At 39.6% G+C, this 288,358-nt stretch overlaps 4 protein-coding genes and 3 long non-coding RNA genes across 8 annotated transcripts in view; 2 read left to right on the top strand and 5 right to left on the bottom strand.

Moving 5' to 3' along the window:
• FRK (fyn related Src family tyrosine kinase) overlaps window positions 1-93,471 on the bottom strand; it is a 103,318-nt gene extending 9,847 nt beyond the window's left edge. Inside the window, exons 1-5 of the mRNA XM_059176805.1 lie at window positions 92,502-93,471; window positions 38,610-38,731; window positions 10,570-10,733; window positions 8,479-8,647; window positions 3,868-4,026 (exon numbers count right to left, since the gene is read on the bottom strand). Of these exons, the coding sequence (XP_059032788.1) occupies window positions 3,868-4,026; window positions 8,479-8,647; window positions 10,570-10,733; window positions 38,610-38,731; window positions 92,502-92,875 (988 nt within the window). The 5' untranslated portion in view covers window positions 92,876-93,471. The remainder of the gene's footprint in view (window positions 1-3,867; window positions 4,027-8,478; window positions 8,648-10,569; window positions 10,734-38,609; window positions 38,732-92,501) is intronic.
• Window positions 93,472-103,338: 9,867 nt separating this feature from the next.
• Window positions 103,339-123,671, bottom strand: LOC131833480 (uncharacterized). Of its 2 annotated transcripts, none has more exons than XR_009354484.1 (3): window positions 123,500-123,671; window positions 112,755-112,854; window positions 103,339-103,921 (listed from the first exon to the last, which is right to left on the bottom strand). It is a non-coding gene; the product is annotated as an uncharacterized LOC131833480 (long non-coding RNA). The 2 variants fall into 2 exon arrangements; XR_009354483.1 differs by lacking the exons at window positions 103,339-103,921; window positions 112,755-112,854 and adding exons at window positions 114,266-114,570; window positions 114,792-114,936.
• A 237-nt stretch (window positions 123,672-123,908) lies between these two features.
• On the bottom strand, window positions 123,909-130,927 carry LOC131833479 (uncharacterized). The gene is made up of 2 exons (XR_009354482.1): window positions 130,850-130,927; window positions 123,909-125,481 (listed from the first exon to the last, which is right to left on the bottom strand). It is a non-coding gene; the product is annotated as an uncharacterized LOC131833479 (long non-coding RNA).
• Window positions 130,928-131,205: 278 nt separating this feature from the next.
• Window positions 131,206-266,392, top strand: NT5DC1 (5'-nucleotidase domain containing 1). The gene is made up of 12 exons (XM_059176802.1): window positions 131,206-131,430; window positions 136,961-137,052; window positions 138,506-138,577; window positions 140,562-140,668; window positions 145,784-145,863; window positions 147,300-147,384; window positions 236,586-236,760; window positions 238,667-238,764; window positions 248,316-248,434; window positions 249,541-249,693; window positions 256,554-256,722; window positions 264,683-266,392. The coding sequence occupies exons 1-12, from the start codon at window positions 131,338-131,340 to the stop codon at window positions 264,796-264,798; spliced, it is 1,359 nt and encodes a 452-aa protein (XP_059032785.1). The 5' UTR covers window positions 131,206-131,337; the 3' UTR covers window positions 264,799-266,392.
• On the bottom strand, window positions 148,450-156,131 carry COL10A1 (collagen type X alpha 1 chain). The gene is made up of 2 exons (XM_059176801.1): window positions 155,970-156,131; window positions 148,450-151,319 (listed from the first exon to the last, which is right to left on the bottom strand). The coding sequence occupies exons 1-2, from the start codon at window positions 156,121-156,123 to the stop codon at window positions 149,458-149,460; spliced, it is 2,016 nt and encodes a 671-aa protein (XP_059032784.1). The 5' UTR covers window positions 156,124-156,131; the 3' UTR covers window positions 148,450-149,457.
• On the bottom strand, window positions 263,119-275,887 carry TSPYL4 (TSPY like 4). The gene is made up of 3 exons (XM_059176803.1): window positions 273,820-275,887; window positions 268,307-268,476; window positions 263,119-263,162 (listed from the first exon to the last, which is right to left on the bottom strand). The coding sequence occupies exon 1, from the start codon at window positions 275,779-275,781 to the stop codon at window positions 274,531-274,533; it is 1,251 nt and encodes a 416-aa protein (XP_059032786.1). The 5' UTR covers window positions 275,782-275,887; the 3' UTR covers window positions 263,119-263,162; window positions 268,307-268,476; window positions 273,820-274,530.
• A 28-nt stretch (window positions 275,888-275,915) lies between these two features.
• On the top strand, window positions 275,916-277,812 carry LOC131833094 (uncharacterized). Its single transcript, XR_009354318.1, has 3 exons — window positions 275,916-275,986; window positions 277,134-277,192; window positions 277,650-277,812. It is a non-coding gene; the product is annotated as an uncharacterized LOC131833094 (long non-coding RNA).
• The last annotated feature ends 10,546 nt before the right edge of the window (window positions 277,813-288,358 follow it).

Raw genomic sequence — 288,358 nt, 5'->3', positions numbered from 1 at the left:
GAAGATGCATGGCACATCGTAAATACCATATAGTGTTTTAAAAAAAAAAATGAATATATATGCACCTCTCTTACCACTATTCCATATGGTTGATTTTCACCACATCACCTCATTTTATATTTAGAACTATATGAAGTAGTATTTTTATTATTTGCTCCCTTTCATAGCAGTTTCTGCCACTTAGAAGAATAGGTAATAAGTTGTAGAGTGGAAAGTCAAGTTCAGGTATGTCTGAGGTAGAAATTTCGTGCCCAACCTTACCCATGATTCCTGAGCACCTGAATGCTGGGGCTACAATTAGGGTCAGCTAAAGAGTATCTCAGTGAAAACACTTCTGTCTACTTCAGTGCACCTAAGTGAACTCCCCAAGAGATCCGATGAACAACATGTATGACTTTATTTATTTTAAAAAATATGTATGTATATAAAAAATGCAGATATATTTATTCTCTTTAAATTTCAGTAAGAGATACCCGATATCACTTACCCTCAATGCTTAAGTTTTTTGACAAGCCTCTTCCATTTGGAGAAATTTATTACAAAAAAAATATTTAGCCAAGCTTAGGGACTACAAAGAATATGTATGTCATTCCCACTATCAAATACGACATCTAATCCTATTATAGTGGATATAAAAAGTTTTCACTGACAGGCACAACAGAGAAGAAAATTGAGTAATAACACATTTTCTACCCTGAAAGACTGCAGTGGTCTAGGAACTGCCTAAGTAAACCTTGGAACACACTTCTGATACAACAGCCAGTTGTCAAAACTGATATAAAGGTTCACAGGCCTGTGACAATTTATATCTGCAACAAGAAAATATTTTCAATTACGTTCCATTACTCAAGAGTCTTAGATCTTACAACAGTTACTGTGATGGGCTGTTTAAGAGAAGCAGATTCATTTTAACATCACTTTGTTGAATGTAAGCCCTCTTCATTGGGAAGGGATTGTCTGTAAGGAGCATCTCTTCATTTCTCCTCATGGATACTAAGGATCTTGGCAAATGAAGGTCTTGGTAAACTTGACCCTGAAGACCCAACTCAGCATATGACAGGGTTTGTGCTCACCTCTGAATAAAACACATCAACACACCACGAAAAAAACTCATTGTCGAAGGAGTTTGTAATTAATAAGCGGATCTTGTCAAGCTGACACCAAGGGTCTCAAAACAAACTCAACCCCAAGTCTTGATATTAGGTTCAGAATAGCCCCCACTCAATTTCCCTATTCATTTTCTCATTCAGTCAGTCAACGCAGAATTAGCACATACCTTCTATGTGCCTGACACTGTTCTATCACTAAAACAAAAATCTCCATCCTCGTGGAGCTGTATTCTAAAAGATACTTACAAGAAGCCACATAACAAAGTCACACATTATAGGATGACCAGCAGCTAAGAAAACAAAAAAGCATACAAAGAGACAGAAGAAGGAGAATAAATTTAGAATTCAGAGGGTGACCAGAGAAGGACTCACCATTGTGGGAATGTCTGAGGAGAGACTTGGCAGAAGTGAGGAAGTGAGCTACGTGGATATTAATGGGGCGGGGGGCGGGGGGTAGGAATTCAGATAGAGGAAGGAGCAAGTGCAAAGGGCCTGAATGAAGATCCAGCAAAGGACAGTGAGACCGACACAGAGTCAAGGGAGACAAGGGAGATGTTGGGCGAGATGTGGTCAGTGAGGTAATAGAGAGCTGTGCCACGTAGGATTTTAGAGGTTGTACAGGCAGAACCCGTGGGAGTCAGTGAGGCTTTGAGCTGAGGAGAGACACGATCTGACTGACATTTTAACAGGAGATCTCCAACTCCTGTGTTGAGAAGAGACTGCGAGGAACAAGAATTAAAAGAGGGAGACCACTTAGGAAGCTCCTGCACCATCCAGGAGAGAGCTGATGATGGCTTGGACCAGGGTGGGCCGGGCAGAGAGGGGGCAACATCCTGGGTATACTTTGAAAAAGTCAATTGGATTTGCTGATTGGTTAGCTGGAAGCTGTGAGAAGAAGTAGATATGATCCAAGCGATTAGGCTGAGTGTTGACATCGTCTAAGAAAGAACGACACAAGTGTAGCAGATTATTGAGGATAACATACGATCAGTTTTGGAGACGTTGTTTTGAGATTTTTTTTTTTTTTAATGGACATATGGAGTAGAAATTCTTGCTGTTCACAAACATTTATTTTTTTCTCCTTTCAGCCAGGTTAGTGGATTGTACTTCACTATTCCCTCTGACTTGATTTGACCAAATGAAAAGGCACAGGAGTTCTCTCTACATCTCCCAGTTGGAGCTCTAAAGAGCCAGAACGAGATTAGTCCCATCGCCTTCCCCTGCCAAGGTGATCAAAACACCTGAGGCGTCAACCAATCTATTTTGCACACATGCTTGAGCAAGAAATAAAGGTCTCTGGGATTTGGGAGAGGGGGTGTTGCTGCATCACACCAAGGTTATCCAGAGAAGCACTGAAGTAGAGCAGTCAAGAAGGCAGCTGGATTTATGATTCTGAAGTAATGAAGGGACGTAGTTTGAGAAATCTTTGATACATAAATGTTATTTAACCCTGAGACTGACTGAGATTAGCAAGGGAACTAGTGATGTTGCAAAATTCCAAGATATTGAGAGGTCTGAGAGATGAGGGAAATCACATCGATGGGAGAAGGGACCAACGAAAAAGACAGGAGGAAAAGCCACTGACTGAAGTGTCTTGGAAGCCAAATGAAGGAAGTGTTTCCATTCATCCAAGTCCATTGAAATAAAAGCTCTGAATAGGTCTGAGGATTGAGAATTGACTACTAGATTTACCACCATGAATATTACAAGTAACCATTTTTGTTAAACCTGGCCCAAGATGGCTACCGTACTTTTGTCCCTTGGGAATAAGGCAAAAAGGGTCAACGGCTGAGGTCAGTCTTACGCTGATGGCTAATATATTCTGATACGGTTAAATCTGCTCTCTTTACGCAAAGGAGCTAAGCATATTTTTTAACAGCATTTAACAGGCCCACGTTCTTTTTTCCTTTTCTCCACTTTTGCCATTTACTACCAACAGCTTCACAAGTCACCCTGAAATCAGAGAACACTCTTATCTTTCTAATATCTTTGTTCTATTATTCTCACCTCCCTTTACCTGTACGCATCCCATCAATACCACTCTGTCATTTCAGGAAAGCATAGAAAAAAGTCTCTTTTTTAGACATGAATTATTCTTTCAGTACTTGATCTCCACTACTTTGAACGTCTCATTTTAATACTCATTATATTGTTGCGTATTAAATTATTCATTTGCAATAAACACCAAAATTTCACAATGCCCTTAAGTCTTCTCTGACTATAGGAAGCAGATGTAGAAATAAAGCAATAATATATTTCTGCTTTTTAGTCTAAAAATTCTAAGGTTGCCTAGCAGTGGACGTATTTTAAACACCAACAAGTACGATGCTGTCAAACACTGGCATAGGAAAAAGAATGAGGGTACCTCTCCCTCTATTGCCCCAAAAGTACTCCACACCCCCTAATTCTGGGCCATAGAACAAATTGGTCCATGACTGATAGTGCTCCATTAGTTATTATAGCAAACAATGCATCATGTAAAACATCTATTCCTCAGTTTTCTACATTACTTTACATACTCCACTATGTCTATTGTGAACAATTTGTTCTTTGCTACATCAATATTTTTCCTCCTTTTGGCACACAGTATATCTCCTATTAAAATGTAGTCGAGCCTTTCAATGTTGAGACATTCATTCTCACAGATATACACATTGTAAATATCCTTTGGGTTACAGAAGGCTTGCTAAATTGACATTTATAGGACTAGCTAAACTAAATTCCTCTTTTTCTTCCTTTTATTAAGTCTTTAGCTTACTTTGGAGATATTCTTGCAGACTTCCATGTCTCATCAACTCTGTAATAATATAAATTGGATCTTCCAAAGTGCAAACAGCATAAAGCTGGATAAGCTTTGGATGTCTTAGGTTCTTCATTATCTGTGCCTCCCTCAGGAAGTCATTTGGATCCATTGAACCTGAAACAAGAAAAGGAGGAAATCACTTTCTGTTATTGAGGCATTCCTGTCCTCACAGCAGTCTGGTGGGAATCACCAAGATTGCTTCCTGCTTCTCCGTAAAGTAAGAGCACTGGTGTCACAAATCTTCAGATTTATCAAAGAAAAGAATCAGTCCAGCCAGGGCAACCTAATAACTAATGTGTGGGTACACCAAGGGGGTGTAATTTATGGGTTATGACCTGTAGGTGAAAAGAGGTGGACACAGGTCCATATGAAAAATGAAGGGAAAAGGAGTGACTGACAGTCTAATTGATAAAACAAGGCCAGCAAATTAAGAACACAGAGCGAAGACATTCTGTTACCATGAATGCTGGAGGACACTGAATGTTTAATTACTGCAGCCAGACCTTTTTGGTCCAGGATCCAGAGAAGACAGATAGCTGCCCTGTCCTTGGTACCCACTGTGGGAACAGCTGGGTAACAACCCTGAAGCAATGACATTCTGCCATATTTATGTTCTTAATTCTGTAGTGATATATGGTATCGGCCAAGCAGAAAACATTTAAGGGCTACACCCAAAACTTAGAGGTTGTTTTTTTTTTTTTTCCACCAGTCTTCTATGTCTAACTTCAAATTGGTCTTCAACATTTTCTCTCATATTAATACATCTGTAGTCAGACTCTTAAGAGCTTAACAGAATAATAAGAGAGACAGTATTGGGAGCTATTTGAAAGAGGCACCTACAATTAAATTGTATTTTAATGGCTCAACTGTTACCATGTAAAGTGCCCATAATTAACAAATAAAATCTAAGAGGAGGAAGGACACCCAGAGCTTACATTTCATCGGTAATTTTTTAAAATCTTTCATATTTTTTTAGGATATGATGTTTCAGAGACATTACTGTAACTGAAGGAATCCTGTCACCTCACATCTCAGTATTCCCTGTGGACAGTGCAAATAAGATTTCCATTGAAGCTCAAAGGGATGGTTCCATTCATCTAACTCATGATGAAGACTTCACAACTGATATTGGAACCCAAGCATGGGGAAGCTTGGACATTCTAAGACCACACTCCAACTGGTTTATTAACATCACGTTAAGAAGAGTTAGATGTGACTTGCAGATCATTTCACATAAAGCATTTAGGCAGTCTGTCCTTTGGTATTCCCTTGAGTGTAGAAGTTTAGAACACAGGCTTGGTCAAACTCGGATTCTGATCAAATCTTAGCTCACTTGTGTGATCTTTAGTAAGTTACCAAATGTCTCTGAACTTCAATTTCTTCATCTTAAAACATGGCTAATAACCTTACTGATATCATAATATCATCACCAGGAAATAGCAATATCTGGCATAAATATACATATATGTATATATTTTTTTCAATGACTATTGGTTATGATTTATGTTATTATTAATATGTATACTTCACAAAAAAGCCAAACACATCAACTCTAAGTATTTTCTCACAGACTGAGGAGGGAAATGGGCAAGGACTTGAAACAGGACGAATAGAGAAAAAGGACCTATACCCATTTCCATCATGATTTTCTCTGTTCCTCCATTTCATCCCTACCACTGGTTTGCTCCACATAATCAAATAGTGGCGAAATGGAGCTCAGAAGAAAAGAGGCACTTGAAACATGAAAAAGGACTTTCTTCTTGTTACAATTAGTTTGGTCTATGGTCAAATATGGATACACTTGGATTCTCCCCACCCCACCTTAAAATAATCTGACTCATGAAGCTTCCAGTGATAAAAGCAATTATGATCACCGTTCAGGCAATTTATGTATACAGTATGCTTCTACACAAATGCTTTGGTCGCCGTCAGATCCGTGGAATGCAGGACACTCAAATCATCGCCAAATCAGACTATGCACAAGAGCTGGACCCACGGGGGACTTCAGGAGCCTCTGCAGGTGACGTCTGCTCAGAACATTCCATGGCTGCACTGGTTACAGCTGACCAGCTGCACAGCAGAGACCCAATTTCAACTCAGCTAGTAATGCAACATTAAATATTAATTTTTGCCTGTCATAGCTACTGTGGGAGTTGATTTCAGGCTCGTCTTTATTGCGTGGTAGTCTGCTAAGCAATAAATAGCTGTTGAGATTGATTAATGGCCCCGGTGAAGTGAAGACATTTAACCAATCACCAAAGCTGTTTGCTGCTATTACACTGTAAATCAATAATAATTATTCCTGTTGGAGAGAAAACTATCGTGGCTTTTTTTTTTTTTTAATATAAGAAATGCAATTTTTTTTTGTTCTCTTTTGACCTCCAGAAGGCCTTCCTTAAAGAACAATGTTAGGATGAATAGCTAGCAGCTTCGTTTTGGGGAAAGAATGATTAGATTGGGAAATAAAGCTGAGGCTCAACTGTCAACAAGATTAGAATTCAAAATAACATATATGCAGTGATTGGGAACGTCTCAGGTGCTGGAATAGATCGTCCTCACCTGGAGTGCTCAACATGACATCTGGCCACTCAGAAGTGCTTCTCCATCACTTGAGAAGGCCAGTGTAGATGCTGAGACAGAAGGGCTGTACTAGCAAATCGCACGTCAGTGGACATCTGCCAGCAGCCCCACTGAAGCTAACATTTAGTAATAAGAACTCACTGCCTGTATTTCATACACATTGACTCAATTTGTCCTCATAAAACCCTGTGAAGTAGGAACTATTATAATTCCCACTTCCAGATGAGGAGATTCAAAAGATTAATAAATCATCTGATGTCACAGAAGCCAGAGCCAAGGCTGAAATCAGGTCTAACTTAGACCAAACTTTATGCTCCTACTATCACACCAGACAGGCCTAACTTTCTCACTTCATGGCACCTTCACTGTCTCAAGAACCTTTTTCATGTTGCCCCTAAGCCAATATCTAACAGTTCTATTGATTCCTTGGTTAAATCAAAGCAACTTTAAAAGTATTTGTGTTCCAATAAGTTAATACCCATTTTGAAAAGTAATACAGATAAATCAAAAGAAAAAATAATTTTTATTTCATTCTTCACCGCAATTACTTATTAAAGAGATACTTACATTTATGGGACACAACACGATTTTTCAAGTCTTGGAAGCAGAGAAAATGTGGCTCTGCTCATTTCCTGCCCCACATTGATTTCTGCTTGGATCTTGCTTGTGATCCCAGTCCCCACCAAAAACCCATTTTCACAAAGATATGATGTCAGCAAGAGTGTAACATGGTCTAATACTAAACTGTGTGGTATTCAAGCTTAGCTCAAAACTTTTAAATATCCTGTGACAGCCCTGTGAATTCACTGTGGTGCCCCCAATGTGCCCTGGCACACAGTTTGGGAACCATGGTGTTACACCAGACTGTTACCCAGCAGCACCCAGAGGCTCCAGTTCTGCCACTGGGCGGTTTACTAAACCCTTAAGTATTCTGGGTTCGATAAAGAAGGAAGGTCCCCTAGAGAACCATATTCTAGCTTCTGGTTATTATTCCTGCTTATGTTATTAGAAGTAGTTGTGAGGCAACTATAGTAAAGTCACACTGTCATAGAATGTCACTTCCCTAGGGAGACGCAGCAGCGATAGATGTGGGTTTGAATTCCAGTTCTGCCACTGAATGACCTTACAGTAACAATAACAATAATAATAATAATTAAAATAAGAACAGCTTTTCCTGGTCACTTATTGTGAACCAGACTTTATTCAAAGTATTTGCATTAATGATGCTCTTCATTTTTTTTATTTTAATTTTTTTATTTTTATTAACATATAATGTATTATTAGCCCCAGGGGTCCAGGTCTGTGAATCACCAGGTTTACACACTTCACAGCACTCACCATAGCACACACGACCTTCTTTTTTGTAAATGATAAAACTGAGACTTTGTTTTATATGACTAGTAAGTTTTAGGAAAGTTACTTAATCTTTCTAAATTTTCTTATCCTGCTTTTAAAATGGAGGGGATAATGCCTGCCTGAATAAATACGATTTTAGTGTACTTCTAATTTCTATGATAGGAAAAAGGAAGACGGAAGAAAAAAATAGTTCTTACATTTCCAAATATGAGCGCTTTTAGATGGACCCTTTTACCTTCTAACCATAAATAATTAGTGTTGAATAAAACTGTTTCTCCCTTCAGATCCCTGAAGATCTCCAAGGTTCCACTGATTTCAGTATTTTCAGTGTTTGTAATGGAGGCTAGGAAAAAATGGGAAGAGGGATAATTGGAATTCTAGAGAAGAGATACTTTGTTGAAATCTTGCCCTGGGGATATCTTAAGCATTAGCTGATGACAGGCACCCGCTCTTGCCTTTATAATCTAAATCATGTTATCCTTTATTGTCATCTGCTCCAGAGAAAGTGATCACAACACTTGCTTGGTGCCTTCATTGGTTGTCCTGTGACCTCTTGGACGTTGACAGGAGCAAGTTGAGCTTCTAAAAATCAACATCTGACATTTAACCTTTGACATTCTCTGTCCATACCTGGTTTTAATGTTTTCACTGCTACTGAAGTGGTGTTGTTCCACAGTCCTTCCCACACTTCACCAAACTGCCCAGATCCTAATCGCTTCAGAAGCTGGACGGACTTGCGGTCTATCTCCCACTGGTCCGCGGTTTTATACGACAAATCAAAAGGCACTGGCACTTGTATCTGTTTCACAGAATAATTAGAATAAGTATAAGAAAAAGATTTGACAATTCTTTTGGTTGAAAATAATAGTCTAGGCACTTTTTAAAAAAGACACCATTTTTAAGAGTCTCATGCTCTACCGACTGAGCTAGCCGGGCAAAAAGACACCATTTTTAAAACCAAAACATTGTACATTTTATTCTCATTGCTTTAAAATGAAAAGGCAATCATGGCAGAACTTGTATCTTTGCTATTTGAGCTGATCCCCCCCTAATTCTTGCTACATCAGGCACCCTGCTGTCCATCTGACCCATCCCACATCCAATGCCACTTCTACATGGGTCTGGCGTGACTTTCCTCTGACTTTTTGCTTAGCTAAATCCTCCCAATTTTAAGGCCCATTTGAAGTTCCACCTGATTTGCAATTAATTCCCAAATTCTTTGGCCTATAACATTTACCATATGTATCAGATATTTTTTCATAATTAAAATGTCCATCTTCTTTCAAAATCATTTATTTATTTGTTCATTCACTCATGTACTTGTTCATTTAGTAAATACATATTTTTCAAACACCAACAAGGTCCCACTCAGTAAACAAAACAGACAAGACCCCTGCCCTCCTAAAGTCCATCGTCTAGTTCATAATCTACCATCAGAAATTATCTTAGCGGAGCCGCCTGGGTGGCTTAGTGGGCTAAGTCTCTGTCTTCAGCTCAGGTCATGGACTCAGGGTCCTGGGATCAAGCCTTGCTTCGGGCTCTCTGCTCAGCGGGGAGCCTGCTTCCCTTCCTCTCTCTTTCTGCCCCTCTGCCAACTTGTGATCTCTCTCTCTGTCAAATAAATAAATAAAATCTTAAAAAAAAATTATCTTAGCTCCTCTGTCAAATCATCAGCACATTGAATACACAGAAGGTATATGCTTCTTTGTGAACATTTGTCCCCAGAAGAATCCAACAATATTGGTTAAATTGAGTATTTTTTAAGCCACATCTTTCATCAGGTAAGCTATTCTTAGCATGAGCTTACATATTCTTGTGGGTCATGCCTACACTGTCTAAGATGCATGTACTTATACCAAAATTGCACATTCACTTGGCAAGATTTAAGTCAATGAATTCCCTACACATACACACTGAACAAAATTCTTCAGCTTCTACCTGTCCATAAAATTCTGGTCAGGTGTTACCAGGAGCCTTTCATTCATCATCCAGACATAAACCACAGGGCTGGCTGTCCCTTGACAGGACACAAGACCTGAACTCTGATGAGGAGCTGAGGTTTTGTCCCACACCAGTGCCTGACCACTCTATAACTTTAAATAAGTCTAGGTTAGACATGCCACAACTAATAGATGTAGATAAATTCTATCAATGTTTGGCCCGGCCAAACTGTTAGAACAGTTAGTTAAATGACATCTCTATGCAGACCAGCTAATGAGTCTAGTATTTTCATATTAATACTCTTGAGTACAGATCTAAATAAGATCGGGCACTTTTTCCCCCGTCCAGAGATATCATTAAGTGCTCTAGTGGCAGGACACCAGATTAATTTCCTAGTGAAAGAATGAATACTTTCTGTCTTGAGTGAGTGCCTTAGGTCAGGGGTTGGCAAACTTTTTCTAAGAAGAATGAGATAGTAAGTATTTCAGTCTTTGCGGGCCATGAAGTTTCTGTTGCAAGTATTAAATGCTGCTAGTACAGAGAAAAGCCAAAGACAATTTGTAAATGAAGGAACATGCCCAGGCTCCAATAAATATTTAGTATTTAAAAAATAAGTGTGGGACAATATGGGTTTGTAGGCCATAGTTTTTCTATCCATGCCTCAGGTAATCAAATGACCTTTTTCCCCCTGCTCCTGAACACACAGATCACATGAGAGATACTCCAATATCTGAAGGCAAAAGGTTAACTTCAAAATGAACCATCTTGAAAGCATTTCACCTTTAAACATGGTTTTCCCAGCTGGACACACAGGCCATCACTTGTCTTGGTGTAGTAGCTCACAAATTCATTCAGTGTTGAAAAGGTTCTTCTCTGGGTAAGGAAAAACGCCCCTTCATCCAGCCTTCTGATTCTGTAGTGTTTCACAGCCCTCTCATCTAAAACTGGAACACAAAGTAAGTCCTATTAATACACTTCTTGCCAAAGCCAAGCAGATTTACTCATTTTGTGGTGATAGTTTCAATACATGGAATAAAATTTTCATAAGTTCTATTTATTTCACAACTTGGTTTCAGAAAAGACTTCAGGAAGTTTACAAAAAATATATAGCAGAAGAAAAAGGACAAAGAACTGGGAAATCCACATTTTAAAGGAAATATAAAATAAAAATAAAAAAGAGTGAGGTAACCACTAAAAAAGCTAGGTTTAGAGATCTATTGGACTTGATTCAAACAAGCCATAAAACTAACTCTATCATTCTAGGGGCACCTGGTTGGCTCGGTCAGTAGAGTATGTAAATCTTGATCTTGGGGTCATGAATTCAAGCCCCACACTGGGTGTAGAGCTCAGTTTTTAAAAAATTGACTCTCATACTAGCAATGCAAGGAAGGAACATTATCAGTTTCAGAAATACCACAAGATAAAATCTTAAAAGTTGTTTAGAAACAGTTCAACTCCAGGCGCCTGGGTGGCTCAGTGGGTTAAAGCCTCTGTCTGCCTTCAGCTGGGTCATGATCCCAGGGTCCTGGGATCAAGCCCCACATCAGGCTCTCTGCTCAGCAGAAGCCTGCTTCCTCCTCTCTCTGCCTGCTTCTCTACCTACTTGTGATCTTTGTCTGTCAAACAAATAAATAAAATCTTTTAAAAAAAGAAACAGTTCAACTTTTCCTGGTACAGAGGCCACGGAGAATATTTTCCCATGAAATCTTATGAACTGGAGAGTAAAACAGTGTCCTCAGTACTACCTGACAGGAATATAAGGAAATCTGCAGGGCAGCTCATTATACTGTCCCTAAATGCAGGCCGAGAACAGAATGTCCAAGTACAGTTCAATAAAAGCAATTCCATGGGGCCCCAAATAATGCAATCCATGTATACAACCTTCCAACACGATCACTTGATCCAAGGGCAACTTCTGCATTAGCTAAAGGAATAAACAGACCGCACACCTTTTTGCAAATCATCTGACTCAGAGAGGATGTTGATTTTGCCTGCCACCAATCATCCTCCCGCCTTCTGGTATCAGAACCCCACCTTCTCCAGAGAATCACTGTTCCTTTAAGAGCATGTTGTCCTGGGGTACAGATGCCAACCCTGAGCCAAGGAATGAACAAGAGCCAAGAAGACTCAGTTGTAGGACGTGGGTTATAGAGCTCGAGGAAAACGGGAAGAAGTCTATCGTTATAGTTGTTGTTTTGGTTTTGTTTCTGTTTAACTGCTGGGAGTTTAGAGCTCCTGGCAAAATCTTGTCCCCATTCAGGGAGAGAGCTTGCCTGAGAAGCTCTTTCCGGGATGTGGAAAGCAAAGCTTAGCCCCTAGAGCCCCCCAAGCTTGGATTCTCAGCCAGAAGAGTCAACCACGTTTTTCACTTAAACTAGCTTGAATTGGTGGCTTTATTAAAGCACTTGCATTCAGAATACTGACTAATGCACTTCATAAACTCACCTTTCATTTAGCATAATTACTTGTAAGTACTGAGCGCATTTACCAGAAATACAGATATTCTGAATTGCCTGCAAGATATAGAAACTTGTGCTCCGGTAATCAGTCAAGCTGGAGCAACACTCTCACTAAAGGAAAGAAGACCAAGTAGAAAACAGCTCAGTCCCAGCACGGAGGTTTACTGAGGGCACGCTGCTGGCGAGGACAATGTTTTCCTCACAGAATAATCAATGCACCTCACAACGGCTAAAATTAAAAAACAGATAATAGCAAGGGGTGACAAGGAAGCAAAGTAACTAGAATTCTCCTGGACAGATGATGGAGGTGTAATTTTCACAATCACTTTAGAAAACAGTCATGATCTACTAAAGTTGAACATAATCCTACCTAGTGTATAGTGATTCCACACCAATGTATTTAATCAACAAAAGGCACAATATAGGTGCCAAAACACATGTACAAGAATGCTTTTAGCAGCATTGCAAGAGTCTAACCCTGGAAACAATCCAAATGTCCATCACCTGTAGAAGAGACTAAGAAATTATTGTATGTTCATCCAGGGAATACTGTACAGACATGTAATAAACAAACCAAATACACACATGAACATGAATGAATCTCACAAAAATTATTTAAAACTATTAGTTAAAAACTAGCAAATCTACTGATATTTGGAGTCAGACTGGTGAATTGATAAGATTCTCTTTCTTGACTGGGTGCTGGTTTACATGGGAGTATTCACCTTCTGAATGCTCATCAAATGAAACTCTTACAAACTGTACTTTAGTGACATATGTCACACATCAATTTAAAAGAATTTTCTTAGCGGTGCTTGGGTGGCTCAGTCTGTTAAGTGTCTGCCTTCGGCTCAGGTCATGATCCCAGGGTTCTGGGATCGAGTCCCACATCAGGCTCCCTGCTTAGCGAGGAGTCTGCTTCTCACTCTGCCTCCTATTCCCCCCTGCTTATGCACGCATGCTCTCTCTCTCTCAAACTAATAAATAAAATCTTGGGGGGGGGGAACTTCAATGTTCTTTTACGAAATAAAGGTAAATATGTGAGGTGATGAATGTATTAATTAACTCAGTGGGAGTCATCCTTTCACAAAGTATATGTATATCAAATCATCACATGTACACTTTAAATATTTTATGATTTTCTCAACTTTTCCTCAATAACTGAAAAAAAGGATCACATCATCTGCATACAGAAGAATATTTTAGTTTCTTATAATACAGAGGGTAGGAGTATACTTAGATACTCCAAAAGTCATATAAGTTTATTTAATTACAATTTCTGAAGTATCTGTAACATATTCTTCTACTCTCTGATCTGTCAGGTTACCATTGCCCCTTGACTGTGACTCTTGGGACAATGTTAGTTGCCCTATATAATCATCACCAAATGGAAGGGTTTTACCATGATGTAGAGCTAAGCTCATAACAATTCCTATATATGGATTAAAAGGCTAACAGAAAAATCAAGGAGAGCTGTCAACCGTATTAGCCCAATTCATTTCTCCACAGAGTAACAGAAATATTAGAAGCAGAAAGGTAGCTAAATAGAAAGCATAACAGCAATTTATATAAATGATTGGCTTGAAAATTCAAGCTTTGCCATTTATCAAACAGGAAAGTACATAAATTATAGAGATGTCTAGCAAGCCAATAGGGGTATAATCGGAAATGATTGGAAGCAATAAAAACACCCCCCTCTTTTAAACAAGATGGACAATATCTACTTTCAAACTGAAGTAGACTGTGTGGAAATTAAACAGAAACAGGAATTCCTTTTTTTTTTTTTTTAAGATTTTATTTATTTCTTTGAGACGCCTGGGTGGCTCAGTTGGTTAAGCAGCTGCCTTCGGCTCAGGTCATGATCCCAGCGTCCTGGGATCGAGTCCCGCATCGGGCTCCTTGCTCCGCAGGGAGCCTGCTTCTCCCTCTGACTCTGCCTTCCACTCTGTCTGTGCTCGCTCGCGCTTGCTCGCTCTCTGACAAATAAATAAATAAAATCTAAAAAAAAAAAAAAAAAAAAAAAGATTTTATTTATTTCTTTGACAGAAAGAGAGATCACAAGTAGGCAGAGAGTCAGAAGGAGAGAGAGAGGGGGAAGCAGGCTTCTAGCTGAGCAGAAAGCCGGATACAGGGCTGATCCCAGGACCTGAGGTCATGACCTGAGCCTAAGGCAGTGGCTTAATCCACTGAGCCACCTACATGCTCCCAGGAATTCCTTTTTGATGCACCACAAAAGAGCTAAAGATTTCCAAGCTAGAGACTAAATCAATAAATGACTGAAGGGTTAAAGTACTTCCTGTGATTTTCTTAATAAAGGATGCAAATCACAATGATTGATATGGCTTTGGCAATTGTTATTGATTATGAAAAAAAAGCCTAAATAAATGTTTACCAACTCTGTAAAGGTTTCAACTCTCAACTGTAAAAACCAAATACTTTGCAATACATTTAGAGTTCTTAATCACAATAAAAGTAGTTTCGATTAATAGAAAAAACAATAGATCTGGAAATGGGAGACCTGAGTGACAATTTAACTTGTATATGACCAAAAACTCATCAATCTCACCTGGCCTCTGTTTCCCCATCATTAAAATAAAAGAGCAGGCTTTGAGAAATCTCCAAATTTCCAATTGTTTCCCCCTTAGTAATCAAACATTTCTGATGGCTGTTGCTTTCTCTCCCTGAATTCCCATTTTTTTGGTTGTAGTCCTTTTAAAAACAAATAATGGGATGCCTGAGTGGCTCAGCTGGTTGAGCGTCTGCCTTTGGCTCAGGTCACGATCCCAGTATCCTGGGATGGAGTCTCACCTCTGGCTCCTTGCTTGGCAGAGAGCCTGCTTCTCCCTCTATCTGCTGTTCCCCCTGCTTGTACTCTCTCTCACAAATAAATAAACAAAATCTCAAGAAACAAAAGAAAACAAAAAGAAAAAAAAGCCAACTTCAATAATTCTCACCTAAGAGCCTCGAACACCACTTGGATGCTTTTCCTAGGAATCTGAGTCTTCTCCTCGAACCTGGTCCCTTCCTTCCCATCTCAGTTTAAATCCTCTGAGCCGCCCTTCTCCGCCCACCCTATCGAATGCCCCTCCCCCATCTCCCTCCTATCACCCAGTTTAACTCTGAAACTATTTATCTCCATAGAGGTAGCTCCCTGATAGCACCGGCTCTGGCTCTGCCTTTCCCACCCCGTATCAACTCAGAGCTTGGCACAGAGTAAGGACTAACATAAACATCTGCTCGATGAATGGAAGGTGATGCACCAACTCTTAAATCTGAAGTGAAATCCAAGCTTCTGAAATGCCTGATGCAAATTAAAAAGGTAAGTATACAAATATTTCAAGACACACGTCCCTGGAACTTTATTTTTAAAGGGAGGAAAGCACACTTAGCCCCAGAATACAGATACTTTTAGAGGACATTCAAATTTATACTTTTTTTTTTTAAAATTCTGCAGCATAACACAGAAATAACTACTCTATCTCTAACTGGAAGCATGGATATTTCTATTTGGTTAAATCAAGTTTTCAACCTAAATAAGACTGAAAGACTATCTATCCATCTCTCCATATATATATATATATATATATATATATATATATATATATATATATATGATGTACAAATTAGACCACAGAAGCTACATCAGGGAAATTCAATACATTGTAGTCAGGATGAAGGCCCTTTCAGTATTGAGTAATCAATATTGAATAATCAAATCCAAAATATATGGTTGTTTTTTAAAAGTGGTTTTAATTTGTTAGTAGTGAGCCCAGATGTTTGCAAGTTGTTATTCCTAACAAAGATTGAACTGTGTGGGGGGGGGGGGGGCGTCTCAGAACTAGGGAGAAATGAATTTTCTATTCCTTTTCTGGCTCATTGTGATCTTTATTATTGGACCAAACCTATCCCAAACTCTACAGACAATAAGTGAATGATAATGTTTGTGCTGTTCTTATTGTGAATGACTGAGTTCAGACTAATTAAGCATTCTAGTAGTTCATCAGCAAAAACCATACGGCTAACTATAAAATATAATGGAACACAACTCAGCAGCATCACGATTGAATGAATTTAGCTAAAAGGCCAGGCATCCTGAGTTTATATCTTGACTCTCATTTATGCTATTTGACCTACGGGAAAATGTTTCACCTGTCAACAGATTAATCTACTAGAACATGCCTAAGAATTAGGATATATTTCAAAGATGTAGGTAAGCATGTAGGAGGAGTACAATAAAAGTTTGCTGAATGTTGAAAGAATTCAACTATTTCTCCCCCATGAACTTCTGTAAGGGCTGTGACACAGGTCACGATTATCTGGTCCCCTTCACTTCCAGAGTCACTAATTCTGGGGGGAAACTGTGTGATCGGGATGGAATCTTAGGACTGCAGTCCTATTTGCCAGACTCAAATGCTTTTCTAAGTGGTAGATAGCGCATACAGAAGTCTCACCTAAAGGTGAGATCTTACTTTATATAGTCTCTGTTGGTGGGAGTGTTTGTGCAGGAAGTAGTGCTGTGAGCCTCCCAGGAGTCCGGTCCCCACTCTACCACGTCACTAATACAGTATTCAGTATATATTAAAGCATTAGGAATTACAAGATATTCCCAAGTCAGATTTTTAAAAGACAGAACCTCCAGAAATGAGCTTCAGAATACAATATGAACGTAAAGTTGGAGACTATGTCTACAAGACAAGAAGGCAAGCTAATAATAGCTCAGTGAAAAATACCAGTGAAATGAGTAGCTTGGCACTTTACAGATAAACGAATGGTTGATTGAGCAGATTTCCATTTTTCAGCTGGTCTCCTGGCATCATCTGGGCCCAGGCTTATTCCTCTTGACGATAATAATCTGTTCCCATACTGAGTAAAACACTCTCACTTAGATGATTGAACAAAGGACTGAAAATCAAGAACTCACGGCCCTAATCTTATTCCGCCAGTGATTTGTTCTTTGACCTTAGGCAAGGAATTTCATTTCAGTTTCCTTATCTAGAAAATGAGAATAATGATCTTATCTATATAACCCCCCAGGGATAGTTTGAGTGTCATTTATTCACAAAGGATGATAGATATATCTAAATGTGCCAAGTGTGAGTACTATATTAGAATATCAGTAGTATCAAAAAGCTTTGTCAACAAAAGAGAACCACTTTCAAAGTAAAATTTTCCACTCTTTGCACAATAATGGCTACACAACATAGTGGTCACCACATGTATTAAATAAGGAAATTGCTATTAATTCAGTGTGACAGAGCTCCTGCACTTGTAAATTCCCATTTATTTGTACTTTTCAAAACTATTACAAACAAAGATAGCCATGATAACTCCTCCCAATGGCGATTACTCCGCCACTGCCTCAGAAATCCTGCTCAGATGGGTCTACACCAGCAAGTAAGTAACACTTCATTGAATTATTATACTGTATCCCCATTAAAACAGAATTCAAGATACACACTCATTTTATACTCTATTTTGTTCTAGAGTAGATAGAGTAGGATCCCAGTATGAATAGTTTCGAAAGGATAAAGTACAGCCTTCTTAAAATATTAAGGCAGGATCATGCAGAAGAATTGTTAACTCCTTTTCAGGGGAAAGAACACACACAATACAACCGAAGGGAACAAACAGAACTACTTTCCTGCGTACACCTCAGCTAGTGGGCCCCCAAGGACATCTGCCTTCCAGCCAGGCATATTTGAGAGTGCTGTGGACCTTGGTCAGTAATTCTATTAAACTGGTGGGCTAAGTGAAGCCCGATTAAGAGAAGGTTTTCATTAGTTGACTCAAAAAAACATACTGAAAATACTACTTGAGGGCACATCCAATTACTAGGTACCTTTTTAAGTCAAAGATGACATCATCAGTTTACACATAAGTTGACGCTCCTGTATTATATAGCGAGAAATCAGGAGCCTGACCTATATACTGTACAAATACTTATGACATTTTTGAGAAAAATGTCAGTCTTATCCTCAAGACCCCTACGGTCTAACTCTTTCTAAAAGTCAGTCAACTCCTTATCAAAGCTGACTCTTAAATTTTCAGAACAGAATGTCAATTTTGCTGTTTATACTTATGTTATCTTAAGAAGATGAATTACCTCAGGGCACCTAACTGGCTCAGTAGGTGGAGCACCCGACTCTCGTTCTCAGGGTTGTGAGTTCAAGCCCTATGTTGGGTGGAGAGCCTACTTTAAGACACACACACACACTGAAATTTAAAAAAAAAGAAAAGAAAACGAATATCTCTTTAATTAATAGTACATAATTGTAATGTTGAATATTTTGCTAGATAACTGGGAGTTTCTCCCATAGTTTCATATGAAAACAGCATTTGCTGTGTTGAATATTGCAGAGAAAGTCTCCAGGAAACAAGTTGACTCTATTCCTCTGGGGACTCTAACAACTCACTTAGTATTATATCTGCAATAAATCACCCAGAATGTACACGCTTGTATTATATTATCTCAGTTTCCTACAGAAAATTTTTCACTGGGCTAAGATTTAATGTGACATGAGAGCCAGTGCTTCCACTTTTCAAAACTTACCCTAAGGAAGTGATCCAAATATTGACATGCATTTATTTAGCTCTATCCCTGCTTTGTTCCAGAAAGACTCAAAGGCTTGCACAAATTATCGAAATAAAAGAAATTCGAGTAAGTAGGTAAAGGAAGGAGGACAGAAGGTAGAAACGGAGGAGAACACTCGGGGAACCGCGCTGGTATCCTTTACGTAAGGTGTCCGTTACAGTCCGGTCCAGGTTTGCTAGAAGCAGGCCAAAGATGTGACTCTCTACATTTCTGGCAGCTCATAGCCCTGAAGGAAACACATCCAGTTACCTGATTCCCTGAAGAACACAGTAACATGAAATGAACATAGTAACATTAACACTACTCAAAACCAAAACCAAAACCAAACAAAACAAAAAAACCCAAAACCAAAACAAAAAAAACAACTATTCCTGGAATTGAAATGAGAGGAATTTCTCAGATGCGTCATCATAAAGAAAACACAGAACATGAGAAAGGAAGGAAGAAGAAAGAAAGAAAGAAAGAGAGAGAGAGAAAAGAAAACACAGAAAATGTAATAAGCAATATAAGCAGCAGCATTCTTGATATAAATACACAGACACACTGCAAAGAGGTGGCTCTTATCACGTCCATTAGCGTGGGTCCACTTCCAACATGAAATTCAATAAAAGCGTTTATATGGGAAACTAAATGCAGTTCATCATCCAGAATAGGAAAAGCGAGATGTATAAGGATGTTCACTGCAGCGTTTTTATAGCGCTAAATGACTGTTAAATTGCAGTAAATCTGAAAATCGAGAGTTAAAAATATAATCATAAAAATTATGTAGTAACAAGAAAAAACATAATGTGTTAAGGAAATAAGTGGGACACAAAATTAAGAGAATAGTATAATTGCAAACACGAGGCTGTATCTGGCGGTTCCCATATCCCCAGGGCCTTTTACCGCTTAGGGAACCCAGCTGAGATTCCCTGTGAAAACCATAATTGCATAAGGGCAAAGATGATTACATTTGCCAACATGAAAAGATTGGCAGATTTGTATTTTACTCCCTCTGTTTTCCTAACCAACAGTAATAAAGGTACCGTGACTTTAAAATAAGAACAAATACATAATGCTTCCTGTTTTTTCAGAGAAGCCATATAAGAATGGACTCTGTGAGACAAGGTGTACACAGTCAACTCAACACTGTCCAATCTGATACTTGGTATTCTTTATATAAAGACCCCCACGAACTCATTTCTCTTCGAACTTAATGCTTAAAACCAGAACGCATCTCCTCCTACAGAAGCCAGTGGGCAGCACAACGTGCTTTCCTTTTTGCCTTATCTGCCAGGGAATCCTTAGCTGAACTGACTTCTAAACTGTGATAATTATCTCCCATTAGAGGCTCAGCAAAATCTATTTCTCTGTTCTTTTTCATTGATTTTGTCTTTTTTATGTTTAGCTGTATTTTCCGCTGTTTCCGCACCGTAAGCCAACTTAAAAACATTTTGTAGAAGTAAGCAAACACATGCACATACGAAACGGTAATCAAAGAAAGGTGCATCTGCTCAACATAAGAAGGAATTGCTAACGGAATGAGCTGGCCAACGACGGAAGAGGCTAGTTCTCTGGGGTTTCTGCCCACCAGAGGTTTGCAGTTCCTTTTCAAATTATAAAAGAGTCCTCAGAAAGAACAATATTAGACTAGACAGTCCTGGCAAATTCTACTAGGCTTATCAACAAAGAGAATGTGATATGTGAACAAGAAGAAATTTTAAAGGTGCTTTAGTCCCAATCCCTCCTTTACTGATGGGAAAAACAAAGGCCCAAGTTCAGAAACAAACTGCTGGCTGTGTGCAGGGCTGAAAGCCAAATCGAGTCATCTGGGGTGTCAGCAAATGACAGTAGGAACAGCAAAACTTTCAACCTCTTATTTCCCGATTCCTGATTTTGTTTGTTTTAACCAAGTAATAATTTACTAAGTCCTCAGGAGACTGTTTTAGATCTCAACGCTTTCTGAATGGCATCTTTCTGCACCTCCTTGTCAAAACTCTCGGGAGGGGCGCCTGGGTGGCTCAGTGGGTTAAGCCTCTGCCTTCGGCTCGGTCATGATGTCATGATCCCGGAGTCTGGGGATCAAGCCCGGAGTCTGGGGATCGAGCCCTGAGTCGGGCTCTCTGCTCAGCGGGGAGCCTGCCTCCTCCTCTCTCTCTCTCTCTCTCTCTCTCTCTGTCTGCCTCTTTGCCTACTTGTGGTCTCTGTCTGTCAAATAAATAAAATCTTAAAAAAAAAAAAAAAAAACAACTCTTGGGAAACTTTCCCCATGCTGGAGAACTTGGGTTCTGAAGTCCTCTTGCCCCCACCCACTTTCAGTAACTACCAGACATATTAAACACAGTGACCATGAAAGTCACTGTGTAATGTAATGAATGATAATCAAAATACCTTGAAATCAATTTTTATCTTCTTGCGAAAATACAAAGGACTTTCTTGTGTATTAGCTAATTTATTTTCACAGCATACTGTCTTCTTCCACTTTTTTTTCACTGTTTTTACATACTCATGACAACTATTGATAATGTGCTCTTTATTCATAGACATTTCCAAAAGGTAATAGCTCTCATTCTTGGAAATTTCTTTATATTGAATGAGGACCCATGATATATAAGATAGGTTCCTGCTGTTTATTTTAGATAAGGATTTAATGACGGTTACACGAGGCTCTGTCTGTCTGGTTACATTTCCTTTGTCATCGCTTGGTGCTCACATAGCTCAGGTCACATTCAGGTAAACCTTTCACATAAAGACAACCCATCCCCTAGTGACAGGCTGCACTGGGAAGGCTGGCCAACCATCCTCCTGATGACTCACGAGCTCAGGGGTGACACAGGTGAACAACTGCTAATACTCAGCATAAGCCGTCACTACTCCCAGAAAAAGTTCAAAGCACACTTTCCAGTGCAAGGGGGGCTGACGCCTCCATCCTTCTGTGCAAAAGGCAGCGCTCTTTATGCATAAGAACAAAATGCAATTGCATTATTATTGAGCAGATGCCTCAAGCACACAGTGTGCTCCGCGCTTTTTTATGTAATATTTTATTTAATCCTGATAACAACCCTGTGGGATATGGATATTATTTTCCTCACATTACAGAGGAGAAACTGAAGTGTATAGAGAGATTAAGTAATTTGCCCCTGGATACAAAGCAGATAAGTATTAGTGCTATGATTCAAAAGCAGGTGATAAAACTCTGCATCCCACACTCTTATACCAACCGATCCCTACTCCAGCTGTCTCCCTCGACTGCCAAACATTAAGTATTTTCAGGCAGCTCCCAAACAGCAGTGCTGCTCACAGCTCTGGAAGCTACTCTTGAATCATGAGATGATGGTAACACTGCAGATAAAGCCTGTTTCTGCAACTGACATCTTTTAAAGGGAAACAGAGGTTGAACGTTTCCTCCTTGAAACATTGTACTCCTTCCATTACCACGATTCTACTCTCTCTTTCTCATTGTGTCTCAGGCTGCTCTACCTGCATCTGCTCCTTCAACATTGGTTCTGACCCGGGACTTCACATAATCTGCCCCACCCAGTGTTTTGAGCTACTGCAGACGTCCAGCTTCTGATGATATAATGCACATCGGCGACTCCCTCTGTAATGCTGTCCTTACTCTTGCCTTCTAGATCCCTCAGGCAGCTCCAATGTACCAAATCGAAACTCACTCCTCAAGTTTCCTTCCAGATGGAATATTCTCTCAGTGAAATGGCACTGCCGTCCTGAAACCCCGAGAGTTAAACTAGAGATCTGGGGGTCACCTTGGCTTCCTCTCTCCTTGACTACTGCAGTCAGCTCAGATGCTGGATTCCCTGCCTTCATCATCACTGTCCTTCTGCCACAGTCACCCAAGCAGTCTTCTAAAACCTAAGTCTGAACCTGTCATTCTCCTTTTGAAAGCTTTCCAAGTGTTTCCTGTTGCCTAAGTTCAGATGCCCCGAGACAATTCTCTGCTGTACCCTATCTTCAAGGTTTAAACACTTATCTGTAGTTTTGCAAATCACTATGCTGCTTCCTGTTTTTGTGCATTTGTACAAACCGCTAACTCCAATTAGAATGCCATTCTATTCATGTATTAGAAACAGATTCATTTTTCAAGGCCCCGCCCAGGCATCTCCTCCTCTGTTAAGCCTCTTGGTCTAAGCAAGCAGACTGGCTCACTTGGTCCTTCAGATCTCACTCTATATTGACTCCTGCTATTGAATTTATTCCAAAGTGTTGCTCCAGTATATTGTTGGGGATCAGGAATTCCTATACCGTCGAAGGTCCTTCCACCTGGACTAAGAATCAAATTGACATAAAATAGATTCACAGGAGAAAAACAGATTTAATATAAGCATACATATGGGGAATTCACACAGACATGGAAATTCCAAAGACAGCCGAGCTAACTGAGGTATATATGTCATTCTGAACTAAAGAGAAGGGGGTAGGGGTCTGAGATTTCAGAGGAAAGAAATGTACTTCACAGAGTGATAAAAAGAGCAGATGCTTCATAATTAGTTTGCCTTGTCATACAGATGAGTCACCCAGATAAAATGTATCTTTGTTAATGACCCGTATTCTGGAAAGGCCCCAATTTAGATTCTTCTATGTGCTCAAGTGAGGGACAAAACAATTTCTCTTGAACCCACAGGGTCTCAAGTGCCTTCAGCTCAAAATAATCCACATGCCAAAGTGGCACATTGTGGGGGTGGGGGGAGGGCAGGACCTGTCCTGAACCCCTTCAGTATGTACAGTGTGCCTCTTCTATTGGATCCTGAGCCTTCAATTGCATTTATTACAAAAGGCATGTCAATGAAATATTCTTTCTTGGCCTTTGATGTGGCTTCCAATAGGTGTAACATCTTTTCCCATCTCACTGACTTAGGATGTGGCTGTGTGATTCCTTTGGTGTGGGGGCAAACACAATATATGGCACATCCTCACAGGAGCTTTAAGTAATCTGAATAGTTTGCTCTGCCCCCACCTTCTGCTCTGCACCCTGAGAGTGCTGCATCCCACACAGCCACTGCTGCTCCCCTGCCCGGAGTGCCAGCATGAAAGCTGCGTGGACCTGAACCCAAGGCTGGTACCACGGACAGAGCCTCGCCAAGCACAAACAACTAACAGTGCTCATGCAAATGAGCAAACCACTGAATTTTAGGGGCACCAGTGGCACAAACTAGCTAACAGAGGGCATTTTAAAGAAAGTGGCATGATTTCTCAGTAATATTTAAAAGATGTCAAAAGATCCCATTTTGAAGGTGGTTACACCTTGCTCACACCAACTTGTGTTACGTTGGCCAAGTAACTTACACTCTCTGACCTTCAAATCCTTCCATTATAAGATGAGTGTTATGACTAGATGATCTGAAGGTCCTTTTCTGTTCAAATTCTCTAATTCTACTGTTCTAGCAGGAAGTTTTACAGTTATAAATATAGTCATTGCAACGTTTGAATGTGGTGGAGAAAAATTTTAATTTCTACTTTCTGGAGGGAAAAACATGAAAATCCTGGGCGTTCGGCGTTGTGACAAAGGCCCACTCAGGAAAACGTGGTGGGTTATACATATTTATATATGATGATAAACATGCTTGATACTTGAGATTCCACCCCATTTGCTGGGCATCCCTCCCACTCCTGATAGCTCCATTATTGTACCTAATCCTTGTTTTTTACAACCTAAATTACCAAAACTAAAAAAAAAAAAAAAAAAAAAAATGCTGAAACTACATCACAAATTTCAAATAGAAAAGAACAAAACCACTATCTTCTTAGGTCCATCCTACGCAGCAATTAACATAGTTTCACGGTCCCTTTGTTATGTCTTGACAGCAAGCTGCCAGGATGGGTCAAATAGTCTGAGAGCTCATTATTGCTCAGGCTTGACTGCTAATGACAATGGCAAATATATTGCTTGCTCTGTGCCAGGCAATGTCCTAAGTACCTTTCTTGTACTATATTAGCTCATCTAATCCAAAGAACAGCACCAAGAGGTAAATACTATATATATTTTTAAAAGATTTTATTTATTTATTTAAGAGAGAGGGAACATGAGCCATGGGACTGGGGGGTGGCACGGGAAGCAGACTCCCCACTCCCCCACTGCCCACTGAGCAGGGAGCCAGATTTGGGGCTGGATCGCAGGACTCCAAGATCATGGCCTGAGCCAAAGGCCGACGCTTAACTGACTGAGCCACCCAAGTGCCCTGGTAGATACTATTTTCAATCCTCATTTTGCTAAAGAGGGAACTGAGGCACAGGAAAGCTGAGTGATTTGCCAAAAACCACCCCGTATAAAAGGAAGAATCCAAACCCAAACAACCAGGCTCCGGAGCTCATAATCACAAATTGTAAAACCTTGAATGGGAGAATCCAACTGAAGCTCTGATTGACCTCATCTTTCCAGCCTACATATTCTCAGCATAAAATTCTGCTTCCAGATTTCTTTCCAATTGCCAATGTAAAAAAGCGATTCTCATTTTTGCTTCAACCCATCATTATTATGTATAGTAAAACAAAGTGTTTTCCTTGATTTTAATGATTTGCTTACTCTTGTAGAAACCAGAGTAACACAGCAAATATATAAATATCTTTTCTATATGAGCGTGTCTTTTATATTTAGTTGGCACTTGTCTCCCACTGTCTAGAGTGTACAGTTCATGAGAGCAGAGACTGTTGGCCATTGTAGCTCAGCCCTCTGAACACTAACTGCACATAGTGGGCATTATATAAGGATTGATTAAATGAATGAAGGAATGAATGAATCACAAGTTCCTGAAGGCCTCGGTTATCATTTTGTTCAGGATTATACACATAATAGATAAACAGAAAATGATGCTTACTAAAATTATATAAAAATATGAATATAACTTGTTTATCTCCTTTTATACTTTTGCCTCCTCCATGTTTTACTCAGAGCAAAACATTTTTTAAACATCTGAAGGTGATAAGGAGCTAACTCTGTAGAGAGAAGGAATTTAAAGAAAGTTCCTGTCCTGCTAACACAAGTAGGAAAATAAATTTAGTACCTGCCACACATAGGCTTTTAAGACAACAGAACACTTTCTCAGATTGTAGCTTCTGTGCCAAAGTTTCTAACAACTTAATGCAAAGCACGTTTCTAAAATGCATTAGAAATCACTTTGTGATTGATGCGATGCTGATAGTTATAAAGTAGCTAATATGCATATTTCATTTTAAATACATAGTTTAAAATTAGAGCTGCTAATTTATTAAATTGGATTGTACTTATTTCATTCACTTATTACATCATGAACACATTTTGGGTAACTATCACCCCATAGTAACTAGGTATCTGAATCATTAAGAAAATATAAACCTTGGTCAATTTTTTGACATGATTAAAGTAAGATTACTGCCAGTCAGATGTGTTTCCATTTATAGCACAGGCTGCTGAATATATTTAAAAATTGTAAACTTGTTTTGAACTGGAATCAGATATTCTTCTCCTTCCTATAGATTAATGGGTCACAAAACCTAAAAACAAAAACAAAAATCTCTCGTACTCTTTCTGTAATGGGACGTTATCTCATGACGTGCCACAAGAGGGAGCAAATCCCCAAAGCAAGGGTCTGATTGAAAGCCCTCCAATGGCCCATGGTTGTAAAGAATGCAAGCAGAAAATAGACGACAGCATAGTGTTTTGGTTTTAAAAGGAAGAGAGACATAAAGCATTCAGCACTATAGACAGTGTCTCGGTATAAACACCATATGAAATATGCTGATTTCGCTTCTACAGGATTCTTTCAAAAAAAAATTTTTTTTTTACCACTTTGGAATAACTAAAAGAAATTGATTAGATGCTTAATATAAGAATCAGGCAGTCTTGAAATGCAATCATTTAGTTATTCCCTGAAGTATACACTGGACGAGAATGCTCAAGACCAGTGGAAAAGAGGAAGAATTAGAAGGCCTGTGGGTCACTGACTCATTTCCAGAGCCAGGATTAATTTCCTATTCAATCCAAAACTCAACATCATGCCTTCTCAAATGTTCTTCTCTCTGCCTCCTGCTGTCTTTCACTGCTCAGCTTTTCTTTTATTCTTTTCCCTTTACCTCAGTTTGTGATCATTAAGTTTATATGTTATTTGGGCCCAAGATCCAAAGAGACCCGGGTTCAAATCTCAGTTCTGGCATTGTCTTGCTATTCAAAAATAAAACTCATGTTGAATTGATCATGATCACATTTATAATAAATACAGTTTATTACCTTGATAGTTACCTAAGCATACGGTAGTAATGAATGAATTATTTACAGATCTCTACTTTGTCAAAGTGTTCAAAATAATTCCCATTTTCATCTAAGGCATCATTTGATTTTCTTCAAAGTAAGAAAGATTCTGAATAATGGCCATTATCTGAACAAAAAAACTAATTTTGTGTGCACTATTTTCCATTTACTTCTACTCACTATTAGGTAGTGTTGACTGTTGTCTGATTCCCCGTAATGCCCTCCCTTCTTAGTCCAGGAAATAATTGTTCTCTTCTCTGGGTTCTAAATGCAATTTGCATATAAGTGCTTTATATGCATAATAATCAAATGCTTGTTATAGTCTGAGCTGTTTGTTTATACAGTTATGCCACACAACATACACAAAAGAAAGGTTCATGATGAATGGGTTAATGAATGAATCAATGAATAAATGATTTAAAATAGTTCAAAATAAATATTCCTCCCAATATTTTCTTTAAAGATTTTATTTATTTATTTGACAGACAGAGATCACAAGTAGGCAGAGCAGCAGTCAGAGAGTGGGGGCGGCGGGGGGGCAGGCGGGGGGTGGGGAGCAGGCTCCCTGCTAAGCAGAGAGCCCAGGCTCAATCCCAGGACCCTGAGACCATGACCTAAGCCTAAGGCAGAGGCTTAACCCACTGAGCCACCCAGGTGCTCCCCTGGTAAAAAAGCAATATTTTTTAATATTGCTTTTCTATATAAAGAAAAGCGAAGGGCATCTGAATAGCTCAGTAGGTTGAGTGTCCAACTCTTAATTTTGGCTCAGGTCATGATCTCAGGGTCCTAGGATAAAGATTCTTAGCAGGGAATCTTCTTTCTTCCTCTCCCTTTGCTCCATGCCCCCCACCCCAGGCTCTTTCTCTTTCACTCTCTTTCTCGAACAAATAAATAAATCTTTTTTTAAAAGAAGAAGAAAGCAAGGCAAAAAAAAAAAAAAAATTAGTAGCAAACTATTAAAATGATTCCACCTTTAGTAAACAAACATTTATCAAGAAGATTTTCTACATGCAACACACTGCTAAGTCTTAAAGTACCTTGCTCATTTCAGAAAGTTAAAAAAAAAAAACAATAGGAAGGGGGGGAGTGCAAGGAATGGTCATTGTAATAGCTGGTATTCACCTTGCAGGAAGCACTGTTTGACTACAGAGACTAGGAAAGATTAGGCTGGGAGTTGGCTTTGAGCAGTTCTATGAAGGGCTGAAATGTCAAGGTAGATAAAAATTTATGGGGTATGCAAAGGAGAGTTATCAAAGGCTTTGACTCTTCAAGATAAAAGAGACTAATGAGATACAATAACCAAATGCAATGTATGATCATTTATTGCATCAAAACACAAATAAATAAACAAAGGGCTAGCAAGGACACTAGGAGAGATTTAAGTACATACTCTGTAATAGATAATATTGTTCTATCAGTGTGAAAGTTTTTGAGTTTAATAATGGTATTGTGGTAATATAAAAGTGTGTCCTTATTCCTAGGACATGCATCCTAATACTAAAGGATTTAAAGGTGAAATAACATGATATCTGCAACTTCTATATAAATGTCTATATAAAGAGACCTATATCAATATATGAATGATGGCAAGAAAGTAAATGTCACAAAGTATTACAACTGGTGGATTAGAGTGAAGGTACACAGTTACCTTTTTAACTTCATCAACAAGATTAGGGGGAAGACTTCATATTGTGGGTCTTTATTTATTTGTCCTTGATCAGTGGTAAATTTTTTTTGTTTGTTTTAAATGTTTATATTGAGTTTTGGTGTGGGAAAAGAATGGTGTAGAAAAGAATTCTGAAACCAACTTGATCTTCATTCCTTTGAAATTATTTTTTTCCTAGATGCTCACAGAATTCTTGGTTTACACTGATACTAAATTATTTTGAACAGATACACTAGTTAAGGATCTTTTACATGCAACATTGTAAGTTCTTTTAATTGATAAGTACAGATTTTTTTCTTTAATTCAGGAAAGTTTTCTTCTACTGCATATTTAACTGTTGCTTGCATTTAATTATTCTTATAAATTTCAAGAAAAGTCTCCTGTTTGTGCATTATTTTCCCTCACAAATTTTCACGTGTTTTTTTCTGTCTCTGAGAGCATCTCAAGTATCCCTTTACATCCTGAAAGTGACAGTTTTGCTGTTTGGTATCTCCATCTTTTGCCTGTTTGTGCTGCTTCTGATGCCTAATTTCTTGGAATTCGTATTTTCTTGACTTTTATAATTGCAAATCAAATGCTTTCAAGAATTGTCTTCTGTTCCTTTTAGTGAATATGTCTCCAAAAGATGACTTTTCTCTACATCTTCAGATTGTCATTTGTCATCTCTTATACTATTATTTTTTCCCAAACCACATTTTACAGAAAAAGAAATGGTTCTCTATAATCAAGTGGTTTGGGAAACTCTGGGTTGAAATGTTAGGCTTCTTTGCTATAGGGCTTCTAAGACTTGAATGTGCTTTGTCGAGTCAGGGCACAGACAATGTAATATGAGGTGCTCTTCAAATGCATTTTAACCCCTAAGCCTGTTCTATGGGCCACTTTCGGCTTATCAAAGACCTCATCTGCTGGAATAGAAGTTGGGAAAATTTGTTACTGGGTATACAGACTCTCATTACTTCTAATCCCCCCCCCCCCCATTATACACAATGAAAAGAAACTTGGCATTTCAAAAAAAAAAAAATGTGCACTGGTCCTCCTCTCCATCCAGTTGAAGGTGTGTATGTTTTCTTCTCAGGGCACACACGTCAGGGCTGCTAATGCACCAAGCCTCAGAGCAGATTGCCAGTGTTCAGTAGTTGTTCAGCCCTTGTGGCTTTGCTGGAAGAAAGGTGGATCCTCTGTACCCCCAGTATACCTGCTGACTGTAAGGAACAGAATGCAGTCCTTGATGGATGCTTGTCTGCCCCTTGAATTCACCTGCTGAAGCCCTAATCCCCAGTATGATGGTATTAGGAAGTGGGTTTGGGGAGGTGCTTAAATATAAATGAGGCCGTGAAGGTGGAATCGCCATGAAGGGACAGGGCCTTCAGAAGGAGGGGACGAGACCAAAGCTCACATGCCATCTCTCTCTTCTGCCATGTGAGGATACAGCAAGAAGGCAGCCGGCTACAAACCAGGAACACCCCTCATCAGATATTCAATCTGCCGGCACCTTGATCTTAGACTTCCCAGACTCCAGAACTGTGCGAAACAAATGCTGGCTGTTTTAAACCACCCAGTCTATGGTACTCTGTTTAACCAGAAGAATGGGTGACATACACCATCACAAGAGAGAAGAGTTCTCGTTTCTTTCTTTCTGTAAGGTCAAATTCACCCAATTTGCAACACATTGTCATTGCCTGTCAATTTCCATCTTTATAACATTTACTGTGTGGCAAGTGGCTGTCCCCTACGGATGCAGAAAAGGTGGGGGCAACCAGTGGATGCCAAGGGAAGACCCAAACCAGTAAGTCATTCCACTCAGGAGAGCAGCGGCTGCTTGGTTTCCTGGTCGCCGCATGTCCTGCCTCTCGAAGACAGAAATACACCGAGCACAGGTCAGAGCCTCCCCACTCCTTTGTGGAGCCCTGACCTGCTGTGAAAGTCGGAATCTGCTCTAGCCACTTCAAGACATTTCAGCATTCAGCGACATTCACACTGAAGGCAGGAGAGTATCCATCCAGAGTCTAACAAGTCAGGCTCAGTTTACAGAGCTGCTCTGAGCTGTATCTCGTATGTATGTCGCTTTGTTTTTTGTTTTTTTTTAAAGATTTATTTATTTGAGAGACAGAGACAGAGGGAGTGTACAAGCACGAGTTGGGGAGGGGCGGAGGGAGAGGGAGAAGCGGTCTCCCTGCTGATCAGGGAGCACAAAGCAGGGGTCCATTCCAGGACCCTGAGGTCATGACCTGAGCCAAAGTCAGCTGCTTAACCAACTGAGCCATCCAGGTGCCCTCTTACATATATTCTTAAATAGAAAACAAGAGGATGCTAACTCAAATCATTCGTAGCTAGCTACTATGTCCACCTAGAAGTATAAAATGGGACAAAATGTAAATAAAGAATCTGTTTAATTTGGCAACTAATAAAATGGAAAAAATAACAGAATGTCATACACCTTGAATTACAAAAAGGTAGCAATTTCGCCAACCTCCACATGACTTAGCAACTTCCCACTGATTTATTTAATATCTGGAATTCATTATTATAACATTACATTCAAAAAGCAGTAATAATATGCATTATTTTTGTGTTTTCCTCTATATAGCTCAAAATAGTTACACAGAAAGGTCTTTTTTCTTTTTAAATAAATGAACTAAGGTAAGCAAAACCAGAATCTAAAATTTAGATGAATTAGTATGTGGTGTTCAGAGACAAGTAGAAAGAAGAAGAAAAAAAAATAGAATGCAAGCGCCCTAAAGAATACTGTGGCTTCTAGAAATGTTAGTCATAGATTTTCAATAAGACAGAAGATTTCTCCATGAGCCAGGGCCCTAGAGAAAAGGTTCTCTGCCTGTGCATCTCTGTGTGTACGTATACGTACAGACATAAACACAAATATATATACTAGATAATAAAATGTTAATTTAACTTTATAGAGTATTTAAAACATTTGAAATATAATTTATCAGTAGTAATGTTAAGAAAAGGAAATGTTAAGAAATGCCATAACTCACCAAAAAAAGCCACTTGCTATTATAGGCAATGATATTTGCAATTAAGCTGAATACAACTAAATTATGACTTTAATTAAAAGGCATTTTCTAAGATGGCACCAACATGTTTAAAATTTAATACATTTTATATGAGATACTGAAGTTATCAACATAAAAATTTCTTTCTGCAGCATGTGCACTTTTTGAAAAGCAAAACATCTTTAACCACTATCAAAATGCTCCCAGAATCCATAGAAGTTTCATTGCATAATAAATTCAAGGAGCAATTTTTTCCAACCTTTAATCCTGACTCCTACTTGGGATATATAATTGTATTTACATTCATGGCTAATAGTAAAAGGGCTGTTGACGCACTCTTGTGGCCACTATGTCCACATTAATTTTAAATGAAGAATGAATGGATGGCTCAGGGGACCGGTATGAAACACACGCCCTCTTGCCACTGGGCCAGCAACAGATGAGCAGAGCCAGCAGATCTCAAGATGTCTGGGCGTAATAACAGCTCTTCCGCCAGTGGAAGTGAGTTTGGGTCTGAACCCTGGGCCAGGCAGAGACAGAGGCCACACTACAAGTGTTATCCTTTTCCAATTTTGTCTCTGTCTACAAAAGTCTTATTACCTGGAAACAACTAACCTGTCAAGGTGAGAAATAGTCTGTCGAAAATAAGCCTGAAGCAGAGCAAATAGGATAATTTGTGATCGTGCATGGTCCAGCCTTCAGAGGTGGAAGAAAGCGACAATGGCCTTGCTTATCTCTGCTCCTAGTGGGCTATAGGGTAAAGAGGGGAGTGTTTGAGCCTCTGCTGGCTTTGCAAATGATACAGCAACTGTGGAGATAGGAAGAACGTAACAGAAGCAAAAAAACGTGTGTGTCTTCTGCTCAAGGGGTTTACCATCTGGTTTGAAAAGCACATGTCTACCTACAGTGAAAGAGGTGTTCATAAACACAAATGCATCTTGGAATATGAAAGTTCAGTGTGAAGGGCAGACACAAGGTCAACACAAAAGGGTGAGCATCTTTCCCTGGCGAAGCTGCTTTTGAGTTACCGACTCATTATTAGCCTTTGAGTTACCTTCAGAATTAATTTATAAGACATGCAGAAATATTTACAAAGTTGTATCACTTTGCACCCACAGTATCACTCAGGCTAACGGTCCATGTTATTCAGAAAGTAGCAACAGATAACTCCGGCCACTTTCCAGCGTCAACGCTACTCTCAATGCGCAAACACACAGTCGCCCTGGCTAAGGGCATCTAACAAAAGTGATATCCCTTCTATAAGACACGTCTACCTTTTGTGCAATACTTTAGTCAAGGTCAATCTATTACTCTGAAGGGCAAAAACATTGATTTGGTTCCAATTATATCAGTATATTTACTTAAAAATTAAAATATGTCGCTATGGAGGCTTAACTTATGTTCTTTTTTTAAATTGACATAATGTGGGGCGCCTGGGTGGCTCAGTGGGTTAAGCTGCTGCCTTCGGCTCAGGTCATGATCTCAGGGTCCTGGGATCGAGTCCCACATCGGGCTCTCTGCTCAGCAGAGAGCCTGCTTCCTCCTCTCTCTCTCTCTGCCTGCCTCTCTGCCTACTTGTGATCTCTCTCTGTCAAATAAATAAATAAAATCTTAAAAATAAATAAATAAATAAATAAATAAATAAATAAATTGACATAATGTATTACTTGTTTGGGGGGTACAGGTCTGTTATCTTATATTCTTAAGAAGGGACCTCACAGCAATCATAAAGTATCGTGCAAGTTGTGCATATTCCATGAGACAGATATGTTCCCTGTAATGGAAATTTGTCACAGTAAGTACTCTGCTCAAATTCAACAGAAACAAGTCAGAAATGAGATAATGGCTACTTGTATGTCTGCCATATGTCTATTGCCTCAAACATCTCGAAGCGTTCTTGCCTTGGTCTTTTCTCCTCTCTCTCTGTCTGCCATCTCCTACGTATCTTATCTTGATACTAACCCCCCTCACTCAAGTCAGAGACCCAAGAGTCAGCCTGGATTCTACGTCCGATGGTACCTAATTCTGATCAGCCACACACTCCTATCAGTTCCATCTTCTTAATATTTCTCACCTCTCTTTCCTACTCTCTATTTGCCATACCTCTGCTCTGCTTCAGGCTGTCATCTGTGGAGATAAGCAGGATTCTCTAGAGAAGAGCCCTACGAGCTTATTCTTGATCGTGTGGGAGGGACCCACTGGGTCTGTTTCACTGTCACCCTCGATCAGAAGGATGATCTCCACTTTCAAGAGATCCCACGGTTTCCTTGGATGAAAAAAGGAGCTGCAGTTTCCCACTGTGCCCAAAGCCCATAGGTGCTGAGATTTCCAAATAACCTGGCAAATAGCTGATAAAAAAGCCAGACTCCTCAACACCAAGGCAAAGACCGCTGTCGTGGGTCCTCAGGTGATTCCCATACTTGCCCCATAAGGAAAGCACAGCAATAGACAGGCCGTGTGGCTTCTGGGCATGCCTGTGCCAGAGCACAGCCTCAGTTGGAATGCCCTGAGCTTGGGTCCCGTTGCCCCCCGGTGTGGGATGATGAGGAACTCTGACGCCTTGCACACACCTAGGATTTCAAACAGGGATGAGAGATGCCACTATTGTTTGCCCTGTCACTCCTCTGAAGACTATCATCTGTAAACCTTGTCCCTTTTCCACATGCTCTCGAAGGTCAGACCAGGTCACTTTCTGCCTAAACCTTCCCCTGTAGAACAAGGTCCAAATCCCTCACATGGTATACAAGGCCCTGAATGGTGTAGCTCCAACTTTCTTTTCCAGGCTCATTTTCTACCATTCCTCCTCTCCTCTCCTCTTCTCCATCCCCACTACACACACACACACACACACACACACACACCCCACAGACATAAAACCCTGTGCCCTTGCCTTCCTACACTGCTACCTGGCAACAGAAATTGGGCCAGAACACAAATGCTTCCTCCTCTGTGAAATCTCCTTGCCCCCTCGTTAGAGATGGGTCCCTGTCCCCACCGCTCTCACTAGGTAGCTCTGTTAGAATCTTCCCGAAGACTGGGTCCTGGGACTGTGCCTTGTTGTCTTTGCTGCCCTTCACTGAGCCAAGGCCTGGCCCGCGGTAAGCACTTGAATGTTGGTTGGAGAAATAAGCAAAAGTATAAATAAATGATGCCAACTCCTGAAGGCATCTCCCGGAATCCCGCCGATGGGCTTTTTTGCTTTGTGTCCGCGACGCCGTCACTTGTCAACTATTTCAATCTGTTGTCGCTTGCTCTTAAAAGGGTTTCACGGATGATGAATCTGGAGTCCCCTCTACTATTCCGGAGGCTTCTATATGCAGCGTTGCCCAAAGTAAAATGACAATGTGTAATGCAGAGTCTCTTCTGAAAAACCTACCTACAGCTCAGTTTTAGCCCTCTAAGTGTGTTTTCTTCAAACTGTATTTTAAACAATAGTATAAATGTGTATAGAACTCCAAACATCAACTTAATATTAATGGTGGTAACAATAATGATTGCCTTAAAAAGAATTCGACTGAAGTAAAAAAATAACCAAGCAAGTTGAGGCGCAATCGAAATTTTATATTTTTCATCAGAAAAACAATTCACTATCAGTGACAAACAACAGTAAGGCTACTAAAACTACCTGTCATGCATCTAATGAAGACAGATTCTCTGGCAACCACATATAATATGTAATATCCAAAAGTGCTGCTGTAATTCACAGCTAATTAGTGTCATGCCATTATGAGAAGTGTCACGGCCCTAACTCTCTTTCCAGATCTACTCAGACCTCATAAGAGCCGACAGCCATGCAAGGATCACAACAAGCCAATTAGCTCCCACCCCAACCCTGGGCTGCTGCTTCTCCAGCCCGCCCCAGCGTCCATAAATCACGCTCCGTCATGAAGCTCTTCTGACAGCTGTAAGCCGTTGCTGCCCAAGGAATAAAGACAATACTTCCAAGGAAAACATGTGTGGGAAACACAGAGCTAGAAGGGGGGTATTATTTGCCTTCCTGTGGCAGCAGAGCAGTCAGCAAAATGGAAGACCATCAATTCAGGCTGATTAAGGGGACAACTGCACTAAGAAATCAATCCATGGTCTATCTGACGATTCTCAGTGGTAATCAACGGTCAGCAGTGGGGTCGGTTGTTTGTGTGTTTGTTTTAATGTAGACATATTGAAGACCTTTTTCGTTCCATTTTTCTCTTGGATAGCCCTCCTTCTGGCTAATAAGAAAATGTTCCTTTCAGTAGAATATAATGGTCCGCATTTACTTTGTCCCCCAGTGAATACACAGCAATCAGATAATTTGTTTGAAAGACTCTAAATTGTTTGACTTCATTCAAAAAGAATCTATAATGATATCCTGGTTTCCAAGCAAGGCCTACAAAGCTTCCTAAATCCATAAGCAAGCGCTAGAGTATTCTCAGCACATAAAAGCCAATATCCTTGTAATTTTGTTCTAAGCCTGTAAAGCTGTTTTGTTCCATAATATTCTACTTAGAAAGTGTTCAGAATAGTCACTGCAGCCTGGGCATTATTCAAAGATATGACTCAAGTCGTTCTACTTTTAGTTTGTTTTCCTCATGGAAATCTTCTTCTATATGTTTAATGCTAATCCAAAACATTTAATCTAGCTTTTAGCTAAATAATGATTACCTAAATTTGCATATAAATATTGGGAAAGCCAAATAAACAAACAGATAGATTTAAATTGGCAATTCTCTTCTATCTCTTATCGTGAAGCATAGAGATTTCCAAAAGACTTGTTTTTTCTCCCTCGTGGTATAACATTCTCATGGAAATCTTCCAATATTTATCTATAAGGATGTTCATGGCATCATACTTTGTAACAGCAAAATAGCTAAAAAATACATAAAACATGAAATAGGTTAAATGATGCAATTCCCATCCAATGGAAGGTTATGTGGTTTCTAAACATAAAGATGTAGAAGGATATGAAAGGACACGCAAAATCGTTCACAGGACACTGGGAGACAAATAAGAAAAATGCGGCCTAGGTCCACTGTGTGTGTGTGTGTGTGCACACACAAATATGTGTGTATGTATTTATAAATACAGATAGCATATATACACACTCATATCTATATTTTTTTTTCTTTACAAGATGATCTCCATTTATTTACTGAGTACAAGTGTGTGTTTGTTTAAATATACTTACAGGTGAAGTACAGAAAAAAGCTTGCCAGGAAAGGTATTTAGATATGAAAAATGTATCTTCAGAAGGTGATATTTTTTATTCTTCTTTGAGCTTCTCTATTTATATAACAAGGCTGATATTACTTTCATGATCAGAAAAAAGTGATTAGATCTAACAAAATATTCACGCATGTCCCCGAGGTGTGGATAGGTGTGCTCTAGTATGAAGTCACGGGCTAATGGGGCATCACTGTCAGTCATGATACTGTTTCATTATCACCTTGGTCATAAGTAAGATTAGAAAGGTCATTGGTACATTCCAGAAATGGTAATCAGAACAGCATCCCCTAAGCAGGGTAGACATGAAGCCAAACAATCTGAGAACACCATATGAACTTGGAGCAGGAAGAGGCAGGGGCTGAAGGATGGAGCCTCTGAAAAAAGGTGCTTCAACACCACTGCCCTTACTGCTTTCCAGCTCCTACCCATCTGCCCCGATATTTGGGACTGCCTGGTGTGAGTAAGAAAAATGGGTCCCAAACACACACAGTCTGGCCTGAGTTCAGATCCAATCAAAGTTCCTAGGACATACTGAGCTCAGGGCTTGCTTCCCTGGTGCACCATGAAGGCTGGCCTGACCTCAGCTCAGTGAGCTAGGCGGACACAATAAAGGTACGTAGGCATTGTGTTCAATAAACATTTACTGCAGGGCAATAAGGATAAAGAAAGGCAAAATCCTTTCCCCCAAAAGGTTTATATCTAGACATAGTGCACACTTTAAAGCGGATCATAACACAAGATGGGTCCAGGCAAAACAGAAGTCAGAGCAGAGCAAGGAGAGAAAAAGTGTCACATGACAGATGGTCTGGTTGGTCTTTAAGAAAGGACGTTCTGTAGCCTTGCAACATACACCAAGAAACAAATTCTTCAAACATTTATTCATTTATTTTAGAGAGAGAGCATGAGCAGGAGGAGGGGCAGAGGGAGAGAGAGAGAGAATCCCAAGCAGACTCCCCACTGAGTATGGAGTCTGACCCAGGAAGGGGGGTTCAGGGGCTCCATCTCATGAACCCCAAAATCAAGACTTGAGCCAAATCCAAGAGTCAGACTTTTAACCAACTGAGCCACCCACGTGCCCCAAGAAACATAGATTCTTGAAGGCAGAGATATGCATGTAAGCACCTGTAACTATTAAAGGCCATTCCCAGGTCTTTCTTCCTTCCTAAGAAAATGTAAAGTAAACATGTATTTTACTCTTAATTAGAAAACTACATTTGGCTAAACTGTACATGTCATGGAGTTAACTAAATGCAACTGCCTCCAGCATTTCAATTCTTTCACTGGGCAAAGACCAATGAAACACAAAGTCAAACTGTATTGGGGAAAGATCAATTTTTGACAAGAGCGTAGTTTTCGCTTTGGGCTTATCATTTCCCTGGAAGGACAGACCCCTCGATGATGCAAAAGTGAGAAATGCAGCCGGATCTATATGATTGTCATTTCATATCCAGAGCGCACGTATTTGCTTACAGAGAGTCCTATCTGCAGACAGAAACTGCTTGCTAATTTCTGCATTACTCTTGGGCAGTTCAGATTTCATTTGGCACTTATTATGAACATAAGAAATAAGGCAAATTTCAAATTAACCTGTCCATGCTCACACAGCAGATTCATTACTACAGACTCTCCAACCCACACTTAAATCACACAGAACAATGGCCCATACCTGAAAGGGCGAAATCTCCTTTCTGGCTTTCACTCTCTCTGATTAGAAAGGCACCAGTGTGATTTTCTGAATATAATAGTTGTTTTTCTGCATCTGTTCTCTTGATTGCTCCAAAAAACCACCTAAAAAAGAGACAGATGTAAACTTTAATTAACCAATCAACAGTCATTTTTTAAGGAGCAGGAAGTCTGGCAAAAAAGTATTCTAACATCAGAAATGTTTGCTATTCTTTACTGAAACTATACCAGGTATAAATGGCACCTTTTGATACTTGAGATGATTTTTCTGGATGTCTGCAATCCTTACCAGGAGTCTTTTAAAAATTACAGAATAGGGATTTGGCTGATGCCTGCTACTACCTCCCTTCTCACATCTGAGTTCTGTTCTGTCTGAGAGGTAATGTGCCCTCCTTCTGTCAAGTTCAAAGCCTCCGGGGTGGGCCCACCATATTAGCCTGCTGGGTTCCAAGCTCTATAATTATTCACCATCACCATCAAACTTTCACCGCCTCACCTAACACCTTCTAGGTGCTAAGAGGCAAACACTCCAATCAAAGGAGTCCCACATTTCACATTAAAGTGTGAACAATTAAAAATGTAGTTCTCTGGGCATTAATTCCCCCCCACCACCACCACCCCACTCCATCCGTTACTGCCCAATGGCACCATAATATGAGATGATCTTTGCATGCTTAGGAGGAACTTCTCAAATATAAAGGAAATTGCCCTTGGTGGAGAGATGATGTGAAAAGATGTCTCCACTTGGGAAGTATCTTTCTCTCTCTCTCAAAATAAATAAATATTGAACACATATTTGTGAATGTGTTTAATCCCGACAAAGAATTACGGATTTTATTTTATTTTTGATATTTTATTTATTTATTTGACAGAAAGAGAGAGAACACAAGCAAGGGGAGTGGCAGGTAGAGGGAGAAGCAGGCTCTCTGCTGAGCATGGAGCCCTCTGCTGATGCGAGGCTCAATCCCAGGAACCTGAGATCATGATCTGAGCTGAAATCAAGAGTTGGGTGCTTCACTGACTGAGCCACCCAGGCACCCAAGAATTATGGACCTTAACATTGGAGCCAGTCTAAGATGTAGATAAAGTCTGTAGACACTAATGTGATCATATGAGGAAGTTGAGAAAGTTGAGGAGTTGAGAAAACTTCATGACGCCTCACTCTAGAGTCACAAAGTTGATCTTTCTCATTTAAGATTTTAGGTAAAACATTTTATCTTTCCAGGTATCATCTTTAAAAATGCAGACACTCAAAGAGGGGAAACATATAGGGCTTGGGGGGAGACATATAGGCCATGTGAGGAGCTGCAGGCTGAGGGGAGGAAATTCAGGCCACCAAAAACTGGCTCCAGTTGGTGTGACAGGTCATGGACTGGCTTGATGGGTCATGGATATTGGGGGGTATGAGTCTACTGAGGGGGATGCAATCGGAAGAAAGAGGGGAAGGAAGTAGAAAGAGAGGCACTAAAACATAATCATTACCCTCTAACAAAGGCAAGGTGTTTGTTTACCATTTTGCCAATCATCAAGTTGGAAATACACAATATTAACTATATCAGTTAGGATATGCCAGGTTATATATATGCACAATGTTAAAAATCTCCCTGGTTTAACACAACAGAGATCTGTTTTTCCCTTAGCTGCATGTCCTTGGAAGGTCACGTGGGCTCTGCTCTAGGTCTGTCTCTCCACTCCCCCCCTCACTGAGCCACCCAGGTGCCCCTCTAGGTCTGTCTCTAGCTCTACCAGGGCATTTCCATCAGCAAATGTGGAAGCAAACGTGAAATATGTGGCCAACCACAGGCTGGTTCCTGCAGCTTCTAGTTAAAGTTTCTATACAAGAATGAAACCATTGCAAATAAGTCTTATGTTTGTGCCTAAATACAAAGAGAGTAGGAAACACAATCACACCGTTCTCCAGAAGGCAGAGAGCTGGCATTGTTTGGTAGACTGCACTAAAGACCAGCCCGCTGATTCAGTATTGGGGGCCAAATCGATGTCACAGACTATTGCTTATCTCATGGAAACTATGGCAGGCATGGTGATAATCCGAGGGGCTATTTAATGAATTCACAGAGAAAGAAAAATGCATGTTTTCTATGAGTACAGAAATAAGTCAACAGAACAATGGAAAACAACAACAACAACAACAACAACCTCAAACAGACCCAAACACACAAATTAGAGATGAAAGTACAGACTATTCAATAACCAATGTTAGTACCATTAAAAATCCATATGGAAAAAATTAATTGATGCTACTTACAATATACATCATAGTTTTACGTGGCTTAATGACCTAAAGCAAGCTTTAAAACTTTCTGAGGATGGGACGCCTGGGTGGCTCAGTCGGTTAAGCCGCTGCCTTCGGCTCAGGTCATGATTCCAAGGTCCTGGGATCGAGTCCCGCATCAGGCTCCTTGCTCGGCTGGGAGCCTGCTTCTCTCGTCACTGCCTCTGCCTGCCTCTCTGCCTGCTTGTGTGTACTCTCTCTCTCTATCTCTGGCAAATAAATAAAAAAAATCTTTAAAAAAAAAAAAACTTTCTGAGGATACCAGACTAGGGAAGGTTTCTTAGATAAGACAAAAAGAAAATGACATTAAAAACCTTAAGGGAAAAGATTAATAATATTTCTTATACCACAATGAAAAGATTATCACGAAATAAAATTAAAATACAAGCCAGAGGGGCGACTGGGTGGCTCAGTCGGTTAAGCGTCTGCCTTCGGCTCAGGTCCTGTTCTCAGGGTCCTGGAATTGAGCCCCACATTGGGCTCCTTGCTCAGCAGGGATCCTGCTTCTCCCTCTCCCACTACCCCAGCTTTTTCCTCTCTCTTACTGCATGTCTCTCTGTCAAATAAATAAAAATAAAATCTTAAAAAAAAAAAAAATACAAGCCACAGACCTGGAGAAAATATTTGCAAAGTATATAATCAAGAAAGAAGAGTGTTCGAATTACATAGAGACCTGTAATCAATTAAAAAAAAAAAAAAAAAAAAGACAGGGGCGCCTGAGTGGCTCCATTGGTTAGGCGCCCTACTCTTGATTTTGGCTCCTCATGCTTGGTCTCAGGGGTCATGGGGTCAAGCCCAGCCTTGGGCTCTGTGCTCAGAGTTGGGCTCTGCTTGGAATTCTGTCCCTCTCCCTCTACTCTACCTCTACACCAGCGTGCTCTTTCTCTCTCTCTCAAAATAAATAAATAAATCTTTACATACTTCTTAAAGGCTTTATTTATTTCTTTGACAGAGAGAGAGACAGAGAACACAGGCAAGGGGAGCAGCAGAGGGAGAAGTAGGCTCTCTGCTGAGAGGGCAGGGCACGCAGTGTGGGGCTCAATCCCAGAACCCTGGGATCAGGCCCTGAGCTGGAGACAGATGCTTAACCAACTGAGCCATCCAAGCACTCCTAAAAGGAATTTTTAAAAAAGAGACAACACAGTAGAAAAATTGGCATAGTATATAATTGTACAGTTTATAGAAAAAGAAAATCCAGTAACCAAGAAAAATAAGAAAAGAAGCACAGTCTCTGTAGCAATACTACGATCTATACCAATAAATATTAAATCAATGAAATTTCACACTTTTCAGGTTGGACAAAATTTAAAACTTTCACATTCGGCCATTGGGAAAAATGTGAAACAATAATTTTCCTACAATACTAGAGGCAATATCCTGTGGTACAACTATTTCAGAGAGCAATCTAGCAATATCTAATAATGGTATTTGTATACCATTCAACTTCACTTCTAGATTATATGCCATATGTGCTCAAGGACACGAATCACAAGAACATTCACTGAAGAATTCTAGCACTGAAACATTGGAAACAACCTAAAAGTCCATTGTAGGGAAAGAGATAAACTTAGTTACAGATATAAGGTAGAATAATACACAGCAGATAAAACAAACTGTTGAGGGACTAAAGGGAGTTGAAGACTGATACATACTACTGTGACGTCATTGAAGTGAACACATAAAAAAATTATATATTTTCATGGACAGTTGCATGCTTAATGAAAGCCAATAGTTAATAGCTAATAGTATTTTTTAATTTTCCTGAAATGGCAAAATTTCTTTGCACCAACATTGCAAGCCAATAGTTAATAGCTAATAGTATTTTTTATTTTCCTGAAATGGCAAAATTTCTTTGCACCAACATTGCAAGCACATTAGCAGCATGGATCAAATATACTGATCAACCCCATGCGTTTCCTTGCTTCTGAGTATATTGATTATGCATCAGCATTAACATGTTTGCTCAAAATATAAATATTTAAACCTTTACAAGAATTACAATTTATCTGTCAGATTAAATTCTTAGAATTATGATTATATCTCATATATCTCATCATTCTCAAGAATAAATTCCATTATATATTTTCAATACATACATTACATTTATATTTTGTATAATCAAATCTGTAAATGATGTATTTTCTCTGCCCAATATACGTATAAACAAGCAGTTTCTGTAAATCAAAGACAGAGTAATTTTACAACATCTGTAGAGAGAAACTCCGTGGTAATTTTTTAAAAATCCTTTTTGTCTCACCAATTTTAGATTCTTGCACATACTCACTTTACAAGGCAAATCACACCAGTATTAACTCCACAGTAACAATGAAATGGATATAAATATTTGACTGGATGCATCAGCTCGCTTAATACACCAGGAACTGAATAAAAAAGTTGTTTTCTGGATGTAGTGTCATTACAATGCCATCTTTCATACTCAGTAATGACGCAACCACGGAGAAAGATAATTCTTTCCTCCCTCCACATATGGGAAAAACATGCCTTCATCTGTGGTCTGAGCCTGTGGCAAAACGGTCATTCTTCTCCATTCTGCCTGCTAGAGCCCCTGTTGGCACCATTCCGGAGGGTCACGCACACCCCAGGCCTGTGTGCCCACCACAGCCACTTTCAATGCCCTCTTTCTGCTTTACTTCTTGTGTGCAGTAAACAGTAAGTGCTGAGAAGTAATCAGGGTATCCCAGGATGGATCCAGGGAGAGTCTTACAGGGAAACACCCAGGAAGAGTCTTACAGATCAGTGACCCTTCAAGTGTGGTGCCTGGACCAGAAGCATCCGCATCACGTGCAAACTTGATAGAAAAGGAAATTGGCAGGTATCTCCCATACCTCTAAATCAGAGACTGTGCGGTGGTGCTCAACAATCTGGGTTTCACTAAGTCACCAGATGCATCTGATCCACAGTAAAATCTGAGAACTACTGAGTTATAGAAATAGTAAAACAAAAAAAAAAGTTAAACAATTTTATGAAACAGCTGAGAATAAAAAGAGTTTGGTGTTTACCTGTGGAAAATTATCCAATAAAATGACCCTACACACACATTTTATTGATCTTTAATGAAACTAATCTTTATTGCTATGCCAGACTCGCCATGAATGAGATCTTGATTAAGAATAACCAAAAAGGGGGCACCTGGGTGGCTCAGTGGGTTAAGCCTCTGCCTTCGGCTCAAATCATGATCTCAGGGTTCTGGGATCGAGCCCCACATCAGGCTCTCTGCTCAGCAGGGACACTGCTTCTTTCTCTCTCTGCCTCTCTGCCTACTGGTGATCTCTCTGTCAAATAAATAAGTAAAATCTTAAAAAAAAAAAAGATAGCCAAAAAGGAGAGGGGACTCATAATAACCTAGGAGAGGGAAGTGCTTCAAATAGATGAAAATGAAGCAAAAAGCATAATGTTGGTTTTGAACGTGACTGGTCTAAGGTTTATTTTGCAAACATTTATCCAGTGTCTACTGTGTATAAATTCTGACCCAGACCCAGAAAGATCTGCAAGATATATTCCTGAACGAAAAGGAGTAAACTGTAGAGTAATCAAAATATTAGTTTTATTTATATTTTAAAAACCAACAAACCAAAACTGATATGTGCTTACTTCTCTGGAGATTAGTAAGCAATAACAAAAACATTGGCAAACAAAAACAAAAACAAAAACCTTTCACTTTTTACTCTGCATGCTTCCCCATAATGTGGATATATTTATAGTAAGGGGTAGTTTTATATTACTTTGCAATCTACTTAAACAGAAAAAACATCTAAGGAAGCCAATTCAGAAATATGCTATAAAAATCCGCATGCTATATGAGAGTTGAAGTAGAAACTTTGGCAGTTAGAATTGATAGAGACAAGGAAAATCTCAAAGGAGCATGGGAAGGTGCTGATGGATGAGGAGGGAAACACAAACATAACCCCAGGGTTTCAAGTCTGGACTACTGAAGAACAATAGACCCAGCAACACATTAAAGGCAGAGCACCATAATGATTATGAGCTACAGCATCTCGCTGGGAAACTCAACCTCTCTATGCCTGGAATGGACTTTGTCGTCTGTTAGCGAAAATAATAATAACTGCCAGGTAGGTTTGTTTTGAGAGTTTAAAAAAAAAAAAAAATGATGTGTATCAAGGGCCAGGTACCCGGCCACATTTATGATCAATAAATAGCACCTACTTTCAGAAAACTAATTTAAGGGAGAAATTATATATTTGGTTTTAGATGTGTTAGGTGGGAGGTCATGATGAAACATGAATGAATATGTGGATGTGATCTCACTTCTCTAGATGTGTTTGGACGGCAAGTTTCCTCCCCAGTGGGTCCTGCCGGCTCGGTCTTGACTAGGACATGCCGCCACCAGGGGGCAGTAGGCCATTTTACTAATTCAGAAAGGCTGAAGCTGTAGTGTGGTAACTGGAAGTACTTTATTTGACAAAAAAGACAAAATTAGTCCTAAAAAAAACCAGAATGTATGCATTGTTACTGAATATCAACATTTAAATAATATAGATATCAATCAAAATTTAGGGAAATCAACAAGTAAATAGATGTGGTACCTCCAGGGGCACCTGGCTCACTCAGTTGGTAGAGCATAGAATTCTCAATCTCAGCATCCCAAGTTCAAACCCCACATCGGGCACGGAGCCTACTTAATTAAAAGAAAATTGTTTTTAAATAAATATGCGGTACCTCCCCAAATATGTCCTCATCTCCTCCTAATACTTTTACTCTGTCCGCTCTGCTGACTGGCAAAAGTAGATGTCTAGTACTCTCATAATTCTGATCTAATGGTGTTAGCTTCCTCCCACATTTTTTTAAAGTAAGCTCCATGTCCAGTGTGGGGCCTGAACTCACAATTCCAAGATCAGCAGCGGCATGCCCTACTGATTCAGCCGGCCAGGCACCGCTCATCCTACATTTTTAAAAAGCAAACACCTCGGGACGCCTGGGTGGCTCAGTTGGTTGGACAACTGCTTTCAGCTCAGGTCATGATCCCAGAGTCCCGGGATCGAGTCCCGCATCAGGCTCCCAGCTCCATGGGGAGTCTGCTTTTCCCTCTGACCTTCTCCTCGCTCATGCTCTCTCTCACTGTCTCTCTCTTAAATAAATAAATAAAATCTTAAAAAAAAAAAAAAAAAAGAACACCTATTCCTAATAACTGCTGGCTAACATTCACAAAGTTTAACATACCATTTCTTTTCCCCATGCCTCCCTCACAACCAAGACAGCTGACCTTCAACCACAGTAGACAGACCCTGAAGAAAAATAAGTTTCTAAAACCAGCCCCAGAAGAATGCTGGTGCCCTCCCAGAAACTGCGGAAAGAAAAATGGGCAGATCCGCGTGGCACAGCCACCCATGACGGAGGTAACCTGGGGTGCCTGCCCAGGTGGGAACTCGGGGTCAGCTCTGTCTTTATTGTTGCCATCGCAGACACAAGTTACAGTGCATAAAACCACCCATCATCCTCACCGGCGTGGCTTGCGGGCATCAGACACTAACGTTTGAAAACACCTAGAGTCTGCAGGGTACGCTCACCATCGCAGTTAGTCCCTTATCATAACTAAATCATTCGCATGGTCCCCGGAGCCGTGGCAGTCCTCCGCGACCGCCCTGCATCTATCTGCATCTGGGCAACACGGCCAGGACAGCCGCTGCGGGAGAGCCCCTTCCTGTCCCGGTACGCACGGCCCTGCCCTCTACTAAACGTCCCGAGGCTCAGCGGCCCCTTTAGCTCACAGAAAATGCACCTTTTTCCCACTTACAGAGCATAAGGACAAAGAAAAGGCAATTAATGCTCACATGTATTTTGTTATTCATTCCCTCCTTTTCATTTCCCTCGTCGCGAACTTTGTCCCCTTCATCATCATTAGATTATGGCAACGTTCCACTCTCCGTGCTCCCTAACGTTAACAGCTTCTGCGGTTACTGATCAGGTCCAAGGAGGCAGGGTCTGCTGTTAACAGCGTCACATGCGCTCCCGTGGACTCCCCAGCCTGGCTCACGCCGCAGCCACTAGATGAATCATTTGATCCTATGACCAGATACAGCTCCCCGATGCACACACATTAGTAAGTTTTAAGGGTTCCCTTTGCTTAGGGAATAAAATCCTTATTGACCTGGAATTTCAAGCCCTCTGCATTTCTGGACACCAGCCATTTCCTGAGCAGTGTCTTCCCTACCATCCACTCTTCCGCTCCAGCTAAACTCATTCTCTTACGGCTGTTTGCCCTGGCATGGCTTAAATCCACCTTCCCAGAATTCCCCAGAACAGTGACCATCCTCTGGGTTTCTGATGTAGCATAGGAAAGTTAGAGCTGCCTTTTTTTTTTTTTTCCTAGTTATTCTATGTTCACTACAGACCTCCCTGGTACAAAGCCTAACTTTGCCTAATATGACTTTTTTTTTTTTTTTAAGATTTTATTATTTGGCAGGCAGAGGTCACAAGTAGGCAGAGAGGCAGGCAGAGAGAGAGGGAGGGAGATGCAGGTTCCCCGCTGAGCAGAGAGCCTGATGTGGGGCTCAGTCCCAGGACCCTGAGATCATGACCTGAGCTGAAGGCAGAGGCTTAACCTACTGAGCCACCCAGGCGCCCCCCACCCCCATATGCCTTTTGGAAGAGTTAAATAAATACTTGTTGATGAAACAATAGATTGTACCCAGTGTGGGCATTTATAGGTCTTTCAGTTTATCCTGAATGTTGAACTCGATAAAGCCTGTGTTTTCATGTAATCTTTTATTTGCTCTTGCCACATACTTGGGAGTGTTAAGCGCTTTTGGGAGAAGCCTTATCTGCTCTGGGCCAGTTGCAACACAGATTCACATGTTAATTGGCCGCAGACCACTGGTTCCAATCTGACCACTCTCTTCCCCCAAAAAAGAGCATTTGCCTATGAACGTAAAGATAAAAAATGAAGCCGATTTTCCTGTCCTCCCAAACACAAGCGGATCAGGGCTGCACACATGTAAAAAATGTGTGATAATGTGACAATGTCGCCTTCGATATCTGAGGTATGACTTGCAGTCACAAAGAAACCAGGAAGCTCCTTGCTGGGTTCATTTGCTAAAGCTTTTTTGGTAGTGGTTCACCTCTACGGTCATCATAAAAGGGGAATTTGGAAGGAACTTCTTTAGAAAGGAAGTACGATGAACTAATTGGTATTTTCACCCCTGGGGAAGGTGTGGTGCTATATGTTTGTAAGGATATGATTGTAACCTGAACCCTCCTGCCAGTGTGAAGTATTGTCAATACCTCACAAAAAACTGAAGAGTGGAACAAAGTTCAGATAGCGATCCAACCTCAAGGCACTGCTTTGGTCTCACAACCATCTCCTATTTGTATAAAAGGAAATGGAAGCTAATATTGATTTCTCTTTTTTTTTTTTTTTTAAGATTTTTTTTTTTTTTATTTACTGACAGAGATCACAAGCAGGCAGAGAGGCAGGCAGAGAGAGAAGTTCTGGCTCCCCACCAAGCAGAGAGCCCGAATGCAGGGCTGGATTCCAGGACGCTGGGATCATGACCTGAGCTGAAGGCAAAGGCTTTAACGCACTGAGCCCACCCAGGAGCCACTGATTTCTCTTTTAAGATAAAAAACAAGAGTGCCTGCTGGCTCAGTCGATGGAGCATGTGACTCTTGATCTCCGGGTCATGAGTTCAAGCCCCACAATGGGCTTGGAGCCTACTTAAAACAAACACACACACAAACAAAGTGTGTGAATATATAATGGCATTTCCAATCATCAAGCCTGAAATATAAGTGTAAACTCTGACCTGTCTGCTTTGTTTTCATATGTTTTTGATAATGTTTGTCCTAGAAACAGGAGAAATATGGATTAGAGTTGAAAGCATTAATCATGGAGTTTCCATCTTTGTCACATCCAAAAAAAGTAAATGCAATTGATTTTTATAAGGTCTAGGAAAATGCCCTATTTCACAGAACACCACACAAATGTTCACTCCAATTCTTTATTTGACTAAGCTTTTGGGTACCAGTATAGCTTTTTAATAGTTATAGGGAGCACTAATTTAAGAGGTGACAGCCCCAGGACACCTGGGTGGCTCAGTGGGTTAAAGCCTCTGCCTTCGGCTGAGATCATGATCCCAGGATCGTGGGATCGAGCCCTGCATCAGGCTCTCTGCTCCGCAGGAAGCCTGCTTCTTTCTCTCTCTCTGCCTGACTCTCTGCCTACGTGTGATCTCTGTCTGTCAAATAAAAATGTAAAATTAAAAAAATAAAATAAAATAAAATAAAAGAGGTGACAGCCCCAATTAGTTTCCTATCCAAAAACAAACAAAAAAATCCCCCACAATAGTTATCTTCTCTCATGAATCATTTCCTTGCTCACTTCCAAGAAGGAAAAAAATGAAAGGAACTTTTTAATTCACTTAATTTTAAAGAATCTTAATTCCTAGTACCATGAATGACACTTTATTTAAAGCACTGAGTATTCTTCTTGAAAGATCTTTAAATATGGGGCACCTGGCTGGCTCAGTCACTAGACCATGCAACTCTTGATCTGGAGGTAGTGAGTTCAAGCCCCACCCTGGGCACAGAGTTTACTTAAAAAAAAAAAAATAAAGATCTACAAAATAACTTGTTCTTTGGGAATGTTCACTGAATCAACAAGACCAAATGTTGAGTGTAGTGAGCCAGTAGTCCTTGCGTGTACCCTCTTCAAGATGGGTTAATAATGTAACACTCTGTATCACTTATTTCCATTAAATCTTGTATCCCAAATCACATAGTACACAACATGAAGTATCCTAACCTTCTTCTTACCCTACATGGTCATACTGATATCGTTTTCTGTGTGCTTAATTTGCTAAAATATATCAGTAACATTCATTTCATACTAACTATATAGAAAACAGATGAAGAAGCTTAGGAGCAAAAGAAGGGTCTATTTCTTGTCCTTTGAGAATTTTAGATTATCCAGGGAGGGCTAAGAGATCGTTTTAACTGAGTAATCAAAAAGAAAGTACCAAAAACAAGAGGAGTATTTCATTTCTTAAGGGAACTGCAATCCAAGAAACAAATAACCCAACAGTGTGTCAACAAGGGAAGGCATCTTAGAGAAAAGACCCTTGGAATAAGGATTTGGAAGAGATAAGAAATCCAAAGAAATGAAGGACAAGGGCATGTCACAGGTGAAGAACCAGCAGCCTGTCTGTGAGCAGACTGGTTTGATGGGCAATGGTGGGGGACGAGGGTCGATTAAATGTAAAAGAAACAAAACCAGTTCTTTGATGTTTTCAGGCACTCCCATGTAGGAACAACTAACTCCACAGTAGAAGTAGCTCTTCGACAAACAGTCAAAAAGTACATCAGGAAGAGGATAAGATAGTTCATTGAAGATTTAACACGGTAAAGAATTTTGAGTTCTGGGCACACCTGCAAAAATGATGGGAAAATCTGACTTGTTTTTTTAAAAATCAGTGAACAAATATAAGAAGTCCAAGTGTGGAAGGCAGGAGCAAGGGAGAATTATTCTATGGGAGGCACACAGGAGAGGAGATCCGAATTTTAGAAATAGCAAGAAATTTTTATGAGGATCCATGGGGACAGTTCTGAAACTTATTCTAAATGCGTTTTAATGAGTACATGCATTCTTGGGAAGAGAATCCAGTGTTTCATTAAATTCTCAATGACGCCTGTGACAGAAACTACACATCTCCTTCAATAAGGCTAAGTGGCTTTTTTTTCCAGGTTCATGCAAGAACTGGTACCAAGACTATAACCACAGCCTACCACCATAAAATTCCTTCACTCATTCATTTTTCATTCAACAATTATTTATTGAGCACTTACTATGTGTCAGGCTCAGTTCCAGTTGGTAGAAATAGAGCAGTGAATGGAACAAACCAGAAGTCCTGACTTTCTTGAACTCCCATACCAATGGGGAAAGATAGACAATAAGTAAAATAGATGAATATACAGTATGTTTGAAGGCGATAAGTGCAAAAGAGAAAAAAAAAATGAAGTAACATAAGAAGGAGAGTAGGCAACAACAGGTGGCAGACAGAATTCCAGAGGGTTTGCCTGTGTGTTCCTGAAGTGAAAGGGATCAAAATAAATTCAGCCGTGGAGAAAAACTGGATAGAATCTTTGGAAGGATTAGACAAATAAGGACCTAATCCGTTCTAGGATTGAGACAATATCCAGATTTCTCAACTGTAGCTTGGCCAATATCTGTTCACATTTTTTTAAGGTAAGAAATAAATGATACCCATCAATTTCATTGTTATCACCAATATTTATGGAAATGCAAAATACCAGAAGCTTTAAGTATCCTCCAAGGGTCTCCTTGGGTGCTATGGCTCTTTAGTCAAAGAAAAATGAGCCATCTGTTGAGGAGGAAGAGTACCCTTTAATTAAAACAAAACAAAACAAAACTATACATAGAATAGAAATAATATTTCTGATTATACAGGAATTGTGGAGGTAAGATTTCTTTCCAGATAGCTCTTAAATCCATATAAAAATCAAAATGTTTAAGTGAAATCTTAAAATTTTCCATTTGGCAAACATACAATGAAAAACAAAATCTCTATTCTCTTAACCTACACACGGCACAAAGACATATATATGTGGATGTGGTTGTGGATATACGGGGGTACGTGTGTAGTGTGTGTGTAGGTGTGTACCTACTGCTACCAACACAGATGTGTACTAGATTCACTGACTTTCAGAGGCTGAAATGAAGCAGGTGTCCCAAGCCAGACAAGAGGTGAGAGAGAGTCCACAAAGGTCCCAACGGACACACACATTCTCTTTTTCTTTTCCTTTCATTTTAATAATCTCCTGCTCACCCACCTACCAACTCAACATTACTATCATTAATACTTACCAATAACCACACCAGTATTAATAACTGAAGGATTTATAACCTGCATAAATGCCCCCACTGGACTCGGAAATGGAAGACACTGAACCACTCCAGAAAGCAGCTGGTTCTTGTCAAAAGGAAAGCCAGAAACAGTGCCAGAAAATACACCTTTTGTTTTCAGTGTCAACAAGCTGTTTGTCAGGAAACAAAAGGAAGGTCTGCCACGCTGGTGGATTTTTCTAAAACCTGAAAATTAGCTCTCGGCTTGTTTTTGCTGAGAGTTACAGGAAAGGGCAGTCACACAAGAGTATCAGGGCCCCACTCCTCCGAACTGCTCTGGGGAAAGCCTGCCTCACATGTGAGAGGGAACAGGGTCCCTCCCCACCGACCCCGCCATACTTCTTAACCTCCTCGAGGGCCTCAGTTCTCAAACTCCAGTTTGCTAGGAAGTTTACCAGGCAGAGTGTGGACAAGGCAAATGCTCCCAGCTCAGAGGTGGGGCTCCCGATGCTACAGCTTCCCAAGTGCCCCAGAGAATTAATTCTGAGGCTGGGAACCCAGGAGTGAGTTTGGAAAAGCACAGCTGTTCTCTGAAGGGAAAGAATTTCTCTCGTGTCTGCCATCGCCCACACCAAACCCTGGTTCTCTCGGGTCCACTCTGCCCCACACCAGACCCCACTCTTATTTTCATCCCAACCAAAAGATATACATTGAGCCCAAACTTTGTGTAAAATTGGTGGAGAGCCAAGTGCAGTCTAGAGTTACAAGTTCAAATACATTAGAAATCTCTTTCCTCGAAACTTGGTTATCAAGTGCCCTGAAGAAGGAATTTCCCAAACTGCTCTTTTCCCTCAGGTCCAGAGCCCCCTGCCAGGTTGCTAAGGCCCCTCTCCTCTTCCCCTCTCCTCTGGATCATGTTTTTACAACAAAATACCCCAGATTTTAGTTCTGAATCCCACGGGCACTCCAAAGGAGCATTCTGGGCCTCCTTCTGTATTCTCCAACAGACATTCCGTGGTTCTGCTCCATAAAGGCCCATCCACTCTAGGTCTTGTTTCTCAACAGCACAAACAACCAGAGCTTTGAAAATAGAATTTTTTTAAAGCAAGATAAATCCTTAAGCAGAGCACCTCTCACACCATCCTCCACAGCAGCGGGTAGCAAAAGAATTACACATACTCTTGCTGTCAAAAACTAGTCCACGTCTGAAGATAAGGGTGAATGAGCAGAGTTGGGTTTTTTTTTTTTTTCCAGTTACATTTATGTTTTAAAGAATGTAGTTTATTAAAATTATGAACTTCTTAAACTAGGTTAAAATATTTGTTCTCTCAAAGTGTCTTCAGAAGAGGATAAACTCAGGGGCAGCTGGGTAGCTTAACTGCTTAAGTGTCTACCTTTGGCTCAGGTCATAATCCTGAGGTCTTGGGATGAGCGCCCCCAGTGGGGAGTCTGCTTCTCCCTTTGCCCCTCCCCCAGCTCTTGCTCTCTTTCTCTCAAATAAATAGATAAAATCTTTTTTTTTTAAAGAGGACAAACTCTAATGATACACAAAGTAAATATTAATCGTAAGTAGCACATGAACTATTTGCGTGCAAGTTTGTGTTCAGAGAAACTGAGCTATACCCTGCCTCAATGGCCACCTTACTAATCATCAAATTGCAATTACATAAGGTTTATTCCATAACTTTGGTGATACGAATAATGATCTAGGTACAAAAACACTACCTTCTTTGTCTGGGATTAACTGAAGAAAGAATTCAGTGAAACACATGGAGTATAGTAAATTCTGACTTGTCAAGTTGCAACCCAGAGAAGTGATTTTTTAAATCTTAGAGATTTGAAAAGACTGCTGCTGGGATGAGAGCACAGGACAGGAACACCCTAAAGCCTTGGAATTGGGAACCCTCCCTCCCCCAGTAAGCCTGAGAAGCAGGTCTTCCTAAAACTTTTCCTTCACACCCCTTTCCTTGGGTTCCTCTTTCTGGTATTATTCGATTAGTTCTTACTTCCCAAGTACACTTATAAGCTCCAAGAGCAAAACCCTATCTTTTTGCTTATTACTGCAATTTTCAGAGTCTAGCACAGCACCAGATATTAAACATGCCCTCAACAAATATCTTTGAATGAATACATGAATGAATGAACAAATGATTGCTTGGGGGCATGAGTCTCACTGTTAAATGTTAAAGCTGACCGAACAACTCTAAACAAAATAAGACAAGAATATAGAATCATCTGAAGATGTGGAACAGAGGGCGAAAGAAGAAGCCAGATTTTATCCGTCGTGAATATCCTCAGAGCTAATCAAGTGATCATAGTCCGAAGAGGAAGGTGACAATAAAAGCAATCACAGTAAGACTAACATTTGGATTCCACTTTACAACTCCCAGTGTCATCACTGACAGTACGGCATTTGTTCCATGGCAAATCTTGGGGCCACTAGAGCGGGCGCTTCAGTAGCTCTACTTTGTGGAGTTAGGAACTAGAGCTGAGGGGAGAGCATAAGCAAGGCCAGTGTCTTAGCGGATATGCCAGGACTGTGCCCACTGTGCACAGTGAGACATATGGAGTTGTCCTAACCTCATAATCCCACTCTACAGAGTAGGTCAGAAATATAAAGAAACCATGGCAGAAAGAGGAACACCAGGTTGAAAACGTTATAAATAGGTATCAACATAGTTTCACCTAAATTCATAGAAAACTACCCCACAATGTGACCATAATTTTAAAAAAGGGTGGGTCTTGGGGGCACACCCCTTTCACTGGGAGTTAATAAGATCTTTTATAATATCTCTCAGGTGGAATGCTGAACAGAGTACACCACTGGTATGCACAAGTATAACAAGTCACATATTTTCATTTCTCATTTTTAAAATTTCTCTTTAACTTCACTGATTTTCCAGGAAAAAAAAGAAAACCATGAGATTTACCCTTTATTCTCTTTAACATTTTGCCTGAAAATATATGGACAGCACAAAGGATGGATAACTTTCAATAGGCAGGAAGCACCAAATTTGTTTCTAAAAATGTTCCCATAGAATAACAAAATATACTTTTATGAAGTTAAACACTAATTCCTGTTTGTTATTTAGAGGTAGGCTTGGTTGCACAAGGATCAAAATTTGAAAATGAAAAGCACAAACTAGGATTCAAATAAATATATAAATAAGCAAAGCAATCCCAAAATTTAGATGATTTTACAAATAATGAATTATGAAGCTTAATACTTTAATTAAGCTTTTCCTAAACTGTCAACCAAAAACTGATCAAACATTTCAAAAGTAAGATCAAATTGTCATTTATTCTTTTTTTTTTAATTTATTTATTTTCTGCATAACAGTATTCATTATTTTTGCACCACACCCAGTGCTCCATGCAATCCGTGCCTTCTATAATACCCACCACCTGGTACCCCACCTCCCACCCCTTCAAAACCCTCAGATTGTTTTTCAGAGTCCATAGTCTCTCATGGTTCACCTCCCCTTTTAATTTCCCTCAGCTCCCTTCTCCTCTCTAATTCCCCATGTCCTCGATGCTATTTGTTATGCTCCACAAATAAGTGAAACCATATGATAATTGAGTCTCTCTGCTTGACTTATTTCACTCAGCATAATCTCTTCCAGTCCCGTCCATGTTGCTACAAAAGTTGGGTATTCCTCCTTTCTGATGGAGGCATAATACTCCATAGTGTATATGGACCACATCTTCCTTATCCATTAGTCCGTTGAAGGGCATCTTGGTTCTTTCCACAATTTGGTGACCGTGGCCATTGCTGCTCTAAACATTGGAGTACAGACGGCCCTTCTTTTCACTACATCTGTATCTTTGGAGTAAATACTCAGAAGTGCAATGGCAGGGTCATAGGGAAGCTCTATTTTTAATTTCTTGAGGAATCTCCACACTGTTCTCCAAAGTGGCTGCACCAACTTGCATTCCCACCAACAGTGGAAGAGGGTTCCCCTTTCTCCACATCCCCTCCAACACATATTGTTTCCTGTCTTGCTAATTTTGGCCATTCTAAATGGTGTAAGGTGATATCTCAATGTGGTTTTAATTTAAATCATTTATCCTTTCTATGGAAAATGGTATTACAAAATCATTATCATTTCAAGAGTCAATCAAAGAAAATGAGTCAAAAATAAAGGGGAAAATTTATATAGAAGGCAGTTCATTAATATTTCACTATGGTTAGGTTTATTATTTGTCAGCTTCTTTAAGTAGTTTGTAGTGATTTCTGTTCTAAATATTCCCCTTTTTAAAAAAATATTTTATTTATTTATTTGTCAGAAAGAGCCAGGGCACAGGCAGGGGGAGGGACAGGCAGAGGGAGAAGCAGGCTCCTCTCTGAACAAGGAGCCCAGTGCCGGACTCCATCTCAGGACATAGGATCATGACCTGAGCATAAGGAAGATGCTTACTGACTGAGCCACCCGGGCATTCCTAAATATTCCCTTTCTTTCCAAATTCTGTTCACGCAGTTTTGTACTTATTTTCTTAAAGAGAACCTTCCCCTCCAAACCATATTAGCGGTAAGCCCATGAAACCAAGTGAAAATACTATCTTAGATAGGAAATCTCAATGACAAGACACTATTTTCCCATCTCCTTGAGTTTCCATACATGCATTCATAATAGATATTCTTAAACTTTCCATTCATATTCCAAAGTGGAGATAATAGTATAATGACCCCTTTTATTCAACAATTCAATCCAACTTCAATAATTATTAACATTCTTCTGATCTTATTTCTTCCTATATATTTAATTGATCTGCATTCACGTGGTTTCCAAATCTTAGTTGGAAAACTGGAGTGAAAAAAAGAACTACTAAATGGTTTCATGTTCATTTTTTTAAATGATATCTTACACTCAATTAATTTTTAAAATCAGATTCTCATTCTTTAGAAACTAAAAGGATAGTTTTTTAAATGTTTCAAATACTGAGAAACATCGCATCTAAAAGAAAAAACACTACAATAAACATTTATTGAATCTACAATAAGCTACAGGAATAATAAAAAAAGACAATATGTCTGCTTACAAGTTTACATTGCAACTGGAAAAACACACATGTAGACCAGCATAAAAAGAAAACACAAAAGTCAAAAACATATAAACTACCTAACCACACCATACATCATTTTGATGTCAGATAATTGAAGAAATGTATTTTAAAAGAAATGCATTGTGAGGAAATGTTTCATAATTGACATGAACGTGATCAATATGTCAATGGTGCAGACAAAATTTCACACATAATAGCTAATAAAGCAGAGGCTATGAAAAAAAGACCTATGCAGTGTAATTGATTGAAAAATATAACTATGCTTCTACCTCCACATTAAAGTACTATTTTTAGGAGTTTGGTTTGACAAGGATTTTCCACCTCACAATTTCTCTATGTGCCTCAAATGCCCTTTACATACAATTAATTGAGATTAAATTTAAAACAACATTTAAATTTTTTTTTTTAAATCCCTTGTTAGGGGCACCTTGATGGCTCAGTCGTCAAGTGTCTGCCTTTGGCTCAGGACATGATTCAGGGGTCCTGGGATTGAGCCCCGCATCCAGCTCCGTGTTTGGTGGGAAGCCTGCATCTCCCTCTCCCACTGCTTGTATTCCCTCTCTTACTGTCTCTCTCTCCGTGTATCAAATAAATAAATAAAATCTTTTAAAGAAAGAAAAAATACAAAGAATCCACAAGGACAAAAACTAATTTTTCAAAAGATTAATAAGAGGTGTAAGCAAGCCTCTAGCAACATCATTCAAGAAAAAAATCAAAAACACATCATCAATATCTGCAGTTGAAGAGGGGACCATCACAGATTCACACCAATATTAACGTAACAATAAAGGAATATTGTTAACAACTATATGCCAATAATTTTGACAACTTGGATGAAATAGACATGTCCTTTGATAAATGCATCTTACACAAACTACCACAAAGAGAAAGAGAAAACCTTAATAACCATGAAGAAGGTTTGTTGAAGAAATTGTATTCATAATTTAAAACCTTCCCACAAAGAACACTCCATGTCTCTAGTGCTTCACAGGAGAATGCTACCAAAATTTAAGAAAGAAATAGTATCAATCTTATACCCAAGCGCTCTCAGAAAATTCAAGAAAAAGAATATATTCCAATTTACTTTATGAGGCCAGAATTACCCTGATATCAACAATCAAAGACATTTCAAGAAAATCACAGATAAATATCTCTCGTGAACACAGATGCAAAAATCCTTAAAATATATAATAAATCAAATCCAAGAATGTATAAAATAAAAAATGCATATCATAACCAAATGGAGTTTGTCCCAGGAAGAAGCTGATTGATATTTAAATATCAATGTAATTGACCATGTTAATAGACAAAAAATATAAACTACAGAATCAAATCAAAAGACACAGAATACTTTTGAAAAACGCAACACCTATTCATGATTAAAAGCAAAAACACTTAGCAAATTGGCAACAGAAGAAAACTTCTTCCATCTTAAAAAGGGCAACGATGACAGACCTTCACCCAATGTCACACTTAGAGCAAGATAAAAATAAAACCAAGATAGGAGCAATTACATATCTTAAAGGAAACAAAGTCTGCACATAGATTCCAGGGTACTATCTACTAAACTATCTACAAAAACAGAAAGCCAGTGATTCTCAGAAGAATGTGATAGAATCTAGAGTAGCTCCAACAAAATTGGCCAGGATGCATGGGGGAAAGGTGCTGAATATCATTAGTCATTAAGGAAATGCAAATTAAGGGGTGCCTGGGTGGCTCAGTGGGATTAGCCTCTGCTCTCAGCTCAGGTCATGATCTCAAGGTCGTGGGATCAAGTCCCACTTCTGGCTCTCTGCTCAGCAGGGAGTCTGCTTCTCCCTCTCATTCTGCCCGCTGCTTTGCCTACTTGTGATCTCACCCTCTCTGTCAAATAAATAAAATCTTAAAAAAAATTAGGAAATGAAAATTAAAATAAAGTAAGAGGAAACCAGAGAGGGAGACAAATCAGAAGAGACTCTTAACTCTAGGAAACAACTGAGAGTTGCAGGAGGGGAGGGGGTGGAGAGGCATGGGGTAACTGGGGGATGGGCATTAGGGAGGGTATTGATGGTATGAGCACTGGGTGTTATCAGCAACTGATGAATCACTGACCTCTACCTCTGAAACCCTTAATTACTTGGATTTAAAAAATGAAATAAATTCACAGTGAGATATATCATACCTAGGAGAATGGCTAAAATAAAAAAAAGACTAAGATTATCCAGCACTGACAAGCTATGAAGCCTCTCTCATATGTTGTTGCAAGAGTGTAAAATAGTGCAAACCCTTTGGAGAACTATGTGACCATTCTTTATACACTTAAAAACACATTAATCCTAAGGCAGAGCAGTTCCACTCTCGGGTATTTACTTAAGAAAAGTGAAAACGTATGTCCACAAATAGACCATCACAAAAATGTTGAGAGTCGTTTTAGTCATCATGGGCAAAAACAGGAAATGACCCAAATGCCTATCAAGAGGATGAAAAACAAATTGTGGTATAGTCACACAATAAACCAGTACGCAGCACTGAAAGTCAACCTAATGACACACCCAACAACATGGCTGAATCCCAACACTATTACAATGAGCAAAAACAGACACAACAAAGTAAGTGTTGTAAGACTGCATTTATATGAAGTACCAGTTTAGGCACAACTATTATCCAGGCCCAGGGACGGGGGGAGGGGCGGTGTCTGGAAAGGGACGATGAGGAAATTCTGAGGTGTTGGAATGTTCTACATCTTAACTGCTGTGTTCTTCATATGGCCATATATATTTATCAAACTTTATCAAAATGTAAGCTCAAGATCTGAGCATTGTACTGCAAATAAACTGTACTTCATGAAATTTATTTTTAAAAAACTATACTATGTGGCTTTTATAACCCCACTATTTCCCTAGTTAGAATTGCAAATAACTAGTTTGGCATTTGCAAAAATAAGTCAACTGGAAGTCTGGACCTCAGAAATCTTCCTTTCATAAAGTCTGTGTCTGTGCTGCCATGGGCACCTGAAAATGTCCCCCATTCCTTCCCCACCTTATTTGACAGCCTCACTTGACTATAACTGTTCTGGCTTCTGCTTCCTTAGGGCCCTACTCTCACCTAAGGGTGGGTGTAGAAATGTGAGTCACTTGAGAACATTTTGCTTCCTTCATTAAGATACTTACCTCTTTAAAACAGATCTACTAGATGGAGGACTTTAACTTAAAGAACAGCAAAAGTTTTAGGTTCGGGCACCTGGGTGGCTCAGTGAGTTAAGCCTCTGCCTTTGGCTCAGGTCATGATCTCAGGGTTCTGGGATAGAGTCCTGCATCAGGCTCTCTGCTCAGTAGGGAGCCTGTTTCCCTTCCTCTCTCTCTGCCTGCCTCTCTGACTACGTGTGATCTCTGTCTGTCAAACAAATAAATAAAATCTTAAAAAAAAAAAAAAAAAGTTTTAGGTTCCAGGAACAGGAGAAATTGGGATTAGTGAGGCTCTGAAACATCTGCCAAATGATACCACATAGACTACCACGGCTTCTTTTTTTTCTAAAGGTATAGACTGGCACAATTTTCAGAGGACTAGCTAAGGCTCCAAGACTGGCGTAAAGAATGCAGATATCTAATCTGCAATTGTTATGCAAGCCTATGCTTCTGACTAGCTAGCTTCTTGAGAAAAGAAGTATGAAGACAGGAACATAAGAAAAATGCATTTTTTTTAATTTTAGTAGAGAAAAATTGACTATAAACATCTTAAAATATACATATAGAATCTACACTATTTAACTGTAAAAAGTTCTCTTAAATTTCAGAGGTTTTAAAAAGATTTCATTTATTTATTTATTTGAGAGCGCGCGAGCGCACACAAGCTGGGGGGTAGGGGGGTGGGGAAGGGAAAGGAGCTGGTGGAGGGAGGGAGAGACTCTCAGGGAGAATCCACACTGAGCGAGGAGCCTGATGGGGGACCTAATCTCACGACCTCAATCTCAGGATCATGACCCAATCCAAAATCAAGAGTCAGATGCTGAACCGACTAAGCCACCCAGGTGCCCTAAATCTCATTTCCAAAAAGAAACTCCTACCACTACTTGTTAAATCATCACGAACTTATGCGTGGATCATAAACGTTCAAAGTAAGCAAGGCTTTTCTAGAAATAATAAAGCTTGAAGCCACACCCTTAAAATTTGACCTTTATTTTAATTTGGATCTTTAGAAAGACAAGACTTATTAAAAGACCCAAATACCCAAGGTATGTGGTTATATCTTTCTTAGTTATCTATTTCTCAACAATGTCCTTACCTATTACTGACATTTTGTGTGTTATAATCCTTTGTTGATATTATGAGTCATCTACCATTGGTTCTGTAATCCAGGGAGGTAAATAATGAAAACAACCTACAGTTCTCTATCCTTAACTCCAAAGTAGGCCATTTATTCACTGCACGAGTATGTTTCACATGTTGCATGACCTCTAGCCTCAGTTTCCTCCTGACATTTCTATTGGATGGCCCTCATTCTAGGAACTGGCTAATAACTCTATAAGGCACCTAGAACAGGAGTCCTATGTTTCCATGCTCTCCTTATTTCATACAGTACCTACAGAAGTGTTTCTTTATAATGCTGGAGCCATCAAAAATACCTTTTAAAGATCCGGCTACATACTCTATGGCTAATTCACCCATGTATTCGCTTACATAGTTTTAAACTTTGGCATCAAGACTTCTGATTTCAGCCTAGAAGAGTGCAGCAAGCAATTCTCTAAGTAAAATGCATGGTTGTAAAAAAAAAAAAAAAAAAAAAACAAGGAGCAAATCTTCAGGATCTACAGCTAGGCAAAGAGACCTAAACTTTTCACCAAAAGTACGATTCATCATCAGAAAACATGATAAATTGAACATCCGCAAAATTAAAAACTTGTGCTCTGTGAAAGATCCTATTAAGAGGATAAAAAAGCAATCTCCAGGCTGGGGGAAAATATGTGAAGTATCTGGAAATCACATATGTGGGACTGGTGTCTAGAATAAATAGAGAACTCTCAAGACTCAGCAGGAGAAAAACAAATCCATTGCACTCCTAGACATGCATCCCAGAGAAATGAAAACTTATACTGATACAAAAACCTGTATAAGAAAGTTCATAGAAGCTTTATTTGTAATAGCAAAAATATGGAAATCATTCAGATGCCATTCAATGGGTAAATGGGTAAACTCCATACCATGGAACACTATTCCATGCAATAAATACATAGCTGTAGCAATAAAAAGGAACAAACTCATCCACACACAACTTGAACAAATTGCCAGGGAATTATACTGAGTGGGGTAAAGGCCAGTCTCAAAATGTCTGATTCCAGTTATACAACATTCCATTTATACAACATTTCCATTTAATTGAAAAATAATTAAAGAAATGGAGATCAGTAGTTGTCAGGGTTCAGGACCAGGACTGGAGGGAGGGTCAGGGTGCTGGGGTGGTGGGAAGCAGGGTGATGGTTGACTATTTATTAAAGAGTATGAAGAGAAAAAAAGTAAAAAGCGAGAGCCTCATGGTAATAGAACTACCTGTATCTCAACCATCAATACCTCAGCTCCATATTGCAGTACAGTTTGAAAAGATGTTATCATTAGGCAAAAGGGAGTAAAGGGCATCCCAAATCTTTCTATATTATTTCTATCAAAATACCCATGAATCTTCCATTATCTCATAATTAAAAGTTTAATTTTTAAAAAGGCACTAATGTCTACCAATCACTCACTCGTCTAAAACTCGGAGCAGAATCAGTTATCCCACTTGATTATGTTTCAGCGTGCTTTCTTGTTTGAGAAATAAAAGAGCTAGAAAAAAGAAATTAGGTGTATTTTATCTAGGCTGCAGGCGTTAATGGTTGTAGCAATTACAAATTACCATGGCACCAGATGTCAAAATGTCAATTGTGCCGTATTTAAAAGTAATCAAATTATTAGTTGTAACTGAGTTCCTGCTAACCTCAAGGAACAGAATTTGAATAGCAAGCAAAAATAACACATGGTAAAGTAAAAAAAAAAAAAAAGAAGAACAGGGAGGACATAAATATCCACTTCTAGAAAGATGGCAGAGAAAAAGTCACAGGGCACCAATCCCTGGGCTCCGGTTTTCCAGTAAAAGATTTAAATTCAAGGAGATGATAAACAAGACATACTAATTATAAGGAAATTCTAAGTGACCAAAGAAGAAATGAGCCTAGAGTAATTCTTAAGTTATAGTGCTCAGAAATTTGTTGTTGTTTTTATTTTTTTAAGATTTTATTTATTTATAAGATAGAGATCACAAGTAGTCAGAGAGGCAGGCAGAGACAAAGGAGGAAGCAGGCTCCTTGCTGAGCAGAGAGCTGGATGCAGGGCTCAATCCCAGGACCCCGAGACCCAGAGACCATGAGACCATGAGACCATGACCTGAGCCGAAAGCAGAGGCTTTAACCCACTGAGCCACCCAGGTGCCCCAGTTGTTGTTGACTGAAACATAACAGGAACAATCAGAAGGGCCAAAGTAGATCAAACAACAGGTACTATAAGAATGCGACAGATAGATAGATAGATAGATAGACAGATAGATAGAAGATAGATACAGTAGACAGACTGATTATCAGATTTGCTTTTATTGATGAACTGTCAGGAATATAAATAAGGTGTCCTTCAACAAGCTAAGTTCTTTGGGATTCAAGTTAAAGAGAGCTGGCTGCTCTTCCTACAAGAGTAACCAGGAAAGAAAAGCTTCTAAGAAGGTATTATTAGAGAGGTAACTGTCACAAATGATTTGCCAGAAGAAAGGAAATGCTGCATAAAAGTGAAGGATGGTGACATGACTTGGGACCTAGAGAAACCAGAGAAAAATGTGTCAAAATGGAGCAAGAAATAGAGTATGGAGTAGGAAAGAGATGGTAAGAAGTTGGTAATAAATGGCAGAAAGTGTCGAGCATTGTCCATGATGTTTGCATTAGGCAGAATCATGTGCTCCTACAGGGATAGAATCAGGCCTTCGAAGAGATAACCATGGACCATCGGGCTGTCAGATGTGTTGAAGGTGAACTACTTCTCATGGGGACTGTGACCACAGAGGGAACATACTGAAGTCATCTAGCAGCGTTCAAACACACTTAAACTTTAAAATGAAAGAGTATCCTTCCATCATACTAGTAAAGTGAAAAACAAAAAGAGTCCCAAATAAAGACCCTCAATAGAAAAGAGACAAGGAGGTATAATTTTTAACATGTCATATAGGATGATAGATAATAATACCTAAATAATAAAGATTATATAAGCAAATGAATATTATATAATGAATCTAAGCACCTAAATGGTCCGTCAGGTTATAAAATTTAAGACTGTTTTAAAAAAAATAAACCTGTCTGTTTACTATTTGAGGCACCAAAGGTTGAAAGACACAAAAATGAAAACAGTAAAATGTTAGATAAAAACATATCAATTTAATTTATTTAATCTAGAAAAAAAAACTTAGAAAAGAAAAAGTTCATTCTAATTGAGAAGTCATCATTAAAACCTTAAAAAATGTTAATATATAAAAAAAGGATAAATCAGAGTAACATAAAGAAAGAACTATTTGAAATGAGAAGGGAAAATGGGAGGTTTTTAATCCAGTACTACAGGTCTACAATAGACTCAGTTATAAAAATTTTCAATGGCTTAAAGAAGAAAAAAAATATTATTAAAAAGATTCAGGTTAAAGACAGTAGGAGACAACTTGAAGATGGAGCTAGAACCTTGAAGGTTTTTTTAAATGCTAACGTTCATGAGTGCTGGGACAGGACTGTAACAGACACTGGCAGAAAGGGCTGTTGAGAGAGACAATCAGGGCTCTAGGGAGGAGCCAGCCAGCCCAGAAAGGGAACACTGAAAATCATTCTGATATTCATAAGAAGTGCTGAAGGCAGGAAGGTTGCAATAGATCATAAGAAGATGGTCGGCTCAGGCACAGAGCCATTCCAGCCTCGAGTTGCTTGAAGGGAAATGAATGACACAGGTATTCTGAATGAGCAGAATCCACAGACAACACCACCTGGGAAAGTCAGCAGTCCCAGAGAGGCTGGGCTTACCACACCAAAAGAAACAGCATTTTGTGGGACACCTGAGGGATCATTCTTCCATCTGTCCTTCCCCACTTTGGCATTTAAGAGAAATTCTTTGAAAGAGGCTGTACTGTGGAGTGGCTGGCTCATTATCGTTTCATACTCTGCACCACGATGAGGCAGGGAGAACCAATTCTATATCCCACACATCTGTATTAAATCTTCTTAGGGAAGGTGTGTGACTCGCAGGTGAAAACAGATCATGGTAAGCCACTAAGAAATTCAATAAAGGAAAGAGTAGGAATTGACATATTACTTTTTGAGCTGGTCGGAAATTATGGCCTGAAATTAATGAGCTAAGCTAAAACAAACAACAAAAATTTAAAATAACTGGAAAATAAAGTTTTCCTAAGAGAAGTCAGGTTAAAGAAGACATTAAGAATATAACAGCAGAGGATTATCTCTAGGAGAATCATGCCCAATAGAAGACTCCATATAGAGTGAAAGGGGTGACTAACACATCTGGATTTGCCTCCCAGTCCTTAGACTTGCTACTTCTCAACTTCTTTCTCTACAAAGTGAGGACAAGAGAGCCTCCCCCATACAGTTGTTCTGCAGAACTGCTGAATAATTAATGTAAATAACTCAGGCAGTGCCTGAATCTTCCCTAATGCAAAAGAACATTGGGTACTTTCCCAGGTCCCTAAAAGCAATACTCAGAGGCAAATTCGTGACGTAGGAGAGTTATTCTTAAGGGAAAGAGAGAATTAAAAACCACAAAAACAACTGCAGTAGGTATTGGTCATGACTACACATGTACTATCTAAAGAGGTGCTCAATAAATAGTTACAAAATAAGTAGTCAACTCAAAACGTTAACTATGATGCTATCACTTTCCTTCGTGCTCCAGAAAATGAAATACCTCAGTATAAATCTAACAAAATATGTACAAGATCTACATAAAGAAAACTGCAAAACTCTGATGAATGAAATCAAAGAAGAACCAAATAAATGGAGAAATATTCCATGTTAATGGAAAGACCCAACATTGTGAAGATGTCACTTCTTCCCAGCTTAACCCACAGATGCAATGCAGACCCAATCAAAGTCACAGAATGTTATTTTTTGCACAGCAACGACTGCAATCTAAAGTTTATGTAGAGAGGCAAAAAACTCAGGGAGCTGACATAATTCTGAAGGAGAACAAAGTTGTGGGACTGACACGGTCCAACTTCAAGGCTTACTATAAAGCTAAAGTGTAGTACTGGACAAAGAACAGACAAATAGCTCAATGGAACAGAACAGAGACCCAGAAATAAACCCTCACAAATACAGTCAGGTGATCTTTGGCAAAGGAGCAAAAACAATACAATGGAGCAAAGGTAGGACAACTTGACATCCACATTCATAAAAATGAATATACACACAGACCTTGTACCCTTCACAAAAATTAACTTAAAACTGATCAGACTTAAACTTAAAACACAAAACTGTAAAAACAGCTAGAAGAAAACACGGCGGTGAGGGGGAGATATATGACTTTGGATTTGGTGATGACTTTTAAGATATAATACCGAATACACGTACCATGAAAAAACAACTGATAAACTGATGTTCATTAAAATTAAAAAATTCCCTGTGAATTTTTTTTGTGAAGAGAAAGAGAAGACAAACCACACAAGACGGGGGGTGGGGGGGGTGGATTGAGCAAGATACATCTGCTAAAGCACTGCTACCTAAAAGGTATTTCGAAATACTCTTGAAACTCAAAAATAAGAAAACAAAAAGTGGTGGGGCGCCTGCGTGGCTCAGTGGGTTAAAGCCTCTGCCTTCAGCTCAGGTCATGATCCTGGGGGCCTGGGATCCGGCCACGCATCAGGCTTTCTGCTCTGTGAGGGACCCGCTTCCCCCACCCCTCTGCCTGCTTGTGATCTCTCTCTGTCAAATAAATAAATAAAATCTTTTTAAAAAATTAAAATAAAAAAAAGAAAACAAAAAGTGGTGCCAAGATCTTAGCAGATACCTCACCAAAGATAATGTACAAATGGCAAATAATCATATGAAAAGAACTCTTTACGTCAAATGTCATCAGGGAAATGCAATCTAAATAATGAGATACCACTACACACCTATTAGAATGACCAAAATCTGGAACACCAGTAATACTAAAATGCTGACAAGGACCTGGAGCAGCAGAAACTCTCCCTCATTGATGGTGGGAATGCACAATGGTACAGCCACTTTGGGAGACAGCTTGGCAGTATGTTACCAAACTAAACAAACCCTTATCATACAATCCAGCAATCACACTATTTGAGGTTGAAAATTTATGTCTAAAACCTGCACATGAATGCTTATTAGCTGCTTTGTTCATAACTGTCAAAACGTGTAAGCAACTGAAGTATCCTTCAGTAGCTGGTTAACCAGTGCTGTATCCAGACAATGGAATATTATTCAGTGCTAGAAAGAAGAAAGAGGGTAGGGGGGAGAAGGAAGGTGGGGGGGCGGGAGGAAGGAAGGAGCCATAAAGCTATAAAAAGACATGGAAGAAACCTAAATGCATATTGCTTAATGAAACAAGCCAATCTGAAAAGGCTTGATACCATATGATTCCAATTCTATGACATTCTGGAAAAGGCAAACATACAGAGAATAGGACAAGATCAAGGGTTGACTGATGGGGTGGGAAGGTGGAGAAAGGGATAAACAGGTGGAGAACAGAGATATATTAGGCAATGAAAACACTCAGCATATCATAATGATGAGCACGTGCCATTATACATTTATCCATACCTGTAAAATGTGCAACACAAGAACTAAACATTAACGTGAACTACGGACTTTGGGTGATCACGATGTGTTGATATAGGTTCATCAGTTCTAACAAAAGTAGCACTGTAATGGGGAATGTTGATAACAGAGAAGGCTATGCATGTTGTGTAGGGACAGGGAATATACGTGAATCTCTGTACCTACCCTTTAATTTTGCTGTGAATCTAAAACTGTTCTAAAAAGTAAAGTCTTAATAATAAAAATGCAATCAAATAGTAAAAGCTTAACACTGTAGTACCTTCTGATCCACTGGATCATAATTCTCTCTTCATTCATTCATTGCATATTGACTGAACATGGTCCTTAGAATACAGTAGTGAATAAAACAGACAAAAATCCTGTCTTTCATATCAGATAAAGGACTAGTGTCCAAAATCTATAAAGAACTTAGCAAACTCAACACCCAAAGAACAAATAATCCAATCAAGAAATGGGCAGAAGACATGAACAGACATTTCTGCAAAGAAGACATCCAGATGGCCAACAGACACATGAAAAAGTGCTCCACATCACTCAGCATCAGGGAAATACAAATCAAAACCACAATGAGATATCACCTCACACCAGTCAGAATGGCTAAAATTAACAAGTCAGGAAATGACAGATGCTGGCGAGGATGTGGAGAAAGGGGAACCCTCCTACACTGTTGGTGGGAATGCAAGCTGCTGCAACCACTCTGGAAAACAGCATGGAGGTTCCTCAAAATGTTGAAAATAGAACTGCCCTATGACTTAGCAATTGCACTACTGGGTATTTACCCTAAAGATACAAAAGTAGTGATCTGAAGGGGCACGTGCACCCGAATGTTTATAGCAGCAATGTCCACAATAGCCAAACTATGGAAAGAACTTAGATGTCCATCAACAGATGAATGGATAAAGAAGATGTGGTATATATACACAATGGAATACTATGCGGCCATCAAAAGAAATGAAATCTTGCCATTTGCGACAACGTGGATGGAACTAGAGCGTATCAAGCTTAGCGAAATAAGTCAAGCAGAGAAAGACAACTATCATATGATCTCCCTGATATGAGGAAGTGGTGATGCAACATGGGGGCTTAAGTGGGTAGGAGAAGAATAAATGAAACAAGATGGGATTGGGAGGGGGACAAACCATAAGTGACTCTTAATCTCAAAAAACAAACTGAGGGCTGCCGGGGGAAGGGAGGTTAGGAGAAGGGGGGTGGGATTATGGACATTGGGGAGTCCATATGTGCTTTGGTGAGTGCTGTGAAGTGTGTAAACCTGGCGATTCACAGACCTGTACCCCTGGGGATAAAAATATATTATATGTTTATAAAAAATTAAAAATTAAAAAAAAATGTAACTTTTGAAGTCAAATTAAAATTCCCATTAAAATCAGGGTGATATAGGAAAAAATAGATGGAAAATTTTTAAAAAAATCCCTATCTTTAAGCCATTTGTTTTCCAGTGGAAAGGCAAACAATAAACTAAATAAATAAGTAAATTGTAGAGTACAATCTTGGAAGGTGATGAGAAACTTTAAGAAGGTAAATGCAGGAAAGAGAAATAGGCCATGCGAGATGCACAGTATCACCACTTCAAATTGGACAGTCAGAGAAGGCCCCACACAGCTGATGACATTCGAGCAGAGAATTGAAGGAGGGAAAAAAGCAGGCCCCACAACATCCAGTGGAAGAATATTTCAGGCAGAGGACAGAGAAAGTGCAAAGTCCCTGAGGAAGGCACGTGCCCGATGTGTTGTGAAACACGGAGACCACTCTCCTGGAGCAGGGTCAGTAACACATAGAGGTAGGGTCCACATCAAAACTTCCAGCAGTTCCATGAGGACAGGAACTGCGTCTTTCATCTTATTTCCAGTGATTAGCATCAGGCTTAACATTGCAGGAATCACTGTATAAATGTTCTTGCCTAAATTTCCAATCAATAGATCGATAAGTGAATTACTGAATGTTATGAGTTGAATTATGCCCCCCTCAATTTCATATGTTGAAGTCCTACTTGCCTGTACCACAGAATATGACCTACTTGCAGATGTAGTTAGTTAAGATGAGGTCATATGGAGAAGAATGGGCTCATAATCCAACATGACTCTTGTTTTTCTAAAAAGCGACAATTTGGAGACTCAGATACACACATATGCTATGTGAATATGAAGGCAGAGATGGAGAGGAGGAGTCTCCGGGTCAAGCCGACGATCACCAGCAAGCCAGCAGAAGCTAGGAGAGGGGCATAAAACATGGCTCTCAGAATGAACCAACCTGCCAACATCTTGATCTCAGTCTTACAACCTCGAGAACTGGGAGACAGTACACTTCTGTTGCCTAAGTCACCTGCATGGAGGCACTTTGTTCTAGCAGCTCTAGTTGAATATACTGAACCAACGTTTCCTTCTGACACAGCCCAAACACGACGCTAAGGAAAACAAAAGAGATCCGATATTTAAGTGGTCATAGGACTAAAAATTCATGAGGAAAACAGAATTAGTAAAAGAACACACAGGAAAAAGTTCAAAAGTCACTCTGCCTACTGGGTTGAGCATAGACTATATTTAGGGCAAAAGTTAGTGTAGAAAAAAAATTTTTTTTTTAATTGTGATTTCCGGTCACTAGAAAAAATAATGATGATACTGTGTAATGACTATGGTTCTTTGAGAATGTAAGCATTTCCTTCTGTGTCAGTGGAATCCTTTCGAATCCTTTTGAATGAAATTTGGCAGTAAGCATTAAGAGCCACAGAACTGTTCATTACCTTTGGCTCTGTAATTTAGATTCTGGGAATCTGTCCTAGAGAAATGATACAAAACATGGTAATATCTTTACATAGAAAAATATTTATTGCTATGCTATTCAAAACACTATGAAACTTAAAAATGGGGGGCACCTGGGCGACTCAGTAAGTTAACCATCTGTCTTTGGCTCGGGTCATGATTCCAGGGTCCTGGGATCCAGTCCCAGCATCCGGACTCCCTGATGAGCAGAGAGCTTGCTTCCCCCTCTCCGTCTGCCCTTCCCGCGTCCCCCCAACTCTCATTTGTGCTCTCTCTCAAATAGATAAATAAAATCTTAAAAAAAATAATAATAAAACTGGAAGAAGACCAAAGTGATAACTATTAAGAGAAGGGTTAAACAAATTATGGTACATTCACTGACAAGAATATCATGGAAATTTAAAAAATTAATGTAAAGACTCTATAGTACCCTAAAATGCAGTCAAGTAAAAAATCAGAATATATACACTGATTACTTTTATATAGAACACAATGCATAAGAAAACTTAGAAAACATTTATTTTTTATTTTTTATTTTTTTAATTAATTTTTTATTTTTTATAAACATATATTTTTATCCCCAGGGGTACAGGTCTGTGAATCACCAGGTTTACACACTTCACAGCACTCACCAAAGCACATACCCTCCCCAATGTCCATAATCCCACCCCCTTCTCCCAAACCCCCTCCCCCCAGAAAACATTTTTTATATTTTTGTATTTGTTATATATATGTATCACTTGGCAAATGTTTTTAAAAATATTCAAGATTAGCAGCATAAGACAACATATGATTAGGTGCCAAAAATACTTAAGTGAATTTCTGAGAAGAGGAAAATCACATTTAGCTGTATTGGTTAAGGGGACATGTAATGTAGCAAGTGGGTTTATTTAGAGATATACAGATACATATATAGAGATATGGAGAAAGGAAGGGAGAGAGAATTCCTAAAAGACTGATATGGAACAAAGGAAGAATTTCTAAAAGATGATACACATCAAAAATGTGGACAGTTACTATGTCTTGATGTTCAGAGGAGAGGAAATTTTTCTTCACATTTTTCAGTGTTATCTGAAACATTTTATAGTAAGCCTTTATTAGTTTCCACAATCAGAAAAAAAGTAAACTTCTGTCCATTTTCGAAAAAAGAAAAAAAAAAAACTAACATAACCAAACCAAAGCCAGAGGGCAGCTTTACTTCTCCCAGAACCATACCTAAAATCAGCTTCTCCCTCTCTAGCAGTACCTGTCTCAATCCTGCTAATTCAGACCATGGAACTTATTCCTAACACCCCCATTTCTGAAGGAAGAAGTAATATCTACAGGTGAATAGAAGAGAAAACTCGAAATTCATAATGACAGATATAATAAACTTGTTTAATAAAAGAAACCATTAATAGGCATGAGGTTTATTGATGAATATACCTAATTTACTCAGCATTGTTATTATGTTCCCTGTTTAAGCATGTTACATTGTTAATTAATACTGGTTAATATTAGAAATCCCGTTAATTACAACTTAAATTCTAAGTAGCATTACAGCAAACATATATTCATTTATACTTAATGTCTTTGTTTAATTTCTTGGGGGGGGGAACATATTTGAGGAGCAGAGGGTAATTTTCAACACAGAACTGACTCATAACTTTTTTGTGTTTAGAATCATTTTGAGATGTACATATATTGCATTGAATTCATTAAGAAAAAATTCTTCATTAAAGATATAAATAAGAGAAAAATTAAATTGTCCAGGATTTTTGAAATGCCTAGAACTGAAATCTAGATATATGTCCATTAATAATACAGACTTTTGTTGATGTCTTTAGAGGTACAAGATACTACTTCGGTTCAACTCCCAGATTTTTCCTTCCTTTATTTAATATCCTTGAGCAAGAAAGATTGTGTTCTCATGGCCATGCAATGGAACACGGGCTACCACTTACTAATAAGAACGAGTTTGAAATGCCTAATGCAGATGAGATATCAGCACTAGCTAATTAAAGCCTACTTTTCAACTCCAAGGTCTAAGTGAAAATACTAAAAAAGTCCTGTGGCAGCAATAGAAGAAGCCAGGGAGGAATTGAGGAGGAATGGAGTCAGAAAGAAAGGTTAATAGTGGAAACAGAGGATCCCTCTCAACGACATAGGAAGCTGCTGGAGAATTTTGAGCAAAGAAGTAATTTTAATATTTTGTCATTTAAACAGAGTCACTCTGCCTGTTGGGTTGAGCATAGACTACATTAGGGCAACAGTCACAAACTACAGAAATGATCCCTGCAACTAGAGGCTTTTAGGGCAACAGTCAAATCAGAAAGGCTAGTTAGGAGAGTATCCCACAAAGCCAGATTGAACGATGAAGGTGGATTGGACTCCATGGTAGCCAGACCTGTCAGAGATGGTTGACTTGTGGACATATATCCCTAGTAAAGGCAAATGATGTGCTGATTGACCGGAAGTAAAGTATGAAGAAAAAATGGGAGTCAGGGTGAGTAGAAGATATTTGGCCTAAGCAAATGGAGGCCTAGTTGCTACTGACAGAGCAGGGGAAGGCTTTATGTGGTAGCTTCAGGAGCTCAGTCTTAGAAGAGATAGAAATAGCTGGAATCTGGAGAGTTCCACATAGCTACAGAGATGTCAAGTAGATCATTGAACACATGTGTCTCAAATTGAAGGAGATGACCAAGAAAGTGAGGGGATTCTGGGCACTCTGACATCAGTGGTCAGGGAGAAGAGAAGGAACCAAGCAAAAATGTCTCAGTTGGAGGTATAGGAGGAAACCAGATGAGTGGCTGCCCTGGAGATCGATTAAAGGAAGTTTATTAAGGCTAGCAGAGTTATCATGTATGTAAAATAGTGTTAATAAAATAATTAAAAAGAAGACTAAGAACTGACCAATGGATTTTACAATGTGGAGTTTTCTGGGTGACCTTTGATCACCAAAGTCAAACCAGCAGGTTCCCAGAGTGATAAGAGTAAAAGTCTAATAGCAAGCAGCTCAAGAGATAATCAGCCAGCAAAATTCAGATTGTGGGGAAGTCTACAGGCAAAGGGAATACATTTCAAGGAACTAAACCTAGAGGAGGGATCCACGTTAAAAGAGATTTAAATGAGACAGATTTAACAATTGTAATGTATGGACATCATTTCGATTCACACACAAACCATAAAATAAATCCACCAAATCTACGTTCAAACAAAGTATCAAAAAAGGTTTATAAAAGGTTTTATAAACCTATAAACTATGGGAAGTTTCTTAGTGACTGAATATTTGATGATACTAGGAATTTTTAAAAAAAATTTTAAGAGTAATCATTATAATTATGTTTAAGAGTACTTCAGTTTGGGGCACCTGGGTGGCTCAGTGGGTTAAAGCCTCAGCCCTGGGATCGAGTCATGATCCCAGGGTTCTGGGATGGAGCCCTGCATCAGGCTCTCCGCTCAGCGGGAAGCCTGCTTCCTCCTCTCTCTCTGCCTGCCTCTCTGCCTACTTGTGATCTCTATCTGTCAAATAAATAAATAAAATCTTAAAAATAAAAAAAGAGTGTTTCAGTTTGTTTACATATGCCTACAAAACAATTTACAAGAAGAATTATAGGATCTCTAGGATTTGCTTCAAAACAACCCAGGGGTGGAGTGGGAGTAAGGGCTGGAAGAAGGAATATGGGGATTAAATAAAAGTGCCATGTGTTGGTAACTGTTAAAGCTGAGTGAGGAGACATGGGGGCAGGAGGGGGCGGATACTGTTTTCTATATTTAGGTAAAAAAAAAAAAAGTAAAAATGAAAGAGAGACAAAAGAAAGAAAGAAACCCAAGTATAGGCAACTTTTTCAAAGCTGTGCTGTACAGGAGCGATTAAGTGCAATAGCCCAAGGGGAAGAGGAGTTAAGACTGGTTTTTAAGAGTTAAGAATGTTGATCTCATTTGCTGCTACCTAGCTTTCCAAGAAGAAACTAGGTCTGAAAAATCATTTAATTCTTTACTAACTAGAATTTAAATTGTAGTGATGAATTTAAATAATTTTTACAAGAAATCAATACCCATTATTCAACTTCAGCTGAACCCCCAGCAAGCTTAAGAATCAGGGCCATTCTAAACCTGCTAAAGCTTTGATTCTTTTCTAATATGACCACAGTTATTACTCACTCTTACACATCCATCAAAAACATACTTTCAGAAACCGTTTCCTAATCATACTGATTGAAAAACCTGCTTCAGAGTTATTATCCAATAGCATGTTTGATTAGCAAACTACCGTGCATGATGGCTAATAAATTTGGATTAAATGTAACAATCGCCTGAACCAAAGAAAGGAAGAAATAAGGAAAATTATCATACAATTCATGTAGCTATCCTTAAAATCAAACTTTCCAACTCATTAACCTTTTAGTAGAATTATTATTAAATGTCTTCCTTAATTCTCCTCTATACTGATTATTGTTTCCAATACCTGTGGCCAAGCTAACAAGTACTGAGTTTTTGTGTTGCAACAACTACTAATGAATAAAGAGTGAGCAGGTGAGTGTCTGTTTCTATGGTTTCTATTTACAGTAGAGAAGAACACTCACAGTGATCTTTGGCATTTGTTACTGTCCTTTGTAATAGAAATTTAAGTATTGTTTTCTCCTCCCTCATTCCTATCCTTAGTCTCCTTCATCTTGTCCTTATTTTGTCAACAATTTTCTTTCCTTTTTTCTGGCTTTCTTTCTCAAGGATCATTACTTCTAAGTTTCATTAAACATGATACCATTTCAATTTTCCATTCTTGGAAAAGTGTCTGGATAGAAAAGGGACATGCAGTAGATTTATCTGCTCTTTTTTAATAAGTTTGTCTGAACAAATACTTGGTTTCTGAAAATAGATCAGAGAGTTACGAAGAAATAACAAAGTTTCCTTCTGTGTTTGGACAAAGCCTCCTTCCATGACAAATCCTCCAGTAACAGGAATGGTTTCCCAGCTCTTTCAGCAGTGGCTGAGATCCCATTAGGTAAGGTGAGCTCCAGGAATGCAGTGAACCTTGCCAATTCCTTGGGTTGCCCTCAGCAAAAAGACTTAACCTTCTGTGGATAAACTATTATTCACTACTTATACTCTTATTTCTTTACAATGGTACGAAATTATAGCAACCGAAAGTTGCTAAAATATGTTTAAATGCATAAAACCATAGGCTTGAAAAACAAGTTGGGATCATTTTTCTCATAATACCTACTGTACTAAACTAAATCACTCAGTGTGCATAGTAATTTCCTTCAGGTACGACAATGTACTTAGAATGTTAAACCAAAATGCTTGTTGAGGTATTTTATATCCCCAGAATTGCTGAGCAAAGATGCCTGGGAGATATTCCTTCTTTGCATTTGAAGAAGATCAACTTTGTTAAATTACTCAAAATTCAAATAAACTGAAAATACTCCCTTGAAAAAGATTTTTTTTCCATTGCATTTTGTCCATTTAATAAATGAAATAGTTGTACAAGATAACTATCAGTCTACTTAACTGTAAATATAAATGTATGAATAAGATGAGCAAAATAATTGTGCTCTGTCTTAGGAAAAGTCACCACTGGAATCATGCAGAAGCTTATGGAAGGCTTCCTCGGCATCCGTTCACCTATCTTTTTCTTTTAACTCCTCAAAAAGTAATTTCATATTCTGTATGTGAACATGTCATCAGAAAACAAAAGTTGTCACTATTATTATTAACATGGAATTTTTTTAAACTACACACCAACAAAGAACAAAGTCTTCAGGTTTCCCTAAGGGAGAATGCAACACACCCAAATGTGTCAGTACTTTGTGAGACTTTCTTAATCACTGGGAGCTAAGCAAGGCTAATAACTTCCTCTAATTCCCCACAAAAGTCTTCTATTTTACCACCTTGCCTGTACAGTCCATTTCCCATTGGCTAATGTTAAAGATTTCTTATACCACTATTAAGTTGCTTTAACCCAATTTGCACACAGTATAGGAGGTCAATTTATTTTCAGGTCCCAGAAGTTACTTATTTGGTGTCACTTTCTGTATGATGTGTGTATTTTTGTGGGTTGTTTTCTTTTTACTTTGTGAAAGACAATGTACACTAAAGTGTAATACATCACCGGATGGTAAAAGAAAGTAGAAAGAAGAAAAGGATTTAACTCACTTTGGTCTATAATAATGAGCACTTTGTTTTTTTCAGTGTAGCCCCAAAAGGAAAGCCTGAGATGAAGAACCTGACCTTGTGAGAGTCTCCTTAGTATAAATGTTATGTAACACAAATGTAAAAGCCCCTGGGCTTAATTTTTTAAACAGTTAACATAAGCCTAGAATCACGAATTTTCCTATATGCTCGTAGTTGTCCAACTTCTGTCCGTTCTAGCAAGACATCCTTATCTAGGCTTCCCTCAACTGTATTATCTACTTGCTCAAACTCTCTCTTATCCTACTTTCTCACACAGTTTCACTTCCTTTAATTTCCTTAAACACCATTATATTTTTTTACTTTTGCTTATGGGATCTTCTGTTTGTTCCTTACGTCTTCTTTTCTGATGCTTATTAAAGACTCATCTGCCCTTTTATCCACACTTTATTTTATTTTTTTTTAAGATTTTATTTATTTATTTATTTGACAGAGAGAGAGACACAGCGAGAGAGGGAACACAAGCAGAGGGAGTGGGAGAGGGAGGGGCAGGCTTCCCGCTGACCAGGGAGCCCGATGAGGGGCTCGATCCCAGAGTCCTGGGATCATGACCTGAGCCAAAGGCAGATGTTTAACAACTGAGCCACCCAGGAGGTCCTTATCCACATTTTAAACCTCTGACTTCCCTCTTTCCCTTTGTTTCTATCCTTCTCTTCATGCCTTGTAGTCTTTCTCCTCAAATGCACGTGGGTCTCACACGGGGCTGAAGACCCTCCTGGCGGCACATTCCTGCCTCACTCTGCAGAATGAATCTGACTCCGGTACAAACGCACACTGCCTGCAAGCCCAGGAGCAAGGAGAAAGGGCCCGGGAGGTTGTGTCAAATTCTCCAGCAAACAAAGATATATGCCTGATTGAAACTTAGAAGGGAACAGATGAGGTAAGAGGCAGGGAGACAGCACCAACCAATGTTGGAACCTCAAAAAAAAAAAAAAAAATGGGGAGAAATGAAACGGAGTGGTGAAGTTGGGTTTTGGCCAACAATCATTAATTGTATTCCATCCAACAACTTGTCATGTTTGCCTTAGAATTAGTCTCTCAATCAAGCTCACAAAGCTGATTTAAAAATGTATTCTTTCATTAGTATATAGATTAAGATATAAAATTACTTTTTTCTTTCTAATTAAGGTTTTAAAATGCAAAAGATGTCTAGAATGATAATTATTATTTATGTATTAAAGTAGGTTATATAACAGACCCCTATTAAACTCAATATGTGTTCTATAAAATAAGAACTAAAAAAGGATTCAAAAAAAAGAAGAGAGAAGGTAGAAAATAAGCCAGACTTAAGGTCAAAAATGGTTATCGTGACCAAGCATTCAACAGGACTCTGAGCTTTCCAGTACCTAAGAATTTAAAAAAAAAAAAGCAATGTGTAATAAAATTCTTATTAACTGCTATAAGGAAATAGATAATTTTTCAGGAGAAACAAGCACATTTTGTCTGTGCTAATTTTGTAACACAGGTTCCTACACATTTTTTTTTCAGCATGGTTCCCTTTAGAATATCATAAAACCTATAAGCCCTTATCCTAAAAAATGCACAAATCTACATCACACAGATTTGAGAGTTTCAGAGGATTCATGGACTGTCTCAAGCCTATCTCTGGAGCCTCTAGGAGTCCATGGTCTACAGGTTTAAGGATTCTTGTCACTGAAATTTGGGGAAAGGACATCTTAAAAGTCATAGTGGATAATGACAACAAAAATTACAAAAGCTGTATGTTTTTATATCTTTCTTATGTAAGTTAGGAGGTAATATTAAAGGATAATTCTGTGAAAGTAATTTTATAAGGAAAGTAATTTTATAATTTTATAAAATTTTATAATTTTATAAGGAAGGATAATTCTGTGAAAGTAATTTTATAAGGAAGGTAAAATCATGAACTATGTATGTTCAATCACAATATTTGTATGTGACCTTTTGTCCAGTACATTGGCTACCCTTTATTTCTCATGATGCAGGTAACTTCTAATCATTTAAGTGTTCTATAGAAGTACAGAATTTACAATATTCAGATGAGTAAGTCAGATAGCTACTGCTTATCATTCCCTTACTTTATTTTATAGTTTATTAACATCTGTGCCTACCCAAACAATATGTTATTTGGTTTCCCTTACTTGTAGACTTTATCAGATAAAATCGTATTATATGCAATCTCTTGAAATTACTTGACATTATGCTTCCAAAATTCATCCATGCTGTTGCATACCACTCAATTCATCATTTTCACTATTGTATAATATTCCACTGAGTAAACAAACCACAAATTGTCCCTTCTTATTAATCGACATTTGGAGCAATCCTAGTCTTTTGCTATTAGAAACTGAGTTGCAATTAACATTTTCTAGGAAAAAGATTTTACTCTGGGGATGGGGCAGGGGAGGAATTCAAAGGCCCAACAGTAGTTGTCTAGTTCATGGACTAGCTGGTTATATGGATGTTTATTAATCATTATACTTTAAAATTTACCATAAACTTGCACATATTATTTTTTAGTTCTGAAACATGTTTTCAAAAAAATGTTTTTTTTAAGCCATTGATAAACTAGTATATTTTATAATATTAAAATCTTGGGAAAATGGGCAATTATGCTTTAAAAAGTATCAGGAATTTCATTAAGCACCAAAATGATCATATGTGAAAAATCACCCTGTTGGGATTCTTCAATCCTCACTAATTACCATGAAGCTATTTTGCTTTCTACCACTTTACCAGGACCTACTAAGTCAACAGCATGACTTTCTATTTTGTTAAACTATTACTTCCTTAAGTTAAGCTCTTGATAAGAGCAGAGTTCAAAGTGATTCAGCAGCAAAACCAGTATCTGCCTGTTTCCTATAAACTATTGCATAATACAGATACAAGATACTGAATCACTTTTGTATTGCTTTTTTCTGAAATATCACTGTACTCACTGTATTATGACAGCCTAAAATGACACAGAGGAATATTCTATAACTGCAGTTTATGACAGAAAACAGATAAGGCTTGCCTGACCCACGACTCCTCATCTGCTTCTAAGAGAAGACAAAGAGGACCATATATTGTGTTTTGTATATAAAACATTACTGGAGGAGATGGATCTGAGTGCATTCTTTTTTATTTTGTAAAATAGTACTATTACTATACCCCAGAAAATAAGTACTAAATGTGTAGATGCAAAAAAAATTAAAATAAATAAAAATAAAAATGTAGATGCAAGATATATAATTAAGTATTGAAGTATTCTTAAGGAGCTATTAAATGACTGAGTTCAATCTTCCCACATGACCCCAAAACTTGGAAGTATAGCACCAAAGAGAAAAATTCATTAATTTTCCTGAGAATTTTTGGGAAGGCCAAAGTGACCATGCTAAAAATGAACCCTCAACCCACTCTCACTCTACCCTAACTACCAAATGCTAAATATCCCAACCCACAAGAGGATGCTGAAAAGCTACCAACTTTGACACCCTACAGAGGGTGAAAGCTGAAACCAAATAAACAAAGTCCTTAGGACAATGCACACTCTGTTCAGCTGGGTTCCAACTCTCTCTTGATTTTGCTTTCCCTTAGCTGAGTGTCAGGATGGACCCAAGTCCCATGCGTAGAGCCCTACCATACAGTATCCTTACCTATGGCTCAGCCCAGCCTAACCTTCCCAGTGCGAAGTCCTAGATGAAGCATGAAGTTCCTCATTAAACTCTCTTCACCTAATGACGTCACCCATAATTACTTTATGAAACTTCTTTTTAGTGTTATCAGCAATCTCCAAGAAATTCAAATAGTTTTTACCTCTTTTTCATTACTCTGATCATTCTTTAGCATCTCCTTCTTGACATTCTATTTTCTTATTTTGAAAAATATTCTATTTGTTTTTGCTCTACTTCCATGAATTCTTCGCTGTTTCTTTCAGTGGCTCTTCTTCTTCCTTGTATTAGTTAGTTTTGCTTCAAAACAACTATTCTGTTAACTCACAAATCTAGAGGTGAGTGATTTGGGATGGGCTCTGTTGATCTTAGCTGGGCTTGACCATGAGTCTGCAGTCAGCTAGAAAATCAGCTGGGACAAATAAGGCCTCTCTTCACACAGTCTCTTCCTTTGCTTGGGTTATTCTCAAGGTACTTGCAGAACTCCAAGAACAATAAGAAAGCAAGTCCCAAGGCGGAAGTGCTTTACGATCTCTGTTTTTGTCACATGTACCATTTTTCCATTGGCCAAAACAAGTCAGTTGATCAAACTGAGAGTCTGTGTGGGAGGAAGCTTCCAAAGTGTGTGGATGCAAGGAGATGTGAACCAATGGGGCCATTGCCGGGATCTACACACTGCCCTTACTCACCCAAAATATGGTCATTTCTAAAGAGTTGATCTTTGGCCCCTTCTACTTCTTAGATTCACACTGTACATTTCTTATAATCCTTCTGAAGTCTACAGTATTCTGCAATTCTTATTCTTGTGACATCTATAACACCTCTGTGTGAATGCCTTCAAAATTCAAAATTCCATCTTTATATCCATCACTCTATTAACAAGAAATACAAAATCGTAAGAAGTTACAAATTCTTCCTATGAAGGTTAGACAAACCTTCTTAGAAAAGGTTCTTAAGAGCCTGAACCCTGAAAGAAAGGTGTGATTTTTCCCAAACCAGAACTGATCAATGTGTTTGTTTCCTCATTCATTCACTAAACAGCAATTTTTTTAAGGGCATGCCACATGACAATCTGTACTACTCTTATTGTATTTATCAGCATCTGTCTTCTGCTAGTTGAGAAAACCAGCCCCTGACATCCAAGGGCTGGCCTTTCGCTATAAGTAGGCCTTGGTGTTCTTCTGTTGAACATAACCTCACAGAACATCAACATCAGATGAGGCCACTCTGTGACTACGATGAGGAAGTCCAACACAAGATCAGATCATTCTTAATCACATCTGAATACCAACAAAGACACGGACATGGTCTAACCACAAAAATGACCAAACATCCACTTATCTTGGCTACCCCGAGTGACTGTTGTTTCTTTACCAATCACAGCCTTAATCTTGGAACTAGTCTTCCCTCCTTCTCAACAAAATTTATTAAAATACCCAATCATACAGTTATCCCCACTTCCTGACAGTAGTCAATCCGGAGTGAAGCCTTGCTTCTTTCAACCCTCCCCAAAATTATACCCCCAGATTCTATAATGCATCCTTTCTAACATGCTCTTACTGAGATGGCCCTATGGTCCATGCTGTGTTCTCCTACCTCTCACAGAGTAATAAACCAGCACAGGAGTATTCCTGATGGTCTTTGGCTGACAAGCACTGACATATCTTCTTGGTTTATTTGTCTTACCTCCAGAGATTATTAAAATTCCCTGAGAAGAATCACTGTATTGTTCATTTTGGTATCTGGTATCTCCCACTACCCAAAAACGGTGCCTTTAACTATGTAAATATACACCAAATGCTTACTGAATGGATACATGAATCCCATAGAAGCTATCTTTCTCAATGACTAGAAATGTTGAGGAGATATTGGAGAAAGTGTCCTGAATCCTACTTTATAGGAATAACACAGGCACCCTCCAGAGATGACTTCCTAGAAAGGACTTTGCCAGCAGCAAAATTCTGGGGCTTACATGATGATGCCCCTCCTGTGATGAGAAGCTTGGTATGTCATAATTGATTAATACTCAGATGTGGAAGAAAAGATATATGTGAGATTGGGATAGCATCAGAGGGACTTTAAATCCACCAGCAATACTGGCCTTTCACAGGAACCATACGGCATTCTTCTGAATCATGCTGCCAATGGGATATACAATATTTGTGTTAATAGAAATATTTATTTTGGTTTAAGATTCTAAATGCCTTTCAAAACAGATAACTAATATAAATTTTAAAATTTCTCAGTAATAGTATTTCTTGGGTTACAAATGTTCTTAGTTACAGCAGTCTTTGAATTGCATCCTCATTTTACCCTTCAAAAGGCACAAAATTCATCAAAAAACCTCTGAGAAATTAGTCTGAATTTAAAGGCACTACAAAATATGCATATCAATAAAAAAAGACACGTAAAAACATAAAAGAATCTAACACTAAAATTAATTCAATTTTTAAATAGGAAGAAATCTAATTGAAAAGCTTTGTGGAAAAAAATGACATCAGGACAAAAATGTCATACACAAGGGACAGTCTATATGGCATCTCAGATTAGTTAAATAAGTACAAAGATGTATAATACAGATCACATGATCTACATCTGCATCTATATGGTTTAGCAAAATTCTTGTTTCGTTAAACTTCAAAAAGATCCACATAAACTAATACTAAAGTTGCAGGCTTCAGGAAAACAGCCATAAGGAGGTCTAAAATATCATCAATCTGCATAACTGCCTTCCCCCAGAAACACTGGTCCAACCTTTCCAATGACATTAAGTGTTAAGAATTCCCATTAGAAATGGGAGTCAGCAAATGCTGCAGAGAAATTAGCAGCTCATTAGTAAGAAAACTAGTAAAAAGGACACATAATTATTGTGTTTGGTAATGTTTTAGGATGTGACAGTGAAAATCTATTAATATTCAGTAAAGGCATCAAACTTTCAGCGTGCACAATCTGAAAAATATTTCATATACATAATAATTTGAAATTATGTCTGTTAAGCATAAAAACTGAAATTACAAGTCTGGCCCCATGACATTAATTTTGTAAATTGGGTTTTGGTTTTCTGTCCATTTAAAAGCTCAGGCTAATAATTCCTTTACTCTAAATATAACCACAATATGGTTTAATTTGTATATATGTGATTTTTAAATACCATTTCAATAAGATTCATAATCTATTTCTGGCTTGATATTCATTCTACATTATAGATAATATTCAAATCGATCTGTGACCCCTCAGTATTTTGTCCCAAGGAGTGGATTAGAGCCACTAATTTCTGGGACCTGGAAGTTATGCCATTCTGACTATGAGTCTAACCAAAAATTAAGACATGAACAATTCATTGAGAAAAGAATGCAAAATGCCCTGTGCCTCTAGAAACTCATTAGCTTTTTCTGGTAGGTAAAACAACAAGGAAGAGTTATTTTGAATGGCATACTACAATTGAAACTTTCAAAGTATTGGGGCGCCCAGATGGCTCAGTCGTTAAGTGTCTGCCTTCTGCTCAGGTCATGATCCCAGGGTCCCTCATGGTGTCCCACATGGAGCCCGGCTTCAGGCTCCCTGCTCAGCGGAAAGCCTGCTTCTCCCTCTCCCACACCCCCTGCTTGTGTTCCCTCTCTTGCTGTGTCTCTCTCTGTCAGATAAACAAATAAAATCTTTAAAAGAAAAGAAACCTTCAAAGTATTATCAATTTAATCAATTTTCTTAGAAAAGATTAAGAATTACTCCTAGCTCATTTTAATGACTCTGTACCATGTCACTTTACTGCTTCTCAAAGATATCATGCCACTTCATGGCTTCTCAAAGATATTGTCATTTCATTGCTTCTCAAAGATATCTGGAGATACATGTAATCAAATTCTACTATTCAGCAAGTACTCTAAACTGTTATTAATTACACTTACACTTTAACTGTGATTTTTTTTTTTTTAGAGAGGGGGAGGGTAGGGAAGGGGTAGAGGGAGTGGGGGAGAGAGAGAATCTTAAGCAGGCTCCACACCCAGCAAGAGCACAACAGTACCCTGAGCTTATGACCTGAGCCAAAATCAAGAGTCAGATGCTGAACCAACAGAGCCACCCAGGAGCCCCTCAGCTGTGATTTTAGTTCAGTTCAGTTGGTTCCTCTTCTCCTCACTTCTATGACTTTGCCATTGTTCTCATAAAATTTATTTTAATTTAGCAGTCAATTATCATTTTTCTTGAAAATAGTGACAATTTACATAAAATTCATTATATAACAAATTAAGAGAAACACAATTATGCTGACATAGGCATAACAGTTATATTAATATGACCAACCAACAATATAATATTATATCTGAGATGTAATGTTTTATAAATTAATCATTTTAGCACCATATTTGTTATTTTACCTCAAAGGATTAGGAGAAAATACATCATAATTCTCTAGGTAATACAGTCATTCAATAATAAATTTTTCTAATTAAATTATTTGTCCTAAAATTCTTATATTGGATTTATCTGAAACATTTATTTTAATAACAGTTATGTTATTCTTACAATATACTTTACTTATATATGGAAATCTCTTTTTTACTTAGTTTCTAAAACAATGATATTTATACTTTGTCTTAGGAGGAGAAATTAAAAATGCATTATTTTCACTTTCCATATATATATATACACTTAGTCTCCTTAAAAACTATCACAAAGGGAAAGAAATAAATGATTTGGAAAAAGAACAATTATAGGATGACTTGCCTATAGGTGATTTTCTAGTGATTTAAACTACTCAAAGTAGATATGTCAGATTGGTTTGTGAATATACTGATGCCTTTGGTATAGCCACTGTGGAAAATAGTATGAAAGTTCCTCAAAAAATTAAAAACAGAAATATTATATGATAAAAAAAACTCTTCTAATAAGTATTTACCCCCAAAAAATGAAAACCCTAATTTGAAAAGACATATGTACTCCTATATTTATTATAGCATAATTTACAATAACCAAAATATGGAAGTAACCTAAGTGTCCACCAATAAATGAACAGATAAGGAAGATGCAAGGTATCTGAAATATTATGAACTCATCAAAAAGATGAGATCATGCCATTTGAGACAACATGGATTGACCTTGAGGGTATTATGCAAAGTGAAGTAAGTCAAGTTAAGAAAGACAAATAGCATATGATTTCACCCACAAAAAAATAAAACAAAATGAAAAATAAATGAATAAACAAAAAGCAGAATCAGACCTATAAATACAGAGAACACCTGATGGCTGCCAGAGGGGAGGTGGATGGTGGTTGGACAAAATGTGTGCGGGAGTGTGGGAGAAATAGGCTTCTAGTTATGAAATGAATAAGATATAGGGATAAGGGCAAGGCATCAGAAATACAGTCAATGGTATTGTAATAGCAATATATGTGGACAGAGCATAGCTATACTTGTAGTCAACAGAGCATAATGTATAAACTTTGTCAAATTACTATGATGTACACCTGCAACTGATGTTACACTGTATGTCAATTATACTCAAATAATATACATATATTCTCATGTCTTCATTTATTTATATATTAATAATAATTTTAATTTTTAAACTACATCATTTACTAAAAAGATTCAAAAGTTGGCTTCATTTCCCAGCTGAGAAAGAAGTCTACTGACATCTAGTTCGAAAATAACTAGGAACATTACATACAGCTTGTATTGGATAGTTATCAAATTCAGCAGTATTCAAATCACCAAATAGTGAAGCTCCCATTGTATTTTAAATGGTGGGGCAAAAGAATTCTCTTCCTGAGACTACACTACTTTATTTTTCAATGCTACTTTCTTCAAGCCAGACAACGGCAACTATCTTAAATTGGATAAAATTTTGATGGAACTCTAGTTTGACACATTAAAGAGCAGCACAATTAAGAAAATATGCCCTAAACAGATGGGGAGAAATTCCATTACCTTTATACTTCATAAAATTCTAACACTTTTATTTCATATCATAAACTACCAACAAAGTTACAAGGTACAATTTTTTTTTTTTTCAAAGCTGCTCCTAAAACGGTGACTAGGAGAGGAACTGGGAAAAAATCTGCCTTTATGTAGCAATTGAAAGGAGAAAAAGCTTTCCACTGAATACTTTCATAGTTTAATTTGGTATAAAGTATGTGAGTACCACGTAAAGCACACTTAGACAATTAGGCAAAAAAAATTTTAAGCCCTTTGTAGATAAATGACTTCCTATGTGTAAATTGTACAGCCACTGACCATTTTGCTTTCCATCACTATACTGCATTAGCTAAAAATTTTTATGGTAAAAACATGGGATTTAAACCCATTGTTCTTGGCACCAAGATTTATATGTAATTTCCATGCCATTATTTTCTGGGTGAACTTTATCTCTAAAAACACTATGAATAAAAATTGTAAATGAATGGAATACTACTCGGCCATCAAAAAAATGAAATCTTGCCATTTGCAACAACGTGGATGGACCTAGAGGGTGTTATGCTAAATGAAATATGTCAGAGAAAGACTATTATCGTATGATCTCGCTGATTTGTGGAATTTAAGAAACAAAACAGAGGGTCATAGGGGAAGAGAGAGGGAAAAGTAAAACAACATGAGAGGGAGACAAACCATAAAATAAGAGATTCTTAATCACAGGAAACAAACTGAGGGCTGCTAGAGGGGAGGGGGGCAGAGGGATGGGGTAACTGGGTGATGGACATGAAGGAAGGCACGTGATATAATGGGCACTGGGTACCACACGAGACTGATGAATCACTGACCTCTACCTCTGAAACCAGTAACATATTATATGTTAATTGAATTTATATAAAAATAAGTACATTTTTTCAAAAAAGAAAAACATGTAAACGGAGTTCTCAGTAATCAGGCTCTAAGAGCAAGGGTTTTGAGAATTTCCATGTTGAAAATGTTGAAGAATAGCTCTCATCTATGAAAGGACCTAGGAGTTCAAATTGAACTTAGGAGTGTCAAACTGAAGTTAAGCTAAATATAATAATTTTTCCTACAGGCAAAATAAGTCATTAAGAATGGGTTTATTATATTACTTAAAGCAAGAGATTCAGAAAAGGTATTTCAAGAAGGAATACCAATAAAGTATTAAATTGTTTTATCTTTTAACAATAGTATAGTTCTTTTTTTAACATCTCTACTTCTCAGTATTAAAAAAAACAAACAAAAATGCTAAAGTCTTCAACTGATTTGCCCTGACCCTGATTAATTCCCTAAGTATTTGCATTGTTTTCTTATTTCTGCAAGTCAAGAAATAAAGATGCAAAGGATAAATACTAGTATGAATGCATTAAGCTAATCTATTTAGGAATGAGATGACGCAGTCTTCACTGGTCTCCCCTTGCCTCCCATCTCACACATGTAAATAAAAACAACAATCTTTACTTAGTGCTATATACTGAGCTCCTTATAAAATAAACCACATTAACGTCCACGGTATTTGAAAGGAAAACAAGACAGACTCAATGAAGAAAGCTATTAAAAGACATCTTTGAGTAATTCCCTGGGTATTAAGGCACTGTGAGGGCCACTTGGACACCCTCACTCAGAAGACTGTTAACTGCTTCACTGTTAAGTTTCAATCACTGCCAGTTGAAATGGACTGTAAGTCTCGAGGCGGCAGCTACCTGCACTGAGAGTACTGAAGGAGTTTAGCCATTTGATGGCAAGAACCCTCATTACTCATCTCTGTTCCTAGATGAAGGCCATGGTGTACACTTAAATGAAAAGAAATGGCCCACGCTGACCGAGACGCACAGTGGCAACATCTTTTGGCCACCAAGCTTTTATTCCAGTGGATGTGAAGATCCCAAGGGGAGCCCACTATAGGTCAGTAGTGACACACAGGAATACTGCTGAGAACCAATTCCAAGAGGGAAAATGTTCTGTAGGAAAGAAAAAGTATTCTTGGTTACAGATAGCCCATGAGAATAAAAAAAAAAAAAAAAAAATAGCCACGATATTTTAGTCATCTTATTTTGTGTTTGTTAGGCAAAGATAACCTAAATAAGCAACAGACACTGTACTCGAGCCTGTTACCCAGAATGTTATCACTTTTGAATTGTCTTATTTCAGTTTACTTGTTTACTTCAGCATTTATGGTTTTATCAAGTAGGAATGCAGCTTAACCACTACATATGAAACATTAAGAGTTCATTTTCCCAGACCATCAGGGAACCCAGAGATCTATGTTACCCCAGGGACTCTAGAGATGAGCAAACAAAGGTCCTAAGCAATTATATATATTGAATACATTTAAAATTAGTAGATTATGGTTTTCAGAGTATAGGTCTTTCACTTCTTTGGTTAAGTTTATTCCTAGATATTTTATTGTTTTGGGTGAAATTATAAATGGGATTGTTTCCTTAATTTCATTTTCTGCTGCTTCATTATTAGTGTATAGGAATTCTACAGATTTCCGCACATTGATTTTGTATCCTGAGACTTACTGAATTCATTTATCAGTTCTAGTAGTTTTTGGTTTTTTTGGTTCTTTAGTTTTTCTGGTGGAGACTTTAGGGTTTTCTATATATAGTATCATGTCATCTGCAAATATAAAACTATAAAACACTGATGAAAGAAATTCAAGATGACATAAAGAAATGGAAAGACATTCCATGCTCATGGGTTAGAAGAACATATATTGTTAAAATGTCTATACTATCCAAAGCAATCTACACATTCAATGCAATCTGTATCAAAATACCAACAGCATTTTCACAGAGCTAGAATAAGGAATCCTAAAATTTGTATGGAGCCAAAAAAGACCTCAAATAGCCACAGCAATCTTGAAAAAGAAAAACAAAACTAGAGGTATCACAATTTCAGATTTCAAATCTAGTACAAAGTAATTAAAACAGTATGGTACTGATGTATAAACAGACACATAAATCAATGGAATAGAACAGAAAACCCAAAATAAACCCACATTTATATGGTCAGTTAATCTTCAAAAACAGAGGAATGAATATACAGTGGTAAAAGATAGTCTCTTCAATAAACGGTGTTGGGAAAACTGGACAGCAACATGCAAAAGAATGAAACCGGACCACTTTCTTTCACCATACACAAATATTAACTCAAAATGGGTTAAAGACCTAAATGTGAGACCCGAAACCATAAAAATCCTAGAAGAGAGTATAGGTAGTAATCTCTCTAACATTTGCTCTAGCAACATTTTTCTAGCTATGTCTCCTGAAGCAAAGGAAATAAAAGCAAAACCTATGGGGACTGCAACAAAATAACAAGTTCTGGGGGCGCCTAGGTGGCTCAGTGGTTTAAAGACTCTGCCTTCAGCTCAGGTCATGACCTCAGGGTTCTGGGATTGAGCCCCACATTGGGCTCTCTGCTCAGCAGGGAACCTGCTTCCTCCTTTCTCTCTGCCTGCCTCTCTGTCTACTTGTGATCTCCCGCAAGTAAATAAATAAAATCTTTTTTAAAAAAATAACAAGTTTCTGCATAGCGAAGGAAATAATCAACAAAATTAAAAGACAGCTGACAGAAGGAGAGAAGATATTTGCAAATGACACATCAGATAAAGGGCTAGTATACAAAATCTACAAAGAACTTATCAAACCCAACACCCAAAGAAGAAATAATCCAGTCAAGAAATGGGCAGAAGATATGAACAGGCATTTCTACAAAGAAGACAAACAAACAGCCAATAGACATATGAAAAGATGCTCAACATCACTTATCATCAGGAAAATGTATATCAAAACTACAACGAGATATCACTGCACATCTGTCAGAACGGCTAAAACCAAAAACACAAGAAACAACAAGTGTTGGTGAGAATATGGAGAAAAAGGAACCCTCCTGCACTGTTGGTGAAAATGCAGACTAGTGAAAAACAACTGTGGAAAACTATATGGAGCTTCCTCAATTAAAAATAAAACTATTTTATAATCCAGTAATCATACCACTGTGTATTTACCAAAAAAATATACAAAAACACTAATTCATTACATCCCTATATTTGTTGCAGCATTATTTATAATAGCCAAACTATGGAGGAAGCCCAAGTGTCCACTGGTAGATGAATAAATAAAGATGAGATAAATAGATAGATACAGATATTTACATAGATATCCAGAGAGAGAGAGAGAGAGAGAGAGATGATAGATAGAATATTATATACCTATAAAAAGAATGAAATCTTGCCATTTGCAACATGGATAGAGCAAAAGAATATAAAGCTAAGGGAAATCAGTAAGTCAGAAAGACAAATACCATATCATCTCACTCATAGGTGAAATTTAAGAAACAAAACAAATGAGCAAAGGGGAAAAGAGAGAGAAGGCAAAATCAACAAAGAGATTCTTAACTAGAGAGAACAAACCGGTGGTTACTAGAGGGGATGTGGATGGGCGGATGAGGGAAATATGCGGTGCGGGTTAGAGACGACACTTATCATGATGAATAAAAAATAGAATGATAAAAATATTAGATTATGAGTTCAAGACTCTAATATAAATATTCTAGTATTCATTCATACAGTATGTGTATCTTATGCTGAATATAAAATATAATAGCATACTACCACATCATACCATAATACCATATCATGTCTATAAATCATATAGTAGTGAAAACATAAATACACATAAGTAAGCATTCAATGAATAAGGTATTTCCTATAGATTAACACAGAAAACAAATGTTTATGCAGATGACTTTCTCATGTGAGAACAATTCCATTCATCAAAAGTCTAGGTTTCAGTTCATTTCTAGGCATAAAATTTAGGCATAAATAAGAGCCTCGTTAACATGTATATAAGTTCCTGGTGTTGGAAAGAATCTCAAAAATAACCAAACCTCCTTCTGTATTTGTATTTGAGTTTAGCAAGCAGCAGTACTACCCTAAGAGCAATTTCTTGCCATTTCATTCCCTGGGCTAGTAAAGGACGCTGTAGCTCTCATAGAAAAGGAGAACCATATGAGAGACTGAGTGAATTCCCAGTGGTTTGTTCCTCTACTAAGGATCCATTCTATAAAATGAGTCCTGGGACACATTCCCAGTCTTGGGTTCCATGGAAACAAGGCAGGAACAAAGTTAGGGCCAGTAACAGTCCCCACTGGCTTCTCAACCCACCAAACCTCAAATATCCACTATCAAGACTGTGTTTTACCTCCTTTATATTCAACCACCACTAGCATAACCTCCCTCCTCCCCCACTCATCATGCCACTAATGTGCCTGGCACTTGCCTGGATGCATGGATGGATGGATGGATGGACAGGTGGATGGATGGGTGGATGGATGGATGCATGGACGGGTGGGGTGGATGGTGGATGGATGCATGGATGGATGGATGGATGGGTGGATGGATGGATGCATGGATGGATGGATGGATGAATGGATGGATGCATGCATGGACAGGTGGATGGATGGATGGATGGATGGATGCATGGATGCATGGATGGATGGATGGATGAATGGATGGATGCATGCATGGACAGGTGAATGGATGGATGGATGGATGGATGCATGCATGGATGGACAGATGAATGGAAAAGTATATATAATTGTCCTCTGTGGGTTCATCATAATTCATCGGATTTTTTTCAAATATCAGAGTAGTCTTTATCACCTCCTCTCTACCATTACTAAATACCTGTAGCTGGCCAGTTTCTAATCATAACAAAAGCTCCAAACGATCACAATTTGGGTAGTATAAGTACATATCTGGTACTCAAAGAAAAAAGTCTAGTCATGATTTCAGTGGGATAAAGTAGTGAAAAATTAGCATCTTCTAAATGTTAATCCCTGTATGTTAGTTGTCCCTGTGTGTGCGTAACAGAATGAAAAAGGATTAAAATTAGAGTTAGGGTTGGGGGTTGATCCTTCAAAAGTTTTAAAAGCAAGAGGGCTGGACTTCAGATTTGAAAGGGCGATGTAAGGAAGATCTATGACCTACCTGCCAATGAAATGCAGTTCTGTTACACAAGTGAGGCATGATTTATTTTACAGCCAAAGTAAAGGTAGGGCCTTAACTGCACCATTTGTTTACATTGATGAAGATGCACCCGGGGGCCCCCTGGGTTTACATATTGTAATAGAAGTCATTTCCACAACAATTACCCGCCAGTTTCACTCTCACTGAGCAGGAGATGTGTGTTTCAATGAGGAGGTTCCTGCCAGGACTTCCTCATACTTTCTGGGTGGCTCTTTGGAAATTAGGGGGTTGCAGATAGGTAAGAAGGAAAGCTCATCCGCCCACAGAGAGTTGAGAAACAAAGTGTGGGTTTGTACTACTCACGGCTCTGCCTGCAGGCTTCTGTCCTCAGCCACATAGTTAGAAGGAATATAGCCCTGCAGCGGCTGGCCAGAGCCATCTCCCCTTTTCTCCAAGTGCCTGGCGAACCACCAGCCCTCCCGGGAAGTATCCAGGACTTGGAGCTTGTCACCCGTGCGGAAGCTAAGGTCCTCTGCGGTCCGAGCCTGGTAGTCAAACAGAGCCACAAAGTAGTGGCCGTGGCTTCTCCCGGGCTCCTGACTCTGCAGCTGGGGAGGACCGGGGGAGCAGCGGGCCATGGGGTTCTCAATCACCACTCCCCGCTTGTCGGCCTCCTGGAACAAGCAGGGGAGACAGGGCCGCAAGTATGCCCAGAACCTCAGACAAACGTTGCCCATGGTGCTGTGGTAAGGGGGAGGGGAAGAGGGGCTTCTCCCTCTCCCCTCAGGGTCTGCAGATCAACTTTCTCTTCTTCCACCAGGCAGCTTGGAAGTCAGCACCAATTCCTTAGGCTTCAGAAAGTGTGCAAAGCCCCGTTTCACAACGAGGGGCAGATCTGCCTGCAGTGACCCCCCCTTGGGGACACTCACCGGGTTGCTTTCTGTGGCTGGAGCTGCTGCCCCAGTACCAAACTGAACGGGAGCTGGGAGGCTGCTCAGGGGAAGATGTCTTATCTTCTTCTCTGCTTAGGAATCCCAGAGCAAAAATGAAATCAAGAGGGCTTCATTTAGACAAACGTCTAAGAACAGAAGAGTCATCTTGCTTTATGTCCCGAGGTAAAGTCAGTAAAAGAAAGAGATGAAATGCAGGTAAGATCACTTCTTGGCCTCTGCCAGGAGCTCACTCCCTGCTTGAGTTGGTCTCTGTGGTCTGGCCGGTCCTGACCCCCACAGAGCTTTCCTTTTTGCTAATGATTAACTAACCAGGGGAGCCTATTGCCTTTAACATCCTGAGCTATGAGCAGTAATTTCTCCTGACTTCCTGGTTTCCTTTTGTCTGTGATTTAAAAGAGATTCCTGTCCTCTCTACCTCTCCCTTCCCACACCAGCGCCCTCACCAGGGAGCTGCCAAAGTCCTTATCACTGGATAAACAGGCTAGCCCAGGGAGATTTTTGTCTTGCTATGTCCCCAGCACAGACTTTTTGCTCCCTCATGAAGATGAGTAGGATCATTCTGCCACCTCTAAGGGAAATTAAAAGGATAATTAAAGTGTTTAGATATTTGTTTTTGGATAAATGGCAAATGGGAAAGAACTATTGAATTCCTACCTTTTTTCATCACGATGAATAGATTTTTAATAGCTTCAGAATATATTTACAGTCTGGAAAAATACGAGAGCAGCTGACTAAAATGCTGAGAACCTGAAACACTGCTTTTTCCCACAGAGACATTTAATTTCCCATCTCTCATGTACTATTTCTGAAATGCACACACACACACACACACACACACACACTGGCAGATCAGTAGAGAGAAGGAGTAGAAGGACTGCATGTGAGCTGCTGTGGGTCTACAGGAATTCTAACTTTATTGGTGGGACCTCAGGAGCTAATGACACTGAGATCAGACAGCCATCCTGAGGGGCAGGGGTTTTTCTCTACGTCCTCTTGTTTGCGACAGCTGACTCCCAACAGTCAGGCAGAGACTGTGGACAGAACTACACACTGCCATTTTCACTAGTAGAGACCAACTCTCAACTTGCTTACCATGTGTCACTTGTTTTTGTATACGATATTTATTAAAATTTTCCACTCTAAAACACAATCTCTCTATATATTACTGGAGACTTGACCTGGCTAACCGAGCCTCAGCACTCTCCAAATTCCTGTTCTCTGACAAACAGCAGGGCATTTTTAGTAATCAGAATAATCAAACTCAAGGGAAAAAAAAGAAAACCCAGAGAATGATGGCCATGGCTTCAGCCCCATCTGCTCTTCCCTGGTACTAAAACCAGTCATTCATGGTGGACAGATGACCTGGCTAGAACAAGTCCTCATGTCAAATTCCCAGGTTTTTCCAAATGTCTTCTGAGTTAGAGGGGAAGCACCAATTAGCCAGAAAAGAAAAGCCAAAAAATGAGCCAGTTTTGGTTGTCTGTCTGTGACATAGGACCAAAAATACAATTCCATATATGAGAGAAATATAATATTGAGAAGCCATAAAAATATCTTGTTTTCAGACACAATATTAATTGTAAAAGTATGGGATCCTATGAATCCCCCCACGTAGAGGCATAGGATGCTCGTCTTTCCAAAGACATCTACAGGATCTACAAATGAAATGAGGTTTGGAAGGAGTTAGAGAGAGGTATTCAAAACCAATTTGTAAGTAGAGTCTGAGACTTCAAAAAGTTGAAGTTTTTAAAGTCAGATATGCCTCCATTATGGTTATGACAAGGCATTCTGGAAAAAGACAAAGTGGCAGACACGCACGGCACAATCACTGAGCGAATAAATGAAATTGGAAAAGTGGGTGACCACAGGAAGGTGTCAGACGAACAATGGTCTGAGAAAGCTGAGCCACGGGATGGGGAGAGAAAGGGTTTCTCTGTGTTAACAGCTCCCGAACTCTGCAGTCACCCAACCTTGAAGCCTTAAAGTCTTCTTTTACTCCTCCACTGGTTTATCTGAGCTAATCAATCAGTAAATTCTGCTCAGTCTTCCTTTTAATTAAGTCCACAAACTTTTTTTATTCCTTCTGAACGACAGCTGTGTACTGGGAAGAAAAGAAAGAAGGAAGGAAGGAAGGAAATAAAGAAAAGTAAGAAAGTGAGTTAGTTTTTCCCTGGATTCTTCCAGAAGCATTCTAAGCAATCTTCCTTCCTCTAGCTTACCCCCTACCTCTGCCACACCTTGCATACCACTCCCAGATCAATTTTTACAATCATAATAATGATATGAGTGCTGGTAGAGAGTAGCCATCAGGATTGGAGGGCTTTCTATGTGCCCAGCTCTGTGCTAAGAATGTTACAAATGGTATTCATTTAATCCTCTTGGCAAATAAAAACAATAGTACCTATGAGGAAGTTGGGTTTGTTTGTTTTTGATTTTAAAGAAGAAACCTAGGCTTCATGCGATTAAGTAAATTGTCCAAGCTCACACAGCCACCAAGTGGCTGAACCAAGAGTAACACTCTGGTCTCAATCTGTCTTCAAAGCCCGAGTTTTGATGACTCTAAAAAGAAGTTAATGTCATTCTTCTGTGTAAAATCCACCAGGACCACCCAGCGTGTTAGGAATAAAACCCAAATTCTTTATCAGGACACATAAAGCCCTCTCTGACCTCATGGCTCTTCCCTATCTCTCTCTCTCTCTCTCTCTCTCTCTCTCTCTCTCTCTCACATACACACACACACACACACACACACACCCTGGGATGCAGTTTCCCCAGGCAACCAAGGCTCCTGAAGCCCTCCCTGCTACCCTACCCCACCCGGTGACCTCCTCCTGGTTTTTCCAGGCTGAGTTCAATTGATACTTTCTCTGGATTAGAGGCCCCCCTACTCTGTGTACCCGTAAAACCTGACACACACTTGGTCACCTGCTAAATGTCACTTGGTTCTCTTGTTTGCTAAGGAATCAGATTTCCTTCTCTGAGTCTTTAGTGCCTTATACAACATCCAGTATGTAAGCAGTAAATACTCTGTAAGTATTGAGGGAAGAGGGAAGGAAGGAAAGAAGGAAAGAAGCTGGGGGAGGGCAGGGAGGAATGGGGAGGGAGGAAGGAAGAGGGGCTCCTGGGTGTCTCAGTTGGTTAATGACTCTAGATTTCAGCTCATGTCTTGATCTCAGGGTTGTGAGATCAAGCCCCACGTCAGGCTCCTCACTGATCTGATCATGGAGCCTGCTTAAGAGTCTCTCTCCTTCTCGGGCACATGCACCCAAATGTCTATAGCAGCAATGTCCACAATAGCCAAATTATGGAAAGAACCTAGATGTCCATCAACAGATGAATGGATAAAGATATGGTATATATCCACAATGGAATACTGTGCAGCCATCAAAAGAAAGGAAATCTTGCCATTTGCAACAATGTGGATGGAACAAGAGGGTATTATGCTAAGCGAAATGTCAATCAGAGAAAGACAATTATCACATAATCTCTCTGATATGAAGAATTTGAGAGGTAGGGCAGGGGCTCATGGAGGGTAGGGAGGGAAAAAATGAAACAAGATGGGATTAGGAGGGAGACCAACCATAAGAGACTCTTAATCTCACAAAACAAACTGAGGGTTGCTGGGGGGTAGGTGATAGGTCTAGGGTGGCTGCGTGATGGACATCAGGGAGGGAATGTGCTACGGTGAGTGCCGTGACATGCGTAAGCCTGATGACTCACAGACCTGTACCCCTGGGGCTAATAATACATTATATACTAATGAAAAAAAGTGTCTCTCTCCTTCTCTCTCTGCACACCGCTCCCCCCACCCCTACTGTGCACATGCGCTCGCTCACTCGCAAGCGCGCGCTCTCTATCTCTCTTTCCCTCTCTGGAAAGGAGAAAGGAAGAACACAGAACGGAGAAAGGGAAGGAAGACGGGAGGAAGGGAAGGAGGAAAGAAGGAAGATGAAGGAGCGGAGAGAAGAGGAAAGGAAAGAAGGAGAAAGAGAAAGAAAAAAAGAAGGAAAAGCAACAGAGGAGGGAGGAATCTCATGGGGTGAGAGAAACTGTGCAAGTCACTCACATTTGAGAACGAGTTCCGTCGTGTGAGAAGTACAGGGGGCAGAGGGAGGGCAACTTTTTGTCCTTTGCCTCTAACCCCCTTTGCTCTCTTGCTGTTTCCTGGATGTCAGATTCCTTTGCCAGCCTCCTAGACCAGGTTTCCTGCCTCCAGGCAATCTCCCTCCCAACTCTGGATGCAGCAGACTGCCACCACGTTAATCGTCTTAAATCACTCTCCTGCACAATAACCTTCCTCAGATCCCCACTGCCTGGAGGCTATGGCGTGGACCTGGAGGCTGAGAGTCTGTACTTGACCTGATCTTTGTCAGATGGGCCCTTTTCACACGCTCCTTCCATGCTGGCCTTCCTGCAGGCCTCCCGCTCGGCCAGATTGCTTTACTGCGTCTTCTAACATGCCCGGTCCATTCCCACCTCTGATCCCACCTCCTGTGTCATTCCTCTGCTTACTATACTCCTTTCCCTCCCAACAGACTCCCGCCTGCAATTTGTTATCTGAACAAAAATCCCACACATTCTCTAGGCTTGCTTTGTCAAAATAATATTTCCTTCCATTGAGTTTTTCTAGCTTATGCAACCCTCACACCCGGCACATACATCATGTGAAATGAATTTAACCATGCTCCTGTATTCTATTTGCTGAATACTGCAACAGAAAATCCCACAGCTACTCGGTTTTATACCCGGACAAATTAATGATCTCCAACTCCTGCTAAGCCCTTAGCGCGGCTCAACGTTCTTTTATATGCTAGTCTGGTCAGCGGCTGTTCCCTTCATTTTCTTGTAACACTGTAGCAAATTTGTCCACCATTCTTCTCAGCGTCTCTGTGGATATCCTCTTTCTCCAGTGATGACCTTGCTGCCGACATTCACAGACATTCCCAGTCTATTCAACATTAACAAATTCAATTTCCTTTTCTTGCATCAAAAAAATACATCTAAATCTATAAATCCTTGTACGTTCTTTCCTTTGGGGACAGAAACTTCTACTTCTCTATCCTATATCCAGTTTCTTCTTCCTTACTAATAGAACCTTACTTTTATAGAAACAAAATCTAAAGATACATTTCGCAACCCTCCTTACAGCTAGAAGTGGCCAGTAAATAAGTAAGCAGAAATCCTTAGGTAGGGTTTCAGGATAGTGGCCCAAAAGAGCTGGACTTAGCTGGGAAGTCAATTCCTTTTTTCCTTTCCTCTTTTTTTCTTTCTGTCTCCTTGGAACTCAGGTGAGATGGCTGGGCCTCCAGCAGTCATCTTGGACCATAAGGTGATCTTAAAAAAAAAATGTAAAGAGTAAAAGAAAAAAGTGTCTTAGAAGTACCTACCTTCAGGCTTGTTTGCAATATGGGAGACAAATTATCTGCTATCTGTGTAAGGTGTAATTATTTTGACTTTTTATTAAAGGTACCTAAGACTAATTCTGTTATGTTTTCAGTGAAGGAAAAGGAGATTAAAGTTCATGTCTTGTGCTCTTGATATTAGTCCTTTGTATGATTGGTCAATTCCATCTCCTCTTGCCTTTCTTAGGTACCCTCCCCCAAATCTATAATCAAGCTGAAGTCTCTCAAGCATTAAAAAGAAAAGAATAGAAGAGGAAAAAAAAAGAAAGGGAAAAAAGGAGAAAAATAGAAAACAACTGTTAAATCCTTTATCCCATTGTAGGTAACACCTCTCTTTTTTATTCTTCAGCCACATTTCTCAGAGCAATAGTGAATGCTTCCTCTTTCCCACCTTGCTCTTCCTTCCCCACTCATAGAGTGCAATCTGGCTTCACCTCATGCCGCATCGGTGTACTTGGTCCACTTGGTGTCACCAATATCTTGCCGTTTGTCAAATCAAATCACTCCTTTTCCATCCTTATTCCATTTGACCAGTCTTCACGGGCAAAGATTGTTTTTAAGCCTCTTACAACGTTGTCTTCTTGATTTCCTCCTTTACTTGACAATTCTACTCAGTAATTTGCAGACTGGTCTTCTTCCACCTATCCCTGGAGGGAATGTTACCTGAGTACCTGGGCTAGAACCCTTCACTGGGTATACGCACTACTGGTTAGCCCTGCGCTCTGCATCTGTGGCTTCAGTTACTGGACGCTTTCAGACCTTCATCTCCATCCCAGTCTTATCTGTTATCAAACTAGACAGTCATGGTCTATATAGAATGTCCCAAAGGCACCTTAATTTCAAATTCAAATATAGCATTCAAAATAATGTTTTTCCAAAATATTTGGAATGTCATTCCAAAATAACATTCAAAACCTTTCATTTTTATGTATTCTCTGCCTAATTCAAAATTGTGTCAAATTAGTACCTTAAGTAAGAAGCACCCTAAACTCCTCTTTTTCCCTTTCCCCCCAGCTGATCACTGAACAAATGCTGGAAATTTAAACTGTTTAACATCTGCTTTCCTTATTGACTTCCTCTCCAGCCCACTGACACTGCCTTAACTCAAGACATCTTTGGCTCTTTCCGACTCTCTAATATTCTTCCTCTTTCCAATCCCATGTTCCCCATCCATCCTCCACTCCGTAGGCAAAGTGATCGTACCAGAGTATAAATCTGCTAATACTGCACCCTTTTAAAAATGCTTTGATGAAAAGAATAAAGTAGGAGTAATCAGTCTACCTGATATTCAACATATTACATAGCTACAGTAATCAAGACCATGTGGAATCATTAGAAGAATAAACACATAGATCAGTGAAACAGAATAGAGTACCCAGAAAGAGACCCATGTAAATAGGCACAACTGATTTTGGTCAAAGATGGAAAAGTAATTCGATTGAGGAAAGATAACTTTTTCAAAAACTGGTACTGAACCAATTGGACAGGCACAGACCAAAAACAAAACAAAACAAAACAAAAACTTCAACCTAAGTCTTATATCTTCCACAAAAATTAACTTAAAAGATCATGAACTTGAATGTAAAATGTACAACTATAAAACTTTCAGAAAAAAATATAAAAGAAAATCTTCAGCATCTAGGCCTACCCAAAAAGTTCATAGACTTAACACCCAAAGTACTACCCATAAAAGGAAACTGGACTTATCGTAAACTAAAATTTTTGTTCTCAAAGGACCCTGTTAAGAGAAGGAAAATATAAGTTACAAAGTAAGAGAAGATACCTAAAGTATTTGCAGCTCACAATTCTGATGGAGGACTAATATCCAGAATATACAAAGAAGACCTTAAATTTAAGGGTAATAAAACAAGCAATCCACTTTGAAAATGAGTACAAGATATGAATAGACATTTAACCAAAGAAAATACACAGATAGAAAATAAGCACATAAAAAGATGTTCAAAAAGATCATTAGCCACCAGAAAAGGCAAATTAAAACCATAATGAGATATCACTATACAACTATCAGAATGGCTCAAATAAAAAATAGACAACACCCAGTGAGGATGGTAAGGATGTAGAAAAGCAAGATAATTCGTACACTGCTGCTGGAGATGAAAAAAGGTCCCATCACTCTGGATAACAGTTAGGCAGTTTCTCATTAAACTAAACATGTAACTACTGTCTAAAGCAACTATTATACTGGTAGACATTTATCCCTGAGAAATGAAAACTCATGTTCATACAAAAACTTGTATACAAATGTTTTAGCAGCTTTATTCCTAACAGCTGCAAACTGGAGACAACCCAGCTGTCCTTCAGTGGGCGAATGACCAGACAAACAGAGCTCTGAGCATACTGTGGAATCTGTACAAACTGTGGAATATGATTCAGCAATTACATGGGCACACTACCTATATCCACAGCAACCTGCAACCCAAGAAATTATGTTAAGGGGGAAAAAGTTGATCCCAAAGTGTTGCTTATTGTATGACGCCATTTATATAACAACATAAGATATCTTGAAAGACAGAACTATAAAAATAGAGATTCCATTAGTGGTTGCCAGAGCTGAAAGAGGAGGTGGAGAAGAGAAAGAAGTATGTGGGACTATAAAGGTTAACGGAAGGATTCTCATGGTGATGGGAATGTTCTGTGTCCTGCTTGTAACTATGCCAGTATCTGAGTTGTGATACAGTCCTGTGGTTTTGGAAGATGTCATCACTGAGGGGAGCGAGGTATAGGGTCCGCAAGATCTCTATTATTTCTATCACATACAAATCTACAACTATGTCAAAATTAAAAACTTAAATTTTTAAAAGTACTCTTCAATGGCTACTCACTGCCTTTGGGATAAAGGCTGTATTTTAGAAGGAAAGGCTCTGCATCACCTCACTCCTGCCTAACTCATTCTACTCCACTCTATCACTCAGAGTTCTTAGGCAAACTAAGAAACCAGCTCTGGCTAACTTGTGCTGAAAAAGAACATACTGAAATAATTCAAGTGGTTTTCAGAGTCGACAGTCAAGTTGAAGAACAAGGCTTGTGCAGGTCAGCAGAAATAAAAATGTGTGGCCATGTCCAGAGTCTTCCCACAAGGACAGGTCACTGAGGGACTGCTACCACCAAGGACACTGGGCACTCCCACCAGCTCCTCCATGGGCTCGAGCACAACTCCGCCACCACTGGATACCAGGTGACACTGTCCCCTCCAAAGCACCTCACCCCAACTCCAGCTTTCAGGGTTCAGAGAGAGCTCTCAGAATGGAAGATGGGACTTTGCCTCTCCAACTCATACAGTGGAAGATTCCCCACACATAGAAAAAGGACATCTTAGAAAGAAATATAAAATAAAAATAAAAATCATAACCCCATCTAGTTTTCTACAAAACTCTTGAAGTGGGCTCATGTAAGTCTTAAAGTCCACAAAGATGCCTTGCTTGTTCATACATGTTCACTTTTTTTTTTTTTTTTAAGATTTTATGTATCTCTTCATTGAGAGACAGAGACAGAGAGAGAGGCAGAGGCAGAGGGAGAAGCAGGCTCCCTGCAGAACAGGGAGCCCAATGTGGGACTCGATCCCAGGACCCTGGGATCATGACCTGAGCCAAAGGCAGACATTTAACTGACTGAGCCAGCCGGGCGCCTCATACATGTTAACTTCCATCCAGTCCTCCCTTTCTGCCTAGTGTGGCTTCCCCGGTTCATCTCCCTTTTGTACCCAAGTGTCCTCCAATTTATTCCCCAGACCAATATGGGTACTTATATAAGAGCAGGAGAAAGTATCTCTCTCCTTCATTCATTCCTGACCACTTTATTAAACAGAATTGACTACTCGCTCATTCATGTCCCCCACCAGGTTTTAAACCATCTCTATCATTTAACTCATAACTGTCTCACCCAATCAATTCTAACCTCTTTACACACTGTAAGCCTTTGTTGGCTTCCTATACCAGCATAATGCCTAACACCCAATAGGTACTCAATAATGCATGCTGAGAGTGAATACCATTCATCTAAAACACAGATTGTAATATCTTAAGTCATTGAATATCTGTTAATGTGTAATTGCATTGTTTTCCCCAAGCACACTGCTCTGTCCTTGAAGTTAAGTGTGTGTATCTCTCATTTCTTTGCATCTCAAGGAGAATCTAGGATGCCATCTTATGCACGGACAAACAGAGCTCTGTCTTATGCACCAATCTTGCTATGCCACAATCTACTCTCCAAATGGCAGCCCAAATTGTCTTTTTAAGTTCTTGTTTTCTTTTTTCTTTTCTTTTCTACTTTTTTATAAGAGAGAGAGAAAATGGTGGGAAGGCAGAGGGAGAGAAAGGATCCCAAGCAGGCTCCCACTCAGCACAGAGCCCAACACGGGGCTTGATCTTATGGCCCTGAGATCATGACCCAAGCCAAAATCAAGAGTTGGACACTTAATCGACTGAGCCACCCAGCTGTCCCTGAAAAAATAATCTTTAAAAGTACTGGGGCACCTGGGTGGCTCCATCGGTTAAGCGTCTGCCTTCAACTCAGGTAGTGATCTCAGGGTTCTGAGATGGAGACCGTGTTGGGCCCCCTCCTCAGTGGGTGCCTCCTTCTCCCTCTCCCTCTGGTCCTCCCCCTCCTTGTGCTTGCTCCCTCTCTCTGTCTCTCAAACAAATAAATAAAAATCTTTAAAAATAAAAATAATAAATAAAAGTATAATTCAGGGGTGCCTAGCTGGCCAAGTTGGAAGAGCATACAACCCTTGATCTCATGGCCATGAGTTTGAGCCTACATTGGGTGCAGAGATTACTGAAATAAATTCAAAAATAAACTTTAAAAATATAAAAATATAAGTCCAATTTGTGTTTTTCAACAGCTTACCATCAGTGGAAGTAAATTCCAAACTCCTTTTCTTTAGGTACTGGCCTATCTCCAACCCCTCAGCTCCCCAGTATCATCTCCCCTTTTTGCTTCTTTGGCGGTCTGTGGCCCAGCCACAGAGGCCATATTTCTATTCACTGAAGCAACAGCCAAGGTCTTCTTCTGACCCGTGACTTTTTACTCACCATTCTCCCAGCCAGTAATGCTCTTCTAGGAGACTTCATGCAGATATATCCTTTAGTCCTCAGCCTAGTTCCAAAGAGCTTTCCCTAATCTCCAAACCCGGCTTCTTTCTTAGAGTATGCTATTGGTTGAATTGTGTCCTTCAAAAACATAGGTTGAAGTCCTACCTCCCAATACATCAGAATATGACCTTATGTGGAAATAGGATCTTCTTGGCAAAATTCAGCTTCTTCCTTTGGCTCAAATACAGCCTGGGACTCTGGGATCTTTGACGTGTTTCATCTTAGCCTTCATCAATCAGTCTCTCATTTGGCCAGTTTTGGTGGGACTGGACACTAGACCAACCCATGGCAAAATGGCGAGAATCTGTTGGAATCAACTTAAGAACATGAAATATATTATGGAGAGCTCAAGTTATATGTGAAGAAAATAATGAAGAGGAGGAAGAAGGGATAGCATGAATATTTGAAGCACATGATAACTCAATTCTAAATTTATCCTAGTTTTCTCAGCCAAGAGTACAGTGTTCATTTCAGACTAGATAAAGAGGATTGGACACATTTGCCTGAGAAATGAAATTTAAGAGAAAGTTGTGATTATTAGACACCAAAATGGACTGAAAAATGATGTCAAATTAAGCTCAATTTTTTTCTTCATTTAGAACTGCTATTACAAAGGGAAAATTTTTCACTTGCAGCAGCTCTTAGGAGATATCAAAGCAAATGCTGAGTTTTTATTTTACTGCAACTGGTTGTTACCAGCTAAAACCATTGTAGGATATGAACTGTGAGGAGCCTGGCTTGCCAGATCCTTACTGTCCATAACTGATGCATTTTTCCTGACAATGGGTTATGGAAAACAACAGCCAACACTGAGCACTGGCCTCATTCTGTCCCTATCTAGTGGGTGTGTTTTCAATATTAAAGAGCATAACCAGAAAACCCCATTTCTCACAGTTCAGAAACCATGACTTTTCCCTTCAGTGAACTACTCAGTGAATTTATTGATATGAGTTCCCTTGCTTGCAAGAAAATTAATTCAGCTTTGGAAAAGAAAAAGAAAAAAAAACTATTTAAATCTCTTCATTTCATTCTTTGGCACTATAAAAGACATGAAATGGGCATAGTGTATCTAGATTTCAGCAAGATACTGGAAAAGTATTCTAAAGAGATCTGCAAAGGGAATTAGATAAAAAACTTGCTTTCCAAAAGGATGGAGTATTCTTGTATATACAATCTCCTAGAAGCAGCTGATATGCCTTTTCTAAAGTGGAAGTAGGTATCCGTGGATCACCCATGGTTTGTCTTTCCATGTTAATGATACTTCATTAATCAAGGTTCTCATCTACCCAGCAGCAAAATTACTACAGTATGGGCACAGCTTGAAGATACTGTAGGTTCAGTTCCAGACCACCACGATAACGCAAATACTACAATAAAGTAAGTCAAATTATTTTTTTGACTTACTTAAAAAAGTTATGTTTATACTATACATAAAAAAAGTTATGTTTATAAAAAAGTTATGTTTATACTATACCATATTCTCTTAAGTTTGCAAGAGTATTATCTCTTAAAAAAAAAAAGACAAAACCTTAATTTAAAAACACCTTCAGTGAGTCATGATCTCTGGTCATAGAACACCATAACAAATATAACAATAATGAAAAAGTCTGAAATACTGTGAGGATTACCAAAATGTGATACAGGGACACAAAATGAACTAATGTGGTCGGAATAATGGTGCCAACAGATTTGTTTGATGCAGGCGTGTCCCAAAACTTCAATTAACAAAAAAATTATATCTGCAAAGCACAATCAAGCGAAGCACAATAAAATGAGGTATGCCTGTATTTGCAAAATTCTAATAGCATTAATATGGGGAGATTATTGTCATATGTCCAGTCAGCATTTTCCAATTAAAAGAGATATACAATAGTTTTATTTCTATTACCAAGGGTTGTAAAATTTTTAGCCATTACCAGTAACAGCAAATGTACTGGTCTGACTTATACATAGATGATTTTATATAGGAACAAAAAAATTCTTATAATAAACTCCCAGAATTAGAATTTTCCAATATTCATGCCAAGTAATTGGGCAGAATTTCAAAAATTCCCTGTTCACCTAGGCCTTTTTTTTTTTTTTTTTTTGGTCTCTGATAAATAAGTAGTATACTTGGCATTCTTTTTTTTTTTTTTAATTGGACTATCTCTAAGTAACCGTATTCACATTTCTACTGTTCACATTAATGGTTATTATTTAATTGTTCTCATGTTTTTTAGTATTTCTTTCCATTTGTTTCTTAATTAATTAAAAAAAACTACTAACCTTATATATTCCTACTATTTAAAGTCAAGATTAAAGAAATATTTTAGTTAACTTCAGACAAAAGCCTCCAATAATTTTTCAAAATAATGAAATTATTTATATGTATATATATGTGTATATATATAAAATGAAATAATGACTTCTTAGGAAGGTTATATTTTTTTTCAAGTGCTTAGCACTTTAACAATTAAGCTCATAATAATTATCTTTTTGTAATGTTTATATTGATAATCTCCTGTTAAATCATTTATATGTATAGTTGTATATGGCATGGCAATTTACAGACTTGTGATTGGTGTAATTGCCATCTCGGGTCTTGAGATATAATGTTGGACGTTTAGGCAAATCTCAGGGGCTTAATGTTCCTTGAAGAACCATCAAGGTAAATGTATTTAATATACAATAAAAGCCTATTAGAAAGTGGTTTTCTTTTCCTCAGTGGAAGTCAAACCATGAGTCACATCTTGTCTCCTGTATACAGAATGATATATGTGTATTTGGTTCACTTTAACACCAAAAGCCTATAATCTGTGTGCTATACTCATCTTTAGAAAGAAGCATTTATTACAGCTTGGTTAACTGTACGTATTTTTACATCTCCTCAGTTAATGGGAATTTCAGAATATTGACCTAAAACAGTTTATTTGAAGTGAGTTACAATTCCATTCTACAGGCCTAGACCCAAAGGAATAGAATGTGAGACAAACTTTCCTTTTATCATTCTCTGCTTGGGCCTCCAGCAAAGGATCTGTCTCCAGCCACTGGAGGTCACGTGCTGAATCTCTATTAATCAGTTCATGTCAGATGCAATCAGAATTTTGTCCAATTACAAAAACACTCATCCACTAATTTATCAAAAGCAACTGTGTGTAATACTCATGCTTTAGAGGATTAAACCACATGTTATTAATGGGCAGTTGAAGGAAGCACACTTCAGTAACTTATAAAACTGTGGCCTATTAACAGTTATTTATTTCAGTAGTCCTTGGAGCTTATCTCTTTTGCTTCACTAAGTCAACAAGTATTTACTGAGCTCCTACCACGTGCCAGGCACCGGGCTAGTGCTTGGGGACATGAAATTAAATAAAGCAAGCATAGTCTCTCCTGGTAAGGACATTATTGCAAACAAAAACTGTGGCCACGTAAGTACTGTCCATGTAGAGGGCGATACAGAGCTAAGTAAGATAAAAATTGTTTGGAAAGAATGTTTCCACCTTTGACTTCCACTATAGTTTTTTTCTTCTGTAATTTATTCAACATATAATCATTGAACACTGCCTACAAGGCATCAAGCATGACAGTTGCTCTTCAGAATGTTGACATGAAAACAGACACAGCCTGTATCTTCTATGGAATTTATAAACTAGTAGAGGAGACAGTATTAGACAAATACTTACAGAAATTATCAACAAATGATGGTTATTTGCTAAGAGCTATGAAGTAGAAATACAAGTTCTATAGGAGGAAAAGGGCTATCGAGCTCTATTTTAGACAAGAGTCTTTAGATCTTTACTTGTTTCATCTTCATATCATCCCCAGAGCTTGGAAAAGGACTCTGATAAAACTGACACTTAAATGAATATTTGTTGAGCAATTGAGCCCTGAATTTGAGAAGTAGGTCAGAAAATATCATTCTTGAAAAGTGAAAATATTAATCAAAATGACTAGATATGGTGTTTATTATTGCTCCTCAAGGATATTTCTAGTTCTCCTCTTCCAAGAATATAGTAGAATTGTACTTTCCTATCCTTTTGAGGATAAGCACGGCCATATGACTGGCTTTAATCTAATGTTATTAGAATTGATATGTATCCCTTCCAAGGAAAAGCCTTTAAGAGGAAGTGTGCAATTAAATGCATTTCCCTCCCTTACCATGACAACAATGCTTCAGATGAAGGATGATCTATTAGCCTACTTCTCTCGCTGCACAAAACATGGACCAGAGCCTCACCACCCAGGCAGACACATATAAGCTAACTGAGAAATAACCTTGGTTGTTTCAGGCCTCAGAGATTTTAAGGATTGATAAGGATCATAGCATTTAACTTAACCAGAGCTGCCTGATAACCTGGATAAAGTTAGACGCCTATGGAAAGTGTAATGCGAGAAGGTGGGTAGGGAGGCAACACATTTACAAGAATATAAAACAAACTGATAAGATTAGAGAGCTTCCCAAACCTCAGCAAAAGACTTAGGGTGCTCCTTGAAAAAGGAAGTATCCCTTTCGAATGGATCCTAGAAAATGTAATACATCTGTCACAAGAAAGTTTATTATGCAATATGGGATTTGTATGGGATTTGTTTATTTTGCAATATGGGATTTGTGTGTATGTGACTGATAAGAATTGAAAGAGACAGGGGGACAAAAAGAATGTGCCCCCTAACTGTACTCTGATCTTAACTACCACTTATTATAGAATTTTGGTAAGCACGAAAAAGGCTCCCACTCTAGAACATATTAGATGAAGTTTTCTTCTTTTGGGTAACACTCAGTTTCCTTGTCCAGATTCTGTATTCACTGAGCAACTTTCTTCGTTTTGGATTCCTGAATATGTCTTATTAGTCCTGCCAAATACGCCTGTTCCTAGGAATTAATAATTGTACATATATTTGATAAATCATTCTCCTGCGAATATAACTAGTATATATTTTATACACTTAACTACTTGAGAATAACTCAATAACTCAAAAAAGTTTTTGAGTTTCTAATACGCATTATTGAGAACCAGGCCCTAGATCAGTGTTGATCCTACTAATGTACTGATGTCCCAAAACACTCAGTCTGAAATGGCTGTCAGCCTGATGTGACACATTTGGTGCCAGAAAACAACACTGACATCTTAACTAAAATAGCAGCCATGACTAGAAAGAGTTATACAGGTTGAAGTTATGAGAAATAAGAAGCATTTGCAATAATAATCTTGAGCTTAAAGGTAGACATGATGCAGAAGTTAAACTATTAAAGGTTAAATTGTTATAAAGACTGCTGAACTTTTAAAATCAATCTTTCCAAACTAGACTTTTAACATTTAATGGATTTATTTTTTGAAGTTTGTAAATTACCATTATGAATATTTTAAGAATTATTATAAATGTTCTATATTTTATAAGAAAGGCATTATTTGTCTACTTTACATGATTCCTAAGCTTAACCAAACTTAAGTATAATTATTTTCAAAGTCCCATTTCCTTCCAGTTAAATATATTTTTTTGGTTTTTTGTTTTTTGGTTTTTTTAAGATTTTATTTATTTATTTGATAGAGAGATCAAAAGTAGGCAGAGAGAGAGGGGGAAGCAGGCTCCCCACTGAGCAGAGAGCCCAACTCGGGGCTTGATCCCAGGACCCTGAGATCATGACCTGAGCAAAAGGCAGAGGCTTAACCCACTAAGCCACCCAGGCACGCCTAGTTAAATATATTTTTAATTTTATGCATAGGAATGTAAGAGTGGGACAAGAATGCTTTGTAACAGAAATGTAGTATGCAGTGAACTTGACTACAGAAGTATTTATTCTCTTAAGCAATGGGTTTCAATAATTTTCCTCAAGTAATGTCATATGCACTTACTATAGGACAAATTCAGTGGAGGAAACTCATATTCAATGATTTAGAAAACCTTAACTGGAAACAAAGAAATGCATTGAACTTAATGTGAAACAAAATGCATCAGTACAATAAAAATTCTTTTTAAAAATTTAATACAAATCATTGTTAAAACATTAAATAACAAGAGCACTAGACTTATTAAAGATGAAAGGGTTAAGTGGAAGTTAACAGATTATTTTAAAACTATTCCAAGAAGACCCTTCAGTCTATGGCTTATTTTCCTTTGTGCATAATATTATGCAGGAAACAATTTTTCAATTCATGCAATAATATTTATACTGCACTTTTCCATATAAATGTGTTCATAAATATTAATCAATTCCCACAACAACACTGTGAGAAAGCTAAGAATTATCCAGAGTTGACAGACTGAGAGCTTAAAATGATGTTTGGCTATGATGCCAAGGACTGCTGAGGGAATTAATAAGAGAGCTGACAACAGAGTCAAAAACCCTGGCTCTGGCTGCTGCCAGGGTGAAGGAAACTGTCACAGAGCTTCCTTGTCCAGTCCTGACTCCTGTGCTCCACAGTGACTTCTGGAGTCACATGCACCTTCTCTAACATTACCCCTGCAAGGTCAGTGGAGCTATCACAGATTCTTCTAGCTTAGCTCTTAGTGTGTCAGAGTTAGGTGTCTCACTTCTCTTTGAGAACATCAAGAACATTTTCAAATCATAATTCGGAGACCTGCTTCAAGAGGTCTTCTGTAAGCCGATCGACAGAATCTACTTAAAGCCAAGGAAGAAATACCACTGCATCCTGCAAAGCCAAAACCAGGATCCTGGGACTGACTTATCTAAACTCTTGGTGATAAACACCTTTGTCTGCAAGCCTTTAATGCAGTATGTACGCAGCATGCCGGTGACTAACTCTCCCAGTGACCCAGGACCTGAAGGTCACTAAAGGACTCTTTGGGTTAAAACTAGGGAAGTCCCAGGCAAACCCAAATGATGGTAATCTTATCTCTAGATAATGAAATATACTGATGCTTCTTTATTTTACATGACTGGTGAAATGAACGTAACCAGTTGTCTTATTTCAGCAGGTAATTAGATAATTGGGTAAAATTAAACTTGAGCAAAATTTTTTAAAATATTTTTTAAATATACCTTTGAGTGAATTATGGCCAAATTTTCAAAGATAGTAAAATTTCATATACAGTAGTCAAATTGCCATGGGGTAGGACCATCTGTGTGCATAAAAACCGATACTGAAAACTTGCCTTCAGGTTCTTTCCTTGCATAGGAGTTCAGACTGGAGAGATCTAATTCCCCTTATCTTACCTCAAGGACTCTTCTCATCTGTGGCCCTTGGTTACCCTATTTCAGAGCCCTAAAGAGTCCCAGAGAGTCAGGGACATGAGAAACTTCTTAAGGTTCTCCAGGATACACAAGAATCTGAAAGGTTGCCCTATTTTATCTGCCGTGGCTCCTCTACCCCGTTGAGCCATGCTAGATGAGATCCTCTCTCTGAGATTACAATCTGGCTGGTTACAACCTGGGAAGCCAGAGAGACCCCCTACTCTGGGGTCTCTCCATTACCCCCTCCTTGGTGAGTGTTCAGCCAAAAGGACATAAGTAGAGATCAGGTTCATTTCAATCACCCAAAGTCTCAGTTCTCACCTGGGCCCCTCTGATTCTCTTCTTCCCACCTGCTTAAACTCTTCTCTCATTTGGGGAGGGAAACCAGCTGTTATGTCATCATCCATTCACTTCTCCACTGTGGATGGAATATGTGCTATTTTTGGTTTTGGCTCTTCTACAACTACTTACTATCTGTGTGACTGTGAGCAAGTTTGTTTGTTTTTTAACCTTATTTTTCTTTTTAAGCCTTGTTTCCTCATCTGTAAAAATGGAGATGATTATAGTATTTACAGCACATGGGTTGTTGTGAAGATCAAATAAGTTAATAAATGTGAAATGCTTACAAAAACTTTGACACAAAGTAAGCCTTCATTAAGTTAATATTTTCGATTTTGTTGTGATTATTTAAATCCAAGCTTTGATTTATAAAAACAGTAATCATAACTTCTTTTTCATTCTCTCAGAAGCTGATTCTTACAACAGAATGCCTTTCTTTTAAGACTTGTTCCTGATAAAGATTCAAAAGTCTACTTTGAAATGCAGGTGAGAAATTAACTCTTCATTTAGGCATCTTTCATTTTCTTCTCTCTCTGGGGACCTAGATTTCAGTCTTTTGCTCTGCTTCTAAGTATGAAAGGAATGTTCCTCAGCACCAAATTATGGAGTAAAGAGAAGAAAATCTACTAAGTGATATTATTGCCTTTTGCCAGGTATGTGACCTTGGCAAGGGGCTTAAATTCTGAGCCTTGGGTTTCCTCATCTATGAAATAGGGGGAATAATAATTTAGTGATTGAGTAAATCAATCAATAAAAATTTACTGAGTACTATATTCCAGAAACCTTGTCTGGTCCTAGAGATAAACACTTCAACAAGACACAGGCCCTGACCTCAATGAGTTTATAGCCTAGCGTGAGAGAGACTAAACCAATAATTACAGACAAATCCAGTAAGTTCCATTGCGATGAAAGTGATAAAGGGGACCTTGACCTTGACATGTAAGCTGAGACTAGAAGTATGGAGAGAGATGAGCTGGGGTAGAGGGCAGAAGAATGACTGAGAACTTAACCAATCATCTTATTTCTGTAGGCAATCGCATCACAGGGGGCAAAGTCCCATTTCATAAAAAATGTTATATTTGTCATAATAAAATAATGGCATGTACAAAGTCGTGGCATAGTATGGAATTTCAGACTGCCCAGATGCTTAAAGAAGGCCACTGTGACTGGAACGAACAAAGCAAAGAGAATGGGAAGAAGTGAGAAAGAAAAGATGCGGCGTGGGGAGTGGGGGGCAGATGCGCAGCGTCCTGGAGACTCTAGAATGTGAAAAGGTAATGACGTAACAAAGATAAAACTTTGACACAAAATTCTTCACTTAACATTGATTCCTTCCTGCAAACGTTGAGTTTCTTCCTGCAAACGTTGAGTTTCTTACCTTCATAATTGTTTTTCTCAGCACTTTGTTTTTTAGTATTTTAAGTTAAGCTGAGTCACTTCACTCATAAATTCCACCTCCTAAGTATGTTTCTATTATGAGTACTCTCATCAAAAGTTTACGACCACTGCCAAATAATGCAAGATTTTTTGAAATTATTCATTTTACCCTTACAGTATGTTATGAATATATGCAGATTTATGGGTCCTACTTACATATGCAAATTTATAAATATTAAACAGCAAAGGTCAAGATTACTTACCTTTAAATTATTCTGAAGTAGCCTGCTCTATTCCAAAGCATTCTGTACCACCTTTCATTCCACAATTCACATATTTTACTTTCCACTGTGGTGTCTTTTCCTAGATTTTAAAAATGATTCTACTATCAGATTTTTAGGCTATTTTTTAAAAAAGATTTTATTTACTTATTTGAGAGAGAGAGAGTACACAAAACTCCCGGTATCTTTCCTAGCAGTGGAAAGATCATTTCCCACAAGACTAACTGACAGTAACAATGCAGCCCTGAAACTCCCCACCCCCAACACCCCCATCCCCCACCCCCACCCCACCTGCCTCAACCCTGGGGCCCAGGGCTGCTTGCCTTTCCTTTCACTAAGATTCCTATGGACTTCAACCTGATCCTCAGGCAAAGTGGTCTTAAAATCCCAGGGCTTCCTCACCACTCCATGCAAATTTGATTTGATTTTTTGGTTGCGTTCACAGTGTGGATTCAGTTTGATCTTTCCCTAAATTATGGCCTCTCTCTCTCCTCTGACTTAAACTGTAATTACCCTCTGACTTATCTTCTGATTATTGTATTCATTTACACATTCCCTTACTCACTGAATGTTTCCTTATTACTTCCAAAATTCCAGCGACTATGCGGGGCACCAGAGAAAGCCTGTGCTTCTTTCAGAGAAGATGCGGAATCACCTTTGCTGGGCCACAGGTCTCCATACCACATGACCCAGGACTAGGTACATTCATTTGTCCAGCCCATCAGATCAACTCATACGTTTACAGCAGTTACACAAGCTGGGCGCTGGGGTGCCTTACAAGATAGTGTATATCAGACAACAAAAGCTGTAGGAAAGTGGCTTTCTGACCCAGGAGTAGAGTGCCACATCTTCTGGATACCCTCAGTCTTTCAGCATTTATGAACATGGCATCCCAGGATTTGATGGAAAGAGGTGTTTAACTTATTGGAAAACACTGTTTATTCCCAAGGTCAAAAACAACAGAACACTTCCATAAGGACAGTCTTGTTCCATTTCTAAAGCTCCTTAACCAATTTAAAAAAAATGAATCTAACAACCTGGAGGCCAGTTATTGGATATAAGAAGATCCTAAAGAATGTGGAAAGGATTCTTAATTTTAAAAAGTTGGTTGTGTGAAGAGGGGAGTCATGATGCCAGACTTTCTGTTAGGATTTTAATCCTCACAACACCTCTAAATGAAATGAATACCTTATTTGTTAAACTTGCAATATTGTGATGTAGAGAAAACACAGGAAAAAGTATATAAAACTTAAATTTACAGCTTAACAAACTGTTGCAAAATGAACTCAGGTTAACACCTACTCAGATAAAAAAAATGGACTATTACGGGCACCCTGATGGAAACTCTGTGGGACTCTAGCACATCATAGCCCCATTCACCACCTACTGCCAAACACACCCCTGACTTTCAAGGAACTCAACTTCCTTCCATTACCTTATGGTTTCACAGGCTAATTTACCAACTCTAAAACTATCATTTGATTCTGCCTATTTGGGGAGGTCATACTTTAATTGTTCTATTCTGCCTGGCCTCTTTTGCTCAACATTATGTCATTAAGAGTCATCTATTTTGCAACAGACATAAGAAACCCATTCACTTTTATTGCTGTGTGGTGTAAATTTGGTCGAAAATACCATAATAGGGGCGCCTGGGTGGCTCAGTCAGTTAAGCCGCTACCTTCGGCTCAGGTTGTGATCCTGGGGTCCTGGGATCGAGTCCCACATCGGGCTCCTTGTCCAGCGGGGATCCTGCTTCTCTCTGCCTCTGCCTGTGACTCTGCCTGCTTGTGCTCTCTCTCTGACAACAAATAAATAAGAAATCTTTAAAAAAAAAAAAAAAAAGAAAAGACAAAAGAAAACACCATAATATATCCTTCTGGGATGCAACTTTTGGACTGTTTCCAGTTTGGGGCCATTTTGAACAATACAATGAGCTTATATGAATATGCTCTGGTGTAAGTGTACACATTTTCCTCTCTAGTATGAAATTCCTGGGTTGTGGGTTATGGGTACCCCCACCTTCACTAGATACGACCAAGCAGGCTGTCCATCAGCAGTTCATGAGTTCCCACCGCTCCACGTCCTCATCTGCCTTGATTAGATTTCTAATTTTCGTCAGTCTGATGAAATGTAGTGTCTCACTGAGGTTTCAGTCTTCATTTTTCTGGATAAAACGTTTTTGCATAGAAAAGGAAAGAGTAAATAAAATCAAAAGACAACCGACAGAATGGGAGAAGATATTTGCAAATGACGTATCAGATAAAGGGCTAGTATCCAAAATCTATAAAGAACTTATCAAACTCAACACCCAAAAACAAATAATCTAATCAAGAAATGGGCAGAAGACACGAACAGACATTTCTTCAAAGAAGACATCCAAATGGCCAACAGACCCATGAAAACATGCTCTACATCACTCAGCATCAGGGAAATACCAATCAAAACCATAATGAGGGGCGCCTGGGTGGCTCAGTGGGTTAGGCCGCTGCCTTCGGCTCGGGTCATGGTCTCGGGGTCCTGGGATCGAGTCCCGCATCGGGCTCTCTGCTCAGCGTGCTCAGCGGGGAGCCCGCTTCCCTCTCTCTCTCTGCCTGCCTCTCCGTCTACTTGTGATTTCTCTCTGTCAAATAAATAAAATCTTTTAAAAAAAAAAAAAAAAAAAAAAAAAAAAAACCATAATGAGATACAACCATACCAGTCAGAATGACTAAAATTAACAAGTCAGGAACGACAGGATGGCAAGGATGCAGAGAAGGGGGAACTCTGTTTCACTGGTGGTGGGAATGCAAGCTAGTACAGCCACTCCAGAAAATAGTACAGAGGTTCCTCAAAAAGTTGAAAATAGAGCTACCCTATGATGAGGAATTGCACTACTAGGTATTTGCCACAAAGATACAAATGTAGTGATCTAAAGGGGCACGTACATCCCAATTTTTATAACAGCAATGTCCACAATATCTGAACTATGGAAAAAGAGTCCAGATGTCTATCAACAGATGAATGGATAATGAAGATGTGGTGTACATCATTACACAACCATCAAAAAAACCCGAGATCTTGAAATTTGCAATCACATGGGTAGTACTAGAGGGTATTATGTGAAGTGAAGTAAGTCAAACAGAGGAAGACAATTATCATATGATCTCGCTGATATGTGTAATTTAAGAAACAAAACAGAGGTTATTGGGGAAGAGAGGAAAAAGCAAAACAAGACAAAACCAGAGAAGGAGACAAACCATAAGAGACTCTTAATCATAGGAAACAAACTGAGGCTTGCTGGAAGGGAGAAGCGTGGAGAGCTAGGTTAACTGGGGGATGGACACTAAGGAGGGCATGTGATGTAATAAGCAGTAGGTATTAATATAAAATTGATGAATCACGGACCTATACCCCTGAACCCAATAACACATTATATGTTAATTAAATGAACTAAAATAATTTAAAAATTTAAAAATAAAAATAAAAGACTTTTTATTTATTCATTTGAGAGAGACAGAAAGAGCACAAGCAGGGGAGAGGCAGAGGGAGACAGAGAAGTAGATTCCCCGCTGAGCTGGGAGCCCAACATGGGGCTCCATTCCAGAACCTAGAGATTATGACCTGAGTCTAAGGCAGACACTTAATAAACTGAGCCACTTTGGTGCCCCTAATTTTTCTGGTTCCTAATGATACTGAACATCTTTATTTATATTCCATTTGCATGCCCTCTCTTCTGAAGTGCCTACTTGGGTATTTTGCCCAATGAAGAAGAAATAAGCATTCCTACAAGCCAAGTTAAAAAAAAATGTTTACCTCAGGAGGGAGTGATAATGTAACAAGTGACACTTATGGGTAAAAAAAAGGAGGACTGAAGATTGAACACTGGGTTTAGCAAATGGTACCACTGGCGAATTTAATCAGAGAGTTGGTGAAATAGAGGAAAAAGTTTGTGTGCTTAAGAGAGCACGAGAGAAGGGATCACAGGCAGTGAGGAATACAACTATTTCAGTTTTCATAAAAGTGGGGCAGAGAAACGGAATATCAATTTGTTTTAGGATGAGAAAAATAGGGTGCCTGGGTGACTCAGTTGGTTGGGAGACTGCCTTCGGCTCAGGTCATGATCCTGGAGTCCCGGGATCGAGTCCCATATCTGGCTCCCAACTCTGCAGGGAGTCTGCTTCTCCCTCTGACCTTCTCCCCTCTCAGGTTCTCTCTCGTTCTCTAATAAATAAAGAAAATCTTTTTTTAAAAAATGAGAAAAATAACATCACATTTGTATATATGACGGTGAGATGATTTAGTAGAAATGAAAAATAATACAGGCAAGGGGAAAAAGTACTATTTCTGAGAGGATGAGCAGTGTTCAAGGAGAGGGCTGGCTTTACATGTATATGTAGACAATTTATAGCAGTGCTTCTCAAACTTCACATGTGGAGGTTTTGTTAAAAATATGTTTGCTGAGTCCTAGGGCCAGATTTATGATTCAGTCATTCTCCAGTGGGATCCAAGAATTTCTGTTTCTAGCAAGTTCCCATGGTCTACTGCCGATCTGGGGATCACAACATAAGAACCACTGCTCTACAGTAACAGGAGGCAAGGCAGAGTACCTAACTATGTATGCTAGTTGGTACTGGGTATTTTTCCAGAAAAATAGAACTTGGGTCAACACTTGAGAGTAAAGATGAGGGAACATGATGTGACAAGAGGAAACTATAAAATAATCATTTAGAACAGAAGTAGAGTGAATGCATCAGGGCATTAACATATTATTACAGAGAGTAGCATTAATTACTCATTGAAATACGTGTGCAATGGTTGTGTATATTTTCTTCAGCCAGGATCAGCTGCTCAGGTATAAATACAAAGAACTAATAGAGTTGACTTTAACCTGTATATGTGATACCCTCTGCTGCCTAACAAGTAACCTCAAAACTCAGTTGCTTAAAACAATATTTATTATTGTTCAGGAATCTACAATCAGCTAGACTGTCTTGTTGATGTGAACCAGGCTTGGTTGCTCATGGCTGGGCTCACACCTGATCTAAGGTCAGCTCATAGGTCATTAGGGACCCACTGATTTTGGATGGCCTTGCTCACATGTCTGGTATTTTACTGATTATGGGCTGGGATGACTGGAGTGGACTGACATAATGATTCAGCATCCCTTGGGGTAACCCAAACTTATTCACCCAGCAGTAGCAGGATTCCCAAAATGAATGTGGAATCCCCCAACACCTCTTGTGACTCAGGCTCAGCACTGACAAAATGTCCTCTACTGCATGCTGTTCCTGAAAGCAACTCACAAACCTAGACCAGATTCAAGGAGAAAGAGATTCTAGCCTCACGTGAGGGGTTGCAGTCATATTGCAAAGGGGATAGATAGATAGATAGATAGATAGATAGATTCTATCTATCAAGAAGATTTATGTTGTTTTTAGTATTTACCACTACCAGAATGTGATCTTTCACTAGTTTAAAGAGATGAGAAAGGAATACAGGAATTAAGGATGTATCAATTAAATGATTATAATGATTTTCTAAGGATGTATCAATTAAATGATTATAATGATTCTCCATGAATATTCAGCTGGGGGAAAAAAAATGAGAACATAATAGCAGTAAAAGACAGTGAAAGGAGGTGGCAGTCATTGGACTGTAGACACCAGTGCACTCAAAGGGTTGGAGCTGGAAAAGAGGACGTGAGCTGGAAGAAGAGAAGAGGGTAGTAATAGTGTCAGTGATAAGACCATCCCAGAAGAGAAGTTAAAGGAATCGAGAGGCTAGAGTGTTATAATCATTAAAAAATAAGAAGTGGAAATTGAAACATTACAATGAGCTAGAAGCTAAAATCAAGGTATGGGAAATGTGAAGGGAGAACTGTGGTAGGTTGATAAATATACAAGTGTATAAATACAAATACATACATGTGTAAAAAAAATAAATATATATACAAGATAGATATAGATATATAATATATCTATATATATCTTTTAGAGAGACAGTATACCCACACACAGGCAGGGGACAGGGGCAGAGAGAGAGGGAGACAGACCCTTACGCAAGCTCCACACTCAGCATGGAGCTCCACACAAGGCTTGTTCTCACGACTCTGAGATTATGACCTGAGCCGAAATCAAGAGTCCGACACCTAGCCAACTGAGCCACCCAGGTGCCCCTGAAAATATTCTTTGTCATTATGTATATACATTGTGTATACTGGGATAAGTCTGTAAGAACATATGTTCAACTTAGAGCAGTTACTTCCCGGGTGGGGGTGGGGGGATGATAATGTATTGAGCAATGGTGAAAGGAAATTTTTGCTTTCATTCTCTTTGCTTCTTTTTTTGTGGTGTCACCACACACATATGTTTTGTGCAGAAATAACTTCAGTCTAAAGGAAAAATTCAAATGGAAAAATGAAATAGAGCTTTAAGAAAAGCAAAAGGGGCTGGCTTCCTGTCACAAAGATCAGGATTTGAATTTCATCTGTAAAAGGAGTATATTCCATGTCCATGTTTTGGTGATTAAGTGAGATCATTATTTAATGCCCTTCACAGTGTCTGGCACGTGGAAGCAGCTCAATAACGCTGGCTATTTTCCAGTCACTGACAAGTGCCCTGCCCACATGCAAATGCACTGGGTGCCCGTGCGCGGGTCGTGTGCAGGTCCTGCGCAGATAGGCACACAGGTAGGCACACCAGAGGGAGAGAGAGAAGGGATGGAGGAGGACACATGCGGACCCAGAGATTGTGCAGCACGGGTCTACTCTACTCAGAGTACTTTCATTCTGGGGGGGTGAAAAAGGAGAAAGACAAAAGGAGAAAATGGACATGTTGTTTATATTTCTTACCTGGCTAATTTCCAGAAGAGACTAATAAGAAATTATGCATATATTGACAACTTCACTAGCAAGAGCATTTATTCCAACATTCTCATTAAGAACTCTTCGCATGTCCAAATGACAGTTTTAAAATAGAGCTTTTAGAACAAGAATAAATCACAGCGAGTACTTTCCAAGGGTCAACAGTCATAATGAAGAGAGCTTAGTAGGCAGTGTTATCTCAGTATAGACAGAATCTAGTAATAGAAACTTGGAGAATCCTGTGACCTTCATGATAAAACACCAGTCTTTAAAATAAGAATTTTTCTGATTGATGTACTATTAAAAATTAAGTGTAGCTGGTAAGTTAATTATTAGGCTCCCAAAATGTTGGCTTAGGCCATTTTTACCCTGTGATTATATAGCCTGCATGTGAGCTCTTAGTGTAAGATGTGAAGAGTCTACCAAATATCCAACAGAAAATCAGTGCCTGATACTTACACTAGTATTTGACACGACTAAAAATTAATGGTTGTCAGAATGCCACCTGAAGATTGTGGCTCCAAGCAATTAAAATCTTTTTTTAAAAAAGATTTTATTTATTTATTTGACAGACAGAGATACCAATTAGGCAGAGAAACAGGCAAAGGGAGAGGGAGAAGCAGGCTCCCTGCTGAGCGGAGAGCCCAATGCAGGGCTCGATCCCAGGATCCTGGGATCATGACCTGAGCCGAAGGCAGAGGCTTTAACCCACTAAGCCACCCAGGCATCCCTCCAAGCAGTTAAAATCTTTATTATAAACCTGTGAAATGTAAATCCTGATTTATTGATTACTGAGAACATGGGATTCAGAGTCAAACACAGAGCCTTCTGCCTCCAAGTAGGTACCTCCTGGCACTCACTCAAAATTTCACAATGGATGAAGATAGAGAAATTAGGAAATGGAAATTCATGCGTTCATTCAATGGCCATTATGTACCAGGTTGTGCGCTAGGAATTGAGATACAAAGATGAACAAAACCCAGTTCCCAGTCTGAAATAACAGAGCTACTAGAAAAGCCTGACACAAAGCCAAATATTAATAAAACCATCAAGAAGATATCTCTAGGTTCCTGCAGCAAAACGAAATAATGTTCTTTCCAAGGGTGATGTGGGTGGTAGCTTGCATGGTAATGGAAATCAACAAATAAAAGAAGGCGTGATGGTTAATTTATTGAGCCAACTTGACAGGCTAAGGGATGCCCAGATAACTGGTGAAACATTTCTGCATGCGTCTATGCCTGTCTCTGGAAGACATGTGCATCAGTAGACTGAGTAAAGAAGTTTGCACTCACCCATGAAGTTAGACATAGTCCAACCTGATAAGGACCTGAACAGGAAAAACAAAAACAAAAACAAAAAAACCGAGGCAGAGGAATGGGGGTGGTGGAGAAAGGACAAATTTACTCTTTGCTGCTTGAGCTGGGAAACTCACCCTCCCCAGGCCCTAGATGTCAGGGCTCCTGGTTCTCAGGGCTTTGGACTTGAACTGAATTATACTACTGGTTTCCCTGCTTTTCTACCTTGCAGACAGCAGATTTCAGCCTCCATAATTGCATGAGCCAACTCCTATAATAAATCTCTCTCTCTCTCCATACACACACACACACACCCTACTGATTCAGTGTTCCTGGGGGAACTCTAATATAGGAAGAGAGAATATTTTGGGCAGAGTAAGCAGCATGAGGTTAAGAAGCCATGCCAGACTAGCTTCTCCATTTTATGTACGGTATTCTAATTATTAGATACATAATCTCCCTCTCTAAACTGAAGGTGCCTCCAGGGAAGTTACCATTGTCTACTTTTGTATTCTGGTGTCTATCATAATGCCTGGCACACGATAGTTTCTCAATAAACATGTGTTTAAATCTTTTAAAAAATTTAAAAAAAAAATAGTATCCTACCTCAACAGAGCCACTCAAGGTCTTTCTCCTTTGGGCCTGAGGATCTCTCAGAGGTTAAGGGGGCTGCTCCAACTCACACACAACCTGGAAGTCAGCCAGCATCCCTCAAGTATAAGAGAACAGGAACCAACAGATGGTCAGACTTTCCTTCTGGTGTACAATTATGGGAAGGATTCTCTGTGTTTCATGGAACATCCCAGTGGAATTAAAGCACTGTTGCCTACAACAGTGACCCTGTTATCCCTTCATATTGTTACTGGCTCTTACTCTTATTTCACTGCTGATTTCTGGGACTGCCTCTTTTTTTTTTTTAAGATTTTATTTATTTATTTGACAGAGAGATCACAAGTGGGCAGAGAGGCAGGCAGAGAGATGGGGGGAAGCAGGCTTCCCGCTGAGCAGAGAGCCCGCTGTGGGACTCTATCCCAGGACTCTGAGATCATGACCTGAGTCGAAGGCAGAGGCTTATTAACCCCTGAGCCACCCAGGCACCCCTGGGACTGCCTCTTAATAAGCCACCTACAGCCAAGTTTTCATCTCAGGCTCTGCTTTCAGGACACCCCATTCATGAGAAAGATGCAGTACTTACACTAACCTCTGAGTAACTATGAATTTTCTACGAACATTAATAAGGGAACAGACATGAGACCTCAACATTTAGCGCACATGGGTGTGGAACAAGAATGATAAAATGAACTATTTCTGGAAGAAGAGAAAGCTTGGACTTTTGTTATCTTACCATAACAAAAATTTCTGATAACTTCTTAAGGACAAAGAAGTTAGAAATAATGTCACAAATCAGTACATAAAATCTCTGTTGTATATGTTCATATGTATAATTGTGCACCATAGAGTATGTAATATGAGTGAAGTCATTTTCAGCTAAAATGTTTAGTAGCTTCCTAAAGTCTCTAGTCCAAGATTTCTTCTCAGGTATTATCATTGTTCAATTTCTCAAATCTAACTAATACTGCCGATGGGATTCTGATGCCCAGAGCAAACAAAGCCAGGGATATTTGACAAACTCAGTAAGAATTTAAAAATGAATGACTGATTAGTTCTTTAATAAGGTAATCTGTCCTTGAGTGCAAACCCATTTGCTTGGTTCTCAAACTACAGGTAATGCTGGACTAAACAGTGCCAGGAGATGTGCACCTTACACAAGTGAGATTTCTTATTATCCAACTCCATTTCTAACTAGTGAATGTGGGCATAGAGATAGAACTAGGTCATGTGGGCAAAATCAATGCTTCATCTCATTGAAAATGGTGAAAGCAGCAACCACAAAATGACCAAACAATTGCTCCTTTTACAGCCCATCCCTGCTTCTAACATGCCCAGCCATGTTTCTGAAGGACCATGAGCCACCTGTGAGTGGAAAGTGTGGGAACAAGGGAACATGTGGCCTGGATTGGGAACACCTATCTCATGGAAACCCACATTGGCCAACCAGAACGCGTTTGTGGTTGCTGCTCTCCACAAATCCCAGTATCAATTCGAGTGAGCGGGTGGGTGAGAAGAATAAAGGAGAAAGGAGGTTTAAAGGCAAACTTCAACCAAAGATAGGAGAGATACTACATGATTTTCTTTTTGCTTCATAAACAAATTAAACTGATTTTGTTAGCTAGAAAGATACAATACTACAAAAATTTAGAAACTAAGCAATAGTCCTTTGTTTATATCTTTATGTGTTTTAACTGCATATTTAAATAGAAATCATCTTAAAATTTAAAAAGCATATCACTATATTAAAGTTTTTGATGGCAAATATCTTATATTGCATCTCAATTTTTTTTTTCAAACAGTATTTATTTCTTTATGTCTTCATGTCTAAAAGCATGTTTCTTTAAATGGCATATACTTAAATCTTGTTTTGGTCAAGTCTTACATACCTTTTCATCTCTTTTTAGGTCATTTACACTTAGTATAATTATCAATATGTTTGTGTGTATGTTTACCATATTGTTACTACCCATTGCTCTCACCTATTCATCATTCCTTTTTTTTTTTTTCTGCCTTCTTTTGTATTAATTGATGTTTCTCAAAAGTCCGCTGTAGAGGAATGATGGTTGGAATGTTTAGCTGAAACACAGAGTAGGGCAAACTATGAAAAACTATGTTAGTACCACTTCTGAATACACAAAGAGATTTCCCACAGGATCCTAACGCATTCCATTGTTTTATATTTGCTTTTGAGAGGAAAGGTTTAGAGTCTTGCCAGTAAGTATGTCTTACCTGTTAGGTATAGCAATAATCCATTAATCCTTTCACTTTGCCAAGAAAAGAAAAACTGTTACACAGTCACTGTCCAGAAGTTAGCCTGTTACCTGAGATTTTTCTGGAACAGAAATCCTAGATGCCTAGAATCGGATTAAATAGTCAACAAATAATAAATCATTTTCTTAAAAGATTTTATTTGTTTATTTTTGTGAGAGAGAGAAGCAGCACAAGCAGGGCTGGGGGAGGGAGAGGCAGACTCCCAGCTGAGCAGGGAGCCTGATGGCAAACTAGGACCCTGGGATCATGACCTGAGACAAAGCAGATGTTTAACCAACTATGAGCCACCCAGGCACCTAATAAATCATTTCTAAGACTACTGATACTCATTTACACATTGCTTTTCAAAAGGGGTTGTTGTGGAATATTTTTGTTAAGAGGAGGAAAAAAAAAAAAAACAATAGTGGAGAAGTGTGGATGAGCATGAGATACTCAATTTTCCATACCTTATTTTCAAATATTAAAGAGATATAATTACTTTTAAGAAAACTTTCAAGTATCTAATTTTATAGATAAGAAAACTGAAACAAAGTAATTAAAGAATCAAAATATATCAACTTAGGAGAGCACTTGTTATTCCTTTAATGACACTCTAGTACAGCATGAGAAATACATAAACGGAGAAAGATCAAAGATGAAAATACACAGGTGAGATGCATCCAGTCACTTAAGTCAAAAAAGTAAACTAGCTGCTCAAGAGCCCTGGAGACAAAGAATGTATAGATCCTCACCTAAGCCAAGGGGGACTCCACACTGACTAGATCACAGTTTATAAGGCATTCCTAAAATATGTGCATATTTGGATGCCCTTGATAATAAAAAATTTTAACACACTTAAATATTTGAAAATTTGGAATCAAAACATAAATAGAAAAAGAAAATAAGGGCCATCCATTGAAGGAACAATCATTTCACTGGGCTCACATATTTTTTGCTTCTATTATCACCAAAATGCCAACCAGCCTCCAAAAATATCTAAGTCTCCCATAATTCCTTAGGAATACCAAACCTTAGCTATGAAGGCCTGACTTGAATGTATCCATTATCTTTGGTTAGATATTTTACCCATACTAGTATAATGTTAAAATACTAACAGATTTCTTTGTTTCAAAATTTCCCCACCAGTTAGAAAATGGTAAAAGTTTTGGCTAGGCCCAGCCCTCAGACAGAGGAAGATGTTCTGTGGCAGACAATTTCTTGGTTTTGTATTCCAGCATGGACTTGAGACTCTCAAAATAGAAAAACTGTCTCGAAGGCTGCATTCGTTTTCTAGGGCTGCCATAACAAAATACTGCAGACTGAGTGGCTTAAACAACGGAAATTTATCTCTCACAGTTCCGGAGGTTAGAAGTCCCAACATTAAGATGTCAACAGGTTTGATTTCTCCCGAGGCCTCTCTTCTTGGCTTGCAGACCACTGCTTTCTTGCTGTGTCGTCACATGGTCTTTCTTCCTCTGTGCGTGACACCCCTGGTTCTCTCTTTGTGGGTTCAAATTTCCTCTTCTAAAAGGACATCAGTCAAAATGATCAGGTCTGCCCTAGAGCTTCATTTTAATTTGATCACTTCTTTAAAGGCCCTATGTCCAAATAGAGCCCCTACAGCCCCTCAAGTTAAACACAGTCATTTGAGGGAAGCACAACTCAGCCCATAAATGCCAGGACACATCTGTTTTTTCAAGTTCTGGGCTTTCTGCCAGAAAAAAGTTAATTATAAAAAGTTTTTTTTAAGTTGGTTTCAGAATAGATACAAAGTATATGTCTCAGAGTTGCCAAAATTTAGGAAATAAAAATAAAGTATGTCAATTTATATTTGAATTTCAGAGAAACAACAAATAGTTTCTTTAATACTAGGTTTCATGGGATATTTGGGACATTCAAATTTAATTAGGCATTCAATATTTTATCTGACAATGTTAGTCTCAGGAAACAGGATGGGCAGCATTAAAGTGGATCATTTGTATGGCTCTCAGAGGAAGAGACCCTACACCCTATCGCATTGTGAGGTTAAATCCCTCCCATGAGAAACAACAGAAACCTCCACATGAGTTTGAGGATCCAAAAGCAGAGTATTTCGTTCTGTATTCTGAGAGAAAACTGCTTTAAGGAGTGTCCTGTGGTAACAGAGAGCCATCACTCAAGTAGAAACGGTGGCTCCCATCCGGATAGAAGGGGTCTGAGGTAACCACCCCACCTTTCCACGGCGAAATACGAACCCTCCTTTGCTGTGGCTTCAAAGCCAAAAGCTTTCTGTGAAGGTTTCCTGGGACTCCTCAAGAGAGAAGAGGTTGAATGAGTGTGGAATGGCAACCTTAAAATGGTCTCATGGTTTGGATGAAAGCTAAAAATTTTCGGGACGATGCTGTAAGTAGAGATACTGTAGAGTTTAATGCAGCAGTCATAGTTGCTGACAGGGTGGATGCCGTGGCCAGAGGTAACCAAACACTGACAGGGATGGAGAAGCAGATGTATGGAGCCATTAGCCAAGGACCAGAAGTCTATTCCTGGACTCGCTGACGCTATGTTAGCCCTGCTGCAATTTAGAACCACCACGCCTCCCAGAAAGACAGCAAAGAAGAAAGAAAGACTGACAGTCAAAGAGAAATTCAGTTTAAACCAGAACTAGCTGAGTTCACCTTGAGTTTATCCGCATTGTACTTCTAACTTAACTGCTGATGAATCAAGATTCCCCATAATACACTATTAGATTGTTTGAGTCTGACCCTAAAACACAACATGTCTTAACCAATTAAATTTCAATCCACTGCTATATCCTAAGAGATCTTGCTGAATCACAATTCTGCCATTTGGTATTTTAGCTCTCTCTGCAAGAGGGACTCATTTCATATTTTACACGTTTAGTTATTTATTGAGATACAACCTTAATGAGAAGTTTCCTGAATCGAGATACCACCTTACACCTGTTGGAATGGCCAAAATCAACAAGACAGTAAACAGCAAGTGCTGGAGAGGATGTGGAGAAAGGGGAACCCTTTTACACTGTTGGTGGGAATGCAAGTTGGTGCAGCCACTTTGGAAAACAGTGTGTAAATTCCTTAAGAAATTAAAAATAGAAATTCCCTATGACCCTGCAATCGCAGTGCTGGATATTTACCCCAAAGATACAGATGTAGTGAAAAGAAGCGCCATCTGTACCCCAATGTTCATAGCAGCAATGGCCACAGTCACCAAACTGTGGAAAGAGCCAAGATGCCCTTCAACAGACGAATGGATAAAGAAGATACGGTCCTTATATACAATGGAATATATTGTGCCTCCATCAGAAAGGAGGAATACCCAACTTTTGTATCAACATGGATGGGACTGGAGGAGATTATGCTGAGTGAAATAAGTCAAGCAGAGAGAGTCAACTATCATATGGTTTCACTTACTAGTGGAGCATAAGGAATAACACAGAGGACATGGGGAGCTGGAGAGGAGACGTGAGCTGGGGGAAATTAGAGGGGGAGATGAATCAGGAGAGACTGTGGACTCTGAGAAACAAACTGAGGGGAGAGGGGTGGGGGGCTGGGTGAGCCTGGTGGTGGGTATTAAGAAGGGAACATATTGCATGGAGCACTGGGTGTGGTGCATAAACAATGAATCTTGGAACACTGAAAAAAATGAAATTTAATTTAAAAAAAGAAATAAAACTAAACTTAAAAAACTAATTACTATACCTTCAAAACAAAACAAAGTTTCCTACCAAAGGACTTCATCCCACCACATTCTCTCCTTCCAACATCCAAAATAAATACACCCACACACAAAAATAAAATAAATATATACACACCACAAAAACCACAGTAAAATTTCTAAGTAAGCGTCTCTTCTTGCAGCAAGAGCAGAAAGGGAAAGTAGAAAATCACTTTGTTTTTTATTAAGAAACTGAAGGATTTTTAAATTACTAAAAAAAAATCAAATGAAAAATATTCCTAATGCAGAACTACTGCCATCTTAAGGCCACTGCCCAGTATTACAAATCAGCTTTTGGTCCTATTCAGCTAGAAGACTAATAATATTTAAGGGCTATGGAGATTAATTTTTAAGCATTTAAATATTTTATCTTTTATTCAAATTACTAAATAAACTTTATTGCTTCCCTGTAAGCAAATTATGGGATCCAGGGAAGATGTGGCGATTAAGTTGTACAAAAAGTTAACATTACAATGTTTACTTTGGAGTATTTAGAAAAACACTTTTTTAAAATATGGTCTTTTTTGGGGGGATCAGGAAGAAAAAGAATCTTAAGCAGGTTCCACGTCCAGTGCCAAGCCCAACGACGGCCTTGATCTCACGACCCTGAGATCATGACCTGAGCTGAAATCAAGAGTTGGAGGCTTAACCAACTGAGCCACCCAGGCACCCCAGAAAAACACATTTTCAACTAACAAAAGAATAAACAAACAAACCTCTCCCTGCCCCCAAATAACAGTTTGGTAAATAACATTTATTATGTAGACATCAAATTGCAGTATTTTAAATTCACAAAAGATCACTTTGTGAGTTATTTTAGAGTCTAAAACAAGCTAGCTGATCATAAATTATTTAGGTAAATAAAAGTAAAAGGCACACCTAAGGTTAAAGTCGCTAAGTTACAGTATTTACTGTATTAAAATATAGGTCTATTGATATAGGTCTAAATATAGGTCTATTCACTGTATTAAAATATAGATCAGTAGTAATGATGAAATTCAATCCTAGAAAATCAGCAAAAATATAACTTATTCTGAGCATTTCTACATTATTTCATAACTTTTGCATGAAAAGGAAAACTCCATACATAGAATACTAAAAAACAACCTAAAATTTCACAACATAGTATTAACATTATACTCAAATAAAAATACCAAGATCCTGAAAACCAACAAATAACCTAAGCAAAAAAAAATTAAGCATAAGTTCATGTCATTTAGGGATCTTTCAAATGCAAATACTATTTACTACATTTGACCCAACAACATTGGTTGGGGTCAAATCTCCTTACTGAATGTCTTAGTTTGCTGAGACTGCCATAACAAAATACCACAGACTTGGTGGCTTAAAGAGAAAATTATTTTCTTACAGCTCTGGAGGCTGGAAGCACAAGATCAAGGTGCCAGTTGGGTAGGTTTCTAGTGAAATCCTCCTTTTTTGCTTGCAGACTAAACCTTCTCCTTATATCCTCACATGGGATTTCTTCCATGCCTACAGTGTATTTGGTGTCACTTCTTCTTTGAAACCATCATATTAAATTAGGGCCCTACTCTTATGACCTCATTTAATCATACTCAAAGTCCCTATCTTCAAAAATAGTCACATTGGGGCTTAGGCTTCAATATATGAATTTGGGAAGGGAGGGACAATTCAGGCCACAACACTGATATACTTAATATTAGCACTCAAAGAAACAGAAATTAATTGGTCTAAGAACATGGAACTCTTGATTGATTGATACTAGAACAGCTGTGGTATTTTATCAGTACCTGTGATAGAAGTTTAATGTATTAGAAAAAAAAGTAAATATTTTTATTTGAAAATAAGCCCTATGAAGAAAAGTGAATGTATTTAGGTTCAGGGTTAGGTAAGGAGTCGGGGGTGGGAGAGGGAACCATCCCACATGTTCTTAAAGGAGTTAGAACGAGGTTTGAGCTAGAAGCCTGGAAAGGTGACTACAGGTCAAGGAGGGGTAAGAGCTCTAGGGATGCCTGGAGGGTATTGTTTCCTAAATTCTCCCACAAAGTGTAAATGCCTAGACTCTCTAGCAGAGAGCTCTTTGACAGGACTTGAGGAATCTAAGACATGTCACTTAGCAAGTAGAAATGTCTGTTGTTGAGCCTATCCAAGTCTAAGGGCCAACCCCAGTCCCAGGGACACTTACATCAGGAAAAACCATCCTTTTCGTACTCTTCCCTTGGGCAACAAATGCCCTTGTACATTTATATTACTAAGGGAACTCCCTAAAGTGTCTACCCTTCAGGGAAACTTGTGGCCTTCAGTGTATAGCCTACCTGGCACTTTGACATTGGCAGGCCCACCGCAGGGGGCAAAGAGGAACGCTAACATCAATGCTTCAGGGACAACAGAGTCATAAAGGGAAATATGTACAAACTGTGAATCAATCCAGGCCCCTCTTTTTGACTCACAGACATTAAAAACATGGCTGCTGGACTGTGACCAGACCGGTCAGTGAAGAGCTCAATCTTCTTGAGGTTTCTTTCCTCTTCCTATTCCAGAGAGATCTGTTTGGGGCTTTTAAGAGTTATAATGGAACAAGTATTCAATTTATTCAAATGGGCCCACTAGGTATAATAAGTGTCTTACCTAATTGAATTATTTATTGCACTAAATTAATCCCCTGATTGGTCTATTGGCCTCATAAGGGTTAGTATTCGTAAGGGTTAAATGTAATTCTCAATGAATTATATCTTCATTATGTCATAACTATTGATTTTTTTTCCATTGGACAATGTTCCTTTAAACTTAACACATAAGAAATACAAAGGTAATGAACTTACATTTTCTTTTTTAAATTTATATTGTATTTTCTCTTTTAAATAATTTTAAAGATCTCCAAGACCTAGCCTTTCATATGGGTTCTCAAAGTGAAATACCTTAAGCAACATTGTATATAACTTTTCTCCTGTACATCTAAAATAATACCAGCTATACACAGTCCGTGAGAGAATTCAGTTTATTGTCGAACCATTTTGTGCTCTATAAATCTTAAAGCCGTCTGTTTGCAGAAAGTTTTCTGCTCTGTAGCATGTTCTATCAACTTTCTGCTGTCCTTTCACAGAAAAATTCATCCATATTAAAAAAAATAAGATAATCAAGTAACAAAAATAGCCAACGTTGATTCCTTTAATCAGCGTCATTTTGCAAAAATGGTCCTTCAACTTCTAATAAATTTCTTTTCTAATGCACTCCAGAAGGGGAGATAGTGAAAGGTCTTTTAACAACTTAGGGAGCAACGAAATATTCAAACCTTAGAGAGCACGTGGGCAACGAGAGCTCCCCAATTCTAGGCTAACTGTGTCAGAGGATATTCGTGAATAGAATTGTCGTCGCCATAACCTTACCTTATCCCGCACTAGAGCAAAGGGTCGGGTCTAACTTGACAGTGTCCTGTTTTCTGGGGCACCTTGAAAACGACGGGGCAAAGGTTCTGCGTCCACGGGGACTCACGGGCACCCCCAGCTCCAGCAGAGGTGGAGGGGCTCGCGGCCCTCCCGCCTTCGGGACTGCGGGGCGGGGAGAGCGGCGGGGGGCGGCGGGAGCCCAGCGAGCAGCGGCGGGCCGCAGGGCGCCGAAGCGGCGGGGGCGGCGCGGGCAGGCGGGCCGCGCGGGAGGCGGGGAGAAGCGCGGCCGGGGGCGGCGCTCGCGGGCGCTGGAAGCGCTGGAGGCCGACGCGCTGCGTCCCGGGGGTGGCCGCAGCCCCGCCCCGCCCCGCCCCGCCCCGCCCCGGTCCCGTCCGGTCCCATCCCCGCAGCGTCCCGCAGCGTCCCGTCCGCGGGCTCCTCGCACCCTCCCGGCGCCCGAGGCGCTCTCCAGTGCTTCCAGCGCAGCCATGGCTCAGCACTTCTCCCTGGCCGCCTGCGACGTGGTCGGCTTCGACCTGGACCACACTCTGTGTCGCTACAACCTGCCCGAGAGCGCCCTGGTGAGTGGCGCGGGCTGCCCGGGGCGCGCGGCGAGCACCTCCATGGCGGCCGGGGCCGGACTTCCCTCGGGGCTCAGGGCGGCGAGCGCCGCCGGGGGCCTGCGGCCACCACGCCCCTGCGCAGAACCCGGCCTCCCACCGCGAGGCCGGGCGGAAGTGTGCATCCCCGGGGCCCTGCCGGCGCGCTCCGCACTGGCTTGCTGTGCCCAGCTGTGAGCCAACTTGGAGAAGAGCCGTGGGGAGGAGAAGGGGCGAGCCGTGCAGAACCGGCCGGGAGAAGCGGTTCCAGGGACAGAAGGCGGGGCGGGGCCAGGGCAACTGGGGGTGTCTGCTGCAGATCCCTGGCCTTGGAACTTCGCTGCTGGTCCTTCTGGGCTCCAGCGGCGCTCCAGGACAGCCACCTGGACTCGTATTTTCCGGGTGTGCATTTTCCCTTTTCGTGTCTGTGCGACCACCTGTCAGTTCTTAAACACTGCAGTCAGGGAGAGATTGCGTGGTGTATGGGAAGGAACGCTAGCCGAGAAGTCGTTAGAATGATAGCCCCTATTTTGTCTTCTACCAAGAGACAAAAATGAACCTTTACTGCCCACTTCCTACAGGCACCATGCCCCCTTTGAGTAAGTTCTAATCTTAACAACAGCCTACTACGCTGGGGTCCTCCCAGGCCTTCGGAAAGAAGGGGAAGTGAAGTATGTCTGATTCCACACCCTCAGGTGAATCGCCTTTCCTCCCCGGTTCCTTTGGTTTCATACGGAAACTGATGTAAGAAATCAACAGGAATTTTTTTAGCCAAAGATCTAAGCATCAAAGCTTTCTAAAAGAGCGGACTAGGAGCACCGTGGTCAGAGCAGGGCTCCACGCCCAGACTGCCTGGCCTAGGGCACCAGCGTCTCCATTACTAGCTCTGTGACCTTGGGCAAGTTACTTAACTTTTTTTTCAATCCTCAGTTTCCCCATTTACAAAAATGACCCAAATAATCGGATTTACGGCAAAAGGCTGCAAGAATTAAGTGAGGAGTAATAGATGTATAATGCATAGAGCAGTGTCTGACCCATACAAGTGCTTTTATGGTTACCATCCAAACCATTTTTAAGCCTCGCCATTTATGGTTAGAGCTCAGGGCCTCTGGTACAGACATTAGCCAGTGCTGCTCCTCATCCCAGTGAGGTCAGTGCTCCAACCTGAGGTTCAGGTATCTGTCAGAGGTCAAAACCCAGTGTCTGAGTTGCTCATGTGCTATCTATGCACAGATGCTAAAAAATAAAAAAGGTGTACTGTTCCTGCTGTTACACTTTTCTGCTTTCCTTCTATACAGGTGTTTCCTTGGTCATACTGAAAGTTGAGAAGGCTTTTCTTTTTGATCTTCAGCTACTACTTTTTCTAGACCTTTGATTCATATTTTCCTTCCCCACGTGCCTTTCAGGTTCCCTCCCGGAGAATGCGAGTTTTCTTGCATCTCCTCTGTGGCCACCTTCATCTGAAGGAAATATTGTTAAACCACTCATGTTAAAACCCATTTTGTGCCTGTGTGCAGGTTATGTCTCAGCATGCATGATCCTGGAGGACAAGGATTCTTTTCTACAAACCTTCCTCTAATATCAGGGAGGCTTAAAGATTGAAAGTAACCTAGGGTGTTAGGTGTGATCCTCTTTGGTTCAGAAATCTTCTATGAAATGCCAGCAGTGTGCTTGCTGAGCACCATAATAGAACTGAATACAGAGATAGACACAGGCTTTCCAAGTGGCCATTGTACTGGGTAAAGATGCTGCTGAGTTGGTTTCGGCCCCCTGGAGTGAAGGCAGTATCATTCCTGGAGGGCTTCCCTCCACCACACCAACTCCTCTGTCAGATCTCATCTGAAATAGCATTGCTTTTGGGAAGCTTTCCCCTGCCCCCTAAAGTTTACCCTTTCCTTCTCATCCCACCTCCAATTTTCCATAAAACCCTTAATTTCTGAAAGCACTTACACGCAGCTTAAAAGTTCCTGTTAACCTGTTGGAATCTTCCCCTTGAATCTAGAGTCATGGCTCCCTGACTTTAGAATCTCTGACAGTCTCTTGTGTGTCCTGTGTGCTGAACTGAGTGCTTGGCATAAAATGGTTCAGTCAGTAATTGTGGAATGACTGAATAAAAAAAATATATTTTAATAACTGAATATGGCACAGTCACTATTCTAATAATCATTCAGTTTAAATGAGCTGGTTAGGTCTTTACAAAACTTTGTGAGGTTGTTGCTTTGTCACAGTCGTTTGGAGATGAGGATAAGGTGCTAAAAAGGATAAGTAGCTTATCCAGGATCGTCCTGCTAGCCGGCTTCTCTTTCCACCGCTCGGCTTTATATGTGCCACAAAGCCTAGGGTTGCTGTCTGGAGTGACTGGTGCTTGAGCTGGGTACCAACACAGGAGTTAAAGCTGGCAGGGAGGAGGCAGGGTGGAGCACTTTGGACAGAGCAAATACAGCCAGGGTAAAGACCCAGCGAAGAGAACTCCGGGAGGTACAGGTATCCAGCAGCAGACAGGGAATGGCAGGAGAAGATGTTGGAGAAGTCAGTGGTGACTGCATCGTGGAACAGTGCGAGGGCCTCTCCCATGAGTGTCATAGGCATTTAATAAGGGCAGAGTGTGTGCAAAGGTGGGACTGGGTGTGTTACTACACCTGGGGACTCAGGAAAGCCATCCTAGAAATGATGACCCCTGTGCTCTCCGGGGGTTGCAGACTCGGAAGTGGATGGGGCCAGCAGTTAAGCCCCATGTGGGAGTGGGAGTGGGACCTGGGGCAGCTAGGAGAGCGGGTTTGCCTTCTGAAGACACAACCACACTCAACTTTTGCCAACATCTATCTGCCATGAGGAAGTAGGGGCTCAGTCTCTTAAAAGATCTGATTCCTTTAAGATAAGTTAGAGATCTGAACTTGTTTTAAAAAAAGAAAGAAAGAAAGAGAGAAAAAAAGAAATCCTTGTATGTGAAGTCTCTGAATTTTTAAACGTTAGCTCATTTTCAAACAGCAGGATTGTAGGGTTGTGAGACAGATTTAGCAAAGAAAAAAACAGAGCACCCAGGTCAATTTGGATTTCAAATAACAAAAACATTTTTATCAGATGCTTCTTCTGCAGGGGATGTGCTTATCCTAAAAAATTCATTGTTGTTTATCTGAAAACCAGATTCAGCTAGGTATTTCATATTTTATCTGGCACCGTGAAGCAGGAATCAAACCTGATTTGTGATCTGCATGTAACTTACAGGACACCAGTGTGCAGCTGCTGTGTGGTGTGTGTTACTAGTCACGGGAGACTGGGAGCAAGTCGGTGACCCCAAAGGCTGGGGGAGGATGGGGGCTGCCCGTGGAGGCCGTGTGCCATCAAGGTTTCTGGGTGAAAAAGGTCCAAGAACCAAGGCGTCAGGACTAGGACAGGTTTGAGAGGCACAGACTCCCTTATTGTTCTCAGCACCACTATTCTCATTCTCCCAGCACGTTGACCTCATTCTCTCCTATTACAGAAACTTCTCCACGAGGTGAGGAACACAGCTGTGGACGCCCGTTGGCAGCCCTTCTGGAAAGGGCTCCTTTGTCTTAGGAAGGTTTCCAACCTCATTGGAATCACATGCCCATATCTTTATCAGGATTGCCAAGGGGTGAGAAAGTCCAGGACTGAATAAAGTGCCTCGACCAGAGGCAAAATTAATGGTGTCAGTAACCATTGGTAGCTTGAAAGTGACCATGGTGGGGATATTTATTACCATGGAAATGGGCAGACAGTACTTATCAAGGATGGAGATATATAGAGAGAGATATATATATATAGATATCTATCTATATATATATCTGGTTAAGACTGATAATAAAAGCAAATATTTACATTGAATTTACTTGTATGTCAGGCACTGCTCTAAAGCACTTTACATCTGTTAATCCCACAGCACTGGTTTCCTGCGAGGCAGGATTATGATGTGTATTTTTATTGTCCGCTGTACTGTGTATTTTTATTGTCCACCGTACTCTGGACCTCAGAGTGACTCAGTACATGTTTTATTTCATTTCTTTTTTTTTTTTTTTTAATGATTGAACAAAAATCCATAGAACATGGAAAGCCAGTGATTTTCAGTCATCTCTGGGCTTTGCAAATCCTGACCTGGACCCCACCCTCGCCTGTAGGTCCAAAATTTCTGGGTGGTTTTAAGAGCAGTCACTATGGTTCTGAATCACCGCCAGGGGTGGGAAGTGTTGATATATCGTGTTGACATAATGTGAGCTATTATCAGTTGACCTGGTTCAGGGTCACACTGCATTGCATGGGAGTACATGTATAGTGACTTTAATTAGCTTCAGGACAGAGAACAGCTCTAGTTGACAGGGAGCTTTTGATTTCTCTGCACTCATCTCCTGGTGCTCGCACCCAAACCCAGGCATGTGCGGGCCTCTGGGTTTCTGGACTTGGCGTGCTCCCTCCCTCTGGATTCACCCAGCTAACTGCTACAGCTCTCAGGGGTCAGTGTAAGCATCATCACCTCAGGGAGGCCTTCTTCCGTCCCTTTCGCTGTGTCTCGACCCTCTCCGCTTTGTGCCACCTCATGCTGGCAAAGAGGTTATGGGTTCACGGAGAGTAGAAGGGTCAAGTTGCTGGAGTATCATCTTGGTCCCTGCTCAGTCTGACCCCAGGCCAGTATTCAGATTCAGGTTCAAGTGCATCTGATGCTGACTTAAGAACACTGTTTGAAGGAGAATGGGGTAGGGCCAGAGTGGACTTTTGTCTACCTTTCACCTACTTTTCATGTGGGATACACAGTTCTCTAAAAATTTGAGCCAACCCTTTAGAAAAAAATAAGACACATCACTCAAACACTTGGGATTTTGTCGTTGAGGAATCAGAAGATCCGTTTATCTTTGTACTTATTTCCAGAAGTTTCCTTTGTCCTTTTCCCTCAGTTTTCCCTGTGGCGGAGATACGAGAGATATTTCCTGTATCTGATGGAAGCCCCTTCATTCTTCCTTCAGGTCATCTGCCTGGTTCCCGTGTGTATTTCCCTTTGAGACTCCCCTGTGTCAGTGACAAAACTAAAACAACTTAGTGACAAGTTGGATGTCCTTTATTTATGGGAGAATGATCTATGAACTGGGGAAGAACAGTGCCCCATAAGCACTATCCACTAAGGATGAGCTGAGGATGGATGGAATGATAGAGTAGTCAGTAAGTTTATCATCGTGGTGATCTGTTAAATAAGTTTACAAAGCTTTGTCAAGTCTTAATGATCTCCAACCCTTAGAATTCAGGAGTAAGACTGAGCGTTGTCCTTGGTTATAAAATTGTTTACTGGTGGGTCTAATTCTACACTATGAAAGGACACAGTAGCTACCTGGGCTTCTCAGCAGTGGATAAATTGATTGCATTAAAGGGGGATTAAACTGCAGAACTTCACAGTTAGAGAGATCTCTCTCCCATCTGCCCCATGAGTAATTCCAGTAGGTTTTCAGGTCTGTGAAATTAGGAATGAATAGTGAGTTTTTTATTTATTCCTTTTTCTTATTTATAGCTCATTTATAATAGCTTTGCTCAGTTCCTGGTCAAGGAGAAAGGGTATGACAAGGAATTGCTAACTGTGACTCCAGAGGATTGGGATTTCTGGTAAGTTCTTTTTTTTTTAAGGTCTTCCTATTCCTTCTGATTCTCAAATATTGCTGAGTAAACTTCAGTGCTTCCTTTTCTGTGGAGACATAAATTGAAATGTGAAACTGAATCAAAGGACAAAAATGCCTTCTGTATTAAAAGTTTTATGTTTCATAAATCAAAGCCTTTTCTGCTTTAAATTAGATTTGTTTAATTAAATATGTAAATAAGCTAAAAGCTTATTGACTAATTTGGTATTTGTATATGGCTGAAGTTTGTCTTAAGTTTCAGAGGTTATTAAGAACTGTCTCTAAAATTTACATTTTTTCATTAAAAAAATGTGCTGTATTGCCTTTCAGCACATTGGTTCTATAGAACCATAGAAGAGGAAGAATCATCATGTTTTGAATAAGTGTCTGAACTGGAACATTGGGTTTTCTATAATTTGAATAGACATTACTATGTCTATTCTACTTCTTCCTCCTTTCCTGGGTTAGGTTTTTCCACTTCCCAAGGCTTGTTTTCTCTCTCTCTTCCTCATCTAAACGACAAAATAAAAATCCTACACTTAAACATTGCTCAGTTAAAAATTAATAATAATCCTAAAACACATAGAAACACATGCAGAATTAATTCTAGAACAATGATGTTCATCTATTACATATTTCTGCAATATTTGGCTAGACCTTTTTGATGTATCCCTTTTCTAAAAAGAAGAAACAAATATTGTGTTTCTGACTCTGGTATTCTGGTATTCTGGTATTCTGACTCTGGTATCTCAGTATTATGTTACTGACTCTGGAAGTTTTACTGTGAACCAGAGTCAGCAAGCCTTCTAAAGTACCACATCATTTTTTGTTTAATTCTCTTGGTATTTGGTGGCCATTATACCTCCTTGCTTTTATTATTCATAATAATGAATCTGTTCCCACTTTTCTCCCCAAATCCCGCAAGTCTTTTACAGTGAGGAACCTAAACCTTAGTATTTGACTTTGTTTTAGTGGTTTTCAATAAGATGTCCTGCCCAGGGGGCAAGTTTTTATAACCTGACCTAAATGGAGGCAATTTATGAAGAGTATAGGAGAGACCCTGCATATATCTGGCAGTCTATAAATTTGGGCATGCGCATGTCTTATTTAATGAAAAATATTTTGTACATTTCAGCAGAGACATACAATGGAGTTCCCTTTTTTTTGTTCTCTTTAAGTTTTAAATTCTTCCTTTTTAAAAGCGTAAGGATTTTACAACCTAAACATGCTCTCTTTCAGTTTCCCTCATGACAGTTTCCTTTGCTCTGTGGATGGTACTTAATTTTAGGATTCTTGGCTATTTTTATTTGTTTGACTAATATATCATTCATGTGGGTAGAAGAATCCCTTTTTAGCATTGTGACTTTTTGAAAATATAGATTATTATTCCTTAGATTAGCTGAATCTATGAATTGATTGGTAATCAGACTTTTCTGTTTTAGTTGCAAGGGCTTGGCATTGGATCTGGAAGATGGGAATTTCATTAAACTTGCAGATAATGGCACTGTGCTCAGGTAATAAAATTAGCTGTGAAGTCAGAACTATTTTTCCGGGACACTTTATACAGCATTTGATCGTTAAGGTACGGATTAAATAAGGTTATTATTTTTACCAATCAGATGACAGATCGTGTGCCTATGTTTCTTTGTATGAATTGTTTGAACGATTTAAATACAGTTCTGATAGGGGCGCCTGGGTGTCTCAGTGGGTTAAGCCTCTGCCTTCGGCTCAGGTCATGATCTCAGGTTCCTGGGATCGATCCCCGCATCGGACTCTCTGCTCAGCAGGGAGCCTGCTTACCCCCTCTCTCTCTGCCTGCCTCTCTGCCTACTTGTGATCTCTATCTCTCTCTCTGTCAAATAAATAAATAAAATCTTTTAAAAATAAATAAATAAATACAGTTCTGATAGCATTGAACTTCAAAGTCTAGCTCTTAAATTTAGCTCACCAAAAATATTTGCAGGAAATCCAGTAGAATTTTAATAACTTGCTTCATCTCATTGCCCACCCCTCCTGCAAAAGAGTCTGGGGATTATGTTGTGTTAGATAAGTACATAGTTGCCTGGAATAAACTTAGATTTCTTTTTATTAAGGAAGAAGGAGAAGATGGATGTTGGGTGGGGTTGATGATCTCTGCACATCTCTCCTCCTCTCTCTGTTTATCCAAATCTGTCTCCTGGGTGCAGGACTGATGTTGTATTTCAGCTCCTTCTGGAAGTTTTTCTAGTCAGTTCCAACCTTCACTGGTCTCCGTTTTTCACACTCAGTGCTGATTCCCTTCCTTCCCTCCCCTCCGCATGTACCGGGCACTTTGAATGTTGAAGAGCAGGTCCAGCAGTTGAGAAGCTGCTGCCACCGTTGCTCTGAGCCTTACAGGGGGTGCGGGAGTGGGCATCTGTTTCTGCCCCCAAGAACGATAGTAGAGGCAAGTCAATATGGTCACGACTCTGCGATTTGTGATTTATATTAACGTGATCAGAGCTGAAGGAAAGAACACTCAACACGGATTATCCCTGGTACATACTCTTCCTTCCGATACATCATTCTTTCTGCACAGTATAAACTCATGTTGTACCTAGACCTTGTCCTAAGGTTCAGATGACTAGAGCTGGTGTGGCCTCACCTCTTACTACTTTGTTATTCGTTTGCACATTTCTTGCCTTGGGCAACTAGGGCTAGAACTTCTGTGTGTATGTATACATTTGTATGTACGTATGCGTACATACTCCATGCAGTTTTGACCATGACCTTTAACTCAACCATCAGATTCTTACAGTGTGCTTGGCTGTCATCAGTCATAGTTCAAAGAATGTAAAGCATTCTGCAGTTTGGGTTCTTTCTTTCATTGTTATGTCTGTCTCTCCTCCCTCTCAGCGTCCCTCCCCTGAGGTCTGACCCCCTCCAGGCAGTTTCTCCTGGATTCACTAGCTCATCTCCCTGATGCCTGCTTTCTTCCAGCAGAGCAGATTCCTTGTCTCATCCTATGTTCTACTCCAGATCCTTCCATCTTTACATGCAGCTTTCTAAAGCATTGTCCTCTTACAGAAAGGAGCCCATTTTGATTTTTCCATTTGTTCTCACCCTATTGCTTTCCCCCTCCTTCTCTTATTGGTTCTCCCCACGGCTGCCACCCAGTCTCTGCTGTGATTTCTGATCATTCTAGTGAGACTACCTTCATCTTCAGAGTTAAACAATAACTTCTCAGGGAAGAGTTTTTCTTCTGGAGAAATAGTTTAGATATTATAGGTCCAGAGCAGCTAGCATGGGCCAGACCTCAGAGTGAGTTGCTCCTGATCACTTAATTGCCAGTTGGTGGATGAAATGAACAAAGAACTTAAGGAAACGCCTTCTAGAGCCCTAAAGGAATAAATCATGTCGTTGAAAATGGACAAAAAGAAAACTGGGTTCATTTTCGGGGGGACCACCCATAGCAAGGCCAGAGGGAGGGGTAATCAGAGGAGGCGTTCACGAGCATTGTACCCCATCTCCCCGAACCAGGGCGAGCCACGGCACGAAGATGATGGCTCCCGAGGCGCTGGCAGAGGAGTATGGTGGGAAGGAGTGGAAGCACTTCATGTCCGATGCGGGAATGGCTTGCCGATCAGGTATGGCTCATGTGGGTCTGCGCCACCATGACCGCCCCGGGGTCTGGGACCTTGAACCTGCAGCGTGAGGACAGGAAGCATCCGTCCTTGCCTCCTGTTGGCCAGGATGCACAAGGGAGCCACCGTGGGCTGATGGGAATAGGGTGTGTTTTCCACACCTGTCTCGAATCTCTTTGGCATTGATTCTAATTTATTTTAGGTTTTGTTGATTCTCCTTTTACCTTCTCTTGTTCTAGAGTAAAAAGGCTAGCACCTAGGAATAATACGTTTCTCAGTCATCTGTATTTTTTTTTATCAGTTTATTACATGCTCAGTCCCTGCTTTAATTTCTCCTTTACCCATTTCTCCTCACATGCATACTACCCACCTGTCTCATTTTCTTGAATTCTCTCCTTTACTGCCAGCTCTGCTGTCTTCTCTCTTCCGCCTTTATCTCTTCTTTTCCCTTATTTTAAATAATTTCACCCATTTTCCCCCACTGTCTTTGAAGAAATTCACCATGTGTAAACATGAAAAGATTTCTCAGCACGATTTGTAGACATTGATGTACATAAATTAATAAGGAATGATTAAGACATTATTATAAACACATAGACCTTATTATAATTGTTGGTTTTTCATTTGTGCTAAATTTTTTGTGCCATATTCTCTCACACTACACGTTTGAAATGCACTCATCTCCTTCAGAAAACGTAGTAACCTGAGGAGCACCTGGCTGGCTCAGTCAGTGGAGCATGTGACTCTTGATCTTGGGGTTGTGAGTTCGAATCCCACATTGGGAGTAAAGATTACTTAAAATAAAATCCTAAAAAAGAAAAGAAAGGAAAATGTAGTGACCTGAAAATAGTTGGGAGTTACTCCTTATTACAATTAGGTTTGCTGTGTTACATTCATCACCTTTTGAGAGTTTATATTGTTTTTGTCCTGAGATGAAAATGTCAAGAAATCGTTGCTGTTGGTAACCTAAGTTAAGAGGAAAACAGGTTTCACATTGGGGATCGAGGTGGAAGGTGTTCACACATCTCAAGTCCCAGTGGCTGGTGGCAGTTTAACGGGTGTCTGTAGCCTTTTACTCAGCTAAAAACAGAGAGCGGCCGTTGTCTGTCCAGAAGCAGGCAGTCGTAGATAACTTTTTCCCAGAAAGGCCAGGTGCGGAGCTAAGCGTTTCACTCTGACATCCTTTAGAAACAGTACTTTAAAGAACTAAAATATTTCTCAGCCAGGAAACGAACGTTCACCCAGGAGGACTGCCGGCTGCTCACCACTTTGCCCTCTGGAGAGCGCCCCCTCCTGGAGCCAGCGGCTTCCCTCTGGTTCCCCCGGTTTACCCAGGAGCGCTCTGAGGAAGAGCTTGGAATTTACCTCCTCTTACTTGGGGTGGTTAGGGAGGTGTTTCCCGTTTATGTGCTCGGTGGTCAGGCGGTGGTGACGCATCACAAAGGCCTATTATTGTTTCTGCCAGATAATAAGTGAAAGCTTGATGCCTTCTTTGTGGAGCATAACAAATAGCATGGAGGACAAGGGGAGTTAGAGAGAAGGGAGTTGGGGGAAATTGGAGGGGGAGGTGAACCATGAGAGACTATGGACTCTGAAAAACAATCTGAGGGTTTTGAAGGGGTGGGGGGTGGGAGGTTGGGGGAACCAGGTGGTGGGTATTAGAGAGGGCACGGATTGCATGGAGCACTGGGTGTGGTGCAAAAACAATGAATACTGTTATGCTGAAAATAAATAAAATAAATAAATTTTTTTTTAAAAAAGCAATACTATTTTTTTTAATCTGGAGACATAGAAAAGAAAAAAAAATGGCCTGAGATTCCACAACCCAGTTAAACTTTGTTTACCTTAAAAAATATAATGTAAGCATATGGCTAGGAAATTTAAATATTATTGAAAAGAATAAAATGAGGAGTTAATTATCTCCAACCCCTGTTGTCCTCCAAAATCCCCTTTCCTTGAAGCTTATTTCTCAAAAGCACACGAAAGGGATCATACATTTCCTGCAGTGTGCTCTTTAACTGACGTCCTCAAGATTCTGTCACTTTAACACACACAGAGCCACCTGGTTCTGTGAAAGGCTGGTGTTCCCTGCCATCTGGTTTCATCCGTCAGCCTGTTCAGAGTGCACGTTTGCATCGTGTCTGGTGCTTGGCCCTTACAAACAGACCTGCGGTAATGTTTGCACACACATACAGTTGGCTCTTTGTAAGTTCCTAGAAGTGCGCTAAGGATATAGAGGTTTAAAAGTTTTAGGGCAACCCTCTTGGCTCCCTCCCTCTTTGCGAGCTTTGTACTATCCCTCAGTAAACTTTGCTTTGCTGCCTCCCAAAATAACATAAAATAAAATAAACTTTCGATCAGTAAGGCCAAATAAGGGCCTTTATTTAAGGAGAGCATTATAAAGTGCTTTCCCTACCAGTACATTTAGGGAATTTAAAGCACTGATGGGCAGAGACATTTTACTGACAGTTTATTTGACAATCCCTTTGCAAGTTGTTGCGTTGGCAGGAGTGTGGTTTTCTTTACCAGCCAGTCTGCAGAGAGCAAGTCCTTTTGATCTTTCCCCCCTTAAACTGGTAGATTATTCAGAAACAGCTTAGTATAGCGGAAAACACAGGGCAGGTAGAGCCAGGTCGTCCTGGATCATACTGACTCTGTTCCTTGCTGGGCAAAGTGATCTGGTCAGTTACTAAGCCACTCTTAGCATCACTTGGCTCAACTTCAAGTGAAGATGGTATCACTCATTGGCACAAGTGAGAACATTGTGCTATCATAAGTTGTTCTTTTGCCCTCAGTCATGCATGCGCCTCTGGTCTGTGACCAGTGAGAGCAAGCAGTCTGTGAAGTATGTAGTGTCGGCAGTGGCTTCTTGGGGAATGAGTTCTCAGTGGGCAAAGTTTAAGGATCTTAGAACTTGTTAGAGGCTTATTTTCTTTATCTGAGCTCACTGATCCCTTCATTGCCAGTGAGTTCTCTGCTCATTAGGAGGGGCGAGAAGCAAAGCTTTCATGGGGTACAGTCTTGGAGTTTTGGTGGAAGAAGAGGCATCGAGAGCAGCCTGGCCCAGTTCATAGGTCAGGACTAAAGAAGTCTCAGCGTGCCCACACAGCGGTCATCCAGCCCACATTTTACAGTCCAGTGACTCAGCCCCCTTGGCTTCTCGGAGGGAGTCTTATTAAACCCCTGAGTTATTTGATTAGATCCCATCCAAGACTCAGGATCAGTATTTTAACTCTAACTGAATTTTGTCTGTTAATGGCCACAGAGGAAGGGGAAAGCAAGGGCACGTAACTGGCAGGACGACAGATCTCCTGCTGCCACCGCGCCCGGAGCAGCTGGCGACGCTGGTGTTGCAGGCCAGGAGATTAGATCAAGTGCAGGTCTGTGGACCGTGGGAAGGGGTGCCTACCATCCTGGTCTCGGGAGCCCGGGAGTGTTTTGTGGCCTTACAGCACAGCAGAGTGTGGGCAGAAAAGCACATAGGCTGTGATCTCCCTTTTCCTCCTGATGCCTGGTTCCTCAGGCAGCAGAGCCATCCTGACCTTTCTGAGGAATAAACAGTAATCTAAGATGTTCTACCAATAATTTCAGCTGTAAGAGTAAAAACCAGGAAGAAATGCCAACCAAACTATTTTTAACTGCGGGAAAGGATATGTAAACTCACGTAGCCATTTTGTGAATTAACAGATGGAGAACTTTTGACTTTATTTCTTATACATTCTTAATAATTTGATATGTAGAAGTAAAGGGCATTTAATGACATTTAAAAGGATAGACATCTAGCCCCTGCAGAGGATTTTCTCCTGATTTACGTGTGGCACTCCCTCATTCCAAAAATCCATTCCACTGTTAGGTCATTCAGTCATTCAACAAACATTTGTTGAGTCCCTGCAGTATGCTGGATATTGAGCATAGTGGACGCTAGGGAACAAGACTGCTGTGTTCCATAACTTCATACTTAGCTTACAAATGGGAAGAAGGGAGTACTTGAAATCAGGCACTTACAATATTGCATGCAACAGTTGTGACGTTTGAGGAGGTACTTTCTCACATTAAACTACAGTCTGGCTTCGCCTTTGGTTCTGTTTGATTCCTCCTTGTACAAGGATTCCCTGAGGATTCTATGACATTGGGATCCCCCCAAAGCAGAGTGGTTGGTCCCGATCCTGGTATACAGGAATGAGATAGTGGAGAGGGTAAGCTGTAGAAGGTAGAAACAGTTGGAGCTGGATTCCACTGGATTTCTGAGAAGCACTGAGAATATCTCCCAGAGTTGTCGATCCAAGGGACAGGAGCCTTCACTGGCCCCTAAACTTGAGGCTCTCCCACTGGCTCCTGGTTGAGGCTTGCCACATGAGCCACATGGACTCCACAGGCTTCTCGAGGGGCTGAATGACACAGGTGTGCTTGAGGTGGGATGATGCCATTAAGCACAGCAGTGACTGGGCTCCAGCATGAGCCAAAGGAACGCAATATGGGACATCAAGGGTCTGCCCAGGGACGGCAGATTCAAAAGAGACTTCTGCACCAAGGAAGGGCTCAAGTTTAATTCCGTCCTAGGGTCAAGCAAAATAAATCAATCTCTCTCCTCCCTGAGATTCTACCGTGCCTGTTCTGTGCACCTGAGTTTTTCCCAGATAAGTACACCATATCCCACATGATGTGATTTGTTGTTGTTGTTGTCTATTCCTCTCATCACCCGGGTTGTCCTCACATGAAACTGAAGGTGGACCAGCCAGCACAGATAGGAGAAGGGCTGTTATGCAGATGACTTCGTGGTGCTCCAGTGTTAGGCTGATTGTCTTGACATTCAGTGACATTGATAACATAAATTGTGGCTGTTTTATAATCCATTTCATAGTTAACATATAGTCTAGTTTTCGTTTTTACGTAAAATTTTTTTTCATAAGATCCTTGAATTAGGGCGGTCATTTTTTAACTTTCTTATAGCTTAATCCTTCTTTAAAAGACAGTGAACGCCTGCAATAGAGCTATTCTGACTTGAAATAGAGGCCCCTCTAAGGAACCAGACCAAAGTCTGGTGTCTCTTCAGCCAAGTTTCTGTGTGTCACATAAATGAGCCATTTGTTCCCAGTGTAAAATTTTGTTCTTTTTTAGGAAAATACTATTTTTATGATAACTACTTTGACCTGCCAGGAGCGCTTCTATGTGCCAGAGTGGTGGACTCTCTATCAAAGGTGAGCAGGGACTCGTTTTTCAGAAGTTACAATAGGTATTCAGTCATAAATCAGAGGACTTAACTATATATGTCTTTGGGTTGAGATTTTACTCAGTTTCCTCTTTGTGGTCTTGGAAGTGACTGAGGAAGGAAAACATAGAGAATTTGGTCAGATACCTTGGGAAAATTAAATAGCCCTGACCATTTTTCCCCTGAGGGATAATAAACCTCTTCTCCAGCAGGGGGTGCAAATGTCTAAAAAGAAAATACCTTACAGATGGAAAGAATATTTTCTTGGGTTTCATTAGCAGAATTTAAAAAAAAATAATTAAAGATAATTTTAAAAATCCCACTATCGTTAAGCACTCTAAATAATACAAAATCAAAAAAAAATGAGATGAAGTTTTTAAGTTCCTCATTTTGAGCAGTTTGATATGTATAGACTTTGTACTATTTATGAAGATTGAATATATTATTGAATATATTGAATATACTTAGGAATATAATTATTATATTACTGAATAATAATATGATTATTATTAGATATATGGAATATACCTGTGAGCAGACACCAATTTTATATCAGAATTACTTTTCAGTTTTGCTTGTGTTGTCTTTGAACATCATAACAATCACGTTAATAATAGAACATGGATAGTGGTTTTCTTTTGAGCCAGAATTAGTCATGTGTTTGCGAGTTTCCGCTGAGCAATTATTTTATCATGTAGAAGTTATTATTTACTTGAGATGGAATCAGTTTTTCATCCATAGTGACTTCAGGCAAATGTATTAGTCTTCAGATATTCCAGAGTTTAATTAGGTACAAATGTCTAGTAGTTTGTTTTTGTTTAGGTAGAAGGACACTGGTTAATAATGGTTCCAAGACGGCAAGGCCTTGTGGGATTATGTATTTCAATGTAATGTTTATTTGCTTCCTGGTTTAAAAAAAAATCTAAATAAAAGTGGTTTATGTTTTGGATTTGGAACCTCCTTCATCTCTCCTGTAGAGATTTTCTACTCTTTTTTTATTAAAGTCCGGAAAATGTGCACTGAATTCTAAAGTAACCAGCTTTTAGGACTTTAGGATTTGGGGCTTCTCAGCCCCATCGATGCCGCGGTACAGAAAGCTATAACACTGTAAATTTACTCCTGTGTTTAAATTATATAATTTTTAGACTTCACACTGAGTAGCAATTTCTATTTTATTTGGGCTATACGAGCTATATTAATATTTAGTTATATGCATGTGTATATATGTATCTGTAGCAGTGATTTTCTTGGAAGATCTTTCTTCTTAAAATCCCATTCCTAGAATGAGTTTTTTCATCTGTTATCTTTTCTAAAATATGAGTCCCATTTTTAGATTATAGCAATATTGTAATTGCTTGCTTTTTTTTCTTCTGTGCTTAAAAAATTATTACATGTGTTAACATTTGGGATTTTTTTTTTTCCCAGCGGAACAATGGTCAAAAAACATTTGATTTTTGGAAGGATATAGTTGCTGGTATACAACACAATTATAAAATGTCAGCTTTTAAGGGTGAGTAATGTGATGGGAGACTTTCTAATTGATGTTTGCTAAATGCTGCGCGGCTTGTGAATTAGTTTGAAGTTACCTATTTTGTCATGTTCCCCAATCAGGACTTCATTTTATCTAAAATGAAGTTGTTACTGCTTATATTTTAAGAGGTACTTTATTCATGTCTGCTCCATGGCTACAATTGCCTGTCCTCTGAGCTCTGCTCTCTCTCCCTGACCTGCCAGAAGGGGCGTTTCGTGGGTTCCCCAGAATGGAGTTCCAGCTGTGCTGTTTCCTGGCTCGGTGATGAGGATTACTCCCTAGAACCCTGGGCGTAGTAGCTATAGACAGGTAGGGAGAGTGAGAATTCCATTCTCATTGCTGGAAAACAGGACTGGTTGACTCAGAATGGGGCAGAGTCTTGGCCAGGCTGCACATCAGGTCTCACAGCTGCATCTCAGGTAAGGTTATGCGGAAGATCTCTAAGGCATACAGGGATGCTTTGTCATAGGTTACCTTGGGAACTCGAACCAGGCTGCCCTGAGTCACCCAGTGGACTGTTAGATGCTCAAGAACAGTGTTTCTCAGCTTAGAAAAAGGTTGCCTTTGATTGACATAAATTGCCTGCCTTCCTTTTAATGGTAATTTAAGTAATCAAAATAATCCTAAATATTGTGACTAAAAACATGTCAAGGCAATAAATAGCAACTCCCAAATATTTTTTCAAATTGCATATTTCTCTGCCACCTGCTTCTTTCTTTTCCTGAAGAAATCACTGCTTAGCGAGATTGTCTCACTTTTCTGTGCCTGGTCACTGGCATACAGCCCTGGCTGGTAGGTCCCATATGGTCCTGTGGGTGTCTTTTTGTAGCCATGTGGAGTGCTGAGGGGTGTGTGCGAATCCCCACCCCAGTACAGGGGAGTATCCATGACAACTGTAATGGCCACCCACCACTTTATTGTTTTATTTTTATGAACTTTGTAAAGTGAAAAGCCTTAAAAGAAAATAGTTGAGAATAGCAAATTGCTGCTCTCAAAAAAATTCAGCATAAAAATCTGTTGATGTTATTTTATTGCATTGTAAATAAGGAGTAGGTAAAACATGTCATGCTTTAATAAGTGAGGCACAGCTTAGAAGTTTTAAGCAGCAGTATAAAAATACAGTACAGAGCATAAATAAATCACATCTTTTCATTTCTAGCCAGATTTTGAAACCCTTGACATTAGCAATAATTTCACTAAAGTGGGAGGCTCAAGGTCCTTATGGCGATGTTCTGTAAACCCACAAAATCATAATCTGTTAAGACTCAACATGGAATTAAATCAAATTAATCACACTTGTATTAAATAAATAAACTAGGTTAGACACCCATTTCCAAGTTGTGCCGGGTATATAGAAAGCTTTTCTGGAGTCACAGAAAAATCTGAAAAGATTCATGGCTAAAGCACCTTGCATTTCAGATTTATTTTAACATCATCTTTTGGCTTTTTATTAGAGTTGTAAGAAGTCTGTGTGCACCTGTACATTTGAATAAATCTTGATGAAGGGGCCGTGTAAGCCTTCAAGTAATGCACTATCATAAAGATCTTAGAGTATACAGTGCCTTTTAAATTTGAATATTCAAGTATGTGAGTTCTATAAAGACATGATACCCTCTGAATGTTTCCTAGAAGTTCTCCTGTTAATCGGCTGATTAAAAGAAAAAAAATGCTGAATTTCCAAAATCAAATTTAACATAATTTCGTGTCACATTTCAGGGTTTCTTTGTGATCATTCAAAATTTTTTAGGTTAGTAGGACTTTCAGGGTGAAATTTTTAAGTTCTGAAGGAGTTCACAGAACACTTTAAAGAGCCTTGGGACCGCTTACTAGAAATTCAGGAGGGCTTTCCCCTGCTGTTTACCACTGCAGCGCACTTTCTCCGGGCGGGGGTAGAATTGGTGGGTCCAAAAGCTCAAATCTGTATTTGGAAAATCAAAATTCGTCCCTTTTTTTTTTTTTTTTTTGGCCTACCTCCATATGCTTTCTGTGGGGCACGGTGGAGTTGGGGAACGCCTTCTCAGGCCGAGTTACATGAGCTTGGCGGGCGCACGCTCACACCGGGACCACCAGGAACCCCGAGAAAGAGGAGTGGACGTACTCCGAGGAGTACAGCCCGCTCGAGCCAGCGTTGGGCAGCTGCAGCCACACCTGGTCGTTCTCCGCGAGATCGAGTACCGCGCTCCCTGAAGCCTGATCTAGGTAGCCTTTGGTGTACTCGTCGTAGGTGTACATCACAGGGGCGCCGTTCTTATACAGGCCCACCCACACGTGGGTCCCTTTCACATGCACGTGGTAGGAGAAGTAGTACGTGCCTGGTACGCTGCAGGTAAAGATGCCGGTTCTGGGGTCGTAATGCTGCTGCCTGTTGTACAAAATCTTATCGAATGGGATGGGAATACCTACAGCTGGGTAAGCTTTGGAGAGAATAACAGTGAAAGCGGACATCGGCATTCCCGTCACTCCCTGGCTGGCACTAACAAAAGGCCTTTGGCCCGCCTTTATGAAGCCCTCAGGTGGGGCTGCTTGGCCTGGGGGCCCTGGGGGGCCTGGGGGGCCAGGCTCTCCAGTGTGGCCTCTCGGACCTGGAGGCCCTGGTGGCCCAGTGGGACCATTGAGCCCCTTAGTTGCTACGCCCGCTGGCCCAGGAGGACCTGGAGTTCCCGGATCCCCTTTAGATCCGGGGAATCCTGGAATGCCCGGTGGCCCAATGGGGCCTCTGGTTCCTGGTATTCCAGGGGCCCCTCTTGGCCCAGTCTCACCATTGTGTCCAGGCATTCCCTTAGCTCCTGCTGGGCCCACAGGGCCTGGGAGACCAGCAGGTCCCCGAACTCCAGAGTCCCCTTTTGGGCCTGGTAACCCTTGGTTTCCCTTAGGACCACTGCTGCCTGGTTCTCCCGGGTACCCTGGTTTTCCATCTAACCCAGAGGAACCCCTTTCTCCCTTAGTCCCAGGGTGTCCTACAGGCCCCACCGGCCCCATCTCACCTTTAGGACCGGGAATCCCTTGGTTGCCTGGCATGCCTTTTGGTCCTTGGGGTCCCGTATTTCCAGGGGGTCCAGTCACACCTGGTTCCCCGGGATGACCTGCTGGGCCTTGTTCCCCTTTAGCACCTGGACTTCCTGGAAGGCCAATAGGACCCCTTTGTCCCTTCAGGCCTGGCAACCCTGGTTTCCCGAAGCCACGAGCCCCTGGAGGCCCAGCTAGTCCCGGAGCCCCAGGGTGACCTTTTGTCCCAGGAACCCCTGGCTGGCCTGGGGCTCCGGTAGCTCCTGGCTTTCCAGTGCCTTCGGGTCCTCGTTCCCCAGGAGGACCTTGGGGGCCTGGTGGGCCCGCTGGTCCCCTCTCTCCTGGAAAACCCCGATCGCCTTTGGCACCTGGTTGTCCTGGAAACCCATTTTCACCTCTTTTTCCCACTCCAGGAAGGCCAGGTGGTCCCATGGGACCCTGAGGGCCTGGAAGACCCCTCTCACCGGGGCGTCCAGGAGCGCCGTATCCTGCTTCCCCTTTCTGTCCAAGCACACCAGGCGCTCCCGGTGCGCCCTTCTCTCCAGGAAAGCCCCTGGGTCCCGGGGCTCCTGCACGACCTTGTTGTCCGGGTTTTCCCCTCACAGTCATTCCAGCTGGGCCGGGGATTCCGGGTGGCCCTGGTGGGCCCCGTGGTCCTGGTAAACCAGCCGGTCCCACATCTCCTTTTGGTCCAGATGGTCCTTTCTCCCCTGGTTTTCCTGGGAGTCCTGGCAAACCCGGCTTCCCAGTGGCCGATGGTCCCGGTGGTCCGGGCAGCCCTGGCTCTCCTTGGGGTCCGGGACTTCCGTGACCTGGTTTTCCTGGTGGTCCAGATGGGCCTGGGTGCCCTCGAGGTCCAGCGGGGCCTGGTGGGCCAGGAATACCTTGCTCTCCTCTTACAGATACACCTAAGAAACACGCCCGATACACACGCCCAGAGAGAGAGATGGTTAGTGGTGACTTCGCACTGTCAGTCCATTTTGGCAGACTAGTCTTAAGTGGTTTTTGGATAATACATTTTCTATTGTATGTAAAAACAGTGCCAGAGAGGATGGTTTCATAAGACCATGGCTCCTCTAATACTTTCAGTACACCCTCATTATCCAGGAAAATAAACTGGGGTTGAAGAATTCATCTAGAATAAGAGTGCAGTGGAGGTATTTACCCCATTTATTTTGGGAAGGTCATCTACCTCGAGAGGAAAGGGGAAAAAAGGTATTTGATAGAAAGGAAGAAAAAGACAAATGCAGAATAAATGGGAAAGTATTTAAGAACTATGACAGTTTTCTCTCACAAAAGCTGTCCTGTAAGATATCTGGTGAGAAAATCTGCCCTGGCCTACTGAACACAGTTCAGATGTAGGTTGATTTTTTTCACCCTCGGCACATACCGTGAGCTCCTATACCCTCCTTTCATTGACTTAACACAGCAGCAAAGAGAATTGGATCCAGTGGGCAGGGTATATAAAATAGTAGGTATATAAAATAGCATTAAAATGCTTATCTAAAGTTTTCTTTGGTTAATGCACATAGTTATTATTGATTTCATAGAGGTATGGGACCATTTGAACCAGGTACTTCTACTGATACTATGAATTCAGTTCAGAAAAGGCTCATTCACTGCCTGTGATGGGAAAAGGGCTCTTGGACCACAAGTGTGCGGAGCACAGGACACATCTTACAAGAGCTTCAGTTATGAAGGGAGTGAAACAAGTGTCCCTGGGATAAGAGGTGTCCAGTGTTTTGGTTTTAGTCGTTCAGAGGTGGGAATTAACAGAGCATTCTGGTATTAGGATATATAACTGGGAAAATAACTCTCGTATCAGAGGATCTTTAGGCATCAATTATTGTAAGCATCTATTATGAAATAGTCTTTTCTTTCTCAGAGAAATTCTTTAATTGCTAGCAAAAATGGCAATAATTACATATGATTGCAATGTCTATTTGCAGAACTTATATTAAAATCATTTTGCGTTTAATAAGTCTTCAAGAAGATAGCTGGAATGCCTGCCTATACTATTTAAATTCTTTTACTGTTGGAAAATGGTTCGTAGTTATGGTAGATTTAGCAAATGGCATAGTTAATGAACAGTTTGGTCAAAACCCCGAGAATGACTTATGGCTGTGACTTTTGAGCCACATGTATTTTGTACAAAAGTGATTAATTAATATACTTAAACTTTATCTAAATCTTTAATGGCTTTAGAAATCAGAGTGAAGACTAAATTGGAACTATTATTAAATGAATTACAAATTTAAAAAACAAAAAAAGAATTATAAATTGCCTTTGAAAACATGCTTATGGGTATGGTTCATATCAACTGTCAATTGTTGGTACATTATAATACTTTTAAAAATCTTTCATATTAACTGGCATGTAAGAAGTAATCAGCCAGTAGTAATTGCTAATATTATTCTCTTGGGTACTCATATTTGAAATAAATTTGGTGACAAATGAAATATAAAATATACAGCAGAATCATTAAAATAGATAAGCTAAAATAGGAAAATTATTTTAGACTTGGGTATTTATATTTTGTACTAATTAGAGTTATTACATTTCATTTTGTAAATATTCAAATGTATGGAACTTTATTCACTCATGGGATTCAGTAAATGACATCAGGAAGAAGACTCTGAGAAAGTTAATTTGTGGAAAAGATCTCTCTCTATAAATATACACACAAACACACATATATAAATATATGTATATCATTGATAGATTGACTTTCTAGTGTACATACCTTAAATGTCTATAAGTATCAAGAGGTGTAGTATATTACAAATAGAATAGATGAATAAATAGAAAACAAAATAGCACTTTTTTTTTCAAATGCAAACTATGGGGTTTACTTCAGAATCTTATTCTGAATCTCCTAAAGATCTTATCCATACTAAAAATCATTTAGTCTGGTTGGAAATCTGTTTAACTGTTAAAATAGGGAGGAAAAACAGTCTTACTGAAAATGACTACATAGTGGGTTGCCTGGGTGGCTCAGTCAGTTAAGCATCCAACTCCTGGTCTTGGCTCAGGTCATGACCTCAGGGTCATGAGATCGAGCTCTGTGCTCAGCTTGGAGTCCACTTAGAATTCTTTCCACCTCCTCCACCCCCCACCTTACACTCTCTCTTTTTAAATAACAAATGAAAATTTTAAAAATGAAAACGACTCCATAGACCACCATTTGAGGCTGGGTTATAGACTTGAGGCATAGACCACCATCTGAGGATAGGGTGATCTCAGTCACTTGGAATGTTGCCCTCAAAGGTCCTCCACCTCTTTTTTTTTTTTTTTTTTTTTTTTAAACTTTTTTAAAAGATTTTATTTATTTATTTGACAGAGAGAAATCACAAGTAGGCAGAGAGGCAGGCAGAGAGAGAGAGGAGGAAGCAGGCTCCCCGCTGAGCAGAGAGCCTGATGCGGGACTCGATCCCAGGACCCTGAGATCATGACCTGAGCCGAAGGCAGCGGCTTAACCCACTGAGCCACCCAGGCGCCCCGGTCCTCCACCTCTTGATCCAAGAAAAAATGAATTCTGTTGTGTCTTTAAGGGATAGCCCCTATTTGTTGCTTGCCAATGGGGGGGATAAATGAAAGATTAGGGTGGTATCATCCTCAAGGAAAAATGATTACCTAGCAAAGAAGTTTCTGAAATGTCCAGAAATTGAAATAGTGGTCGATCATGTCAGAATATGGCACCCAAGGGGCCACCAGCTCTGCATTGCTTTGCAGCATAATTTGGTGTGTTTTGGCTGAGCCCTCTGAACCTGTGTTGAACAGATGGGCCCAGGAATTACATAGGCACTCTTTGTATTTCTGTTATCAACCTAATGCTATATGTGTATACATTGTAGACTTTTGTCTTTCTTTTAATACATTAGTGCCTGCCAGTTAATGATGATGTACTTGAGTTTCCACCTTGTATCACCTTGTATCATCAAGTAGAGACTGTAGTGAATTTAGCAGTTGAAATGCAGCTTCTAAGCTTTTCATTTATTTTGCAGAAGTAGCCAAGATAATGCAGTATAGTAAGATGGGAAAACAGAAACATTTTAAACCATCTACAAGGGGTACATTTGATTTTTAACTCAAGGTGGTTTCATATGATCTTGGTAAACTACGAAGAGTCTGAATTTGTGAATATAGAAATATACCCAGTGATGTATGTCGTAGCATTTCACATGAATTGCCATTCATTGTTTCAAGGAAAGTAGCAGGTTTCTTTTGTAACTTTTCTCTTTCTCGTATTTTATTTGTATTTTGAGACATTCGGGAGTTTTTGTGACATACCTGTCCATTTATTTTTAAACATTAAGCTACCTTTCATGAAATGTTTTAAATTTCATCTTTCTAAGAAGACAATCCTGTATGTTTACTTTCCTGAACATGGTTGTCTCCAAAAGCACTATTTTTAAAGTCTATGGCAAATATCCTTAGCGTTATTTGCAAGGTAAAATATGTAACTATAATGAAAAAATACTAAGGAAAGAAAACTTGAATCTTAAAATCAGTTCAGATTATGCAGTTAGATTCAGTTAGATTTCAGGTAGTATGTGCCTGATGTCATTCAGTGGAATTAGTGAATGAGAAACCCTAATAATTGCCCTTCCTTGAGGATCTGTTAGGAGTGTGCGTATACATTTTCTCAGTTCTCTTCACAATATCTGAGAAAGCTGAACAGCTGGGGAAAGATTCAAGAACAAAGCTAAAACCTATCTAAGGCTAGCCCTCCGTACAGTGTGAGGAAGTGGAGACGTACGAGTAACACAGCTAATACTTGCATACTTTACAGGTAGTAGTAACTCACTTAAACTTCCTAACAGCCCTTTGAGATCGCTGCTGCTGCTTTTTTTATGAGCGAGGAAACTAAGGCACAGAGAGGGTGAGTAACTTACTTGAGGCCCCACAGTTAGTACACGGCAATTAAGTCTGTGTATTTGACAGCTAATCCATACAAAAATGTATAAATAGGGGGGTGCCTGGGTGGCTCAGTGGGTAAAGCCTCTGCCTTTGGCTCTGGTCATGATCTCAGGGTCCTGGGATCAAGCCCCACATCAGGCTTTCTGCTCAGCGGGGAGTCTGCTTCCCCCCGCCTTGCCTCCTGCTTTGCCTACTTGTGATCTCTCTCGCTCTGTCAAATTAATAAATAGATTTTAAAATATATATATATTTAGATACCTAAACCTGTTCCTCTCGGTATAATTGGCAGTTATTTCTCATTAAGATTTTAAACTTGATTAATTTGTTTTGGATCCATTTTTCTCCCTCATGGTTGGTTATTTGTGCAGAAGCATCAATGGTAGGAAAAGCTTTAAACATAAAAGTTCTTAATTTTCTTCAGGTACATCTTTCTACCCTACTCACTGTGGAAAGGATATTAATGTACTTGAATAGTCTTACTTTTTCCATAAATCATTTTGCTTTATTATTTTGGGCAAACTAGGAGTTTGAAGATAATTTAACACCAAGTAGAGTTAAAAGCATTTTGTTAAAGAGATCATTAAGATTGTAGAAAGCAGTAACCAGTTAGTTAATACTGCAAAATATATAAAGTTTACCTTTACTCTTTATGGCATAGGGAATGAAGAACTGGGTCTTGGTGTTGGGTGGTGGACCTTTTATGCCTGTAGGTGTTTGGAATTGCTCAGCATAAAATCCTCCATGAACCAGGTTCAAGAACATTAGCAGCAAAAGGGCTGTTTGTGGTAGCATGTTCTCAGATGGCGTCTGAAAAACAGAAAAGAATCATTTCTTGTTAAAAAAAAAAAAAAGAAAAAAAAAAGAATCATTTATTGTTATTGACCTGTTTTATTTGTCTGTAGTTGAACACATGAATTCTTTATTTCATTAACTACCTTTTTTACCTTATCCTTTCTGTTTTTAATATATTCCATAAACCAGAATTAGAAATTTTTAGTTATATGAATATATGACTTAGTTTTTAGTGGAAACCACATTCAAGTAACCAATAAAACTGAAGTGATTTTTGAAGAAGAAATACAGAAACTATAATTAGATACCTGTATTAATAATTTAAGATCTTTAACATAGGTTGAAATATCCAGCAGTTTCAAAATAAACTAAGTAGGACATAATTTTACGAATATGGTTTTCTTAGAACTATTTTCTTATAGAGGCTAATATGGATTGAACTTTCTGAGTACACTTTAGTGGAAGGTCGCTTTTTTTAAATGACAAAAAAATAAAGAGTTGATTTATTGAGGCCCGTTTCCAAACAAGCTACCATGAAAGTCCACCAGAACATCAAGTCATAGACTTACCTGGGTGCCAGGAATTCCTGGAGATGGTTTCTTGGCAGCTTTCTGAGCCCTCCTGTGGCCAGGTGAGCAGTGCAGAAGGTACCTTCTCCGGAGCTGACCTACCGTATTTATACTGTTTCTCCCTTACTTCTTGAGGTTCCCCTGAGTTTAAGCTCCTCCCCTGAGAGGTGGAGAGTACTAATTATAGTGGAAAGTTCTATTGGGCAAGCATACAAGATCAGGTTGGGCTCTCTTATTTTCTTAATGAAAAATAAACTCTTTGTCTTCAATATATATTAATAGTTTTAACCATGCAGCATCTTTTTCTGAGTTTTATTTTAGAAGTTATTACTCAGATGTTTAGGTTGGTTCATAATGGGATGATAATACCCCCTTTGTGTTTTTGAAAGCACATTCTTATGTTATTTGGTTGAAAATATTTGTAGTATATTAAAGTAGGAGAGGAAGTCTTTTTGCAGAGGGAGGGGTGTGGATTTAAACCATCCTCTAAGTTCTTCAAATATGACATAAGGCCCTCAATGTGTCCATTAATGTTCCTAAATTTTTATGCAAATAGCTAACTCCATTTCTTAGAAAACAATTAAAATGTAGGTATGTTGTTTTATGTCTTGGAATTTTAGTGTAAGTTCTCAGAAGTTAGTAAGAGAAATTTTTAATATGTTAATATCTACTTTAATTTTTATATATTAAATATTTTAGTTTTCAGACAGAGGCAAGATATCCATGAATTTGAGAATAGGGTTAGGAATATAATTACCATAAAGGATTTGGACTCTTTATTTACGATACATCAGTATGTTCAGTAAATAGCTTTAGGTGTTACTGCTTAATTTTGGATTTTACTTTAGAGTTGTAGTATAGATTATAGACGGCAAAAGCCTTAACTGATATCATATTGTGTCTATTGAATAAGATGGTTGTGTTCATTTCAGAAGAAAAAAATTCCTCGAACTTTGCTTTCAGCTTTTAAAAAAAGTATCAGTGGTTTACCTTACAATTTCCTTCAGGAATCTTGATTCAGCCCAATGAGAAACATTTTTCCCCCAAAGATGAAAGTAAACCTTATCATTGTCATTTTCAGTGCTTAGAATTCTCTTTAACAATATTAGGAAACTCTTAAAAGTCAGTTTTCAGGATCCTAAAAAATATCTAATACAAACAGGAAGTTGGGAGACTAAATTTTGTATTTTATTTAATTTCATTATTTTTGGAGCTAGTGAAATCAACTGTACAGGTAAAGTAGGTGAGAAGGAAAATTCCGTAACAGGCATAGATACAACCTTTTTTAAACCTCTGCAGAATTAAAGTAGAATGGTTTCAGGACTGATTGATAACTGATGTAAGTTAGTGTTTGGCCACTAACTTGGATGAAATGAAGGTTTCTTTTTTTCTTGTCCCTGTTTCCTGTCCTGAATATAATTTTCTGAATTTTGTTAGATTAAATCTTTATAGAAATATAAATGGATAGCTCACCTCACTGACTGCCTTTCTCCTAACTCTCCCTTTTAAACCTTCCATTGGTTGCCATGTTTAAAAATCTTTACCATCCTATATGTCTCTATGTAATATTCATTGATAGATATGAAATGTGATTTTTGTATCAGCTCACATGAACAGGATAATTCAAAAATTTATATTCTAATCATTTTTCATCACTTGAAAAAGTGATTTTTGTAATTATTATATATGCTCTGCTATGCCTATAAGATACGACAAAGGATTAGTAAGAGAAATGGCTGCCTTCCGTCTACTTATGGTTCATTTGGATAAGTTTTTGAAAAAGTAGGTGAGGTTACATGGATGCCCTTGAAGGCTAGCCTGTAGACTTCGGGGTTTTTTGTTTCAATTTTGTTTTAAAATGAATTATTACAAGTACATATTCTAGTATTTTTGTATGTATATGTGGATACACACACACTTATTTATAATTGAGACTGTTACCCTGTTAGATTACGTTCATGTGAAAGTACAGATTAATTCTCAGGTCTTTACACTGTGCACCTGTGTAGACCGTTTGTTCGTCTGTGGATACTCCAGCTATTCCAGAGCTTCTCACCTCAAATTCTCTAGGTGTCTGTTACACAATGAAAAGTTTGGGCTAGGCTTCCAAGCTCCTCCCAGCTTTAAAATTAGAGCATTCTGTGTTGGAGGTATTTTGCTGTTCTCCATGGTGAGACAGTGGGCTTGGCCCCATTTAGGACTTACTAGAGACAAAGTCCATACCAGATGCTCAGATGCCTTCTTTTGGGGATATGTAAATACATGTGGCTGTTTGTCAATCTATATACCCCGTTTAACTTTGGAAAATGTGGTGTCTTTATTGGATAAGGCTTGGCCATTCAACCCTTTTTGCAAATAGTATACTTATTTCAGCACAGGGAATCTGACTGCTGTTTGCTTTGTTAGTCACATAAGAAGGACTGTCTCCTCCAAAACAGATTGTAGAATCAGAATATTTGCTAGCCACACCCCACCCAATTGTGTATTTAAAACTATTTTTATTCTGGGAGTTTACTTGTAGCAGTTTGAAGTGACTCGTCTGTGGCTTTTGGATGAAAACCCATTCCACTTAAAACAGAAAGCCATGCTCTGTCAACTCAGTAACCTAAGTGCATTTTTATAATATCAAATATAAATGTTTTTTGCACATCTAGCATTTAGCTGTTCTAAGCTTGCCTGTTCATTTTCACTAGCCAGGATCAGTGATTAATTCACCGAATATTTTTTTTGTGTCCGGCATGGAGATAAAAAGTGGGTGAATAATGTGCAACCCCCACCCTTCCTGGGTTTGAACAGTGGTCTGCAATCATTTTTCCCCAGTCCTGCAGTTCTAGGGGGCAGGACACATTTCCTTCAGTCTTCAAGGTCCGGTGATACAGTGGTAGTTCTGAGATTGCATCGTGAAAAAGCTCTTCAGGTGATTACAGTGGACTCTGAAGTTGGAGTATCTTGGTCTGATGGCATTGTTCCATTACCAGTTTCTTAATATTAGCTGCATAGTTTTTTGTCATTTTGTGTCTCTACTTTCTAACTTTATTGTGGAAAATTTTAGTTTTCTGTAGAAGTAGAGATTAGTTACAGTGAATGCTTAGGTATTCCTGGGCCAATTCAAACTAATCTCAACTCTCTGACGCTCAGTCCTTCCATTCACCATACCTCAAAATGGTGGACAAATAGGGGAGCCTGGGTGGCTCAGTCAAAAGTGTCTGCCTTTGGCTCAAGTCATGATCCCGGGGGTCCTAGGATCCAGCCCATGTCCAAGTCCCTGCTCAGCAGGGAGTCTGCTTCTCCTTTTCCCTTAATCTCTCCCTCCCTTCCCTGCTCATGTTCTCTCTTTCATTCTCTCTCGCTCTCAAATAAATAAAATCTTTTAAAAAATTATGGACAAATACATATTGTCCCAATTTACCTATGAATATTCAGTATACTTCTCCAGAAAATGAGTCATTTTTCTCTAAAACAAAATCTTCATACCTATAAAATGAACCGTTTCTTAATAGTATCAAATCCTTTAGCCCATGTTCAAATTTTCCCAGTTATCTTAATGTATGTACACATGCATGTATGCATAGGTATGTAAGTGCATACATATGTACATGTAAATCTATAGAGAGAGATACCCACATGTGTACAGTGCAGGCACATCTGTATACATATATGTACATGCAGAGTCAAATGTTTTTACTGATTGATTTACTGTTTGTTCAAATTAAGTTCATGAATAGTCCCTAACTTACGTGTTCCTGGTATTGTTGTTTTCTCTCTGTGTCTCTTTATTTCCTTTGCAGTTTATTTGTTGAAAACCTAGGTCATCTGTTCTGATCAATATCCCACAATTTGGATTTTGTTGTCAGTTAAAATACTTTTCTATACCTTACATTTCCTGTAGATTGGTAGTTAGATCTAGAGGTTTGATGTCCTTCAGATTTGAGATGCACACACAAATACTTGTTTAGCAAGAAGGCCCTTCATTGCTGGTTGTCTTTTGTGGTGTTGCTAGGCATTGGTCATTACCTAGATTCATTATTTCACTGGAGAATACAAAATGGTGGTATTTGTTTGTTTGTTTAAGATTTTTATTTATTTATTTATTCAACAGACAGAGATCACAAGTTGGCACAGAGGCAGGCAGAGAGAGAGGGGGAAGCAGGCTCCCTGCTGAGCAGAGAGCCCAATGCGGAGCTCAATCCCAGGTCCCTGAGATCATGACCTGAGCCATAAGCAGAGGCTTAACCCACTGAGCCACCCAGGCGCCCCCAAAATGGTAGTATTTGAATTCTCTTATTCTTTTTAGCTAGAATACTTCCATAAAGGTAAATACTCCTTTATTAACTATTTGGTTACCTCAGAGTGCATAGAAAAATCAGGAGAAATGCCTTTATCCATGTGCAACCTAATAAGCTTATTTTCCTAGCATCCTTCAGAGGTTACCCTGTGAGGTGTTTGAGAGTCATTATAAACTCATGGATTTAAATATATTTTGTGTGTTTTTTAAAATCTTTTTTGGTTTATGCTTCTATTATTTTTTAAAATAGGTATTCATTTATATGCCCTTCCGATTTCTTAGATAAATGACATCATAAAGTACATATTATATGCTACCTTTTTTAATGTAATAGTTTGTCTTGGAGATCACTGCATAGCATTATGTGAATATGATCCACATTTCCTTTTCCCAGCTACATGGTACTCCACTGTATGACCGTACCATGGTTTTACACACGTTTCCCTGTGATGGGTATATGGGTTATTTCCTCTCTCTTGCCATTACAACGATTTTTGTAGTGGGTTACTTTGTGTATGTGTATTTTTTGGCCAGAATATCTTCAGGAGAGATTTTTAGAACTGGAAATCCTGGGTCAAATGGTAAATGCATCTGTCATTTTGTTACATGTCATTTCACTCTCCTCCATAGGTCTTGTGTCATTTCATATTTCCACTGGCAAAATATGAGTGTCTGTTTCCTTACAGCCTCACCAACAGGCTATCTTGTTTAGATTTTGTTGCATTTTTAGATTTTTGCCCATTTTACAGGTGAAAACTATAATCTTGGTTTAATGGTGATTTTGGTTCTTCTTATGAAGCACCGGCTCGAGCATCTTTTTGTATAGTTAAGACTGTACTTCTGGCTCACTTTTCCTGAAAGTGTTCTCTGTCTTAGGAATATAAACCTCTTGGGACATCTGGGTGGCTCAGTCCGTTAACTGTCTGTCTTTGGCGCAGGTCATGATTCTGGGGTCTGGGGATCAAGCCTCTTATCAGGATCCTTGTTCAGTAGGAAGTCTGCTTCTTCCTCTGCCTGCTGCTCACCCTACTTCTGCTCTCTCTCTCTCTGACAAATAAATATATTAAAAAAAAAAAAAAAAGGAATAGAAACCTCTTTCCTGTGATAGAGTTTGCACATGTTCTTTCCAGTTTGTCATTTGTCTTTTATGCTTAGGAATTTTTTTTAAAAATTTTATTTATTTATTTATTTGATAGCCAGAGATCACAATTAGGCAGAGAGACAGGCAGAGAGAGAGGGAAGCAGGCTCCCTGCTGAGCAGAGAGCCCGACGTGGGCCTTGATCCCAGGACCCTGAGATCATGACCTGAGCTGAAGACAGAAGCTTAACCCACTGAGCCACCCAGGTGCCCCTAGAATGGGGATTTTTTAACACGCGAAATTTTCTTTTTCTTTTAAGATCTATACTTTTTTAAAAAAGATTTTATTTATTTATTTGACAGACAGAGATCACAAGCAGGCAGAGGCAGGCAGAGAGAGGGGGGAAGCAGGCTCCCTGCTGAGCAGAGAGCCCCATGTAGGGCTCGATCCCAGGACCCTGGGATCATGACCTGAGCCGAAGACAGAGGCTTTAACCCACTGAGCCACTCAGGTGCCCCTAAGATCTATACTTTTGATTCAGAATATTATTGTTCTTTCATGGACACAGAGCTGTAAGGCACAGGAGAGGTCATCTAAATCAATCATCTCATTCTTGAGATGAGGAAACTGACTCCTGTGTTATGAATGTCTCCTTCCCTAATGTTTGAGTAAAATTACTGAAGTGAGGAGCTGTTGATGAGAGAGTACATTGGAAGAGAGCACCACCGACTAAGCCAATATGTTCATCTCCTCACCCAAGGAGGATACTGATTTTCCTGTCTCCCTAATCCTTCAATTTTTTAGCAGTGGAAATGGAACAGTGCCCGGAAGTGTTGCTGGGGCACTGGGAGACCCACAGCATCCGCCACCACCTCATGGTACCTCATTCCTCTTGAAAAGAATTTAAAAGAACATTCGTAGGTGCTGTTAGAGAGCTAAAAATGATCTATTTGTGAAAACAGTCTAATGTGGCGTAGTGGTTAGATACCTGCTGAAAGCTTGAAAGGAGAAATTCGTGCATAAAAACAGATGTTTATGAAACCCCTGAAGCTTCAGGCCAGGTCAAGAAAAACCGAGAGTCACTTAAGGAGTTTGAACAAGGCTTTATATTCTATTTTCTATTACACATAAATTGCTACATTACTTAAAGAGCTCATAGTTCTGTGCCACAAGCACTTAGTGACATCACCATCTTTCCACAGTAACCTGCTGAGGTAAAAATACGGAGCCTCGTGGCTCCTTGACCTCCGATCTTCTTGGCCACCCAAGAGGCTATTCAGACCCATTCCTACTCTATTTACAAGTTTAGCTTTCACGTGAAGCCTCTGCTAAGCTGGAAAGAGAAATCAGACAGAAAGTTAAAGTGTCAAAAATGACCATTTTAATTGGGGAAGACACTTTCTATTTGAATCTTTTTATTCCCCTGCTCTTTATCATATTCTGAACAACTTCACAGTCACCAAGTACTATGGGTACAAAGTACCTGTAGGTACAAAGCAGGGTATTTGCACGTGGCAGCCCAGACCATCAGGACCCCCGCCCACGAGACTTGCTGGTGCAGCTCTTGAATTCACAGTAGCAACTGAAATGCATTCTACAGTCTTCAGTTTGAGTAATGCTGGGCCCTACTCTCCATAGGCAGACAGCTTTGTTACCTGCCTGATAGACCTCACTCTAACTGTGAGCTGAGACTAAGAAACTACTCTCTTGCCGCCATCTCTGGCCCATCCATTACCCTGGCCCCTTACACCTGGTTTCCTCATCAGTGAAAGCCCTACCATCTGCTCACTTGCTTTCAGATTTTTTTTTTTTTTTAAGATTTTATTTATTTGAGGGGCGCCTGGGTGGCTCAGTGGGTTAAGTCGCTGCCTTCAGCTCAGGTCATGATCTCAGGGTCCTGGGATCGAGTCCCACATCGGGCTCTCTGCTCAGCAGGGGGCCTGCTTCCTCCTCTCTCTGTGATCTCTTCCCTTCCTCTCTCCTACTGTGATCTCTCTCTGTCAAATAAATAAATAAAATCTTTAAAAAAAAAAAAGATTTTATTTATTTGAGAGAGAGAGAGAGAGAGAAAGAGCAAGTGAGGGAGAACATGAGTAGCAGAGAGAGGCAGTGGGGAAAGGAGAAGCAGACTCCCCGCTGAGCAGGGAGCCCAATGCAGGACTCAGTGCCAGGACCCTTGGATCATGACCTGAGCAGAAGGTAGACGCTTAGCCAACTGAGCCACCCAGGTGCCCCCTTGCGTTCAGATTTTAAGGATAATCACCATTTAAAGAAAATGTAGGAAACAGAAAAGAAAAGAAAATTTGTACACTATAGAAATATAATGACTGTTAATAGTGGTGTTTCCCCCCTCCCCCCATGACCTTTTTGGAGCTAAAATTCTATCAGTTATCTTTCATCAGCGGACAGTCAAAATAATTGTCACTTCTGACGGACTGTAAGTCTGAAAGGTAGGCATGCTACAGTCCTGTCCTGTTTTCTGGGTTTTTTTATTGGGTAGGAAACTTGGAAGGTGACGTAAGAGCCATTTGAAGTGGTAGACCAGGGCCTGGGCTTGCTCAGTAGATGTGAATGATGATGTCTAAGAAGTAAATATCTGATGTTATACTTGATTCTGTCTATAGTGCCATTCTTCTCAAATGTTTGCCAGACTGTGAGCCTCTACTGCGCGCCAGTTGCCAGGTTAGACGCTGCAAACCGCTACTGATGCTCTTAGTGTCGTGGGGGACACAGACAGCAAACACAGCCTCTTAGGGGTTTTGCTTCCGTTTCTTTTAGAATCTGGAATTCACAGATTCTGGTGTGGAAGGAAATCCAGGTTTCGATCATCAAACCATGTTTTCTAATCATACTTCGTACTCGTTTCTGACTAACTCCAGGACTGTGGGTCATTTAATCATTAAAACTCCAGTCTGAGCAGGCAGTGCCTGGTACAAAGCATGAACTTCATAAATATTTGCTGGACGAGGGGACTCAGAGCTTTAGGACACCAGATTTCAATATTTTTTGAGTGTGGGCATTTTGCCTCACACTTGTGGGCACCCAGAGGTGGGGCCTTTTGCACATTCCGGTTTGGGTCTGGGTCTTTTCAGTTCACGTCCTACCTTAAAATAACTCTGAGTTCTTGCAAGAGGTCCCAGCATGAATAACTGCTTCCCAAAACAGCTTGCACAAAAGCTTTTAACTGTGGCTGCTGTTCTGTCCAGTGGTTCTGTCCAATGAAGTTAGAATTTCGGACTCAGAATTTTCCAAAACAGTGTTCTCTCATGGTAACAATGACAGGGGTATAGAGTGAAGGGAGGGGTCCCGGACAGAGGCTGAGATGGAGAGAGAGAGAAGAAGGAGAAGAGCCTGGACTCGGGGGAATTTTAAGGGATTTCTTTAAATGTCTCAGAATCTGAATGTTAACACTTTCAGAGCAACTTTTTATATAAGCCTGTGCTTCATTTTCAAAATTTCCTCACTCATCCATACCCCCTCTCTGTGTGGATACATCAATTCGTTCAGCTCCTTAGTGACATACGTTCCATGCCAGGAAATAAAAATGGGCATTTACAGATTCCTTCCCTTCTCAAAAACTACCAGTTTAAAAACAAACAAACTACCTGTTAGCACCTTCTCTTTTGAATGAAAGTACATGACCTGTAAAGGGTGAAACATTATTTGGAAAGAGAATACTAGATAACATTTTAGAACAACCAGTGTTTGTAAGATGAAAAATTTGAGAATCACATTCAGCATCACTAAAAACTGGATTTTAGAGCTGCAAGAGACACTCATCTCAAGTTAAGTAGCAGAAATTGATATTTAAATTTTGTCCTTAGCAGCCTTAGACCTTTTTTTTTTTTTTAAGATTTTATTTATTTATTTGACAGAGAGAGATTACAAGTAGGCAGAGAGAGAGAGAGAGAGAGAGAAGCAGGCTCCCTGCCAAGCAGAGAGCCCGATTCAGGACTCGATCCCAGGACCCTGAGATCATGACCTGAGCCGAAGGCAGCGGCTTAACCCACTGAGCCACCCAGGCGCCCAGACCTTTTTTTTTTTAATACCGACTTCATGTTAGTCTTTTAGATAACAACGAGAGAGCTATGGGTTATACCTGTTACTTAGCAAAAGTATATTTGGGCAAAATTAACATTTTCCTATTAAAATCTTGGGTAGTAGATCATCCAATTACTTAATGAACAGTATAACTTCTATTACCAGAAAGTATTTTTCACTATAATTTGTGACTATAATTCAGTTGAAAAAAGGGTTTTTTTACCTATGCTTCAGATGCTGCTCTATCTTATGGATCAACATACCCATCCCTGGTTATGTATTTACAAATATTCTTATTTACTAAAACAAGATATCTTCTATAAAATGGATGTGTGCAGTACATTCAAATTTGTGTGCAAAACCAGATGCCTTTTAGAGCTGTGAAATCTGTCTGGGAATGTTCAGCTGAATAGCTAACATTTCTTAAGCTCTTACCATGTGCTAGGTACAATTCATCTTTATTTCATTTACTCTTTGTAGCAGCCCATGAAAGAGGTACTGTTATTGTCTCCATCTTTAGACATGAAAAATTGAGGCCCAGAGAAGGTAAGCATCATAGCCAAGATCACAGGGTAGGTGATGGTAGAGTTACAGTTTTCTTTGGATCTATGTTAAGGGTCTATGAGGAATCCAATATAATTCTGCATATATGACTGTTAAATTCAGAACTACTGTGTGGGCTGTTCTTTGTCAAGAATTTGTGGGCAAGTGCTTTCTAGAACATCATCTCCTATTGATGGAAACTATTTTTCATTAATTCAGCTTAATTCAGATTTTGCTAATTACAAAACAAACTTCAGTTAGTGCTAATGGTACATATCCTGAAGAAATGTCACTACGCTTAATTCATAGCACATCATGGCCTTTTACAATGACTGAAAGGGAGGATGGGTTTACCAAAAAATTCTCAATGTTTTGGGAGACATTCCACCTCTTACTAATATTTTAATCCTAATAATGATAAACCATAGTAAAAGTTAAAATTATTTGTTCTGAAAAAGAGATCCTATTTAAGAAAACTTAATGTGGAATTCTCAGCTTTGGAGAGTTTGATGATTTGGGGGGGGGGGGAAGCCTTTTATGAGTTGATTTCTTTTTTTTTTTTTTTTTTTTAAAGATTTTATTTATTTATTTGGCAGAGAGAGATCACAAGTAGGCAGAGAGGCAGGCAGAGAGAGAGAGAGGGAAGCAGGCTCCCTGCTGAGCAGAGAGCCCGATGCGGGACTCGATCCCAGGACCCTGAGATCATGACCCGAGCCGAAGGCAGCGGCTTAACCCACTGAGCCATCCAGGCGCCCCTATGAGTTGATTTCTAATTTGACTTCTCTTGCTATTTTATCTTAGTGATCTTTGGCCTACTTTTTCAAATGCTAGTATTTCTTTAGATTCAAAATAACTGGACTTTGAGCTAATGATTCATTCCATGTTTAATTCACTCCTGCCCGTTGAATGGAAAATCTGGCACCAGAAACCTTAAATACATTTAAAATTTAGTATTATCCGGTTTTGAACTAGGACTAGCACACTATCAAAGAATCTTTTTCCTCCAAATTTATGTAAGTTCAGTATTGTGTATAATATAGGAAGTTGTGTTCGAGTGTAAAGTTTCATTAGTATAACACCACTTTTTAACATTGAGTTCATAGCAGTTTCATTACTTAGAATTAGTTTTTAGACATAATTTCTAAGTGAAGTTGAATCTATATTAGATTTTGCAGAACATGGCACTGACTTACAAATGCTAATGAGGTAGATCTAGAATTTCACTTTTGGATCCTCGTATTTTTATAGAATTTTATAATTAGCACAGGTTAAAAATGACAGAGGATTGTCTTTTTTTAAGATTTTATTTCTTTGAGAGAGAGAGAGAGAAAGAAAGAAAGAACGTGAGTGGGGGAGGGGCAAAAGAAGAAGAGAGGGATCTCAGGCAGACTCCTCACTCACTGAGCATGGAGTCTGACATGGGGCTTGATCTCACGACTCTGAGATGGTGACCTGAGCCAAAACCCAAGAGTTAGAGGCTTACCCGACTAAGCCACCCAGGCACTCCAGGATTGGTCTTCTTTTTTTTTTTTTTTTTTTTAAAGATTTTATTTATTTATTTGACAGAGGTCACAAGTAGGCAAGAGAGGCAGGCAGGGAGAGAGAGGAGGAAGCAGGCTCTCCACGGAGCAGAGAGCCCTATGTGGAGCTCGATCCCAGGATCCCGAGATCATGCTCTGAGCCGAAAACAGAGGCTTTAACCCACTGAACCACCCAGGCGCCCCTCTAGGATTGTTCTTAATTACAACTAAGATCTTAAGAGAGCAAGAATAGATACTTAAGTATTTCCCATTTTGCCTCCAGTCCTGCTTTTGGCTTTATTTCCCCTAAACCATAGTTTCTCATATTGGTAAATACTAGTTTATAATTGCTTTTTAAATTTGTAACCATTGGATTTATAACCGCAGCCAAGAAAAGCTTAAAAGCAAAAAAAGGCTTATTGAATATATATGACAATACATGATCAAATAATGCAGTTACAAAAGATAGATGTATGTAAAAATGCAGATATAACAAGAAAAGAATTATTTGACAAAAAACTTTAGTAAGAGAATTTAGGAGGGAATGTAATGAGTTTTGTAGCCTTTGGGAAACAGCTTACCATACTTATTAGTGAATGGGTGTTTTGTGGGTGAAAGCTCTAGTTCTGTTAAGTAACAATTTGTGGGTAATTAACTTAAAGCTCAAAATTCTGTTATTTGGTATAAACGTTGGGTAAACTCATGTAGATTTTAAGTAATAAAATTATTATGTTTAGGAGTGCGTGGGTGGCTCAGTCAGTTAGGCATTACTGATGCTTGATTTCGGCTTTTGATTTCGGCTCAGGTTATGATCTCAGCTCCCAAGTGGGGCTCCTTGCACAACAGAGAGACTGCTTGTGATTCTTTTCCCTTTCCCTCTGCCCCTCCCCCTGCTCTCGCACATGCACACACCCTCTCTAAAATAAATAAATTGTACAAAATTAAAATTCCAAAATAATAATAAAATTATGTTTCAATGATTCTCTTTAGAAGCTGATTTCACAATAATATTGAAAAATATTGTATTTGAAAGCCATCTATTTTTAGATCTTATTTTACCCTTAATATTGATATAAAAATTCTTGAATATCTTAATGCCTATTACATGCTACAATGTAGCAGTACTGAACTCCTTTTAAAATGCACTTGACTGGGGTGCCTGGGTGGCTCAGTGGGTTAAGCCGCTGCCTTCGGCTCAGGTCATGATCTCAGGGTCCTGGGATCGAGTCCCGCATTGGGCTCTCTGCTCAGCAGGGAGCCTGCTTCCCTCTCTCTCTCTCTGCCTGCCTCTCTGTCTGCTTGTGATCTCTGTCTGTCAAATCAACAAATAAAATCTTTAAAAAAAAAATGCACTTGACTGTGTTAATACAGTGTTAATAAATTTATCAAAATTTTCAAAAACATCTCAGATGAGTGTAAAGAGCACTACCACATATATTTTTTTAATTTAGTTTTATTTTTTCAGTGTCCCAAGGTTCATTGTTTATGCAGCACACCCAGTGCTCCATGCACTCCGTGAGCACCAGGCTCACCCATCCCCCCCTCCACCCCTCCAGAACCCTCAGTTTGTTTCTCAGAGTCCACATATTTTTAAATTTAACTGTGTAGCACTTCACTCTAGGATCTGGTTTTTCAAGTGAGGCTAATACATGGGGACGATGTTTATGAGCTATGTGGTTCTTTAGGTATCTCTTAACTTGGAAGGAAAGAAGGAAATAAGAATTTAACTTTGTTTTGCTTAAGAGACATAAATATTAAGTCCTCGTCTTCACAGTAAGGGCCATTTTATATAAAAGTTACCTATCTGCGGGAGCCTAGTAAAGCACTTGAGTCTTCTGTGGGTCATTTTTAAATATCATTCTGTGATTATCACTGTAATTAGATCTTACTCCACTTTGTCTTCACATTGGTCTCATATTTACTGACACTTCTTCTGTGTGTTAGATACTTCTCTCGTTTAATCCACAAGAACCTTGTGTGGTAGATACTAGCCTTCTTATTTGGTGTGTAAGGAAGCTGGAGCCCAAGAGCTTGACGGATTTACAGTTTCAAGAAGGCAGTAGGTGGCAGAGCAGAGAGTTTGCATACCAGGTTCACAGGCTACATTGGCATTTTCTTTTCTTTTCTTTTCTTAGATTTTATTTATTTATTTGACAGAGAGAGAGAGACAGTGAGAGGAGGAACACAAGCAGGGGGAGTGGGAGAGGGAGGAGTAGGTTTCCTGACAAGCAGGGAGCCCCATGCGGGGCTTGATCCCTGGACCCTGGGATCATGACCTGAGCCGCAGGCAGACACTTAAGGACTGAGCCACCCAGGCACCCCTACACTGGCATTTTCCACAAGAGCATGCTATCAGATATTTTTAAATACTCTTTTGTTTAATTTCCTGTGATTGTTACTGAACTCCATCAACTCTTGACCAGGTTCCACCCCTTATCAACTGTAGTGGAAATGCCGACAGAGGGGTGCATTCGGCTAATATATTTTCTCAGAGTAGAAGCGACTCCTTGGCTCTTGTGGCCACATCGGGCCTCTCTCCCTCTTCTGCCTTCCATCCTCGCTTTCCATTGTTTTCCAGAACAAAGACCCCTTTTTTTTCAATATTTCACACTGAGGAAGCTTTGGTACATACATAGTATACATGATTTTTTTAAAACAAAAAGCAATAATACTAATGCAGCGAACAAACACCTGCTACCCAGCTAAAGAAACCTGCGTTACTGCTGCTTCCGAGGCCCCTGTGCACACCTCCCTGACTACACTCCGTCCGTTCCCCGTGTGAGGAACTGTGCTGAGTTGTGTGTCTTTCGCTCCCTCTGTCTTCCCAGGAAGTCTGCCCTCCCACGTCCCATCCCCAAAACACACGTGACCATATCCCAGAGTAACTTGTTGTCATGTTTTCACACTATGCTTAAAGGTATTAGACTGTGTGTGTGCTTTTACAACTTCTTTTTGTTTGTTTGTTTGTTTGTTTGTTTATATTTGACACACAGAGAGAGATCACAAGTAGGCAGAGAGGCAGGCAGAGAGAGGGGAGGAAGCAGGCTCCCCGCTGAGTAGAGCCTGATGCGGGGCTCGATCCCAGGGTCCTGGGATCATGACCTGAGCCGAAGGCAGAGGCTTAACCCATTGAGCCACCCAGGTTCCCTGCAACTTGTTTTTTTGATACAGCATTATGTTTTTGAGATCTATCCATATTAATGTGTGTAGTAGTTGTTTATTCATTTTTCACTGCTATATGCACCTTCCCATTGTGAGTAGTCAGAATTTAATTTTGTTCATTTGGTGTTGCATATTTTACCTAAGTTTTATTTGTTTGCTGTTAAAATAATACTGCTTTAAACATTCTTATACATATTCCCTGGCTACCCACAAAAGAATGTTTCTAGTGAGGATTATCTAGGCGTGGAATCCTAAATAGACCTTTTTTTCTGTTTGTTTGTTGTTTGCTAGAGCCATTTTGTGTTTTACCAGTGGGATATAAGAGTTACAACGCCCTGGTGTTAATCTAAATTTTAAGGTTTGCTAATCAGTAGTTGTAAAACATCTTCTCATTAGATTTTTATTCGCATCTTCCTGATTTCCAACGAGGGTAAGCATAGTTTCATGTATTTGTTGTGCGTTTGTGTTTACTCTTCTCTCAATACCTGTTTATACCTTTGCTCATTTTTTATTGGGTTGTCTTTTATTGTTATTACTGATTTTTTAACACTCCTTACATATTTTAGATATTAATTTTCATTAGTCACATGCATTGCGGATATATGACACCTTTTGTGTTATCTGATGCTGTCAGCCAAGAAAGACTCTGTTTTTAAAAATAATTCACTGAGACCCAGTAAGTTCTTTATGTTACTCTTTTTGCAACTTTCCGGTGGGACTACAAGCTATTGTATATTCAAGAAAAGACTTGGTATCTCTGTAAAAGATGGTGGGGAGAAATTTTTCTTTTGATGACTTTCCTTCCTCTGATGAAAGTAGATGATCATTCCTTTTATAGAATTGGCAATTCTAAGATTACTTATAAAGGTTCTATATAAATCACTAACAGAAGTTTATGTTCAACATTGGAAATCAAGTAAAAGGTATATTGGTATATTTCTTCTTGTGCAATAATAACTAGCATCACATTTTCTGGATTGGAGTCCTAATTATTTCAGTAAGTGATTTTCTGAGAAAAACATTATAAATGTGAGATATTTCTAGTGTAGAAAGTATAGGAATTACTTTTTCAGGAAAATTTTCAAGTTACTTGGATGAAAACTCAAAAAAAAGTTCTGTTACCTCTTATTTTCATTTAAAAGCTGATTTGTAGTACATGATACAAATGGAATTAATGCTAGAATATTATTCCATTTTACTTTGACATTTGCACGAGTTTTTGTGGGGGCTGAATGGATACTGTTTCTAAAATATGAAACTAATATTCACAGGTGTTCTAATTTATTTTTAGAATCTGCAGGACCAATTTTAGTAATTTAAGTTTAAAAGATAAGAATATTACAAACTCCGTTTTATTAACACTTTTTCTAACCTTAAAATAAAGTGACCTGGCATATTCTCAAAAAAAAAAAAAAGTAGGGGTTGCATTGAGTTGAAAAAAACACATTTTTTTGATTCCATTAAAACCAAAACCACATGCATCCTAATTTGGCAACTAAAAAAGCATCTCCTTAGTTTCAGGTATGGTATTTTATAAGTTAATGACATTAACTGTCACTAACTTATAAAATAATGTTTAATACTTTATAATTAAATTATTATTTAATTATTATTTTATTCAAACTCATTTTTTCACTCTTAAGTGAAAAAATGAGTTTGTAACTTGTTTCTGGTAATTCTGTTGAAATGTATTGGAATCTGAAAATAAACATGTGCAGGAAAAGGAGATCTTATGTTTATAGTGTGTGGTAAAAATTAAGGTTTATACTTATAGTTAAGAACTGTCTTTAGTAACCTAGGCATCTTGATAGAATGTTAGTTCAGAGAGGTTCATTGAGTGGCTTGGAGTGCAGCAGGAAGGAATCAGTGCAATAAATCAGTGAGAAAAATTAATTTATAGTGTTTGTCCACCCTTGAAAAATGTAAATTTGGCACTGCTTCTCTCATTTCTTCTCATTTCTCATTAACTGCCTTCAGACAGCAGAAGATTCAAACTCCTGTATTTATCATCTTTAAGAGAGATATTCTTGCTGTAAAGCCCTTTGTTTTTTAAGTCTCAGAGTCTTCATACGAGTCAGTCTGAATACATGGGAATCAAGCAAATGCCCCCAAATATCTGGATTAACTATTCTTTGTGTATTAAGGTGGGAAAATTTGGCCAATGAAAACATAGACATTATGGTTTAAATTTTATTTGGAAAAGACTATGGTTTTGTCATACACACCTTTTGCTATTACTGTGAACTTCCTCGAGACAGGATTTTATTGATTTGAATAATTTTTAGGAATAATAACAAAATACCTGATACTTACTCATATCAAATTTGTCCTTGTCATTGGTAATAATTTGAAAGAGTTTTCCCCAATATAGGTAACATCAGAAGGAGTAGTTGAGTTAAGGAGTGGGAATGTGCCATTTTGTTATGCCTATAAATTTGGCATTTCACTGCACTACATATTTGGGTATCTGATTTTATATATGCATATTTATATATTTAAAGACAAGTAGATAATTTTATGGATAAGCCTAGGAAATAAATTATTTACTGAAAAAATTCATTTCGTTATAATCAAATCAAGAAGGATTAGTAAATGCCAATAATCACAACATGGCTGAATTTATAATAGTGTTTCGTCATGATATGTTTCCTGTATTAGATTTTAATCTTTAACAATTAGTAAGATATTTTTAAAATTTTATGAAAATGTAGATGTCGGGGGGCCTGGGTGGACCAGTGGGTTAAAGCCTCTGCCTACAGCTCAGGTCATGATCTCAGGGTCCTGGGATCGAGCCCCGCATCGGGCTTTCTGCTCGGCAGGGAGCCTGCTTCCTCCTCTCTCTCTCTGCCTGCCTCTCTGCCTACTTGTGATCTGTCAAATGAATTTAAAAAAAAAAAAAAAAGAAAGAAAATGTAGATGCACATGGAATGTCTTAATCCTTGAGAGATTAGTTTTTATGATTTTTCACATAATAATAAATGGTCATTATTTTTTTGTGTGTGTGTAATGAGGATATCCAGAGTTCATTTAATACTGGCCATTTTGGATTTGGATTTAGATACTTGGGTTTCTGGAGCTTTATATAATTGGTATCTCTTTTTATAACAAAAAGAAAGCGTGAACCTTTAGTCTTGCTACAACACTGAAATGTTAACTTAAAGGAGAGCACCAACTTGGATTCACCTATACTGAGTTGCTAAATATGTTTATTGAACTTGTCTTTCCTAGTTTTCTATACTACTTTAAATATAAGATTCTAAGTTTAGAACTTAAATATTTGAGTATATTTAATTTAAATAAACCTTGACTTCCAATAAACTAGTAAATAGACTCTTAGAATTTGTATGTAATGCACACCAGACTTTGAGACAACTACTTCTTAGACTTCACAACAGTAATATAATCTTCAAAGGGACTGGGTGTGATAACAGAAAGTAAACCATGAGTGGTGAGCCAGTGGCATTTGTCCCTGATGACCTTGAGCTAGTTCACCCTATCCCAGCCACAAATACGTATGATGGAGAGTGAGACTTCTGTTTGGCATGTAATTCACAATGAGAGTTTTTAAACAAGGATCTTAGACTGACAGTGCTGACTGTTCTCTGCAAAATTTTGTTGAAAGTTACTGGATTTATTTCAAAATATGCTGGTTGCCAGCAGTGGAGACAAGATCTGTGGGAAAGGATTCGGTTAGTGGATGATGTTGAGATATTCTCGGAGGGAATGAATGAAGCAATCATAGATTTGGTTCATACATCAGACTGACATGTGAGAAGTGGCATGCCTTTGGGGTCTAATCCATGAGCAAAGTTATGGGCATAAAAGGCTCCCTAGAGTTTAAAGCATTGAAATAGACTGGAAGCTTCTTCAGGATCTTCCCCTCCCTCCACAAAGGGTGTTGGTATGTTACAGAGGACAGTTGGTAACTGCTTACTATTAAATGTCTCCAAATGAGTTGGTTTTGAAAGATGAAATGTGATTAAATGAATTGGCAATGAGATATTTGGATTATGTACATTGTAAGATTTGAATCCAGTTGCTCTTCACTAAAATTCTTAAAAAATTAAACAATAAATTACAGGCAAAAAAGAATACTGATTTTCAGAATGCAAAGATTTTCTTTATTAGTAGGGAGATTGGTTACATCATCACTTCAGGATAAAGTCACAAGCTTCCCACTCACTTAAGATAGTAAAATGGATCCTATGTTATTTTATTGGAAATCCTGATCAGTGTTATCTTATTATTTTCTCTTCATTCTCTAACCCAATATTGATGCATTTACCATGTTATAATCTACTTTTTTTTTTTCTTTTAAAGTTTTTATTTAAATTCTAGTTAGTTAATAACATATATGGTAAAATTAGTTTCAGGTATAGACTTTAGTGATTCATCACTTCGGGATACCACCAAGTGTTCATCACAACAAGTGCCCTCCTTAATACCCATCACCATTTTAGCCCACCCTCCACCCACCACCCCTCCAGCAACCCCCAGTTTTTTTCTCAATAGTTAAGTCTCTACGGTTTGCTTCCTCTTCTCTCTCTTTTTTTTTTCCTTCCCATATGTTCATTCATTTTGTTTCTTAAATTTCACATGTGAGTAAAATCAAATGGTATTTGTCTTTCTCTGACTGACTTATTTCACTTAGCATAATAGCATAAAGTGTTGCAAATGGCAAGATTTCATTCTTTTTGATGACTGGGTAATATTCCATTGAATATGTGCATCATATCTTTCTTTTTTTTTTTTAATCTGATAGAAGACACAGTGAGAGAGGGAACACAAGCAGGGGGAGTGGGAGAGGGAGAAGCAGGCTTCCCACTGAGCAGAGAGCCCATTGTGGGGCTCAGTCTTAATGATTGAGCCACCCAGGTGTACCGTATCTACTTTATCCATTCATCAGTCCAGGTTATAATCCTCTACTCATACTATTTCAGAGCTTTCTTTTAGGTGTTGCCAATGATCTAAAAATCAAATCTGTATTTTCTATCCAATAACATGTGAAAGTGGATTGTTTCTTTTTTTTCTGTAACTTATTTTTATTCTGGAACTTATTATTGGTGTTAGTAGTTCATCTTACTGTTTAGAGTATGATTTTATTTTTAGCAGTAGTTGTGTAGCTGAGTTGAAAATTATATTTGTAAAGTAATCAAAGAGAGCTTTTGGTACTTCCTCACCTTCTTTTAACATTTATGCAACAATATTTAGGAGCAGCAAATACTTGCCCAGAATTTTGTATCTGGTAATATAGGATTTTCTTTTCATTGCAGTTTACTGTACATGCCATCCAAAGCACATACTTTTCTAAGCACTTAAATATAGTGGTAGACAACTAGAATCCTTAAACTTGGCTTTTTTTTTTTTTTTTTAAGATTTTATTTATTTATTTGACAGAGATCACAAGTAGGCAGAGAGGCAGGCAGAGAGAGAGAGGAGGAAGCAGGCTCCCCACGGAGCAGAGAGCCGATCCCAGGACCCCAGGATCATGACCTGAGCCGAAGGAAGAGGCTTTAACCCACTGAGCCACCCAGGCACCCCCAAACTTGGCTTTTTGTTTGGGTTTTTTTGTGGGGTTTTTTTTTTTTTTTTTGGTGTGTTTGGTTTGCTACAGCTACTACTACCAAATGATAGCCTTAGGACTATTATTATCAATTCAATTTTCATTATCCTCTCAAAGTTAATTAATGTTAATTAGCATGTTAATTAATACAATTGTTAAGGATAATGCCGGAATTTATTATATGTATTTTTTCAGTATATCAATTTTTTATTAAAGTAGTGGCTAAATAGTTCTATAACAGGATCACTACTAACTAAAATCTGAGATTTTTTTTTTCGTTTTTCTCAATGAAGAAGAAACAAATAAGAGAAATAATGTTTAACATTCAGATATACTTGAGGCTCATTTAGGTTTTTTTAACCATATTTTGAGTGGTTAACTTTACAGGCAGTCATTTCTAAAATTAAATCAAAATGAAAGGTTAACAGGAGAAATAAGGACATAGCCAAATAAATATTTTCAATAAAATATATATTATATGACACTAGTTTCTAAATTACAGCTTATTCTAAGGAGCCAATCCTTTGTTTTTTTTAATCACTAGAACATGCTAAAAATTTAAGTGATGGAAATTTACCATGCTGCTCCATCTCTCCTAGACATTTGGATTTTTAGCCTATTTTATGTGTTTATTAATTTTCTTTTTTCTTTATTATACGATAGGTACATAATCCGTGGGTAAACACAGGTAGTCAGTAAACCAACAAATTTCTCAATATATTTTGTCTGGCAGAACATTTTGGGGTGATTACACATGTGGTTCAGAATTCGAAGGTTGTAGTGATACTGTTTGGCAAATTCACACAATTTACATCTCTCAGCGACTTCTAAATATTAAATTAAGAACTTTTTCATAACCAATGGCTTATGTAATTGTTTTCATCATTGCAAAGTTTCGGAGCAGTGTAAGGCACTTCTATATACTAACTTGTGCTTCTTCCCACTGTGCGTGACAGGAAATTGAATAGACAGTGTGTTTCTTTGCTAGACTAACAGGGCATTCTTAGGATTATAATCTTCTAAATTATTTCCTTGCCAGTATTAACAGAACACTGACCTATTCAAAGGTTACTCCAGCAGGATAAATAAGTTGAGTCTGAGATGGACTTTCCAAACAGGGGTGTTTGAATAGTGAAGTATATAGCACTGTTGGTTTTAACAAAGGTAAACCAGAGGACAGCTGTTGAAAAGGGAATCTAGACTTGAAATTGGAGAAATAGTTATTTTCCAAAGAGCCCCTAGGCCTCATGCAAACAGTGAATTAAAAATAGTTGAGGGGCTCCTGAGTGGCTCAGTCGATAGAGTGTCCAACTCTTGATTTTGGCTTGGGTCATGATCTAGTGGTGAGATGGGTCCCTGTGTCAGGTCCCAGGACCTCAGTGGGAAGTCTGCTTGGGATTCTCTCTCCCTCTCCGCCTTACTCTCTCTATCACATAAATCTTTTTTTTTCTTTTTTTTTTTTTAATGTATTATTAGCCCCAGGGATACAGGTCTGTGAAACCTCAGGCTTACACATTTCGCAGCACTCCCCATAGCACATACCTTCCCAGTGTCCATAAGCCAGCCACCCTCTCCACACCCCTCCCCCCAGCCACCCTCAAATATATCTTTTAAAAAAACAGTTGAACTTAATGTTGATGCACCACATTAGTGTAGGGATTAGGGTAGAACCTAGAATCTGGACTCTCCATGTAAAATAACTGGTCAGTTACAGAATCGGGAGCCTAAAGATCCTTAGCTTTTTGGCTCATTTTCTTTCTTCAGAGATGAGGAAATTAAGAAGAAATTTTGGGTTAAATAAAGAATCAGGATGAGGACTCACGGCTTTTTAATCTAAAATCCCGTAGTCCAGGGCACCTGGGTGGCTTTGCTGATTAAGCCTTCAGCTCAAGTCATGATCCCAGGGTCCTGGGATCAAGCCCCACCTTGGGCTCTCTGCTCCTTGGGGAGCCTGCTTCTCCCTCTGCCCCTCCCCCTTGCTCATTCTCTCTCTCTCTCAAATATAAATGAAGTATATAGTATAAATATATATAAATAAAGTATATATATAAATATAAAGTATATATATAAATATATATAAATAAAGCATAAAGTATAAATATATATATAAATTTTTTAAAAATCCAGTATTCCCTCTCACAGGTAGGTACCATTGAATGTGTTGGTACAGTATTTTACCTTTACTTCCTATAACAGCTCCCTTGGAGGACTGTCCCAAAATTCTGGTAGAGGGTCTGAAAGAAGGCTTAAAGGCCACGACTGAGGAGACTTAAAGCACAGCAGCTAGATCCCCCTGGTCTGCTCTTTTACAAGGGCCATGAAGCCAAGGCTTGAAAGGTTTTGGCAGTAGAGTAGCCTAGTTGGTGTGTTTTTTGAAATACTACTCTGGCTGCAATACGCAGTACTTCCGGGTATCCGTAGTCACTGGGAGATCAGTTAAGAAAATCCTTACAGATGTTCAGCAGACATACGAAAAGATTCTCAGCTTTACTAATCATCAGGGAAATGCAAATCAAAACCACCATGGAATACCAGCTTCACACATGTCAGAATGACTAAAATCAAAGAGACCGATAACAAGGGTTGGCGAGGACATGGAGGGAAAAGGTATCCTCATTCGCTGTTGGTGGGAATGAAAATTGGTACAGCTGCTAAGGAAAACAGTGAGGTTCCTCAAACAATTAAAAATAGAAATACCATATGATCCAGTAATTCCACTATTGGTTTTTGCCCCCCAAAAATGAAAACAGCAATTAAAAAAGACACATGCACCTCTGTGTTTATTGCAGCATTGTTAACAATAGTGAAGTTACGGAAGCAATCGAAAGGTCCAACAGTAGACGGATAAGGAAGATGTTTTTAAATACATATATGTGTATATTTTATTTATATATATATAAACATAAATGGAATATTACACATAAAAAGGACGTGATCTTGCCATTTGCAACAACATGGATGGGACCTAGAGGGTATTACGTTAAGTGAAGTAAGTCAGATTGAGAAAAACATACCGTATGATTTCACTCATATGTAGAGTCTAAAGAAACAAAAATATAAATAGGCAAAAAGGAGATCCAGACCTATAAATACAGAGAACAAACTGATAGTTGACAGAGGGGAGAATGAGGTTGGATAAAATAGATGAAGGGGAGTGGGGAATACGGACTCTCAGCTGTGGAATGAAGAAGTCGTGGGAACGAAAGACACCGCATAGGGAATGTAGTCAATGATATTGTAATAACATGTGGTCAGCACAGCGTAAGGCACAGACGGATTGATCCCTGTGTGGTGGTGCACCTGAAACTAATGTAACATCGTGTGTCAACTATACTCAAATAAAAAAATTTTTTTTAAGGAGGGGAAAAAAACCAAAATGGTGTCCTGGACTAGAAGGGTGTGGTGTAGATGAAGGGAGGAAGATGGATAAAAGTGATATTTAAAAATGAATTTTTAGAGATTGGGGCATTAATGTAGCAACATTTGGTAAGCTTACTTTTATTGGATGTGACCTACTGTTGCTCTCTTTCATATATTCTTGTCATGGAATGTAATATCTGAATGTAAGGGGGCTGGAGAGTCTTGGGGTATTATATATAGTAAACATCAAATGTGAGTTTGGGAATATCACTTGAAATTATATGTAATGGGGGCACCTGGGTGGCTCAGTCGTTAAGCCTCTGCCTTCAGCCCAGGTCATGATCCCAGGATCCTGGGCTCCAGCCCCACATCAGGCTCCCTGATGGGTGGGAAGCCTGCTTCTCCATCTCCTTGCCACACCCCCCGCCCCCCTGGTTTGTGCTGTCTCTCTCTCTCTCTCTCTCTGTCAAATAAAAAAATAAATCTTTAAAAAATTATATATATATTACATACAGTGTTCTTATTTACATATTACATAAACTGATTTAGGAACTATGATATTTAAGTTTTGTAAGTAGAAACAATTACAGATTACATGTGATTTTATAGTTTGGGGTTTTTTTTTTTTAAGATTTATTTATTTGAGAGAGCATCCAAGCATGTGCCAGGGGAAGGGGCAGAGGCAGAAAATCTTCAAGGAGACTCCCTGCTGAGCTTGAGCTCAGAGCCAGAGGTGGGGCTTGATCCCAGGACCCATGAGATCATGACCTGAGCCAAAACCAAGAATCAGACACCCAAATCAACTGAGCCACCCATGCGCCCCACAATTTTTTAGTTTTTGATAAATGAGTAAGATGACATTTACAGTTTTTACGGCACTTAAAAATACTGCCTTTTGTTGACTGACATCTTGACCATCTCTAGATTTACATCTCTCTCTAAATTTGTTCAGGGATTAGAATTTGCAGCTCCTGATAGCAGTTTTTATCATCTGCTTGGTCCTTCATGTTTTCTTCTGTGCTGTTATCCAGCCCACGTTCCTGCTGCCTGCTGCCCTGCCCCGTCCACTCTGCTTTCCTCCTCTCCCACCCCGTCACGGGCTCATCCCAGAGCGTCGCGCCTTCCGCTGCGCCTTCCACTGTCTTAACTTACGTTCATGCTTGCAAATACATTTTTACTATATATCGTTTTCTTGGCTTTTTCTTAAAATAACACAGGATGAAAAATCCTAAATGTTTTTAACTTACAGCGTTTTTGGTTTATGCCCTGCAAATTATTGTGTGTTTAGAAGTTATCTGTAGAGCAAAATTTCATTCTATTCATTCATTTAGTTACTTGATGTATTGAGCATTTGCATACTATTCCTTATTTAAGTTTGTTATATAGCACTATTCAATTTAAATCATTTATATGTGATCTCATGGTATGCTTTTAAAATTCAGAATGTTACCAGGAAAACAGTACATATTGAAAAACGTGATATTCAATATCAAGTTGTTAAATATCGGGTTAGGCTTATGGGTAGTGTGTTAGAAATAATCACTTTGTATTCCTAACTTTTCATTTATAACAGGAATAAAGTATCCATTTTAGCTTTTCTATAAGTAACAGCTTTAAAATCATACTTTAAAACTTTAACAAGAAACGCAGCATTAATGAAATCATTCAGTATAGCCTATAAATAATAGCAACCCTTCTCCTAATTATTGAGACATTTATAAACTGATAATTTTGTCTCATCAAATATTTTGGGTTTTTTTCAGCACCAAGGCATTTATTTTAGATCCCGAAGCTTTATAAGGACTTGTTATTTGGAGAGTAATTGATGCCAACTTTATTGAAAACGTCTATTTTATTTTACTAAGATAATACTTCTTTGACTGAGATGGAGGATTACAGTGACCTAGTTGATTCCAGTGCACCGCTCTGTACAAAGGAGGAGGAGAAATGGAAATTTTGGAGGAGATGGGGTTTGCATTTCCTCGTCTACTTTGAAAGGACACACTGTCTTCATTTCCATTATACTTTCAGTATGGTTGACTTTTGAAAGGCAAATGTGAAGTGACATTAAGAATTTGAAATGGGAATCTATGGTGGGAAAATACAGGAGCTGTTTCTTTTTCATCTGTTAATGATTAGAGTTTTGATACCTCAAAGTTGCACACAGCATTAGATTATTCCGTTTCTTTACCGCTTAACTTTCATCCTGGTCCCTGCTTCTTCACCAGGAGACAGATCTCTTTGCCGTTTGTTTCAAATGTCAGAGAAAACACTTGATAAGTTTTCTAACTGCTGTTCCTCCTCTGCCTTTAATTTCACGTGTTACGGTGATTATGCTACTACCATGTCAGACGAGCTGCCGCGCTCTTTCTCCCGGCAGTCCATCTCCTGTACACTGGAGTCCTCCTCTTCCGTCTCACATGGGGCTCTCAGTCTGCCGGGTCCTCGCCGTCATGTCTTCCCCACATCCTTACATAAGCCCTTTACCATATTCAAAACTTGGAGTGCTATAAAATAAAAGGAAAAATCTTCTGACAGCCCTGCAATTCTTTCTTTTTCCCTCTTTCCCTCTCTTCCTTCACAGCCATACATCTTGGATAATTGTTCCATACTTTTCTGTTCCTTTTACAGTGGCACCATTCTGTTGTTTCTGGTAAGGTCAACCAGCAGCTCCAACTGACGAAGAAGTCCAGTGATCTATTTCCAGTAGTCATATATTACCATTTTTCTAAACATCTCATTTTATAAGCCATTCTTTCTCAAAACTCACTCTTCTCTTGGCTTTCTTACTGCTTCTCTCCCTGGTTTCCTTACCAACTTGGACGACTTCTTTGTCTTACTCCTTGACTTCCTCTTTCTGCTTTGCTCATCTCTTGAATGTTGAGATCCCTAAAGGTCCTGTGTTTGGTTCTCTTCTTTGTACTGAAGGGGCTACTTGAATGCTCACTGTCATAACTTCATTCACCATGGATTTATGGGCTGCTTTCTCCCCAGACCCATATTCGCAACACCCTGTTGGAAACTTGCTAAATGCCAAGAGGTAGGAATCAGGAGACTACTGAAATCATCCTCATAAGAGATCATAAAAGGAGAGTCAGAGGGGATAGAGAAGTTAGGTTTTTACGAGATATATTCAGGAGGTAGAATTTCAGGACCTTAAATTTATAGTCCCTTTTTTTCAGGGGAGTAGAGGGAAAGGAATGAATTTGAGGTTTTAGGACTTGGTCACTTAGAGGTTTGTGGCTCTGTCCATTAAAGATTCAAAGTGTAAGAAAATGAGACGGACTTTCAAAGATGGTGGTTATATCTTTGAACATGTAAACTTGGAAGTGTCTGCTAAACTTCAGTTATTCATTTAACTTCTGTAAGTATAGAGTGCCACGGAGAGATCTGGTCTGAAAATCATGGACGTAGAAGGAGCCCATCTAAGTAGACACTGAGGACACGAGAGAGGATACGGAGCACGGGATGTCACAGCCTGTGGTGAACACTGTCACATTCCCACCCTTCTCTGGCTGTTTCTCATCTTCACACGTAACCTTTATTGTAACTATGGCACATTACTTGACAATCTCTTAATGTGCCATGTTTTTTCTTTATGTTAATACTCATTGATCAGTGTCTAAAGCCCTCAGCCCATCTATGAATTCCCTATTTTATCTCCAAAGTTTAGCTCAAGTAACATCTTCTCCAGGAAGCAGTAATTAGGCTTAAATAATTTTGTCTCTCTGCTCCCATAGTGCCTTGGGATAGCACTTAAGACATCTTTCTGTGACTTACATGTATGGCTCATTCCCACTAGACTGTATTTTCTATCTGCTTAAGACTTGTGTTAGCAAGTTTAGCAGTCAAATTTCCTTATTTGTTAAGGTAATAGATTTTTAGGTGGAATGTTTTGTAATTATATAGCTCATTAAGGTATAATAAAAATAACTTAAAAAATAATGTTTAGCCACCTTAATATTTGAATGTGGCTTTTTAAAGGTCCACTAAGAAAATGCTTTCGAGTCCTTGATTAGGCTCTGTGAGCTCACCAGGAAAAAGAAACAGTAAATTTCAAAAACTTAAAATTTCCCTCTATACTTCTTGTTTTCATAGCATAATAAAATAGAGAGAAATGATTGCTTTATACTTTACCACTAGATGGCTGAATTACATTGCTTTTGGAAAAGAAGTAAAATCTTAATCGTTTGAAGTAGCCTACTAGGTAACATTTAACAAAATGATATATAAGTGTAAATATATGTTAATATACTTACACATTCATACACACACATACATACATATGCACACACATAAATAACTTACTCTCTAAATAGGTTAATTGGAATTAAAAATTGTTCCTTTAAAACTTTTTTTTTTTTAAGATTTTATTTATTTGACACACAGAGATCACAAGTAAGCAGAGGCAGGCAGAGAGAGAGGAAGGGAAGCAGGCTCCCACTGAGCAGAGAGCCCGATGTGGGACTCGATCCCAGGACCCTGGGATCATGACCTGAGCCAAAGGCAGAGGCTTTAACCCACTGAGCCACTCAGGCGCCCCTCCTTAAAAACTTTTAAAAATTATAACCTCATGTCAGCTACAATTTATAAGATATATTTTAATGAGATGTATAAAAGATGGGTATATTTTAAAATCATGCCCTTGCGTGGAATATCCACAAACGTCAGTGCTAAAAGTTTCACAGAACCTTTGGGGTGAATTTAACTGTATTAGAGAACTAGTATCTGTTGTCAGATGAGGACTCTGGCTTTTTCCGTAAGCACAGTGTTTCATAGAGTTTCTGCTCAACTGGAGTTCAAAATGATGCAATAGGTAATATAATACTTCATTTAAATTTTCAGTGTAAGACATTTCCAGTTTTTAAGTCTCCTCGAATCAAGTCTTGGTCATAAGTGCCTCTATTTTTGGTCAAGATTCAGGAATGCTCTACGAAGTTGAACCATGGGAAATTACCATTTTTGAATGTCAAAAACTCAAACATCAGCCGTCTCATGTAGTCCAACCTAGTAGCTTCCTTGTTTTAGTCATTTTTATTTATTACAATTCATACAGTGACCTGAATACTTCTATTATTTTGGGCAATTAAGCTTTGGTCTAAAGATTTGATTGAATGATTTCTTTACCTCAACTTTGGGAATTTTTGGAAGGCACCTACTCAGAAGTGCAGTTTGGCAAAATGACATTCAGGTTAATAATAGGCCTTACTGAATCCCAGAAGAATTTCCAAGTACCATTTCAGTGTAAAGTTACATGCATTGCCTTCAGAAAATGCAGGGTGCATCTCTGAAAATTGGACATGGTATCTAAAGGGAATCTTCCTAGGGTTATTTTGGTTAGGTATTAGTTGAAGTGATTGACCAAAAAAAAGTTAAAATGTGGGTCTCAGGGGAGCCTGGGTGGCTCTGTGGTTTGAGCATCTGACTTCAGCTCACGCCATGGTCTCAGGGTCCTGGGATGCAGCCTAGGGGTCAGGTCCTAGTCCACATTGATTGGGGAATCGGTTTGTCCCTCCCAGTCCCTGTCTTCCCCACCCCCGGCTCATGCACACTTGCTCTCACTCTTTCAAATAAATAAATGAATAAAATATATTTTTAAATATGGGTCTCAAATCAACATTGATTTGTAATGTATTTTTCCCCTTGGAATGCTGTTAACATAATAGTCTATTGATTTTGTTTTTCGTTACTTAGTGGCAGTGTTAAAGTTTAACTGTAACGTGAAATTTTAAAATTGTTGAAAAACACATTTAATGTTTTAACAAAACAGCAAAATACCTGAAGTGGTATTTTTGGCTAAATTAAAATGTGCTGTCAGTGAGGCCTTGATCTGTCTTTCCACTCCTCTATCCTAACACCGCCCATGGTAATCCACTCTCTTCTTGGGCAGGCATGGTTTTGACTTTTTCTTCCTGAACTCTGACAACAGAGTCACCCAGACGTGGTGTACTCCTTGCTACAGGTGATCATGTTAGTGTTTTGGAACTTTTATGTCAACCTTATTTTAAGTCTTCCAGCAAAATGTTGATTTAAAAATACATAAAACCTTGTATTTGCTTTTTTAAAAAAACAGTAGGACAGTGAGGTAGTGTTAAAATAGTTTGAAAGTACTGTTCATGTTGTTTATTTGGTAAACTTACAGATTAATTTAATTATGAAAGGGAGAGGTCCTCTCTGAAAAATATTTGGGTGTTTTTGATGGAATTAAGCAGTTCCTTATTTGTCCTGTTTTATTTCACCCATCAAATTAAAAACAAAGCGATGTTTGACTGTTTATGCTTCAGGATTAATAATTAGGAGATACTTACTAGCAGAGGCAATTACATTTCTTGACTGAGCTGTCACATCTTGTAGATGAAAAATATTGAATTGTTTTGAGAACACTATTTCTTATGAGGTAAAAGTAGAACATTAGTCAGGATTTTTTTTTTTTTAACCTGCAACCATATTGTCTTTTTGTTTGTTTGTTTTTACTCCCTGTGCAGATTTGAAATCAGTGTGTTAGACTAGAACTTCATTCTGACAGGAGTGTATAGATGTTATACATGGCCAGCTGAATACAATATGGCATTGGAATATCTCTCCTTCTGGATGGATCAGTTAAGGGTACAAATATTTAATATGATTCTAGTGCTCTTAAGCATTGATAGAAAACGTACCACTCGTGCTTGCATTTACATCATCTAACCGCTTCAAGGATCTGGGATAATCTGTTAAAGGATAACTGAACTATGTATAGTACAGAGTAGGAAGGAAGAGGTCATAGAGAAAACACAGATGAAATAAAGGAAGAGAAATTATATTTGCTAATTGGGAATGGATGGGAGAGCATGAGGAAGCATTCCTGGAGGTCACGATAATTTAAAGTTGCCTCGAAAGGTGAATTTGATCAGGTAGAGAGACAGGAGAGAGAAGTTAGGTGGGTGACTGCAGCTGTCCTTATCCTGCTTTTATAATATTTGCTTTTAAAATTCATTGTATCTTAAATAAGAATTGTGTTTGAGAATTACATCAAAGATATCTGTGGGAGTGCCTGGGTGGCTCAGTGGGTTGAGTGTCTGCCTTCAGCTCAGCTCATGATCCCAGGGTTCTGAGATCGAGCCCCTTATCAGGCTCCTTGCTTATCAGGGAGCCTGCTTCTCCGTCTCCCTCTGCTTGCTGCTCCCTTGCTTTCCCTCTCTCTCTCTGTCCAATAAATAAACAATTTGGGGGGAAAAATATATCTATGGATACAAAGACAATAAAGCTGAGATAACAGTAACTCCGGCTTCCAGCCCTCTCCCACCCACCTCCCCCACCACCCTCTGTCACAACACAACGCTTGCTACCGTCCCTGTGCTCTTCTCAGGGCTCTGGTCCCTGCAGCCAGCCCCTGACCATGGAGAGCCACATCCTCCACGGGAGAAGGCTTGCTGCATCTTTTCTCATGACAGTGTGTTCGTTCTGTTTTGTTTTTCTTTTCTCTTTGCCAAAGGATGCTCATGCCATAACACCACCTTCCCTCTCCCGAAAAGACAAGAATGGAAGAGAATTAAGCTTTGGACTGCACATTATTCGGAGTGGGAATGGGGAAAACAAAGCTAACCTTTACTTGTAGGTATCTCCGGTGTTTGCCCTTTTCCTTCTGTCTCGTGTTTTCTTGATTCACGTGGTCTAAGAATGAGGACTCCCCCATCTTTTGAATGAATTGCAGTGCTGGAAGCTTCTGTAACGATGTGAGACTATGCAGGACCACTCATGTAAGTGGAACCGTAGACAGATAACATCCAAGGACTGCCACACTCATTTCATTCCTTCCTGCTACCTCAGAAGCTCAGACAGCAGGAAGTGAACCATGGGGACAGGTTCGCCAAAAGCCAGCCTCAACGTCTTAAAACAAAAATGGTTTTTCTTGTAATTCAAAAAATATTGACACGAATTGCAGAAGAGATTTGAGTCCCAAGGGAGATCAAGTATGTGTGAAATTGAGTTTAAGTTCTGCTTTTTCAGTAGACTGTAACCAAAGAGCATATGAAACCACAAGAGAGGGTTCCTCCACATCCTCCTCAAGTTTGAGTCCTTTTTTTTTTTTTTTTAACAAAGTACAGCAGTCAAACGGAATGAGAAGAATGAGCTGATGAATGGGGAGGGGGGGGCAGAGGGGGGCTGGCGGGCTTTGCAGAGCGTCGTCCGAAGCTGAGGGTAAAGACCAGCAGCCCCCCTGACCCCCACCCCTCGAGACTCCTTCTGACAGCCGCGGGGCCCTGGATTTGTGCATGTTTTAGATGACCCACAGCATTCTTAATGTACAAAACCAAAATGTCTCACAGACGTTATAAGAACATTAAGAAAAGCAAAAAGCACATATTTCCATTACACCTTTTTACACGTTTCTTTCCGATCATTCTTTTCCATCTTCCGTTTGACACCTAACTCTGAGTCCTAGAGAGAAAAGCATCACAGCGGCAGCCTGAGCTCAGAAGGCAATTCCTCGGAACCAGTGAGGACTTTAGAGCTTCTTTTGCTCGCTGTGATAAGTGCACAGAGCCCCAGGGCCGTTCTTACTACAGAGGAGCTGTCTTGACCGGTACCAGTACCGCCGATTCTTCTGTTGTTGGGAGGCATTGCGTTTTCCAGAAGTGAGTGCCGGCCTGGGACTGCTTTTAAAGAGGACGCCTCACTTGAAGAGACAGGAAATTGCAAACTCCAGCTTTGGTGCATCTCCGAGGATGCTTTCCTCCTCTTGAAATTCCCTACTCTGGCCTCTCTTCACATCCAGGGGGGAAAAATGTCATTCTTAATGGATTCCCTTTTTAATTTAACCATTGCTTAAAATGAAGACAAAAAGTTACAAATAATCTTACAAGACACAGGAAAGAAAGTATCCTATTTCCTATAAACACATTATGTTATCTTTTCGGAGAGATTGCCCAGTCACAGGCAGCGTTCGTTCCCCAGTTTGCATGCAATTAAGTTATCGGTCATAGCAACCGACTGTCAATACGTTTGCATTTCTCCTACCTGTATTTGCTGAAAAGGTCCCTAAGAGCTTGCTGTTGGCTCTTTAAAAGTCACTAGCTTGTCATCCGGTGTATTTATTCTTCAGTTATACGTGGGGGCAGAAGTTCGTAGACGCGGCCAGTAAGAATTCCAGGATGGGTAAAAACAATCCACTCCTTCCAGAGCCGTTTTGGGGTCGTTTTTGAACTTTGTACTTTTTATACAGAGCTCTGCTGAATCACATGCTGGCTACCGAAGGATGGTCTGCCTTCTGATTCATTTCCAGGAGAGAATAAATTTCTGTTGTCCAGCAGTCAGTGACTTTCTGAGATGTGGATGGGGATTGGGGAATTTGTGTTCGCACAAGCACGGAATGACACCTCGGCATGAACGGTTGCCCTGGGATGGCTCAGAAAACAAATCCTTCACTAGTTTTGATTAATAAACCTAAATGATGTGTGCATTTTAGAAGGAAAATTACTTTGCATCTATCTACCTACTAACCAGCAAAGTGAGGAAGTTAACACAGGAGACTGGCGTCTTAAAGTCATTCTTTTGGGATCAGTGATGTTTTAAAAAATATAACAGTGTATTTACTGATTTTTATTCTTACTCCTTTTTCAGATTAACTCAGCTGTGTGTTTATTCTTACCGAAAGCCAGAGAAACTTAACTTTCTTTTTCAATAAAGACAAAAGAGAGACTTCATACCAAATCTTTGATCCTATTCCCTTTTATGTGCATATCCTTTTTCCTAACTATCCAGATTTGGCAATTTACACATATGATTGTTCTTTTTTTTTTCCCACTTCTTTGTTCTTTATTGCCCCCAAGTCAATATATACTAGGAATTATAGGCTGTCTTAATTGTTGGAGACCTTTTTTCAACATCATGACTGTGTCAGATTTTCTGGACGTTCTGTAAATAATTAATTTACCCACTTGCTGAATCTTTGTGCTGTAGCTATGACAGGTATTTTTTGTTCTGCTGCCTAGAGCCACACAGCACTGATGACCCTGAGCTCATGACCCGAGCTGAAGTCAAGGGTCAGGTGCTCAACCGACTGAGCCACCCAAGCATCCCTCTTGTTATCCTTCTGATTCAAATTGTAGACTGGAAGAAAAACCGAGGGCTGAGAGAGGGACAGCTCAACATTTTGGATTCTTTGAGGCAGAAGGGGAGCTGAGAAGAAGGGCAGATATAGGAAGGAGGAAACTAATACAACAAAATAGGGGAGAATGATGTCCTGGGGCTGAAAGAATAAAGCAGTGACCTGTTGAGCTCTGAGGTACCGTAAGGGCAGTTAGTCGGCCACTGGATTAGCAGTATGGATTAGCAGCTGACGTTGTCCATGGCAGATTCCTGTTCACTTTAGTAAGAAAACTAGTTTGAAAGAAGAGTGGGAAGTGAGGAAGTGGATATGGTCAGCGTAGACAGCTCTGTTGGTTTTGTTGTGAAGCAAAGAGCTAGAGGGATGTGGAATCATAAGAGTTAACTTCATGCCCCCCCCCATGGTTGGGGGTATGATATGAATGAAAAGAAGAAATAATGGTGTACGTGTATGTGCTTTTATTGCTTGTTTTTTAATGAACAGAGAAGGTCCCTAGGACACAGGCTTAAGTTAAACTAGTTTAAGTTTCATCCTGCCACTTAACTGGTGTGTATGGGGGCAAACTACCTAGCGGCCATTCTGTGATAGAAATAAGTCATATTCCAACAGTCGTCGTGAGCACAAACTTAAATATAAGATGTATATAAAGTGCCTGATTCATAGTAAGTAATAAATCCACTATAGTTACCTTTGAATTCTGAAGAGTCTATGTTTGGAAACAATTAAGCACTATTTATTTATTTATTTATTTACTCATTTTTCTTAGGAACTCTTTATGCCGATAGAGAGCCCTGTTTCTCAGTAAGAGGTAGGCCCTAGCTGAGGCCGGATCTCACTTCCCCAAAATCCAGCTTTACCAAGCTGCTTGCTTGCTGTTTTCCAGTGTATTTATAGTCGGTCATACTTCAGCTGATCGGCTTGGAAGCTCTTTCTCTCCTCCTATCCCCCCAATCATCTTCGAAGGCCAGGTTATCTTTCTGACTCCAAGTCAAGGAGCAGCCCTTCCCTGGGACCTTTCCTGACACCGATGCTTTCCCGCACAGTTCTGTGGTTGACCCCTGCCTTTCTCCTCTGTGGCCTCATTGTAGCCTATTACTGCCCTGCCACTCTTCTTTCGGCAAGGTTCACAGAGCTGTCGATCTCTACTGGCCTGTCATATCCTTAAAAGCCGTAAACATATATCTTTGGCTTTTATCCCCCGCATGATACTTGACCCATTATAGGTATTCAATAAACCGTTGTTGAATAAATTGATACATGTGTGAATGAACGGTTAATACAATCATGACCACTGTGACAGCTTTGCATATTTTAATGCTTCAATCACTTTATTTATTTATTAATTACTTGCCAAGAGTATTTTACAAAGAATACAAATCATAAAATCAAATAAATATGCGAGGCTTGAGCTGGTTGGGTTCACCCCCCTCCCTAGCTTAGAAGAGCATTATTTTGTGAAAGAGGTTTGAGACAGAAATTACGAATAGTCACTGTTCCAAAAGGCCACTTAACACTCAAGATATCAGAAATTTGGAATATACACTCTAAACAGGTCATGCTTTGTAAATGTTAGTGGTGGTAAAGATGATTATTAAAATAAGAATAATTGGATTTCAGATCTGTACTTACAAAATGTTTGTTAAAATCATATGTCATATAACTTGAGAACTAGGTTCTGGAGAATCTTGGAATAGGGCAGTGATGACGCAGAAGGACCACTTATTCTACCTTCGAAGTGGCTGAATTTTCCCACTGAGATCCCCTATACCCCCTCTGCTTTTCTCTGCTGTTTTCTGTTCTATTTTGGGTTGTAAGGATTATTCCAGAACTCTAAATTTTTCACTTTCCTCCCGTCATAGGAACAGTGATAAAATTTTAAGTTTTATCCTGGGTAATCAGGATGCAATGAGGAGCCTTGGGACAACCATTTGTATAAATGTGTAATTGCTACAGTCTGTGTTTTGGGGTTAAAGATGGGCATAAAGAGTTGCCTTTAACTCCAGTTCCAATATCCAGGGAAGTCCAAGGATGAGAATCTGCTGCTTACTCTGCATAGTGGGAAGGATTTTATTGATGGATAGCCACTCAGATGAAGGTTCCAGTATCTTAAAGAAGAAATTATGCTGTGGAGGGATGCCTGGGTGGCTCAGTCCATTAAGCGTCTACCTTTGGCTCAGGTCATGATCCCAAGGTCCTGGAATGGAGCCCCACATTGGGCTCTTTGCTCACCAGGGAGCCTGCTTCTCTCTCTGCCTACCACTCCCCCTGCTTGTGCGCTCGCTCTCTCTCTCTCTCACAAATAAATAAAATCTTGATAGAAAGAAAGAGAAAGAAGGGAAGGAAGAAAGAAAGTAAGTTACATTGTGGAATGATTGTAAGGGAGAGAGCTAGGTTCTTCTCCTAACACTATATCTTTTGTCCAAACTGTGTAGGAGTTTAAACAAATTTGGGGCTTCAGTTTTTCCCCTCTGTAATCAGGGTGACTGAGCATTTCCTGACTTTTGTAAATTTGTGAACACTTTTCTAAGTAATGATTATATATTAAAGATTATATAAGGGTTATTTTAATATAACCCTTAGTTACAGTTATAAAGAAAAATTTTGTTTTCTCTGTATTATAGGTAATATAGTCTGTTTAATTACATAAAAATTATTTATAGAGAAAATTTTAAGTTTTTATTATGTTTCTTTAGTGTTAAGGCAGCAAAAATAGTCAAAAACTTTTTATCCTTGGATGCCTGGAATTCTTGGATTTTGACCATTGGGAAAATCTGCTCTTTTTCCTGTTGAAGAGTAAGATAAGAAAAAGAGTAAGATAAGAACAAATGTTTCAGGGTTCAATTTGCAAGCCCTTTTCTACAATCTCTCACTGCAGGTGTGGATAACCAGTTAGGATAAAGTTATCTTTATATTGTTTCTTTTAACATTTTTTGTGATATACCAATATCTTGATTTGCTGCATAAGAAATTTGATCAGATAAATGCAATTCATAGAAAAGTTCAAAATTTGTCATCCTTATGCTTCCTGTCTTTTTTCTCCAGTCCCTTATGTGAACAAATTCAAAACAATATACTAAAAATAACTAAAAACACTATGTAAGTGTCAAAACCAGCCTCTAGCAATGTCCATCTGAGTGATAAACCGACTGTGTACTTGTCCAGGAGGCAGCTTCTTGCCACTCACTTGAAATACACATCAGGGCTCTCAAAATTTCGTCTTAAAGGGCTACACAATTGGAACTTTAAACAATATATTTAAAAATAGGTGGAAATTGGTACTTTGGCCTTTAGCAGCCGGAGATCGAAATGCCTGTACACCTCTAGGCTGGTGGTCAGATGATGCGGAGAAATAAGGGAAACACTGACGGTGTCTTCTGGCTGCGTGGTTTTTGGACAGCAGGAAAGACTGTTCTCGGGCTGTGGTGTGAGGGGATGAGCAGTCTGTCCGTGCACGTTGGAGCAGTGAGCTTCATTCCTGTGGGGTGTTCTGTCTGAGCAACAGGGGTAGAAAAGCCGTGTGACGGCAAGTGTTCCTCAAATCCACACGCAGGTCCGAGGACCCGCTTGGCCTCCTCTTTTCCTGGACATGTTCCTTCTCAAAGACATTTCTTATTGTTGGTGGTTTGTAAACTTTGTTCTGGAATAATCCCTAGATTGACAGGTAGATGTCGACGTTTTTTCTAATGGTTGTATTTTATAGCTCCACGTGATTGATTTGTTGATTTGTTGACACCAAGACTCAACTTTGGAACATTACTCTGAATTACACTCAAGTCTTCACTTGGATTTCACGAGTTTTCCACTTACACGCTTTTCCAGGATCCCATCCAGGAGTCCACATTGCATTCGGTCTTCCTGTCTTACTATTCGTCTCTTTTGGTCTATGGCATTTTCTTAGTCTTTCCCTATTTCTAGGACCCTGACAATCTTGAGGAGTACTGGCCAAGTATTTTGTAAAATGTCCCTCCATTTGGGTTTATCTGATGTTTTCCCCATGACTCAGCTGGGGTTGTGGATTAGACCCCCACAGAGGTGAAAACGTATTCTTGTCGCATTGTATCCGGTACATACATGCTGTCACTGTAGTATCAGTGGCAACGTTCGCCTTGATTACCTAACCAACCAACATGGCAGCTGCCAGGTTTCTCGACTGTGGACTTACTGGTTTTCCCCATTTCATGTTTTGTTCTTTGGAAGCAAGTCACGGGGTCCAGCTGACACTTAGGGTTAGGGGATTGAGAAGTAAACTCCTGTACTTGGAACAAGCGAAATATATTTATCTGGAATTTTTCTGTAAAAAAAAATCAGATAGATCTGCTAAAGGACTTTCTTTTGTGTTAATTCATTTCCTCTCTCCCAAGGAGAAACATGGTATGCATGTTCACGAGAATATCCAACTCCAGTTATGCCTGTGACTAGGTGGACAGTACTTTCACCGCTGATTATAAATTTCAGGCTGCGAATGTTAAGTGAATAAAGTAGTCCTTCTTTGTTTTCATGGTACAAGTAGTGAAGAAGAACGACTTAATGAAGAGTAGGCAGACTACAAAGTTCTGGCACCTTTACTATTTTCATAAAGTTCTTTTGTTTTTGTTTTTTTAATGAAAACCATCTTGAGTTTCCATCCAGATAAAACGTGGACTGCTTCTAGCTACCATACTTTTTTTATTTTGTTTTTGCTGTGCTCTCTTCTGAAACATTCAGTTGCCACTTCTACCACCTGCTTGCAGCCTGCTGGGAACCCAGGACACGGTTAATTCAGTCTAACAGGATTACTAATATTGCTGCTTATCATCTCTACAGGAGCCACAGTAGAATAGCATAGGTTTCCTGTAGTTTTAAAGATATATGTAAAAGAGTTATGTTTTGTAATAAACTGTTTTGAGCTTTTCCTAATGGTCAGATTTTTATATGAGTGCCATAATTACTTATGAGGAATAGAGAATATTTCCATGAGCAAGATTATCTACTTGTTTGAAAAATTAAGGAATCAGTATAGCTTATAGACTTCAGAGTTTTAACTTTATTGAGATAATCCTTTATACACAATCAAGTGTACACCAGTGTGGGGGCTTTCTCAGGTACTCTGTGTGTTCCCCAGTCTTGTTATGACTACCTGGGGTAGGCCTGAGGGACAGCTTTGCAAGGGAGTGCAAAGAGCCCTTGGGTCAGGTGTTCTTAGCTACTTCAGACTCACATGCAGTCCCCCACGTGGCTTGTGGCATTTTTAAAATCGTAGGCTGTAAGGCACCTGGGTGGCTACAATGGGTTAAAGCTTCTGCCTTCATGTCTGCCTTCAGGCTCAGATCATGATCCCAGGGTCCTGGGATCGAGCCCTGCATCGGGCTCTCTGCTCAGCGAGCCTGCTTCCCCCCTCTCTCTGCCTGCCTCTCTGTCTACTTGTGATCTCTGTCTGTCAAAAAAAATAAATAAAATCTTTTTAAAAATAAATAAATAAAATTAAAAAATAAAATCATGGGCTGCATCTTACCAGCTTTGACTGCAGCTGGCCCTTGTCCCACAGCACATTGCCACAGGTAAGCTAGTCCTAGTCCGTGCGTCCTCTCCACCCAGCCTCTAGTGATGCTTAAAATTCCCATATGTGGGACAGTGACTTACCAGAGATGATTGCCTTTGCATCTGGAGCCCTTCCGGATTGAAATCTGACAAGTGAGCCCACAGACATATTCTGAGTCTGTCTGGTTTCTTGCCTGACAAACTGTCCCCCAGAGGGGGACTTCTCCAAGTTCAACCACAGGTCGAGGATAACGAAAGTGACCTCTTCCTGTTTCATTCCTTCACATTTCTCTGTGTTCACAATTCTTATGTGGTTTTTACAGAAATGTTTCTGTAAAAACCACATAATTTAATTTACATTTCTGTAAAAAGGTATTTTGTTGAGGTTTATTTGGGGATTTGCTGTGCTCTGGACAAGGGGAAAGATCTTCCATATCCTTCCTCATCCAGACCAAAAGCAGAACTTGCTTGTTCAATTTTCGGCTATCCCATATCCCATATTCTGCCTAAACTTTTTCTACTAAATGAAGATAGTCATTTGCAGATTATGTGAATTCTTAGAAAATACCTACTTAGTGTTATGGCACAACATAAAATCAGTTTTCTTACTAAAACTGGGTAGAAGCTCTCTAAAGAATGAGCAGTGCAGGGTTTATAGTGTTTCCAGGAAGAGCAAGGATCACACAGAAAGAAGCACAGTAGGCTCAGTGAAAGGAGAGATTTTACTCCTTATTTGGGCTTTTTTTTTTTTTTTTTTTGCAACTTCCCTATTTTTTTACTGATCATCAGTATCTCTCAGGTCAGAAAGAAATTAATTTATTATGCTGTACTTATTCTGAAATATTTCTATTTTTAGATTTTGCTTACTTTGATATTAAGTATATGTAAAAGGTGGTTTTGTTTTTTTAAAGGCATATCCCCTTTTTGCTGGCACTTTATTCTTTTTTTTTTTTTTTTTTTTTTTTTTTGATTTTTTTATTTTTTATAAACATATATTTTTTATAAACATATATTTTTATCCCCAGGTCTGTGAATCACCAGGTTTACACACTTCACGGCACTTTATTCTTAAGCTTTGGAAGTTAACAGACTCATAGCTTTATTTTTATCCTTCCTTGAATATTTTCTTAAGAACTACTTAAAGGAAAATTATGTCTATAAGAATCCTTTTAGATCTATACTAAACATTATTATGGTGCAGCTTAAAAGGGAATTTTCACCACAAAGTTCTCTCATGAAGTATAATAAAATAAAGTGTTTCTTTTGTTAACAGGTACTCATAGTGTTAATGAATTTCTCAAGCATTTATAATGGCTTTTTTAATATATCTTAGTAGTATTCTTGAGATTTCTTTTTGGACATAAATATGTAATTACAAGTATAGAAAAGTGATATCCCTTTTAGAGGAAGAATTTGTTATAACAAAAAGTCACAACTATAATTTAATTCACGTAACTGAGTTAAGACATGTGGTCTACTTTGAACAAAACACATTCTAAACTAGAAATTTTGGCTCCATGTTTGACTTCTTGAAATAAACTGTATAATCAAAACAGAACTGGAATTATTTGATACTATAATAATCTTCTAGTGGTTATTTAAAACAGAATTTTATACCTTTGGGGCTGTTCTGAGTTTTTACATAGGAGTATTCATCTAAGAAAAGATGTCATTAATTATATTTTAGTGATGTATTTTACTCTTATAAATTACTCCTCTAGATAGTCCTATATATACTCTTCTGAGGGCTTATGATTAACATTGTCCCCGAAAAATCTTGTAACTGTTCAGTACTGATGCTTTGGGAATGGAAGTGTTGGAAGTAGTTATATCATCAAATGCATATTAGTTCTCAGATATAGTAAACTTTTAGAAAAGAAATTTTAAAGAAATTGAAATAGAGAATGAAGATAGCATTGCCACAGTTGATTTAGAAATAGAGAGTAATCAAGATCTTGGCTTTTCATATGATTCATTTATTATATGTTCTGACACAATTTTTAGAGACACTAATATGCAATGTCATCATTACCATTGTGATACTTCGAGCTTGCCAAGGACTGTGCAGAAGAAAAATCTACATAGAACATTTCAGCCCACAAGAGCTTAAAATATAGAAGACAAGGTTGGCAGCCATGTGAATTCACGGCTTACAAACAGATGAAGAAAACACTAGAACCCAGTTTCTGGGAAAGGGGGGAATTGAATCTCTAGCTGGATATACTGGGAAGAACTACCTAGGTTTTGGTAAAATAAGGCACAGTATTTTTTTTTTCTTAAATTGGAAAAGTCTAGAGTTAGGATACCAATATTCTAACTCTAGACTTTTCCAATTTAAGAAAAAAGCACCAGTAGACCACATGTGCTTTTTTTTTTTTTTTTTTGCCCATTTGTGGAATTTATATTCTAACAAGAACTAATCGAAACTATGCCTCTCTTCTGTCCCTGCCTTTCTGTCTGGAAACGTTCATCTTTTATTTGCTACTTTCCTTGGAATGGAAATTCCAAAATATCTTGGAATATTTCCAAAATATTTCTTGAAAGTGATAATTTAGTAATTAACATGTGTGTGTTAATTTGTATGATAAAACATTAAAAAAAAAGACATTGTAAGGTACATTTACAGATTTGTTTACATAAGAGGCTGTACATATGCTATAGAATACTTCCCCTATCCCATTAACTAGTCTCAACTTGTTAAGGATCAAAGCTAGTGGGGGTGGTAGAAGTTCATGACCCATTCTCATCCCTTGAGAAAAGTAAAAAAAAAAACTCCCAGTCTTCACCACCTACTTGGTTTGCTTCACTGGTTCTCATACTGCTTTTTCTCCCTGTCAATGTGGTGGATACCGCAATGTGTCATATGTGGTAGATTCTCTGAATTGCTTCCTAGAGCTTTTCACTTTAAGTAATAACATGTAAAGAAAACCCTGAAGCAATGAAACCTTTTTACATAATATACAGATTTCCTTCAACCAATACTTAGAGTTCAGTTTAAAACCATACCAACCTTTTTTCCACATATGTCTTCAACTTTATTTCAAAATATTGACATACTAAAAAGGAAGCATATAAACAAATTTCTGTTAGAGACTTAAATACTAGCAAAAGTCATTAACTTTTCTATAGTAGTTGACTAATAAACTGATAGTAGTATAAATTTCTTTCTTATTTTTTTACAAATTTCTTTTTGTATTATTCTGTGTTTTTCATCTTTCCCCTTTGAAAACACCTTTTTCTTCCCCCATATAATTTTAGAAGATTAATGGGAACTTTAGATACAATTTTATTTTATTTTATTTCATTTTATTTTATTTTTAAAGATTTTATTTATTTGACAGAAAGAGAGACAGCGAGAGAGGAACACAAGCCAGAGAAGCAGGAGAGGGAGAAGCAGGTTTCCGATGCAGGGAACCCAATGCAGGGCTTGATCCCAGGACCCCCGGGATCATGACCTGAGCCAAAAGCAGTTGCTTAACAACTGAGCCACCCAGGTGCCCCATTTAGATAGAGTTGTAATGTAATTCCTTATCTTCCTGAGTTGAATACTGGGACCCATGTGTGCTAAGAAAATGACTAGAGTACCACAACTAAAATCTGCAGTTCTCATTTATAATGCAGTTTCTGAACAATAGAATATGTAACATGGTTTAAATGTAGATATTTAGTAGTGTCTCACCGAATGAGTTCATGCATACAGTTATAAAAATTAAGTTTTATTACCTGAGCTTTCCATTTCCAGCAAATTCTCAATAATAGTAATTAAGTTTCACTGCAAATTGTGTTCGTTTATATCACTCATGACATACCTTTTGATTAGCTGTACTTTCCATTTATGTATGTTACAGACGTTAAGAGCATTACAGATATTAGGAAGATGAGTAGAAGGGCACCTAGGTGGCTCAGTCATTAAGTGTCTGCCTTGGGCTCAGGCCTTGATCCCAGGGTTCTGGGATCAGGCCTATGTTGGGGTCCCCGCTCGGGGGGTATCTACTTCTTCCTCTGCTCCCTACTCATGCTCTCTCTTGATATCTCCGTCTCTCTCTCTTTCTCTCAAATAAATAAAATCTTCACAAAAAAACAAAAGCTGGCTAGAGTATATCCAAAGGCAGATGCCACCATAAGATCTAGACTTTATTAAATCTGTGATCGAAACTCACCACTTCCTAAATACTGTCCATCACTTCCATTCTATTTCATTGTAAAGTGGGTTAAAATTATATTCATGAACTTTCCTCTTTAATAACACAAAATTTTAAAATATGGACTTTATTGCTAACTTTAAAATGTTGTGATTTCTTTAAGTTGTCATAAACAAGAATGTTCGCTATTTTTTGCTAGATATACTGTTGGGATTAAAATAAGTACATATACTATGACCTATCCTACCATCTACACCTCACAGTGTCCTATCAGACACACTTCTCATAAAGAACATGCAGTCTTTGAGACTGAGATTTCCTTTGCATTGAAATTATATCTGCTTTACAAAATACTATAAATTCTATTCAATAGAATAAAATTTTGCTTGTTGGTGCCCTTAGATGTTTTAACTCAAGGAGTATATTCAGATATTTACAGGAAAAGAAATGTAACACTTTAAAATACAGTGAAATCTTGTAAGGTTTGTTAAGTAATCTAAGTAATTAATAATGTTCTAAATGTTTCCTAGTATTCCAACATAACCATGTGAAAGGGCATTAAAATTCCATTTGTGTATGTTCTCCTGAGAAAAGAGATGGACATTTTGCTTTGTCTTTTACTAGAAAAGTCCTAACTCCTTGGAGTTTGGAGATCAGTTTTATTGTCAGTATAAAAACATTACCTTTCACCACAGTGAGTTTACTTAGTGAAACTTTTTTAACCTCAGTTTCTAGTTTCTATAAATTGTTTTATAGATAATGAGTGTGTGTGTGTGTGTGGTGTGTACGTTAGAACCTGTCCTAAATTTATGAGATCTAAGTGGAAGTGAATTTGCTTGAAACTCCTGATTCTATAACAAGCCGAGTATAGACTCAGGATACTTTCCTTACCTGACTCTTAACTTGAAGTCTTCCTGCCTTGATTCCTGGTGGGGATAGAATGAATCCATAACCGTCTCTATGTTTTAATGTCCACATATAAAGGTCTGAAATTGGACAGTGGAAACCTTGGTCAGTTTGAAAAAGGGATTACTGCAGTGAGGTAGAAAGCTAACTGCCTAGAGTCTTTTGTGCTTCCGGTACACAGAAGGCAAGTTACCAAGTGCTCCCACCTCTAACTGAACTTCTCAACCCCAGAGCAAACAACCATGGTATTGATAAAGACAATTTCATTGACCAATCTAAGATTTCTCACTTCTGGAAAAATAGAACAGACTCCCTCTGACAATAAAACGCCTTGATTGATCCGCACCCAAAAATGTGAGCATCCCAGAATGGCAAAAACAAAACAAAACAAAAAAAAAAACTCATGGCTAGATTCAGATGAAGACCAAAATATGCCTGCAACTCCCAACAGATCTTCTGCTTGAGTGTCCGTTTTATAAATCCTTATGCCTTAAGCAACACTCTCTTAGACAATTATCATGTGATCTCACTGATATGAGGAATTTGAGAAACAAGGCAGAGGAGCATAGGGGAAGGGAGGGAAAAATGAAACAAGACGAAACCAAAGAGGGAGACAACCCATAAGAGACTGAATCTCAGGAAACAAACTGAGGGCTGCCGGGGCAGGGCAGGGTGGGGTGGCGCAGTGATGGCCACTGGGGAGGGCATGTGCTGCGGTGAGTGCTGTGAACTGTGTAAGACTGATGAATCACATCACTGTACCCCTAAAACAAATAATACAGTATATGTTAATTTTTTTTTTAAAAGTAATTTAAAAAAGCAACACTTTCCTGACAATATATGCACTTCCTGCTCTTCGGTTCTTTTTTCCCAGGTGTCTGGGGGCACAGTACTAATTAACAGTAGTAGAAATAAAAGATGTTCATAATCTTCATTTTTATGGTTACACAAATTATTATTTCTTGGCCCTAAAACAGTCAAGGCAGGTGAAATTGTAAAATAAAATATTTTAATCCTGGGGTGCCTGGGTGGCTCAGTGGGTTAAAGCCTCTCCCTTCGGCTCAGGTCACGATCTCAGGATCCTGGTGTCGAGCCTGGCATCGGGCTCTCTGCTCACAGGGAGCCTGCTTCCTCCTCTCTCTCTCTGCCTGCCTTTCTGTCTACTTGTGATCTCTGTCTGTCAAATAAATAAATAAAATCTTTAAAAAATAAATGTTAATCCTGTTTTCCTTAGTTCCTTTATTTAGCATTCAGTGGAGATACTTAGCTTGAGGCAGGAGGGCTGTGAGGACAGAGAGAGCAATTTATTTCAGAAATAGTATACAGTAATAGTAATAGTATACAGTAATACATAAAGATAAACTCAAAATGAATGAATGACCTTAATGTGAAACAGGAATCAATCAAAATCCTAGAGGAGAACATAGGCAGTAACCTCTTTGACATCAGCCATGCCAACTTCTTTTAGGACACATCTCCAAAGGCAAAGGAAACAAAAGCAAAAATGAACTTTTGGGACTTCATCAAGATCAAAAGCTTCAGCACAGCAAAGGAAACAATCAGCAAAACAAAGAGGCAACCTTCGGAATGGGAAAAGATATTCGCAAATGACACTACAGACGGAGGGCTGATATCCAAGGTCTATAAAGAACTTCTCAAACTCAACACCCAAAAAACAGATAATCAAGTCAAAAAATGGGCAGAAGACATGAACAGATACTTCTCTGATGAAGACATACAAATGGCTAACAAACACATGAAAAAATGTTCATCATCATTAACCATCAGGGAAATACAAATCAAAACCAAATTGAGATACCACCTCACACCAGTCAGAATGGCTAAAACTAACCAGTCAGAAAACAACAGATGTTGGCAAGGATGCAGAGAAAAGGGAACCCCTCCTACACTGTTGGTGGGAATGCAAGCTGGTGCAGCCACTCTGGAAAACAGTATGGCGGTTGCTCAAAAAGTTGAAAATGGAGCTACCCTGTGATCCAGCAATCACACTACTGGGGATTTATGCCAGACATACAAATGTAGTGATTCAAAGGGGCACATGCACCCGAATGTTTATAGCAGCAGTGTCCACAATAGCCAAACTATGGAATGAACTTAGATGTCCATCAACAGAGGAATGGACAAATAAGATGTGAGATACACACACATACACACACAATGGAATACTATGCAGCCATCAAGAAAAAAATGAAATCTGGCCATTTGCAACAACTTGGATGGAACTAGAAGGTATTATGCTAAGCGAAATAAATCAGTCAGAAAAAGACAATTATCATAGGATCTCTCTGATTTGAAAAATTTGAGAGGCAGGGTGAGGGGGTTAGGAGGGGGAAAAAATGAAACAAGATGGGATTTGTGGGGGAGACAAACCATAAGAGACTCTTAATCTTACAAAACAAACAGGGTTGCCAGGTGCAGGGGAGGTAGGGGGAGGGTGGTGGGGTGATGGACATTGGGGAAGGTCTGTGCTATGGTGAGTGCTGTGAAGTGTGTAAGCCTGATGATTCACAGACCTGTACCCCTGGGGCAAATAATATATGTTAATAAAAGAAGAAGAAGAAAAAAAAACCAGTGCATTTGACAAGTTATGTATCATAGAGTAGAATTCTATTCACAAATGAAACAAGAAATTCTAACTTCCAACAATATGAATGAATTTTAAAAACCTAATGAAAGGAAAAGGTAGATACAAGAAGTTTGTATCCTATGATACAATTTATGTAATATATAATTTTATGTAATAAATTGTAGAGTGGGATAAACTAGAACATAGGTAACTGATAAAACCAGAAAAGCAAAGATGTGAGAACCATGAACAACTTTGGCCATGGTACTAAGAGGGTTTCCAGGAAGCATTTTATTTCTTGACCTTGTCAGTGATCACACGAATGTTTGCTTTATAATATTTCACTAAAGTGCAGTTTTGTGTGCTTTATGTGTGTATTTTTTATAGTAATTTCTTAAAAAAACACATAATTTCTGAGTTAAGGACTTAAGGCCCATTTCATAGCTGGTACCTTGTTTTGTTTTTTTTTTTTTCTTTTGTTTTACTTTTATTTGTTTAGCATTACGTGACTACATCATCTTAAAGCATGGAGTCTTAAGTCTGTAATTGCAGTGGATAAATAGAACATTTACATTGATTCACATGTTAGAACCTTATTTAAAACAGACCTCACGTATCCTAAAGGTTGTAGCCTTCCTCATTTTCATCTGACAGCAGAGTCTTCGACCTACCATCATTACACTGATTTTTCCAAAGATTTGTCAAACAAATCTGGTTGAAATAGGATGCTGAGGAAAACCTTTCCTGCTTGAATTCTTCTCTTTCAGTTTGACTTTTGGGAAATTTCTTTTAGGTTTAAAACTATGATGAGAGCTTTTACCTCAGTTCATTAATTAGAACTTACTTCTCTCTGAGACCATTAGGATTGCGTAATTCTCTATCTATCTTTCCCCATTTTGAGTGCCAGTAAGCTCAAAGTCCAATTTGTGACTAATGTACAATCCCTGGATCGCTGTGTATTTGCACTTCCTTGCATCGTATTGATATTTTACTCTGATTTCTTTTGATCGTGATGTTTATTCTTTATAGATCTCCATCTTATTTGTAAGCATTTTGTAAAAGTACTTCAGCTCCTTTGCACATTAAGAAGAATGTGTGAGGGGCGCCTGGGTGGCTCAGTGGGTTAAGCCTCTGCCTTCGGCTCAGGTCATGATCCCAGCGTCCTGGGATCGATCCCGCATCAGGCTCTCTGCTGAGTGTCCCCGCCTCCATCTGCCTCTCTGCCTACTTGTGATCTGTCTCTGTCTCTGTCAAATAAATAAATAAAATCTTTTAAAAAAAGAAGAAGAAGAAAGCGTGAATGAGCATGCAAACCAGCGAGGGAGTGCGGGGTGACACGGAGCCGGCCTCCCAGAGGAAACTCCGAGACTCCCTGTAGTTCTTGTGGATGAAATAAAGTTCAAAAGTTTAATGCAGACTGTTTTTCTCTCCCTTCAAGAGGCTCTTGCTTGTCAAGTGAAAGTAAATATTTATAGTTGGCTATGCTAAAATGTTCTGAGGGTGAAAAAAATGGTTTTAATAGAACTGTATCCTTAATAGGAGTGGACACAGAAATCCCTTCATGGGCCGAAGGCGGGGCCAGGGAAGCAAAGGCTGACAGCGGTGACTGAGCTAAGGGCTCGTGCTTCTTAGCATCCTTTCAAAGGAGACACGTAATCATTTGATTGGACGCGAGGCTGTATGTATGCATGGGCCTTTGGGGATTTTTTTTCTCTTGAACTGCTGAGGTACTTTTGTGGAAACAGGATTTTTCAACTGATTTCGGTGAAATACACGTCCACGTCCTTCTTTTCACGGTTTTCAGAGAGCGGCCGAGTGACGTGAGCCGCATGAGATCATGGACACGGCCCGGGCTCTGTTGAAACGTGGGCGAATCAGTTCATCTCCCTGCAGCAACGCCAGGACTTTTTCAGCCGTCCGGTGGGATGGAACACAGAGCTTGTGGCGGGTGTGAGAGGAGTCGCGGTGTGCGGAGGGCCTGGCATGCCGGAGCGAGTCGGCCTGTGTTTATTGTCTCGTCTTCCTCTCACCACATTTTCAGCAAGCGAAGTCAGCCTCCCCTGAGACAACACAGGACTTTTTAGAAATTATTTTCCTATTTTTTTCTTTTATTATCATGTGAAATCCTGTCCTTTTCCTTGAAACCTGAGGTTATGGCCCCATGGTGCAAAGAATTGATTTCTGGTGGTTCTTATTCTGAAAGAGAAGGCACGTTGTTCTGTCGGTAGATGGATATGGGAAGGGAGAGGGAAGTGTGGGTAGTCATTTGGATGAGGGAAGGGAGGTGAGGGAGACAGTAGTGGGACAAGGAGGTAGGGCCCTTGTATCTTGAGAAAACAAACAAACACCCGCATCATGTCAGGCGCTCTTTTTACGCAGCTGAATTTAAGTCAAGAGGAATAAAAATGACAGTGGTTGTGGGGGTAAACATGCCATGCAGAAAACCTCCCCTTTTACACAACTACTTGCTTTATTGGGTCTTGAATAAAATCAAACAGGAAAGACTTTAGACCAGCAAAACTGCCAAAAATGTGGTAGTCTCTGGAACCCTGGCAGCCGAACTGCCAGAATCGTGCAGTATGTAAACGGGATGGAATCATTCTGCTGAGAAGCAAGTGACAGGTCTGGTGGATCTCAGTAACCTGACAAGGTACCAGAACCGCGTCTCTTAATGGCTTCACTGCGGTGGGTGTGGAGCTTCTCCATGGTTCTCATTAGTAGTTAACCCTATTTATAAAGACCGGTGTATGGAACTCCTAGAACTTGAAGCTGGACAGGCCTTGAGGAATTGTCTGACTCCAGCTCTGCATTTTAACTTAGGAAACGGAGGCTCAGAGGCCTGCACTGACTTCTCCAGAAGTGTGTAGCGAGTGAACGTCAGAACTAGGAGCAGGGCTTGAACCTCGACTCCTGAACTAAATGCTACTCGAGGAGAAAATGTGCTTTAAAAATGATGTGTTGGGGCGCCTGGGTGGGTTGAGGCCTCTGGCTTCGACTCAGGTCATGATCTTAGGGTCCTGGGATCGAGCCCCGTGGTGGGCTCTCTGCTCAGCGGGGAGCCTGCTTCCCTCTCTCTCTCTGCCTACTTATGATCTCTCTCTCTCTCTGTCAAATAAATAAATAAAATCTTAAAAAAAAAAAAAATATGGTGTGTTTCTACCCATTTAACATGGGTTTGCCCTGAAAGTCAGTATCTTACAGAGAGAATAAACAATTCCTGTCCTTCCTTCTGTACTTTAGCAAGAATTTATGCTTCTGACCCAGATTCTGCATCAGTTGCTCTGAGATATGGAAGGAAAAGAATTGGAAGTCTTCCAAAAATGTTAACCTTAAGTAAACAAAAAATCCTGCCGGACTTCTGTGCCGCAGTGCCTGTTTCCCTGTGGAAGGGGAAGGTGAGAGGAGGTTCAAAGGAAAGAAAAAGGTTTTTAGTGCAAGTGAGTTCTGCTTAGTGGGAGCTTTGGGGATATTTACAGATGCGTTATTTGTTGGTAAGATGAAATAGGCTACAGTAATGACTGACACGGAAAGATTTTTTTTTAATTTAATTTTAATTTTTTTTAATTTTTTATTTTTTTATAAACATATATTTTTATCCCCAGGGGTACAGGTCTGTGAATCACCAGGTTTACACACTTCACAGCACTCACCAAAGCACATACCCTCCCCAATGTCCATAACCCCACCCCCTTCTCCCAACCCCCCTCCCCCCAGCAACCCTCAGTTTGTTTTGTGAGATTAAGAGTCACTTATGGTTTGTCTCCCTCCCAATCCCATCTTGTTTCATTGATTCTTCTCCTACCCACTTAAGCCCCCATGTTGCATCACCACTTCCTCATATCAGGGAGATCATATGATAGTTGTCTTTCTCTGCTTGACCTATTTCGCTAAGCATGATACGCTCTAGCAGCCCTTTGTGTAATGACTTTTAGTTTATTTGTATTTTTCTGCCAGCTTTTCCCATGGTTTATTTACAAAAGCCCTACCCCAAAGCATCTAGTAATAAATAAAGAGCGAGAGTACTACCTTTCTTTCCATAGGACTGTTGTCATTGATAAGAAAACCTCTAAAAAAAAGCCATGATGTTTGGCTTCTAAACAAAAGGCAGAAAGAGTTCATGTGTTGGGCAGCTGTGGTAGAAGCAAAGAACGCAGGCTTTTGACAAACAAAAACTTGGTTTCCAATCTGAAACTTGTCACTTGTCACTTGGTTTCCAATCTGAAACTGTCTCTGATCTTGGCTAAATCTACCAATCCCTCTGATCGTCAACCGTTGTCTTTGTAAAATGGAAAAGATGGCTTCCTTCATAGGGTGAGAGCATGAAACAGTATGCACAGGCAGAGTTTTTATTAACTGAAAGTACCGGATAAATGGGTCTCGTTAACACACATGGGATATGTCTCTGCGCCGAAGGACATGGGAGCAAAAGGTTATCTTCATTCAGGCATTTAACAACAAAATAGCATTCTCAAAAGCTTGTTTATTTATTTATTTACTTATTTTGAGAGAGAGGAGCAGCAGGAAAGGGAGAGAGAGAATCGTAAGCAGGCTCCATGTCCCGCACTGAGCCCACGGAGAAGCTTGATCCTGGGCTCCTGAGATCATGACTTGAGCTGAAATCAAGAGTCAGGCTCAACTGAGCCACCAGGCACCCTTCAGAAGTTTAATTTTAACTCTGCTGTAATAAACCTTGCAGTTTTCATCTTTATGGGTTGGACCCAAATGTACAATTTTGATATAAAAATTTGAGGATTTGGGATGCGTGGGTGGCTCAGTCTCTTAATCATCTGCCTTTGGCTCAGGTCATGATCCCAGGGTCCTGGGATAGAGTCCCACATCAGGCTCCTTGCTCAGCAGGGAGCCTGCTTCACCCTCTGCCTGCCACTCCCCCTGCTTGTGCTCCCCTCTATTTCTCTCTCTCTCTCTCTCTGACAAATAAATAAAATCTTTTTTAAAAATTTGAGCATTTAATGAATAATGAAACAGTGAAGGCAGTTAGGAACTCTGGATAAAATAGTGTCCAATGATGTCATGGTCAAGTCACAATACAACAAAAAGGTGGTGTGATTTTGAACATTTATGAAAATTAAGAGAAGTAAATAGATTTTCTTCATCCTCGTAATGTGCTTTTTTGAAGATAGATCATAAAAATGGGCCTCTAGTAATAGAAATGTCCTTCTAACATATTACTTCTCTGCTATGAGCAATATTTATACATCGTAATACAGTAAACAGGTTATTTGCCTTTAATTTTTAGAAACAACAACAAAGCATAGAAAGGTGAGTCAATAATTTGAAAACAAAAAGTAAGGTGATGGTCAGAAGTTAGGATGGTGGAGGAGGTTGGTGACTGGGTGGGAAGGGAGAGTCACTAATCATCTAGGTTATGTGATGGGGTATTAAAAATTGATATAACAACTGGCAGAGCTTGAAGTGCATTATTTAAAGTTAAAAGTGACCAAAACTAGGGGCACCGGCATGGCTCAGTTGGTGAGGCTTCCAACTCTTGATTTTGGCGCAGGTTATGATCTCAGGGTTGTGAGATCAAGGCCCACATTGAGGCCTGCGTTGGGCTCCACGCTGGGTATAGAGCCTGCTTACATTCTCTGCCCTTTCTGCTTCCCTCTCTCCCTCCCGCTCCAAGGGAAAAAAAAAAAGAAAAGAATAAAGCTAAGTGTAACTACAAAAATTACAAGCACGGAGAAGGACGATAAAGGGTAACGTGAGTTAAGTTGATCTTCATTCTCAGTTGGAAGTCAGTAGATGTTGCCTGAAGCTTTTGAACTAAAAACTGTGACTGTATTATTTAGATTTGTGAATCTAAATTATCAGGAAAGTTAAAAACAAATGGCCAAAGATGATGACCTTCGAGAGCATTACTGAAGAGGGGCAGGTATGGGACAGAGCCCATTGTTTTTCATTATAAATCACTCTATGTAATGGTAGTAATATTTTTACTATGTACATATATTGCTTTGATACAAACATTAAAAAATAATAATAAAACAGTACTGACAGCCAAAATCCCATTGGGTGGATACTGTGGCGTATGTTACCCCCACTGCAGATCTAGAAGACACAGGGTAATTCTCCGAGCCTGAGGTCATCTTCCATCCCTGTCATCCCTCTCACTTCTCCCTCCAGACTTTCTTTGTCCTACTTTTAAACTAGGCAGCACAGCCTTTTTACCTTGCAGCCTGGGGTCACCCTATGTGACGCTAACTTTGCTATCACCAGTGGAAACTTAGTTATCTTGCACCAAAATGTCAAGATAGTAAATTTCTATAAAGCAAAACAAACTCAATGCACAATGTAGGTGAATGTTAGTAAGTAACACAATGTATCTTGCTTTGAAAATGGCTCACCTTGTACCAGGATTTTATACCAAGATTTCACTCATTTGTGGACATTAAGAAACAAAACAGATGAACATAGAGGAAGGGGAGGAGGAATAAAATAAGATGAAAACAGAGAGGGAGGCAAACCGTAAGAGACACTGAACTCCAGGAGACAAACTGAGGGTTGCTGGAGGGGAGGTCGGGGTGGGGGGGGGGGGGTAACTGGGTGATGGGCATTAAGGAGGGCACATGATGTGATGAGCACTGAGTGTTGTACACAACTGATGAGTCACTAAACTCTTCCTCTGAAACTAATAATATGGTATATGTTAACTAAATTGAATTTAAATTTAAAAAGATTTCACCATAAAAATCATGTGGAAAACTGTTAACTGTCCCAAACATTAGAAATTTTATGGGTGTGCTGTTTTATTTCCTGTATATTTCTATGAGGTTTACCTTAAATTTTTATTGACTTTTTTTTTTTTTCTGTTGGAGAGGTAGCAATACTGGATTAGCTTGAGCATGGCCAAACTGTGACAAAATCATTCCTAAAGGACTATTCCTAAATAAGAATAGTTCCTGACAGGGGTGCCAAATCCTCACAAAAAGTCACAGCAGACAGGGATACATGCTATTTCGTTTGGTGTTAGGAAGCTACTCTTGTTCCCCGACCTCAACTATCCATATACTGCGAGTGGACACAATTTTATATAATTTGCCAGTAAAATAAATACCTAATTAAAAAAACTATCTCTTCTAAATCAAACTAATTGCCAATAGTGGGTTGGTTTATAGGCTGGGGAAGCATTTGGGAGGGCAACAGTAGTTCCAATATTCTGCCTTTAATAAGGGTTAGAAAGATGGCTACCAGACATCTTCCACACTGCTGGGTAAAGAAGACATATTCTTTAGAAAACAGGGGACTCCGTTAATCAGCCAGAAGTGTTCATTGACAAAGATTCTAAGCGTAGGTAGATTTAGATCAAAAGCAATTAATAGCGTCTAAACCACTTTGATGCCCACAGAGCGGACGCAGGCATCATGAATGAGGACTAAAGATGCAAGAGGAGTTCTTTTCTGGCACCGACTTCAGCAGAGACTGAAAGGAGTTGTTTTGAACCACAGATGTGGGGAGGAGGAGAGTGGAGATGCGGAGGGAGTCCCCCACACTCTCGCCGTACTTGCTAACAAGCACTTCGCTCACCTACTCATCCGTCCTTCCATCCACCACTCTGTCTCTCTTTGAGCACCTCCTGTAAGACTGTGGCTGGTGTGTGGGGTTGTTAAGGGTCCGAACATACATTTTGTTGTCCCTGGGATCTCCTGATCTCCTGTTACCTCCAGGAGTCAGCTTGTATCACAAAAGGACAGTTTGCCTTTGCTTGCCGATCATATATTCCTGTAAGCGTCCGACTTCCTTGATGGCTTAGACCTCAAATCATCCAACAACACCTTTCAGGAATTACACTTCTACCTGATTATTTGTATCTATGAAATCACATTTGTCATTTACTATGTTGGTTATATTCCTTAATTTTTCTTTATATTTTTGCATCGCTCTATAAAAAGGACACACACACACACACACACCCCTTAAGGAAAGAGACCAGTTAATCAAAATTTAAGCCTGTTGTACTTCACAATACTTACATATCTCCCAAATGCTTCCCCGGCCTAAAAACCAACCCACTATTGGCAATTAGTTTGATTTAGAAGAGATAGTTATTTCAATTAGGTATTTATTTTACTGGCAAATTATATAAAATTGTGTCCACTCGCAGTATATGGATACTTGAGGTCGGGGAACAAGAGTAGCTTCGTAACACCAAACGAAATAGCATGTATCCCTGTCTGCTGTGACTTTTTGTGAGGATTTAGCAATGTTGCTGACTTTCTGGGTGGGGACACACTTGCTGCCTTCGGTTCTGCAGGCTCAAGAATGCTGCCTCAGCCTCTCCAGCACCTCCTCTTCTGCTAGCATGGCCTTGTTCTAACAACGCCGCAGAGCTGACCCTGAGCAGGCACCATTCTTCATGAGGCAGGGAGGGGCACTTCCCATTCTGCCCCTCTTGGTATTCGTGGGACCCTCACATGGAGTTGCTATGATTTCTCCAGAGTCCTGTCTGGTAACAGAAAAGCTCTTTCCCCTCTCATTTCTGAAAAGCAGACCCGGTCTGTCGGGGTCCTCACTTTCTTATATAGCTGTCATGTTTGTTAGAGCCACAGCCTCAGAGCCACGGGGTTGCGGGAGGTCGGGTCTTGTCAGCTTCCTGCAGGACAGGGTCTCCCGTCCACACGTCCTTTCTCCATTTCTAGTTTGCCTGCTGTCCTCCTCACTTCTGCTCCCTCTCTCCCCGTCTAGGGCCTGACTAGGCATGAGCCTGCATAGGCCTCTGGGCACTGATGTGCTTTGCCTGGTTAAGGACATAGATGTCAGGTGTGTCCTAAACCAAGATTTGCAGACATTTCCCCTCACAGGGGTCACTTGTAACTTTGTTTAGAAGGTCCTTGGGCTTTTTACAAAGCCCACAGAAAGGCCTTCGTTTTTCCCTACTAGTTCTCCGGTTACCATCTTGTCTGATTTGAAAAGCTAAGCTAATTCTTAGAAAAACTGGGTCGAATAAAACTCTCAGCATTTTTTTTAAGATTTTATTTATTTATTTGACAGAGAGAGAGATCAGAAGTAGGCAGAGAGGCAGGCAGAGAGAGAGGGGTAAGCAGGCTCCCTGCTGAGCAGAGAGCCTGATGCAGGGCTCGATCCCAGGACCTGAGATCATGACCTGAGCCGAAGGCAGAGGCTTTAACCCACTGAGCCACCCCGGTGCCCTAACGGTCAACATTCTTGACCCCTGCTACCTTCACTTCTGCCATGCAGGCCTTAAGAACAAACACCCATGGTGTGCTGGTTAATAATTTTAGTGGCTATGATGAGGCTGAAAAAGTTACCAAGTTACCATGTTACCATGAAAATGTTACCAAGTTACCAAAAGTTACCATGACAAAGTTACCAAGTTGTGACATTGGAGTATTAAAGGTTCAAGTACCCTTTCCAACAGGTTCAAGTACCTGTTGAGCTTCAGCCAGTTGACATGGTTACTTTTTAATTCTGCAAATGAAAATGAACCTGATAGTGGTACTTACCTCCTAGGCTAGTTTGGAGGATGTGATGAGACAATGTGTGACAACTTTGCTCCAGGCCAGACACGTAGAAAGCCCGGAAGTCGTCATTGGTTCCCTCTGTTGCTGCCCCTGACAAGCAGTTACCTAATGTGCCTAACACTCTAGTGCATCAAGCACTTCACATGTGTGTGTCGGTGTCAGGAGAAGCTCCCAGAATAGGAGCCCCTCAACTATACTGCTCCAGTCAGCTTCTCTGCACTATGTTTTCTAGGGGCCAGTGGCAGTCTATGGCCCCAAGGCACACGTAGCTTTGCTCAGAAAATGTCCTTTATCGACTTGTTAGTAATAGGAGTGAGCAAGCTTTCTCTAAAGCTTGCAAGACAGATCCTGATAAACAGAAGGGTTCTTTCTTCTCTCAGACTGCTAGGTGGTCACTGACTACATCAACAAACAGGGATATAGTCACTCACTTCCTCTCCAAATTGTGGTCACTGAGCAGTGGACAGCAGTTTCTGGGTTACAGCCATTTGCTGGTAAGGTTCCCCCATCCGTTGGCAAATTTCCGCGGCCACCTGACTGTTCTGCTCAGTGTGTCCTTGAGCCAGAAGACACAGCCAGGGCGGCCAGGTAGTGATGGCGTAGGAGGAGATAGGCCTTCCCTTTTTAGGCTGATTACATGTGACTCTGCTCCTACTTGAGAAAGATTATTGTTCCGTTCATGTCCTACTTAACTGAAGTAACTTATTTTCAAGTGGACTCCTTCTGTTTGTCCCATACGTAAGAACCAGAGGAGTCTGTCATAACTGAGTGTGAGCCATTTTTCTTAACCAAAATGGGGGACTTTTTCCTTCTGATTGGCTGGCTTATAAGGTTACAGGAGCAGATAGTTTTTTGTTATTGTTTCTCATAGACACCAAAAGAGAAATAATTCAGCAAGAATAGAAACTCTGTAAAAGGGGCGCCTGGATGGCTCAGTCAAGTGAGTGTCTGCCTTCAGCTCAGGACATGAACCCAGGGTCCCGGGATGGCACCGTCCCGGGATGGCGCCCACATCAGGCTCTTTGCTCAGCAGGGAGCCTGCTTCTCCCTCTGCTGCTCCCCCTCTTTGTCCACACACACACACACACACACACACACTCTCTCTCTCTCTCTCTCTCTCTCTCTCTTTTCTGTCAAATAAATAAATAAAAATCTTTTTAAAAAGACCTATGTGAAAATTAGATGAAGCCCCTGCCGTGGTCATTCTTTTGGCTATAGGATCTCTCATACTCAGCACTATTGTCATTTTGAACTAGAAGTTCTTTGTTGTGGGAGATACTGTGAGCATTGTACGGTGCTTGGCAACCTCCTGAGCCTCTCTCTATCTGCTGGGTGCCAGTTAGCAGCACAGCCCCTACCCAACAAGAATGTCTCTAGAATTGCCAGATCTCCAGGAGGGGGCAGATGGGAGTCACAAAATCAACCCCAGTTGAGAACCACTGCTGTAACATCATTAAAGACTTCTTTCTATAGAGGACAGAATCTCCAGTGATTTCTTCTAGATAAATAGGAGGGTCTGTCAGATATCCCTGCTAAGTTTTTCTTCTTGAAAGGACTAACTTCTTTCCTTTTTCCAGTCTGGTCTTTGATGCCATGTCCTTACCCATAAAACATCAGGTAGTGGAAAGGACACTGAACTATCATCAAAAGACTGAATTTTGGGGCACCTGGGTGGCTCAAAGGGTTAAAGCCTCTGCCTTCGGCTCAGGTCATGATCCCAGGATCCTGGGATCGAGCCCTGCATTGGGCTCTCTGCTCAGTGGGGAGCCTACTTCCTCCTTTCTCTCTCTGCCTTCCTCTCCAGCTACTTATAATCTCTGTCTGTCAAATAAATAAATAAAATCTTAAAAAAAAAAAAGACTGAATTTTCCCCAACACTGTCATTATTTATTAGCCTTGATCTTCAGCAAATCCTTTAATTACTGTGAACCTTATTTTACCCACTAATCAAAAAGGTTGTGGGGCCACTAGATGGCCCAGCTGGTTGAGTGTCTGACTCAATTTTGGCTTAGGTCATGATCTCTGGGTCATGAGATTGAGCCCCAAGTTGGGCTCCATGCTGGGTGTGGATGGAGTCTGCTTAAGATTCTTCTCGCCCTCTCTCTCTCCTTCCCCACCCCTGCTCACCCTTTCTCTCTCTCCCTTAAAAAAAAATTAAGGAACAGGGTTGTGGAAATGAGAGAAGTGTATGTTAGAAAGAACCTTTAAAAATTAAAGAACACATCCAAAACCCCATTCTTCAGCCAAATGAACCAGGACTCTTTGGAGAAATGTCTAACTTGAGGACTGCGGCAGGCAGTATACGAGATAACCCTGTCACATCTTATAGCTTTGGAGTCAGAAAGCAACGAGGTGCTGATAAAATAATGATGATGATGATAACGATGATGGGATGTGTCGGGGGACACAGGAATCAAATAACAGCTTCCCATGGCAAAAGCTGGAACAATTTGAGAACAAAATAAAGTGGTGTTGGCTTATAACCCAAAGACCCAAAGTGTAAAACAAATATCAGTGAGTCATGCTGATGTAAATGATTGAACAAATAAATAAATGGGGAAGAGGAACTGCTTTCTGGTGCAAAAGAATTCCAAATAATTTATGCAGACACTTTGCCCTCGAGGTGGTGAAATAATACTTCTCACTCCTTAGTTGTAGGCTACACAGAGTGACTTCCTTCCAGAGAGTCCAGTACAGAAGCGGGAACACACAGGTAACTTCACAGTGGAGAAACCTGAATAACATGGCCTCAACCAGGTGATCAAGTTCAACTCATATTGATAGGATGGACCCTTGATGTGGTGTCCTGAGAGTGGTATCTAATCTCTGTGGTCTTCCACCTAAAAACCCATAACCCCCGTCTCACCATGAAAAAAAAACCATCAGATATGTCTCATGTGAGGGATGTTCTATAAAAAAGCTGACTACTATTCTTCAAAACCACCAAGGTCATCAAAAGCAAGGAAAGTCTGAGAAATTGTCATGGCCAAGAGGAGCCTAAGTAGACATGACCACTAAATGTCATATGGTATCCTGGAGGGAATATTAGGTTAAAGGTAGGTAAGATACATGAGAATACTTGATACTGTCTTTGCAATTTTTCCATAAATCCAAGATTATTCAAAAGCTCAAGGTTTATTTAAGAAACTGAAGCTAAATTAAGACCCTCTTGTATGTAATGGTCAATTTCTAGTATATGTCTTCCTTAGTTTTAAAGGTTATTCATGAAGTCCATCTCCAACTTCATGCTCATGGTGATGTATAACATCCTTTATCAATTACACTTCATCTCCTCTCCTAGCTTGGAATAGTTAGGTTTCCAACATGGCGGCTGAAGAGTATCCCATGCAGTTCTTCCCCTTGTTGGCATGGATCCCATGGCAGACCAGGTTTACTCTCTCTCATGAGGAGATTACTGGTGGCCCCTTTTCTTCCTCCATCTGCTCAGAAAAACAGCTTCCTATATAGCTCACAGGTGCTTGCTTCTAACCAAGGTTTAGAAAGTCCTCTTTGAGGGTGCCTGCGTGGCTCAGTGGGTTAAAGCCTCTGCCTTCGGCTCAGGTCATGGTCCCAGAGTCCTGGGATCGAGCCCCACATCTGGCTCTCTGCTCAGGAGGGAGCCTGCTTTCTCCTCTCTCTCTGCCTGCCTCTCTGCCTACTTATGATCTCTGTCTGTCAAGTAAATAAATAAAATCTTAAAAAAGAAAAAAAAGAATGAAAGAAAGTCCTCTTTAGTTTCTATAGTGAAGAGGTACTGTGGCAACCCCCCTTTATAGCTGTAGAAGGAAACACAGATCTACCCAACAAAATAATGCAACCAGGTATGTACAGAGTAGGAATGGAAGGCGGGCAGGGGATATCCTCCAGAACGGTAAAACCCAGGAGGAGCGATTCACTAGAGGATTAACAATTTTCATGTAAGTAACTAGAACTGTCTCTTCTGTGACAGTCTCGCTTTTCCGGCTTTAGCCATGATACTTAACTATGTAATTGGAAGTTGTTCCCACCATCTTTATTTCAGTATTGTTTTATTCATTCTGTGCATATAGCACTGTATATAAGTATATATTTGAATATGGTACAATATAGAAACCTAATTCAGAATCACTGTATTATATAAAGAGCAGTGTTCTATAATCGCTTAAGTGGTAACAATCTCTTAGTGATAATAAATTAACCAATCAGGTTTCCCAAATATGACCCGTGACTATGGAATCAACTCAGTAGTACTTTTCAACTCAATGAGGTGAGCCTTTCCCTTAGTCACGTTACCTGATGATACCCAAAATGAGTGTTTTACATAAAAATAATAACGTAAGTGATATGTGCTTCATGACTCTCCAAAGCCGTCTCCTTATTTAGGCTTGTTTGTCGTCCATCCCCACCCCTAGAATAGGGAAGGTAACATATGGCCACGATCTGACCAGTGAGGACAAGGACACACAGCCAAAACACAGGTGCAAGGCCTGAGCCATCTGATTCTGGGCAGTGTTTCCCCTTCTGGCCTACACTGCAGCCTTGGCATGGTTTCATGGTTATAATTATTACTTTTACTTTTAAAAAATGGTCTCTCTGGACCAAATCATGTTTGCTTGCTATTTTGATCCAAGGCCACACTGTCGCTGTATGCAGCCACCACTGATAATTTTAGGAATGGTGGACTGAAGTTAACCTAGAGAAGCACCAACCAAGAGAACTTCCTCAGTAATGAAATGTTTTGTATCTGCGCTGCCCAGCGTGGTGGCCACTAGCCACGTGTGGCCATTGAGCACTTGCAGTGTGGCTGAGGTGCCGTGGGAACTGACTATAAAACTATATTTAATTTTAGTTAATTTTCCTTTAAATAGCTACATGTGGCTAACAACCACCATGTTAGACAGCCTGGGTCTAGACAGTGGAGGGATCCTCCATGACACGGGTGGCTCTTGTAAGTTACCTCTCGCCACTGCTTGGGCACACTTGGCCATTCTTTGCGATTTTAGAGAATAATTGTCTTTCAGAACCTTTTTTTCTTATGCTTAGGCTATTTGGAATATACAAATAGGCACAAAATTTCTTCTAAATTATGACCCACTTAAATTTAAAGCTATGAGATCTTAAAGCAACACTATAAAATTCACTGAGTTTAGGGGCACCTGGATAGCCCAGTCGGTTAAGCATCTGACTGTCGATCTAAGCTCAGGTCTTGATCTCAGCTTCGTGAGTTCATGCCCCTCACTGGGCTCCACAGTGGATAGAGAGCCTACTGTTTAAAAAAAAAAAAAAAATCACTGATATAGTTAATCATACTCCTCTTGGTAGAAATGAGAAGACAGTGATCCATATGTCTTTGATTACACCTTTAAGAGATTGAACCTTCAGGAAATTATTATTGGCAAGAGGTTTATTTCTTTAATTCTAAAAACAGAGGGCTATTTTCTTTCACAGATACAAATCTGTTATTTGATGCAAAGTTCAAGGACACTTTAAATCAGGATTGAGTGATATTTACAGAGCCTGACAAAATCCAGTCAACATGATGTTCCATTAAATTCAGTAGAGTCCTGGGATTCTAGTCAGGGAGAAGGGGGACTGTGGTTATAAATTCATAATGCATTGCAGAGAAACATTATAATATGAAGACAGCAGCTGTTTCCATTGCTCTTGTTGTTAAATTGAACAACTAAATTTAGAAGCTCTATGGAAGAAATTAGAGGGTGACATTGCTTAACTATCCAGCAGATCCTTGGCTAGAAAATGTCAAAGAGTGAGAAAAGACAAAAAGTAACAGATATTTCTAGGAGTAATAAAAAGATTCAGAAAAGAAGTAGGGGTGCTACCTCATCAGAAACTTTTTTGTCTTCTAACATGGCTTTTGACTTCTTAAATGCTTTTTACTTACGTTTAAGAGACAGCTATCTTCCACAGATTATGATACCAGAAAAACGCATTTTATGCTGGGAGACGGAAAAAATGAAATAGATCTAAAATGTTACTGACTGTAAATTTGAACAAACTAAAGTTACAAAATGCTTGCTTTTTAATACCAGTCTTTTGATGTTGCATTACATAGATTCTCTTTTGATGTGACTCTTTCATTTCTAACATCACACTTGTTTCTACTTAGTTTCTTGAATTCATCGTTATGGTCATGAAAACATTGTGTTAGTTCTTTATAATTACTGTTGTCGAATACTGTTAAACATGAATCATATATTCAGCTAATAGGATATTTTCAGTCCCATAAACCTTCCTCATGCTCCCTTCCAGCCAATATCCCTTGCCTGTAGGAACATCTAACAGCAAAGACTAATTTTGTCTGGTTTTTAACTTTATTTAGGTAGGATTCGGCCCTGTGTGCTCTTATGTCTGGCTTCTTCAACATTGTGTTTCTATGATTCATCCATATTGTTGAATGTAACAATAATGATTTTCATTATTGGACAAGATACTTTTGTGATTATACCACAATTCATGTAATCATCCTAGACAATTTATGGAATTATTGATAGACATTGTCTAGGATGATTACATGAATTGTGGTGTAATTGGTAAATTGGGGACTATTACAAATAATGCTTATGTACCTGTTTTCCTTTCTTCTCAGATCTATACCTAAAAGTAGAACCGTTGCATTACTGGGTAATAAGTATATGTATGTTTAGTTTGGGTAGATACTGCCAAACACTTTTTCAGAGTCCTTGTATAATAGAGGAGAGTTCCCGATACTTCATATTTTCCATATCCTCACCAGTACTTGTGATGGTCTGGATTTTTTTGTGGAGTCAGGCATGGGGGTAGGCACTTACCATCTGTAATGATAATCATAATTTTGCTTCTGGAAAAAGCTAGTTGGAAACAGCTGGATTAACAGTTTTAGGCCACAGACACACCCTACACACACACACACACACACACACACACACAGTGAACATCAAATATTCCTACTTCCAGGGCACCTGGGTGGCTCAGTGGGTTAAGCCTCTGCCTTCGACTCAGGTCATGGGATTGAGCCCCACATTGGGCTCTCTGCTCAGCAGGGAGCCTGCTTCCCCCTCCTTCTCTACCTGCCTCTCTGCCTATTTATGATCTCTCTCTCTCTCTCTCAGTCAAATAAATTAATAAAATATTTTTAAAAAATATATGTGTGTTTGCACATCTATAAAAACTTACATGGAAAAACATATACCAAAATGACAACAATGTTACTCCTTAAGGACAAACAAAGGGAAGGGACCGAATTTGGGAACAGTAGTCGGAGAAAACTTCAGACTTCTCTACAGTGTCTCAAATTTGGGAAAGGATAATATTTTCTTATATTAAGTAATTATAAGATAATTTTTAAATGACATTTTAGTACAGAAAGATCATTTCCTTGTTCTCTGGAGGTTGAAATATACTAGGTAAAGAGCTCTTCCCTCCAGAGCCCCACAGCCTACACACAGTCATACAGAGTGTCCAGGCTTGCTGGATTTAGTTTTCTAAAGGGAATTCCTTGACTACATGGAATAAATTGGGAAAAAAAAACTACAGTGATTCCTCATATTAGGAATAAACCAGCTATTTGTGTTTTCATCTTCATTCTGATTTTATATTTGAAGAATACTTTATAAAAAAGTGTTTGAAAAGAGAAATATTTATTTGCACTAACTGCATTCACATCTTTACAAAGAGGTTTTATAATACCTTAGTAAAGGAATAAAGAAGGTTAATAGAATTAGTAAGGGATGTGGAATGAAATGATCAGGAAACCAAGATTTTCATTCCGTCATGCTGTTAGTGCCTTGTCTGGTGATAGGCAAGTCAACCTCTCTAGGCCTTGTTGTCCCATCTGTGCAGTGAGGGGGTGGGGTTTTGTGGCCCCCAAGATTCTGCCCTGTGCTCTGTGAGGAAGTATAAACAGTGGAACAGTAGCCCATGCACTTTGTGTTTTGCCTTGGAAGTGAGAAGAGGGACAGCCTTGCCTCCTCCTCAGTAGAACTTTTAGGGTTTTTTTAAAAGGTGTTTTGAAGGTGGGCGCCATTTTGATAAGGGAAACCTTGCATTTTGGACACTTGCAGGGCAGTTCCGTGAGGCATTGTGGCTCATAGCATTCCGCAGTTGACTGACTAGGCTTAAGCTAGGGTGGTTAACAGAGAGGGTATGTGCCGAGCACCGTACTGAGTGCACGTTCATTGTCCTGTTTAATCCACATAATAATATTATGGGATGGCTTCTTTTTTTTTAATTTTTTATTTTTTATAAACTATATAATATATTTTTATCCCCCGGGGTACAGGTATGTGAATCACCAGGTTTACACACTTCACAGCACTCACCATAGCACATACCCTCCCCAATGTCCATAACCCCACCCCCCTTCTCCCAACCCCCCTCCCCCAAGCAACCCTCAGTTTGTTTTGTGAGATTAAGAGTCACTTATGGTTTGTCTCCCTCCCAATCCCATCTTGTTTCATTCATTCTTCTCCTACCCACTTAAGCCCCCATGTTGCATCTCCACTTCCTCATATCAAGGAGATTATATGATAGTTGTCTTTCTCCGATTGACTTATTTTGCTAAACATGATACCCTCTAGTTCCGGATGGCTTCTTTTATTACCATTTCATAGCCAACAACCAACCAAGTATATAACTGAGACTCCAATCAGGACTGTCCAATTTGGATCCGGGCCACACAGGACCACATCCTGTAAAACGTGTGTGTGTTTGTGTGTATGTGTATATCTGATCTGTACAAAACTGTTCTGTCCTTCGAAGATTTTTTTTTTTTTTTAGATTTTTAAAAATTTATTTGAGAGAAAGAGAGAGATAATGAAAGATAGACCACAAGCAAGGAGAATAGAGAGAAGCAGGTTCCACGCTAAGCAGAGAGCCTGTTGTGGGACTCGATCCCAGGACCCTGGAACTGTGATGACCTGAGCCGAAGGCAGGCACCCAACAAACTGAGCCACCCAGGCACCCTGTCCTTCGAAGATTTTTCAGCAGGGATGGAATTACCATTCTCCTTAAATCAATAGCAACAGCTCTTATTTAATGACGTTATCTACAAATCATGAATTCTTTTCTCCCTTCCCTCCTACTCTGTTCTAAAATGATTTTATTTGCTGACATGAGACATTAAATTAAACTCCTTTTGTAGTTTCAAAAGGAGGTCTTATCTGGAAGGAAGAAGAATGTTTGTCTTAGTTTGCAGAGAAACTGAGCTGCTCCTGGTCATCTAAGAGTTCTGGCGAGATTTCCTTCCATTCACATTTTTCTTCATTGAGTGCTCATAGTTTATTTAGTTTTTATTGCTTACATTTGCCAAACACTGTGAGTAAAATATTTGCCTCATTTAAATTGAATTTTGAATGTTTCCTTCTTGGTTATTATTGAGTAATTCCAGGCTCTCGGGTTCTCTGGATTTATGTTGACGGCACCTTTCCTTTCAAAAAGAAATAGTCTGGTCACTTATGTCATATGCTTTCTTAAGAGATTTTTTTTCTAGGTCAAAAGAAAGCCAGAATATAATTTTTCATCAGTAAATGGTTTGATTCTTACAGTGTTCTTTTATTCAGGTTTTCTGGAAACCTGTAGCATCTCTGCCTAGATAACTAGACCTGTTTTCTGCTTAGAGCAGACTTGTTGTACCTCATTTTCTGAGAGATTGAAGATCTACACTAAATATACACACCAGCATTTATATTACTTCTAAGACCTCTTAGCCTTGAGATTCACTAAAATTTTTGATAAGTAGGCCTCATTTAGACTGAGCACAAATTAAGTTTACCTTTGACTACCGAAGAAATGGTTTATTTTATTAAGCCACATAATACTGTATACTCACTAAGATTTCAGATGAGTGTATCTAACCTCCTTAACAGAAGTGTTAATGGCATTACCTTTATTGAAGTAGTTCTGTGTTTCTAGAATCCAGTTACTGTATTTCCGAGCACTATAATGGCACAGAGAAAATTGCTTAATGGAGCTAAGGGGAAGGTAGAAATCTGATGCAGTGAGTGAACTGTACAGAAAAATAAATGAAGGGAACCTGGGTGGCTCAGCAGGTTAAGCGTCTGCCTTCAGGTCAGGGTCCTGGGATCTGGCCACGCGTTGGGTTCTCTGCTCAGTGGGGCACCTGCTTCCCCCCTCTCTCTCTGCCTCCTCTATGCCTACTTGTGATCTCTGTCTGGCAAACAAATAAATAAATAAATAATACATATGACTGTCCTCTTAATAGGATGATAGGTTTGTTCAGAAAAGTAGCCAAGATACAAACTGGCAGCGTTAGCGAGACCAGAAGGATGATAGAATGAAACAAATGAAAGGAATCTGGCTAGAGGAGAAGAAGGTGCCTAGAGTCGAGTGCTTTCTGGAAGCCGTTCAAACTCGGTGAACCTCGAGGGTGAACCCTTCCTGCCCAGGTTCCCGCTGTTTTCTCCCTGAGAGCTTGCCCGTCCTAACAGAGGCTGCACCCGTGTTAGGTGTCCCCAGGCTTCCTCTCCTTTCTGTCTCATAACGGATTATTTTAGCCAGGGGGCTGCCTTCCCATCACAAACTGATTAATGGTCATTTGGGAGCTGAGCTTAGTGTAGTGGGAATGTACGCACATGCCGTCTGACCATTCTTTTCAGCTGTGCGCTTCAGGAGAGGGACCAGGTTAGAAGAAACACGGTGGAAGTTCTGTTCAAGCACTTGAGTCCTCAGTGGGAGGCAGGCTTTTTGTCTTTGTAAGACTTGAGTACTAAATGCACCCTATAATATCTAGCTCCTTTTTCCTGTTATTGTTTCTGATCTCTGTGTGCCTCCAAGCTAGAAAAATCAATAGTAACTTTTTGGTTTTGTTTTGTTTCGTTTTGAGAGAAAGTGCGAGCAGGGGAGGAGGGCAGAAGGAGAGGGAGAGAGAGAATCTCAAGCAGGCTCCAGGCCCAGTGTGGAGCCGGACAAGGGGCTCTGTCTCACGACCCTGAGATCATGACCCAAGCAGAAACCAGAGTGAGCTGCTTGACCCACTGAGCCACCCAGGCACCCCACTGGGAACTGTTTTAAAAAGCCATCAGCATTGGCACCTCTCTAAGCCTACTTTGCCCCAAGCTATCCTGTTTTTGTTCTCATTTTTTTCCAGCCGACCAAAAGGCTTCAAGTCAGTGGGCCTGCTTCCTCTGGTGAAAACAAAACCTCTTCGATGGTTACGTGCCTGGCAAATACATTTAAAAACTCTCTGAGACGAAAGTTACAGCGTACCTCTTTGAAGCTGGCCCCTAAAACCGGTCCCAGGTTTTACCTGGAAGCATCTTTACTTTGCTGTACCAAGGAAAACATCCTGGTTTCTCACACAGCTCATTTGTAAGGCTGTGCCTCGGCAATAGTGCCTTCATTCACCCCAGGCTTCGAACTTTTGAGGTCCTTCTGATGATGTCATCATGTCATCATGTGCATTTCTTGGATCATTCGACTTCCTCTGACATTAACCAGGAAAATATTACCAGCCGTTGGCTTTCAGCCGGGGACTCGCGGTGTCTTGCTGTGACCCGTGCTGTCGCTCTGTTAACAAGCATACCAAATGGGCCTGAAAATATTTTATTCAGAGACTGAAAAGTCTACCAGAATCATAAAGATAATGGCAAAGGCATAAAACATAGATTTGTTTTAGCAAGGAGAACCCTCTTCAGGCCCAGTAGATTAGGCTGTTCGAGGACCCAAAATAGAGAATAACTGAGCGGCGAGCCCCATGCCTGGGGCTCTGCTGTGATGAAAAACTACCCAGAGGTATTTACGTTATCTGTCAGAAAGCGGTCTTACCACCAATGATTTGTGAATATTCATTCTGCTTGAGAGACTGCATCACCTTAAAACAGTCTCTCCAGTTAATGAACCTAGTAATTATTCTTGGTACTTTCTCATACTTGGTTATAACCATTGGTTGTTTATTGTTCCTGTCCTATGACTATGAAATACGACATTTATATCAGGAATCAGCAAGTGTTTCCCCAAAGGACCAGAAAGTTAAAATTATAGGCTTTATGTAGATACTTATATCACCATTTTAAAATGTAAAAAATCTTTCTTAGCAGGTGGGCTGTGGTTTGCCAACCCTAGTCTTTAGGATCACCTGCTAAGTTTTTTCCAGTAGCTCTCCCCTCACACACGCTTCTGCAGTCATTAATCCTCTACTGTTTGCCACACATCAAGAATGCAAAAAAATATAAAGACAGTTCCTTTTCTGAACCATCACACAGCCTCAGGAGGGAGAAAAATACAGAGATACACTTACTACAGGTGTTTGCTACTACGTAGTGCAGTGTTTGCTACTACGTAGTGCAGTGAATGTCGTCAGTGGTGTTCAGAGGCATCGTGCCAGGGGAGGGCTGCGTGTAGACCAAGGTCTGGTGAGCAGCCACAGACATGCCTAATTAGTAAAGGGAGGACAGTGCATTCCAGGAAGTGCAATGATATCTACTTATTAATGTAATACACTTGTTTTATTTTGTTTCCTATGTTGGTATAAGATCTCTATTCCAGAATAATTACATAGGTAACTTTAGCTCAGTAACTACAAAGTACTCCAATAGAAATTCTGAGGAAAAGCCCATTATTCAGTAATTACAGAGAAAAATAGAACACAATTTAAGGAACTGGACCTCTGCTTCTTGTTTTTAAATTATTATCTTTTTTTTTTTTTTTTTAGCAGGGGGAGGGAAGAGGGAATAAGAGATCCTTAAGCAGGCTCCATGCCCAGCACAGAGCCCCATGTGGGGCTTGATCTCACAACCCTGAGATCATGACCTGAGCCAAAACCAAGAGTCAGATGCTTAATCAACTGAGCCACCCACGTGTCCCTCTTTTTCTGAACGTGTTATTTTACTTTCGTAGACACTGATCACCAGATAATTTAGATCTCAAACACAGTTGTAAACACGTAGGCAACGGGGCTACATACATCATGTAACATACTAATCATTCTGTAATTATGAAGAGGTTACATAGGGTTTAGTGGACTAGGATTCCTAAGCTGTATTCCATTCCCAGATTTGTTGCTAAGTGGTTTTGAACAAAATCAGTAGTCTCTACTCATCTTTAAAATCTTCTAATGAGAACCTACTAATTCATCTATAACAGGACAGGATTGAAGAAGGTGATGTCTAAGGCCCCTTCCAATTCAAGATACTGTAACTATAATTGGAGCGCATGTCAGTAGATACTTTTTTTCCTCTGCAGAAATCAAACTTGATTTGTCCAAATCTCAAACTCTCACTTACTTGAATTCCCATCAATCTCAAAGACCTTGCACTGTGATAACTATGTAGTAGTATACCACATGCCCCCAAAAAAAAAGAAAAAGAAAAAGAAAGAAGGGGGAATTTATGGTGTCCTTGAAGTTACAGAGCACCCAAATGCTGTGCCCCGGGAGAAGGAGTATTGCACGGGTTCTGAAAGGGACCTGGCTGCGTTCACATCCTGGCTCTGCTACATTCTGGTTTGTAACTCTGGGCAGGTTCCTTAGCCTCTCTGTATCTCAACTGCAGGTTGGAAATAATAGAGGTCCCACCTCACAGTGTTATTATTGTATATATTAAATACGGTCATCGTTGTAAATGTCTTAGAATTGTGTTTGGCAAAAATAAGCCCTCAAAGAATGTCAGTTATTATTATAAATAGGATAATTATACATATAAGTCCATTTAGAAGATTTAATATTGAAATGTTTTAAAATAAGTGATAATGCCATTGGAAATTGCTCTAATATGATGGTGAACAAAAAGACACAGGTAAGAAACTATATGTGGTTTGCTTAAAATTGCCATAAAGTTTCACATGAATAGAGCATATCCTGGCAGGAATCACATCAAAATATTTGTATGTTTGGTAGCTGACCTGAAAAAAGAGCCCCTGTTTTCTTTTCCTTAAAAATGAGCTAGGCCCCGGGGTGGCTGGGTGGCTCAGTGGGTTAAAGCCTCTGCCTTCAGCTCTGGTCATGATCTCAGGGTCCTGGGATCGAGCCCCGAGTAGGGCTCTCTGCTTAGCAGGGAGCCTGCTTCCCTTCCTCCCTCTCTGCCTGTCTCTCTGCCTACTTGTGATCTCTCTCTGTCAAATAAATAAAAAAAATCTTTAAAAAAAAAAAATGAGCTAGGCCCCATATAATCAGTAAATTGCAGCAGAAATGACCCTCTAAGACTTCTAAGGCTATGTCGTAAGTGTCCTTGCAGGTTTTACTTTAGTATTTTGGGACAAGTTGAGCTTATCCCGAGACTGGCCTGCTGTGGGAAAGCCCAGGCTAGCTGAGTAGAAACACAGTTCGCCAACCCTCAGTCTCCCCACTATCCCAGCCCAGGGGCTGGACAGCCACTGAAGGAATCCTTAGATGATTCCAGACCCAGTAGTGACATTTGATTGATACACCCCCAAATGAGAGCCACCCAGCTGAACGCTGAACTCTGTCATCCCTGAAAACCATGAGATAGGATAATACACTGCTATTTTAAGTATATCACTCTGTGTGAGATGGTTTTTTATACAGCAATAGAAAACTCAGTAAAATGAAATTTCTATACCAAGAATGTATCATTTAATAAAATCAATAACCTCTTTAAATACTGCTGTTTTCGATGGCAGTGTAGTTTCAACTTTAAGAATATTATGTTTCATGTGGTTTTAAGTTGTACATGTCCATTTGGTAATTTTCAACCTACAAATTAATAAGAACGTCCCTTTAGCCACCCTAAATAAATGTAAACTTGTTGGACTTTACGCACGTAAGAGTACAGGGCAGCCCAGGAATTTGTGTAGAATATTCTCTATCAACCATTACGGAGAATCTCCTTTTTTCTAAGACCGAGGTATAAGATTTCTCTTGACAATGACAAACGGGGCATATTGGGTGCTTTTTTTTTTTTTTTTTTTTTTTTTTTTGTCTCTCTCTCTGTACCAGACTGCTCTCCTCTGGGGAATCTAAATCTGCGGTCCTTAACTTCTCGGGAGTCACATGTCCGCAACTCCAGGAATCGGACGTAAACTAAAGCACCTGCACCTGCTCTGCTCCCTCAGACACACACATACAGGGAGGAGCAGTGTGTGCAGACAGCGTCAGGATTTCCTTCACCCACTGAAGCCATGTGTGTACTGTGGGTTAGGAATTCCAGTCTGGGGCGGGGGGCACCTAGCGGACTCAGTCAGATGAGCATCTGTTTCTTGATATTGACTCCGGTCTTGATCTTGAGCCCTGCGTCATACTCCCTGCTCAGCAGCGAGTCTGCTTATCTCCCTCTCCCTTTGCCCCTCCCCCCCTTTCATGCATATTCTCTCTCTCTCTCAAATGAAGAAATAAATCTTTAAAAAAAAAAAAAAAGAATTCTGATCTAGGGCATTATTATTCCTGAAGACTCCTTCAGTAGTACTGCAGAACATTACACGTAGGTCCTGTGTACTTGTGTTTGCTGTCGTAGATATTAACACTTTTTTATTTTATCAAGTCCATAATTTCAAGTTTTATATTACAAAAGAACAAGATCTGCCAGAATAATTATCTGCACTAAAATGGCTCACTAAGGGGTGCCTGGGTGGCTCAGTGACTTAAAGCCTCCGCCTTTGGCTCAGGTCATGATCTCAGCGTCCTAGGATTGAGCCCCATACTGGGCTCTGCTCAGCGGTGAGCCTGCTTCCCCCTCTCTCTGTCTGCTGATCTGCCTGCTTGTGATCTCTCTCTGTCAAATAAATAAAATCTTTTTAAAATTTAAATAAAAATAGGGGTGCCTGGGTGGCTCAGTGGGTTAAAGCCTCTGCCTTTTGCTCAGGTCATGATCCCACAGTCCTGGGATCGAGCCCTGCATCGGGCTCTCTGCTTAGCAGGGAGCCTGCTTCCCTTCCTCTCTCTCTCTCTGCCTGATTCTCTGCCTACTTGTGATCTCTGTCTGTCAAATAAATAAACAAAACCCTTAAAAATAAATAAATAAATAAATGAAAATAAAATTACTTGCTAATTTAAAACTTTTGTATTTTTTCCCTTTTCTTTCTCTTATTTATTTATTTATTTATTTATTTATAATCAGCTTGGAATGACTGGCCAGGTGGCATTTTATAATAACATACAAAGGATACAACTGATGTAGGCCAGATTTGGGTGGAAATGTGTGTTGGAAAACAGAGTAATGCCTCATGAAAAAGAACTGCTTTTCCAAGTTCTGGGGGTTCCGGGTACAGATGTGGCAGAGACTTAACACCTAACAGGGATTCCCTGTTTGTATATGACCCTGTGAGACCGGATACTGGACAAGTAATTCTTAAGTGTGCTTGGGAGTTGAGTTCCTCCTAGTCAGTCCTAGTTCTGCATACTTTCAGCTTTATTAGTAAGAAAAGATATTTCGGAACAGATAGAAGATGTTTCAACTAAAATAATTAAGGAAACAGTAGGCCCTTGTGATAAAATATAATCTTTACACCATGTGTTTCTTTGAAGGCCAGTCTGTCTTTTGAAGAAAACTTGAATGTTTTGACTCAAGGTTAATGAGGTTAAGACTTAACTCAAGGTTAAGTCTCAAAAGACTTAATTTTATTTTTCTGTTGTAATCCATACGTATTTCAGCAACTGGTTTTTACTGTCTTGGTTTCTAACTAGCTCACATCTGAAGTTTGTGGGAAGTCAGAAGTGCTATGTAAAATTTGCCTGAAGTACTAGTTAATTTTAGTTTTATTTAAACCGTTCAAAAGATATATATTAACATAAGCTATATAAGTATTTACGTTTCGTAAATAGATATACAATAGAAATCTTTGAGTTATTCTTGGAGGTTAACAAAAATAATTTAGAGCTCTTTAATTTTATTTCAGATATTTCTAGAAGCATTTGTGAATTTTTTCTTCTTATGTCTTGAATTGCACAGACAGAGTAATGGGATTGTTGACACTTTTCCTAAGCATCTCGTTCTGGTTCTCTGTTGCTCCATAAGAAACCAGCTCTCTGTTACTGTCCCTGATGCTCTGAGCTGAGTTGGGTGCTTTGCACTTAGGGTTTCCCAGGAGGTGGCAGGAATGCAGTCATCTGAAGGCTTGCCCAGGCTGGATGTCTCAGGGGGCACACTCATGGTTCTGGGGGTTAGAACACAGACACTTAAGTCCATCTGACTCACTCCTCACAGCAGGGTGGTCTCAGACTGGTTGTACTTTTTACATAACACTGGCTTCCAAGAGATAGAAAGTTAGAGTTTCCCAGCCAGTGAAGGGCCACACCTAGACCTAATTCTGTTGGTCAAAGCAATAAAAGGCCTGCCCACGTTCAAAGGATTGGAGCGCCCAGACTCCCAGCTCCAGACACGGTGAGGCAGGAGAGACGGCTGAGCCATACTCACCAGCGTAGTAAGTGGCAGACCTGGAATTCAGACTCAGGCCAGTCCCAACTGCAACGCATGCACTTTTCTGCTTTGCCTGCAAAATGACTACACTCGTGATTGGTAAATGGAAAAGAATGTAAAATAATACTGTGAAAAAATGCCATCACATATTCACCTTTGAATATATCTTTCCATGAAAAGAAATAAAAATAATCTTGAAAAGCTGAAAACCATGTTAGTTTAAATTCATTTTAATGTGGGAAACAGGTCTAAGAGTTTCCGTCAGGTAACATTAAACACGCTTACTCTGATTGTGCACCTTTAGCCCGAATAGTGAGGATCGAGTTCCTTCAGGAAAAAAATGTATTTTTAAAAACTATGTGGTTTTTTGAGGGCGCCTGGGTGGCTCAGTGGGTTAAGCCTCTGCCTTTGGCTCAGGTCATGATCTCAGAGTTCTGGGATCGAGTTCCGCATCAGGCTCTCTGCTCAGCAGGGACCCTGCTTCCCTTTCTCTGCCTGCCTCTCTGCCTACTTGGGATCTCTGTCTGTCAAATAAATAAATAAAATCTTTAAAAAAAAAAAGTACTATGTAGTTTTTTTAAGGGTTTTCTGTAGCAGTAGTACTTAAAGTGCAGTCCTTAGACTATCAGCTGGTGTGGGAAATTGTTAGAAATGCACATTTTCAAACTCCACCCAAACATACCAAATCAGAAACTCTGGGAGCATTTCAGCTAGCCTTCTGGGTGATTCTAACATACTCTAAAGCCTGAGAATCACTACTCTACGGAAGTCCTGAAAGAACTGATTCTTTGAAATCACTTTTTGAAAGACTATGTACATGAAGCGGAGATACATGTCAGAGGAAGAGAGACACTGTGGAAACGGGAGTTCATTGATACCAAGTTCTCCGGCGGTGACATCACCATGGAGGTGTAGATGCAGGTGTAGACTAAGACCAAAGTGGCCCGTCTCCACCACCTGTTCAAAGGTTTGCAAGTGTCTGACCGGCCAGGTGTGAGTCTTGGGAGCGTATCGGGGATCTGCGGGAATTGATGTTTGTCGCACGTGCGCCACGGGCTTCCCTGAGCTCCCAGATTCAGCCTCGTAACTGACTCCCTCCTCCCTTCCCCTGTCAGGTCACATGGACCGAGCCAGTCTTCCTTAGCATCGTCAGTATTCCCGGATTTCAGCGTTCAGCCCTCGTGTCCTTCCCAGGCTCTCCGTTCTTGTCCCCAGCACGAGCGTTCTCCTTATCGGACAAGGTCTGATTCAGGGTTCACGCCTGCGTGTGGCATCGCACATCAACAGCAACTAATAAGTGTTGATTCCCTATTACAAAAAGGCTCTCTGTTAGGGGATTAAGTAATGTAAAATTAAGAAGCCCTTGTCCTCTGAGAGCCTCTGATACACAGTGAGGCAGGCACGATATACAGATGATAATGGCAAGAGTTCTCACTCTTAGATCTTCGAGCAGTAATCCTTAAAATCACTTGGGGAGCTTTAAAAAAAATACCACTTTCATCACCCCAGCCCAGACCAATTAAATCAGAATCTTTTGACTAGGGCACGGTTACAGAGATAGAAGTCAAATACTATTAAAATATAAATTTTATAAATTATGTTTTTCAATATCTTATATACTTCATTATCCAATTCTAATGCGTTGTCCTTTTCCAAGCATTATATTTAGCATGTAGATTTTTCACTTTACTCAATCTAGGTATTCTAGGTTTCTTTATTTACAAATATATTAGATAGAAACAAACCATATAGGGACCATAAACAGGAAATCTGTCCTAAAATTAAATGTTTCATCTTTTGTCCTCTGTAAATAAAAGTTATTTTAGAACATACACAACCTATTGCTTATCTCTGTCATCCTTCAAAAAATATTTGAGTATCTCTTGGCCCAAAATAAAGTTATATGTATGTATATTTCAGAAAATTCATTCTGTCATCTCTTACAGCAAGTACATTTAAACAGTGTAGAGCTAAACATTCTAGCTGGTCACAGGCATGCTCTTCTATAACTTGTAAAAGTCATGAACATTTCAGTCTCTCCTATATTACGTTCTGCAGCAGAAACAACAACAGACCTTAACTGGAGTCTGATGGTGGAGGTGTTGGCATCCCAGCATCTCTGATCCCTTTTGCAAAGAGCTTTGAAAACTCCAGCCACAAAATCACAGAAAAGGTAGTGACGCAGTTAACAAGAAAAATGCTTTCTTACTCCATGATGATACAAAGAGTGATGTGGACACAACTGCTTGTTAAAATTAAAAAGCGTATTTTTTAATATTCAAATTGTACTTTTCTTTTTAACCACAAGAGGTCCCTAGTCCTCAGTCACGTTTGATAAATGCAGACCAATTTTATGTGCCTATCAGACTGTTGCAACACTTTGCTATTATTTTCATTACTGTATTAACCAATTTTTTAATATATGAAAAGTAAAGGTCTATTCTCTGGAACTAGCTTTTTAAAAAATGTACTTTTAATCCTATCTGGATACAGAAAATACCAGTGTCTAAGGATATGAGAGGAGTGGAAAGGCGGGGAATATGAGTTACATAAAGTGGCTGTGAAATAGAATTCCTTTGAAGTTAAGTGAAAACACGGGCTACTTTGTGAGTTGATAACAAATAAGACCATTCCTTTCTTTCTACTCTAGGTCTAAATGCTCTGTCTTCTCCAATCAATGTTAACCTATCAGTTTAAGAATGTAATTAAATACAATTATTTTTTTCAATAGGGGTGTTTAAAAAAAAAAGGAAGGTACTATGGATAGGGTGATTTTGACAGGGCATGCATAATGCAGTTTTTTGTCATAGGTTATATGTTGCAAATCTTATTATTACTTGGACTTTAAACAATCATAAATATTTCTGTGTCTGCCTCCACACTAATTTAAGTAGTCATTCATTGAATGACTGCTCCATGCCAAGCAGAAAGACAGGCTCCCTTACCTTTAGGAGTTTATATATATAGTCACTTCGGAGAGATAATTTAATGAACAATTATAATCTAGTTTATAGCTTGATTTAGTAGCTTTGGCTTTATAGCTTGATTTATTTCAATAAAAATATGAGTTTTTTATAGACAGCAATGCTATAAACTTCGGAATTGCTAGGAGACTCGACCTTAATTGTTCCCACTATAAAAAACGTGAAGATAATTATGTGACATGATAGAGGTGTTAGCCAACACTAGGGGAGTAATCATAATTGAAATATATAAATATAGCAGATTAACACATTATATATACATCTTATACATCTTACACAATGCTTTCAGTTATATTTCAATAAAATAAATTTTTAAAAAGATGAGCCTGTACTTGGTGTAATTCTATCTATTCCTTTAATGATTTGAGGTTACGAGAGAGCAAAAATATATTCCCCAGTAGTTGGTGACCATTTATAGTAAGAGCAGCCCATAGTCTACTATTGGGGTAGACTATGGGCTGCTCTTACTATGAATGTTTTTTACTTAGTATAAATGTTGGGAGATTTTAGTGTGTTCATTTTACTCTGGCTTGTGAACAGAATGAGGACACTCATATGATTGCCTCAGGGAGTAATGTTCTCTTACTAAAGTATTATGTGTGTACTCTTTGGGATTAAGTTTATTCAAACTAATAAAACCAATTTAGGCAAGAATTTTCAAATACAATATTTAAATGTATGTGCTCTATTTTTTAATTCACTTGGAAATGGAATAGGTTTGTAGCAGTAATTTATATTTTGATCACTAGATGGCACTAAAGACATAGCTGTGGAAAACCGCGTTTTCTCAACTTGGTTCTGAATAGACACTTAAGTGTGTAAGTGTTTTCAGCACTGTATACCAGTAATCTTTTGTTATCTATCCCATAATATTTCTGTTTCTACAAAAGCTTCGTTTTTCTGGGTGGAAGAATCTCACATATGACTCCCTTAGGTATAATAAATTGAGAGAGACACAGCCTCTGCCATTTACTTGGATAGTCACTCATCAAACTATTCTGTTCTTAGCTATTTGATTTTATTGCTCTCTCTTTCTGAAATTAACCCTTTCTTACTCATACCTTCTCTTCTCTGAAAAAAAAATCTTTAAAGGGTCACTACATAGTTGTATGATATTAAGAGATCCTAGAGATTTACACAGTGGCAAAATACCAGAAGAGCGCAGACTTTTTGTTCTCAGTCTCCTGGTGTCTCAATATTATTATTGCATTGTAACATGGTTTTTTTCTTTTGTTGTTTTTTGGTCTGGTTGTGATGGATACTTGCAGTATATCACATTGTGAGTAGAGATGCTGCAGGCTGCAAACCATAGATATCCTTGTTATGTAAGCTGTTGTTCAATTGAGTTACCTGACTGAAGTCCACGGTTGGGCTGGTACGCTCAGCAGTAGTTAGTTAATTCAGTGTCTTAATTAGAGATCGAATGATGTCATGGGGGACTCGGGTTCCTTTCACATGTCAGCTTGGCCATCCTGGCTCTGTCAGATTTGTGCTTTGTGTTGGGGATAGCTGCTGCCCTTCTAGGTGGGATGTGTGAGCGAAGTCCAGAGTGAAAGAGCGGGTGACTACTCCACCGTGTAGATTCCTTCTCCGCGGCTGTGCACCTGACGCCACAGACCCCCAGCGGAGTTCTCAGGTCCCATTGGTGAGGCCTGGCCCTCTGGGACTTCCTACACAATCCACTGCAGCGGGAAGGGATTCCCACAGGAACTGCCACTCCACGGTAGGCTGAGAGCGACCCATACCCCCGCTGTGCACCCAGCCCTGAGAGGAGCAGGAACCCTCAAAGAACATTAGTGTCTCCAGCAGAGAAGCAGGGCGAAGGCGTGGACTTGGGCAAACACAACAGTATTTGCTACCATTTCTGGTTTTATTGAGTTTTTGTCTTTTTGCTTAGAGACTCTTCTTTTTCCTAATATTCTTGAAATGTTACTTTCATGTCTGTTACTTTAAGTGCGTGAGACTGTGCAGAATCACAGGACCAGCCTGTAACTGTGGCGGAGCTCAGTGCTCATTCAAGCTCTTTCTCCTGTGGTTTTGTTTATGCTTGTGTCCTATTCTTAGCAATTTAGAGAAAGTAGGAACTTGGGTTCTCTTTTTCTGCTTATTAGTGCTATCGCCCGGAGAGCAGTCTCTCTAAAGTACAGTATGAATCTAGTAGCATTTCAGGCAAGTCTGCAGTTGTCTGCAAAGTACACACAACTTTCAAGGCACCGTGGCAAGCAGCATGGGTGCGTCTGACCAGAACTTCTGGAAATACTGGCAGCATCTGCCTCAGAGCTCAGACTGGCCCCTGTGGTCTCTGAAGACCCAGAGGGGCAGAGCCAGCAGGCCCACCTCAGTGATGAGAGCCATTCAGCTTTTGCTGGCCCCTGCATTGCCTTCCAGCCTTTTCCATTTGACATCCCAGCAGCTCTCAGAGCCTGCAATAGAGTTCCATCTGAAACTCTACTGTGACTCTGAGGAACACAGCTCCCCTCTTGGTTGCTTCACACTGACACATTTCTTATGCATTATCTGAATATTTATTCATCATTCGTATCCAGCAGATAATTTCTTGAATGATTGAAAGAGTACTTATTCATTGACATTTCAAATGCAGGAAGGCTTTCTCTGATTTAAAACTGATCATATTGGGGCACTTGGGTGGCTCAGTGGGTTATGCCTCTGCCTTTGGCTCAGGTCATGATCTCAGTGTCCTGGGATCGAGCCCCACATCGGGCTCTCCGCTCAGCGGGGAGCCTGCGTCCCCCTCTTTCTCTGCCTACTTGTGATCTCTGTCTGTCAAATAAATAAATAAAATCTTTTAAAAGTAAATAAATAATAAACTGATCGTATTGTGTTTATTATATTATCTGTTCTAACAGTTTATCGCTTCCTGTCAGATAATCAACAGACATTCTCAGCTGGCCTTTTCAGTCATCATGTTCTTAAGGAAAGAACAGGAGTATTTTTTTTTTTTTAAGATTTTATTTATTTATTTGACAGAGAGAGATCACAAGTAGATGGAGAGGCAGGCAGAGAGAGAGAGAGGGAAGCAGGCTCTCTGCTGAGCAGGGAGCCCGATGTGGGACTCGATCCCAGGACTCTGAGATCATGACCTGAGCCGAAGGCAGCGGCTTAACCCACTGAGCCACCCAGGCGCCCAGAACAGGAGTATTTTTAAGAAGCAATTAATAATGGTGTCATTGCCATGTCTGAACCAAGTTTTTATCCTTTTGTCTATAGCTTTGAGAGACATAAACTTACTTGAGAATACATGAAGTCAAAAAAAATTTTTTTTAATCTCCTTAACATTTTTTATTTTTCAGAAAACTGTGGAATATATTTTCCAGAAATCAAGAGAGATCCAGGCAGATATTTACACACATGTCCTGAATCTGTGAAAAAGTGGCTTCAGCAGCTAAAGAATGCTGGGAAAATTCTTTTGTTGATTACAAGTTCTCACAGTGATTACTGTCGACTTCTCTGTGAATATATTCTTGGGTAAGTGATAAGTCCTTCCATTCTCGTGGCCTTAGAAAATACTGATGACGAATGAGGTCAGTACTGCCTTCCAAGTACTCGCCCATGCCCATCCCCTTCTGTTAGACAACGCTGAGTGACCGGCAGTTGCTTCTCTGCATCTGCTGATGGCAACACCCCCCAAGGGCAGTTTAGCTAAAGCAGTATGACTGGGGCCAGTAAGGCTCGTAGCCTGCCGATGGTCTGGACTTGAGAGGGTCTGACAGATTGATGGACTTATGTCCCTCAAACAGCACTCCATGAGTTCGGTTTCTCAGCTTCGGATGATAAGTGAGGGACACCGAGTTGTAGATGATATTCCCTGACCCCTGCCTGGAGTACCGCCCTTCCGGCCCTTTCGGTGTGGAGCCGCGTGCTCCAGCATTCAGCACAGCCAGGGATGAAACTGACCTCCGGGAAAGTCGAGGCAGTGTAAATGCACAGACTTCAGACAGACATGGGTTCAAGCCCGACCTTGCAACTTCCTCAGGCGCCTGAGGTATGTCTTTGACTGTTCTCACCCTCGATTTTATCGCCTTAAAAATGGGCCAGCCGTACCTCATAGGTGTGAGCGGGGAGTTTAAACAAGGTAGCACAGGTATAGGATTCGAGTAGTTGGTAAGTTTCATTGTCAGTATTTATTTATGTCGTTCTTGTGAGCAGTACCAGAGAATATCTGTGGTTGGAGCCAGACTGTAAAATGGGTAATGAGATCTCCCCCAGTGTTTCCTCAGATTGCAGCAAATACTGAATTGCTGGGTATAAGCAAATTTCACCCTCAACACTGACCTCTGGCTGCCTTCTTTAGCCTCCTGAGGTCTGTGTTCCTCAGCACGTGTGGGTTTAGATTGGTCTGTGGTATATTTAAAATCTACTGATGGATTTTCTGCTTTCTGAGTAATATGTAGGCCTGGGATCCTTGGAGCGAATTAAGGCAGGAGTCCTGGATACCTTGCATGGTGCCTCTTGGACGGCGAGACTCCATTTGCCATCCTGATAGTGGGACTGTGCTTCCAAACAAGCACTCTTACTTTCTTTTTCATTAGCATAGATGACCCAAGTTTTTCTTCCTATCTTAATTTCTCTTCAGTGTAGTTTAGATTCCTAAATATTATCTCCCCCAATGCTCTAGTCTTTACTTTGCCATCCCATATGATCCGTAATTTAGTATTAAATACAGACTAAAAAACAATTATTGTTACCTAAAATTATCACACTGTAAGATTACACTGATTTCCAAAATGAGGTATCTTCTTCGTATTTGAACACTGTAAAAGATGTCGCCTCACTTGATATAATGGTAGCTTTCTGTAGGATCCATGTAACATACAAAATTATTAATAACTTAATGCTAATAAATCCAAAGTTCAGGCCCCACATTTGAAGACCTAGCTCGTGAATATTTTCGCTGTTAGAAGCTATTAAATTCAGGAGCGCTCGGGTGGCTCAGTGGATTAAAGCCTCTGCCTTTGGCTCAGGTCATGATTCCAGGTCAAGCCCTGCATCAGGCTCTCTGCTCAGCAGGGAGCCTGCTTCCTCCTCTCTCTCTGCCTGCCTCTCTGCCTACTTGTGACCGCTCTCTGTCAAATAAATAAATAAAATCATTAAAAAAAGAGAGAGAGAGAAGCTGTTGAATTCATTCACTTTAACTATTACCCAGTTAGTGAGTTAATGTGCATTTTTCCCCCTTACGTTTATACTTCAAGGTGTTGTCAGGAGGAGTAGTGCTTAACCGTCTTCTCTTTGCACATGTAAAATACAGAAAAAGCATGTAAAAGTTAATCAAAAGATAAGAAACGACTGTGATCAGATAGGCAAAGATTAAGTTCTATTTTATGTGGACTTTTTCTAAATCCGTAAAATTATGACAAATATTGTTGCCTTTTAGGAATGATTTCACAGATCTTTTCGACATTGTGATTACAAATGCATTGAAGCCTGGTTTCTTCTCCCATTCTCCAAGTCAGAGACCTTTCTGGACACTCGGTAAGTTAACATTTCTTCCTTCCTTCTTCTTTTTCAGATTTATTTATTCAATTACTTAATAAATGCCAGTTGACTGACAACCATGTGCAAAATACTATGCTAAATACAACAAGGGGTATAAAAGTGATAGCACGCCTTCTTTCCCGTCCCCGGAATACACACACACATTAAGGTCAGTAAATGCATGGGGTTGATTGTAGGCCATTGTAGCTGTCACGGAAGAAATGACTTCCCCAATGAGGTAAACCAGGAGGACACCTTAGTTCTGTTGGCAGGGAAGGCCTGTCCAAAAAGGCCTGGAAAGGTGACTAACCGGGCAGGACCTGCAGGACAGGTAATGAGAAGAGCAGAGGAAGAGAGGCAGCAGGTCAAACAAATGCACAGGCCAGCGTGGGAGTAGTTTCGGCGAGTTCCAGTGACGGAGAGGAGGCCAGGGATTCCGGAGAGAGGAGAAGACGTTGGGGAAGGCAGGCGGCCTCACACACGGTGGAGATGGGTTTGAATATTATTCCACGAGCTCTGAGAAGCTGTTCAGTTGAGGTGTAGGAGTAACAGGGAGAGCTCTTTGGCTGCGGAATGCGAATGGATCGAATGTGGGAAAGATAGGCACTGAGTGTGCCACGGGAGAGACTGGGGGTTGGTCTGAGGAGGTAGTGCCGGAGGTGGAGAGAAGCGGACATATTTCAGATGCATGTGGAGGTGGAACACAGGGCTTGGTGATGCTTTCAGAAGGAGAGGATGAAAAGAATAATCAAAAATGACTTGTTGGTTTTTCTTTTTTCTGAATTGAGCGAATGGGTGAAGGGTGGTAGCATCTACAGCCATGAGGAAAAATACAGAGGAAAAGTTTTTATAGGGTGGGGATGATAGCTATTAAGAAATCATTTTTTTATAATGTTAAGTTTGAAATGCCCATAAGTATTCAACTGGAACTAACAATTAGGAAATTGTATAAATGAGCATGGAATCCAAGGGAATAGCTTTAGGCTCAGGATATAAATTTGGGAGAGTTATCAGCTCACAGGGTATTTTAAAGCCATGGGCTTTTATGAGATCAAATGCAGAGAGAATAATGAAAGTAAAACCAGATTGTAGATAGGTATTCCCACATAATAGTTTTTTAAATAGTTCATCCTTCTATCTCTTGATACTTATCAATTAAGCAAATATAGTGCAAAAAATGCAGTAACTTGTTAGCATAAAGTTCATGCATTTGTGGTCTCCAGTATATTAAAAAAATTTGGCATATTTTTAATGTGCATTGTTTTCCATTACTAGTGTATGTGTGAAATTTTAATAAGAATTTCTGTGGAACATGGGGCAGCTGGCTGGGTCTGTCCATGAAGGAGGCAACTCTCGATCTTAGGGTTGTGAGTCCAAGCCCCACACTGGGTTAGAGATTAGTTGCAAATAAAATCTTAAAAAAAAAAAAACCTCTGTGGAACAATATAAGAACTGCTATAGGTACAGAAAAGGTATAGATTTTGGAAGAAAATATGAAAATCCTGCAAATTAAAAATTTTTAAAAATTTGCTGAGTAGTTAGATATTTAAATATAAATACATGAAGGGGGAAATATTTAGGGTTTTTTTGTTTGTTTAACACAAAGAGTATTATTTGAATCCCCGATAACAGGTTATTTCTTAACATCAAGGATTTATAGGAAACATTAAACCAATATATAAAAATACCATTGCTCTCTCTCTTTCTACAAGACCAGGGTTTCTTAACCTTAGCAGTTCTGAGATTTGGGGTAAGATGCTTCTTTGTCAGCGGCAGTAGGGCTGCCGCTTTGTGTACTGTGGGCGGCTTAGTGGCGTCACTAGCCTCTGATCACTAATGCCAGTAGCATCCCGTATCCCCAGTTGTGACATCCAAAAGTGTCTCCAGACGTTGCCAAATTTGCCCTGAGGAGCAAAATCACCACAGTTGAAAACAACTGTCCAAACCACACTCATTGATATACAGGCATATTTTCATATCTTCAGTTTAAAAAACATAAACTATGCCCTGATCCTACATTGTCTTCCAGCTAAAACCTCCATTCTCTGGCTCCCTTCATAGCTGAAATTCTAGAAAGACTTGTCTACACTCACTGGTTCCCCTCCCTCCAGTGAACTCTTCAACACACCGCCAACAAGCTGACCACCTTCTATTCTTTATCGTCCTTAAATGGCTGTCCCCGGATTGCCCCCAGCAACAAACCTCCAGTCTCTTCCCCCTTTCTTGTCCAGTAGGCTGTGCATCACGTCCTGTTTAAACCGCTTCGTCTTTGCTCTCTGCTCAGAATATATGGGATTTCATGCTTCTGTAGATATACAGAAAAGCCTGCCTCTGTTTTTTTCATATCCAGAAGTGATTAGACTAGAAGATCTCTGAAGTTCTTTCCAGCTCTAGTTTTCTGGGCTTCTGAATTTAAAATATTGCAGTGGAAGATACAGTGAATCCTGCAGTTTTTAGAGTTAACACAAAATACTTTATTCCCATTTTGAGGGCAGTAAGTTTGTGAGAACTGTTATGAATGAGAGAATCGTACTAACATGAAAGAACCTCTCATCTGTGGTGTGTAGTGTCCAGTTTCATGCTGATTCTGATTCGTTGCCTACCTCTGATTGCCTTTCTACCGCTGGATTCCCTTCACCTTTCTCTGGCTCTGCTAAAATATTTTATTGCAGTAAAATATTCATTGTGCTCAAAATCAACACAAAGTTATCAAAATATTTTCATGCAAATTAAACTGCAAATAATAGCTATGAGTAAATAGCATTAACACAAATTTAGCTTCTAAATCAATATGGAACTTTCTAAGAATTGTTAACAATAGTAAAGGAAAAAAATTGTTGATCGTCAATGTTGAATTCACTGATTTCCACAAAAAGAAGTCTTCCATTATGTTTAAGACAAATGATTTATTCCTTCGACGCGTAACCAGAGAGAAGTGGGATCCCAGCCCTCATACTGCAGTCCGGGGAACTTTAGGATTAAACAGCGTATTTTCCAAGCTTCACACCTATTTCTCTAACAGATTTTTCCTCAATCTTAGTGTCAAAATATACTACATTTCATATTTTAAAAAGCCACTCCATTAGTTTTTAGTCAGTTTGGAACTAGTGTCCCTTGTATCACATTTCTTAAGGGTTCATGTTCTCCAGCATTCCACATTAGCCTCCTTTCTTCTGCTCTCTCCCACTCTGATGGTTTCAGCTATCCCCTCAACAGCAATGACTCCCAGTTCCTTATCTCCCCGCATCACTTCTCCCTGACTCACACAGGCGTATTTCTAAACTCCCCAAACCCTGCAGCCCTGGCGTTGCAGGAACCTTGATGTGCAACTCGTGAATTTCCCCTCCCATCTTGGCGTGCTCCTCTTCCCGGACTCCCTAGTTCCGTTATAACTTTTCCAACTGATCTTGCCCAAGCTAGGAGAACCCATCAACTTCTGCTCCTCTCTCCCCTTCGCATCTAACCTGTCCTTCAGTCTTCTCAGGCTGGTCACCTACCACCTTCCTGCCAATGCCTTTATCATGCCTTGTGCGAACTGGTACACTCACATCACTGCTGGGTGTGACAGTACCTAGTGACTGATCGCCCAGTTTCCATCAGCCTTGTCACCCTCAAACCATCCCCCATGTGGCAGTTAATGTTATTGTACCATGCACGTCGTGTCCCTCCAGTGTCATGTAAATCAAATCACTGCTCCAAATGGATTAAAAGCAGAAGTAAAGTAAGGCAAAGGAGCTTCTGGGATGGAAGGTGCCAGGCCAGCCAATTCTCAAGGGCACAGTTAGCCGTTGCCATAGAGACAAGAGGGGGAGCATCCTGCCTGAATCGGGAGCCAAGTGCCTCCTGCTGGGCTGATCCTTACCAATCTGTTTAAGGATTATTTGGGGGACAAGGAGCCTCTTCCAGGCAAAATGTGCAGCATCCCTCTCCATCACTGGGTGATTCAGCTCCTCACCAGCGCAACCGGCCAGGGTGGGGGAGGGGGGGAGGAGTCCATCCTGCAAGATGGCAAATTCAGTGAGGAGAGCGAGCGACGGTATCTTTTTCACTGCCGGGTCCCCCGTGTCTGCCAGCTCCCCCTCCTCCCCACCCCCAATTTGGGAATCACGACCCTACTCGCTGTCATTGGTTTCTTGGCCTGAACTCTCACCCACACGCAGACTCCCAGATCTTTCTCTGAGACCTCTTTTCTAGAGCCTCATAGCCCGTTTCCCCCTGCACACAGCTGGCTCTGCGCAGTGTTGCGAACTCAGACTTCATACTCTCCTTCCACGTAGAAACGACACAACCAGACGTGCCGGCCGCTTTCTATTATCGTCCTTACGTGACTACCCACGGAATCGCCCCGCGACCAACCTCCTGTCTCCTCCCCCTTTCGCGTCCAGTATGCTGTGCACCACGTCCTGTTTAAACCAAGTATGCTGTGCACGAAGTCCTGTTTAAACCGCCTCGTCTCTGCTCTCTGCTCCCTTCCCATCAGGCCATCCTCACTCTCTTCCCGGGGAGTCTCTTAACTGCCCCCCCCCGCCCCCACCGCCTGCACTTTGTACTTCTCCCTCCCTACCTCTCTTGCGCCTGCCCTCAGATACTAGACAAAGACTTCCATTTGTCACGTTAAATACATTTTATGTAATTCACTTATTACTGTTAGGCATACTCTGTAGTTAATCACACACACACAGAATCTCCTGGGCTTCCCACTCCGTGGAGCATCCGAAGGTGAATTACGAATCTGGTTGCTAAGTTACGTTTTCATCTTCACTCTGTCCGCTCCCTACAGATGCCCATGAGTCCCCCCTTGCCAGAACGAACACCTTCTATTCTTGGCAGATTTTTGTTCCTGCCCTGCGCTCCACATCAGTGTTTCTTTGACTATGATGTTCGCTCACACCCCCCAGGGATATTATTAGCATGGAGATTCTGATTCAGGAGGTCTGGTTATAACCTTAGCTTCTGCATTCTAAACAGATTTTCTGGTGAGGCAGATGCCACTGGTCAGATCACCAGTGACAGATTCTAGTAACCCCAAGAAAGAATGCCTTAGTGCAGTTAACTGAAGATTGTTATTCTGAAAAGAAATGAGTCCCAGCATATGAGGTATGGAAGTATTGCTCAGCGGGGAGCCTGCTTCTCCCTTTGCATCCACTTTTCTGCACTCTTTTCTGTGCCTGAGCACTCTTTCACTCTAACAAATAATTAGATCTTAAAAAATACATATATATTTAAACTAAAGGAAAGGACTTTGAAAGAATTAATTGCTTTAAAGAATTATGAGTATCAGGGGCGCCTGGGTGGCTCAGTGTTAAAGCCTCTGCCTTCGGCTCAGGTCATGATCCCAGGGTCCTGGGATCGAGCCCCACATCAGGCTCTCTGCTCTGCGGGGAGCCTGCTTCCTTCTCTCTCTCTGCCTGCCACTCTGCCTACTTGTGATCTCTGTCTGTCAAATAAATAAATAAAATCTTTTAAAAAAAATAAAGAATTATGAGCATCAAACAAATAGTAAACCCTCAGAATCAACATAGATGAGTAGATATTCTCTTAAATTTGCTGAACTCACTAGTAAAATATTTGTTTCTCTTAATCTGTAATTTTCCTTTTTATGGCTCCCAACACAGACAAGCATTTTAGCAGACATTTTACTTTAAAAATGTCTAATGGGGACACCTGGCTGGCTGAGTGGGTACAGTAGGTGACTTTTTAAAATATTTTTTTATTTATTTGACAGAGAGGGAGAGAGAGAGCATGTGCACATGAGCAGGGGCAGAGGCAGAGGAAGAAGCAGGTTCCCCGCTGAGCAAGGAGCCTGATGTGGGACTTGATCCCAGGACCCTGGGATCATGACCTGAGCCAAAGGCAGCCACTTAACCGACTGAGCCACCTAGGCGTCGCGAGCACGTGACTCTTGATCTCGGGGCCATGAGTTCAAGCCCTACATTGGGCCTGGAGCTTACTTAAAAAGATAAACTTTAGAAAATATATATTGTAAAAATGTGTTATTGCCCATGCTCCCCCCAAAAAAATAGAAAAAGTGTATAAAAATGCACAATTGGAGGAAAAAATTCTAACTCAAAATTGAAGAGGAGATATGTAAAAGTAAATATGCACTGTCTAGTCAGGTCCACGTAATATAGGACAGAATTCAGGGAATCAAAAGAATTGTAAATATATTTTTAATTATAAGTCATTGTTTAGTAAACCTCTAGCAAGTCAACATTGCTACTAGAATATAAGCATCCTAAAGACAGGGGCTGGGGCCATCTAGGTCACCTCTGTTACCTCATACCTAAAGTATTCTGTAAAATCTAGTTGAATAAAGATTTGAAAGAAAAAAAGAAAAAGTTTTTTCCAGGTCAGTCTATTCCCACCAGGCTATGAGGATTCTGTTTGTAACATCTTCCTTGTAACAGCAAAAGAATGGCAACATCTCACCTATTTATCAAGAGATCATTATTAGGGGTGCCTGGGTGGCTCAGTGGGTTAAAGACTCCACCTTCAGCTCAGGTCATGGTCCCAGGGTCCTGGGATCGAGCCCCATATCAGGCTCTCTGCTTAGCAGAGAGCCTGCTTCCTCCTCTCTCTGCCTGCCTCTCTGCCTAATTGTGATCTCTGTCAAATAAATAAATAAAATCTTTAAAAAAAAGAGAGAGATCACTATTATTGAACATGCATCTATTTTAAAAACTAAGTAGATTGCAGTGTATTATCTAGAGAAGCTTAAAAAAAATCAAATTGCAGAACAGTGTGCCAGTATTTGCATTTAAATGGGAGGGTTCATGGGTATAATATTAGTTGCCAAGACTGCTGTCCTAACAATAAACCACAGACTGGGGGCTTAAACACCAGAAATATATTTCACTTACTTCTGGAGGCTAGAAGTCTGAGATCAAGGTGTCAGCAGGATTGGTTTCTTCTTCCTCCTCTCTTCCTGGCTTGTAGATATGCATCTTCTCCCTGTTGTCATCACATGGTCTTTCTTCTGTGTCCTAATCACCTGATTATCTGTGACTTATAATCAGTTCTTATGAGGACACCAGACATATTGGATTAGGCCCACCCGAATGGCCTATTAAAGGGCCTGACTTCAAATACAGCCACATTCTGAGACACCAAGGGTTGGGGCTCTACCATATGAATTTGAGGGGAGCACAGTTCAGCTCACAACAGGTACACACATATGCCAAAACTCTTCACACTATATACTGACAATGTGTGCAGTTTATTGTTAATATCAGTTATATCTCAGTAAATGTGTCTTTAAAGGGGAGAGGGAAAGAGTATATATTTGCTTTATCTGCATAAAAGAGTGGTTACCTTTTTGTAGAACAGGTAAGTACACAGCGGAGAAAGTTCAAAAATGGAACTTTTAATATTTGTAAGTATATTACTCATTCCCAAAAAAATCACATTAAATACATACTACTTAAATATTAAGATAGTAACATCAAGCATATTGGGAGTTGGGGGAACAGGTGTGAGCTGCCACGTGAGCCACGTCCAAGCAGCTGTGGGCTGAGGTCAGTGGTCAGGCACAAGTACAAAAAACTCTTAACTCTTGTTCTCTATGGCAAGATTTTCTTACCTAAGATAAGTTATGGAACTCACCTTTATTTAAGATTGTTAGCCATAGAGGTGCCTGGGTGGCTCAGTAGGTTAAAGCCTCTGTCTCCAGCTTAGGTCATGATCCCAGGGTGTGGGATGGAGCCCTGCATTGGGCTCTCTGCCCTCCCCACCGCCGCCCCCTCGCCCCCGGCCCCCGCTCTCTCTCTGCCTGCCTCTCTGCCTACTTGTGATCTCTGTTGTCAAATAAATAAATAAAATCTTTTTTAAAAAGGGGAGGGTGGTGCCTGGGTGGCTCAGTGGGTTAAGCCTCTGCCTTCGACTCAGGTCATGATCTCTGGGTCTCTCTGCTCAGCAGGGAGCCTGTTTCCCCCTTTCTCTCTGCCTGCCTCTCTGCCTACTTGTGATCTCTGTCTGTCAAACAAGTAAATCTTAAAATCTTAAAAGATTCTTAAAATCTTAAGAAAGAAAAAAGACTTAGCCATAGCCTTAACTGTATCATTTCCCCATATTTTGGAGAATTTTTGCTAAAATTTTACCATTTTGTGTTTTTACTTTTCTTGGTCATATGCTCTTAAAATAAGAAAATAAGGGGCGCCTGGATGGCTCAGTGGGTTGAAGCCTCTGCCTTCCGCTCAGGTCATGATCCCAGAGTCCTGGAATTGAGCCCCGAATCGGGCTCTCTGCTCAGCAGGGAGCCTGCTTCCTCCTCTCTCTCTGCCTGCCTCTCTGCCTACTTGTGATCTGTCAAATAAATAAATAAATATATTTTTAAATAAATAAATACATAAAATAAGAAAATTAAAAGTTTGATTTACTAATTGCTCTAATCGATTGCTCTTCCATCTCTCCACCCAACCCTTATCTGCTTCCTAATTTTATTCAGTCAGTTTTGGGGGAATGTGTATGTTATAGGAACAAGTTAGAGCTTTGGTGTATGCATTTTTCTCCTTCATGCTTATAACCCAAACATCCATTAATTATTAAGCTAAAAGTTTGGAGGAATCATTCAGACATCTTACAGAACTTAAGTACAAAAATTTTTCTGACTATATATCTTCATAGGAAGATTTCTTACATTAATGCTTTCTATCCAGTCCTTAAGAATGTTTTAAATTAAAGCTGTGACATAATTGACTTGTACGAAAGTAATACTGGTTTGCATTTTTCATAATACAGTGCTGTTTAATCAATCTGAGGGATACTGTAAAAACAATAAACTTTATAAATGAAGTTCAAAATGCATTCTAAAGTCCACTTTTTTTTAAAAAATCTGTTGATCTATTCCTAATCTAATGGAGGAGAGTAAACAGCACTGCATTTGGGCATAAATAGGAGGATGCCAATACAAATTTCTCTTTTCTAAAGTTGTATCTTGTTCACAGTTGCGTCCATGAGCCATAGCCAGGTCCAGGAATCCAAATTTAGAGACGATTTATGGGTCTGTCTTACCCTTTTGTCTTCTAGCCCCCTTTTGAAGTCCTAATGTAAAACTAAGGAGTCCGGTTAATAAAAAACCACTTACCAGCTTTGAGGTCTCGAGCAAAGTAACTTCCCTGAGCCTTCTTATCCTCAGTTAAGAGGCTCGTTGTGAGGATGAAGTAAAATATACCCCCATTACCCACAGCCTCCCCACAGAGCAGTACATTTGCTTCAGCTGATGAAGTGACTCCTCATTCTCACCAATCATGGGGGAGGCTGTGCATGCGCAGAGCGAGGGGCTGTAGCGGAAATTTCTGGACCCTTCAGTTTTGCTGCGAACCTAAAACGGCTTTAAGAAAATCATTTGAAAAATCCTCTATGTATGAAAAATGTTAGATCTGTCTAGATGAGGACAGCCATGAAGGACTTGTAATCACCCGGGTGCTCACTGAATGCTGGCTCCTGTCCCCACACGGCTCCTTCCTGTGCACATCCTGCAGCCGTGCTTGGTGGGGGTCTGCCCAAAAATCACTTGATTAAAGGGTCTGATTGTCAAACTCTCTTTTCAGAAAATGATGAGGAACAGGAGGCACTGCCATCTCTTGATAAACCTGGCTGGTACTCTCAAGGGAACGCTGTCCACCTTTATGAACTTCTGAAGAAAATGACTGGCAAAAATGAACCCAAGGTATTTTCTGATTGAGGTGGGGTTCTTGATGCCCTCCCGCAGGCATGAACTATTATAAATTAAAACCATAATTCTAAATGCATTCAGCTTAGTTTTCTGTGGGGGAAATCATCTACTACCTCTGCCTATCTTGCCAGTCTTTTACCTCTTCTGCTTAAATAAGCCTTTTCTCTGTGATCGAGACTGACTCTTTACCTAGAACAGAGAAGAGCAAAGATTTCAAGCAAGGAGGCACAGTTCTAGGGGATACACTGGACGAGTGTGTGGGATACCTGAGGAATAATATTCTGATAACAGGTCACCGAACAAACTTTATATGTAAAACAAATGTCAATTGAAATTACACCACAGACTAGCCTAAAGACACACTTGATTTTGATATGCTGGTCACATTGTTGATGTTGGACATGGGTGCATTTTTTATAGCATGACACTTTCTTCCAAAAAATGTTTACCGGAAAGATCAGCGGGTAACTGACCCCTGCTCCACTGGCTCCCACATTGCCACAGCACCCTGGGAACTCTTGAGGGGTTTAACAGAACATTCTGACTTGGAGGTTCTAGTTCCTACTTCCTTACCGTTTTCTCATGTAAATGTAAATTGAGGGGTATGGATTAGATCCGCGGGGCTTTGCCTGAGAATAACTGGAGAGCCTCCCAGAGCCCACTTACCCAGCCCGGCAGAGATTCTGTTTCAGCCAGTCTGGGTAGGTCCCAGAAACTCTTGGAAAAGCTGGTGTGATGTGCACTCCTACAAATGTAATCCATTGTAACAAGTCATCGCTACTCCACCAGTTCTTCACTTCTAAGGGCGGGCTTCATGATAAACATACAGACTCTGACTTCCTTAGAAAATTGAATAAACTCAGCCCCTGCCTTTCTTCTACCTGCAAATGCGTTGTGTCACTTCTTACAGCAAACCTGGTGCCCCACAAACCAAATGGGGCAGGTTGAATATTTGTGATGGTATTCACGGAAGTTTTAAGATGTTTATGTAACTTTTGTCCTAAGGACTTTTTTACAGGACTTTTTTCTGCTTCATGAAGTGAACACCACCACTTTCACATTCCTCATGCCTCAAACAGAATTTGCTGTCTGACTTACAGGTGGTTTACTTTGGTGACAGCATGCACTCGGACATTTTCCCAGCCCGTCATTATAGTAACTGGGAGACAGTCCTCATTCTGGAAGAGCTCAGAGGGGACAGAGATGCGAAGCCTGAAGAATCAGAGCCTCTAGAGAAGAAAGGAAAATATGAGGTAAGGGTTTCCTTACTAGCTCTTTCCTGGAAAGAAAACCCTTTATGTTTGACATATCTTAAAAAGTGCTTATTTGTGCCAAGAGTGATGAAATCTCTTGGCACTTGGTGAACTTGCTATCTCAGTCCTGTTGTTAATCTTGTTGATAATTTTTAAATAATGCCAAGACCCATCTGTCTTCCCAGCCCTCTTGCTTTCACCCAGTACTATGACTCCATGGGTGTTTTTTGGCTAATGTCGAGGCAACCAGATCCTGACTCATATAGTCACACCCTATGTCTCTTTTGCTTGGCCATGAAAGCTCTTCTGCTCTTTCTTCATGAGTATAAGTTAATACATTGGTAGCTCCTTTAGACTTGGTTCCTCAGCTGCCAAGAAGAAACCTTAGGCGAAGACTTGATGTAAAGAAAAGTAAAATATGTCATAAATCTGAAAAAGGGGAAAAAGTATATAAAAGCAAAAAGCAGCAGAAAAGAAGAAAGATCAGAAAATAATATGCATTTCTAAATTCATCCCAGTGGAACAACTCTAAGAAGGAAAAACTCAAGTCAAGAAACAAAAAATAACTATAAAAAGAAATGAGCTATTAAACCACGCAGGGACAGAGAGGAAACTAACAAGCATACTACTAAGTGAAAGAAGCCAGTTTAAAAAGCCTATATATTGTATGATTCCAGCTATACGACATTCTAGAAAAGGCAAAACTACAGAAAGTAAAAAGACCAGTGGTGCCAGGGGCTCAGGAGGGAGGGAGGTGAGTAAATGGAGCACAAGGGGTTTTTATGGATTTTCATGATACTGTAATGGTGGAAACATGACATTGTATGTTTGTCAGAACCCATAGAACTATACCACATGCAGTGTTAACCCTAATGTAAACTACATTAATAATAATGTATTAATACTGGTTGACCAGTGATAACAAATGTACCGCACCAATTACTGCAAAATGTTAATAATAGGAGAGACAGTGGGCAGGAAGGGGAGGCAAATGGGGAACAGCTGTATGAGAACTTTCTGCACTATGTGCTCTAGTTATCTGTAAACCTAATCTGTTCACTTAAAAAATAATAAGCATAAATAGACCCAACAAAACGTTAGAAGAAAGGGTTCAGGTTTTTCTGAGGTTTCCGCTGAGTAGCATTTAGTCTTCAACATGACACTGGAAGTTCTTTGGACTGTTTAAGAAGAGCTTTAAAGCAGTCTTACAGGGGGTAGGCCTTGCATCCTGCGTGACTTGGGAGAAGGTTTTCACTAAAGAGAAATCAGGAGATGTGGTTTCTTCAGAATGCTTTGAGAATACAGGCACTGTATTAAGAAAATGAAGACTCCATGGGAAGGTGTCCTCCGACATTTACCACAGACATAGCCCCGTCCTTTTCCCATGACCCCTTGCTCTTGCTGATCAGTGATAGACACATGAACAGAGTTCATGACTGGCTTGTAGACAGAAAATGATGAGTCAAAAGCTTGAGAATTTTATTTCCTGACGCAAAACTATCAAACTCTACCTCCCCAACCCGCCCTGTTCCCCTGAACGTGGGCAAGGAAGCAAGCAAGAGGACGGTTCGGCCGAGTGACACGGTTATACAGTAAAGCCCTCAGAGGGCTCCAGCTGTAGCCCTAAACTCTCTTGCCATCTCACATTGTTGAGACTCCAGGTTAAATGGAATTGTGGAAGATGGATTGGGGTCTGAGGCAGGTGTTTTGCTGCAGGATTCCCAGCTGTGGCCCAAAGCATCATGTTGAAAAAGCAGAGTATGCTCGTACTACTTGATTCCAGAGTTGACCTGGTCAGACTGAATGATAGCATGTTTCTGCAGTTTGTGTTAAGGCAGTGTTTGTGTGATGGGTTCCTCCTTAGCAAATGTTTCAGGACAACTTAGTTCTCTCTTCTTTAAGGAGAATCCTCTAATCCTACATCTTTCTGCTTATATTTAAAAGCCGATTTAAAATTTAAAACAATTGGGTGTTTTGTTTTGTTTTTTTTTTAATTATCTTGTAACACAAACCTAGGACTATAACTTCTAGAAGCCGGACTGCTTTCATATTTAAGTTCACCTGTATTCCTATACACAGAACACTTTCTCCGTCAGCACATCAAAGCCTTTGTGTAAGTACAGCATGTCATGAGAATTCAGATTCTTTCCTGCTTCCCTGTGGAGGAGACAAGAATACAAAACCATCCTCAGTTGTTACAGGAGGAAGGAGACAGTCCATAAAGAGAGCTAAACAGAAAGTATCGTGTGAGGGCTCTCCTGTTGATTTTGTGATTATTAAGAAAAATGTAGTTTCATTTTTCTAACCAAATGTCATACATGTAATATACATCACATTCAGTGTTTTAGTTAGCACAAAACCAGAATGCAAAGGGATTTAATTCCTTATTTCTAGTTAACTTTATGCAGCTTAAATGAACTTTTAACAGGATAATCTAAAACCAAATCAGATCATTTCAGGATTGATGCACTCACTGAACAAAAACATTTACTACATTCTGTAGAGGTTAGCATTTTGTTTCACTTAGGCTTGAATTCAATTTCTCAGATATTTACAAAAATTTCACCCTTCATAAAACCATCTGGAATGTGAAGATCACTTTTACTTCCCTTCATTTGTGACAGGAAGCTCAAGATAAGGACAGAGAACACCTCAAATGGCACTCAAAAGGCTTACATAAGAATTTTTTTCTAAAATCTTACTGCATCTGTTGATTATCCATTATACTATACTGGAGCATGACAGATAAGCAAAAATGGCCCATTTTAATAATCAAAGTAAAGCTAGTTAAAGAGACAAGGAAGAATAATTTGTTTTCATTTATCTTTGGAGAAATAAATCAAAAGTCACTTCATTAATCTTGTAATTACTTGGACAATCTTAAATGTCATAAGATTAGCCTCCAAAAGGAGCTCTCCTCTTCAGCTTCCTTCATTACTGTTCTCATCTGTTTCTTCATTCGAACTTAAAACAAATAAAAATGTATTCTTCAGCTTTTTAGAGTAACATACTATGAAATTTATGTGCCAAAATAATTCATTTTAATGATGAAAATTCTCAGCAAACAAGAAGGGGCCAGCCTTTGATTAGAGAAAAGCTATCCAACAAAACTCAGTGAGAATATAATCTATAATGGAAAATTTTAATGGAGAAAAAAGCCATACTTAATGGAGACAAGTGGTCTTCAAGGTTCTGAGCTAGACAGAGGATATCTATTATTAATTATATTGTGTAACAGAGGTGGCCAACATGACAAGAAAAAGAAATACGGAATTAGAGTTAGAAGATACCAAATTGTGATTATTTCAGAGTTGTATAGTCGTTAGCATGGACCACCTTAGGGAAACAGTCAGCAAACCATTATAACTAAGAAGAGAGTTGTGAAAATGCTAGATCCAAATCAGCATTCAGAAATCAATAGCTTGGGGCACCTGGGTGGCTCAGTCAGTAAAGCGTCTGACTCTTGATTTTGGCTAAGGTCATGATCTCAGGGTTGTGAGATCAAGCCCCATGTCAGACCCCTCACTGGCTGTGGAGCTGCTTAACATTCGCTCTCTCTCCCTCTCCCTCTGCCCCTTGCATTCTTTTTCTCTTAAAAAAAAAAAAAAAAAAAAAAGGAATCAGTAGCTTTTCTCTGTGCCACCAGTAAGGACTTACAAAATGTAACAAGAAATAAACCATTTACAAAAGCAAAGAAAATGAATCATTATATTACTGTCTGAAAATACATCTCATAAGACCTTGATAGAGAAGTTTTTAAGTCTCTATTAAGGTTCTATTAGGGTTTCTGAACAGGTGAAAGAAATCAAAAGTACAAATCTCCAGTTATAAAATAAATTAAATCTAAGGGACTTATTATACAGCATGGTAACTGTGGTGAATAATACTGTATTTCACATATGAAAATTGTTAGGTGATTAGGTTTTTACAGTTCTAATCATAAAAAAATCTAATTTTTCGATGATGGCAGATGTTAACTAGACTTACTATGATCCAGGCACCCCATCCTATAAATGGATTATAGGCCTGAAAATAAGAAATATATCTGTAAAATTAATGCAATATACAGAAATACCAAATTATTATGCTCTGCATCTTGTTAGTATGTCAATTAAACCTCAATTTTAAAAAAAAGATTCTAAATACAAATAAAAAAATAGAAAGATATACCATATTTTAAGATTATACTGATACCTATTTTCCTCAGATTTATTTATAAGGTCAGTATAATGTTATAAAGAAATCCCAGGAGGATTTTGGATGGACCTTCACAAACTGATTATGCATTAAGCAGAAAACTGAAGGCCCACAAATAGCTAAGATAATTTTGTAAAAAAGGATAATAAAGGGGAGGAATCTTACCCTATTCAATACTAACCATGTTAGGAAGCTACAATAGTTTTTCAATATAGTACTAACAGCAAAATACATAAAAAGGTCAGTGAACAGAGGAAAATGAACCCAGACATAGGACCCTGTATCACATTCCAAGTTACCATGTAAATGTGATGCGTGGTAGAGGATTGTCAGTCAGCAGGAAAAGACAGCTCAGTAAATAGCACTGAGTAAGTAGTCCCAGTATATGAAGAAAAAGGAGTCCCTTTTCCCCCCTATATAAATTTTAAATGGATTATAGGCCTGAAAATAAGAAATATATCTGTAAAATTAATGGAAGAAAATTATGAAAATATTTTTGTGACCTTAGAGTAGGGAAGAATTTCTCAAGTTAGAATCCAAATGGGCAACAATAAGTAGAAAAAAATGAGACTGTATCAATATTAAATACTTTTGTTCAAGATACCTGGAATACTGTTAACCAGTGTGTAAAAGGGAAAAGGATCTTCTTAAAACATCCGTTTAGATAGAACCTTATGAAATTGCCATTTTTTGGATGTCTAAAATAGTTCAACATCAGCTGAACAAAGTGAATAAATGGACAAAAGGTATCCAGCAGGTATAATGAGTCTGGAGTTAACATTCTTTCAGATTACTCTCTATGAGACATTTTTTTTGTTTGCTCTGCCAGTTCCCCGTGGGGCTCTTCTGTATTTAGTCTTGTCAATAAAAATAAGTTACAAGTTAGGTAGAGGAAACTGGTTACATTCAGACTTTCTTTTCTTTTCTTTTCTTTTTTTTTTTTAAACATTCAGACTTTTTGTCCTTCTTGAAAACTTCTTACTTTTCCATAGTGGTCAGTGACCTTAATGTGAGTATTCATAAACACACTTTTTTTTTCTTTTTCAAGACTAAATGGATCATTTCTAATTCATATAAGTATGGAGAGAAAGAGAGATCCAATATAACTTAGTTGCCATATGTATAATGCTCTCTCCTATATAAATTCATCCTTAATTAAATCTACTCTACAGTGTAATTGAGAAATAAGATTTGATAGCTCTGTGTATGTGTGTACTTATATATATATACATTTTTCAGAATAAATACTCAAAATTTTTATCACAAGTGTAAAACATAAGAGCTTATTAGATTAGCAGAGATATCTCAATATATTATTAAAATGTCAGTCTAACATCATTCTCTTCTTGTTCAGCATATACATATACTGAGGTTTTAATTTATGCAGGTCTCTGCTGAGAATATCAGAGATTTGTGGTTGAGTCACACACCATTCCTTTTTTTTTTTCTTTTTTTTAAGATTTTATTTATTTATGGAGTGCCTGGGTGGCTCAGTGGGTTAAAGCCTCTGCCTTCGGCTCAGGTCATGATCTCAGGGTCCTGGGATCGAGCCCCGCATTGGGCTCTCTGCTCAGCGGGGAGCCTGCTTCCTACTCTCTCTCTCTCTGCCTGCCTCTCTGCCTACTTGTGATCTCTCTCTCTCTCTGTCAAATAAATAAATAAATAAAATCTTTTTTTTAAAAAAAGATTTTATTTATTTGTCAGAGAGAGAGAGAGCACAAGAAGGGGGAGTTACAGGTAGAGGGAGAAGCAGGCTTCTTGGGAACCAGATGCAGAACTTGATCCCAGGACCCTCTGCCTGCCACTCCCCTGCTTGTGTTCTCTGTCTCTCTCTCTGAGACAAATAAATAAACCTTAAACAAGAAAAGAAAAAGATGACAGATTTTATAATCCAGATTATATAGATATGATGGGAGTTTTTACAATTCTTAATTTTATTACAAACCCATAAAACACTGAGAAATATTTTTTAATGAATCTTTAATTTAGTCTACAATTTTTATATCCCTGCTCTGACCTAGACATTAAGCCTTAAAGTTACGCTAATTTATATAAGAAAGTTCCTAATCTTCTGTAGTTCATTGTCAAAAGTGAAAATTAATAGTATGATAATTTGAAGATAGCCTGAGCAGGAGTATATTAGGGATAAACTCAGGGTAGGAAAATGGAGAAGACCTAATTTAACCTGAGTGTGAGAAATTAAGGAAAATGTCTTAGGTGCATCCAGGCCAGATCCCAAAGGATGAGAAAGGGTTCCCAAACAAAACAAGGGGATGATACTTCTTTTTTTTTCTTTTTTTAGGGAGAGCACTTTGGGCGGGGGGGGGGGGGGGGGCGGGGGGGAAGTGGTGGCAGAGGGAGGAGAGAATCTTAAGCATGCTATATGGTCAGCACAGAGCCCAATGCAGAGCTGGATCTCACCATCCCGACATCATAACCTGAGCAGAAATCAGGGGTCAGATGCTTAACCAACTGAGCCACGTAAGTATTCCCAGAGCAAGAAACAACTAAACTAAGCTTTGTTTTCATTTTTATATAGTATCTGGTTTGGTTAAATGTAAACTACACAAATTCCTAGAGTTTTCCTAATTTGATTTCCTGAATGGGGGAAAAGCTTACAACTTTGAAAATTAATCATAGTTTTCATTGTTCTCTTGTTTCAGGGTCAAAAGGCAAAGCCTCTAAATGCATTATCTAAAAAGTGGGGCTCTTTTTTTATTGATTCGGTTTCGGGACTGGAAAATACAGAAGACTCATTGTTTTATACATGGTCGTGTAAAAGAATCAGTACTTACAGCACTATTGCAATTCCAAGTATTGAAGCAATAGCAGGTAAGCAGAAACAGACTTCTAAAACTTCAGCTGTCACTAGAAAGTAATGACTGTAAGTACTAGAATTCTTGCCTTTGAAAGAAGAAAATCTTCCCGTTGCATTTATTTTTCTTGGGCTACACCTAGGTTATAGCAACCTATGTAATTAGGACCTGCCTGACTCCTGGAACCAACTACAAAAACTGGATTTTTTTTTTTTTTTTTTTTAAGTCTGCTTGGGTTCATAGGATAAAAGGAAAAGTTACCAGGACAGTTTCCTTAAAAAGCCATGTAAGGTGAACCTGACTTTTGGAGCTGCTTTTCCCTTACTGTTTGGTGTTTGCTAATTCTAAAGAGGGCACCAGGGAAAGTGAGTGGACCTTTCATTAGCTTCCTGAGCCTACAGGCATAGGAATGGAAAGTAGGGTCTGCCAGAGGAGGGATGAACCTGACGAACTCTCTTAATCTGTACTGAGACCCTCAATTTACCTTAGAGTAAAGATAACTAAAGCTCAGTGTTCGATCATCTCAATCCCTAAAACTGCATTGAGAATATTCTCTTTAGAGGAAGTTAACATCATTCTAGGGCTCAAATTATTTCTAAAAACAATGAATGTAAGGTTCAGCACATAACAAAAAACATCTAGGTCCACAAGGTTATGAGATTATACTAACAGAAATAATAAAATGTACCATGGCCAAGTACAGAAAAGAAAGGACTGAAAAATTTAGTAGAGACAAAAAAACAATAAACAGAATGGATGTTCTAAAAATGAACTATTAGAAAATCAAAATTAAGGGGCGCCTGGGTGGCTCAGTGGGCTAAGCCGCTGCCTTCGGCTCAGGTCATGATCTCAGGGTCCTGGGATTGAGTCCCGCATTGGGCTCTCTGCTCAGCAGGGAGCCTGCTTCCCTCTCTCTCTCTGCCTGCCTCTCCGACTACTTGTGATTTCTCTCTGTCAAATAAATAAATAAAAATCTTTAAAAAAATTAAAAAAAAATTTAAAAGAAAAAGAAAATCAAAATTAAAAACCTAATGGATGTTTAAAGTAGATTAGACACAGTTGAAAAGTGAATTAGTGCACTGGAAGACAGGCCAAAAGAAAATTTTATCCAGAATGAAGAAAAAACAAAGCAAGATACAGAAAAAAGGAAGATATAGAAGAGGGACTAAGCGACACTGGAATACAATGAGAAGGAATAAGATTTCTATAATTGGAACCCCAGGAGATGAGAGAGTAAGCCAAAAGTAATAGCTACAACTTTCCAAAAATGATGAAAAGAAATAAGGCAAAGGTGTAAGAAGCCCAAAGAACTGAAACAAAGTAAATAAAAATAAATCCAAAGTTAACTGCTAAAAATCAAACATAATTAAGAAATATTAAAAGCAGCCAGAGAATAAAAAACAGATTGATTTGAAAGGAGTAAAAATTAGACTACAAAAAACAAAAGAAGCCAACACAGTAGAACAGTATCTTTAAATTGCTGAAAGACAGTGGCTATCAATCTTGATGGCAGTCTATACCCAGTAAAGATACCACTAAAGAATAAAAGAAACGTATTTTTATAGACAGTCAAAAATGGAGGAAATTTATCTCCAGAAGACCTACACTAAAGAAAATACTAGGGTACTATTCTTCAGGCAAAAGTAAGAATGTTCCCTGTTGGAAGACTGAAGATGCAAGAAGGAATATACAGCAACAAAGGGATAGATAATGAATAAATTAAATGAACATTTTCTGTTGGAAATTTTTTTAAAAGTTCTAAGAGGTTTAAAGAAAGCATTTTTTAATTTTATTTTTATTTATTTATTTTTGGGAGGGGGTGAGTGGGAGCAGGGTGGGGACAGAGGAAGCAAGAGAATCTTAAGCAGGCTCCACACCCAGCATAGAGCCCAACATGTGGCTGTATCTCACAACCCTGAGTTCACGACCTGAGCCAAAGTCAACAGTTGGGACACTTAACCAACTGAGCCACCCAGGTGCCTCTAAAGAAAATATTTTAAAACATGACTTTACCAAAAAATTGCTAGAACTGATAAAGAAATTCAGCAAAGTCGCAGTATATGAGTCAATACAGAGAAATCCGTTGCATTTCTACACACTAACAATGAAGCAGAAGAAAGAGAAATCAAGGAATGGATCCCATATACAACTGAACTAAAAACCATAAGATCCGTAGGAATAAATCTAACCAAAGAGGTAAAGGATCTGTACTTTAAAATTTACTGTAGAACACTAACGAAAGAAATTGCAGAAGACATGAAGAAATGGAAAAAGATTCCATGCTCATGGATTGGAAGAACAGATATTGTTAAAATGTCTATGCATCTCAAAGCAATCTACACATTCAGTGCAATCCCTATCAAAATACCACCAGCATTTTTCACAGAGCTGGAATAAACAATCCTAAAATTTGTATAGGACCAGAAGAGACCCACAAAAACCAAAGTAATGTTGAAAAACAAGAACAAAAGCAAAACCCCAAACTGGGAGGCATCACAATTCCAGACTTCAAGCTGTATTGCAATGCTGTAATCATCAAGACAGTGTGGTACGGGCACAAAAAGAGACACACAGATCAATGGAACAGAATAGAGAACCCAGAAATGGACCTTCAACTCTAAGGCCAACTAATCTTTGACAAAGCGGGAAAGAACATTCAGTGGAAAAAAGATAGTCTCTTCAACAAATGGTGTTGAGAAAATTGGACAGCCACTGCAGAAGAATGAAACTGGCCTACTTTCTTACACCATACACAAAAAATAAACTCAAAATGGATGAAAGACTTAAATGTGAGACAGGAACCCATCAAAATCCTAGTAGAGAATACAGGCAGCAACCTCTTTGACCTCAGTCACAGCAACTTCTTGCTAGGCACGTCTCCAAAGGTGAACTATTGGGACTTCATCAAGATAAAAGGCTTTTTGCACACCAACGGAAACAGTCTACAAAACTAAAAGGCAACCTACAAAATGGGAGAAGATATTTGTAAAAGTCTTATCGATAAAAGGCTAGTATTCAAAATCTATAAAGAACTTATCAAACTCAACACCCAAAAAAACAAAAAATCTAGTTGAGAAATGGGCAGAAGACATGAACAGACATTTCTCCAAAGAAGACATCCAAATGGGCAACAGAAACATGAAAAAATATTCAACATCACTTGGCTTCAGGGAAATACAAATCAAACCACACTGGTCAGAATGGCTAAAATGAACAACTCAGGAAACACAGATGTTGGCGAGGATGCAGAGAAAAAACCGTCTTACACTGTTAGTAGGAATGCAAACTGGTGCAGCCACTGTGGAAAACAGTTGAGAGGTTCCTCAAAAAATTGAAAGTAGAGCTACCTTATGACTCAGTAGTTGCACTCCTAGGTATCTGTCCTAAGGATACAAAAATAGTGATGTGAAGGGGCATATGCACCCCAATGTTTATAGCAGCACTATCAAAAATAGCCAAAATATGGAAAGAGCCCGATATCCATCAACAGATGAATGGGATAAAGTTATACTACATCTTCTTTATCTATCAAAAAGAACGAAATCTTGTCATTTGCAAAGATGTGGATGGGTGGATGGAACTAGAGGGCTTATGCTAAGCAAAATAAGTCAGTCAAAGACACATGGCACATGATTTCACTCATATGTGGAATTTAAGAAAATAAAACAGATGAACAGAAGGAAGGAAAAATAAGATGAAAACAAAGAGGGAGGTAAACCATAACAAACTCTTTATAGGAAACAAACAGGGTTGCTGGAGGGGAGGTGGGTGTGAGGACGGGGTAACTGGTGATGGGCATTAAGGAGGGCATTGAAGCAATGAGCACTGTTATTTGCAACTGGTGAGTCACTAAATTCTACCTCTGAAACTAATATTACAGTATATGTTAATTAAATTGAATTTTAATTAAAATATATTTTTTAAATGATGCCAGTGGCAGGGGGACAGTTATAGGCCAATGGCAGTGGGACAGTTATAGTTAAAATGCTTAGCATCCTTGTATTTTATGGTGAGGAAATGAGTATGTTAGGTAGGGGCGCCTGGGTGGCTCAGTGGGTTAAGCCTCTGCCTTTGGCTCAGGTCATGATCTCAGAGTCCTGGGATGGAGCCCCGCATCAGGCTCTCTGCTAGTGGGGAGCCTGCTAACCCCTCTCTGCCTGCCTCTCTGCCTACTTGTGATCTCTCTCTGCCAAATAAATAAAATCTTTAAAAAAAAAAAAAAAAGAGTATGGTAGGTATTGATAAGTCAAAAATGCATGTTGTAATCTCTAGGATAACTAAACAAAGAAACCATAATGAGATACATACTAGCTAATTATGTAAAATGATTTTAAAATCGAAAAGAAAAAAAAATGGAAAGAATATGAAAAATAAATAAGACATGGAGAATATTCAGTAAGGTGACAGATTTTTAAAGCTGAGTAATTATATTAAGTATAGATGGCAAAAATCTCTGATTAAAATCCTGAATGAAATAACAAAGCCCAACCTTGGGTTGTTCAGAAAAGACATCTCTGAAATACAAGGACACAGGAAGTTTAAATATCAAAGGATGGCAAGAGATAATACCTTGCTAATGATAACTAAAAGAGTTAGCTATACTAATGTGAAAGAAAGTAGACATTAAGGAAAAAACCCATTATTAACATGAAGGAGAATTACTTCTTAATAGTAAATTCAGTTCTCAGAACTATGTATCTGAAAGTCTGAGGCATTCACAGGTCCCTGACTAAGATCAGAACTTAAATCCCTCCATTATCTTAAAACCAAGAAACCGCTGAAAAAATCCATTCTGCTTTGCAGAAGTATATGCTTTTGCTTGCTTATTAGTTTCCTGAAGTTCCTCTCAGAATTTGGCAACATGCCTGAGGAGAAAACCAGCAGGGTCCAGTTCTCCACCTATTCCTTTATGGCAGATTCCTAGCCCCTCAAATTTTGTGTGCATCCCTTCAAAGACTGCCTAAACTCTACTAAGGTTTTTCTGCTACTAGTAACTGCCCCTGCCTCCAGGAAGAATTCAGGTGCATAAGAGAAAAAGCTGTGGCACAATGTCCACTCACTCTCTGCTTGCTAGGCCTTCCCAGAACCTGGGTACTCCGGTCTTACGATGATGATGATATGATGACAATTACAACCCTAAAATACATAGAACCTGCCCAAAAGTCCATTCTCTATGCCAGTGTACAAACCCATTGTCAGTATATACTCATTAAAATAATATCTCATTCTCATTAGTTTCAAAAGGATAGTTTAATTTTCATTTTGTTCCATGCTTATACACATGAAATTAAAGAAAGATAACCTAAATATACTTATTCCTTTTACAATTTTCCTGTAAAATAAACAGAACGTGTAACTTGAAGGAAGGGGCTAGCCCAGAATTAAACAATTATTTTCAGTTTTTCTATTTCACTCTTCCTTTATTTCAAAGTGATTTGATTTTATAGTGAGAGAATAAAGTAATGTGTTAGTAGAAGCCGATGAATTATTGTAGTAGTACGTGCATAAAAACCGGGTCAAAGGGACATGGTTATGAAATAGTAAGAAAGTCGAAGTAAAGTGAACCTTCATTATTCTAGGATTTAAATATTTCTCCAAAGAATGAGAAAATAACCCCCTCGCCATCTTCTGGGGGGGAATCACCTCTCCTTAAAGAAGCAGTACGAACAGTGCATCTCCCATTTTCATCTCCCAAAAGCTTTCTTCCATAGCCTCCTGGAAAAGAACTTGGTGCTAGGCTTTTGTCTTCTACCTTTTCTCAGGAGAAGATATTAAGAAGGACTTAACAGTCGTCAAACAAAGCTAAACATGTACCAATTTTTTGTGGGGAAAGGAGGAATTAATAGGTCATACTCAGTTGTTTTGATGTCCAGGATACTTCCTCAAAAAGCAAAGTGTTAGTCTCTAACTTAGCACTCTGCTATGTTCACATTCTCATATAGAAGTTTTATCTCACAGAAAACTTGAAATTGACTAGTTCAGTAGCATATTCAGTAAAGTCGGATATTACTATATAATCTACCATATCTCTCAAGCAAGAAAAATGGCTGGGAGAAAAATACTGACAGCTTATGGCTTCAGGCATATTGAGGATAGAATCTTTACATATATGTTATCCTGCTAATACCTCTTTAAAAAAGATCCAAGAGTTGTTCTGTTTCTGTTCTATTTTACATTGAACTTAATGTTCAAAGATATTTGTTCATTTTGGCTCACTTCATTTAATTGCTAGGCAATATGGTTGATAGGATAGTTTATTTAATACACGGAGTTTAATAGAATATTGTTGTGGCAAAGAAGAATTCCGTTTTTTCTGCTTTTGTCTTTTCTTCCAAAGAGCACCATTCTTTCCCTCTTGTTGAATCCCCAGTCTGGAGATCCTTGTTTTAATAGAAGAGTCATCTGATCTCACCTGGTTATACAATGCCAGATTTCTTAATGGATCTTTTCTGCTACCTGAAAGAGAAAATGTTTGCTTTAAATGACATAGGAGGTGAAAAACAAATACTCCCCTTTGCCTCTTAAAACCTTTTTTGTATTCAGGAAATGTTTCTTTCTTAATGAATATCGTATTAGATTTGGTTATTTCATTGACATATAAATACAAAAATTCATATTTATAGATTTTATAAGTTTGCACTTGCAAGCTATAGACATTATAGTGACTAGTTTGTAAGCACTATGATAATGTAACCATTTTTAACCTTATAGTAATAGCTACACAGAGACCTAGACATTTACTTTAGCAAATGTATAGGAAAGACCGAGAAGATGATGACTGTTTGAAGTGAGCCTGTATTATTTTAGTGGCATATCAGAAATCCAAGACCTCAGATACATGATTTTAGAAACTCATTGTTAACAAATTTACTTTCCAATGCCTTTTTAATGTTTGGCTCAAAATATACCACAGCTAAGTGAGCAGTCAAGACCGATGAAACTCACTAATATTTGGAAGTTTTTCTGTTTACATCATCTTGGGCTTCTCAGGCGTCAGAAAGGCAGTATCCTGCTTCCCAGTTTCTACACTGGTGTTTTCCTCTACTACTTGGGATTGATGATTCTCACTGGCATTTAATATAAAGTATAATTTTTATACTAGTGTCATTTTCAAAGTACTCAGTACTTCCAAATGATGTTTTACTTGTGAGATTTTTGAAATAAGGATTATTGCCCAGTATCTTCATGTGGACTGAGTATCATAACATGGCATGTATCATAGTGTTTTACTTGTAATATTTCTGGTAATGTTGCCTTGGAAGTCATTTGGGAAGATGATATCTGAAGGCTAGCTTTTGAGAAACTTAAAGATGTCACAGTGCCTCACCATTAATAAAGTATGCATTTTATGTTCTCTCTCCCAGTTTCCCTTGCGGCTATGTACACACACACACGTGTGTGCGCGCACATGTGCGTGTGTGTGTGTGTGTGTGAGAGAGAGAGGAGGGGGGTGATTATATGGAGAAAGCTGCCATACTGTCTATATTAAAATTCTTATTTATCTAAGCATTCAAAAATTATTCTTAGTAGCTCTCTTATTACTATTACTTATTACTCTTACTACTAAGGGCCAAGAAGATTATTCGTTCTCATTTATCAGTTACATGATGCTCTGAGTAGAGCCTGAGAGACTTTTAAATTAAAAAAAAAAAATTAGGTGAGCATGCCTATTTTATATGTTAACTTCTGTACAGAGAATGTTAAAATTAAACTCACTCGTTAGATCTCTGAAGATGATTTATAAAACTTCTAAATGTATCCTGACTTAAATATTATTGTAAATTTTATAGAGAAAAACATCTATACTCTTCATGTTATGTGCAACCTATCCAGGTGACAAAAGAAATATTAAAATTCTAAAAATCACAAAATTCTAAAAAAATAAGTTTTATTACCAATGACTCAAATTTTGATTTGTTTATAGTTATGAATGGCCTTTTTAGATCTGCCAAGTAATAATTTTTTTTTTCCCCCAGAATTACCCCTGGACTACAGATTTTCAAGATTCTCTTCCAGCAGTTCAAAAACAGCTGGCTATTATCCAAACCCTCCACTGATCTTATCAAATAATGAGACACTGACAACCAAATAAACGGTCTTATCTGAAAAAGGAAGAACCATATATGCAACAAGTGTACTGTAAAAATATTACCTTTCAAAAATACTGTAAAATGCTTTATAGGAACAAATTCTTAATGATAACTGACCAAGAAATTGATGTTTTTCCACAGGTCTCCTTTCTGTATAGACCATCTTGATGTGCAACAATTCTCATTAGATTAAAATCACAGTATCTTATAACTGAAAAGAACCTTAATATTTTCTATATGGATAGTTCTGAGATTAGGATTCACCTAGGGATTAGGACTCATCTGTGTAATATATACACATATTCACACAGGCAAACACATACATATTGACACACATGCCTAGACCAGTGGCTCTCAAAGTGTAGTCCCCAAACCACTAGCACGGCATCACCTGAGAATCTGATAGAAATACAAATTTGCATGCCCCACACAAGGCCTGCAGAATCAGAAGCTCAGGGAATGCTACCCAGCAAGCAACCTGTGTTTTAATATTGGTTTAATTGGTCTGGAAATATAGATGAGCATTGACATCTTTACCTGCCCCAAGAAAAATGTAGCCAGAATTGGGAATAACTGATCTATATCTGTTTCTTCCATTTATAACCAAAAACACTGAGTCTAGTGAGAACAAACTATCCAAGCTATCTATCAGGTTTTATGCTATTTTTACATTTTCCAAAACAAGGAGCTAAAGATTTCTTGTGAAATCAGTATGGGTCAGAAATGAGATGAGAAACAACTCTTTCAACCTCTAATATTACTTATAAGGGTTCCCCCCCCCAATAATGTTAAAGGCTATATAATTAGTTTTCATTCATCTTAAGGTATATATTCTCAATGGGACAAAAATTAGTTCTTGGGGTGAAAAAAAATTAGATAATGCAGTGAATTGTGCTCCTCCAAAACTCAACCCTACCCAGTAAATCTTATTCTTCAGCATTAATTTCTCTCGTTAGGGAGAAATAGCATTTAAAGTTAAATTTATTAATTAAATTTAATTTGGTTGAATTTAATTTTTCTGGAGGGGGAGGGGAGATAGTAATGAAAAAAAGATTGAGAAAAACCCTTTAAGAGGTTTTATAGTTATACTACAACCCAGGATCACTGTGTTCCATGAGCTTTGTATAGTCCTCTAATAGTAGCTACTTGTAGCAAGATGTCTGGAGCCAGAAGTTTACAATAAATTCCTGGTTACTGTTTTATGTTATAATTTCACTCTCTCCATGTCAGAAAACACAATGGTCGCTATCATTATTTTACCTGGATTGTAGCAGAGAACTTAACATATTGATGCATGTAATGAAAAGATAAATATTTCATTAAATTTTTAAATGCTCAAATAATCCCAAATGTATTACGGGAATGAGTATCTCAGGGTGGGTAAACAGTTACTGAAATTTTTTCCTTAATGTCAGTAGCTCTGTTTGATATCTACTAATAAGTATATGGTAATGTATTTGAAATTGATTTCCAAAATCTTATTGGAATATGGTAACAAACACACAATCAGCTTAGGGCTAAACGAAAGATACTGTCTCATGTATGCAAATAGATATTTAATTTCTCTAAAAATAAAGCTATTTTTTCTTATGTGAATTTATTTTGTCAATGGGAAAGAAGAATGTATCTTTAAATGCTTATAAACTGCTATTATTAATATGAAAAATGAGAACCCCAAAATATGTTAATTACACATTTTTGTCACTAAGGAGTGAAAAAAATGGGCTCAAGTTCAAAGTTCTCATCCTACTTTTACCTCTAGTTAGGAAAGGGGTCCCAACAAGTAACCAACTACCCAATCAGACCTGTTTTTTTCATCTTGTCAAAAGACAAGGTGAAGGTTTATTTCCAAGTTTCCTACCATCATTCCAGCAGACTCAGTTCTTCTAATGAATGCTGTTTTTCTGTTGAACTATAATTAGACCTTTTAAGTTTTTTTATTTCATTTTTTCTAAAAAGTGCCAGTGTTTCTAATTGTGTATGAAAAGTAAAAATAATTTTTAAATGGCACTATAAAAATTAAAAAGAGAAGAAAAGCTGTATATTCTTTAATAAAGTTAAATGAAGAAAGCTGGAAAATTGTGTAAGTGGACAGAGGATTTAAGTTTAATATTAGCATGCAGGCAAACATTCACCATCTGAAAGATGACTAAAAATAGATACAAGAGATTTTAGATTTTCTTTGCTGGCCACTTTTGATCTCATCAGCAGAGGAGAGATCTGAATGTCACAATGGTAAAAGTTTGTCAGAATTTGGTTTCTGGAATATTGAGGTAGCAGAAAATTCAGTTAAACCATGAATTAATTGCAATCTAAAATCAACTAAAGGGGATTCTTGAAATTCATGGGTCTGAACTGCACAGGTCTGCTTATATGCAAATGTTTCTTTCTACAGTACTGTAAATGTATTTTCCTTATGATTTTAATGCTTTTTTCTAGCTTACTTTATTATAAAAATGTAGCATATAATACATATACAAACTATGTGTTAATGTTATCAGTTAACAGTAGGGTATTAGTAGTCAAGTTTGGCAGGGTTGTCAAACATTACACAGATTTTTTACTATGCAAGGGGGAGGGGGCCCTAATTCCCATATTGTTCAAGAGTCAACTGTACTTCTGAGTTTTTTAACCTGAAATCAGGTATTACACCCACCAATTTTCATATCCAACAACTTTAAATATATTTAAAGCAAAAAAAAAAAATACACACACACGTATATATACACACTTATATATGTATACCCACACTTTAATTGAATTGGTGTGAATGAAACTCAAATCTATATGATTATTATATATAACAAACCAGCATAAAATAGAATGTCAAACTCTCATAACCTTGACTATATTAAAGTCATATGGATAGCTTTTTCTTAAATATGTTACTGTAACATACCCTTACCTCTTCTCAGGGTGTTGAGAAGAAGGTTATTGTAAGAGTTGACCTCCAGAGTACTATAAGACAGGGATATACTCAAGAGTTAACTCACCCAGTGTGCTGCCCATGAAAATCCTTGGGCATGGTCCAGTCCACATTGGGTGAATTCAAAAAGGTGTCTCTTGTTGGTCTCTAGAATCATCCTCAGAAATAATGGTAAAAAAATAATGGCAAAGAGTGCTAACTCTTCACCAGGCTACTTCATGTACCCAATTATCCCCTACAGCATGCCTATAAGGTGTGCATAACTAAAATTTCACAGAGAAGGACATTGAAATTCACGGAGGTTAAATAACATAATTACTCAAAACTGTACTGTTACTAAGGATCAGAGTCTGTACATGAGCCCAAGTTTCACCCCAGAACTCATGACCTTAGTTGATTGACACCTTAAAGTCTTCCAACATTGTAAGATTGGGGCAAATTATCAGTCTAAAACCACACTTCAAATTTAACAGTCACACCACAGCAGGACATGTAAGGGATTACAAATAAAGACACAGGCTCTGTCCTAAAGTAACAATTTAGTAAAAAAATAATAAAGCAAAGATCTATGACCTAGAACTTACCTGGGAGAGTAAAATAGAAAACCAAGAATCACGGAGTCCTAAAATGTATAATGAAGTCTACTCTTCTTAGAAGCCACATATACTAAAGTCATCAGTAAGCAGGTCTATTCTTTCTTCATTTTCAGGTTCAAATGTTCACCTTGCATACTTAGCAAATTTCCCCTCTGGTGCTGAGAAAACCAAAATGGAAAAGGAATAATGAAGACTGATCCAAGTAAACTTAATGGGAGATGGGATATCTGGGCCTATTGAGAGAAGTTGGGTCAGGTCATTAATTAGAAAAACTACTACAATATTACATAGACTGCTTGACAGTTTTCCATACCGTGCACCTGTTTCTCAGTCTTTAAAAGAAGAAGAAAAAAAAAAAAAAAAAACCCTTATTTTACTTTATTGGTGCTTTGGCGTTGGCACTTTCTTGGTAAAGATTAAAACTTAATATAGTTTAATAATGAGAAGGATGGGGCACCTGACTGGCTCACAGTTGGTAGAGCATGAGACTCTTGATCTTGGATGTGAGTTTAGCCTCACCTTGGGGGGTAGCGTGTACTTAAAATTTAAAAAAAAAAAAAAAACTTTAAAAAATTAATTAAAATAAATTACTAGAACCTATTAAAAGCAATCACTATGTTGAATCAATTAGAAAATACTCAAATTCTCTAAATTTAATACAAATGTCAACATTTTACAGTTCCTAGCAACTAAATTTCATAAATATTTAAAGTCCTTTTTGTACATTTACTCCCTTTGATGAAGTCAACAAACTGCTAATTTCATTCATTTTTGTGGCAATTCTCAAATTGCATTTGTAGGGCGCCTGGGTGGCTCAATGGGTTAGAGCCTCTGCCTTTGGCTCAGGTCATGATCTCGGGGCCCTGGGATCGAGGCCCACATCTGGCTCTCCGCTCAGCAGGAAGCCTGCTTCCCCATCTCTCTCTGCCTGCCTCTCTGCCTACTTGTGATCTCTCTGTCAAATAAATAAATAAAATATTTAAGAAAAAAAAAAGATTGCATTTGTAAATTTCCGTAGTGTTTTAATCTGTGACTGTATGGAACCGTGTATTAAGTGATAAAAAGTAACCTTTCAAAGACCAATCATGGATGCCTGGTGGCTCAGTCGTTAAGTGTCTGCCTTCAGGTCAGGTCATGATCCCAGGATCCTGGGATCAAGTCCCACATCAGGCTCCTTTTGCCTGCCACTCTCCCTGCTTGTGCTCTCTTTCTTTCTGACAGATAAATAAAATCCTAAAAAAAAAAAAGAAAAAAGAACCAATCATGAATGAATGAAGAATAACTTCAACTGAGTCCTGATTATTCACATAAATGAGTTTTGTTTTATGCCAAATTTAGTACAGATATTTATAACAGTGGAAGATACCCTAGGCTTGAAATAAAAAAATATACATTTCAGTGACTTGCATCTTAAGCACATTTACTTCAACTTTCTGAGCCTGTTTTCTCAAATATTTAAATGGAGATAGTAAGATCTGTGTCAGAACTATAAAAGTAACAGAACACAAATGGATGTGCCAGACATACCGGGATTTCCTGAGACTGTCAAACTAGAGACCGTATCTTTGACACAAATCAGATATCCAAGGCTCAACTGTGAGTCTGTGGAGCAGGGGATTCAATAACAATACAGGTAATTTTTGTTTCTATGATAAACACTGATTACAGAAACGACTCAACTAGACATAAAGGAGAAGCAGAAACAGCAACAGCAGTAGTGGGAGATGGGACCCTGAGTATGGAAAGCTAGAGAAGCCTTTTGTCATTGTCAAGTCTTAGCTGAATATCCAGAAATGGAAAAGAATGCTCCCGGAGATTCTGTTATGTGGGGTCCAGGGAAATTATGAAGGATGACCCTACTAACAGCAATATGGTCTGAGCAGACCAAATGATACTTGGTGAACAGAGGAGAGAACCTCACTTAACTTACTTGGAGGTCTGCATAAGGAATAATTTGGGTCTAGAATTGAAAAAGAAAAAAAGCCAATGAAAAGAAATGGGGCAGGGATATGGGAGTAAACCAATTAATTTGTAAGTGAAAACTACATAATGTCTAATTGAGTCTAACTTAACAGAACAGAAATCTAACAAATGACTGGCACCAACCTATTAGAAAAATGAATACCATTGGTTACAGCTGATGATAAACCAAGGACAACAAAAATGACACTTTTCTGACCATGTCCAGAAAGGAGAGAATGCTTGAAACAGGTGCTTGACAATGCAAAAAACCGATCAGTGAACTGAAAAGGTAAAATAGACTATGGAGTTTGGATCAGAGTATAGTTTGCAAAGAAAACCTAGCTCTCTGAAACTTAAGTTCTCCAGGTCTAGAAAAAATATATACTTAAGTAAAACCTGCAAGTATGAATTGCATCAAGAGTCAGCGGGTCCCTTTAATAATAATTTGAGGCCATTTATGTAAAATTTTTGTTTAGATGGCTAAAAATACCATTCATTTTCACAGGTCTTGCAATATCCACAGCCCCCTCAACTCCAGAGAATACAGAAGTATTTAGCTCTAAAACCTTCATGTGACAGTTGCTGAGTAGCAAAACATTACTAATTAGATGTCTGAGATCATTTGTTTCTAGACACTACATGTCAATCACAATTTTTGTTATTCTTTTTAGAGCACGACAGTGTTGTAAGAAAAGAAATTAAGCACTTACAGAGTACAGTAATTAATTTCTTCCAAAAGTCTATCTTAAGCTCACTGAGAAAAAAAGAAGATCAGTTAAATGTAGTAAACAAGAATGGTGCCTTAAAAATTGTTTCCACTAAGCGAAGTTAGAGAAAGACAAATACCATTATTTCATTCATTTATATGAATTTAAGAAACAAACAAGAAAAGGGGGAAAAAAAGACAAAAGGAGAAACAGACTCTTATTTATAGAGAACAAACTGATGGCTACCAGAGGGGTGAGGGTGAGGGTGTGGGTTAAATGGGTGATGGGGATTAGGAGTACACTTGCTAAGATGAGTACAGGGTGTTATATGAAATTGTTAAATCACTGTATTGTAGGCCTGAAGCTAATATAACACTGTATGTTAATTAACTGGAATTAAAATAAAAACTTAAAAAGCCAAAAATGTTTTCTACTAACAACACTGTTTAGTACAGACTAAAAAAAAAAAAAAAAAAAAAAGTGCTTCAGTTGCCTTCAAGAACTGCACTAGTTGAATAGGAAAAATTTTGTTCATGAGCATAAAGTTAGTTAGTCTTCTTATTTACCATTTTTCAAGAAAAAAGTCCTAGAAATTTGGTGGCTTTTTTTTTTTTTTTTTTTTTTTTTGAAGTTCAGGGCAATGCTTACTGTGACAATTTGGTAACTTTAATGATTTCCCAACCTTTTATTAGCCTAGACAACACAGAACTTTATTTTTATTTTTTGGTGAAAACAAGAAGTACAGCAGTGACAGACTTTATTTTTCCTTTGCGCACATATAAGAAGACTGAAGTACTTAACGATCCTCATTTAGTCTGACAGAGCAATTCTACAAGTACGTACACTGGTTAGGAACGTAAGATGTCAAGTACAACATTACCATTAGGGCAAGAAATATCAAGACAATAGAGCTGTGTTTTTCTTCTTGAGATTACTTTCACAAGACAGCAACAATTTGCAAAATTTCAGAGATCACATTCAAATTATATTTCTTAGAATAGAACTATATATGAAGACAGACCAGAACAAGCTGATATATTAATGACTATTCACAGGTTTCATACTGCACAGGAACAATTTTGATATTTTTGCACTCAATTACAAGCAAAAAGCAGGCCTGTAAATGTCAATTTTGCCAGCAAGCAAAAACAGAGAAAGGAATTAATAGGATTCTACTCAAATACAGTGAAATAAGGAGCACATACCATTAATCTTCCACACAGAAAAATATCCTACGATAATAGAGAGAAAACATTCAGCCTTGCATTTTTGTGTACAAAAATCGACTGGTGAATTCAAGGGAATTAGGGAAAAGTACTCCAAGCATCCTCTTCAAACACCAACCACTTTGATTCTCCCACCTTCCTGGGAAAAGCTTCAGGGACCGCTCCCCACCACCCCCAACCCTGCAGGGTTCCAATCTTTTCCGTGCCTTTCCAAGAATACTCCACAGCAGGTTCATTTCTTTTCTGAAATGAACAGGTTTCAGGTTCCTCCGCCTACAGTACCCTCCCCACTTGCTGTGCCCTGGCCTCCCAAACACACAGAGCTTACGGGAAAGGCCTTCAAAAAAAAGGAGAAAGGCAGAGAGTCATTACTATCACTACATACCACCCAAGAAAGACAGCCCTGACTGCTGTCCCCCCTACTAGAAACTGTCCTGGAACTCCAGACAGACACCACACATCCTCATAGACCCCTAGGAGGGAAGCTTGGCATCTCCCACATGTAGATTCAGCTGCTCCCTAGTTTTGGGGGGACAGAAGCAGGGAAAGAAATGCGGAAGTGCAGGAGAACCAGAAAGGCCAGGATGGAGGCCCCTGGGACATCAGAGCAGCAATAAAGTTGAGGACAGAGGTGACCCTCAAAATGCTGCCCTGTGTTATTTCTAAGTGATCCAAGGCCACCACCCCCCAAATTTCCAAGTTTGGAAAAGAAAGGTGAAAAGAAAAAAAAGAGTGAAAAGAAGTAGAGTGAAAGTAAGTTTTGGTTGCTTTACACCACAACCTGCTCGGGTCTGCCTTAAATCCATCCCTGTGAGGCCCCCTGTCTTTCCCCTCTGCCTCTCAAACTAAACTCAGGAAACACAGGTGTTGGTAAATGGACAGGGGGAAAGGGTGGGGTTGTCAAAGCTGGCCCAAAAGAACACTGCACATAACTCAACCTACACAGGTCTCCCTTTGAAACTTTCAGACCCTACTAAAAACAGAGTAGGGGGAGGCATGAAGGCAAAAGAGCACAGATAGAGATCTGGAGTCTATTGTGCAGTGAGTGCCTTTCTCCCTCTGGACACAGTCAAGTTGAGAGCAAATAAAACAAAAAGCCTGCTTTTGCCAGTCTGATTTTGTTTCTGATCTATAACTGTTTAGGAGAGAGGGGGAGGGAGGGAGGGAGAGGGAAGCAGGGGGGGGGGAGGGAGATAGTAGATACAGAACAGGCCCCACAAACCAGAATGACCTCTCCCCCAGTGCCCTCACCCCGGCAACTTTCCTGCTATCATTCTGAGAATGAGTGCAAGAGTTAGCAGGGGGATGCCTAACAAAGTTGGCCAGATTCAGGGCGGTTGGTTGGCTACAGCTCAGAAAGCCTAACTGCTGGAAGGGAACCATTACCAGCCTTGCTTTGGGCACCATCACATATGCCCGCCCAAGCTGCCCAACAGCCAATTGGGTTTATAGGTACCATCTGATGGGGCAGGGGGTTGGAGGGGAAGTTCCCTATGTGCTGCCTGGGAGCTTAAATCCACAGACAGTTGCTGAGGAAGCAGGCAAAGCTCATCCAGAAGGCTAAGAGCAGGTTTGGGTGGGCCACAGCACAGACCTTCATACTCACCTGTCAGTACCTGTTCACAAAGCAGAGTGCCCAAAGGCAAAAGAAGACTAATGCAGTTAACACTGAACACCTCTCATCTGTTACCTCATTCATGCCTAGTAGCCACCCACCAGCCACCTTATTCTGCCACATAACAAGCTGGGTGGATGGCACAGGCCAGGAAGGCAGGTAGGAACCAGTCAGTGGTAGGCAGAATGTCCAGTTTGGGTTGACGGCTGGCATCATCTAGATCAGCTTCATCTTGCAGCAGTGAAATTCAAAGAACTTGACATACAGTACACGGGTATCAGGAGGACAGTCAGCATAGAGTATGAAGCCCAGCTAGTTATCTGCAAAGGTATTTCAAGCCTCTTTGTGGTAGATAACCACTTAAAAAACTCGGAGAAGACCATGGTCACAGACAGGGCCCAAGGCATGCAAAGGAAGGCAGTGTCTATCTATCTACAGCATCATGTGCTTGGCATGAAGCAGTACAAGGCCATGCACTTGGAACATGTAACAGGATACAGAAGAGCATAAAGGTCCAGAGGAAGAAGAACACAAGCGTATAAGAGTCAACCTTGCAACTGACTGTTGGAGATTTAGAAGAACCAAAGGATAAAATAGTCCAGTGTGAAGAAAAAGCAAATAGACTGCATGCTGTTGGCTAAGCACAGGTTCAAAGGGAGGTGGCCAGGAGACTTGTGCTGGAGCTTCTCACAAGGTCATCAGTTAGCCAGACTGGAACCTGAAGGACCTGGGGCTCTCCACTGGCTGCCTTGCTGGGTCTCGGATTCCACGGCGAGGCCCTTCACCCATCAGGTAGTACTGTAGGGGATTGGGCCACAGTTCTGCTTTGATAATCTCGGCAATCCTGTCGAATTCTAGGAGGCTGTGGTCTGAGAACCAGTTAAAGAAACTGGGGATAGTGTTTCCTTCCCGGTTCCTGTGGATATGGGACTGGGGGTCTTGGCCCCTGTGCCAGCGGATTGGAGTGGAAAGAGACACCACCCTTCCGGAGGATCTGCGCTCATATTCTTTGACAAGCCCCTCGTTTCGGAAGTAGGGGTTGCTCTGAAAGATGAACTTGAATTTGCAGCCGGCTCTTGGGTGTTTGAGCTCCTCCACCTCCAAATTGATCATGTACCTCATCATGTCTTCATCTTGGCCACTGATCATAGGTGACAGCTGGGGGTGGTTCCGAAAGGCAGTGACCCAGAAACCTGGGATATTCTGGATAATGAAACTTCTGCGCTGCATATGAAGCCTTCGCATGCGGCCAAACTTGCGCTCCAGCTGAAGGAAGGCCCTGTCGGCCTGGGCATTCACGTTGGACAGCTCCTGATCGATGGCCTCCAGCGAATCCATGCAGTTACTGATCTTCGGGGCCTTGCCCGGGGCCTCCTCTTTCAGCCCTCCTCCCACCTTCTTCTCCTTCTGCATCGCCTTCTTTTCCTCCACCACCTCCTCTGCTCCCCCCTCCTTTCCCGCAGCCGCTGAAGCGGCGCACTTTTTGGTCGTCATGTCCTTGGCCTTCGCCCCAGGCATCATCTGAGACCCCAGCCCCCCTGCGCCACAGGCTTCTAGAGCTTTCTCCCCAGCAGGGCCCTGCGGCTCTCTAGGCTGACAGCCATTTTCCTGGCTATTGTCGGTCGCCACCGCGGCGGAGGCTGAGGCAGGGGCGGCTGCCAAGCCTTCCGTGGGGAGCAGAACCTCTCTCTGCCCCGATCTGGTCGCTACACGGCCGCGACTCCCAAAAATGCGAACGCGGAGCACCGGGGCACAACTAGCCGGGTTCTGGGGTGCGCCTCCCTCCGCGGCGGTCTCCAAACTGCCCTCACCTGTGTCCGCCATCACCGGCGTCGCCTCGGTTTCCTCGCCCTGGCACTGGTTTAGGTCCGGATGTCCCGGGGCAGGCTCGGCAGTAGTTTGGCCGCAGTCTTGAGCGGCAGCAAGATCGTTGCCCTCGTCCAGGCCGCTCATTTTGGTAGAAGGCAGACCTGCAGGAGGAGAGCGTCGCTTGTCCTCCGCAGAAGCCGCGCTCCGCCCCGATCCACCCCTCTCTTCGACTCTGGCGGATGCTGCTATGACAACCGGTGACGTCACGGCAGCGGCGCCGGCACTTCGCGCGAGACTTCGCGGAGCCTTGTGATGATCTCAGTCGAGGGTATCCCTTTGTCTCTGTGTGGTGAGCTGTGTTTCGTCCTCTTGGAAAGGGTTTGATTTGCACAACTGGGGGCAGACCAAATCCAAACCTGTGAGAGTTGTGTTAATGTGCATTTCAAAGGCTCCGGATGAAATTCTAAGCCACCTACGCTCTTAATTTTCTCTTAAAATATTTACTTAAAGGTTAAGTCATTGTTCAAGTGGGTCAGCTCATAGGGCCTTTGGTGGATAGGAAGGTGGATTCAGCAGTTCACATGCCTGCTTTCTTAATGTACATATTCATGACTGTTACTGAAGAATCGAGATGAGGGGCACCTCAGTGGTTCAGTGGGTTAAGCCTCTACGTTCGGTTCAGGTCATGATTTCAGGGTCCTAGATGGAGCCCCGAATTGGGCTCTCTGCTCAGCAGGAAGCCTGCTCCCCACGCCTCCCCCGCACCTGCGATCTCTCTTTCTGTCAAATAAATAAATAAACTCTTTAAAAAAAAGAATTGAGATGAGCGGAGTTTCATCTTTAAGAGAACTGTTGGTCTAAAAACTTAGGGGGGGGAAAAAAAAACTTAGGAACAGTGGAAAACTTTTTTCATCCTAATAAGACAAAATGAATTATTTCGTGTGTTTATGTATGTTGGCCAGCACCTATAAAGATGTTGGACAATATTTCCTCTTCATTTTTAACTAATATGAGTAGCAAATGTATTTTCTGTATTTAGAGTTGACCCGTTGACCCTATATAATCCTTATATAAAAGGAGTTCTTGCTTTATAATGCTTGTAGGCATGGAGCCAGCAAATAGTTGCCAAAATTTGCCCCTGTGATAATTTACTGCGGGACAGAAGTAATAATCAACTGTTTGCAGGCACTGAAACTAGTAATTGTCCAAATTAGCATATTTTAAGTAACACTCAATGCTAATGTTAAAATATTTACTTAAAATTTGTCTTTTCAAGTCAGCTCATACGACTCATCTAACAGTGATGTCAACTCTGTTCTAGGTGTTGTTTTGTTAATCCTTAGATGAATGCAAGAAACAAAGAAAACTTAAATTTTGCATATTTTTGTTTAACATTTTAAATTCATGTTAGAAAAAAATGTTTATGATTATAAATAACTCTTTTTAATAGAAACTACACTACAGAGCACCCCAGCTTATGATCACTTTTAAATTAGGGCTCAGAAGAGGATCCAATGAAAAGTAAGGATGTAGGAGAAACGGATTTGCAAAAAAGGTAGGTAATATTGAGGGAAGTAGTGCAGACCCTGTGCAACTAAGAATGAGGTGCTCATAGAAAGATACTGGCTGACATTACAGAGAGACAGCCTCTCATGCGGCTTCATCATTTACCTCACAAAAGTTTACTAGAAAATTTATAAACAATTAAGATGTTTTTGTACCCCCTAGTCAGCCTACTCAAGGACAGACTGTCCAGACTGACTCATGCACCCAACCAGATAACCCACAACAGTTGTGCAAACAAGATTCACTCTTCTCAGGCTACAATTACTTTTCTCTCCTTTTTTCCCTCTTTTAATAAATTCTATTTTGTCTCTGTGGGGTGAAATCAGTGTACTGATTTATCCTCTTTCTAAATAAGTAAACAATGTATTATAATTAAGTGACTTTATAATTAAGTGATTTTATCACTTTGGGTTATTCTTTGACACAACTCTGTTTCCTTTCTTAAGGAGTTTTTGTACTGTGGAAGGATTGATCCTCTAGAATTATAACCTGAGCCAAGAAGCAGAGAAGCAGCAAATGTTGAATGAAAGCTCCTTTGCCATACAAGAAAGAATTTGCTATTTGCAATGGAAGATTAGAAAATTACTAAAGACTACTACTACCTGTGAACCTTTTTTCTCATTGCATGTGTCAAACTTTTTAATAGACTTTTTATCTCCACTACTTGAAACATCCCCATGCCTAGCTTTGATTATTCCTGTCAATGGAATCATTTTCCATTAATGACAACCTGCCCATTCTTGAAACTCCATTCAATCCTACCTCATGTAGATTGCACTAGGCATTTTAATTCATTTAATTTCATAAAGAAGGACCCAGGAATCACAGAGAAGTTAACTCACTCATGGTGAGATATTAATTGCCAAACTGCCTCTTCTCATCTCCTATGTATAACCTTTCCTTATCACCTTACCATTCTTTTTTTTTTTTTAAATTTTATTTATTTGTTTGACAGATCACAAGTAGGCACAGAGGCAGGCAGAGAGAGAGAGAGGAGGAAGCAGGCTCCCTGCTAAGCAGGGATCCCGATGCGGGGCTCGATCCCAGGACCCTGGGACCATGACCTGAGCTGAAGTTAGAGGCTTTAACCCACTGAGCCACCCAGGTGCCCCTCACCTTACCATTCTTATAGTCCTCTGAATTTCCGTAACTCTTATGACTTCGCCATGCAAATTAGAACTTCTCTTTTATCTTTAACCTTCTTGGTGGTTTTGTGCAGATGGGTCTCCTCATCCCAGCTAGACAAGGATGGCTGCACAGTGACTTCTTCCTTGGCATCTACTGCAGGATAGCCCAGTGACGATCTCATTGAAGATTGTAATGAATTTCATTATTTGATTAAATGAAAAATTTTATAGGTTTTACCAAAGTGAATGAGTCTGCTAGTATTTTGAGTTCAGTGGATATATATTACAGGTATGAATCATTTTATTTGCATATTAGAATATAGGATTTTTGGTACACAACAAAGCCTGTTCTGCTGGCAACTGACAATAAGCCTCACTACAGAGAAAAAGATGTATCAGTAATATGACCATATGGAAAAATATTAGCAGGAAATGCCATGAAAATCTAAGAGGTTATTTTCATTTGCCACAAGACTAGGACTGTAACAAAAGTTCAAACAAATTAATACAGTCAAATAGGAATGACTTTACTAAAGTGTATAGTAAATACTGGAAGATTTAGGAAATACCCACTGTTGTTAATCTTGAACAAGTTTGTCTTTTTCAAAATGATAGGGTTTCTGGATATATATTCACTACACTTATTGTCTTCTAAATGTGTAATCTTATTTAATCCTCAAAACAGCCCTGTGAAGTAACAATATTATGACCTCCATTTTACATACCTCAGAAGGAATTCAACCAAAGAACTGAGTGGTTTATCCACTGTCACACAACAACGATAGAGCCATAATCTGAACCCAGATAATCTGACTCAAGAACCTGCACATTCATTATATTGTCAGCAATTCTGCACAACATATAAAATTCAAAAGCACTTTCTTAGAAATAAGACCATATGACTTATTTATGACTATCATATGACTATCCCAATTTAATGTTAAATATTATCATCCTATTCCCCTCTGTCCACCCAGAAAGTTACTAACAATTATTAGAGAAGTGCCCAGTTACTAAAATGAGATACAGGAATTCATGATCTTGGATTCAATGCTGTGAGTCAACAGTTTTCAGTCCATCAGATGTAACATTCTCTTTGTTCCTTTATTATTTCTTTATTGGTATTGTGTAGATCATCTTATTGGAGGAGGGCAAAAGACATGGGCTGCATTTCTATCTCTGCCTTCATGAGCAACGGAAATTTGGACAAGTGGTTTAATTTTTTAATCTCAATTTCCACATTTTATAAAATGGGAATCATAAAGGGCACCTGGCTGGCTCAGTCAGAGGTGCATGCAACTTTTGATCTTGGGGTTGTGAGTTTGAGCCCTATGTTGTATATAGCCTACTTAAAAAAGGGGGGGGGTGTAAGATCACCCAAACTGTTTTTATTCACTGCTCACAGAAATGGGGTCCATAATGTAACGTAGGTGAACCTTCTTTGTAAGTTGCTTTCCTGATGTTGCTTTCCTTCTCCCTCACCCCCATCTCCATCTTTCTTTTTTTCCTTCTTTTCTTTAAAAGTTTCATGGTCCATGAAACATGGTCCATTTTATGGACCATAACAGTGAAAAGATACAGAATTTTCAAACAATTTCTCTTAAATGACCCTTATCATATGGAAGGAGTTGTGTCCCTAGGACTGAGTCCCCTCTCCAGGGCTCTAAAGCCCAGAATTAAGTTGAGCAGCAACAGAAGCATTCTATGGAAATGTGTCTCTTCCTCAGACAAGACAAAGGCATCTTTAGCAGACAGACCCTGTGTGTCAAGGGCCAGGCAAAATTGCCCTTCCCAACAGAAAACTGTCCTGCTTTTTGGGAAAACAGTGGCTGAAGAACAGCTTCCTTCACATTCAAAGAAGTTGCTAGTCTAGTTGAATCTTTTTTTTTTTTAATTTTTTATTTTAAGATTTTATTTATTTGACAGAGAGAGAGAACACAAGAAGGCAGAGAGGCTGGCAGAGAGAAAGGGGGAAGCAGGCTCCATCCTGAGTAGGGAGCCCGAAGAGGGGCTTGATCCCAGGACCCCAGGATCACGACCTGAGCTGAAGGCAGAGGCTTAACCGACTGAGCCACCCAGGCACCCCTCTAATTGAATTTTTGTAGGCAAGAGTCAAGGGTGGGTCTGGCTTTGGTACCTGTTATGCCCCAATAATGGGTCCCTGATTAAAGGAGCAAGACTGATATAAAAGGGAAGGTAAAGCAAAGCTTTATTTCATGCCAAGCATCAAGAATCAAACTGACCAGCCAGGGCTGTGCTTCTTACAGAGAGGGCGACCTCGCTCTCCTTTATGGACTGGCTTTTAAGGGCCTGGCCACACACAGGAGGCCAATGAAATTGTAACACACAGAGAAAGCTGCACAGTGATGCTAGGTGACCAATTGAATTACAATTTACCCTATAGTAGACATTTGACCCAGCCTATCACCTTGGTTAGGATTGGCACTCAAAAGACTCCCAAAGGGTGGGGTCCATACTCCTTGGTAGCTAGGGAGACCGTATGCAACCCCCCACTGATCAGATGTCTCCACCTGGCCTGACCCACCCTTGTATTTGAGCTTTGTTACCTGAGGCTGGTTTCCAGGACTTATTTTTAAGTAAGTCCCATAGGGGAAGGGGAGCAGGGACAGTTTAAGGGTTAAACAACAAGGTTATTGTTTAACCTCAATGGAAGCCTCTGGCTAAAATATAAAAATATAAAACAGGTCCTCACAGTACCAATTCAGTGTGAAGTTTGATGTGGTGGCCATGAAAATGCACCTCCTGGGCTTCCAAATACAAGCCGAGTAATTGTTCAGGAGTCTGAATGCTGCCCCCGGAAATCTATAGCTCCCTTTGCATTCTGGCCCTACGTCCTGTGAGCAACTCTAGCCAATGCCTGAGTGTGGCTAGGAAGCTAAGGCAAGACCATTTCTAGAAGATGTGGGACTCAACTGACAGCTGCTCAAGGACTCCTTGTTGGCCTTGCTGAATCTTCCTTGGATGGCGCAGGAGACTGGGACACTTGCACCCAACTTTCTCTTGCTCTCTTTTTCACTCAGAGTCCGATTTTCTTTCTGGTCAAATAAATGCCTCTTCCATCTTTTTTCCAGCTCCCTCCCCATTTCACTTGCTCATACAGTCATTTCCCCTAATAAAATCTTCGCACATTTCATCCCAGCTTGACTTCTTTTCAGAGGATCCAGAATAAAATATTTAACAGATCATTTGAACTTCTCAGTTTCCATTTTTATATCTTGCAAATTGGGGGTTGGGGGACAGAGAAAGAGCTAGAAGTGGGGAAAGGCAGTGTCTTAAGAAGGCCATGACTGCACTAAATGACATGATGAAATAGTTAGATGGCTATACCTAAGAATCCCTAGTTCTGATGAAGTCCCAGAACCTAAGTCAGGTTCGGTGGGGTGAGGTTCGGAGCTGATGACTAAAGAAAGAATTCTTAAGACATCTTTGGTGCAAAATGGTGGTTTATTAAAGCACGGGGACAGGACCCGTGGGCAGGAAGAGCTGTTGCCCTGGGTTGTGAGGAGTGGTTGGTTATATACACAGGAGTTGGGTAGGTGAGGACAAAGGGGTGTTCAGAAGGGCTACTGGGGCAAAGAATACTATCAGGATATTGAAGGCTTAGTTGCTATCAAGTAAAGACAATTGGAAGTCTGGTGGAATGTTACATTCCTGCTATCAAGCATCCTTGTTAATGAGATTTAGGTTTTAGAAGAAATTTAACTTTATTTACTTTTCCTTCTACTTCCACCTCCTTCGGTTTTTTATGGAGGGGAGGGTGACATTAGGGCTTGAGGAACTGAGTTCTGTGTCTTTGGAAATTGGGCTATTGATAAGGTAACTTCTTTGTTGTAATCTCAAGGACATTTGCAAACCAAGGGAGACTCCTGTCTTGCAGGATTGTGATCTCAGCAAGAGCCGAAGGCAGTGGCCTAACCCACTGAGCCACCCAGGCGCCCCCTCTGAGAAGATTTTGAAGACAAAGATGTGCACTTGGAGCAGAATTAGACATCCAAGGTTTAAATTGTGACTCCATGGGGCAGTGAACTCAAATGTGATTAAGAATATAGGTATATATCGTGTGTTTATAATGAAAACCACATTCAGGAAACTAAGAAATGAAGCAGGAGCAGCAATAGGGTTTAGGGCAGTGACCCCCAAACATTAGCATACATCACAATCACCTGGAGGCTGGTTAAAATGCAGTTGCTAGATTCCACCTCGAGTTTGATTGTACAGGACAGGAGTGGAGTTCTCAAATTTGCATTTCTAAAATGATTCAGGTGAACCCTATGCTGCTGGTTTGGGGACTACCCTTTGCAATCTACTGTATTAGGGTAATGAAGAGTAGTAGGTTGAAGCTGAAGAGTTGGAGAGAAGGTCCAAGAACATCAGAGAATCATCTTGTAGGCATCTGAATGTGCAGAAACGAAAAGGGAAACATAGGAAGATTGTTGGATAAGTATGTCTGTACTACTTATAGGTCAGTATGTCCCTGGCAGACACAACATCTTCAGTGATGCAATGATAACAGAGCCACTTAGTTTGTAAATTAAGGAAATCTCCAGAGAGATCAACTTTTGCCTGGAATGGAAGGAGAAAAGTAACAAAAGAAAAAAAGTAATTCCAAAATTGAGATTAAAAATGAAATTATACAGCAATAAGAAGAACTTGCAAATTAAACCACACAAGTAGAGTCAGCAACTTTTTTTTTTTTTTAAGATTTTATTTATTCACTTGAGACAGAGAGAGCATAAACAGAGGGGAGAGGTAGAGGGAGAAGCAGACTCCTCACTGAGCAGGGACTACCTCCCCCCATACCGCCAAACTCCCCCCACCACTCGGGGCTCATCCTAGGACCTGGAGATCATGACCTGAGCCAAAGGCAAATGCTTTAGCATCTGAGCCACCCAGGTGCCCCAGAGTTAGCAACTTTTATTTAAGCACAGAAAAAAAGTCAAAATAGTAGAAATGGACAAATGCAATTCCAATTTTTGAACTGATGACAATATTTTAAAATCTATTATTTATTGTTACATTTTACATACACTAAAATGCATGAATCTTAATTATACAACTTGACAAGTTTCGACAAATGGATACATCCATGTTATCAAAATCTGGTGTGTTAGAAATGGATGCATTCCTAGAGACATATAAACTACCACAACTAAACCAGGAAGAAATAGAAAACCTGAACAGACCCATAAAGTAAGATTGAAGCAGTCATCAAAAATCTCCAAACAAACAAGAGCCCAGGGCCAGATGGCTTCCCAGGGGAATTCTACCAAACATTAAAAGAAGAATTAATTCCTATTCTCCTGAAACTGTTCTAAAAAATAGAAATGGAAGGAAAACTTCCAAACTCATTTTATGAGGCCAGCATTACCTTGATCCTAAAACCAGACAAGGATCCCATCAAAAAAGAAAATTACAGATAAACACAATGCAAAAATTCTCACCAAAATACTAGCCAATAGGATTCAACAGTACATTAAAAGGGTTATTCACCACGACCAAGTGGGATTTATTCCAGGGCTGCAAGTTTGGTTCAACATCCACAAATCAATCAATGTGATACAATACATTAATAAAAGAAAGAACAAGACCATATGATACTCTTAATAGATACTGAAAAAGCATTTGACAAAGTACAGCATCCTTTCCTGATCGAAACTCTGCAAAGTGTAGGGATAGAGGGTACATACCTCAATATCATCAAAGCCATCTATGAAAATCCCTCCACAAATATCATTCTCCATGGAGAAAAACTGAGAGCATTTCTGCTAAGGTCGGGAACACGGCAGGGATGTTCATTATCAACACAGCTATTCAACATAGTACTAGAAGTCCTAGCCTCAGCAAACAGACAACAAAAAGAAATTAAAGGCATCCAAATCAGCAAAGAAGAAGTCAAACTATCACCCTTTGCGGATGATATGATACTATATGTGGAAAACCCAAAAGACTCCACTCCAGATCTGCTAGAACTTGTACAGAAATTCAGTAAAGTGTCAGGATATAAAATCAATGCACAGAAATCAGTTGCATTTCTCTACACCAAAAACAAGACAGAAGAAAGAAAAATTAAGGAGTAAATCCCATTTATAATTGCACCCAAAACCATAAGATACCTAGAGGCAAAGAATCTATACTCATAAAACTATAAAGTACTCATGAAAGAAACTGAGGAAGACACAAAGAAATGGAAAAATGCTCCATGCTCCTGGATTGGAAGAACAAATATTGTGAAAATGTCTATGCTACCTAAAGCAATCTACATATTTAATGCAATTTCTATCAAAATACCATCCTTTTTTTTTTTTTTTCAAAGAAATGGAACAAATAACCCTAAAATTTATATGGAACCAGAAAAGACCTCAAATATCCAAAGAGATATTGAAAAAGAAAGTCAAAGTGGGTGGCATCACAATTCCGGACTTCAAGCTCTGTTACAAAGCTGTCATCATCAAGACAGTATGGTACTGGCACAAAAACAAACACATAGATCAATGGAACAGAATAGAGAGCCCAGAAATAGATCCTCAATTCTATGGTCAACTAATCTTCCACAAAGCAGGAAAGAATATCCAATGGAAAAAAGATAGTCTCTTCACCAAATGGTGTTAGGAAAATTGAACAGCCACATGCAGAAAAATGAAACTGGACCATTTCCTTACACCACACACGAAAATAGACTCAAAATGGATGAAGGACCTCAATGTGAGAAAGGAATTCATCAAAATTCTTGAGGAGAACACAGGCAGCAACCTCTTAGACCTCAGCTGCAGCAACTTCTTCCTAGGAACATCACCAAAGGCAAGGGAAGCAAGGGCAAAAATGAACTATTGGGATTTCATCAAGATCAATAGCTTTTGCACAGCAAAGGAAATAGTTAACAAAACCAAAAGACAACTGACAGAATGAGAAAAGATATTTGCAAATGACATATTAGACAAGGGGCTAGTATCCAAAATCTATAAAGAACTTATCAAACTCAACACCCAGAGAACAAATAATCCAATCAAGAAATTGATGAAGTCCCAGAACTTAAGTCAGGTTCGGTGGGGTGAGGTTTGGTTCTGAGCCGACGGCTAAAGAAAGAATTCTTAAGACGTCGCTGGTGCAAAAGGTGGTTTATTAGAGCACGGGGACAGGACCCGTGGGCAGGCGGAGATGTGGCTGCCTGGGGTTGTGAGGGTAGGCATGTTATATACCTTGCGTTTGGGGGGGGTGGTGGTAAAGGGATGAGAGGTTTCAACAGAGTTTTCACATGTTAAGGAGGGCCTACAAGGTGCCGGGGGGGAGGCCTTGCCCTTATGGCTTGATCAATGTCGTCTTTAGGTCAGGCATTAACATCAAGATAGTTGGGAGATTCTTGGTGGGGTGTTATGATCCTGCTATCATTTACATTCCCTTCTACCTCAGCCTCCTCCAGTTTATGGTGGGGAGGGAGACATTAGGGCTTTAGGAACTGAGAGTTATTTGCCTCTGGAAATTTGTGCTATTGATAAGGTAACCTCCCTGTTTAGATCTCTAGGACATCTGTAGAGCAAGGGAGATTCCTGTTCTGTAGGATTGTGATTCCTGCAAGTTAACTATTTATCATTTTATGGCGGTCAGGGGTGCCTGAGGAATGCTACACATATGGAGGGGGGCAGGTGGAGAGGGGGTGCAAGGTGCCAGCTCTTGCTCTGTCCTCAGCCAGCCTCCTTCTCCCTCATCAGAAATGGGCAGAGGATAAGAATAGACATTTCTGCAAAGAAGACATCCAGATGGCCAACAGACACATGAAAAAGTGCTCCATAGCACTCAGCATCAGGAAGATACAAATCAAAACCACAATGAGATACACCTCACACCAGTCAGAATGGCTAAAATTAACAATTCAGGAAATGACAGATGCTGGCGAGGATGCAGAGAATGGGGAACCTTCTACACTGTTGGTGGGAATGCAAGCTGGTGCAACCACTCTGAAAAGCAGCATGGCAGTTCCTCAAAAAGTTGAAAAGAGAGTTACCCTATGACCCAGCAATTGCACTATTGGGTATTTACCCTAAAGATACAAATGTAGTGATCTGGAGGGGCATGTGCATCTGAATGTTTATAGCAGCAATGTCCACAATAGCCAAACTTGAAAGAACCCAGATGTCCAACAAAAGATGAATGGATAAAGAAGATGTGGTGTATATATATACAATGGAATACTATGCAGCCATCAAAAGAAATGAAATCTTGCCATTTCCAACAACGTGGATGGAACTAGAGGGTATCATGCTTAGCGAAATAAGTCAAGCAGAGAAAGACAACTATCATATGATCTCCCTGATATGAGGAAGTGGAGATGCAACATGCGGGGGGTGGGGGTTGGGGGGGTAGGAAAAGAATAAATGAAACAAGATGGGATGGGGTGGGAGACAAACCATAAGAGACTCTTTCTCACAAAACAAACTGAGGGTTGCTGGGGGAGGGGGGGAGGCAGAGGGTCATGGGGTTATGGACATTGGGGAGGGTATGTGTTATGATGAGTGCTGCAAAGTGTGTAAAACTGGCGACTCACAGACCTGTATCTCTGGGGCTAATAATACATTATATGTTAATTTAAAAAATTAAATAAAAAAAGAAAACATGGTGTGTTACTATCACTCTTGGCAGTTTGCTCATGCTTCTTCCCAGTTACTCTACTAACCCTAAGGCAACCACTCTTTAGATTTCTATCACCATGGGTAAGCTTCCCATGCTACTGAACTTCACATATATGGAATTATATAGTATGCACTCTCTTTTTAAAATTTATTTATTTAGAAAGAGAGAGCATGCACAGCGAGGTGGGAGGCAGAGGGAGAGAATTTTAAGCAGACTCCACACTGAGCTCAGTGCTCAGTATAGGACTTGATCTCAGTACTATGAGACCATAACCTGAGCCAAAATCAAGAATCGTATGTTTAACTGACTGGGCCACCCAGGTACCCCCAGTATGTACTGTGTTATCTGGCATCTTTCACTTAAAAATGTTTTTGAGATGCACCCATGATATTGCATGATCAGTAGTTTGTTCCTTGTTGTTGCTGAGTCATGTTCCGTTGTTATGAATACACCATGATTTATTCATTCACCTTTGGTGGAAACTGGTTTGATTCTAGCTCTGAACTGTTATGAATAAAGCTATTATGAACATTCTTGTGCCGTATATAAATTATACTTTAATAAAGAAAATACATTAATAAAGAGAACAATGACAAATTCCAAAAACAATATATTTTCTTATCTATTTTTAGGTGACATCTTTGATCACTTAAATGAGCAAGGAGAGAGGGATACTGCACAAAGAACACTGAGGTGGTAGGGATTAAATATTTATCACTCAATGTTAGCCACTATCATCAGTGTGATCAAGAAAATGCAAATAGATTCAAACTATGTATATGGACAAAAAAGCAAGTGGAGAACACACTCTTTTACCAATACTAAGCCACCATAAATTCTGGAATCAGAGTTTGAAGCATAAAGAAATAAAGACTCGGAAATGAAGTTACTATTTCCGAAGACACTCATGCCTTATATGTATGAATCAGTTGCCGTGGCTGATTCTGCAATACAAACCTCTGCTTGATTAGTGGACTTCAGCCTGAAGAAATGTGTGCTGAAATCAAGCCTTAATAAGAAGACCCATATTTCTAGAATTTTGTAGAGGAGTACATGAATCTTAAAATAAGTTTCTATGTATAAGTTTGTTTGCTGATGCCCTAGGACAAAGTTAAACTGGGAGGGCGGGGGAGAAGAATATGTGGATCCATAGTTTATAGTAAGATCCTAAAGATGTTGTTACTCTGAAAGGAAGCTGCCTGGGAGACAACAATGACCTGGCTACAGACAAGATTTGCAAATGACATTAGGTTTGCAAATGAAATTAGGGAGTAAAATTACTCATTAGGAATAATTAACGATCCTCCAAGCACGAATAGGTTAAAAGAATTAGCCTAATTTAATAAAAATTAATATAAATACATGTTAAGTGTTGGACACAA

The sequence above is a fragment of the Mustela lutreola genome, chromosome 6, assembly GCF_030435805.1.
Source record: "Mustela lutreola isolate mMusLut2 chromosome 6, mMusLut2.pri, whole genome shotgun sequence".
Lineage (NCBI taxonomy): Eukaryota > Metazoa > Chordata > Mammalia > Carnivora > Mustelidae > Mustela > Mustela lutreola.
Note: the sequence above shows the minus strand (reverse complement) of the source record. Positions and strands in the feature narration are given on the sequence as shown.

Excerpts from the sequence above, each read along its gene's own strand:
- NT5DC1 (XM_059176802.1), top strand. The coding sequence starts at position 131,338 with ATGGCTCAGCACTTCTCCCTGGCCGCCTGCGACGTGGTCGGCTTCGAC. Across the intron at positions 131,431-136,960 it reads ACCTGCCCGAGAGCGCCCTG|CTCATTTATAATAGCTTTGC; the intron begins GTGAGTGGCGCG and ends TCTTATTTATAG. Across the intron at positions 138,578-140,561 it reads GATAATGGCACTGTGCTCAG|GGCGAGCCACGGCACGAAGA; the intron begins GTAATAAAATTA and ends TCCCCGAACCAG.
- COL10A1 (XM_059176801.1), bottom strand. The coding sequence starts at position 156,123 with ATGCTACCACAAACAGCCCTTTTGCTGCTAATGTTCTTGAACCTGGTT. Across the intron at positions 151,320-155,969 it reads CTATGCCATAAAGAGTAAAG|GTGTATCTGTAAGAGGAGAG; the intron begins GTAAACTTTATA and ends CGTGTTTCTTAG.
- TSPYL4 (XM_059176803.1), bottom strand. The coding sequence starts at position 275,781 with ATGAGCGGCCTGGACGAGGGCAACGATCTTGCTGCCGCTCAAGACTGC.